This window comes from Carica papaya, chromosome 5 (genome assembly GCF_054855325.1).
Source record: "Carica papaya isolate Zhongbai chromosome 5, ASM5485532v1, whole genome shotgun sequence".
NCBI classification, from domain to species: domain Eukaryota; kingdom Viridiplantae; phylum Streptophyta; class Magnoliopsida; order Brassicales; family Caricaceae; genus Carica; species Carica papaya.
This window is the reverse complement of record NC_142313.1, coordinates 36,080,707-36,369,064: the sequence shown is the minus strand read 5'-3', so window position 1 is coordinate 36,369,064 and position 288,358 is coordinate 36,080,707. Positions and strand designations below refer to the sequence as shown.

Here is a 288,358-nt window from a genome sequence, read left to right as displayed (position 1 = left end):
TCACCAAAATGTCATCTTTTATGGTTAATTTATTTATTTCATAATTGTTGCATAAGTATAATTTATGTGAGTGCTAATTGATCTAAAAGAATATTAATATTTAATATGATTGCGTTCCTATTTTAAGTAATAAATACGTGACAGTTATTCAATATAATATATGAACTTTAAATCGATTCAAAAGAAGATTTATTATTTGATGTGTTTTTACTGTTTGTATTTAATTATTGTTATAAGGTACTACTTACGAGTTAATATTCTGTTCAAAGATAGAGTGTTAATGAAGAAGTCGATATCTTGATATATAATATACCTTTATTTAAAATTCATTATTAAAGTTTATGGTTTAATATTTTTTATGTGAGTATTAATTAATTAATTAATTTTTATATGTTCTCTGTTTAGTTCCTCATATTGCTGGGAGTATTACTAGGAATGTGAATTTCGTCCTAATGCTGAATGACACAAAGTTCAAACAATGGAAGAATAATGTTTGACTTGTACTTGGAGTTATGAATCTGGATTGGACTTTACGGATTAATCAAACCGATCAGATTACTCCTGACAGTATGCCTAAGGAAAAGGAGTTTGAAAGATGAGATCGGTCAAACTGTATGATTATGATAGTTATGAAACATGCCGTTTTAGAGGTTTTTCGGGACACTATGTCTGATGAGATCACGACAGCTAAAGATTTCTTTTATTCTCAAGAACAACGTTTCGCTAGAAGTGATAAGTTTGATGCATGTACACTTATATCAACTCTTGTTTCCATATGGTATAAAGAAAATAAAAACATGAGAGAGCACATAATAGAAATGTCACATATATATACAAAGTTGAAGGCACTTAGAGTGGAATTGTCAAAAGAAGTACTTGTATACTTTATTTTAATTTCTCTTCCACCACAGTTCAATCATTTTAAGGTGACATACAATAGTTAGAATGAATCCTGAAATCTGAATGAACTCATTTTACACTATGTTCAAGAGGAAGAAAGATTTAAGCTTGAGAGGATAAAGAGTATCATTTGGTAGTGATCTCAAAGGATAAAAAGAACAAAAAAAAAGAAAATATGTAAATACCTTATAGTTCCAGTACAACAGAAGAAACAATAAAAGGTTCAGACTGAAAATGTTTTTTTCTTCTTTAAAGCTTCGGGACACCAGAAGAAGCAATGTGCTAACTATCATGCGTGATGTGCAAAGAAAGGTATGGTTCTTAATTTTGTTTATTTTGAGTTAATTTAACTTCTGTGCCTACAAACACCTGGTGAATAGATTCTGGTGTTACAACTCACATCAGTGTGTCTATGCAAGGTTGCCTCCATTACCGCAAGCCAAGTGATGGTACTAGATTTATTTATGTGGGCAATGACAAACCAGTCGAGGTAGAAATAATTAATAAATTTAGATTGTTGTTAAAGACTGGATTTTATTTGGATTTAAAAGAGACTTTTATTATACCGTTATTTAGACGGAATGTAATTTCTGTTTCTATATTGGATAAATTTGATTATTCATGTTAATTTGGAAATGAAAATTTTAGTTTTTATCTTAATTTAAATTTGGTTGGTTCTGGTTCTTTATCAGCACATGATAATCTTTATTTGCTTGATATAATTGCTTCTTATAATGAATCTTTGTATGTTGGTACAATAAATGTAAAGAGGAAATTAACCAAGGAGAATTCTGCTTCATTATAGCACAAGAGATTAGGTCACATCTCCCAAAGGAGAATTAAGAGACTTATGTCAGATTAAATTCTAGATCCCCTTGATTCTACAGATTTTGACAGACGTGTCCATTATATTAAGGAAAAACAAACAAACATTAAGAGATTTGGTACCAACATAACTATAGACATTAGAACTTATTCAAACAGATGTTTATGGACCGTTCCCTACGGCTTCTTGGAATGATCAACAATATTTTATAGTGTTCATAGATGATAATTCAAGATATGTCTACCTATATCTTATTCATGAGAAATCTCAGTCCCTGGATGTGTTCAAGAGTTTTAAAGTAGAATTTGATAATTAACTTAACAAAAGGATTAAGGTTGTTAAATTTGACTATAGTGGTGAATATAATGGTAAATCTAACGGATTAGGTGAACAACGCCTATAGTTGTTTTCTTGATTCCTAGAGGAATACGGTATCGTCCCATATTACACCATGTCAAGTTCTCTTAGCATGGGTGGTATTGTTGAAAGGCAAAACAAAACACTTGAGGATATGGTGAGGAGTATGATTAGTCATTTTATTTTACCTGAATCACTATGGGGAGAAGCATTAAAGACTGCAACATATTTACTCAACAGAGTTCCAAATAAATCAACTACAAAGGCCCCTTATGAGCTTTGGACGGGCAGGAAGCCTAGTTTGAGACATTTGCACATTTGAGGATGTCCAGCTGAGGTCAAACCTTATAGGCCACAAGAAAAGAAACTTGAATCCAGAACTATTAGTTGCTATTTTATTAGTCATTCTGAACGATCCAAGGCTTACAAGTTTTATGATCCAATTGCTAAAATAATTTTTGAGACAGAAAATGTCTAGTTCTTTGAAGATGTTGAGTTTGCGGGAGGAGAAAGAGTTCGAGACCTTGTCTTTAAAGATGAATGAGTCGATATTCCTATTCTCTCAGTTGCTTTTGACAATGATCATGATCAGATTCTTATACTTACCATTATTTAAGAAGTAAATTCAGATCAAGACAATATTATAGTATCTCCCGTTCATATTCATGAAACTATTTCTGAAGCACAAACTTCACACTCTCAAAAACCTATTCTATAAAGAGATCTACTAGATAGATGAGAAGTGCAATTCCAGATGATTATATTGTATTTCTCCAAGAATATAAGTTTCACATTGATACGGTAGAAGATGATTATATCAACTTCCATTAAGGTATGAAAAGTTCTAACTCTCAGAAGTGGATTGATGTCATGAATGAAGAGATAAAGTTCATGAAGGATAATGACGTTTGCGATCTTGTCTCATTGCCTAAGGATGCGAAACCCATTTGTTGTAAATGGATATTTAAAATCAAGAGGGATTTGAAAGGTAATGTGGAGAGGTGTAAAACTCATCTTATTGCTAAGAGCTTTAAAAAAAGAAGACATCGATTATAAAGAAACTTTATCTCTAGTTTCATCGAAAAACATTTTCAGGATTATAATGGCTTTAATGGCACATTTTGATGTTGAGTTACATCAGATGAATATTAAGATAACGTTTCTCAATGGTGATATTGATGAGATAATTTATGTGGTGCAACCAGAAAACTTTGTACCCAGATATGCACAACAAATGGTTTGCAAAATGAAGAAATCCATCTATGGACTTAAGTAAGTTTTTTGTCAATGGTATTACAAATTCTATCAAATCGTCATCTCGTTTGGTTTTAAAATAAATTTAGTAGAAGATTGTGTATACTACAAGTTTAGTGAAAATATATTTTTCTGATTTTATATGTCGATGACATACTGCTTACTAGTAGTGATATTGGCTTATTGCACGAAACTAAGAAATTTTTGACAAATAAATTTGAGATAAAAAATCTTGGGGATGCCTTTTTTGTATTAGGGATTCAGATACAACAGTATCACTCTCAAGGTATTCTAAGATTATGACAAAAGAGTTATATCGAAAAGGTTCTTAAAATGTTTGACATGCATGATTGTAAACCATATGACTCCTTTGTGTCTAAAGGAGACAAGTTTACTCTAAGTCAATACCTCAAGAATGACCTAAAGACTACGAAGATGCAAAAGATTTCATGTACTTCAGCTGTAGGGAGTCTTATGTATTCACATGTTTGTACGCGTCCGTATATTACGTATATTATTGGGATGTTAGGTAGATATTTAAGCAGTTTAAGTATGAATCATTAGAAAGCAACTAAACGTGTCATATGGTATCTATAAAGAACAAAATGTTATATACTCACATACAATAGGTCAGATTAGTTGAAGATCATTGGTTATTCTAATTCTGATTTCTTCGGATGTCAAGAGAACAACAAATCTAAATCAGACTATATCTACACACTTGCTAGGAGAGCTATTTCCTAAAAAAGTGTTAAACAAACACTTGTAGCCTCTTCTACTATAGCAGCAGAGCTCGTAGCTTGTTATGAGGCATCCAATCATGGGATATGATTGCAAAATTTTATCACTAAGCTGTGTAGTGTTGATGACATATAAAAGTTATTAAAATTATTTTATAACAAGAAGTCTGCAGTTATGTATTATAATAACAAAACATATATATATCAAGTTTATCATTGTTAAACAAAGAGTTTAGAGTAAGCAGATATCAATAGAGCACATTAGAACAAACTCCATGATTGCAGATCCACTCGATAAAAGATTTCCACCTAAGGTCTTTCATGAGCACACTACTCATATGGGTGTTGTATCCTTATATGACGTATAAGTTCAGTGGGAGTCTCATACCATAGTTGCATTTATTTTGTAAGATATCTCATAAAATTTGTACTTTGGTTTTGGTTTTCTAGATTACATATTATCTCTGAGTTTTCTTGTAGGTGATCTCACTAAAGTTAAGGCAATATTAGTTGAAAATAGGCATTCTTAGATCACATAACATGTAATTTCCATGCCATACATCCATACTTGATCCATGTTATTTGGTTATACTGATATATATGACCATTGATGGGTTTAGTTATGATAGCTGTAGCAAAGACCGCTTTGATCCTATATCATTATGATTGATGAACGAGATTATTTGATGATGCATTAGGTATTAATAGTGCAGTTTTGAGTACTCTTATGTTTATTTAACACATAGTTAAAGTGTCACATAAAGCCCAAGTGGGAGATTATTGAGTTTTTTCAACAAGTAGGCTTAGTGTTGGCTTTACTATGTGTAACAAGCTATCAATTTATAGACCCGTTTAAAAGTGGTCAAATATAGTTAAATAGAATTGGGTTTTAATGGATCGAGTTTAGGTATGGACTTAATATGTGTAATATTATTTTTATAATTTCTCATTTTATAATGGATAAAATATAAAATGTAAAAGTATGTTGATATAAATAGGCAGTTATGGTCTCTGAATCACACGCGCGCTATTTTATTTTTTTGAAATCTCGTCACCAAAGAAAAATTGCTTTTGAGGCCATGTGTTGATTCATAAGTATTTACCGCAGGACACAACCAAATCTTTTACGATGGATCCAAGTAGGCTTCCGTTTATTCCTTTTCATTGATTTAATATGAGATTACATATTTAGATTTATCAGATCTAGTTTAATTTGAAAAAGTTTTCTAACATAGTATTGAATTACAGTCTGGTTCCCCTGAGAGATTGAAGAAATCTCTCTTTGCAATTGGTATAATAGTGGACCATTGCACTCTCCAAAGCATTCTTCTAGCCCTTGCCATAGTTTTTTGGTTGAACTAGTGTATAAGAAAGCTTCCACAATATCCTTAGCAATGGAGTTGAATATCCAATATTACACCATGCAATCTACCTTACTCCATTTCTCAAAATCCTCTGATCCCTTTTTTGGCATCTCACATTTCCTATCTATAAAACCTAACTTCCCCTTGGCTCCAAGAGCTATCTTTATAGCCCTGCTCCATGCCAAGTAGTTGTTTATGTTTAGCGGTGTTAATATTAAAATCATTCCAGGATAATATGATGATTGTAGTATAAATATATCTTCCTTCTTGGTTGTCCTGACTCCTTGAGTGTTTTCTCCTCGCATGTCTTCAATACCACTAGTTCCTTCTATCTCTATAATCATTGTTGTAACGACTGTGGAAATAAAAATGAAATGTATGTATTAAAAAGTTCTAAGTGCGGAAGCAAAATAAAAATTCTGATTAATATCCATTACACAATAACCGAAACGTATTAAACGTATGAAAGAATAAACCAACTAAAGTAAATACTAGTAATGAATGCTATAATTAGATCTATGAAGTCCTTAGTCATCTATTCGCCGTCTTCATACGGGACGGGCTCGGGAACCAAGTCCTCCACATCTGAAATGGTTAAGTAAGGAATGAGCTACACTAGCTCAGTAAAGACATCACACTATCTCACTGCCACATGAGTAAAGATTGGTAGAAAACAAAAACGACCAATGGAGCATAATTTATAACAAACTCATTTATCAATAATAAAAACATTTACTGTCCACTTACCTCGGTGAGATTCATGAAGATAATTTATGAAACACAATAACATCATAAACATCATAAAATCATGCAGACTCTATAACATAACACATATCATACTCTCGTTTTTCAATTATCAGACAACAATTTTTCTCTTTTATCAGCCTACTAATATCCATGGGGATCCATAGGGGGTCCCTGCTACACGTGAACCATTCATATTGATAACTTGATTCCAGGGCCGTCCCCATACTCCGTTCGGTATGGATGTCAAAAAAACATAAACCTCAATACCCTGTCCGGTATGAGGGTGAAACGAGCCGTCCATATACCTCGTCCGGTATGGGTGCCAAAACACATAAGGTTTACATACTCAGTTCGATATGAGAGACCACATTCCCAGTAAGGTTCCCTATGGACCCGATCTGTCCACCATCTCTCAGGATATCTAATTAGGCTGTCGACATTATCCATTTATCAATTCACATACTTTTTTCTATTTTTCTTGGTCTCAATTATCCAATCAAACATAAACAAGTAAACTAGTAATGAACACCAAACAAGACAACAACGGGTTCACAATAATTCAAAACATAATAAACGAAACCGTGATTCATATATACGAAACCATAGAATAAACACATCAAATACTATATTGCATTTAAAACTGCAAAATAGATCAAACAACAACTGACCGAAAAATAGATCAGATTCGGACTCCATTAGTAACCTTAATTAATTATACACATGTATTAATTCATGAAATGCTATTTTATTATTTATTGAGCTTAAATACCGTGATAGAAAATAGGGTGAGAAATCCTTACTTATTTTGGGGTCTGAAATCGGGTTCTCACTACGCCTATGGGTTGTCCCTAAATTCTCTGAATTTTTTCTGAAAAACTGAAACACACTTCCGGTACCTGCATGTGTCCCAAAAAACTCCAAATCAGACCCAGGGCCCTTTTAAGCCAATATTAGAATTCTAGCACGACGGCTCCGCCGTGCTCCGGCTACGGCATCGCCGTCCGCTGGGCGATTCGCCTCGGGTTGGTCGTTTTCGGCCAAACTTGCATTGGTTTCTGCGATAAAACAACTCTAGGGCTCTCGGTGGGCCAAAAAATCACGAAAAACTGAGACTTACCGGCGGTTGAGCTCTCGGGTGCGGCGGCTTCTTCGGCGTGAGTCGCGATTTAATGTTTTGCTCTTGTCAACCTGTAGAGAAAAGGACGGTGATCACAGTGGTGTAAAAATTGCATCGAACGGAAACCGGGAAGGGCCTCATTGAAGGTAAAAATCGAGGGAAGCCGCGGCGGCACCGCTGGATTTCGGAGGTATTTTTCGGCCGATTGGCCGGTGGTTTGGCTCCGATTTGGGCATAGGCGGAATCAGCATCGAAACATGAGCCAAGGGGAGAAAATTTACCTTGTTTAGCGGTCGAAAAATCCTCCGGTGCGGTGGCGGGTGGCGGCGACCGGCTCCTTCGATGACTGGTTCTTCTTCTCCGGCGAGGGTACAGGCGGCTAGGGTTTGGAGTTGGGTGTGGGTGAGGTTATTTATAACCTTCCCCTTTTAAATCTTTGTCGTCCATCACGATTTAATCTGGGCCGCCTGATCGCGATTAAAATAGGAATAAATCTAGACCGTCCGTGCGTGATTCAATCTGGACCGTCCGCACGAGTGAGATCTGGGCCGTCCGTGCGCGTGAGATATGGGCCGTCCGTATGCGTGAGATCTGGACCGTTCGATCGCGAGCATGCTGATCGCCCACGTGGCTCCGTCCTGCGTGGCCTCCCGCGTTAGCTTCCTTGCCACGCGGCGTGTTTTGGTTGGCCGGGGCTGCTGATTGGGCTGCTAACGTGGCACAACTTTTTTAAATTGCGTTTTGACCTCCGGTTTTCGATTTTCTTTTCAAAAACACCTCCAGAATCTAAATTTTCACCCCTTTTCCCAAAATTAATTTCAATTAAATCCTAAAAATAATTTTACCATATTTTATTATTATTTTTATTTTTATTTTTATTTCTATTAAATTAAATTAAAAATTTATAAATTAAATATTAAAATAGAATAAAATTAAACAAAAATTTTAATAAAAATTAAAATAAATTAAATAATAAAAATACAACTTTTTGGGTATTACAACTCTCCCCTCCTTAAAGAAATTTGGTCCCTCAAATTTGCTTCTTACTCTTGGTCGAACAAATGGGGATACTGGGCTCTAAAATCTGATTCTAGCTCCCAGGTAATCTCCATTGACGAGTGATTCTGCCACACTACCTTTTCAAATGATATTTTCCGATTGTGGAGTATTCTGCTCTTTTGGTCCGTGATACAGACTGGGACTTCCTCATAAGATAAGTCCCCTTGGAGTAGGAACGGTTCATGAGCCAAGACATGAGAAGAGTCCGGGTTGTACTTACGTAGCATGTATACATGGAACACACTGTGGACCTTGGAGAGCTCTGGAGGCAGTGCTAGTCTGTAGGCAGTAGTACCAATCCTGTCTAAGATTTCAAAAAGTCCAATAAATCGGGGATTCAGTTTTTTCCTCCTGCCGAACTTACTAATTCCCTTGAAATGAGTGACCTTAAGGAACACCCGGTCGCCTTTCTAAAATGCTAGATCTCTCCTTCGGGTGTCCGCATAACTCTTCTGCCTGCTTTGAGCCGTCTGAATGTTCTTTCTGATTTTAACTATTTTAGACGTGGTCTCCTCTACTAACTCCGGGCTGAACAATCTTCTATCGTCCACTTCTTCCCAACAAATCGGTGATCTGCATGGGCACCCATATAACGCCTCATATGGAGCCATGCCGATGCTTGTTTGGTAGCTGTTGTTGTAGGCAAACTCTATTAGGGGTAGATGGTCGTCCCAATGGCCCCCGGAGTCAAGGACACATGCTCGAAGCATATCCTCAAATGTACGAATTGTCCTTTCTGATTTTCCATCAGTCTGAGGATGGAAGGCAGTACTGAGAGACATCTTTGTTCCCATGGCTTGTTGAAAGCTACTCTAAAACCGAGAAGTGAACCTGGGGTCCCTGTCGGATACCACTGTCACTGGAACTCCGTGCAATCTGACTATTTCCCGGATATACATTCTTGCCAACTTGTCCAAGGGGTCGGTCATCCTAATGGCCAAGAAGTGAAAAGATTTGGTATACCGGTCAATGATTACCCAGATGGCGTCATGTCCTGAACGTGCCTTGGGTAATCCCGTTACGAAGTCTATGGTGATGTGTTCCCACTTCCACTCCAAAATCGGTAAAGGCTAAAGTAGCCCACCTGGGCACTGATGCTCTGCCTTGACCTGCTGACATACCAAGCATTTGGATACAAAGTCGGCTATGTCTCTCTTCATCCCATTTCACCAAAACTGTGGTCGCATGCTTTGGTACATTTTGGTGCTTCTAGAATGCATGGCAAACTTCGAGCTATGGGACTCTGTCATGATGTTTCTCTTTAACTCACTGTCGTCTGGGACACATACCCTATCTTGGAAACAGAGTAACCCATCGGCAGAGATTCAGAATTCTGAGCTCACTCCCTGTTCTGCATCCTTCTTGCGGGCTACCAGGGCGTGGTCGACTGACTGGGCTTCCCTTATTCTCTGGATTAACTCGGGCTGGACTGTCAGGCGGCCCAAACATGTGACTCTCCTCAGGTCCTGAAGTCGAACCTATTGTGTGACCCCAATTTGCATGCATTCTGAAACCATCAAATGGGCTAAAATACCTGCACTTTTCCTACTGAGAGCGTCTGCTACCACGTTACCCTTACCCGGATGGTATAAGATATCACAATCATAGTCTTTAAGGAGTTCCATCCACCTTCTCTGACGCATGTTGAGATCCTTCTAAGTGAATATGTGTTTCAAACTCTTATGATCGGTATAGATCTGAAAGGTCTCTCTGTATAAGTAGTGGTGCTAGGTTTTCAAGGCGTGTATGATTGCGACAAGCTCCAAGTCATGGGTGGGACAATTTTTCTCATGATTCTTTAACTGTCTGGACCCATATGCTATAACCTTCCCATGCTGCATCAAGACACAACCCAGGCCTAGATAGGAGGCATCACTATAAACTGTATATCCCCCCGATCCACTCGGTAAAGCCAGTACAGATGCAGTAGTCAGCCACTTCTTTAATTCTAAAAAACTTCTGTCGTAGTCCTCATTCCACTCAAACTTGGCATTCTTCTTTGTGAGTCGGTTTAGAGGAGCTGCTAGGCTGGAGAATCCTTCAACGAACCTACAGTAATAACCTGCCATCCCCAGGAAGCTCCGGATTTTCTTTACTAATGTCAACTTTTCCCAGCCAAGTACCGCTTCAACCTTTTCAGGATTCACTGATACTCCTTCATTCGATATGATGTGTCCTAGGAAAGCGGTCTGCTCAAGGCAGAATCCACACTTACTCAACTTTGCATATAACTTCTTTTTTCTGAGGACCTACAAAACTTGGGCAAGATGGTGAGCATGTTCTTCTCTGCTTTTTGAGTAGACTAAGATGTCATCAATGAACACGATAACAAATTGATCCAAAAACTCTCATAAGACCCTGTTCATCAGATCCATAAAAATTGTTGGGGCGTTGGTTAGCCCAAATGGCATGACTAAGAACTCATAGTGTCCGTACCTAGTTCGAAAGGCCGTCTTGGGGATGTCTTCTGTTCTTATCTTCACCTGATGGTAACCTGATCGCAGGTCTATTTTAGAGAAGATCTGTGCACCCTGCAGCTGATCGAAGAGGTCATCAATTCTGGGAAGGGGATATTTGTTCTTAATTGTAACCTTGTTCAATCCTCTGTAATCAATACACAGTCTCAATGTTCCATCTCTCTTCCTGGAAAAAGTGACTCCGGCACCCCAAGGGGATACACTGTGTTTAATAAAACCACTGTCTTGCAATTCAGTGATCTGTTTCTTCAACTCTTCCATCTCAATGCGGCTCATGCGGTAAGGAGCAACCGAAATGGGCTGGGTGTTTGGCTGTAGGTCTATAGTGAACTCAACTTCCCTGTCCACTGGCAGTCTGGGTAGTTCATCCGGAAACACATTTAGAAAGTCTCGAACTACCAGAATCTCTTGGATACAAATTTCCTTCTTGAGATTGCCTAGTTAGAGAAAACAACAAGATTAAGGTACTAGAAAATTAAGGAAACTTGCCATCAAGGAATAAGTACTAAATGATTTTATTAATTTGTAAATGACTCCTCATTGGGAGGATTAAATACAACCTTCTTGTTAAAGCAATCTATGGTGGTGTGATGCGCCGCTAGCCAATCCATTCCTAAGATTACATCAAAATCCCCCGTGTCTAACCCTATCAGGTCTATACTCAGTTTTCTATTTGCTATCTCCACGGCACAAGCCCTTTAGACAACTTTCCCTAATAGTTTTTCACCCCCAGCAGTAGACACAAACAACATTGAATCAAGTTTATCAGGTGATACATTAAGTTTGGATGCAAAAACATGTGAAACAAATGAATGCGATGCACCAGTGTCAAATAAAACATGAGTAATATGGTCACAGATAGTGTACATACCCTGTACCACGTCCGGGTCGGCATCTGCATCCTGCTGGGTGAGGTTGTAAACCCTGCCCTGAAAAGGAGGTCTTCCTTGGTTCTGGTTCCTCAGGCACTCTCTCGCATAGTGTTGGGCACTACATGCGACAGGTGTTGTTGAGGCGATAGCATGGTCGGTCCCTGTGATCCTTGCCACAGTGCTGGCAGATCTTTCCACGTGCTACCCTTGGAGCCTGAGGAGGGGCCTGGATCACTGGTCTGGGCCTCTTATTTGGTTGGACCAGCGCAGTAGGTGTTGGTTTGTGGGGTAAAGCTGAGGATTGGTGACTCCCTGGTGACTAAGGACGGGTGTTGAAACTCCTTTCCACAATATGTGCCTTTGCTAGAACGGCTGAGTATGTCTTAAGCTCCAGTACCAATAAGTGTTGCTTGATCTCTGGGCAGAGGCCCCACTGGAATCTCCTGACCTTCCTGCCCTCATCCATCAATGTCTCCAGGGAGTATCAGCCCAACTCTAGGAATTTACTAGCATATTCCGATACCGTCATGTTTCCCTGGACCAGCTGAACAAACTCCATGTCCTTCAGGTGTCGAATGTTCTCAGGGAGATACTCCGCATAGAAGGCCGCTAAGAACTGCTCCCAAGTGGCTGGTGTAGGCAAGGTGGTCTGCTTGAGCTCCCACCAACGACCTGCTTCCCTTATTAACATGTAGGAAGCAGGGGCAGCTCTCTGCTCGGGAACCACTCCCAAGGTCTTGAAAGCTCTCTCAATCTCCGTCAACAAGTACTGGGCATCTTCGAAAGAGGATCCCCCAGTAAAAGTGGAAGGGTTCAGTCTCATGTACCACTCTATGTAGCTTGGGTCGATCAATGAAGGAGCTGGGTCCCGTGGAAGAGGGACTGGGCCTGGCTGGGGATAGACTAGGGGGCCCTGTGGTGGCACCTGATGATATAGTGGGGGCACCGGATTGTACTGTGGTGGTGTCGGCCAGTACGGTGGTTGGGGCATCGGTTCACACTGCGGTGGTGGTGCCGGATGGTACTGTGGTGGAGCAGGCTCGTGCCAGAATGGCTCGGGATCTACTTGCTGTAACGGTGGCTCAACCTGTGGTAGTGGAAGAGGTTCGGGTAACTCCCTTCTCTCCTTTCGACCTTGCTGGGTGGCCATGATCCTTTCCAGAATCTCAAATATTCTGTCCACATCTTCCCGAAGCGAATCATCCCGGGCTGCTCGGTTTAGTGGGGGTCTTCTTCTCCTCATTTCTCTACACCTGCATTTCACAAGGAAAAGTTGAGTAACGATTTATCGGTGGGTATTTCTCTAAGCATTATTGTGTAAGGGATGAGTTTGAGGAATGCGGCTCTGATACCAACTGTAACGACCCCGAAAATAAAAATGAAATGTATGTATTAAAAAGTTCTAAGTGCGGAAGCGAAATAAAAATTCTGATTAATATTCCCTACACAATAACTGAAACGTATTAAATGTATGAAAGAATAAACCAATTAAAGTAAATACTAGTAATGAATGCTATAAATAAATCTATGAAGTCCTTAGTCATCTACTCACCGTCTTCCTGCGGGACGGGCTCGAGAACCAAGTTCCCCTTATCTGAAATGGTTAAGTAAGGAATGAGGTATACTAGCCCAGTAAAGACATCACACTATCTCACTGCCGCAGGAGTAAAGGTTGGTAAAAAATAAAAATGACCAATGGAGCATAATTTATAACAAACTCATTTATCAATAATAAAAACATTTACTATCCACTTACCTCGGTGAGATTCATGAAGACAATTTATGAAACACAATAACATCATAAACATCATAAAATCATGCAGACTCTATAACATAACACATATCATACTCTCGTTTTTTAATCATCAGACAATAATTTTCCTCTTTTATCAGCCTACTAGTATCCATGGGGATCCATAGGGGGTCTCCGCTACACGTGAACCATTCACATTGATAACTTGATTCTAGGGCCATCCCCATACCTCATTCGGTATGGACGCCAAAAAAACATAAACCTTAATACCCCATCCGTTATGAGGGTGAAACGGGTCGTCCCCATACCCCGTCCGGTATGGGCGCCAAAACATATAAGGTCTTCATACCCCGTCCGATATGAGAGACCACGTTCCCAGTAGGGTTCCCTACGGACCCGGTCCGTTCACCATCTCCCAGGATATCTAGTTGGGCTGTCGACATTATCCATTTATCAATTCATATACCTTTTTCCATTTTTCTTGGTCTCAATTATCTAATCAAACATAAACACGTAAACCAGTAATGAACACTAAACAAGACAACAACGGATTCATAATAATTCAAAGCATAATAAACGAAATCGTGATTCATACATACGAAACCATAGAATAAACACATCAAATACCATACTGCATTTAAAACTACAAAATAGATTAAACAACAACTGACCGAAAAATAGATCAGATTCGGGCTCCATTAGTAACCTTAATTAATTATACACATGCATTAATTCATGAAATGTCATTTTATTATTTATTGAGCTTTAATACCGTGATAGAAAATAGGGTGAGAAATCCTTACTTGTTTCGGGGTCTGAAATTGGGTTCTCACTGCGCCTACAGGCTGTCCCTAAATTCCTTAAATTTTTTTCGGGAAACTGAAACACACTTTCGGTACCTGTACGTGTCCCAAAAGACCCTAAATCAGACCCAGGGCCCTTTTCGGCCAATATCGGAATTCTGGCACAGTGGCTCCGCCATGCTCTGGCGTCAGCGCTGTCGCCCACGGCGGCGATCCACCTCGGGTTGGCCATTTTCGGCCGTTTTTGGCCAAACTTGCATTGGTTCCTGCGATAAAACAACCCTAGGGCCCTCAGTGGGCCAAAAAATCACGAAAAATCGAGACTTACCGATGGTGGAGCTCTCGGGTGCGGCGGCTTCTCCGGCGCGAGTCGCGATTTGATGTTTTGCTCCAGTCAACCTGTAGAGAAAAGGACGGTGATCACAGTGGTGTAAAAATTGCATCGAACGGGAAGCAGGAAGGGCCTCATCGGAGGCACAAACCGAGGGAAGCCGCGACGGCGCCGCTGGACTTCGGTAGTGTTTTCCAGCTAATTGGCCGGTGGTTTGGCTCCGATTTGGCCATAGACAAATTCAGCATCGAAAAATGAGCTAAGGGGAGAAAATTTACCTCGTTTGGCGGTCAGAAAATCCTCCGATGCGGCGGCGGGTGGGGGCGGCCGGCTCCTCCGGTGACTGGTTCTTCTTCTCCAGCGAGGGTACTGGCGGCTAGGGTTTGGGGTTGGATGTGGATGAGGTTATTTATAACCTTCCCCTTTTAATCTCAGCCGTCCATCACAATTTAATCTGGGCCGTCCGATCGCGATTAAAATAGGAATAAATTTGGGCTGTCCATCGCGATGCCATTTGGGCCGTCTGTACGCGTGAGATCTGGACCGTCCGTGCGTGTGAGATCTGGGTCGTCCGTACTCGTGAGATTTGGAACGTTCGATCGCAGGCACGCGGATCGCCCACGTGGGTCTGTCCCGCATGGTCTCCCGCGTCAGCGTCCTTGCCATGCGGCGTGTTCTGGTTGGCCGGGGCTGCTGACTGGGCTGCTGACGTGGCTGCTGACATGGCACAACTTTTTTAAATTGCGTTTTGACCCCTGATTTTTGATTTTCTTTTCAAAAACACCTCCAGAATCTAAATTTTTACCCTTTTTTTTCCAAAATCAATTTCAATTAAATCCCAAAAATAATTTTACTCTATTTTATTATTATTATTATTTTTATTTTTATTAAATTAAATTAAATTAAATTAAAACCTTATAAATTAAATATTAAAATAGAATAAAATTAAACAAAAATTATAATAAAAAAGTAAAATAAATTAAATAATAAAAATACAACTTTTTGGGTGTTACAATTGTATTTTAATTCAAATGAATTTTTATGCTCTGATACAACAAACACAGAGCGCAAAATAACACAATAAATAAGAAAACTTTCAATGATTTTCTATTGCTCTGAATATTTATAGGATTTTACTAATGTATTTATACACAAGCTGGAAGGTTCTAAAAAAGAGAAAAAGGGTACTAAAAGGAAAACAAACGTTTCTCTTAATCTGTTACAATAGAATGAAAAAATTGGGTACAAAATAATACCAGCTGTACTAATTAACTAAGTTACAGTAGAGAATGAGCTAAGAGCAAATGGTTGCATGAGAGAAATTGTAATCTTCTATAGTTATGACCCCCAACTTATATGTAAAGAAGTGTTCTTATTTGTAATCTCATCTTTAAAAAATAAAAATTGAGAGAAAAGTTAGAGAAAAAAATCTTTTCTTTTTCTCAACTTAAAATTTTCTATATATCAAGTTAAAATATTAAAACCGCAAAGCCTATATAATGATAGTCTTTATGAATCTAAATATATTTATACTCTAATATTTCTCTTAAGAATATGGTATAAAATATCTTTTTTTAATAATAATTTTAATTCTTAAAGTTTAATAGTCCAAAAGTATTTCAAAACTAAATACTTTTACTCGTTGTCCTTTTTGGTTGGACTTGTCAAGTCATATAATATTGTCCCTTATTCATATGATATAGGACATGAGGTAGATTCTCATCTTATGCTTTTAACAACTATAGTTAAAGCTACTAAACAATGGTGGTCTTATGATAAAAGATCGTTTGAAGAAAAGCTCCGTTGAAGATTAAAAGAAGATGCTAATGTCATTGATTTCTAGATTGTTAGACCTGTAATTTAAAAAAATTATAAATTCATTTTGATACTATTTTATAACACAATTAGTGAGCACCTATAAAGAATGAATAAATTATGAAAGATATAAGTATATTACTTTGAAAATTCACGATGATAAATCAAAATGTGAATATTTTTTTTTTAAGAATGAAGTTCTGATTTTATTGAATTTTTTTTAAAAAAATATTCTTATATCATGGTATGAATACCTGACTATAATAACTTAAGTAGAATTTTGATTAAAAAATACAATAATTAGAAACATCAATTTTTTAATTATTAATTATCAAACTTAAATTTTATTATTATTAAAATATTATATTTTTACGAGAAAAACTTAAGATGAGAGATACTTAACAGTAAATTTGAAATGTCTTCTAAATATTAATTTCCATTTCTTATGATAACATATTTTAGTGAATTAAAGAATTGGTAAAATTTTAATTTTATTCCTTGAGAGTACCAAGATTTTATTGAAAATGCTCTAATTTGTTCATCATCGTCAAAAAAAAAAAAAAGTATATCATTTAATCAAGCTTAATCCCCATTTAAAAAAAAAAAAATTGCCAACATGACAAGGTAAAAGAGTGAATAAATATAGAAGCTTCTATATTTCCATATATGCCTTCTAACATTTTAACTAATGCTTCAAGCTCAAATGAATTTTTCACATCCCAAACCTAGACTACAAAATGTTGAAAATTGCTGCCTATAATTAATCTCTTTCAGCACCAAAAATAAAATCGACTCTCATCCATTTGATTTATAGTTATTGTTTGGAGAGGATATGATAGAGAACTAATAGAGTGAGTTATAGTAATTCCACAACTATTAAAAAATATGTTAGACATGCTCAATTGGTTAAAAAATTTAAATTAAATCGTACTACTTTTAAATTTAAAGATATTTTTCGTAATAATTTAAGAGGATGGTTTACTTTTGGGCATGTTTTTTTTGCTCTACTCCTCTTCTTCGGAAACATTTTGTATGATATTAGAACTCTGTTCAGATATATTTTTTTTAGTATTGATCCAAGTTTAGATACTTTCGTAAAATTTCATTAGTAGATTATTAAATCTATGATGAAGACAGCTGTATTTTTAAAAAATATTTGGGATTATTTTTTATTATCATCAACGGCATTGTTTATAAATTTTCAAATTATTTAAAGAAATATACATTTAAAATTACTTAAGTTAAATAAATTTTTATTTAAAAGATAAGAAAATATGTTTAGACATAATCATCACACAAAAAATTCATTATATTTTAGAAAATTTAACAAAAATTATATTAATTATAAATATTTTATAATTTATTTAATTATGTGTATTGTTATTTTAAGTTAATTTAATAAAATAACTAAGTAAATGTTTTTAGAGAAAAGAAAATTAGTTATTTATTTTTTACCACCTTAAAATCAATTTTTGGAATCCAATAATCATGTTGTTTTCAAAGTTACTAAATAATTTTTTAAAAAAAAATCTATAAAAATAAATGAAATTCAAACACTCTCAATAATGCATAAGCATCACAAATTGGGGGAAATATTTAGGGTTTATATCGGCTGAGAAACAACTAGAATATGATTCCGAGAGGGGTGCCTCTGTGTAGAAATTATGTTCTGACTTCTAATTGTGTAGAAATTAAAGATTAAAAAATATAAACAAAAAAAAAAAGTCTATATAATGTTAATTATTTAATGTGAAATACCAAAACCAAATGACAATGACTAAATTAAGCTGTCAACTAACACACACACAAAGGAAAATCATCCACAATAGAAGAATTATTACTCACAAATGGTGTTAATAACCCTGAAACAGAAAAGCTCACTCTTAAATTCATCAAACCCTAGACATTACGGTTTTAAGTCTCCTCTTCAGGACACAGAAGTTATATCCCTTCAACTGTTTCTTTACAGAGCCTCAATATCAACACCTTTCAGCTAGAGAAAGGACTCAATTTGACTCAAGCAGCCCTTGGGGCCTTCAAATATACTTGAAAAAAACCCAGTTAAACTGTATTCATGTATGAAAATTGAAAATCATTAAGAAATGTCAACGGGATTGTGGGCCTCAATATCTACATGCTGGATACCAGGAACAAGCTCTTGAATCTCTTTTTCAAGCCGGTCAACTTCACTTCCTAAAGCGGTAACTACTTCCTCGCCTGCATAAGAAACTCAAGTTTTTAACCCCGATCAAGCCATTTAAAAATTAAGCACCCACATATTTAGTCTGATGATAGGTGCATCTCTCAATTTGGCTATAGACATAAGTTCAGTCCCGTTATCCCATATTATTTCCTACCAAGTTCTTTTCATTTTTCAAAAAGAGAAAAGATGTACGAACTCAGCAAGCTACATGTGAACAAGTGCTTAGTCTCACCATAGTTTGACATGATCTTGAGCAATGCAGAATCATCTTCCTCCTTGGCAGCCTCACGAAACTGCATGTCATTAATTTCAGCAGGTTAGGCATGCTTCCTATTACAGAGTATAGATTTGTGTGACAGAAAGTTCTCATTGTTTGATTGATAACGTCACCCCGCACTTGTATATACAAGGATACATTGCAACATATAAGCATATCAGAGGCACCAACAAAATCAACAGAGGATCCTAGATCAATAAATACAATGATTTTTGCCTTCCACTTTGTAAAAAGTAATATAAGACCCTTCATTATCAGCAGTGGAGAAATTTCAGAGTGCACATTCTATAACAGAAAAAGCTAACTAGTAGAACAATAGCACTTACAGGAAGGAAGAAGCTAATGCTTAATATGATTTACCTGTCTAGCCCACTCCTGACGTCCAGTCCTGCTCAGGTAATTTTGCACTACCACAACTCCATTGAAATCTGTTGTACACAACTAATCACCATCAAGAATAGATTTCTAAAATTATGAAAAAAAATACAGAAAATTAGCTTAAGATGCACAGCTTCAAGGATCACACTTCATATTAAAACTGAAAAAGAATTATTAGACTTGTACGGGATTTTCCCCTTTGCTGATGTATAGCTCAACGTGCACCTCAAACAAACACCACTATGTCTTAACCAGTTTGCCACAAGACCTGTCATACTATAGATCAGTAACCAAAGAGGTCTACTAACATTGGAAAAGGAAAGGTTAGACAACCTAGTCGTACAACTAGATATAATCACTGAGATGTTTAGTAACATTAGCCACACACCTGCAACACGAAACCCTTCTTTTTTTTCTTTATTATTACTTTTACACATTATTCTCAATTTTTTTAGTGCACTTCAAAATATTATTTAAAAGAAAAATAGTTTTTTTATTTTCTTCTATACCCTCTATGGTAATTTTACACCCTATAACCAAGAGCATCTGCAAGTTATAACCTCAAAAGAATACCAAGTTTAATTGTAAACATTATAGAACTGCATAATCCAAGGCACTATTGTGGAAGGCAGACAGAGCTTGAATTTTGTGCTTGTGCTCGTGGCCAATGAACTAGAGGATGCTGTTAAGAGGAAGAAGAAACCTGGTGTGTGTAAGTAAGCTGAGCCTACAAAAGGCCTATAATCGTGTTGTTTGAGAGTTGGGACTTCTTGAACTATCTTTCAAAGATGATGGGTCTAGGAGCAAATGGTGCATTTTGTCCACCTCCTTTGTTGTTCTTATCAATGGAAGTCTAACAAGTTCCTTCAAAGCTTCAATAGCCGGAGACAAGGAGACCTATTTCTCCTTTCTTGTTTATCGTTGTGATGGAAGCTTTTAAGAAGACGATCATTCATGCTAGAGAGATAAACCTTTTTCCAGGGTCTCTTGGTGGGAATAGTAATCAAGACAAATCCTATCACATCTCTTAATTGCTCACAACTCTCTTCTTTCCGGCAGATATATTAGATCATCCTTTCTACACATTAGAAGCCCTTTCTTCTGCTTCCAAGATATCTCCAGCCTTCAGATCAACCTTGAAAAATCTACGCTAGTTCTTATTTGCAATGGCATTCAGACATGAGAATTCACCGAAATCCAAGCTTGTCAAGTAGCTTCTTTCCCCATCAATTATTTGGGGATTCCCTTGGGGCCTAGAAGAGAAACGAGAGGATTTGGGACTGCACAATCAGCAGCATGGAAAGATTGACAGGTCTTCAGAGGAGGTACTTGTCGAAGGATTTGAGATTGAACCTGATAAGAAGCATTCATTCTAATATCCGCATCTACTACATGTCTTAATTTCCCATGCACTGCAATGTTGCAAAAAGACACATGCAGATTTTGTCTTGGTTCCTTTGGGGTGCCCCAGGGGAGAAGAAAATTTCCCATTTAGTCAAGTGGGATGCCACTATATATCCATTCTCCGAGGGTGGTTTAGATATATGATTCTTGGTCACATTCAGCAAGGCCTTTCAAGTTAAATGGCTGTGGATGTTCCTTATTAGTAACGGGGCCCTATTGTGAAATACTATCAAGGCCAGATCCAATCTTGTGGAGGGGAGTTAGATGAGAGTAGAGAGATGATTTTGGAGGCTCAAGGATATAGCCTTCAGCAAGGTATCAGAGAATGAGCAAGTATTCCTAATCCTGTTCATCTAAATATCAACACTGCACAGAGGTTAGGGTTTTCGGAAGGGTGTTTTATATGGTGATGCTCCATTGAAAGCTTATTTTTCAAAAATCTTTCATCTGGCTTGGATAAACGAGAAATTGAGAAGGACTATTACATCGACTAAGGGGGACTACGTCATGGCATATTACACTTGGTAGGAAAGTAAATGAATGGGAGATAGATGAACATGTGAATCTTCACGCTTCCCTCGAGAAAAGTCTCTGTAAATCAGAACAATGAGGGATACCCCTCTTTGGAGCCTTTCCAAAAATTGAAAATTTTAAATCAAATAGCTCTTTTTGTTGGTAAACGGCTTTAGAGTGCATCCTTGCTATAGGTAATATAAGGAAAAGCGGATGCATCATCATCAATTATGTTGGATGAGTGTTGTTATGTTAATATACTTGTTTCCTTATTTGTAAAAAAGAGTATATTCCTAGAATATGTGGATTCAATTAGTCTCTTAAATGGGATGTAATTAATTACTAGGGAGTACATTCCTAGAATAGGTGGATCCACTGAGCCTCTTAAATGGTGTTTAATTAAGTACATTCCTAGAATAGGTGGATCCACTGAGCCTCTTAAATGGTGTTTAATTAATTATTAGGGTTTTCTTTTCCGCAATAAGATTTGTATATAAATAGTGACAATCCTTCAATAAAATATATCAGATTCTATTCTCCCACAAAGAATCAGAGTTAGGAAAAATTTTTTGTCCATCTCTCTTCAAACCCTAACCGGCATTCATTGTCAGAACAAGAGAAAAAGCCTAAACTCACAAATCAGCCTTCATAATCAGTCACCTCACCAACCAGCTTTCATAGCCAGCAATCCTCCCAAACCAGTCCTCATCACTGACCCAGCACCCAGCAGCGTCCATCTCTCAATTGTGCCCAGCAACACTAGCTAGCCGCTGTTCATAAGCCCCTGTTGTGCACTGCCTCTGCTGCATGCTACCCAGATGTGCTATGCTGTGCCAGGGTAAATGCCTCCACCCACGAGCACCGGCCTGCACCACCCTACTGTGCACTACCTTCAACCATGCACACCAGTCTGTATCGCTTTAATGCATGCACTACCTCCAACAGTGCACATCGGACTCCATTACTTCCACCCATGCGCACTACTCTTCATTAATACTGTTTTTGCTTTCTAGTCCCCTGCACCTCACTGCACGATGTTTGAGGTAACCTCACAATCCACAGGAGCTATTTCTCAAGGGATGACATCACACCATCCTGCTGGAGAATTACAGCATATTCAGGCAACTTACATCCTGAATTGAAAGAATTATTTTAAATAATTCGAACTAATCTATACGTTCCTAAAGGGAAAGGAAAAATCAGCTACCTTCTAGGAATATGACCGGAACCAGGAGACCTGAGACTTGATGCATGGGATGAGGATTCTATGATCATGGTATGACTTTAGAACTCAATGTTCCTAGAAATCAAGGTCTTTGCATGTTTCTGCTCACAGCCAAATTCATTTGGGCTGTTGTTACACATACTATAAAGTTTGAAATACTGCTCAAATCTATGAACTGAAAGTGAAGACCATTTATACTAAGGAAGTATGTCAATCATAGAGTATGCTAATCTCTTGAAAGGGTTAAACAAAATGAGCTAGATTACTAATGCTGCATAGAGATGAAATGCAGTGAAGATGCAGAAATACTAAAAAACTTTATTGAGAAAGACAAAATTATGATTTTCTAGCAGGTCTAAATGTGGAATTTGACAAAGTTAGGTTTCCAAATTTTGGGAAAAGAGAATTGCTTTCTCTGGATAAGATAGTTTCTATTATTTTAGCAAAGTAGAAAGGGGATAATGTGGGAACCATAGCCAACTAAGGTCTTAGAATGCTGAATAATGAGCCCAAAATCCATCAGCAGGCAAACAAGGAGCACGGAAACACTGAATCAATAAAAATGAGTGAGGACAGCCGAGACAAAGTATGGTGCATTTTTGGTAAGAAACTAAGACATGCCAAAGAAAGGTATTCGATATTGAATGGAAAGCTTTTTACCTCGAGCAAGGGGTAGGGATATAAAAGTGGGCAATGAAAAACTAGGGATAGACCCACTTCACAAGTCAGCGAGAGAAGGATAAGGCTCCTGAATATAGAGGGTTCAACAAAGAGGAGATGAAACGGCTAAGAAATCTCCTCGAAACTCTAGAAAACCCATAAGCCCTGGTTCATTAGCACATTCAGTAAGTTCTCTCCTTCATATGAATTAAATGCCTCAAATAGATTATCTACAAGTTCATGAATTATTGACTCAAGAGTTACAGATTATATGACACATTCCTCACATAAATCTAATACATATATCCCTTGTCCTAGCAATATAAAAATAGCTATTTTCATATGGTTCACTAACCACCATAGCATGGATCAACAATATCAAGATTAATCTCACTTTTATTCTTTAGAACGTATTTCATGTTCAAAAGCTTTCCACTAGTTATGTCGATAAATAAACTCTCTCATGATAGTAAGGTAACATTTTACTTTTTCTACGTTCTATGTTTTTGCAGATATTACCTTTTATTTTTGTTGATCTAAATCATATTTTGCTCAACCTTATTGAAGAATTTTAGAGTAAGAAATAATTTTCTTTTTCTCACGTTTTTATTTATTGATGATCAGACACATTTTATAGGCAAAAAAAGACAAAAACTAACAACCTTCCCTAGTGGAAGGGAAAAAAGCAAAAAATGGCAGTAAATATTTTGTTACATTGCCAGGTTGTCAATGAAGGAAAAAATAAATAGTAAAAAAGAAAACACTGAAAGTAATTCTACACTCCCCCTCAATTTAAGTTACATAAATGTTTAATAAGCCTAAATTGGATATCAATTCGTTGAAGAGTCTTTTGAAAAGTGTTTTTGTTAAAATATCTACAATTTGCTGACTAGTAGGAACGTGGAGTATTGTAATGGTTTGATCTTCAATCTTCTCCCTGATGAAGTGTCTATCTCCACGTGTTTAGTTCGATCATGACGTATATAATTTTTAGTTATGCTGATTGTTGATTGATTGTCGCACCACACTTTCATAGGAGTAGTAACTTTTTTTAACCAAATTCTCTCACATGTTCCATGAGCAAGTGACCGAAATTCAGCTTCTGCACTATTTCGTGACACAACAAATTGTTTCTTATTCTGCCAAGTGACTAAGTTTCCCCAAACGTGAGTACAGTACCTAGATGTAGATCTTCTGTCAGTTATATAACCCGCCCAATCTGCATCTGTGTAGATTTCAATATTTCTGTTCATTGTTTTTTGGAAAAATAGTCCCTTGTCCTGGAGTTTTCTTAAGGTATCTTAAGATCCGATATACTATATTCATATGAACATCAGTAGGTTAGTTCATGAATTGACTTGCAGTACTTACAGCAAAACTGATGTCAGGTCTAGTATGAGCGAGATAGATAAGTTTGTTCACAAGTCTCTGATATCTTTCTTTATCAACTAGCTTGTCATTTTTAAATCCAACTTTTGTAATCGTTTCCATGGGTGTTTCTGCTGGTTTACACTTGAACATCCCTGTTTCTTTCAGCAGGTCAAAAACATATTTCCGTTATGACACAGATATCCCCTTTTTAGAACGAGCAAATTCCATTCCCAGAAAATATCTGAGTGCTCCAAGATCTTTTATCTCAAACTCCGTGACAAGAAAAGTTTTGAGTTTCTAAATTTGCTCTATGTTATCACCTGTTAAAATAATATCATCAACATATACAATTAGGATAACTTTTTTACCAGAAGCACTGTTCTTGACAAACAAAGTATGATCAGACTAGCATTACTCATAGCCCATATGTTTAACTGTTTTGGTAAATTTGTCAAACCAAGCTCTCGAAGATTGTTTTAGACCATAGAGTGCCTTTCTGAGTTTGCATACCTTACGAGTTTCATAAGCGGTCTCAAGGCCTAGAGGAACTTCCATATATATCTCTTCTTCTAAATCTCCATTGAGAAATGCATTCTTTACATCAAGTTAACAGAGAGGCCAATCAAGATTAGAGGCAAGAGAGAGTAATATCCGGATAGTGTTGTGCTTAATCACTGGGGCGAATGTCTCCTGATAGTCTATCCCGTAGGACTGAGTGAAACCTTTAACTACTAGACGAGCTTTATACCGATTCACACTTCCATCAGGATTGTGTTTTACAGTGAATACCCATTTGCACCCAACTTTATGTTTTCCCAGTGGAAGTTCTGTCAGTTCCCAAGTTTTGTTCTTTTCTAGGGCCCTAATCTCTTCTTGAATAGCACCTCTCCACATTGGCAATGCAAAGGCTTCATGAATTGTTTTAGGTTCAATGGGGCTGCCATCAAGTTGACTTACATATGCATGATACTTTGAAGACAAGTTGCTGAATGAAATGTAATCTTGTATAGAGTGTCTAGTACAAGATCGAGTTCCTTTCCGCAAAGCAATAGGTAACTCAGTATCATGATCAGTAATGGTAACAATATCAGAAATTGTGCCTGAAAACTCATTACCTGATGTGTTCTTACTGCTTGGAACTAGAATAGACTCATGGCAATGTGTAGTTGGTTCAGAATCTTTATTAACTGGAGTTTTGTGTCTCCTAATATATACACATAACTTTTTGTTGATAGTAGTAGGTATAGGTTCAGGTTCAAACTCTTTGATACTGGTTTCAGAAAAATTTGATGAGAACTCAGGAATAGTGAGGGGAAGAGAGGTGAGAGGTGGTGTACCTATATCCCATACTTGATATTCTTGATTAGGACTCTCCCCTTGAATATCAGTAGTGGGATAGAATGACTGATTTTCAAAGAAAGTAACATCCATAGTGTTGTAGAAACGACGGGTCTTGAGACAAAAATATTTGTATCCTTTTTTATTTAGTGAATATCCAACAAAAACACATTTAATGGCCTGTGGGTCAAGTTTACCCCTGAAGTGAGTATGAACATGAACATAGGCTGAACAACCAAAAACTTTATAGAGAAGGATATGAAGAATATGAAATTGCAGAAAGGCCCTAAGAAGTATATCATAGGGTGTTCGAAATGAGAGAGTTCGGGAGGGCATGCGGTTTATCAAGTATGCAGCGGTGAGAACAGCCTCTCCCTCAAGAAATTTTGGAATGTGGGTAGTGAACATAATTGATCGGGTTACTTCAAGAACGTGTCTATTTTTTTGTTCAACTATGTCATTTTGTTATGGGGTATTGACACAGGAATTTTGATGGATAATGCCGTGGTCAGAAAAATATTGGCTCAAAATGGTTTCAAAGTATTCACACCCATTGTTTGATCTCACTACTTGAATTTTGGTGCGAAAGTGATTTTGAATCACAATGTAAAATTTTTTAAAAATTTGGCCAATTTCAGATTTGTCTTTCATGAGAAAAATTCAGATAATTCTAATATGATCATCAACAAAAGATATAAACTATTTTGTCCTGATAATATTAATAACCTGATAGGGACCCCATACATCACTACGGATTAATGAAAAAGGTTTTGTGGGTTTGTAAACTGAACTGGGAAATGAGTTTCGAATGTGTTTAGACAGTTGACATACTTCACATTGAAAGGAAGTTGGATTTTTATTTCGAAACAAAGCAGGAAAAAACTTTTTCAAGTACACGAAATTAGGATGTCCTAAACGGTAGTGCCATAACATGATAGGGCATTCCATATTTAAGTTGTTTACAGATTCAAAATTAGTACATTTTGTATGATGAGTTTGTCTATTAAGAGAAGAGTTGTCAGCTTACAGTAGATAAAGATCTGAATTCATACTAGCATTGTCAATTGTCTTCCCTGAGTCCAAGTATTGAAATTCACACAGTTTACAGTTAAATGTAACCACACAATTCAAGTCCTGTAATAGTTTACTTATTGACAGGAGATTGCAATTTAAATTTGGAACATATAGCACAGAGTACAAAATTAACTTGGGTGTCAGTGCATTATTCTTGTTCTTTCGACTTGGGAGATAGAGCCATCAACAATTTTAATTGAGAATTTACTTATGTACTTACTGTATTCCTTGAATAATAAGATATTCCTGGTCATATGATCGGAAGCACTTGAGTCAATAATACATAATCCTCTTTTTGTGGAATAAGTTGAGAAACTAGAAAAATTACTTTTGTGAGCTGTGAAAGTATTACTGAGAACCATATTGGGAGAAAACATTTTTTGGAGGAGGCTGATTTGTTCAGGACTAAATAGGGAGCTTTCAGTAGGAACGGCTGCAACTGATTCCTCCTCTGTTGAGACAAAATTGCCCCGATGAATTTCCTCCGTTTTCTGCTTTGGTGTCTTCTTCTTCTCAGCCGATTCCTTCTCAGCTAGTTTCCCGTGAAGCTTCCCGCATCTTCCACGAACGTGACCCGGCCTTTTACAGTATTTGCACCATGGTCGTCCCTTCCGCTCAGTCACCCGACTTGTGAGGACTGCACCAGTCTCAGGTGAGAGAGATATGCTTTCAGCAAAGTTACGGTTCAGTTGAGAGTCACCCATCATCATTTCCTTCCTGCTTTCTTCGCGTCGCACCTCAGAGAACACCTCTCTGATGTTCGGGAGAGATTTGGTTCCAAGGATGCATCCTCTTACCTCGTCGAAGTATTTATTCAATCCGAAGAGGAATTTGAAGATTCGTTTCTGTTTCACGATGCTTCGGAATCTCCTGGCATCCTCTGGGCAGCTCCAAGCATGTTCCTCAAAAAGGTCAAATTGCTGCCATTTTCGAGTAAGAAAATTGTAATATTGAGTTATTGTTTTTTCTCCTTGCCGCAGGTCGTGAAGATTTGCTTCGATTTCGAAGATAGCGGAAGTGTTATCGCAAGTGGAGTAGAACTCACGAGCTGCGACCCAGATATCGTGCGCAGTCTCATAAAGGAGAAAATTTTCTCCAATCTCGGTGGTCATTGAGTTCACCAACCAAGACATAACAAGATTGTTCTCTACTTTCCATATCCGAGCATTTGGATCATTCGCGGGAGGAGGTGAGAGCTCTCCAATAAGGAATTCATCACAATCTTTCCCTCGGATGAACATTAACACCGAGAACGACCATTGAAAATAGTTACTACCATTTAGTCGATGGCCAGTAACAAAAGAGGGAGCCTGAATAGCAAGAGCATGACTATCAGGCACCGAAAGATGAGAGCCCAGAAGGACTTCGGGCGGAGAAGAGGTCTGCTCATCCATTGCCTATTGAATACAAAAGGGATGCTGAAGGATTTGGATCAGGTATGCTCTGATACCATGAAGAATTTTAGAGTAAGAAATAATTTCCTTTTTCTCACGTTTTTATTCATCGATGATCATACACATTTTATAGGCAAAAGAATGAGAAAATGACAAAAACTAACAACCTTTCCTAGTGGAAGGGAAAAAAGCAGAAAATGGCAGTAAGCATTTTGTTACATTGCCAGGTTGTCAATGAAGGAAAAAATAAATAGTAAAAAAGAAAACATTGAAAGTAATTCTACACTTATTTTCAAAAGAACATTATAATAGAAGATAAGACCAAAGACTCTTTCTTCTTGACCTAACTTTGCGTTCCCCATCACTAGTGAGTATATCTCCCCACTAACCTCAAACTCTAGAAAACCAACCTCACTCACCTCAAAACCCAACGAACAAACTATACATTGACCTGAAACCAGTGACTGGTGGTTATATGACCCAAGGTTCTCTCAAGTGTACTCAAGGAAGAAGAATTTAAGTCCTGAAACCAAAGCAAGTTCAATCAGCAGACTCTAATTCTGGAAATGAGGTAACTTGTGATGACTTTTTGTCTTTTAATATTGACATGTCTATTACAATTCGGAAATGAACAAGAAAATGTACTAAACACCCATTATATTCATTCTCACATTTTGTATCCTTTTAAAAATGTTCATTATCTCATGAGTTTCCTCATGAGTCTAAATACTGTCTCTATTCTTATTACACTATATGATTCATTGCCCTGTAAAAAAATAAAATAAAATAAAATAAAAACTATGAAATGCTCAAATGCAGGGACCGTAAAGGAACAGAACATGGGAGGTGGTAGAGACCTAAAGTAACATTTCTAGCAAAATGTAAATTGAGATTCACTATGAAGTATGAATGGCACTATAGAAAGATATAAAACCAAATCAGTGACCAAGGGATATACGCAAATCTATGCAATAGACTATCAAGAAAACTTTCACTTGTTGCCAAGATGAACACGGTTCGATCACTACTACCTTTAACTGTTACCTATGATTGGTAGTTCCAATAATTTGATATGAAGAACGCCTTCTTATATGGAAACCTCCAGAAGGAAATATAAAAGGAGATTCCACTAGGGTTCGCTAAAAGGACACAAACCAATAAAGTATACAAGCTTAAAAAGGCATTGTATGAACTGAAGTAATCCCTGAAAGCCTGCTTTAGAAGATTTGCAAAAGTAATGATTACCATGAGATATAAACAAAGTCAATGAAACCATACATTATTTATCAAGCACTCAAATTCATGGGGAGTCACAGCTCTACTCATGTATGTTAATAATAATGATTGTGATAGAAAATTATAAGAATGAAAGACTGGCACCAAACAATGTCTAGAACGAATTTGAGATAAAAGGATTAGGAATATTGAAATATTTTTAGGAATTGAGGTGATTCACTGAAAATAAAGAATTTTCATCTCCTAACAAAAATACATTAGTAATCTTTTGAAAGATAAAAGCAAGCTAACATGCAAACCTACAAGCACAATAGTAGATCTCAACCACAAGCTGGGATTAACAAAAGATGTTGCTGTCAATAAGGAGACATACTAGAGATTACTTGGGAGATTTATTTATATGTTAGAAATGAAGCAAATATTGTTATACAATAAGTGTAATAAGTCAATTCATGCATAATCTCAAAAGAATCTACCTACAGGTAACATATATAGTATCATACTATCTTAAAGGAAACCAGGAAAAGGCATTTCGTTCAAGAAAATGCTGGATTGATACTTGAACCTGTACTAATGTTGACTATATTTGGTCAGTAGTAGATAGAAAATCAACCATAGGTTATTGCACTTTTCTTGGAGGAAATCTTATTACATAGAAGTAAGAAACGGAATAAGATAGCCAGATGAAGTGCACAATCAGAATTTCGAGTAAAGGCACAAGGGTTTTGCGGGCTACTAAGGTTAAAAATCATCTTGGAAGACTTGAAGAGTAAGGAGGATAGTCCTACAATACTTTATTGTGACAATAAATCTAAAATCAACATAATCCATAATCCAATCAAGAACATTAAAGTGTCACACACTATCAAAGAGAAATAAGATAGTGGCTTGATCTACACATCCTATATGCTCACCAACTTATAACTTGCCTATGCTTATCAAGGACCTGAGTAATCCAACATTTTACCAAGCTGGAAATAGATAATGTTCATTCACCAGCTTGCAGGACCGCGTTGGAAAGTGTTATTATGTTTAATACACTTGTTTCTTTATTTATAAAAGGCGTAGGGTTTCCTTTTCCGCAATACGGGTCGTCTATAATAGTGAGTATTATTTAATAAAATACATCACATTCTATTCTCCCACAAATCGTTCCCCCTTTTGCATAAGCCACAATGAATCCCAAACCATCTTCTTTGTAGTATACCATTGGAACCAAACTATGGGATTTGGTTTTTGTCTTTTGGGTATCAAGTGGGTGACAAGTGGTTCGATTTAAGCTTCATTTGGGGCAACATTTGAGTTTAGCTTTTATGCTTTGAAAGCACTTTTGTTACCAATTGGATCAAAATGGAAAATGCTTTTGGCGAAAGTTAAAGCTAGAATCTAGTTTTATAAATTTAAATACAAAAAAAAATAATTTACAGTTTTTATAAAATAAATTTGCCTTTTAATAGAAATTTACACTTGAAATCTAATAAGAACACAGTTTTTGCTTTTCAAAATGACAACATTTTTTACAATTATTTATACCAAATAACTTTTAAATAAAAGTAGTTTTGGTGAATAGTTATTTAACAGCACTTTTAAAACTCACAGCACAAGTTACAGCTACCTCAAACATCCAGTTAGAATAAGTTTTTAACATGGCATGATTTGTGCCATCATACAAGCAAGAAAAAACTCATTACCCTCACCCTCCATGCCATCATAAGGAAAGAAGGAATAGGAGAAGCTTTGATGGCATTGTATCTAATTTTACAACTATCAAGGACCAATCACTCTAGGCTAAAAAGTTATTCTATTCTCCATAAAGAAGGAATATGACAACTCATTGATATTTTGGTTGAGCCTCCTCCATAACATTCTGTTCTTCATGTTCTTGTTCATAGGTTACACCTCCTTGGTGCTTATTATTCCTAATTTTCTTTTTCTTTTAAAAAAAAGAAAGAAAGAAAAACGCAAACAACCACTTAAATTCAGCTCCAACAAACAATACCAACACGTTAATATGAATATGAATCCAAGAATCAAGTTGTCCTATCCACAAATGTCAATCTCACAATTAATTTGTGGACTCCAAAAAATGAATTTACTAATTCTTGGTATCTAATAGAAATGTCAAACAAAAATATCAAGACACAATAGTCAAAATGTTAATACTAAAAAAAAAATGATGACTGGAAAGGACAATTATTTGAAAAATCAGAAATGAATAATGTAGGCAAGAGACTCACCTATCTCGGCTTTAAATCTAAAGGATCCGGGTCCAATCACCTCACTTTTGCAATCATATAGAGCATCTACAACCTGGACCACAAATTTCACAAATCTAAAGCTAACCTCTTGAGGCAAGAAAGAAATAAAGCGTCGAAATAGAAAGAGTAGTAAGTTGTACCGGGTCATTCTTTAAAAAATAAAGAACTTTCTGCATATCATGGTCATCCATTGCTCTCCCAATCAAGGCATGTCGATTGCGCTGTATGAGAAAAATAGCCACCTGCAAAAGCAATTTTAGTCCAGTTCAATGACCCTGAAACAATCCTGTGAAGTACGAAACAGTCCAAAAGCTAGTCATCAAGTTCAAATAAAAAAATTTAACATGGCTGTGGGAATGCTTCAATTGTACAAAACTGTTCGGACAGATACAGTGTGTAAACTGTAAAGCACACTGAATAAATTGACAGAAAGATATATTATATACCATTCCAAGTAGGTTTCCAACTATAATTGAACCTATAGGATCATAAATTGCATTCCCCGTGGTATTCACTGCAACCAATGATGCTGCCGCGATAGCAAGACCAGTTACTGCAGCACCATCCTGCACAATACGATTGTTTATTAGCGGATATGGAAAACTATGTTCAGAATTAATTTAATGATCTAATTAGACAACAAAGGCGCAATGGCAGACTAAAAAGTGATACTCTTTTCTTCATCTTTTTCCTAATTAAAACTGATTATAACTTTCATATCCACTCCTACAGCTGATGCTCGTGAGGAAAATGGAGAAAGAATTTTAACAAATCAATGTAGTTATTAATGAAGACATCCAAAATTTAGGCTTCTCAACTCTTGGCCCATGCGGCATGCATTTCAAGCAAATAGATGCTTGCCGGCATTTTGTTAAGTCATATTTCTGATATTGTAGCCGTAATATTTTTTTTATAGAAAAAAGTATCATTAAGATGAATAAAAATGAATTACAATGGAAAAACGATAAGATATCTTCCGGAATATACACCAACAGACGCACAAGTAGGACTATAAAACAAAATAATTACAATGGAACAAACAACCTGATCTCCGAAATCACAATATTATGGCTTCCCAAGTACAGAGATGGAGATATCTGGAAATATTCCATGAGCCCATAGGGAAGCCAAAAATGTCAACTTCTCCCATAGAATTTCAAAAGGGAGGAACTTATCTGCAAAAAAGCTGACAATCCTGCGAGTAGAGCACCTAGCCATAGTGGTTTAGCTTTCTCCGCCACTCCTAACTCATATAACTAGAATTCATAAAGCACTATAGAAGATGTTATCTAGTTAACCCAATTGTGTCAAACAAGCCACTAAGGAGTAGATGATTATTTGTTTCCCAGTCTCTGCAGTAGATTAAAAAAAATATTTGGATAAATGATTATTCATCTTCTTCAGCATAATCCACAAGATAGCCAAGCAGACAAGACATAAGTTTCTTCCTAAACTTATGATTGAATGCCTTCCCATGAATAAACTTCGCCTGTCATTGCCTAATTCAACCCAAGAAACTCCAAAGCACTAGAGCTCAAAGGAGGAAAGAAACCACAGTAGGAGGTCATTTAGGACTTCAGCCATTGTCTTGCACATGTAGCATCTATTGATACGAATCTTCCTCCTTTCCCTAAGGTCATTGCCAGCGAGGATTCTTCTTCTCGCCCCTCCCAAGCAGTAACTAAATAAATAAATAAGAAACTCTAGGGGAAGCTTTGAGTTCCAAATTTGGTTCATAGAATTGATACCAAGGTTAAGAGCAATTCTTGACTACCATATTTTATTATTTAAGTATTTTAGTTTATTATTTGGTATTATATAATTAAAATTTTATGAAAATAATAATTTTATATAATTAGAATTTTAGTAAAATAAAAATTTCACTATCTGTATATTAGAAATTTTATAAATACCCTAAATATAATAACATAAAGGGTGAGAAATAAAATTATTATTTTTTTTCCAAAAATCTACATGATATAAGAGCAAAATGAACTTATTTTGAAGTTCTAATTTCATATTTTTTTTGCAAACCCTAAAATAATAAAAATATGCTAAGTAGGAAGAGAACCAGATCAGACAAAGAGAAGGCAGATCAGAGGAAAAGAGAAAGCAACTGATCTCCTTCTTCCGCCGCATAGGAAGCTTTCCGACCGTGCCGCATCGCACACAGATCTATCCTTAGATCTTCTTCTCCAGTCGTGCACAGAGCCACGCACAGGAAGCTTTCTAACCGCACCTTGTTGCGCGTAGATCTAGACCTCTTCTGCTGTGCCGCGCCACACTTCGTACAAATCTAGTCTGTTTGAGACGAGCCACCGCTGAACCGAGCCACTCTCTGAACCAAGTTCGAGCCATTTTTTGAGGCGAGCCCGAACCGTTTTTGAGTCAACACGAGCCGTTTTGAGCTAAACCGAGCCGTTTTGAGAAAGGTCAAGCTGTTTTGAGCTGAGCCAAGTTGTTTTGAGCCCAGCATAACCATTTTGAGCCGAGCCAAGCCAAGCTACTGCCTGATAGATCTAATTTCAATTTGGCATCCTTTGGCATTGATAAATTGCAGGATGACTATTTAGAATTCAGTCTGCAAGTTGGACATGTGTTATATCTCTGTACCAACTTGAGAAGAAGTGTTGACTATCATATTTTATTATTTACTTATTTTAATTTATTATTTGATATTATATAATTATAATTATATGAGAATAATAATCTCATATAATTAGAACATGTATTAGAATAAGAATTTTACTATCTGTAGGTTAAAAATTTTATAAATATTTTAAGTATAATAATATAAAGAGTGAGAAATAAAAAATTTTTTTTTTCCAAAAATTAACAGCAATATTGTCGAATCCTAAGTAGAATGACTTTACCGAGAAAAAACTGCCAAAACCCAACTTACAAGCCAATTCCCTCATAATGACCACCAAAATGAAGTAAATACTGAAGAATGAAAATTTATTCATCAACTTTCAAAGGTTTCTAACAAAGTCTATAGCCCACACGCCAACATCAGAGGAGGAAAGGAAGATCTTATCCATAGTGGTGTCCTTAAATCTAGCCAATGAGTATGCAACAGGAAGACACCAGTGCAAAGCCTCCTGCTCTTCTATCATCCAGATTTCACCCTACACCTTAAATTGATCCTCATCCTAATGCAAGCATAGAACTCATCCCAACTAAGCTAATACTCTTCCAAAGGCCTAAAAAACAGGGGCCTCTATATTGTCTTGTCCACTCCCTAGCGTCCAGCCCAAACTCAGCCCACCTTTTTGAAGACAGATTAGCTGTGTGCCAACCCACTAAACAAAACCTCATTTGCTACTCTGAATCATGTCACAAAAATTAATTCTGGAGCTTTCCAATTTTCTTGCCGCACCACTAGGGATTGTGAAGAAGGACCAATAATAGATGGACGCATTACACAGAGTGAATTAATCAGAGTTTGCCTACTTTGGAAAAGACCCCCCTTCCACTCTACCAATCTTAATTTTGGACACCACAGGTCCCATATTGTTTTTGTCGTTGGACTTGGTTCAAAATATTGATCATCCCAAACACCTTCTGAGATAAATCTCCAACAGTTAATGCTTCATGACTAAGTGATGAAACATGACTTCATGATGCTTAAGAAATTCTCTTCTTAGCTACTATTCTAGGTCTTAACCTCTAATTCCAAAGCAAAACAAATTACGGTTAAACCATCCCATAGTGAAAGCTCCCCCACTAATAGCTTTCAGTTGAATTATAATTTTATACTAGACAAACACCAATGATTTCCGAAGAGCGCCCAAGCTTCATAAAGCTTAATCAGAATATCTATTTCACATGTTACTAAAATTCAGCATCAAATGGTCACTTATTTCTTCACCTAGATGTAGCTTGAAAGATTTAACTAAGCTTTTTGCTATATAAATAGAAAGTTTGTTTTTCAAATCCTTGATATTTTTGTGCTCACAAATTTGCTTGGGGATGAGAGAAATTGGGACTATAGGCATTATAGAGAGGGCCATTTTTTGCCCCGTCAGATGTTGAAGCTGAATTATAGAATTTTGTTCAAAATCTCAATCACCAAATCTATGGATGAAGGCCCATGGATTTTTCAAGATTTCTTTGTTTATTTTGCAAAGGGGTATTGCTCTCCGTACTGAAGAATCTTGTCTCTTCATATTCTCTTGCTTTTGGAAGGAGACCTTATCCTCCCATTATGTCGAAGCTTTCTCCCTTTCTCTTTTTTAGGAGAACCATTCTCTCTCTTTCTAATAATGTGTTTTTATTAAAAACGAACAATTAAAATTCAAAAAGAGCGTATCCACAAATCTTGTTAAGCTAGGCAAACTTAAATTTCACCAGTTAAATCATCTTTGATATTGTTTACAAGTGACAGACATCATAAAAGTCATCTCAGTTTTTTTTTTTCACTTTACATCCTAGCGTTTTATTCTCCTACTTATTAAATTGGTTTGAACTCATTATAACACTTGACATGAAATTCCAGCAAGAAAAGACAAATGACACAGTAGACACCTCTGTCATGACAGCAACCGAGGTGGGATCATGTCCTCGCCAGACATAGTCTCTCACTTTCATTCCCTCTGCAGCTGCACCTTTTTTGACAGCTTGTATTGCAACTATAAGGGAAGCACCTAACAAGAAGAAAAAACTCAAACCTGAAGATATGCTCATTAAGATCAACTTTCCAAAAATCATACAAAACTGAGTATACCTTCAATTATAAAGGAACCACCTATCACCAGAGCTGCATACTGAATATTTGGCGGAGGCTGAAAAAGACAAACAACCCCAATTGTATGTAACAAACTATGTATATGAAGAAAAATGGGAAACAATGTAAGAAAAAGGCCAAGGGAGAAGAGCAGATTCTGATGTGTTTGTGTTTAAGTGATTAAGTGGGAATTGAAATTCACAAGATCGATTACCTGTGAAGTCCACAAATTCTGCACTCCATGAACAATTGTAGCCCCAGAACCAAGACAAAAGATGCCAACAGCAGATATCAAGGACCACACAAATCTCTCTTTTGAGTACCCATAACTGAGCAAAGTGAAAGATGTGGTTTGAGCACAACCATAAAACAACAGAAACTGAAACTGTCTCCCTCTACCATAAATGCATGCTAGTGAATTAGGAAAAGAACAAGTAACTTGCCACAGTAAATCTTTCTTGAGTACCCATGCAAGTAAAAAACATGAGCCAAGGAGAGTACATGATCAGTAGAGATTGAAGAAATGGGGAAAAAAGTTATTAGATGTCAGCATATATAAAGCACCACACAAAACTTTCTTTTGACAAGTTCTTCCTTGTCACCCATGCATATGAGAGAAAGAAGCCATACTGCCTAGTGGTTGTAGGAATTAAATAAAGTTATAGATGTCAGCAGCTATAAACAACCACAAAGATTTTTTCAGAGTACCCATGCATGCAAATGACTTGTGCAAAGGAAGCCACCCAGTAAGTAGTAATTACAGAAATGAAATAGACATAAAATTTTTATTTTTAAACTCTTCCTAATATGTAAACCAAAACCCAAATCTTTTATAGGTAAATTGGCTACCTCGCACCTCAAGATAGCGGCAAGAGGTTCCAAGTCCATCCCTCAGTAAGTGGAACAGATTCTGAATTGGTCAAGTGGATCCAAAGATCAGAGATAGCTAGAAAGTATAAGAGGATGCATTAAATGTGAGAAAGCACCTCTATTGGGTTTCCAAATGCACCACATCAGGCTTCCATATAGAGAAACAATCCTTGATAATTGTTTGCTCCTTGTATCGTTCATAACCTTCACATTTCAAGATAATTTTCCGTAACATAGCAAATCAATATCTAAAACACTCTTAACATAATTCCCAAAACTAAAAAGATTTCTGAGTTCCTTAGGCATATCCTCTGCCAAATTTTTTCTTTCCTGATATTTTAAGGTTCTAACTCCTCCTTCCTCTTCCCCAGTACCTTCAATAGTTCTAAAGAATTCGATGGCTTGTTCTTCAAAACCATGAAAACTAACTCAACAGCCAGTTGATCTTTGCTATATTTTTCAGAAAAAGCTCAATTTAGTTAGACTCTTGAAAAAAACACTATACCTAACAGCCAAACTTCCTTTCTCTCATCCCACATACCTAGTATACTTGGAACCTTTCCTCATTTATTCCTCTCAGCCAATTTGAGACCATCACTATGCAAAATAGACAATGGAAGAACACTCTTGTCATATAGGTACCCAAAAGCACAAGCGAAAAGGAAGAGGCAAAAGAGATGCTTTAGTAGTTCAAAAGTCGAGGTTGAGTTTTAGCCCGTAGGGACAAAAGATGCAAAATGTAATTGTAGGTTTTCTAAATAAGTTATAATTATTCCTTTTAAATCTAGAGTTTACTGTTGTAGTTGAGAGTATTAATGTTTATTTCGTCTTAAATCCTTCAAAAGTTTCTATTAGTATCTCTCTTTATAGTTAGATTATGATTAAATTGAAGCTTTTTTAATCTCAATCTCGCTTATGAGACAGCCATAAGTCATTTTCAGAAAATTTCCAAGCCAAATTGGTCCTTATGATCATGTGATGCAACCAAACTCTCAAATGCTAATCTCCTTTTCTGAGTCAAACTATAACCCCCTTAGTTCTGATATCTAAGAAATCTTAGTCATGATGTCTATATTTGAACCAATTAGCCAAGGTTGGAAAAGCTATCCTACTTTGTCCTGCATCAATACATGACAATAATTGCCAATAGAGATCATGATTTCTTTAAAAATAAAGCTTATACACACAAAAAGACAGACTTCTAGAATCTAGGAACATTTAGATGCATGATAGTGAATGGCAGAAAACACAGAACGATGACGAGGATATTAAAAGAAATAAGTTTTTACGAAATAACTCACGGATGAAGAGCATCTGGTGCACGCCTTGAGCTACTGAGACCATAAGCAAGAAGTGCCTAGAAGGTTAACATGAATTAGTTTCTCTCCATTCAATAATCAATAAATTCTGTCAAAGTTACAGCAAAAGCAGAATGGATGAGAAAAATAATTTCAATAGCAACTTCAAAAGGCCAAAAAAGACCTGATTAGCGAAATCTGCAACTGAGTGAACAACTTCAGCCAACATAACATGGCTAGAGGTTGATAACCAAACACCAAACTTTAGAGAAAATACAAGAAAGTTGCACCACAATGCAGTAGTGACTGCCCGTTGACTGCAATAGATCATTATTATTAAAATGAGGAACTAAAACGAGATAGAAATATGCTTAGATTGTGAAAAGGGGCGATTGTTTCCAGTACTCTAAGCATCAATAATGTAAAAAGAAGCAAAACCATAAATATTTACAATAAAACACACACATACAAAATTCTCCAAGTAATTATGTAAAAAAACAAAGAAATCAGAGATAGCATTGCCTGTGTTGATCATTGATTTCAATCCTCTTAATTTGTTTAGACCTTGTGAAAAAACCTGCAAAAATTCCACTCTCACCATTAGCCCAATAAGCAAACATCCCAAACAGAGTTGTTTCGATGAAGAAACTTACTGCGATGAAACGAGTACTGATGATTACGGCAGTGATCACTATGCGAAGACACCAATTCCGGGCAACCGCGCGAGACGAAACTCCGAAACTGCAGATAGGAACCTAGCTGAGAGCTAGAAATCTGCTGCGTGAAACTAGGCTCCAAATTGTAGTTATTCTTGCTGGTTAATAGCAGCAATTGAGAGAGATAACTAGTGTCATTGAAGAGAAAGTTGCCAATGACAGGGAAACGAGAGCTGCGACTAAAAGTGGACGAGTGTTTAGCGGGATGGAGAAAGCGAGAGAAAACGCGATATGATGTTTGCATTTAAGCACAGTCACGAATTTTCTTTTCTTTTCATTCCCTTTCTGACAATTCTCAACTCTGAAGAAAAAATGTCTGAAAAACAAGTGCCAAATTTATCGGAAAGAAGACGAATTCTCTGAGGAATGTTTTAAAAATGCTTTCTGCTTTGGTTTACACGATATCTTCAGATATGGTATAATCAGTCACGTAGGGTTTGACATGTATATTGAAAGAGAAAAAAGGAAGACGAAGGAGAATCAGAGCGCAAGAATACCTCTCGCGTCTCCGACACTGTTTGAGTGTCTTGGTAAGACTGGATTAGTAAGAAGCCAGAATAGAATTAATCTGGCTTCTTACTAATCTAAATTCCACTAATCTGGCTTCTTAGTAAGATTTGTAGAGTGGAAGGTGGGTTTCTTTTCCAAAGCAGGCAAACTCTGATTAATTCGTTCTATGTAATGCGTCCATCTACTATTGGTCCTTTCTTCACAATCCCTAGTGGTGCGGCAAGAAAATTGGAAAGCTCCAGAATTAATCTTTGTGACATGCTTCAGAGTAGCAAAGGAGGTTTTGTTTAGTAGGTCGGGACACAGCTAATCTGTCTTCAAGAAGGTGGGCTGAGGTTGGGCTGGACGCTAGGGAGTGGACAAGACAATACAGAGGCCCCTGTTTTTTAGGCCTTTGGAAGAGTATTAGCTTAGTTGGGATGAGTTCTATGCTTGCATTAGTATGAGGATCAATTTAAGGTGTAGGGTGAAGTCTGGATGATAAAGAGAGCAGGCGGCTTTGCACTAGCGTCTTCGTGTTGCATACTCCTTGGCTAGATTTATGCTGTGTTTGGATCGTGAACTATTATATATGGTACGGTAATTCAACGAGTTTTCTTGTTTATATCATTTTTAAATAGATGATATGTTTAATTTGGTAGTATATAATGGTAGATTATTTTTTTATTTTTTTCAAAATTTTCAAACTATTAATAGTAATTTTTAATAGTTAAATATTAACTTTACCGTTTTATCCTCACATTTATTTGTTAATTCTCATTTGGCCCTTAAATCATTTTCTTCTACCCAGAGTATTTTTCTTTCTTCACCGCAGCTCGCTTCTTCTCTTCTCATCTGCTTGTGCTTCTTTCGCTTCCGTATTCTGCTTCTGCTTGTTGGGAGAGTCTCCACGGATGTTAACTTGCTTCACCAAACACAGCATCAATCAAGGTATGTGTTTAATAATGTATGATTGTTGACTTTGCTTTTGTGGTGACTTGGAAAAAAAGAAGATCAATTACAGGCAATATATATGTTTAGTTTACTCATTTAAGTGGAATTCAGAGCTTCATTCCATGACAAACCATCTATGAATCGGATGGTTATACCTCTCTGCTTTCTTTACAAGGGCTAGGGTTCGGGTCACGTGGCTCCAGTTTAGGTTTCTTTGGTAATGTGCCGAGCTGTGTGCTCCTTCTGATGGTGTTGAAGGAAAAAAATCTTTTGTGGGATGACAACTCTTAACTGGAATGTGAATACATACGTCATTACAAATTTTAACCTGTATGGGCACAAGGACAACACATGGGATCTTCACAAATTCTTCATCCGATATTCAAACATTCTCCTACTTTAGGATTTGTATGGAGTTTCCCTTCTTGTTGCTAATGCATTTCTCTGGAGTTCTCCAGATATTTACGATCAATGTCGTTGTGCTCTGCCATATTTCTCTTCAGTTGTCTGTTATTGATGTGAAAATAGCTGTAAGGATGCATATATAGTTTGCAAAAAAGATCCAGATGTTGTCTGATGGATCAATGATGGTTGTTGGGTTTCTTTTGAACTTACTCTGCCCCAAATCTAGTCATTTTCAAGTTTCTGTTCCAGATTATTTTTTTCTTCTTACCAAGTAACTGTCAGTAAATGTTCTTTTATTCCTTCTAAGGTTGCATTTGGTTGCTTTTGGGTTACTTTCCAAAAAGAATTGACTAAGAAATGAATAGGAAATAAACCAAACACAACGTAATATTACTTGGAGAACAACTTTACAAATCTATATATATAGTTGCCTTACATAGTTAGCTACAACAGACATAGAACAGATGGGCCGTCCGTGCGCGTGAATCTGGGCCGTCCATGCGCGCGGGAACGGATCTGGGCCGTCCGATCGCGCGCGCGCGGATCGGCCCCGCGTGTCCGTGCCACCCGGCGCATCCTGGTTGGCCGGAGCTGCTGACTGGGCCGCTGACGTGGCTGCTGAAGTGGTGCTGACGTGTCGCAACTTTTTTAAATTACGTTTTGACCTCCGGTTTCCGATTTTCTTTTCAAAAATATCCCCATAATCCAAATTTTCACCCCTTTTTTCCAAAATCAATTTCAATTAAATCCAAATAATATTTTTACTCAATTTTATCATTATTATTGTTTTTATTTTTATTAAATTAAATTAAATAAATCAATTAAAATTTTAATAATTACAAAATAAACTAAATAAATTAAATTAAAAATTAATAATAATAATAATAATAATAAAATTATTGGGTGTTACATTAACAAATTTGAAAGTTATTTTTAATAAAATTTATCTATTTAGTTTATATAATAAAAATGATAATAATAATTATTATACAATAGATAATTTGTAAGATTTTTTTTAAATTTATAATCATGAATAAAAAATTCTAATTTTAAATGAATTTTTTATATTAAATATAAAAAATTTAAATAATTTTATAAGTTAAATAATTTAATTATAAATTAAATAAATTTTTATTAGATTTTTTATAAGTTAAATGGCTTAAATACAAATTAAATGAGCTTTTGTTAAAAATTAAATTTGTATTTTTTATAGTAAATTTATTTTTTGATATTTTAAAAATTAATTTAAATAAATTTTTGTTAAAATTAAATTTTTATTTTTCATAAATTTATTTTTTAATATTTTAAAAATAAAATTTATCAAAAATCACAATTTAAATAATTTTACAAATTAAATTATTTAATTACAAGTTTAGAGAGTTTTTATTAGATTTTTTATAAGTTAAATAACTTAAATATAAGTTAAATGAGTTTTTTTAAAAATTAAATTTGTATTTTCATAACAAATTTATTTTTTGATATTTTAATAATTAAGTTATATGAGTTTTTGTTAAAAATTAAATTTTTATTTTTCATAATAAATTTATTTTTTAATATTTTTTTAAAAAATAATAAAAAATTATATTTTAAATAATTTTATAAGCTAAATGACTTAATTACAAATTAAACGAGTTAATTGAATGTAAGTAATTATTTTAAAATTAGCAAAACTGAAAACTGTTCTCAATAAAATTTATTTATTTAGTCTATTTATGTTATAAAAATGATAATATTAAATATTAAACAATAGATATTTGTTAATTTTTTTTAATTTATAATTATAAATAAAAAAATTTAAAAAAAATCATTAAAAATTACAATTTACATAATTTTATAAGTTAAATAAGTTTTTTTTATTCATTTTTATTTAATATTACATATAATAATATATGAATAAATTAGTAAATTGATTGAATATACATGTAAAAATCCAAATCCCTATTAGGGATTCCGAGCATATAATTCAGTAATAGTCAAATAAACAATATTGAAATTTATAATTTAGTGGAAACAAATAAAATTTAAGGTTACATTCTTTGCACAGTTTACTTAAAATACTCAATAGGAGTATGATAATGCCCTTGAGACTTAAATGAAAAAAATATAAAAAAAGCAAATATGATTAATCTCTACTCAAAACTGACGAAGTAGAAAAGACAATCTTTTAACAAGTTTCTTATTGTTTAGGATTCAGATTTTGGTCGTCCTGATCTGAAATGGTTAATAATAAAGGGGTGAACTACATAACTCAGTAAAAATATCAACTTCTTACAACTAATTCAAAAAATTAAAGTGTAACACCCACAAATTTTTTGTTTTAATTAAATAATTAATAAATATAATTTGTATTAATTTATTCTATTTTATTTAATTTAGAGGAAAAAAATAAAATAAAATTAATAGAGAATTTAATTGAAAACAATTTTGGAAAAAATTGGTGAAAATTTAAGTTCTTGGGATATTTTTGAAAGAAAAGTCAGAAAATATGGGCCAAAATGCAATTTTAAAAAGTTTCACCACGTTAGACGCCCGGTCAGCAGCCTTGACCAACCAGGACTCGCCAAGTGGCAGAGACACTGATGCGGGAAGCCACGTGGGCGATCCATGCGCCCGCAATCGAATGGCTGAGGTCTGTTCCCGCGCGCACGGATGGCCTAGATGCGCTCCCTCTCAAACGCGATTGAACGGCCAAATTCAAACGCGATCGGATGGCCTAAAGTGAATCGCGATGGATGGCTTAGATTGGTTCGCGATGAACGATCTAGATTCACTCCCTATTTTATCACAATCAGACGGTCCAGATCTAAAGCAGATGGATATCAATAACCCCAATCTGCACCAAACCCTAACCCTAGCTGCCAGAACCCCTTGCTGGAGAAGACGATCCAGTCGCCGGGGAGCCGACCGCCACCACCCGCCGTCGCACAGGAACCCTTTCCGACCGCTAAAAAAGGTAAAAACTTTTTTTTTTCACGAAATCCAATTTTAAGCTCACTTATTGCTAAATCGGAGCAAAAAGAGTGGTCAATTGGCTGGAAAACACCGGCGAAGCCCAGCGCGCCACAGAAAATTTCACAAAATGCCTCCGATGAGGCCCTTCCCGATTCCCGTTTTGCATAATTTTTACACCGTTGTGATCACTGTTTTTTTCATTACAAGTTGACCGAAGTAAAACATTCAACCGCAACGTGAGCCGGAGGAGTCGCCGCACCGAAGAACCCCGCCGCCGGTGAGTTTCGATTTTTCGTATTTTTTCAGCCAATCGAGACCCTTTAACGTATTTTTTCGCAAGGATCGATGTAAAATCGGTCGAGTTCGGCCAAAAACGGCCAATTCGAGGCGGACCACCGCTGCAGGCAGCGGCGTCATCGCCGGAGCGCGAATTTTCAAAATTGGCTGAATGGGCCCTAAGATTGATTTTGGATTTATTTGTAATATTTGTAGGTACTATTAACGCGTTTCAGTTCCCAAAGAAAAATTCAGGGAACTTAGGGACCGTCCGTAGGTGTAATAAACAGTTTAGCTTTTCAGGTGTCTAACTGAGTAAGGATCCTTCACCCTATTCTCTATTATAAAATTGAAATTTAAATAAATAATAATGTGATATTTTGTGCAATTTTAGTAAACATGCATAATTAATTACGGGTTGCTAATGGAGTCGGAACTGAAAATTATCTATTGCTATTGTTGATTGTTTTTACAGTTTACCTATATAATGATATCTTATTTATTTATTTTATGGTTTTGAACGCATATATGGTTTATTTTACGTATTTACTACTGAATCAAAAAAAATAAAGTTTAAACAGTAAAGAAATTGTGTGATTAAATGATTAGATGAAAATGCAATCTTACTGGATATCCTGAGAGATGGTGGACGGACCGGGTACATAGGGAACTCTACCGTGAACGTTGTCTCATGCCGGACGGGGTATGAAGACTTAATAATTTGGCGCTCATACTAAACGAGGTATGAGGACAACCCTCATATCGGATGAGGTATCGAGGTTTGGTAAATTGGCGCTCATGTCAGATGGAGTATGAGGATAACCCATAATTGAGAATGATAAATGAAAAGGTTCACGTGTAGCGGGGACATTCCTATAAACCCCCATGAATATCATCAAGCTGGTGAAAAGAGGAGTAGTTATTGTTTGATTTATTGATAATGGATATGGAGTTATAATATGTACTATGATGGCTGCTTATGCATAAAATATTGGTTTGTATGATATTATTGTTCTTACAGGTTGTTTCCATAAATTTCACTATGGTAAGTGAACGAGAAATGATTTTATGATTGATAAATGAATTTGCTAAATTTAATACTCCATTAGTGGTTTTCGATTTTTTACCAACTTTTACTTCTGTGTAGGTGATACAGTGTGATATCTTTACTGAGCTAGTGTAGCTCATCCTTTATTTAACCAGTTCAGATCAAGAGGACCAGGTTTCAAAGCCCGATCCGCAAGAAGATTGCAAGTAGATGCTAGATATTTTCTATTTTTTTGTTTGTTTCTTTATTTCTTGTGTTTCTTTCAAAGAATGAATTTCGTAATGTTGTTCAGTACTTTTGAGTTATTGTGTAAGTAATGTAAACCTTAACTTTTTATTTCGCTTCTGCACTTAAGTTATTATCTATTCCCTTTTTTATTTTTTGAGTTGTTACAATTGGTATTAGAGCCATGTTCCTCGAACCCATTCCTTACATAATAATCCTTAGGGAACACCAAAACAATGAATTATCACTCAACATTTCCTTATGAAATGCAGGTACAGAGAGATGAGAAGAGGAAGACGCCCACCAAACCGAACAGCCCGGGATGGTTCGCTTAGGGAAGATGTTGACCGGATATTTGAGATACTGGAGAGACTCATTGCTGCCCAGCAGGGCCGATAGGAGAGTAGGGAGCTACCTGACCCTCCCCTACTGCCATAGGTTGAGCCACCCCTGCAGCGAGAAGATCCCAAGCCACCCCGGTACGACCCTGCTCCTCCACAGTACTACCCAGCACCACCACAGTAGGATCCGATGCTCCAGTCATAGTACCACCCGGCACCGTTACAGTAGAATCCGGTGTCATCACCGTATCAGCAAGTACCATTGCAAGGTCCGCTAGTCTATCCTCAGCATAGCCCAGTCCCCCTTCCATGGGACCCAATTCATCCCATGATTGACCCAGGCTACATAGAGAGGTACAAGAGATTAAACTCATCTACTTTTGCAGGGGGATCTTTTTTTGAAGATGGCAAGTACTGGTTAGCAGAGTCAGAGAAGGCCTTCAAGACCCTGGGAGTGACTCCCGAACAAAAAGTCACCTTGGCTACCTACATGCTAATGGGAGAAGCAGACCACTGGTGGGAACTCAAACAGACCACCCTGCCTGTTCCAATTACTTGGGAACAGTTCCTGTCGGCTTTCCGTGCAGAAAACTTTTTAGAGCATCTCCGACATTTGAAGGAGATGGAGTTTGTACAGTTGGTCCAGGGGAACATGACTGTGTCAGAATATGCTCGTAAGTTTCTAGAGTTGGGCCGATATTCCCCTGAGACATTGTTGGATGAAGGCAGAAAGGCTAGAAGGTTCGAGTGGAGTCTCCGCCCAGAGGTCAAACAACATTTGTTTGTGCTAGAGCTTAGAACTTATTCGGCCATTCTAGCCAAGGCACAACTAGTGGAGAGGAGCTTTCGCACCCTTTCTTAGGCAGTAGGGAACCTTAAACCCTCAACTCCACTCCGTAAACCAGCACCTACTGCGTCTGTTCAACAGAACAAAAGGCTCAGAACAGTGATCCAGGCTCCCCCTTACGCTCCAGTGGCAGGACGAGGTAAGATCTGTCAGCATTGTGGTAGGGATCATGGGGACCGACCTTGCTATCGCCTTAACAACACCTATCGCATATGTGGTAGTGCCCAACATTATGCGAGGGAGTGCCCAAGGAATCAGAATCAGGACAGACCTTCTATTCAGGGTAGAGCTTACAATCTCACCCAGCAGGATGTAGAAGCCAACCAGAACGTGGTATAGGGTATATACACTATCTGTAACTATCTTGCTAAGGTTTTGATTGATACTGGTGCATCGCATTCATTTATTTCACCTGTTTTTGCATCAAAATTTAATGCATTACCTGATAAACTTGATTCTATGTTATTTGTGTATACTGCTGGGAGTATGACACTATTGGAAAAAGTTATCTACGGGGCCTGTGTCATAGATATAACAGATAGAAAATTGAGTGTGGACCTAATAGAATTAGATACAGGAGATTTTGATGTAATTCTATAAATGAATTGGTTAGCGGCGTATCACGCCACCGTATATTGTCTTAGCAAGAAGGTTGTATTGAATCCTACTAATGAGGAGCCGTTTACAAATTAATAAAATTGTTTAGCATTTATTCCTTCATGGCAAATTTTCTTATTCGTTGAGTACTTTAATCCTGCTATTTTCTCTAATTAGGCAAACCTAAGAAAGAGATTTGTATTCAAGAGATTCCAGTAGTTCGAGACTTTCCAGATGTGTTTCCGGATGAACTACCCAAACTATCAGTGGACAAGAAAGTTGAATTCACCATATACTTCCAGCTAGGCACCCAACCTACTTCGGTTGCTTCTTACTGCATGAGCTGTGCTGAAATGGAGGAACTGAGAAAACAGATCACTGAATTGCAGAACAGTGGTTTTATCTGACATAGTGTGTCCCCTTGGGGTGCCGGAGTCACCTTTTTTCAGAAAGGGAGATGGGACGTTGAGGTTATATATTAATTACAGAGGGTTGAACACAGTCACAATCAAGAACAAGTATCTCCTCCCCAGGATTGATGACATCTTCAATCAGTTGCAGGTATCCAGATCTTCTCCAAAATAGAACTGCGTTCAGGTGGAAATCAGCATAGAAGACATCCGCAAAACAGCCTTTCGAACTAGGTACGGACACTACGAGTTCCTGATCATGCCATTTGGACTAACAAATGCCCCAGCCATCTTCATGGACTTGATGAACAGGGTCTTCAGACAATTATTGGATCAGTTTGTTATTGTGTTCATCGATGACATCCTGATTTATTCAAAAAATAGAGAGGAACATGCTCACCATCTAGCTCAGGTTTTGCAGATTCTTAGAGAAAAGAAGTTGTATGCAAAGTTGAGTAAGTGTGAATTCTGCCTTGAGCAGACCACCTTCCTGGGACACATCATATGAAGTGATGAAGTATCAGTGAACTCTGAAAAGGTTGAAGTAGTGCTCGGCTGGAAAAAATTGACATCAGTTAAGGAGATCCGTAGCTTTTTAGGGATGGCGGGTTATTACTGCAATTTTGTGGAAGGATTTTCTAGTCTATCTGCTCTCCTGACTCGGTTCACAAAGAAGAATGTCAAGTTTGAGTGGAATGAGAACTATGAAAGAAATTTTTCAGAGCTGGAGAAGCAGCTGACTACTGCATCTGTGTTGGCCTTGGCGAGTGGATCGGGGGGATATACAGTTTACAGTGATGCCTCCTATCTAGGTCTGAGTTTTGCTTTGATGCAGCATGGGAAGATCATAGCTTATTGGTCCAGACAGGTGAAGAATCATGAGAAAAACTATCTCACCTATGACTTAGAGCTTGCCACAATCATACACGCAATAAAGACTTAGCGCCATTATTTGTATGGAGAGGTGTTTTAGATCTATACCGATCACAAGAGTTTGAAACACATATTCACTCAAAAGGATCTCAACATGCGTCAGAGAAGATGGATAGAACTTCTTAAGGACTATGATTGCGAAATTTTGTATCACTCGGGTAAAGGTAACGTAGTAGCCGATGCACTCAGTAGAAAAAGTGCAGGTACATTAACCCATTTGATGGCTTCAGAATGCAGGTAGATTGGGGCCACACGACAGGTACGTGTTCAGGACTTGAGGAGAGTCACATGTTTGGGTCACCTGACCGTTAAGCCTGAGTTAATTCAGAGAATAAGGGAAACTCAATCCGCCAATTCCATCCTAATAGCCCTCAAGAGATATGCAGAACATGAAGTTAGCTCAGAATTTTGAATCTCCGCCGAGGGGTTCCTCAGATTCCAAGACAGGGTGTGTGTTCAAGTGACAGTGAGTTAAAGAGGGACATCATGACAGAAGCTCATAGCTTAAAGTTTGTCATGCATCCCGAAAGTACTAAAATGTACCAAAGTATTCGACTCCAATTTTCATGGAACGAGATGAAAAGATATATAATTGACTTTATTTCTAAGTGTTTGATATGTCAGCAAGTCAAGACAGAGCATCAACGTCCAGGCGAGCTACTTCAGCGATTATCGATCCCGGAATGGAAGTGGGAACATATCACCATGGACTTCGTGACAGGATTACCTAAGGCACGCTCAGGACATGATGTCATCTGGGTAATTGTTGAACGGCTTACCAAGTCTTTCCACTTCTTGGCCATCAGGATGACCGATCCCTTGTACAAGTTAGTAAGAATGTATATCTAGAAAATAGTCAGATTGCATAAAGTGTCAGTGATAGTAGTGTCCGACAGGGACCCCAGATTCACTTCTCGATTTTGGAATAGCTTTCAGCCAACCATGGGAACGAAACTGTCCATTAGTATTGCATTCCACCCTCAAACTGATGAACAGTCAGAAAGGACAATCCGTACACTTAAAGATATACTCCGAGCTTGTGTCCTTGACTCCGGGGGCTATTGGGATGACCATCTACCCCTGATGAAGTTCGCCTATAATAACAGCTACCAAGCGAGTATTGGCATGACCCCATATGAGGCGTTATATGGGCGTCCATGCAGATCATCGATTTGTTGGAAAGAAGTAGACGATAGAAAACTGTTCGGCCCAGATATGGTAGAGGAGACTACATCCAAAATAGTTAAGATCAGGAAGAACATTCAGATAACTCAAAGCAGTAAGAAGAGTTATGCAGACACCCGGGGGAGAGATTTAGAATTTGAGGAAGGCGATCGGGTATTCCTTAAGGTCACTCCTTTCAAGAGAATCAGTAGATTCGGTGAGAGGGAGAAATTGAACTCCCGATTTATTGGACCATTTAAAGTCATAGACAAAATTGGTACCGCCAGCTACAGACTAGCATTGCCTCCAAAACTTTTCAATGTCCGTAATGTGTTTCATGTGTTCATGCTACGCAAGTACAAGTCGGATCCCTCTCATGTATTGACCCACAAGCCTCTTCTACTCAAAGAGGATCTGTCCTATGAGGGAGTACCGATCGGCATTGTAGATCGAAAGAGCATATTACTTCACAACCGAAAAATTCTCTTTGTAAAGGTCATATGGTAGAACCACACACCGAGAGAGGCTACATGGGAGATAGAATCAGACTTTAGAGTCCAATATCCACAGTTGTTCGATTGAGAGTGAGAGACAAATTTGATGAACCAAATTTCTTTTAGGATGGGAGAGTTGTAACACCCACAAATTTTTTGTTTTAATTAAATAATTAATAAATATAATTTTTATTATCTTATTTTATTTTATTGTATTTTGTTTTATTTAATTTAGAGTTAAAAAATAAATAAAATTGATGGAGGATTTAATTAAAAATAATTTTGGAGAAAATGGATGAAAATTTGGGTTCTAGTGGCATTTTTGAAAGAAAAATAAAAAAAAGAGCCAAAACGCAATTTTAGGAAGTTTCGCCACATCAGATGTCCGGTCAGCAGCCCTGACCAAGCAGGACAGGCCAAGTGGCAGAGACGCTGACGCGGGAGGCCACGTGGGCGATCCGCGTGCCCGCGATCGAACGACTGAGGTCCGTTCCCCCGTGCAGGGATCGCCTGGATGCGCTACCTCCTAAACACGATTGAACGGCCAGATTTAAATGCGATCGAATGGTTCAGAGTGAATCGCGATGGATGGTTCAGATTAGATCGCGATGAACGGTCCAGATTTACTCCCTATTTAATCGTGATCGGACGGTCTAGATCAAATATGATAGGCAGCCCAGATCAAAAGTGGATAGATATAAATAAGCCCCATCAGCACCAAACCCTAACCCTAGCCGCCATAACCCCTCGCCGGAGAAGATCACCCAATCGCTGCTACCCGCCGTCGCACCAGAACTCTTTCTGACTGCCAAAAAAGGAAAAAACTTTCTCTTTTACACGAAATCTAATTTTAAGCTCACCCATGGCCAAATTGGAGTAAAAAGACCGCCAATTGGCCAAAAAATACCGGCGAAGCCCGGCAGCACCGTGGCGGAGAATTTCACAAAATGCCTCCGATGAGGCCCTTCCTGATTCCCGTTTTGTGTAATTTTTTCACCGTTGTGATCACTGTTTTCTTCTCTACAGGTTGCCCAAAGCAAAACACCCAACCGCAACATGAGCCGGAGGAGTCGCCGCACCGGAGAGCCCCGCCACCGGTGAGTTTTTATTTTTCGTATTTTTTGGGCCAACCGAGACCCTTTAACGTATTTTTTCGCAGGGATCGATACAAAATTGGCCGACCCGAGACAGACCGCCACCGCCCGCCGTTGCCGGAGTGTGGATTTTTAAAATTGGTCAAGTGGGCTCTGGGACTGATTTTGAATTTATTTAGAATATTTGTAGGTACTATTAGCGCGTTTCAGTTCCTGAAAAAAAATTCAGGGAACTCAGGAACCGCTCGTAGGCGCAGTAAACAGTTTAGCTTTTTGAGTGTTAAATCGAGTAAGGATCCCTTACCTTTTCTCTATCATAAAACTAAAGTTTAAATAAATAATAATGTGATATTTTGTGTGATTTTAGTAAACATGCATAATTAATTACGGGTTGTTAATGGAGCTGGAACCGAAAATTATCTACTGCTGTTGTTGATTATTTTTACAGTTTACCTACATGATGGTATCTTATTTATTTATTTTATAGCTTTGAACGCATGTATGGCTTATTTTACATGTTTACTACTTAATCGGAAAAAATGAAGTTTAAATGGTAAAAAAATTGTGTGATTAAATGATTAGATAAAAATGCAGTCTTACTAGATATACTGGGAGATAGTGGACGGACATGGTACATAGGGAACCCTACCGTTAACGTTGTCTCATACCGGACGAGGTATGAAAACTTGATAATTTGGCGCTCATACTGGACGGGGTATGAGGACGGTTCGCTTCACCCTCATACTGAATAATTGAAAAATGAGATTATTCAGGAATACACATTGAATGCGAAGATTACGCATTGAATTTCTGGTAGTAGATCCATAATAAAAAAAGTGTTTGTGATTGTTCCAGAAGAAATGAAACAAAAGATATGGTAGAGCTAGGACAGTTATTGTGTGAGGTCTACCCAATGCTAAATGCAGAGGCGCATAATAGATCGATATGAACATCATGAGCTGTCCCGCAATAAAACCAGTTGTTGCTGATACCTTCTTCTCGGTTCCTTCTTCTCCTTCTTCCATAACCCGAGCTCGGAGAAGAAAGAGATAAGAGGGCTCTACGGAGAATGTGGTCAGAAATCCATAATAGAGTCCAACCACAATGACCGAATTGATTATCTTCATGCATAAGGATACTAGATTACCTAGTATAAAAGATTTAAAAATCATCACAAACCTCCCTTTTTTCTTTTCTATTTCGAGGTTTGATAAATTGACATTCATACCGGACGGAGTGTGAGGATGGCCTATAATTGAGAATGATAAATGAAAGGATTTACATGTAGCGGGGGCATCCCTATGAACTCCCGTGAATACCAGCAGGCTGGTGAAAAGAGGGGTAGTTATTGTTTGGTTTATTGATAATGGTTATGGATTTATAATATGTACTATGATGGCTGATTATGCATGAAATATTGGTCTATATGATATTATTGTTCTTATAGGTTGTTTTCATAAATTCCAAAATGGTAAGTGAACGAGAAATGATTTTATGATTGATAAATGAATTTACTAAATTTAATGCTCCATTAGTGGTTTTCGATTTTATACCAATCTTTACTTCTGTGTAGATGATATAGTGTGATATCTTTACTGAGCTAGTGTAACTCATCCTTTATTTAACCATTTCAAATAAAGAGGATCAGGTTCTAAAGCCCGATTTACAAGAAAATTGCGAGTAGATGTTAGATATTTTTTATTTTCCATTTGTTTCTTTCAAAGAATGAATTCCGTAATGTCATTCAGTACTTTTGAGTTATTGTCTAAGGAATGTAAATCTTAACCTTTTATTTCGCTTCTGCACTTTAGTTATCATCTATTCCTTTTTGAATCTCTCGGGTCGTTACATAAAGGGTTGTAGAAAATATAAAACAATCAATGGAGCCCATTCTTAATAAACCTTGAATGCTAGTGCATTCGTTATTTGTTTCACTAAAAACGTTAATATTTTCTTAACTCACCTATAAATTTTTAAATGTCATTTATTAAGGTAAGAATCAGAATAGTAATTTACAATACATATACTAAAATATATGAAACAATTAACCCTATGTTATTTCTTAAAATTGGATTTCTTACCATAAACATCTTTATCAAAAAACCTTTCCTACAGATGTTGTTGGGAGTCTATATGGATCCCCACTACACGTAGACACGAACATTTTTTCTAAAATTAAACGGTCGTCCTCATACTCCATCCGGTAATAGGCGCTACAACACACAACCACCTCAATACCACGTCCGATATGAGTGTAATTAAAATAATTTTCAATCTTGTCCGGTATAAGACTTCTTAACTCCGTACGATTGAGAAAACATTCATGGTAGGGTTCATCTTATGCACCAAGTCCGTATACTTTTACCTAAAACACCTGGTAAATCCCTTTCATCCAACACCATTAATTCACGCATATCTTTACTTTTATTTACTATTTAGCCTTAAAAGACACGTATATCTATATTTCAAGCAATACATGAGTACGAAATTCATATTTTAGAGTACGTACGTGAAATAAGCATGCACTATGCTGACAGAAACGTATTATACACAATAAAACGACAGAGCAACATAGGTTAAGAAACTTTATCACGTTAACAATAGATTTAAAACGAACAAATTAAAGTAAGCAAAACAAAATTTTGGAGACTATTTTCACACAACAGATTTCTAGCTCTCAATTAGGTTCTTATTTGCAATTTCGGAGTTTTGTCTCACGCGGTTGTCCAGAACTGGTGTCTTCACATAGTGATCACTATTGTAATCATCAGTACTCGTTTTATCGCAGTACGTTTCTTCATCAAAACAACTCTCTGTTTGGGATGTTTGTTTATTGGACTAATGGTGAGAGTGGAATTTTTGTAAGTTTTTTCACAAGGTCTAAACAAATTAAGAGGATTGAAATCAGTGATCAACACAGACAATGCTATCTCTTATTTCTTTGTTTTTTTTTACATAACTACTTAGAGAATTTTGTATGTGTGTGTTTTATTGTAAATATTTATAGTTTTGCTTCTTTTTACATTATTGATGCTTAGAGTACTGGAAAAAATCGCCCCTTTTCACAATCTAAGCATATTTCTATCTCTTTTTACTTCTTCATTTTAAAAATAATGATATCTTGCAGTCAACAGGCAGTCACTACTGCATTGTGGTACAACTTTCTTGTATTTTCTCTGACGTTTGATGTCTGATTATCAACCTCTAGCCATGTTATGTTGGTTGAAGTTGTTCACTCAGTTGCAGATTTTGCTAATCAAGTCCTTTTTGGCCTTTTGAAGTTGTTATTGAAATTATTCTTCTCATCTATTCTGTTTTTGCTATAACTTTGACTGAATTTATTGATTATTGAACGGAGAGAAACTAATTCATGTTAACCTTGTAGGTGCTTCTTGCTTATGGTCTTAGTAGCTCAAGGTGTGCACCAAATGTTCTTCATGTTTGAGTTATTTCGTAAAAACTTATTTCTTTTAATACACTTGTCAACATTCTGTATTTTATGCCATTTAATATCATGCATTTAAATGTTTCTAAATTCTAGAAGTCTGTCTTTTTGTGTGAATAAGCTTTATTTTTAAAGAAATCATTATCTCTATTGGCAATTGTTGTCATGTATTGATGCAGGACAAACTAGGATAGCTTTTCCAACCTTGAGTAATTGGTTCAAATATAGATATCATGACTAAGATTTCTTAGATATCAGTACTAAAGGAGTTAGAATCTGATTAAAAAAAGAGATTAGCATTTGAGAGTTTGATTGAATCACATAATTAGGATTGCATCACATTATCATAAGGTCAATTTGGCTTAAACATTTTCTAAAAATGACTTATGCTTGTCTCATAAGCAAGATTGAGATTTAAAAAGCTTCAATTTAACCACAATCTAACTATAAAGAGAGATACTATAGAAAATTTTAAAGGATTCAAAACAAATTAAATATTAATACTCTTAACTACAACAATTGTAACGGCCCCGGAATTTTAAAATGCAATATGTGTATTAAAAATGTCAAATTCAGAAGCGTAATAGAAATTTTGATTAACATTCCTTACACTAAAACAAAAAACGTGCTCAAAGTATAAAAGAACAAACTAACTAAAAGAGAAACTCGAAAATAAAAATTATAAATATAACTACGGAGTTTTCAAGCGTCCCCTTCGCCGTCTTCCTGCGGAACGGGCTCGGGAACAATGTCGTCCTGATCTGAAATGATTAAATAAGGAATGAGCTACACCAGCCCAGTAAAGACATCACACTATCTCACCGTCACGGAGGTAAAGGTGGGTAGAAAACACAAAAAGACCAATGGAGCATAATTTACAACAAATTCTTTTATCAATAACAAAATCCTTTACTATCCACTTACCTCGGTGAAATTCATAAAACAACATACGAAAGCAATAACATTATCATCATCATGAAATCATATGAACTGTATAACATAATACTTATCACGCATTTTGCAATTCAATCATTACACAACATATTTTTCCTCAATTACCAGTCTACTAGTATCCATGGGGATCCATAGGGGTCCCGCTACCCGTGAACCCTTAACACTTGTAATCAGATTCCAGGGTCGTCCACATACCTCGTCTGGTATGGGCGCCAAAACTATAAACCTCAATACCCCGTCCGGTATGAGGGTGAAACGGGCCGTTCTCATACTCCGTCCGGTATGGGCGCCAAAACACATAAAGTCTTCATACCCCGTCCGGTATGAGAGATCACAATCCCAGTAGGGTTCCCTACGGACCCGGTCCGTCCACCATCTCCCAGGATATCTAGTCAGGCTGACCACATTATATAATTATCAATTTACATAACCTTTTTCCTCAGTCAGCATCATCAAATCACCCACAAACAAGTAAACCAGTAATTTATGCCAAACAAGACAACATACAACATCGAGTCCTCAGTCATTCAACCCATAATCAATAAAACAGTGATATATGCACACGAAACTATGAAATAAAAACATCAGACCTCATACTGCATTTAAAACTATAAAATAGAACAAACAACAATTGACCGACAAATACACCAGGCTCGGCCACACTTGCATCGGTCCCTGCGATAAAACAACCCTAGGGCCCTCGGGGGACCAAAAAATTACGAAAAACCGAAGCTTACCGGCGGCGGTGCTCTCGGGTGCGGCGGCACTCCCGCGAGGTTCGTGTTTTGGTGATTTGGCTCTGATCAACCTGTAGAGAAAAGAATGTGGATCACGATGATATAAAAATTGTATCAAATGGAGGCTGGGAAGGGCCTCATCGGAGGCAAAAACCGAGGGATGCGGTAGTGCTGCTGGGTTTCGGTCGTATTTTTCGGCCGTTTGGCTTGGATTTTGACTTCGATTTAGCCACAGGGGAACTCAGCATTGAAAAACGAGCTGGGGGTATGAAATTTACCTCGATCGGCGGTCGAAAAACTCTCCAGTGCGGCGACGGGTGGCGGCGGCCGGCTCCTCCGGCGTCTGGTTCGTCTTCTCCGGCGAGGGCAGGCGGCTAGGGTTTTTGTGGTCAGGTGTGGGGGTTTTATTTATACCCTTTTGCCTTTTAATCACAGGCGTCCATCTTGATTAAATCTGGGCCGTTCGTACTTGATTGAATCTGGGCCGTCCGTGCGCGTGCATCTGGGCCGTCCGTGCGCACGCTTGATCTGGGTCGTCCGAGCGCGCAGGAACACGGATTGCCCACGTGGCCCGTTCCCGGGTCGACGTGGTCTTGCCACGCGGCAGGTCCTGGTTGGCCAGGGCTGCTGACTGGACCGCTGACGTGGTTGCTAACGTGGCGCTGACGGGGCACAATGTTTCTAAATTACGTTTTGACCCCCAGTTTCCGATTTTCTTTTCAAAAATACTCCCAGAATCTAAATTTTCACCATTTTTTCCCAAAATCAATTTCAATTAAATCCAAATAATATTTTTACCCAATATTATTATTATTATTATTATTATTTTTATTACATTAAATTAAATAAATCAATTAAAAATTAAAAATAATAATAATAAAAATTATAAAATTAGTGGGTGTTACAATTCCCCCCTTAAAGAAATTTGGTCCCCCAAATTTGCCTCTTACTTTTGGTCGAACAAATGGGGATATTGGGCTCTAAATTCTGATTCCAGTTCCCAAGTAGCCTCCCTGGGCGTGTGGTTCTGCCACACGACCTTTACAAATGATATTTCCCGGATGCGGAGTATTCTGCTCTCTCGGTCCGTGATACCAACCGGTACTTCTTCATAAGACAAGTCCTCTTGGAGTGGAAGCGGTTCATGAGCCAAGACATGAGAAGGGTCCGGGTTGTACTTACATAGCATAGATATGTGGAACACGTTGTGAACTCGGGAGAGCTCGGGAGGCAGTGCTAGTCTGTAGGCAGCGTTACCAATCTTGTCTAAGATTTCAAAGGGTCCAATATATCGGGGGTTTAATTTTTTCCTCCTGCCGAACCTACTAATCCCCTTGAAAGGAGTGACCTTAAGAAACACATGGTCTCCTTCCTCAAACGCTAGGTCTCTCCTCCGGATATCTGCATAACTCTTCTGCCTACTCTGAGCTGTCTGAATGTTCTTCTTGATTTTAACTATCTTGGACGTGGTCTCCTCTACCAACTCCGGGCTGAACAATCTTCTATCGCCCACTTCCTCCCAACAAATCGGTGACCTGCACGGGCGCCCATATAGCGTCTCATATGGAGCCATGCCGATACTTGCTTGGTAGCTGTTGTTGTAGGCAAACTCTATCAGGGGTAAATGGTCGTCCCAATGGCCCCCGGAGTCAAGGACACAAGCTCGGAGCATATCCTCAAGCGTACGAATGGTCCTCTCTGATTGTCCATCAGTCTGGGGGTGGAAGGCAGTACTAAGAGACAGCTTTATTCCCATAGCTTGCTGGAAGCTACTCCAAAACCGATAGGTGAACCTGGGATCCCTGTCGGACACTACTGTTACTGAAACCCCATGCAATTTGATTATCTCCCAGATATACATCCTTGCCAACTTGTCCAATGAATCGGTCATCCTGATGGCTAGGAAGTGGGAAGACTTGGTAAGTCGGTCAACGATTACCCATATGGCATCGTGTCCTGAACGCGCCTTGGGTAGCCCCGATACGAAGTCCATGGTGATATGTTCTCACTTCTATTCTGGGATCGGTAAAAGCTGAAGTAACCTACCTGAGCGCTGATGCTGTGCCTTGACCTGCTGACATACCAAATATTTAGATACAAAGTCGGCTATATCTTTCTTCATCCCATGCCACCAAAACCGGGGTCGCATGCTTTGGTACATTTTGGTACTTCCTGGATGCATGGCAAACTTCGAGCCATGGGACTCTGTCATGATGTCCCTTTTTAACTCACTGTCATCTGGAACACACACCCTGTCTTGGAAATGAAGTAGTCCATCGGCAGATATTCAGAATTCTGAGCTCCCTCCCTGTTCTGCATCCTTCTTGCGGGCTACCAGGGCGGGGTCAACTGTTTGGGCTTCCCTTATCCTCTGAATGAACTTGGGCTGGACTGTCAGACGGCCCAAACATGTGACTCTCTTCAGATCATGAAGTCGAACCTGTTGTGTGGCCCTAATTGGTCTGCATTCTGAAACCATCAAATGGGCTAAGATACCTACATTTTTCCTGCTGAGGGCATCTGCTACCACGTTGCCCTTACCCGGATGGTATAAGATGTCACAATCATAGTCCTTAAGGAGTTCCATCCACCTTCTCTAACGCATGTTGAGATCCTTCTGAGTGAATATGTGTTTCAAACTCTTGTGATCGGTATAGATCTGAAAGGTCTCTCCGTACAAATAATAGCGCCAGGTTTTCAAGGCATGAATGATTGCGACAAGTTCCAAGTCGTGGGTGGGATAGTTCTTCTCATAATTCTTTAACTGTCTAGACCCGTATGCTATAACCTTTCCATGCTGCATCAGGACACAACCCAATCTCAGATAGAAGGCATCACTATAAACTGTATATCCTCCCGATCCAGTCAGCCGCTTCTTTAATTCTGAAAAACTTCTTTCGCAGTCTTCATTCCACTCGAACTTAGCATTCTTCTTTGTGAGTCGGGTTAGAGAAGCTGCTAGACTGGAGAATCCTTTAACGAACCTACGGTAATAACCTACCATTCCCAGGAAGCTACGGATTTCCTTAACTGATGTCAGTTTCTCCCAACCAAGTACCGCTTCAACCTTTTCAGGATTCACTGATACCCCTTCCTTCGATATGATGTGTCCTAGGAAGGCAGTCTGCTCAAGCCAGAATCCACACTAACTCAGCTTCGCATATAGCCTCTTGTTTCTAAGAACCTGCAAAACTTGGGCCAGATGGTGAGCATGCTCTTCTCTGCTTTTTGAATAGACTAAGATATCATCGATGAACACGATGACAAACTGATCCAAGAATTCTCTGAAAACTCTGTTCATCAGATCCATAAAGATTGTCGGGGCATTGGTTAGCCCGAATGGCATGACCAGGAACTCATAGTGTCCGTACCTGGTTCGGAAGGCCGTCTTGGGGATGTCTTCTGTTCTTATCTTTACCTGATAGTAACCTGATCGTAGATCTATTTTAGAAAAGACCTGTGCACCCTGCAACTGATCGAAAAGGTCATCAATCCGGGGAAGAGGATATTTGTTCTTAATTGTTACCTTGTTTATCCATCTGTAATCAATGCACAGTCTCAACGTTCTATCTCCCTTCCTTGCAAAAGTAACTCCGGCACCCCAAGGGGAAACGCTGTGTCTAATGAAACCACTGTCTTGTAACTCAGTGATCTGTTTCCTTAGTTCTTCCATCTCAATGCGGCTCATTCGATAAGGAGCAACCGAGATGGGCTGGGTACCTGGCTGTAAGTCTATGGTGAACTCGACCTCTCTGTCCACTGGTAGACCGGGCAGTTCATCCGGAAATATGTCTGGAAAGTCTCGGACTACTGGAATCTCTTGGATACAAACTTCCTTCTTAGGCTTACCTAGTTAGAGGAAATACAAGATTAAGGCACTGGGAATTAAGAAAACTTGCCATCAGGGAAAATCAGTACTGAATGATTTTAATAACTTGTAAATGGCTCCTCGTTGGGAGGATTAAATACAACCTTTTTGTTAAAGCAGTCTATGGTGGCGTGATACGCCACTATCCAATCCATTCCTAGGATTACATCAAAATTCTTCGTGTCTAACCCTATTAGGTCTACCCTTAGTTTCCTATATGCTATCTCCACGATACATGCCTTGTAGATAACCTCTCCTAGCAATGTCTCTCCCCCAGCGGTAGATACAAACAATAATGAATCAAGTCTATCAGATGATACACAAATTTTGGAAGCACGAACATGTGAAACAAAAGAATGTGATGCACTAGTGTCAAACAAAACATGAGCAATGTGGCCAGATATAGTATACATATAATGTACCACGTCCGGGTCTGCGTCGGCATCCTTCTGGGTAAAGTTGTAAACTCTGCCTTGGATTGGAGGCCTTCTTTGATTCTGGTTCCTCGGGCATTCCCTTGCATAGTGCTGGGCACTGCCGCATATGCGACAGGTGTTGCTGAGGCGGTAGCAGGGTCGGTCCCCGTGATCCCTACCACAGTACTGGCAGATCTTCCCACGTGCTGCCCCCGTAACCTGAGGAGGGGCCTGGATGGCGGGTTTGGGCCTCTTACTGGGTTGGACAGGCGTGGTAGGTGCTGGCCTGCGAAGCGGGGCTGAGGGTCGAGAACTCCCCGCTAGTTGAGGGTGGGTGTCGAAGCTCCTTTCTATGATATGCGCCTTTGCTAGGACTGCTGAATATGTCTCGAGCTCCATTACCAGTAAGTGCTATCTGATCTCCGGGCGGAGACCCCACTGGAATTTCTTGGCCTTTCGGCCCTCATCCATCAATGTCTCCGGGGCATATCGGCCCAGCTCCAGGAACTTACGGGCATACTCCGACACTATCATGTTTCCCTGAACCAATTGAGCAAACTCCATTTTCTTTAGCTGTCGGATGTGTTTAGGGAGATACTCCGCGTGGAAGGCCGCTAAGAACTGCTCCCAAGTAGCTGGTGTAGGTAGAGTGGTCCGCTTGAGCTCCCACCAGCGTACTGCTTCCCCTACTAGCATGTAGGAGGCAATGGTAGCCCTCTGCTCAGGAACTACTCCCAAGGTCTCGAAAGCTCTCTCAATCTCTGTCAGCCAGTATTGGGCCTCTTCAAAAGAGAATCCCCCTGCAAAAGTAGAAGGGTTCAGTCTTCTGTACCTCTCTATGAAGCCGGGGTCGATCAAGAAAGGAGCAGGGTCCCGGGGTAGAGGGACTGGGGCCGGCTGAGGGTGAACTGGGGGGCCCTGTGGTGGCACCTGCTGATGTGGTGGGGGTACTGGAATGTGCTGTGGCGGTGCCTGGTGGTACCATGGTTGTGGTACCGGGTCGTACCGCGGCTGTGGTGCCGGGTGGTATTGTGGAGGAGCAGGCTCCTGTCGGGGTGGCTCGGGATCAACCTGCTGTAGCGGGGGCTCAACCTGCGATAGCAGAGGAGGTCCGAGTAACTCCCTTCTCTCCTCTCGCCTTTGCTGGGCAGCTACGAGAGCTTCCACCATCTCAAATAGTCTGTCTAAATCCTCCCGAAGCGAATTATCTTGGCCCCTCGGTTTAGTGGGGGCCTTCCTCTCCTCATTTTCGTGTACCTGCATTCACAAAGAATGGTTGAGTAACGATCTATCAGTGAGTATTTCTCTAAAGCACTATTGTGTAAGGGATGGGTCCGAGGAAACGCGGCTCTGATACCAACTGTAACGGCCCCGAAATTTTAAAATGCAATATGTGTATTAAAAAGGTCAAATGCGGAAGCGTAATAGAAATTTTGATTAACATCCCTTACACTAAAACCAAAAACGTGCTCAAAGTATAAAAGAACAAACTAACTAAAAGAGAAACTCGAAAATAAAAATTATAAATATAACTACGGAGTTTTCAAGCGTCCCCTTCGCCGTCTTCCTGCGGAACGGGCTCGGGAACAATGTCGTCCTGATCTGAAATGATTAAATAAGGAATGAGCTACACCAGCCCAGTAAAGACATCACACTATCTCACTGTCACGGAGGTAAAGGTGGGTAGAAAACACAAAAAGACCAATGGAGCATAATTTACAACAAATTCTTTTATCAATAATAAAATCCTTCACTATCCACTTACCTCGGTGAAATTCATAAAACAACATACGAAAGCAATAACATTATCATCATCATGAAATCATATGAACTGTATAACATAATACTTATCACGCATTTTGCAATTCAATCATTACACAACATATTTTTCCTCAATTACCAGTCTACTAGTATCCATGGGGATCCATAGGGGTCCCGCTACCCGTGAACCCTTAACACTTGTAATCAGATTCCAGGGTCGTCCCCATACCCCGTCTGGTATGGGCGCCAAAACTATAAACCTCAATACCCCGTCCGGTATGAGGGTGAAACGGGCCGTCCCCATACTCCGTCCGGTATGGGCACCAAAACACATAAGGTCTCCATACCCCGTCCGGTATGAGAGACCACAATCCCGGTAGGGTTTCCTACGGACCCGGTCCGTCCACCATCTCCCAGGATATCTAATCAGGCTGACCACATTATATAATTATCAATTTACATAACTTTTTTCCTCAGTCAGCATCATCAAATCACCCACAAACAAGTAAACCAGTAATTTATGCCAAACAAGACAACATATAACATCGGGTCCTCAGTCATTTAACCCATAATCAATAAAACAGTGATATATGCACACGAAACTATGAAATGAAAACATCAGACCTCATATTGCATTTAAAACTGTAAAATAGAACAAACAACAATTGACCGATAAATACACCAGACTCGGGTTCCATTAGCGACCTTAAACAATTTCACACATCTATTGATTCATAAAATACCGTTTTATCCTTTATTAAACTTTAATACCGTGATAGGAAATAGGCTGAGGGGTCCTTACCTGTTTCGGGGTCTGAATACGGCTCTACAGTGCGCTTACAGGCTGTCCCTAATTTTCCTTGAATTTTTTCCGAGAAACTAAAACGCACTACTGGTACCTGCACATGTCCCAAAAAATCCCAAATTAGACCCAAGGCCCCTTTCGGCCAATATCGCAATTCTGGCACGGCGGCTCTGTCGTGCTCCGGCGACGGCGATTCGCCTCGGGTTGGCCATTTTCGACCGTTTCCGACCGAATTCGGCCACACTTGCATCGGTCTCTGCGATAAAACAACCCTAGGACCCTCGGGGGGCCAAAAAATTACGAAAAATCGAAGCTTACCGGCGGCGGTGCTCTCGGGTGCAGCGGCTCTCCGGCGAGGTTCGTGTTTTAGTGATTTGGCTCCGATCAACCTGTAGAGAAAAGAATGGTGATCACGGTGATATAAAAATTGTATCAAACGGAGGCCGGAAAGGGCCTCATCGGAGGTAAAAATCGAGGGGCGCGGCGGCGCCGCTGGGTTTCGGCCGTGTTTTCCGATCGTTTGGCCAGGATTTTGGCTCCGATTTGGCCACAGGAGAACTCAGCATTGAAAAACGAGCTGGGAGTATGAAATTTACCTCGATCGGCAGTCGAAAAACTCCCCGGTGTGGCGGCGGGTGGCGGCGGCCGGCTCCCCCGGCGTCTGGTTTGTCTTCTCCAGCGAGAGCAGGCGGCTAGAGTTTTTGTGGTCAGGTGTGAGGTTTTATTTATACCCTTTTGCCTTTTAATCACAGCCGTCCATCTTGATTAAATCTGGGCCGTTCGTACTTGATTGAATCTGAACCGTCCGTACGCGTGCATCTGGGCCGTCTGTGCGCGTGCGTCTGGGCTGTCCGTGCGCATGCTTGATCTGGATCGTCCGTGCGCGCGGGGACGCGGATCGCCCACGTGGCCCGTTCCCGGGTCGACGTGGTCTTGCCACGCGACAGGTCCTGGTTGGCCAGGGCTGCTGACTGGGTCGCTGACATGGTTGCTGACGTTGCGCTGACGGGGCACAATTTTTTTAAATTGCGTTTTGGCCTCAGGTTTTCGATTTTCTTTTCAAAAATACCCTCAGAATCCAAATTTTCACCCATTTTCTCAAAATCAATTTCAATTAAATCCAAATAATATTTTTACCCAATTTCATCATTATTTTTATTTTTATTTTTATTAAATTAAATTAAATAAATTAATTAAAAACTAAAAATAATAATAATAAAAATTATAAAATTAGTGGGTGTTACAAAACTCTAGATTTAGAAGGAATAATTATAATTTATTTAGAAAACCTACAATTACATTTTACATCTCGTGTCCCTACTGGCTAAAACTCAACCTCCACTTTTGAACTGCTAAAACATCCCTTTTGCCTCTTCCTTTTAGCTTGCTCTTTTTGATAATTATCTATTTTGCATCTTGATCGGTATCAAATTGGCTGAGAGGAATAAATGAGGGGAGGGTCTAAGTATACTAGGTATGTGGGATGAGAAAAAGGAAGTTTGGGTGTCAGGAATAGTGTTTTTTTAAAGAGTCTAACTAAATTGAGCTTTTCTCGAAAAATATAGCAAAGATCAACTGGCCGTTGAATTAGTTTTCATGTTTTTAAAGAACAAGCTATCAAATTCTTTAGAACTATTAAGGGTACTGGGGAATATGAGGGAGGAGTTAGAACCTTAAAATATTAGGAAAGAAAAAAATTGGCAGATGATATAATACTTGATCTTGGAATTTGACCCATCATTAATTTTAACATTTAAAAAAATGTATAAAATTCTATTTTTGAAATTAATAAATTTTAATTTAATGTAAAATTATGGAAAAAGATAGGTTGATGATGAAATTAAAAATAATTTTGAAAAAAATGAGTGAAAATTTGGGTTCGAATGGTATTTTTAAAAGAAAAATCGAAAATTGAGGATTAGAACAGAATTAAGGAAAATTTTGTCACGTAGGACCGCCCAGTCAGCAGCCTCGACAAATCAGAGCACGCCGCGTGGCAAGTAACGCTGACTCGGTGCCACGCGGGAGCCACACTGACGATCCGTGTGTCCCGCGATCGGACGACCCAGAAGCATTCCCGCTCGCATGGATGGTCTGGATCTGTTCCCTCCTCAAAAGCAATCGGACGATCACGATTTAACGCGGTGAACTGTTCAGATTCATTCATTCTTTAAACGCGATCGGACGGTCGAGATCAAATCACATGAACAGTCCAGATTCATTTGCTCTTTAAACGCGATCGAACGGTCGAAATCAAACGCGATGAACAGTTCAGATTAACGCGAGACGGGTATAAATATTTCACATCACACCAAACCCAAACTCTAACTGCCAGCCTCTCGCCGAAGAAGAAGAATCAGTCGCCAAAGAAGGGAGCTGACCGCCGCTCCCCGCCGCGTCGGAGCCACCTCCGATTGCCAAAAAAGGTAAAAATTCTCATATCCACTCGGAATTTGATTTCGAGGACCCCCATGATCAAATCAGAGAAAAAGAAAAGCGGATGAGCTAGAAACTGCGGACAAAATTCGACGGCGCTACCACGGTTAAAACTTCTAACCTCCTCCGATGAGTCCCTTCCCGTTTTTCGTTTAGTGGGATTTTTCTACCATTATGTTCACCATTCTGTTTTCTATATGTTAACCAAAGAAAAATGCTCAACCGTGAAGGTGAGCTGACAGAGCCACCATATCGGAAAATTTCACCACCAGTAGGTTTCTGTTTTTTAAATTTTTTGGGCCAACTAAAGCCTTCTAACGTAATTTCTCGCAGGGGTTGGGTATAAAACTGGTCAAAACCAGCCAAAATTGGCTGAAAACGACGAGGTCGAGGCAAACTACCGCCGTGAGCAGCAGTGCCACCGCCGAAGCACGGCAGAATTCTGAAATTAGCCAAAAAAGATTTTTAACACTAATTTTAAATTTTTAAGGTATTTTTAGGTACATAAAGCGTGTTTTAATCTCTACAAGAAAATTCAGAAACCCGGAGACCGCCAGTAGGCGCAGTAGAAAATTCGGTATTTTGGGCACCTATTTGAGTAAGAATATCTCACTTTATTCTCTGTTATAAAATTGAGGTTTAATAATCGATAATATGATATTTTGTATAATTTAAAAAACTTTGAGAATAATTACAGGTTATTAATGGAGTCAAAACCGGTTAGTTATTTATTTGTCTTATTTAACTGATTATTGAATTTACAGCTTTAAATACATGATAATATACTGGAATAGTTGAATGATTCAGTTGTGCTTCCTTAATATATATATATTGCTTGTTTTGCATGATTTACAGTTGATTTGTGAAATTGAAAATTAATATGTAAACGAAAAATTGATTGGTCATGTGAATTAATGAATGATAACCTTACTAGATATCCTAGAATATTATAAACGGACCAGATACATAAAGAACCCTACCGTGAACGTTGCCTCATACCGGATGGGATATCGAATAATGATATTTTTGGCGTTCATACCGGATAGAGTATGAAGATAGCCGGTTAGTTGACAATGTTGGATATTGATTCACGCGTAATGGGACATCCCTATGGGCTCTCAGGAATACCAGTAGATAAATAAAAATGGAAAGTTATTGTTTTTCCTCACTTGAATATGATATTAGAATGTTATTTGAGTTATTATCTCTATAATTCGATTTTGGAAATCTCGCAGCGGTGAATATATGCAATAAATAGTTTTTCTTATGATAAATTAATTTAGTTAAATCAAGAGTTTTATTAGTTATTTTTATCATTTTTACCAACCTTCAGTTTCTATATCGGTGAATAGTATGATATTCTTATAGGGTTAGTGTACCTCACTCTTTCATTAACTATTTCAAATCAAGAGAACTAAGACCCGGATCCCGATCAACAAGAGGATTGTGAATAGTTCACTACCTAAAATTCCTTCAAATGCTAGTGAAGGTCGTTCTACAATACTCAGTATATTATCTATTGTTTATATTTTTTATTTTCGTTTGTTCTTTTGTAATGGACATTCTCGTATTTCTATCGAGCATTCTAAATTATTGTGTAACGAATGTAAACCCTAAACTTTATTATTTTGCTTTCGCATTTAATTTATAATTTTATTTCTTTTTAAATTCCGGGTCTCTACAGAGGATATGCCTAAGGAACTTAGATATCTTTTTAGGTTTAGAAATTATGTTAAGAGTGTTTCAGATATTGATTTACTATGTTACAGAAAATTGTCTTGAAATGTGAAGGTTATGAATGATACAAGGAGCAAAAAATTATCAAGGATTGTTTGTCCTCATAGAAGCCTAATGTGGTGCATTTGCAAACCCAATAGAGGTGTTTTCTCACATTTAATGCATCCTCTTATACTTTCTAGCTATCTTTGATCTTTGGATCCACTTGACCAATTCAGAATCAGTTCCACTTGCTGAAGGATGGAGTTAGAACCTCTTGCTGCTATTTTGAAGTGCGAGGTGGCCAATTTACCTATGAAAGATTCGGATTTTGGTTTACATATCAGGAAGAGTATAAAAATAAAAATTTTATGTCTATTTCATTTCTGTAATTACTACTTACTGGGTGGCTTCCTTTGCACAAGTCATTTGCATGCATGGGTACTCTGAAAAAGATCTCTGTGGTTGTTTTAGCTGCTGACATCTATAACTTTATTTAATTCCCACAATCACTAGGCATTATGGCTTCTTTCCCTCATAAGCATGGGTGACAAGGAAGAACTTGTCAAAAGAAAGGTTTCTGTGGTCCTTTATATATGCTGACGTCTAATAACTTTTTTTCCAATTTCTTCAACCCCTACTAATCACATAGCCTCCTTGGCTCATGTCTTTTACTTGCATGGATACTCTAAGAAAGATTTACTGTGGTAAGATACTTGTTCTTTTCCTAATTCACTAGCATGCATTTATGGTAGAGGGAGACAGTTTCAGTTTCTGTTGGTTTATGGTTGTGTTCAAACTACATCTTTCACTTTTCTCAGTTATGATTACTCAAAAGAGAGAGTTGTGTGGTTCTTGATATCTGCTGTTGGCATCTTTTGTCTTGGTTCTGGGGCTACAATTGTTCATGGAGTGGAGAATTTGTGGACTTCACAGATAATTCATCTTGTGAATTTTAATTCCCACTTAATCACTAAAATACAAACATCTCAGAATCTTCTCTTCCCCCTTGGCCTTTTTCTTACCTTATTCCCCCTTTTTCTTCATATACATAGTTTGTTACGTACAATGGGGGTTTTTTGTCTTTTTCAGACTCCACCAAATATTCAGCATGCAGCTCTGGTGACAGGTGGTTCCTTTATAATTGAAGGTTACTTTGTTTTGTATGATTTTTGGAAAGTTGATCTTAATGAGCATATCTTCAGGTTTGAGTTTTTTATTCTTTTTAGGTGCTTCCCTTATAGTTGCAATAAAAGCTGTCAAAAACGGTGCAGCTGCAGAGGGAATGAAAGTGAGAGACTATGTCTGGCGAGGACACGAGTCAAGGAGACTACGTGATCAGTAGGGATTGGAGAAAATGGAAAAAAAAGTTATTAGATGTCAGCATATATAAAGGACCACATAAACCTTTCTTTTGACAAGTTGTTTTTTGTCACCCATGCTTATGAGAGAAAGAAGCCATACTGCCTAGTGGTTGTAGGAATTAAATAAAGTTATAGATGTCAGTAGTTATAAACAACCACAGAGATCTTTTTCAGAGTACCCATGCATGCAAATGACTTGTGCAAAGGAAGCCACCCAGTAAGTAGCAATTACAGAAATGAAATATACATAAAAATTTTTATTTTTATACTCTTCCTAATATGTAAAACAAAACCCAAATCTTTCATAGGTAAATTGGCCACCTCGCACCTCAAGATAGCAGTAAGAGGTTCCAAGTCCATCCCTCAGCAAGTGGAACCGATTCTGAATTGGTCAAGTGGATCCAAAGATCAGAGATAGCTTGAAAGTATAAGAGGATGCATTAAATGTGAGAAAGCACCTCTATTGGGTTTCCAAATGCACCGCATCAGGCTTCCATATGGACAAACAATCCTTGATAATTGTATGCTCCTTGTATCATTTATAACCTTCACATTTCAAGACAATTTTTTATAACATAGCAAATCAATATCTGAAACACTCTTAACATAATTCCCAAACCTAAAGAGATTTCTGAGTTCTTTAGGCATATTCTCTGCCAATTTGTTTCTTTCCTGATATTTTAAGGTTTTAACTCCTGCCTCCTTTTCCCTAGTACCTTTAATAGTTCTAAAAAATTCAATAACCTGTTCTTCAAAACCATGAAAACTAACTAAACGGCCAGTTGATCTTTGTTATATTTTTCGGAAAAAGCTCAATTTAGTTAAGACTCTTGAAAAAAACACTATATACCTAACACCCAAACTTCCTTTCTCTCATCCCATATACCTAGTATACTTGGACCCTTCGCTCATTTATTCCTCTCAGCCAATTGGAGACCAGCCACTATGCAAAGTAGACAATGGAAGAACGCTCTTTTCAGAATGGTACCCAAAAGCACAAGCTAAAAGGAAGAGGCAAAAGAGATGCTTTAGCAGTTCAAAACTCGAGGTTGAGTTTTAGCCTGCAGGGACAAAAGATGCAAAATGTAATTGTAGGTTTTGCTAAATAAGTTATAATTATTCCTTTTAAATCTCGAGTTTATTGTTGTCGTTAAGAGTATTAATGTTTATTTCGTCTTAAATCCTTCAAAAGTTTCTATTAGTATCTCTCTTTATAGTTAGATTATGATTAAATTGAAGCTTTTTTAATCTCAATCTCACTTATGAGACAGCCATAAGTCATTTTCAGAAAATTTCCAAGCCAAATTGGTCCTTATGATCATGTGATGCAACCAAACTCTCAAATGCTAATCTCCTTTTCTGAGTCAAACTATAACCCCCTTAGTTCTGATATCTAAGAAATCTTAGTCATGATGTCTATATTGAACCAATTAGCCAATGTTGGAAAAGCTATCCTACTTTGTCCTGCATCAATACATGACAATAATTGCCAATAGAGATCATGATCTTTTTAAAAATAAAGCTTATACACACAAAAAGACAGACTTCTAGAATCTAGGAACATTTAGATGCATGATATTGAATGGTAGAAAACACAGAACGTTGATGAGAAAATTAAAAGAAATAAGTTTTTACGAAATAACTCACGGATGAAGAGCATCTAGTGCACGCCTTGAGCTACTGAGACCATAAGCAAGAAGTGCCTACAAGGTTAACATGAATTAGTTTCTCTCCATTCAATAATCAATAAATTCAGTCAGAGTTACAGCAAAAGCAAAATGGATGAGAAGAATAATTTCAATAGCAACTTCAAAAGGCCAAAAAGGACTTGATTAGCGAAATCTGCAACTGAGTGAACAACTTCAGCCAATATAACGTGGCTAGAGGTTGATACCCAGACACCAAACTTCAGAGAAAATACAAGAAAGTTGCACCACAATGCAGTAGTGACTGCCCGTTGACTGCAAGAGATTATTATTTTTAAAATGAGGAAGTAAAACGAGATAGAAATATGCTTAGATTGTGAAAATGGGCGATTTTTCCAGTACTCTAAGCATCAATAATGAAAAAAGAAGCAAAACCATAATATTTTCAATAAAACACACACATACAAAATTCTCCAAGTAATTATGTAAAAAAAGAAAGAAATCAGAGATAACATTGCCTGTGTTGATCATTGATTTCAATCCTCTTAATTTGTTTAGACCTTGTGAAAAAACATGCAAAAATTCCACTCTCACCATTAGTCCAATAAGCAAACATCCCAAACAGAGTTGTTTCGATGAAGAAACGTACTGCGATGAAACGAGTACTGATGATTACGGTAGTGATCACTATGCGAAGACACCAATTCCGGGCAACCGCGCGAGACGAAACTCCGATACTGCAGATAGGAACCTAGCTGAGAGCTAGAAATCTGCTGCGTGAAACTAGGCTCCAAATTGTAGTTTTTCTTGCTGGTTAATAGCAGCAATTGAGAGAGATAACTAGTGTCATTGAAGAGAAAGTTGCCAATGACAGGGAAACGAGAGCTGCGACTAAAAGTGGACAAGTGTTTAGGGGAATGGAGAAGGCGAGAGACAACGCGAAATGATGTTTGCATTTAAGCACAGTCACGAATTTTCTTTTCTTTTCATTCCCTTTCTGACAATTCTCAACTCTGAAGAAAAAATGTCTGAAAAACAAGTGCCAAATTTATCGGAAAGAAGAAGAATTCTCTGAGAAATGTTTTGAAAATGCTTTCTGCTTTGGTTTACACCTGGTTAGATGCACTTATTAGTTGGCTGAGAGGAATATATATATATATATATATATGTTTTTATGGCAGAACTTGCATAAATTGGTATATTAAAGTAAACCAATGCATAATATAAATATTACCATTTTCTTCTCTTTCAAAACTAACTATATTTCCTGTTCTCTAAAATAAGATAAAATTGCGAACAGAAAATATAACTCAACCAAAAAATCTTCTGCGTATCCTCTTTAATAAATAGAGGTAAATATTGGTATGCAATGTCATAAACATATTTTACTAGTAGCTTTATATACAAATGTATATATATATATATATCATTTATAATATAGAAATTAAACATTATTCCGACCCTTGTCACATGGATATAAAATGAGATAGTTGTAAGGGCTTTTAGATTTTTATTTAAATTATGTCGAGAGTTAATCCATTTACAGTAAATATGAATTGAAGATGTCGTTAAAATATTTTATTATTTACTTTCATTTACTTTATACTAAATTTTTTTTTTCTATAAATATGCAATATTGTAATGTACACAGTTAGGTTTGAAGTATTATAATTTAGTGATATCAAAGGTTAAGTTTTTATACCTTATAACTTCTACTTTTAATTAAAATCACTTATATTTATTAATATTTAATAATTCTTCTACTTTTTGATATTAGAAATAGAAAGCACAAGTTTAACCAAACAAGCACTTATTAATCATGTTTTGCATTATATTAATATATTTTCATTACCATATAAAACAAAAAAAAAAGGTTAAGATCATAAATATATAATACATTCTAAAATAAAAAAAAATATATATATATATAATACATATATGTTTTTTTTATTTTAGAATGTGTTTTGTGTGAAGAAAGTTGACAAATATATATAGAGACGCGGTTAGCGTATCGAAACAAACAAATAATCACAAACTCTCTACGAAAATATTATGTTATATATGTTAAATGTCCTCGACCAAATTTCAACAATTTTCTATTTTGCTTATCAATTAAATTAATTAGCAATACTTTTGAAATTATCTATAACCAAAATTTAAAAGTAACAATCGGCTTAAAAAATAAAAAAATATTTGATATTGTCAAATAATTAGTCTCAGTCTCAATAGACTAAAATACAAAATTATTTTAATGTTATTAAACTCTATTCAAACTTATTTTTGTATCTTTATATTTAAATCGATTTTGTAATTTTAGAAACTATTCAAATAAAATTTCTATCATCAATTTTTTAAAGTACTATTTATAAGAAGAAGTTTATTTAATAAATTTAAGGCCACTTAGAACAAAATATAAATTAGTTAAAGAATTCACTCTCAATCATAAATTTAATATGTGGCATATTTCAATAATTGGAATTAATGTACATATATTCTTTATATCACAATCTCAATAATAATAGTAACTGTGAATGATACTATATTTCAAGCAAAATTATAAGTATTATTCACTTTCTTTATTTAACAGATGCTCTATCTTTTTACTCTTCTATATTTATATAAAATATGTACAAGTAAGTAGTATAAGAAATAAAATTAAAATAAAAAAAGTATCTATAAATTATGAATAGATATAAGGACATTAATATACCATAAACAATATATATGCAGACAGATTTAAGAATGCATATAATATAAGTAAGAATAAAAATGCATACAACAAATATTGGAATAAAAAAAAAAAAAAAGAGGAAAGAAAATTTATATACTCACCATTACTTGAGAGTAATGACGAATGCATTTTTAACGTGAGTTATATCAAAAAGATCATAAGATCTGTTTTTTTAATTTTTCATCGAATGCTACTTCAAATTTGATAAATTTCGCTTTCATGTCTTTACGACGATCAAACATTGATGGCAACAAGTACGTTGATGGAACAAGTGCTCATAATAATGAAGATTGAATAAGTAGAACGAATCTCCATCTCAATTGCCATCCAAGAGAGATGGCATAATCACACACAAAGAGCACACGTTGCCTAGAGATAAATAGTGTAAAGACTTTCTCTCTCTCTTGCTCTTGTCTTTAAATTGAGGGAGCTCACTCCAATAAAGGAAACAAAAATTTTTACACCAAAAAAAGTAAAGATGCTCACAAACAACAAAATGAATGTTTTGAAATATGTGGATTATTAGTTGGTCAATTTGAAAACTGCATAAACACTCCCATTTGTTGACCCCAATAAAATGATGAAAAATTTAACCAAAAATCGAAAAATTTAAAAAAAAACAAAAAAAAAAAACAGACAATCTCCATACATGGAGGTTGAATTATTTTCTTTTCGTTAGAAAAAAGAATTTAATATTACTTAGAAACAGAAAAAATATATTTGAAATAAATATTAAATTTTAAATCTAAAAACATACATGTCTTGGCTTAAAAAAACAATTAAGACATTTTGGAAAAATAAAAAAATTAAAAAAAAAAACAGTTATTTCTCAATCTCCGCGTATGGAGTGTGAATGGACACGTTTTTTTTTTTTTCAAAAAAAATTTGGTTGAATTTCAGTACCCATTTTTTCGCGGGAGCAAACGGCGAGGAAGCCTTCCACATTTCCCGCATTCGCCAACCAATAATCCACAGATTCGACAACATTCTGTTTTTTGTTTGTGTACGTCTCTACGTTTATTATAGTTTTCTCTGCAATTCCTGTAGAAACTGCTGCTTCCTTTTATTGAGGTAGCCTTCTTCAGTTTAAAGGATAGAGAGAGAGAGAGAGAGAGAGTGCCATTGTGAGATTTGGCTACAGGCATTGTGTGATTTGTGGAGGGATCCGCCATCTCTCTTGCAGGAGCGATTGAGGTGGAAAGTCGTTCTAATCGTTCTGAATTATTATGAGCACTTCCTCCTCCAACGGACTGTTGTTGCCATCAATGTCCGGTCGTCACGAAGACATGGAGGCGGGTTCTGCCAAGCCTGAAGAAGAATTCAATGAAGAACTCGAAAACGATCCGGACGATCCTTTCGATATCGCTCAAACCAAAAATGCTCCCGTTGAGACTCTCAGGCGATGGAGGGTAATCAATTTTCTTTGTCCTTCTCTTTTTCTTTGTTGTGCGCTTAAACATTCTTCCTTTTCCTGGCCCCCAGTTTGGATTTATTACTTTATGTGTCTTGTTTATGTTGAATGGTCATTGCAATTGAATGAGATTGGTTGTTTGCATTTTCATTTTTCATCTCTCATCTTTTCTCCATGAGATGCTTTTGATTCATGAGACAAACATGAAAATGTTGCCAACTGCATGATTTATATTCTGGCTAATCATAAAAAAATGATGATTGTTTCTTCTCCAAAAAAGAAAGAATATTCTGGCTGGTGAAATTGTTTAATTTGTAATGGAAATATATTCTCAAAAAAAAAAAAGAAAGTAATGAGCAGTTGGTTATCCACTGAGTCAGATATTTCATCAATCTGATCTGCAGTTTAGTTGTGTTCAAACATGTTATTCAACTCTGAATAATCAAAATAATGATAATTACCTTGCCAATTAGTGGCACTATATTCTATTTGTCAAATTGTTAAGTAAAATTAGATTATCGGTTGAAAATTGGTGAGATAAAAAAAAAAAGACAATTCATTTTTCTTTACGTTAAAAATTTCTGGAAAATAGTTTTTAAATTAAATTGGATATAAAGGTGCCAAGAACTCAATACAAATATATCAGTATTGTTCAATTAGAAAAAAATTAGATAAAAAGTAGAGCTTCATTGAGTTTGAGCTTGAATAAACTCGACATAATCGAGCTCGTCAAGAGCTTGTTTATGACATACATTTTTATTAATAAATTAATAAAACAAATTACTATTCAATATTATAAATATGTAATTACATAATATAATTAGTGTACTATAATAAAGATATTTATAAAAATATTCTTTATTATAAACATAGAATTATATAATATAATTAGTATAAAATTTAAAAAATATATGATATATTTAACAAATAAATAATATAACTAATTTCATAATTGATCAATATAAGCTTTGGATCTGAATAGTTTTTGGCTCGAATTTAGTTAGTTAAACGAGCCCATTCTCTTAGTCTTAAGTTTGGCTCTAGTTCAATTTTGACCAAGCTCGAGACTAAATTGAGCTTAACTGATCATAGTGTTTTATTTCCTTGATCCAAAGTTAACTGATACTTGTTTTGCATGTTACTTGTGGTCAAACTGGTATTTATCATTAAAATGAGAAAGCTTACTCCGAATATTATATGTTTGTTATGCAAACAGGAGTGTTTTAAGTTTGGAATAAAGTTCTTATTTATTTACCTTTTTTCCCTGCAGCAAGCAGCATTTGTATTGAATGCCTCTCGACGATTTCGGTATACTTTGGACTTAAAGAAGGAAGAAGAAAATGATCACAGGAGAAGGATGATTAGAGCTCATGCTCAAGTCATAAGAGTAATGTTTGTTGTTAATCGATATTTTCACATGTATATTTGCCATTCTTTTGTACTTGTTTCGTTTCTGATCATTCGGCACTCTTCCATCAGGCAGCATTGCTTTTCAAATTGGCAGGGGAACGACAACTTGGTATGTCACCATATGAGCATTTGTCATCAAACCTATCTTTTATGCATTTTCTGTCCAAGAATTGAGCCAATATTGGCTTTAAATATACTAAATTTGATTTCCATCGTAAATTGTGAGAAGAAAATTATAAATGTTAGGTAATAGAGTTGAGCCAATTTTTTAAGAGCTTTAGACTAATTGAAAATGACTCAATTTATTGTTTATAACTAATACACTCTTTCATACACATGCTCACCATGTTGAAAGTGTGGATCATGCACAACTACCATTACCTTGTGCGAAATTAACTTTTCAATAATAATAAAATAGGATAATTATGCATTCAAAAACCATCTTGTTCTGCTGCCATGTTAAATAATAGAACGGAATTGATTTTCCCAAAAATTAAGTTAATTGGCAATGAACAAATCTACTTTTTTTTAAAAAAAAATAACAACAAAGACTAGGGATTAATAAATTCTGGGGCAATCTAACGTTCATTTATTACCAATGCTCTTGAAAGGATGGTACTAGATGGGAGATTGTTGACAAACATTCCCTTTTAGTATGCCAAGTAAAATTCCCATTTGAAAAATTTTGCTGGTTGGACTACATTTTCTACATTCTCTTTCGCTTTTGTATAGAGATGAGCTGGCTATTTTTCTAATGTCTAGCTAGTCTTTCTCTTTTTACTTTTCTTGCATTCTTTGTTTTGCTAGAGGATACCTAGCCTTTTTGTCTTGTATTTTCTCCCTTCTCAATAATATTTCTTTATTATCTATATAAACGTAAAAAAATTTCTCCATCCATAAGGTCCCCTATGAATTTAGTCTACTACAGAATTTGATAGTACCAAAATTAATAGTCTGTTTATTGTAAGTAACCAAGTTTCATAATCAAGGTATCTTTAGGAGGAAAAAGTAGTATTATAGAGAAAGGCAGCAAGCCATTCATGTAGAACAGAATGAGTAATTACAAGAAGGATCAGCCAAACTATCTAAAAGGTAACCAAGCTCTTCTCTGTTGAGAAGAGACTGGCCTCCGAACATAATACAGAAGGTCTGGTAACCAGCAATTTTTTATCCTAGAATAGATAAGAACCTCCAAGTGGTTCGAAAAAAATATTGGGAGAATGGGGAATTCACTTCTTGTTTTTATCATCTTGAATGCCATGCTGAGCTAGTTATTCAGAGGGAATATTGCCATTCACCATCCACTAGACCCAAGTTTATTAGCACTGTCTTTACTATTACAAGATAGTGTTTAAACATTTCTGATCTTCGCAGCATAATATCCCAATGATGGTTCATCATGATGATAACAAAAAACTATATTTTTTTAGCTATTTTAATTTGTGGTTCCTGTTTTGGTATTTCAGTCTTATGATCGGGTTTAACGTCAGTCTAAAAGCTATATTTGATTCGTGACAACTGGCATATGAAGCCATCTTGTTTGGAATTTTTAGTTGTTGCAATTAAGGGATTAGGATAGCTATATGAAAGTCATTATCTACGAGTACCATTCTGGCATTGTAGCTTGAGCTCGGCATGCTAAATATAAAGAAAACTAGTTTTGCTTAGACAGAAAGGTGATAAAAAATGTTAACTCTTCATGGATAGAATGTGAGTAGTAGGATGATATTCATTCTTGAGCTAAACAAGTACTTATCATGCCATTGAAGTTTTTTATTTACTTGTTAATTTGTTTCAACTTATACAGTGCTGGGCACAACAGTTACATCTCCAACTTCTGCTGGTGATTTCACAATTGAACTAGAACAACTTGCTGCAATGACCAGGGATCATAATTTTTCTGCTTTGCAACAATATGGTGGTGTAAGTCAACTGTTATCATATTATCCGATCTATGCCAAGTTGCTGTTTCGTTAGGTTCCCTGATGTATTCTTACTATTGCATCAGGTTAAAGGATTGGCAAGTAAGTTAAAATCAAATCTTGAGAAGGGAATTAATGGGGATGAAATGGAAATCATAAACCGGAGGAATGCATTTGGATCAAATACTTATCCACAGAAGAAAGGAAGAAATTTCTTGGTATATAACTTGCGCCCTATGTTTGTCATCCTTTTTGCTAGTCAACTTGCTCACTTCTTTTCTCTTTTTACTTGGCTACAGAGGTTCCTCTGGGAAGCTTGGCAGGATTTAACTCTTATTATCTTGATTATAGCTGCTATAGCTTCACTTATATTGGGAATAAAGACAGAGGTTAGTTTCTGGTTCATTTCATTGCTTGTTTAGATTAAACTAGAAATTCTTTGGAGGACACCCAACTCAAGGTGCAAGTTTGGTCTTATTCATGTGTAAAACATGCTTTTTGATATGACTGAGCATTGATAATACCTTGTGACACCTGGACTTTCTTTTATCATGATGAAAATAACTAGCTAGCCACAAATAAACGATAATTCTCTTTGATGTGCTAATGAACTCCATTAAAATCCAAAATGTGCTAGAGATGGAAATGCATATTTATCATGTTAACACAGATTGTTAATACTTTTTTTATTATCACATGGATGTTTGTAAATTTTCCAACAAAATTTTGGAGCCATCAGAAAAAGTTGTACCATGAATGGAATATGCTGTTTTACGAGCTACCATATAAATTCTATGATAGATTTATTTCCTTGGGCCCTTTCTCCTTTCACCTTTCCTTTGCTATTTTACGTTTGTGCATGGTTTCATTTTTATTTTTATTTTACTTCTAGTTTCTATTATTCTTGAGAGGGGAGGTTCACTTTTCTCTCATTATTGACATTTTCTCCCTGCCCGTTTTGGATATTTTTCTCAGGGTTTGAAAGAAGGATGGCATGATGGGGGAAGCATTGCCTTTGCTGTTCTTCTTGTTATTGTCGTGACTGGTATGAATTCAAAGTGGTTACGTACTCCTTGTTTTAGCATCATATGAGTGCTTTGCAGATGATAAGAGAATTTGGGTAGTTCGTACGAATTGCAATAGTTTCCTCAAAGATCTTTTCTCTGATTCCCCTTCTTGAGAGTGGAATTGGGATAAATTTTGTTGTGGTTTTCTTCTGGCTCCTTCATATAACGTGTTTACGTATTTAGCCTTAAGATTAAAATTTCTTAGAGCATTAGCATCTGATTTTTTTTTCTTGTATTTTGTCTGGCTCCTTGATAGAAGAAACATGTCTGTGGTAAATTATAGGTTAGCAAGTAGGCCTTACTTTATCCTACTATGATCTCCAATTAAAATTAAATCAGTGTCCAGCATTAGCATCTGAATGTGACTTGGTGCAGCATTTTTTGCCTGCTTATTATTTAACTACTTAGAAATGCGATATATGTTTCCTGTTTTTCCTTTCTTAACCTTATCCTTTCATACTCTTTTATCAGCCACTAGTGATTATCGTCAATCTCTTCAGTTTCAAAATCTCAATGAAGAAAAGCGAAATATACAACTAGAGGTATGTATTTTTTGCAGCATGTGAAAGGTCATACTTGTTACATCCTTCAAATTGGAATTAATCTGTTAATCCTTAGTTGAAAATCTTCACAGGTCATGAGAGGTGGTAGAACAGTGAAAATTTCGATTTTTGATATTGTTGTTGGAGATGTTGTACCACTTAGAATAGGTGACCAGGTGCGCATACTTTTTGGAGGTTTCTATTTTGTTTTCAGTGGTACTTAACTTTTTTTATTTTAGCTTAATTTACTCTTTGCACGTTATGCTTAGGTCCCAGCTGATGGAATCTTAATTATGGGTCATTCTCTTGCCATTGATGAGTCTAGCATGACTGGAGAAAGCAAGATTGTAAGTTTGTTTTTCTGTCTATTGAGGTAACTCTATCATATAATCCAACTTCTTTTTGTTTCTAAGCATGGTTTGGCTTGTAGGTACATAAAGATCAGAAGGCACCCTTCCTAATGTCTGGTTGCAAGGTAGCTGATGGTGTTGGTACTATGCTGGTGAGTTACAAAATGTTTTTATACATAAACATATGTGAAGTTTGTAAAGGAAGACATAAACATGTTTTCTTCTTTTAACAAATAGAACCTTGCACTTTCTCTGGTTTTGGGAAGAGAACAGTTGAGCAAATGAATCTACTTTAAATAATTATTTTTAGGTAACTGGTGTTGGAATCAATACAGAATGGGGATTATTGATGGCAAGTATCTCTGAAGATACTGGCGAAGAGACTCCCTTGCAGGTTTTGTCTTTACCAGTGCTGCTTATACACTAGTTACTTACAATAATGTGATAAAGACCTTTATGATTATTTTTTGACAAACTTGTGATAGGTACGCTTAAATGGAGTTGCAACTTTTATTGGCATAGTTGGGCTTACTGTTGCTCTTTCTGTGCTTATTGTCCTTTTGGTCAGGTGAAATTAGAAATTAACAATAATCTTGAAATGTATAATTTTAATATTTCTTTAGATAATTTCACATCTCTTACTGTTTGTATAATTTTATTCGGGCTTTCCAGATACTTTACTGGCAATACAACATTCCCAGATGGAAGGATCCAGTTTGTTCGAGGCCAGACTAGCCTCGGAGATGCAGTTGATGAAGTTATCAAAATTATTACCATCGCAGTACGTCGATATTTAATAAATCTATATATTTAGATTGTTATTAATTAATATTTTCACTAATTCTGGTCTGGTGCCATTCAGGTTACCATCGTGGTTGTAGCAGTACCTGAAGGGCTTCCTCTGGCAGTTACTTTGACGTAAGTTTACGTTCATGATTTTGATGAATGATATCATTTGTGTATATATCTATAAAACAATTATTTTTTCTTATTCGTTGGTTTTACTTACCTTTGAACATGATTAATAACAGTCTGGCATACTCAATGAGAAAGATGATGGCAGATAAAGCTTTGGCAAGTATCAACACCATCACTTCTTTTTAGAAACTATTTATTGATTCTGTCCAGAAATTTTGTTTATACTCAAAGCTTCTACACTTACAGGTTCGGCGACTTTCAGCATGTGAAACTATGGGTTCTGCTACAACCATTTGCAGTGATAAAACTGGGACATTGACGTTGAATCAGGTACATGATACCCAGGAGATTTGATGGAAAAAAATATTTGAGACTTGTCTCACATTTATATCAGCACCATGCATTCATTACATTCTCATAATTGTTAATTAAAACAATATTAAAGTTGTTACTTATATATCATTCCAATTTGTTTGAAATTGTTCAATACTTTGAATCTTGTTGTACAGATGACAGTTGTAGAGGCATATGCTGGGAAAAAGAAAATGAACCCACCAGAGGACTCCTCTCAGCTTCACCCAGCTCTGGCCTCTCTTCTATATCAGGGTGTGGCACAGAACACTACAGGCAATGTTTTTGTGCCTAAGGTAGTTATTTACTTATCTTAATACTGCTTTTTGCAATAAAATGAGCATTTTAATAAAGATAGGAAGCTGCTAAAAGCAAGTATTTATATATTTAGAATCGTTTTGGGCTATTTCCGTTCTACATTACTTGCTTTCCTTCCTGTGAGAATTACAGTCCAGCTCCTGTGCAAAATATAATTTGATTTACATATTATGGCAGGATGGTGGACCTGTGGAAATTTCCGGATCTCCTACAGAAAAGGCTATTCTTTTATGGGCAGTCAAGGTACCTCTTTAGTTTACTTTTTCATTATATATGATTCTTTTCTTCTCTAAAGTTGCTTAAAGCTCTGACATCCTCGTTACAGTTGGGAATGGAATTTGATGTTGTCAGATCAGAATCCTCAATTATCCACGTTTTCCCTTTCAACTCAGAGAAAAAGCGAGGGGGTGTTGCAGTAAAAGGGGTAATGCCTTCATCCTATCTCTGAATTTCTAAGACAATTTTCAAAAAAGGTTATATCAGTATTACTACTGTATGCATTGATGTTTGCAATGATATCAGATGTATTGTTTTCATGATGCTGCAGCTCTTGAATATTTTGTATACTTTAGCGCAACGAAAGTATCAAAAGGGACTGCTATTTGTCTCATCTCCAAACTTTTGATTTGGAATCTGCTAGAAATAATATTATTGTTTTTCTAATAATCCCAGATGCATGTAAACATAGTTATCCTTTCTCTTAAAAGTTCATATGTCATGATCGTATTTCCAGTCAAAATATATTTTCCTCTTCCAGAAAAAAGGAAAGAGGTGCATAGTCTCTTTTATTTATCCCTTCATTTGGTTTATGCCAATGCTGAAAACAAGCTCTACTTTGTCGTATGCTAAGGAGAACAAGTGGTTGATTAATGGCAGGCTAAGTCTGAAGTTCATATACATTGGAAGGGAGCAGCTGAGATAGTTCTAGCCTCATGCACGCATTATCTTGACTCAAATGGTCACCAGCAACCTATTGAGGAAGAGAAGGTTAGGGACAATTCTCTTACGCTGAAATAATAATAAGAAAGGAAATATAACATGCATTTTTTGAGATATGACTATAAATGAAAGGTTAAAGTTGAGCAATGCATCAGTGTGCTCTTCTTGAATTACTATTTGTCAATGACATTCTCAGATATTATTTAAGTAATTGAACAGTGGCATTTCTGCGTAAGTACTGGTAGGCATGAACGTAAAGCAAAAGCAATTTCTATTAGTTGATATACAAAATCATGAAATTACAAAACCCATAGTTTGCTCTTATTTTTAGTGCTAATGTTACAAGTATATACTGCATATGTATATATTTATATACGTAGATGTGTTTGTTTATGTGTAATATGAGTAATTGCTTTTACTTATGCATCTTTCAGCACTGGGATGAACTAAATAATTCTGATATTAGTTTGATGCCTGAGAGGACTGAAAATCAGAAGATATAATATAATATTATTCACTTCAATTTGAATATCCTTACAATGAATTTAGATATTTTTAAAACCCTTAGATAAGCTTTTGAATGAGTTTTTCTTTCTTGAGATCTTTATGTAGGAATTTTTCAAGGCTGCTATTGATAGCATGGCTGCTAGTAGCTTGCGTTGCGTTGCAATTGCTTACAGATCGTTTGAGATGGAGAGAGTTCCTAAAGATGAAGAGAGCTTAGATAAATGGGTTTTACCTGAAGAGGAGCTGGTTCTGCTTGCTATTGTTGGCATAAAGGTACACATCCTCAAATTATTCTACTACTACAGTATGAATTCCTAGTCTGTCATTAATTTTTGTGAAAATATTGGCCTTTTTCTGTTTGATTTGAGTATTTCTAACCATGTATAGAAAATATTTTTTGGAATTATTAGTAGGTTATTACCTAATTGCATTATCATTTATCAGAAAAATATTTCTTTGGCTGAACATGTAGTAATATCATGTTAGTCAGGCCAGCTCTTTTCCATGGATTACTTACTGGTGACCATAAGCCCTGTAGAAGTTGCCCCTTCTCATGGAGTAATGATGTCTTTTTTTTTGCTCATATTTTCATGTGTAGGATCCTTGTCGCCCTGGTGTCAAGGATGCAGTCAGAGTCTGCACAGCGGCTGGTGTAAAGGTAGTCTGCCACATATTTGTTAATTGTCTTTACAGAAATGTTCTTCTTAATATGTTCTTTTGAAGTGTCCAACAATGATGCTTTTGGAGACAAGTTTCTTCTTTGAATTTTTTGCTTATCCTTTTCAACCTCTTTCTTGAGGTCCTTGATATCGATTTCCTTTAACAATGCAAGTTTATAGATTCAATAAATAATTAAATCATGGAGAAATGGCTATTGAGAACAAAGTCTTCGTGATTTGTAGGTACGCATGGTTACTGGAGACAATATTCAAACAGCAAAGGCAATAGCCTTGGAGTGTGGCATACTTGGTTCAGATGCTGAGGCTACAGAACCAAATATCATCGAAGGAAGGGTATTCCGTGCACTATCTGAAAGAGAGAGAGAACAAATTGCAAAAAGAATAACGGTATGATCACAATTTTTTTCTTTGGAAGGGATAGACGTGACATACAAACTAATTCTAAGTGATTAATAGGTGATGGGGAGATCTTCACCTAATGATAAGCTTTTGCTTGTGCAAGCACTACGCAAGGGAGGCGATGTTGTTGCTGTGACTGGAGATGGAACTAATGATGCTCCTGCACTTCATGAGGTTTGTTGTCTTTATTTTCATTCAGTTCATGATATCAGCATTATTATAGCTTTGTTCATAGTTTTGAATGTTGTCGTTAAGTCATCATCTAAAGTACTTTTAGCCTTCCTTATCCTCTTAAAAAGAACTTTATTTTTCTTCTCTATCTTTCAAGATGTATAGTATTTACTTTTTGAAGTGTATTTCACTTTTACCTTTTTATATTTTAGGCAGATATAGGTCTCTCAATGGGCATTCAAGGGACAGAAGTTGCAAAAGAAAGTTCAGATATTATTATTTTGGATGATAACTTTGCATCAGTTGTAAAGGTGGGTGAAAATGTTAGAATTTTTTCTTGCAGATATTATTATATTGGCGTTCTCTATGCCTTCTGCCTGAATTGTATACTGGAGTTTCAATTCCACATGTTCACAGTTGTTTTTTTCAAATTGCCTAATATAATATGGCAGGGTTTCTGCTTTACTTGCTAACAAAGTTACAACAGATGTTCTGGAATGTATTTTTATGTTGTTAGTTCTCAGGACACCATAATAACAATTTTTACCAATCATGTTTACATTCCTTTGATTTTTCTTTTGCTTAGTCAGGTTCTTCTTCACTGCTGTCCTTGAACTTCATGAATAGATATAGACAGTTAAACTCTCTCTAACTTGTTGTGGACAATAGCCAATGCAAACTCTCTCTCTAACTTGTTGCGGACAATAGCCAATGCCTTCTTGTTTTGGAAACAGTGATGGCAGAGAGAAAAAATATAGCCACTTCAGTGAGATTTTTAGAATCTCCAGCTCTATTTGACCTATAAAATGAACAGTACTTATTGACAAGATCATTTATTTACTAACTAGGACCTACAAGAAGTTGTTTGCGAAGTTATTTTTTGTGAGTGATTGATTTTTCTATACTGTATCCTTCTTGTTTGCTTGTCTTCCCCTATTTTTCTCACTGAAATTCGGAAAGATTTGTAGTTTCTTACAAAGATTATTTTTACAATTTCTTTGAAGGTTGTCCGCTGGGGACGTTCTGTATATGCCAATATCCAGAAATTTATACAATTCCAGCTTACTGTCAATGTTGCAGCTCTTGTAATTAATGTTGTGGCAGCAGTGTCCTCTGGTGATGTTCCTTTAAAAGCAGTACAGGTTGCTTCTCTCTCTCTCATATATTTAAATTTTCTGAGATGATTATGGTTAAAAATAAACTTGATACTGCATACTGCAGACATTTTCATCCTTGGAATGGGGGGAGAAGCAGAATGGTTAATTCAGTGGGAATAACTGTTTGCTTGCCAAAGATCAATAGCATGTTTGCATGGGGAATTTTCTAGGTTTATTCTATATTGACCCTAGTATGGTTTATTTATTTGTTTATTTATCTGTGTTACAGCTACTCTGGGTTAACCTTATCATGGACACCCTTGGGGCACTTGCACTGGCTACTGAACCACCAACAGACCACCTTATGCACAGATCACCTGTGGGCCGAAGGTCTGAATTTATGAGCTTGTTAAAAATATGCTGTATAACTTGAAATATACTCTATATATGTATTTGATTGTCCTTATTGTTGATGGAGCACTCTGATTCTATAGGCTTCTGCTTTTAATGGATAGACTAGTCATAAACTGACTTTTCTTTTTTTATTCCTCCATATTTGACTAGGAGAAAGACTCTGAAAGAATACTTGTCTTTTTTATTTCAAATGTCTGAACAGGATGGTATTTGATTGTTTGGGATGACATACTATTGTTTTTCTCAGGGAACCGCTTATAACAAACATCATGTGGAGGAACATACTTGTACAGGTATATATTATTGTCCTCTTCAGGAGGTTGAGTTATTATTGGTGTGTACATGCCACCTAATTAATGAAATCTATGAATTTCCAGTTAAGTGACTATTATCTATCTTTTTACTTTGGAATTATAGGCTATGTATCAAGTTGCGGTCCTCCTTGTGTTCAATTTTGCGGGACTGACTGTTCTTCAATTGAATCATGACAACAGAGAACATGCTGTTGAAGTGAAAAACACTATGATTTTCAATGCTTTTGTCATGTGTCAAGTAAGTAGGATTTTTTGTACAAACTATTTCAGTAGAGATAAATACCAAAACTTGGGAACGAATGTTTTCTAAATCATTTTTCATTAAATTCTTAATTAAAGAGTAATTTATATTCTTCATACCCTAGAGTTGTATTAATTTCATCTGAGTTTTTTTCTTTTCTGGGATCATTCTAATGCTCAGAGCATGTATCTACTGCCTGTTTAAATTACAGATATTCAATGAGTTCAATGCTCGAAAACCGGATGAAATGAATGTCTTTAAGGGAGTGACTAAAAACTACCTCTTCATTGGAATTATTGCAGTCACATTTATCCTCCAGGTGAGCAAAAACTTTATTAGTTTTTGGGTGTTCGTGATTTTGCATATTACTTGGTCTTGACAGAGCTGATCCTACTTTGATCTGCAGATTATCATTGTTACATTCCTTGGAAACTTTGCATCAACAGTCAGGATCAGCTGGAAACTATGGCTTGCTTCAATTGGAATTGGTCTCCTCAGGTTGCTTCAAATTTGATATGCATCTTTTCAATTTCCATTTTTATTATTTTAAAGATGGTTTTTGTTATCTTGTAATTAAAAAATAAGTGAGAATTGCAAATAAATTTGACAAAATTAAGTTAGGCAGTCATATAAGTTATGCTGACAGTCCTTCCTTATCGTCTCACAGCTGGCCGCTCGCTGCAGCTGGAAAACTGATTCCAGTTCCCAAGACTCCAGTTAGTGTGTACGTGAAGAAGAAATTCCGGCGAAACAGAGCTGCGCGGAATGCCTAACTCTGGTGCGTTTTTGGTAAACAAATTTTTTATTGAGGCTGCAATATGAATGGGGCTCAAAGCTGCTGGGGATGCTTAAAGAATTTCTCTGGTAGATTGAAATAATATAAGCTGCTTTGAAGATTTGCCACACAGCTACCAGACCTAAATACATACATACATACGGCTATAGATTTTACAGCTAACGAACTTTGAAAAAGAATCAATTTATCAAAACAGTTATATTGTTTGTAAACTTTATTGTATATTCTGTTATTAGTTGATGCAATTGTAAAATTTAATTGCTTAAATGAAACTGTTTAGGAGTAGAGTGATTATAATTAGGTGTTGGCTTTAAGAGGACTTAGCATAAAATTTTGAAACCACTTATCACATGAATAAGCTGAAATCAAACATCATATAGTGTATAATATTTGACTATTCTTGGTCACCCTTAAAAACTTTTAATATTATGAATTTTCAGATATGATAACTTATGAATGTAATATATCTTTTTCCTTTCATAATTTATTGATTTGTAATTTATCGTTATACGTCAAATATTTTAAATTTTCGAACTTCATAATTAGTTTTATAATTATTTTTTATTGTTAAATAAATTATGTCTTTTTTAAATGAAATGAACATAATTTTGAGGAAAAAAGATTAGAAAGCATAATTTATCCTTTTATAAAAAAATTTCTCAAATTTTCTTCTTACGGTTTACTTAGGCCTTCAAAAGAAAATTCTTTGTTCATTTTTCTTTTTAATCCTTCTAACTTTTTGAATGTGAAGTTGCAAATCGAGCCTGCAACATGAGTAACAGTAAAATCATATCCTGAATTAACTTAGTAAAACAACACATTATGCATGAGTAGAAAAAATGAAACTGTGTACAACAATGCTAGAGTGTGATTGTGCAAACATGTTATCAACCTTAATTAAAATATGATAATAATATGATAACGAAACAGAAAATAAATAAGAGGAAAACATAAGAATTTCTCTTCTAATTCACCAACCCCTCTCCACTCGCCATGTAATATTCCATTTTTTTAAGGCTAATTAATTTATTAAAATTAAAGGAATAAATTAGAAATTAGAAGATAAATTAAAAAAATGAAAAAATATTAAAATACGTACAAATAAAAATAAATTCAATAAAAATATAAAAATAAATTTTAAGTTTTTAAAAATATAAATAAACCTTTAAGGACGAAAACTGGCAAAATCAAAATGTTTAAGGGCCTTTTGGACATAAAAATAGGGTCCAGAGATCTGAATGAAAGAATTTTCAAGAGACTGGATCCTTCTGTAATTTTTAAAAAACAGAATACGTCAGAATGTAACGTGTCTACATGCGTAACAGACTTTGGCTGCGTGGTTGCCACGTGTAGGGGATCGCCTATATGGCGATCTGCGTGAGGGATCTCTATCATGGTAATCTGTGTGCGAGGGACGATCAGACTGTCCTAATCTTCTCACGCGTGCCTGATCACATGGTAGGAATGGTTTCCAGCCTATATCAATTGGATGGCTCAAATTGAGTCTTAAATGGACGGCCAAGATTTCACTGTTTGGAGCTGATCCAATGGCTCCCGATTCAGGGAAGCTGTTTGCGGCAGCAACTGCAAATTAAAGGGAAAAAAAGAAGAAAAGAAGAAAAAGAAAGGAGGAAAAAAAAGGAGTGAGAAGGTAGAAAGGGACCGTATGTGGTGGTTACCACAAGTAGGAGAGAAGAAGGAGATCGCGGAGCCGCGATCTCCACTGGGAAAGAAGAAAGAAGGGAGGGAGAGTCGAGGGAAGGGAGGAAGAAAGGAAAAGCAGACGTGTGCAAGCGGCCATGGCTACAAGTGCGGAGACGTGTGGAGGTGCACATGAGTGAGAGAGGTCATGAGCGGCTTGGACTGCAAGCGGGGGAGAAGAGGGCGCTGTATGCGGCCCTGCTCGTTGTGCGAAGGCCTGTGCAGCTGTGTATGCACTGTGCTTCGTACACCAAGTAGAATTAATTGTTTGTTTTTTCTGGTATCAATTTTGTTATCATTTTTCTGTTATAACCAACTACATTTAAATTTTCTAGTTTAGCCCTTTACTTTGTATATAAATAGCATACATTCGAATATCAATATACATAAATCAAGAGAATTTTTCTTCTCTAAATTCATTGTTTATTTCCTTTTCTAATACGGTATTAGAACTATAAGTTCCTACCATTTTCGCTGCACCTCATTAAGCTACTATGGCCAGAGGTGGTGGTGGCTCCTCATCACAAAATCAATTTCAGCCGTTGATGGCATTTTCAACCCAAAATTCACAGACCACCCAAACCTCACAAAACACCCATTCAGATGAAACCCATAACCCATTTTTTCTTCATAGCTCAGATCATCCTGGGCTTACGTTGGTCTTTTACACACTGGATAGGAATAATTACAACACTTGGTTGCACGCGATGTGCGTCGCTTTGAACACCAAAAATAAATTTAACTTCGTGGATAGATCTATTGCTCAACCGGCTGAGATAGATCCTATGGCAGGGGCGTGGTTCCGCTGCAACAACATGGTTCTCTCCTGGTTTCTCAATGCCGTGGCAAAAGATATAGCAGACATTCTCCTCTACCTTGATAGTGCGCAGGCAATGTGGGTCGACCTCCATTACTGGTTCCAACAAAGCAATGCCCCTGGCATTTTTCAGCTAAAACAAATGATGAATAGCTCAGTTGTAACAACCCCGGAAAATATAAAAAAAAAAATGAGTATTTAAATATATCGAATGCGGAAGCGAGATCAAAATTTCAGTTAACATCCCTTACACGAAAAACAAAAAAAAACGTACTTAAAATATAAAAGGTTAAACTAACTAAGAAAGAAAACTCGAAAATAAACTATGCGTATGACTACAGAGTCTCTAGGCATCCCCTTCGTCGTCCTCCTGCGGAACGGGCTCGGGAACCATGTCTTCCTGATCTGAAATGGTTAATTAAGGAGTGAGCTACACTAGCCCAGTAAGAACATCACGATATCTCACCGTCACGGAGATAAAGGTGGGTAGAAAACCACAAAAAGACCAATGGAGCATAATTTACAACAAACTCGTTTATTAACATGAAAACCTTTACCATCTACTTACCTTGGTGGAATTTATGAAAACAATATGAGAAAAACAATAACATCATCATAATCATTGAATAATCTAAGCTGTAAAACATAACACTTATCACGCCTCTTGTAATTCAATCATTGTACAACATATCTCTTTTCTCATTTACCAGCCTACTAGTATCCGTGGGGGTCCATAGGGGTTCCGCTACCCGTTAATCTTTAACATTCATAATCAGTTTCCAGGGCCGTCCCCATACCCCGTCCGGTATGGGCGCCAAAACCATGAACCTCAATACCCCGTCCGGTATGAGGGTGAAACGGGCCGTCCCCATACCCCGTCCGGTATGGGCGCCAAAACCATAAGATCTCCATACCCCGTCCGGCATGTGAGACCACAATCCCGGTAGGATTCCCTACGGACCCGGTCCGTCCACCATCTCCCAGGATATCTAGTCAGGCTAACCCCATCATACAATTATCAGTCTACACAATCTTTCATTTTCCTTTTCCTCAATAAGCATCATCAATTCACATACAAACAAGCAAACAGTAGTTCATGCCAAACAGACAACATACAGTATCGGTTTTTCAGTCATTCAACCCATGATTAATAAAAACGTAGTAAATGCACACAAATCTGTAAAATAAACACATCAAACCTCATTTTGCATTTAAAGCTGTAAACAGGCCAAATAACAGTAAACCACCAATCACACTAGACTCGGGCTCCATTAGCTACCTTAAGCAATTTCACACATGCGTTAATTCAAGAAATACCGTTTTATCATTTTGAACTTTAATACCGTGATAGGAAATAGGGTGAGGGGTCCTTACTTGTTTTCGGGATCCGAATACGATTCACAGTGCGCCTGCAGGCCGTCCCTAATTTTCCCTGAATTTTTCCCGGGGAACTGAAACACACTAACAGTACCTGCACGTGTTCCAAAAAAAATCCAAATTAGGCCCAGGGCCCCTTTCGGACCAAATCGCAACTCCGGCACGGCGGCTCCGCCGTGCTCCGGCGACGGCGCCGCCGCTGGCGGCGGCGAGTCGCCTCGGGTTGACTATTTTCGGCCGTTTTCGGCCGAATTCGGCCACACTCGCATTGGTCCTTGTCAGAAAACAACCCTAGGGCCCTCGGGGGGCCAAAAATCACGGAAAAGCGGAGCTTACCGGCGGCGGCGCTCTCGGGTACGGCGACTCTCCGGCGAGGTTCGTGTTTTGGTGATTTGGCTTCGGTCAACCTGTAGAGAAAAGAATGGTGATCACGGTGATATAAAAATTGCATCGAACGGAGGCCGGGAAGGGCCTCGTCGGAGGCAAAAACCGAGAGGGGGCGCGGCGGCGCCGCTGGGCTTCGACCGCGTATTCCGGCCGTTTGGCCAGGATTTCGGCTTCGATTTGGCCATAGGAGGAATCAGTGGGGAAAAACAAGTCGGGGGTATGAAATTTACCTCGATCGGCGGATGGAAATTTCCCCGGTGCGGCGGCGAGTGGCGGCGGGTGGCGGCGGTCGGCCTCTGGTTCGTCTTCTCCGGCGAGCGGCTGGCGGCTAGGGTTTGTGGTCTGGTGTGGGGGTTCTATTTATAACCCCTTGCCTTTTGATCACAGCCGTTCATTTCGTTTTAATCTGGGCCGTTCGTTTTTGATTGAATCTGGGCCGTCCGTGCGTTTGAATCTGGGCCGTCCGATCGCGCGATTGATCTGGGCCGTCGGATCGCACCCACGCGGATCGCCAACGTGGCTCCTTTCGGAGTGACGCGATCTTGCCACGTGGCAGGCCCTGGTTGGCCGGGTGCTGACCGGGCCTGCTGACGTGGCTGCTGACGTGGCCCTCCCCTTTTTTTTTTTTTTTTTTTTTCCTCCTCCTTTCCGGGTGCTACATCAGTGCAAGGGACCCTCAATGTTAATAGCTACCATACGAGAATGAAAATGTTGTGGGACGAACTTAAAACTTACTAGCCCTTTTTGGTATGCTGTTGTGGAGGAATGAAAGCCTGGAATGATTATATGGAGTAGGAATTCGTCATGCTCTTCTTAATGGGACTCGACGATTCTTACATGTCCATACAAAGCCAAATCCTCATAATGGAAACACCTCCTTCCATCTTGAAAGTCTTTAATCTCGTGATTCAGGAGGAGAGACATTGGGTTGTTAAAAATGCCGTTGGAACAGAGGCATTTAGCGACACGATGGAATTTGCCAATGTTGCCTTAGCATAGGGGGGAAGAAGAAGGCCCACATGTACCCATTGTGGGCTTCTGGGCCATGTAGTGGACCGATATTATAAACTATATGGGTACCTGCCTGGCTATTGGTCCAAATCCAAAGGCACATCCGGCCCATCTGCTACCACTAAAGCCCAACAGCGTGGATCTTCACAAATTGGGTCTTCACTAAAGTCCGTTGGGTTACAATCTTCTTATTCCCCGCGTCTCTTCCACTGTTACTCCCACTGATTTCATCGGCGTGCCGTTTGCCACCTCCAGCTCCGCCACCTCTGTTATGGCTCTCACCACAGATCAAATCCAGGACATTATTGCCCATTTAAGCACACGTCTCCATGCTACGCCTTCTCCTTCCATGCCTCAGGATTTTGCCTCCGGCTTTGACTCGGCTGCACCGTCTATTTCCACCATCTCAGGTATACTTACCTCTTCCTTCTGTTTATCTCTATTTACACACTTACCCAACACCCACATATGAATTCTTGACACTGAAGCCACCCACCACACTTGCTGCCACCACTATTTATTCACAAAACTTAAGCATGTTGATCATTTCCCTGTTAATTTGCCTAACGATAGCTTAGTGATAGTCAATCAAGTAGGAAATATTATTTCGATAGCTTCTCTTACATTTGTTGATGTGCTATTTATTCCCACATTTACTTTTAATCTCATAAGCGTTAGCATGCTCACTTCCACTCACAATTGTATAGTTAATTTCTCACTTGATTTGTGTGTCATTCAGGACCTTACTCAGGGCTTGTTGATTGGGAGGGGTAAACGAGTTGGGAATCTTTATCATTTCTTTACAAATAAATTTGTTTGTAATTCCATTGTTTCCGAGTCTGTTGATTCTAAATATAGCCTATGACACTTTTGATTGGATCATCCGTCTTTTGTAAAGCTTCAATATTTAAATAAAGATTTACATATTCTGGTTGTTTAGATGAATGCTCCTTTTCATTGCCCTATTTGTCCTCTTACTAAATAAAGAAAATTTATCTTTCATATCACATAATAATTTGTTTCTGAACCCATTTGATTTAATTCACATTGACATATGGGGTCCTTTTGCTGTCAACACTATTGAGGGATACAAATATTTCTTCGCTATTGTTGATGATTGCACTAGAGCCACCTGTGTGTACCTCATTCGCCAAAAATATTATGTTACTACTATTTTTCTTGATTTTTATACCTTTATCTTAACTCAATACAAAAACCCTATAAAGTTAGTGAAGTCCGACAATGCGCACGAGTTAAGTTTGTACTCCTTTTTTAAGTCTAAATGCATTCTTCCTTATCATTCTTGTGTTGAAACTCTACAAGAAAATTCCATTGTGGAACGTAAACATTAACACATTTTGAATGTTTCACGTGCTCTTCTTTTTCAATCTAATATTCCACTTGTTTATTGGGGTGATTGTATCATAACTGCTGTTTATATCATTAATCGCCTCCCTTCTTCTTTACTTTCTAATAAAACTCCTTTCAAGCTTTTAAACAAGCAAAAGCCCTCTTATAATTATTTGCGCTCTTTTGGATGTTTATGTTATAGTTCCATACTTGCACACCAGCGATATAAATTTTCACCTCGAGCACGTGTTTGTGTCTTCCTTGGATACCCATTTGGATATAAAGGCTATAAACTTCTTGATCTCGAAAATAATCAGATCCACATTTGCCGTAATGTAGTTTTCCATGAGACCATTTTTCCTTTTTCCCATCATCGGCCAGATAATATTTCATTTGATTTTTTTTTATGATCGTGTCATACCTCTTCCACAAGATACTGATCACTCTCCTTATATTTCTTCTCCAGCCACCTCATCACATTCCTCCACCACTTCTCGTCCTCAGCATCAGAGTAAACCTCCTTCCCACTTGTCTAACTATCACTGCTACCACACCTCTTGCACACACCATCCTTTTTCCACTTTTCTTACATATGACAAGCTTACACTATAATATCACTCCTATATATGCTCCATTTCTTCACATACTGAACCCCTGAGTTTTTTTGAGGCAATCCGGATGCCAATTTGGCAAGATACCATGCACACAGAGTTGCGTGCTTTGGACAATAATCATACCTGGACAGTTGTATCTTTACCACCAGGAAAGAAACCTGTTGATTGTAAGTGAGTTTATAAAATCAAGTATCAAGCTGATGGACAGATTGAAAGACATAAGGCACGACTAGTCGCAAAAGGGTATACTCAACTGTTCGAAATTGATTTCCTTGACACTTTCTCACCGGTTGCAAAATTGGTCACTGTCAGGACCTTATTATCTCTGGCTGCTATCTTCCACTAAAGTCTCACACAATTAGCTGTTACTAATGCTTTCCTTTATGGGGATGTGTAGGAAGAAGTATACATGACTCTTCCTCCAGGATATTCTCCTTGAGAGAGGGAGACGTTTCCACTGAATGCTGTCTGTCAACTACACTAGTCTATTTATGGATTGAAGCAAGTTTCGCGACAATAGTTTTATAAATTTTCCACAACCCTGACTTAAGAAGGTTTTTCTCAGTCACAATGTGACTACCCACTGTTTGTAAAAAATTATGAAGATATTTTCATTGCCCTCTTGGTTTATGTCGATGATATAGTAATTACAAGTAATAATGATCATGCTGTCAAAGATCTTACATACAGCTTGAATCAGAAATTCAAAATGAAAGAGTTGGGACCACTCAGATGTTTCATTGGGTTTGCAGTTGCCAGAAACAATGATGGAATAACTCTATGTTAAAGAAAATATGCTCTTGATATGCTCTCTGAGGTTGGGTACTTAGATTGCAAGTCGTCCTCTATTCCTATGGAACCTAATCTCAAGATTTCCAAGGAAGATGGAGAACTACTTGGTGATGTCACCAGTTATAGACGGTTAATTGGGAAACTATTATATTTAACTATCACTCGGCTGAACATTTGTTACTCTGTTAATCATCTAAGTTAGTTCTTAGCTGCTCCTCGGACAAGTCACCTGCAAGCTGCTCTAAGGATTCTACAGTATATTAAAGGAACACCAGGACAAGGGATTTACTTCCCTGCAAATTCTCATATTCAAGTAAAAGTCTTCTCTGATACCGACTGGGGCACTTGTCTTGACACCCGGAGATCTCTGATAGGATATTGTATTTTTGTCGGATCATCACTCATATCATGGAAATCCAAGAAGCAACAAACTGTGTCTCGATCTTCTGCAGAAGCTGAATATTGTTCTATGTCAAATACAACATGTGAAATAGTATGGATCTTGAATTTAATAAAATATTTGAATGTCAAACATATAGGGCCAACATTATTATATTTTGACAATGAGACTACTCCTCGTATAGTTGCAAATCCGGTTTATCATGAAAGAAGAAAACACATCGAGTTTGATTGTCATTTTGTTTGAGAAAAGATCCAAGCTGGAACACTCAAAACCATGCATGTCTCTTGCAACAACCAACTCGCGGATTTGATAACTAAAGCTCTTCCTTCTATACAGTTCCATACACTTTTAAGCAAGATGGGTACAATCAATATATACTTTCCATCTTGAGGGGGAGTATTAGAATTAATTATTTATTTTTTCTGTTATAACCAACTACATGTAAATTTTCTAGTTTAGCCTTTTACTTTATATATAAATAACATACATTCAAATATCAATATACATAAATCAAGAGAATTTTTCTTCTCTAAATTCATTGTTTATTTCCTTTTCTAATATGCTGTGCCGTGCACATGTTGCATGTGCGGCTCTGTTCGTAGTGCGAAGAGCACGAAAAAGGGGATGGTGTGCGATGTAGTGTGCGTGTGTGAGGTAGGTGCTGTGCAGGTGGTACCGCGGGCACTAAGAGCCCGATTCGCAAGATCCGTGGGAATTTAGGCATGAGGGGAGAAAAGGGAGTGAGGTTGAAGGCTTCTATGCGCAACAGACGCGGGTGAAACTGCAGAGGTGAGCGAAGGTAGGTTGAGTGGCCCGTGTTGGTGTTGCGGGCACCAAGGGTGCCGGATCTGTGCAATCCGCAGGTTTCTGACGCATGTGGTTTCAAAGCCGCTGGGTGAGGGCATTTGTGTGGGTCTTTGGAGGCAGTTGGTCGTGTTGGGATACGTGATTTGGTCGCTGGTTGGTGTGTGTGTGTGACAGTGGAGGAAACTTGGAGGTTGCAACCTGCGTCTCCTTCTGCTACCACAAAAGATATGAATATTAGCTCCACTTCCATATGGCGAGCCAAGAGGGTTTCTTCAGAAGACCCGAATGTCCATTAATTGGTAAGTATTAGTTTCTTAGATTTGATTTTTGATCATAGGATGTTAGTAAAAATTAATTGTAAATTTGTTTAGGTAGCACTAAACAGGAAATGTGATTGGGGCTAAATTCTTGAATTTAGTATGATACAGCCGCACGTACTCTACTGATTACTTTGAATGAGTTTTCTATCCGTACAAGGTGTAATTTGAATGAAAATAGAAAATAATGTGATTTTGAATGAAACGTAGGTGTGTGAGTATTCATGAGATTTTAAATAAAATAAATTAATATTTTCTTGTGTGTTTTCAATTATTAGATGTCCATTACTATGTGTAGGTATTGAGAATAGGCTGGATCACTATAAAAAAGAAGTTAGAAAATAGATAGGCAATAATATGAGGGGATTTGGGAATAAAATGACGAAAATTATTTATAGTAATAAATTATAAATAATTAATTAAGTAAACAATTTGATAAATAATTTTAAAAATAAGAGGTAAATAAAAACTAATAAAATTAAGGAAATAAATAAGAAGAGAAAACAAGAATAAAATTAGGTAGATAGACATATAAAATTAGGAAATCAAAATAGAAAATTAGAATAGAAAATAAATAAGTTAAAAATATAAGAATGTAAAAATAAAATAAATATATTACGGTCACGTATAAGAATTTAATCTTAATTGAAAAAGTATGTTTGTCATTTCTATTTATTTTATGTATGCTATATTTATCTGATTTATTTATTGATTGATTGAATTGGAAATGTTATTATTATTAAGGGAATTAAAATGGATTGTATTGGAATGAATGAATTGTAAAAAGAAAAAATGGTAAAAGGATTAGGCTGTGATCCGAGGAAAGACCAGTAAGGATGGAAAGAACAAGAGAAGAGTCTAATAAAACTTAAATCCACCAAATAATATGATAAAATCCGATTGGCCTAATTTTCTTAGAGGGTCTAATTATATTGTATTAATTATTTTAAGACTCAATCAAAGTGCAGGTGCTGGTAATTGAGTTCTAAATTGGAATCGGTGTTTAGTGTTTTCGAGATGGAGCACTGAACCATTAGATTCATATATGGCGATCGGAGAGATTGAGTGATTGTATTCGTTATTATTTGATTGACATCCTTACTCATGACTTTGATTAATGTCTGAATTGCTTCCTTAGAAATAGGTGTGAATGGTCATGTGCATAGGTTTGAGAATGTGAACTTAATTAAAGATATAAATGAATGTAAAATACTTAATAAAGAAAAAGAGTTAGAGTCAGTCCAAAGTCAGAGTCATTTTATCAGAATCAGTTCAGGTGCATGTGTAGAGCTTGCATGTGTTTGATTATGAGTATAATTGCATGAGGTTTTCGAGATTGGAAGACAGGAACACGTGTGGTATTGGAGATTGCATGTTATTGATTGTAGAGTAGGGCATTGTAAAGTAGGAATTGATGGATGGATCAATCGATTGATGGATTGATTGTTATTGCTTTTAATGATAAAATGATTTTTATAAAATGATACATATTTTGTAGAAGAGTTTTAACTGAAATGCATTTAAAATATTTTAAAGCATAATATGCGGCCTGCTAGTACTACATTTCTTACTGAGTTGCCTGTAACTTACTTCAATCTAAATTGCTTTTCAGGTTGGGAAACTCTGATAGGGTCAGCAGCTAGTAATGTGCGAGAAAAATTTTCTACTTTTAAGTTAAATTATTCGGTAGAAACTATTATAAATTTATATATTTAAATTTGTGTGACTCAACTGTTTCATGTAAAAGAATTTTATGTTTAAAATTTTAATTCAAGAGATTTATTTTTATGAAATTAATTGCATATGAATAAAATTTTCTAACTACATGTTTTGGATCGATTGCGATTGATTGGCGACTGTTCTCAAGGAGTTGGGAATAAGAGGTCACACGCCACATGCCACCCATCACCCCCTTATGACCCAAAATCCTTTTAGATTCTTTATTATAGACTCATACAAGAGTACAAATTATACATGAAAATAAATTGCAAATCAAGAGGTCAAGAAAAGAGAATATGCATCAACATTCATAAGTAATGAATTTCAAAGTTCATAATATTAAAATTCATATTTCAATGGTGACAAGAAGTAATTAAAGGTAAAGTAGAAGCTCTTCATGCAAGGAATGGATCAAGGTATATTAGGAAAGATAGTATCAGCCTATTAATGTGGCATGTGGTTTCACAAATTTTACGCAAAATCTAATTAAAGCCTACTACTATTATAATCATTCTACTCCTAACATTTTGTCCAAGCCATTCAGTTCAACACTTGCAGAACTAATAGAATATGCAATAAAATTTACAAACGATAGAATTTTTGGATCTCTTTCAATGTTATTAGCTATAATCCCTAGCCTTATGTCTGTTAGCTGTATTGCAAATCTTCAAAGCAGTTGGAGTATTTCATTCTACCAAAGAAATTCTTTATGCATCCCAGCAGCTTTGGAACTAATCAAATTGCAACCTCAATGAAAATCGTCTATCAAACACAAACCAAAAACACAGCAGAGTTAGGCATTCTGGGCAGCTCTGCTTCGCCAGAAAGTCTTCCTCAAGTACACACTAACTGGAGTCCTGGGAACTGGAATCAGTTTTCCAGCTGCGGCAAGTGGCCAGCTGTCAGATGATATAGAAGGACTATCAGTGTAACTTATATGACCACCTCATTTAATTTTTTAGAACTAATTTGCAAATTCTCACTTAATTTTTCAATTAAAAGATAAGAAAATCCTCTTCGAAATAATAAAAACAGGAATTGAGAAGTTGCATATCAAATTTGAAGCAACCTGAGGAGACCAATTCCAATTGAAGCAAGCCACAGTTGCCAGCTGATGCTGACTGTTGATGCAAACTTTCCAAGGAATGTAACAATGATTATCTGCAGAGAAAAGTAGGATCAGCTCTGTCAGGAGAAAGTTATATGCTACACGTAAGATGTATGGTGTGGTTTACCTGGAGCATAAATGTAATGATAATAATTCCCATAAAGAGGTAGTTCTTAGTCATGCCTCTGAAGACATTCATTTCATCGGGTTTTCGAGCATTGAACTCGTTGAATATCTGTAATTTAAACATCAACCAGATATATGCTATGAACATTAAAATGATCTTAAAAAAAACAGAATACAATCTAAAGTAGGAAAACTCTAAATCTCTTTAATTAATGAAAAGAATCTAACCAAAAAAAAAAAACATTCGTTCCAGAGTTTTGGTATTTATCTCTCCTGAAATGGTTGGTACCAAAAATCTTACTTACTTGACACATGACAAACGCATTGAAGATCATAGTGTTGTTCACTTCAACAGCATGTTCTCTGCTGTCATGAGTCAACCTAAGAACAGTTGGCCCTGCAAAGTTGAGCACAAGGAGGACTGCAACTTGATACATAGCCTATACCAAAGAAAAAAGATAAACAGCAATAAATCAGAAAGCTGTTTATTAAACTTATCCTAACGAAAGACCTTATAAAGAAAATGTACCTGTACAAGTATATTCCTCCACATGATGTTTGTTATAAGCGGTTCCCTGAGAAAAACAATAATGCCATCCCAAACAATCAAATACTAACGATTGAGACAGTTCAAGTAAAAAGACAAGACAAGCATGTTTTCAGAGCCTTTCTCATGATCAAATATGGAGGAACAAAGAAAATGCAAAGTCAATTTCCAACAAATTTATCTGAAAGCTGAACAATCAATGATCCATTAGAAGCAGAAGCCTACAACTTCGGCATGATCCACCAACAATCAGAACAATCAAATTAGTGTAAGCCATTATTTATTTATTCATATTAAAATAGAGAATACATCAAGTTATACATCATATTTTCAACAAGCTCACAACTACAAACCTTCGGCCAACAGGCGATCTGTGCATAAGGTGGTCTGTTGGTGGTTCAGTAGCCAGTGCAAGTGCCCCAAGGGTGTCCATGATAAGGTTAACCCAGAGTAGCTGTAAAACATATAAACAACTAAAGAAAATAAGAAAATCATGGATCAGCGCAGAAGCACATTTTGCTGCAGTATTTCTTGAGTTGCTCAGCAAATTCCATCTTTCATATTTGAAATCAAACACAGAATATGCAACTTCCTTTACAAAACAGTTTCTTTCCCAGTCAACAAAAGAAACTTAAAAATATAATTATGCACAAGTACGAAAATTTATATTGTCATTCTTATGGAGTTACAGAAACACCAGAAGCGAAAATATATTATCAATCAAGTATAAGCCTAGGAAATTCCACATGTAAACATCCTGTTGATTTTTGGCAAGCAACAGTTTTTCTCACTGAATTTACCCTCCTGCTTCTCTCCCCAATCCAAGTATGAATAGTTATGTAGCATATGCTATGTCAAGGTTATTTTAACCATGATCATCTCAGAACATATAATATATGAGAGAGAGAAAGAAGCAACCTGCACTGCTTTTAAAGGAACATCACCAGAGGACACCGCTGCGACAACATTAATTACAAGAGCTGCAACATTGACAGTAAGCTGGAATTGTATAAATTTCTGGATATTAGCATACACAGAACGTCCCCAGCGGACAACCTGCAAAAGATGATAAAAATAATCCTTGTAAGGTAATATAAATCTTTCAGAAATTCAGTGAGAAAAATTAGAGAAGAGAAGCAAACAAAAAAGATAAACTGTAGAACAATCAAAAAATCATAAAAATAACTTTGAGAACAAAATTTCCATAGATCCTAATTAGTAAATATATGATCTTACAGTAAGCACTTTTCGTTTTATAGGTCAAAATAGATGTAGAGATTCTACAAATGGTACAAGATAGTAAAAAGAAATGGTGTCAACTGTTGAAGGGTTGACAGTTTGCTGTTAATCCTCAAACAATGTTTTTCCATGATTTTTCTTATTTTTTGGTTTAAGCTGTGTCAAAAACCTCTACTAGTGAACAAGTTCTTCCTGGAATGTTTAAGGTTATAAGGAATCTTTTTTGTTTTTGCTATTTTTGGAATATCTTTAGCTGTCTTGGAAAGCAAGTTGTACTAGGATTATTTCAGGATCTAATGAAGTAGAAGAATCAGTTTTTTAGCCTCACATTTTGTCTTCTTTTATACTCTTCTCTGCTTTGCGTTTCTCTGTTTTCCCTAGCTTCTCTCTTTCCTTCTGTTTTCACCAGTTTCTGTCTTTGCAAACGCACAGGCAGCCAACACCTGATAACATGCAGAAAGCCAACAATTGGTTTCAGAGTTTATATGCTCTTTGAGGGACCAAACAACAAATCCTTTTCTGCTGCAAAACCAGTAAAACCAATCCATCGAACACCATAACTTTCTAAATATGACCTGAGATCATTCAGGGAGTGTTTCTCCACCGGTTTTTACTGGAGAAATTATCAGCTTCGGGCTGTGAGAATGAAGGTTCTTCTGAAGGAGATGGGCCTGTGGGAAGAAGCCGTAGAAGGTGGTGAGTATCCTCCTCACTTAAGAGTAAACCCAACCAATAATAAAAATGAAGCATCAAGGGTGAGATGCAAAAAAATAAAAAGCTATATCTGAAGTAATATTTGGGCAGAATCAAGAAAGAGTCCTAAGGATGTGAGAAAACAAAAAAAAATGCGACTGCTAAACCTACAGAAAAGAGTTTGAAGTCCTTAGAATGAGTGATCCAGAATCTGTAAATTAGTTTAGAAATTGGGTGATGGTCGTAAACCAAATGAGGATGCTCAGAGAAGAACGAACAGATAAAAAGGTACATGAAAGGGTGCTTGTAAGTATTATGGAGAGGTTTGAAGCAAAAATCTCTTCTCTTGAAGACTCAAAGAACATCCGAAAATCACTTTGACAGAATTAGTGTGTCTGGCAAGCAACTGAGCCAAGGAGATCCTTGAGAATGACTGACGCTATGGAAGGAGCTTTTGCGGTAAAAAACAAAGACAAGAGTCAAGAAAATATGGCAGGAGGCAGGACTGAAGAAAGAAGGAGAAGCAAAAAGGAAACAAGGAAAGGAAGAAGAAAAGAAAAGTTCCCACCTTGTTCAAATTGCCAAAAAGCCAATCACTTAGAGAAGTATTGCTCATTTAGAAGTGGAGTCCAGTGCATGTATTATAAGGCTTTTGAACATATGGAAAATATATGCAAAGGCAAGAAAATGCAACATGGACAGAAGGCTAAAGTTTTAGAAGACAAAGAACAGCAGGATGCGAAGGTTGCTACTAAACTAGCACCAACATTGGTTCTTGGCTAATTGACATTGGATGTACCAATCACATGACTCATGACCGAAGTCTGTTTGATAAACTGGATAGATCCTCTGTTTTGAAGGTCAGAATTGGCAGTGAAGGGTGCTTGGAAGTTGAAGGCAAGGCAGACATTTCAATAATGACAACAACATATATTAAGTGATTTCTAATGTTCTTTTAGTACCTAACTAGATCAAAAAAATTTGAATGTTTGATAAAGTGTAGAATTATCTATGCTTTAATTTGTTATCTTTTATTTCCTATTTTATTGTGTATTACTTACGAGATTTGATTCTTGCTTTTATTGGAGGTTTAATTAGCTAATTTTAGGCATTGATGTTATTTCCTTATGTCTAGATATTTATCAACTCTCCCTTTCTTATTGAAGATTCTTTTCTGTATATAAACTGGTTAAAACCAGTCTAAAAGTCAGAAAATATAATTCTATTTGATCAATCTGGGAAGAGACACGATCAGTTAAAACTTCTAATCAGTTGACATTTCAACATCTTGATTTACCAAATGGTCAAAGGAAAGGAGTGAGGTCATGTATTAATTATCCTATTCACAACTTCATGTCATATAAGAAATTTTCATGTAAATATCATGCTTTTGCCGCTAAACTTACGAAATTTCAGATTCCTTATAGAATTCAAGAAGCCATGCAAGATCATGAGTGGAAGCAAGCTGATATTGAAGAGCTCAGAGCACTTGCGAAAAGTGGTACATGGAACTTGTTGATTAAGATCTAAGAAAAAAACCTGTAGGATGCAAGTGGATCTTCATTGTTAAACACAAGTAGATGGTACCATAGACAGATTCAAGGGTTGTTTGGTTGCTAAAGGCTTTATTCAAGTCTATGGTATTGACTATTAGGAGATTTTAGCACCAATTATAAAACTTAATACCATTCGAGTTCTCTTGTCATTGGTAGCGAATTTTGATTGGAAGCTTCATCAGTTAGACATCAGGAATGTCTTTCTCAATGGGAACCTAAAAGAAGAAATGCATGGAGATCCCTAAAGACCTCAAAGGTCAGATTAACTCAAACCAGGTTTGTAAGATCGAAAAATCTCTCTATGGTCTCATGCAATCACCTAGAGCCTGGTTTGAGAGATTCTCTAAGGCTGTAAAGAAACTTGAATATGTTCATTGTCATTCAAATCATATCCTATTTGTTAAACATTTTCCTAGTGGAAGGATATCTATCATAATTGTCTATGTAAATGATATTATCTTATAGGAAATCATGAAGAGGAAATTATATAAATTAAGAAAGTTCTACCTCATGAATTCAAAGTCAAAGACCTAGAGAACCTAAAATACTTCTTCAGAATGGAAATTATAAGGTCTCAATCAATCAATAGGCCTTTTTACTGGCATCCATAGGTGCCAGTAAAAAGGCCGCGTCATTCTATTTTTCTGCACACGTTCAAAAATTTGTCTAGAGAAGACGAGCCTGAGCTGGGCTGTTACCTGAGCCGAGTTCAAGCCGTTTCGAGTTGAGTCGAACTGTTTTGAGCCTAACCGCTGCATTGTTAGACAGATCTGCTTCCTCCGCGCGTGAACTGTTCCGACCAACATTTTCTAGTCCTTTTTCTGACTCCTCTGCGTGCGCCACCTCTAATTTTGCGACTAGGCTTTCTTCACACACAAGCTCTTTTGATCAGCCTTTTCTATCCTTTGTTTGGCTCTTTTGCGCGCGTCTGCCTCTAGTTTCGCAATCCGATGCAGATCCACTTCTTTTGCAAGCGAGCCTTTCCGACCAGTCTTTTTTGGTCCTTTTTCAGCTCTTCAGCGCGCATATACCTCGGATTTGCAATTCAATTTGCAAGTTGAGCATGTGTAATATCTCTACACCAACTTGAGAACAGTGTTAAATATGATATTTTATTATTTAATTAGTTTATTATTTAATTATTTTAGTTTATTATTTAACTAGTTAGTATTATATAATTAGAATTCTATTAAAATAGTGATCTCATATAATTAGTATTTTTGTAAAATAGTTATTTCCTAATTAGTAGGTTAAGAATTTTAGAAATACACCAAGTGTAATAACCTAAAAGGTAAAAAATAAAATTATTTTTTTTTTCCAAAAATTAACAGTTACTTATGTTGAGAAGAATGAAGAGGTTGTGTCAAACCATTGTAGATCAGAGAAGTAACTAAACGATATCCTGACCAAGTCACTGCTTAAGCCAGGATTTTAGGATCTAAGAAGAATGCTTGGTACTGTAAGTAGAAGTACCAGTAAGGAGTGTTGAAGGATAGACATTTTGTTGTCCATCATTAAACAAATGTTTTAGTCATGCCTTACTTCTTTATCTTTTGTTTTAAGCTACGTGAAAAACTTGTATTAGTGAAAAAGTTTTCTTGGAATAGTTTAAGGTTATAAACAATCTATTTTTTTTCCATTTTTGGAAGATCACTAGCTGCCTTGGACTGCAACTTGTATTTCGATTATTTAAGAATCTAATGAACCAGAAGAATCAGTATTTAAGCCTCAAATTTAATCTTCTTCTCTCACTCTCTTCTCTGCTCTGCATTTCTCTGTTTTTATAGCTTTTCTGTTTTCACCAGCTTCTGTCCTTCCAAACCCATAGAGCCAACACCCAGCAACACACACAAAGCCAATATGAACCACTCTAGGAGCTTGTAACTTGCTCATCATTGGTCATCCCAAGTAACGTGGCCTTATTTTTCCGTCTTCCATCATAGTCTCCAAAGAAAAAAGAAAATAGCATCTTAGGGAGATAGTTGAACTGTCTATATTTGTTCATAAATTCAATTCAACATAGCAGCAAAATATCCCCGAGTAAGCAAAAGAAAAATCAGAGGGTAAGTATGCTAAAATTGTTTTTATGGTAACCTAAAACTTAGCAACATAAATATATTTAGTAACTTTCTTAGCAAGTAAAGCAGAAACCTTTGCTGCATTTTGTGATGCTATTTTAAAATACAACTGTGAACACATGGAAGTGAAACTCCAGTAGACAAATCAGGCAGAAGGCAGAAAGAATATGGATGTAATAATATAAGCATTTAAACAATTGTAATATTTCTACACACCTTTACAACAGATGCAAAGTTATCATCCAAAATAATAATATCTGAACTTTCTTTTGCAACTTCTGTCCCTTGAATGCCCATGGAGAGACCTATATCTGCCTAAAATAAAGAAAGGTAAAAGCAAAATCCACTTGGAAAATACATATAATGGGAAGATAGAGATGAGAATAAAGTTCTTTCATTAGAGGATAATGGAGGCTAAAGTACTTTAGATGATGACTTAATTACAGCTCAGGGAGCATATAAGTGAGAGTAATGACACAACATTGAAAACTATGAAAAAAGCTATAATAATGCTGATATCATGAACTAAATGAAAGTAAAGACAACAAACCTCATGAAGTGCAGGAGCATCATTAGTGCCATCTCCAGTCACAGCAACAACATCGCCTCCCTTCCGTAGTGCTTGTACAAGCAAAAGCTTATCATTAGGTGAAGATCTCCCCATAACCTATTAATAGTTCTAATTAGCTTTTACATCATGTTTTAGCCCAACCAGAGAAAACATGCAACCACATGTTACGAATGCAATCACTAAAATCTGTAAACTTCTTGAGAATATATAGCTAGTGCATGTATGTTTTGAACACTGACATTCGTGATCATACCGTTATTTTCTTTGCAATTTGTTCTCTCTCTCTTTCAGATAGTGCACGGAATATCCTTCCTTCGATGATAGTTGGTTCTGTAGCATCAGCATCTGAACCAAGTATGCCACACTCCAAGGCTATTGCCTTCGCTGTTTGAAGATTGTCTCCAGTAACCATGCGTACCTACAGATCCCGAAGATTATATCCTCAATAGCCATTTCTCAATAGTTTAATTATTTATAAAAACTATACATAAAGTTCACATAGGAACTAAAGAAAGAGATAGAAAAGGACAAGCAAAAAATTCAAAGAAGAAACTCTCTAATAGCAGCATTGTTGAACAGTTCGAGGAAAAAAAAGGCATTTAGAAAATATCTTTTCCAAAGACAATTAACAACTATGTGGCAGATTACCTTAACACCAGCTTCCCTGCAGACTCTGACTGCATCGTTGACACCAGGACGACAAGGATCCTACAAATGAAACCATGAGCAAAAAGAAGCATTGATTATTTCACGATAAGAGGCAAGTCGTACATGACAGAGCTCATGTTAACAGTAAATAATCAGTAGAGAAACACTGGCACAACTAACATGATGTTACTACATGTTCAGCCAAAGAAATATTTTGATCATATTATAATGCAGTTTGTTAACAACCTTCCAATAATCCACATACAATTTTTCTATACATGGTCAGGAATACCAAAATCCAACAGGAAAAGTTCACTCATTTTCACAAAATTAAAGACAGATCTGGAATTCATACTGCAGTAGTAGAATAAGTTCAGGATGTATACCTTTATACCAACAATAGCAAGCAGAACCAGCTCCTCTTCAGGTAAAACCCATTTATCTAAACTCTCTTCATCTTTAGGAACTTTGTCCAACTCAAACGATCTGTAAGCAATGGCAACACAACGCAAGCTACTAGCAGCCATGCTATCAATAGCAGCCTTGAAAAAATCCTACATAAAGATCTCAAGAAGAAAGAAAAACTCATCCAAAAGCTTATCTAAGAGCTTTAGAAATATCTAAATTTATTATATATGGATACTCAAATTGAAAGAGAATAATGATATATCATATCTTCTGATGTTCAGTGCTCTCAAGCATCAAACTAATATCAGAATTGTTTAGCTCATCCCAATGCAGAATTAAAGCAGTTACTCAAATTAGACACAAATACATATACGTATATATATATATATATATGCAGATATATATTCATAAATAAGCACTAAAAATAACAAAACTCGAACTATGTGGTTTCTATAATTTCATGGTTTTCCCATATCAATAAATAGCAATTGCTTTTGCATTACATTCATGCCTACCGATACTGATCCAGAAATGCCAGCATCCAATTGGTTAAAAAATAGCAGACAATGTCATTGACAAATAGTAATATGATAGCACACTGATGCACTGCTCAAGAGTAACCTTTAATTTAAAGTTATTGTCTCAAACACGAATTTTAGATTTCCTTCTTATCACTTCAGTATAAGAGAATTTTCACTAACCTTCTCTTCATCAATAGGTTGCCGGTGACCATTTGAGTCAAGATAATGCGTGCACAAGGCTAGAACTATCTCAGCTGCTCCCTTCCAATGTATATGAACTTCAGAGTCAGCCTGCCATTTATCAAGCAGGGATGCTCATTAGCATAAGACAAAAGAGAGCTTATTATCAGCATTGGCATTAGCTAAGTGAAGTGATGACTAAGAGAGACTATGCACCTCTTTCCTTCTTTGGGAAGAGAAAAATATGTTTTGAGTAGAAAGATGATCATGACATATGACCTTTAAAAGAAACATGGAGGATGTTTATGTGCATTTTGGATTTATTGGAAAAGCAAAATTAACTGCAAAGGATTCCAAACCAAAAGCATAGAGATGAGAAACAATAAAGGTCCATTTGATACTTCTTTTTTGCTAAACATAAGGGAAAAACAACAAACTCATTGTCCTACAACAATAACAGGAAGTACCACAACTGTTTAGATATGAGTGGAGTTCCAAACTCTCGGGTGGTTGATCAAGTTAGGTGGTAGCAACTCGGTATTGCTAGGCTAATGTGGTGAGGAAGTTCACATATTGTTGCCTTCTCTATAATTATAGGAACACTGGACATCCACTCACGATGTATTAACTCCTGAACCTATGCCTCCATGGGTGCGGTGGGGCCACATTGTTAGCCAATTGATAAAAGAGATGCTTTGCATTCAGAGACTCTAGAGCCATGGTGAAAACAATACATCCGATGTCATTGCAAACATCACAAGGCAGGGAATCTAGAGGCCTTTTGCAATGCATACAGCAATAATTCTTATATAAGCTCTTAAAATATTTGGCTGGAGAAATTCTGAGATAGGATGAAGGCATTACCCCTTTTACTGCCACACCTCCTCGCTTTTTGTCTGAGTTGAAAGGGAAAACATGGATAACTAGGGATTCTGATCTGACAACATCAAATTTCATCCCCAACTGCAACAAGGATTTCAGAACTATGAGCAAGTTTAGAGAAGAAAAGAATCATATGCAACCGGATAAATAAATTAAAGAGCTACCTTGATCGCCCATGAAAGAATAGCCTTTTCTGTAGGAGATCCAGAAATTTCCGCAGCTCCACCATCCTGGCAATGTGCAAAAACTAGTTTTATGTGCATGGAGTTGGGTTGTAATTCCCATAACAAGGAAAATAAGTAATGTAGAACGGAAATAGCCCCAAATTATTCAAGAAGTGCTTTATTGCAAAACACAGTAATTAAGATAAATAAATATCCACCTTAGGAACAAAAACATTGCCTGTGGTGTTCTGTGCCACACCCTGGTGCAGAAGAGAAGCCAGAGCTGGGTGAAGCTGAGAGGAGTCCTCTGGTGGGTTCATCTTCTTTTTCCCAGCATATGCCTCTACAACTGTCATCTGTAAATAAGATTCACCACGACATTGATTAATTTCAAACAAATATTGAAGTATATAAGTAACAACTTCCATCCTGCTTTAAATTAACCTGTTGGAAAGGCCATTCAAAAAGTTCAAAATCAACAATCATAAGAATGTAATGAATGCAAAGTGCAGATATTAGTGTGAGACAAGTCTCAAATGCATGATATCTCCTGGTTATCATGTACCTGATTCAACGTCAATGTTCCAGTTTTATCACTGCAAATGGTTGTTGCAGAACCCATAGTTTCACATGCTGAAAGTCGCCGAACCTGCAAGTGTAGAGGCTTTCAGAGAATGTGCTATTAGTAGTTTGAAAGAAGTGATGATGATGATACTTGCCAAAGCTTTATCTGCCATCATCTTTCTCATTGAGTATGCCAAACTGTCATAAATTATGTTTAAAGGTAACTAAGATCAATTAGAATAAGAAAAAATGATCGTTGCATATATACATATATGTATATGATTCATCAAGACCAACGATGTAAACTTACGTTAAAGTAACAGCCAGAGGCAGCCCTTCAGGTACAGCAACAACTACAATAGTAACCTGAATGGATCCAGACAAGAATTAATACAAAACCAAATATTAGTAATCAAAATATACAAATATATCAAAATATACAAATATATCAAATATCCACGTACTGCAATGGTAACAATTTTGACAACTTCATCTACTGCATCTCCAATGCTAGTCTGTCCTTGGACAAACTGCACCCTTCCATCTGGAGATGTTGTATGGCCAGTAAAGTATCTAGACAGCCCAAGTAAGATTATATAGAGTAGGACATGTGAAATTATAGAAAGAAGATCAAAATTATACATTTCAAAATGATTGCTAATTTCTAATTTCACCTGGCTAAAAGAATGATAAGCACAGAAAGGGCAACAGCAAGCCCAACTACGCCAATAAAAGTCGCAACTCCATTTAAGCGTACCTATCACAAGGTTGTCAAAAAATAATCATAAAGGTGTATCACATTATTGTAACTAACTAGTGTATAAGCAGCATTAATTAACGCAAACCTGCAAAGGAGTCTCTTCGCCAGTATCCTCAGAGATACTTGCCATCAATAATCCCCATTCTGTATTGATTCCAACACCTGTTACCTAAAAATAATTATTTAAAGTAGATTCATTCACTCAACTGTTCTCTTCCCAAATCAGAGAAAGTGCAAGGCTCTATTTGGTAAAGAAAACATATTTTAGTTCATTTCTAAACTTCATATATGTTTGGACATTGAAAGACAGGAAAAAGAAATATTTGCAACTTACCAGCATAGTACCGAGACCATCAGCTACCTTGCAACCAGACATTAAAAAGGGTGCCTTCTGATCTTTGTGTACCTACAAGCCAAAGCATGCTTAGGAACAAAAAGAAGTTAGATTATATGATAGTTGCCTCAATAGACAGAAACAAACATACAGTCTTGCTTTCTCCAGTCATGCTAGACTCATCAATGGCAAGAGAATGACCCGTAATTAAGATTCCATCAGCTGGAACCTAAGGATAACATCCAAAAAGTAAATTAAAATTATGTAAATAAAGTTTAAGTACAACTAAAAACGAACTCTTCGACAAAGTATACTCACCTGGTCACCTATTCTAAGTGGTACAACATCTCCAACAACAACATCAAAAATTGAAATTTTCAATGTTCTACCAGCTCTCATAACCTGTGAAGATTTTCAACTAAGGATTAACAGGTCAATCTGAATTTGAAAGGACTAACAAATATTACAGTTCAGGTGCTGTAAAAATTACACACCTCTAGTTGTATGTTTCGCTTTTCTTCATTGAGATTTTGAAACTGAAGAGATTGTCGATAATCACTAGTGGCTGGTAAAAGAATATACAAGAATAAGGTTAATAAGGGATAAACAGGAAATGTATATTGCATTCCCAAGTAGCTAATAATAAACAAGCAGAAATGCCACACCAAGTCATAATTAGATGGTAATGCTGGAAGCCAATTAAATGCAATTAGAGATCATATTAGGATAAAGAAAGTCCCACTTGATAACTTATAACATATTGTTGGTAGAGATAAGTTTGAAAAGTTAGGATTTGTTCATAAAATATGAAAGTTTGAAATAAATTTCAGATTCTATGGAATTTGAATAAATTTCAAATTTCATGGGATTTATTGTTACTTGATTTTATATTTTTTTCTCTCTATATATATGTAATCTGTCATAACCAAAAAATAAGAGAAACAGTTTTTTCCTACTTTCTTTCTCTATCAATTTTTTTTTCATGGTATCAGAGTTCTAGGGTTCGATCATGAATTACAAAACAGTCATGGTTGGCTCCGGAAAACCACCTCTAGAAAAGACAAGTGGTACTATTTCGACAGGGACTGATTCTCAGTCATCGTCAGTTATCTCCTCTACACCTTCAACTGTCTCCCTCACTGAAAATTTATTTCAAATTACCATTCACAAATTGATTGGAAAGAACCACCTTGAGTGGTCTCATTTGGTGCAGCTTGCAATTAACGAAAAGAAAAATTAGATTATTTGAATGGTGAGATCATCAAACCTGATTCAAGTGATCCCAAATACTGATAATGGCGCTCCGAAAATTCAATGGTGACCATACGGTTAATCAATTCCATGGAACCAGGGATAGGAAGGGCTTTCATGTTTTTGTCAATAGCGAAAGAGTTGTGGGATGCAGTTCGCGAGACTTATTTGGATCAAGATCGGAAAGTCTTTCATGTTTTTGTCAACAGCGAAAGAGGTGTGGGATGCAGTTCGCGACACTTATTTGGATCAAGATAATCATTCCCAACTTTATAAGTTGAATACTCGAATGTGAAAAATGCGGCAAGGTGATCATAAGGTGACAACCTATTATAATGATATGATGATAATATGCAAGAATTAGATGTGTTTGAAGATGAATATTGGAAAAGTGCTAGTGATGGTGCTCGATATAGGAAGAATATTAAAAGAAGTCGTGTGTTTGTTTTTCTGACTGGCTTAAATAAGAATTAGATGAGGTTGGAGATCACATACTTAGAAGAAAACCCTTACCAACAATAAGGGAAGTATTTGCAGAGGTACACCGGGAGGAAGCTCGACGAAAAATGATGCTGAAAAGTAGTGATGAGTCTAGAAAAATTGGTGACAAATCAACACTTGTGACTCGTGGTACAGATTCAGATGTTGAAAGGCGTGGGGGAAAACAACAGCCATAGTGTGATCATTGCAATAGACCTTGGCATACTTGAGAAACTTGTTAGAAATTGCATGAAAAATCAACAAATTTAAAAAAGAAACCAAACAACAACACCAAGTTATGAGAAGACAATCGTGCTCTCCAAGCTGGTAGCTCTTATTTAGAATAAGAGTCTTCTCCAAAATCGTTACCTTTCACAAATGAATAGATAGAACATTTTTACAAAATGTTCCAATCTCATTCTAGTCTTTCTTGTTCTATACTTCAGTTAGGTAATCTTTTTTTCTGCAACAGTTATTTGTTCAAACTCTAACAACTCTTGGACATTAGATTTGGGAGCCACCGACCATAAGATAGGTTCTTCGTATTTTTTCTCTTCATGCTCACCATGTGCAGGAAAACTAAAGGTAAAAATTGCAGATGGTTCATTTGCCTCGGTTGCTAGAAAATGGACAGTATCTATCTCTTCGTCAATTTTAAAAAATATTTTCATATTCCAAAATTGTCATATAACTTGTTGTCCATCAGTAAATTAAGCGTTTATCATAATTATCAAATTAGTTTTCGGTTCTCTCATTATGAATTTCAGAATTTAACATCGAGGAGGATGATTGGGGGTTTTAGATAGGATGATGGTTTCTATGTTCTCAACAACAAATCCTTTTTTGAAAAACAAGACAAGGAGACATGTTTCAATTCTATCTTTATGTCTAGTGACAGTAAGATTATGTTATGACATTATAAATTAGGACACCTAAATTTTCAATATTTAAAATATTTATTACCAAAATTGTTCATGAATAAAAATATTTTTGATTTTCAATGTGAATCGTGTGAATTAACAAAGCATCATCGTACTGCTTTTCAGGCACAACCATATAAAAAGTCTGCACCTCTCCCAATGATTCATAATGATATTTGGGGTCCTTCTAAAATAGTAACTCTTCTTGGACAGCATTGATTTATCACATTCATTGATGATCAGACTAGGGTTACTTGTATTTTTGTTAAAAGAAAAATTTGATGTTAAAAAAGTGTTCAAAAGATTTTATAATATGGTTAAACACAATTTCAAACTCAGACTAAGATTTTCATAAGCGATAATGGAAAAGAATTTTTTAACACTATGTTCGAAAAAATTTTTGTTGAAAAAGGAGTAATACATCAAAGTTCCTGTAGAAAAATACCCCAACAAAATAGGTTGGCTGAACAGAAAAATAGGACCCTACTTGATTTAGCAAGAGCTATAAGTTTTCAAATTAAGGTACAAAACTTTTTATGGGGTGATGTTGTTTTAACAACCACATATTTAAGCAATAAGATACCTACAAAAACCTTAAATTTTCAAACTCCACTTCAAGTTTTCTCAAAATATTTCTCTACCATTCGGTTGCAATGAGATGTCCCCCTAAAAATCTTTATAAATGTTGTTTTTGTTTGTAATCATGATCCAAAACTGTCCAAACTAGATCTAAAGGCACGTAAATGTATTTTTATAGGCTATTCTATAAATAAAAAATGATACAAATATTTTGATCCTATTTCGAAAAAGTTTTTTGCGTCAATGGATGTTAATGTCTTTTAGGGACAATCTTATTATAACAGTTCTCATATTTAGGGAAAAAACTTTAGTGAACATGATATTTTTAGAAATGAGGATTTTTTTCTAAAGGATTCAATTTTTGATTTTGTATGAAACTGAACTATATGAACAAGATTCTAATGTGCATAAACACAACTCTGATAGAAATAGTAAACAACAAAATTTTAAAAGAAATGATATGAAGGTAAATGAGTTAAGTAATAAAATTGTGGAGTCCAATAATAACCAAGAGACACTGCCATCTCAAAATCAGAATTCTGAAATAGTATAGATAGATGGGAAAACGATGCACCAATATTTATTCACATTCAACCTTCTAATCTGGGGTCAAATCATGAAATTCATGATAACTCAGCTGTCTCTCATAACAATTATTTAGGTAATTTATAGTCCTATTCTCCTAATCAACTTGATCTCCCTACTGCTCTTAGGAAAGGTAATAAGACTAGAACAAGTACCTTTATTAAACTTTGTATCCTGTAAAAATGTTTCTCCTTTCTATTTTGGTTTTTTCGCACAAATGTCCAATATAGTAATTCCCAACAGTGTTCAGGATACTCTAGATGTTCCTGAATGGAAGGCAGCAATACTTGAGAAGAATGCTACTTTGAACAAGGTAGATCTCCTGAAGGGGAAGAAAATTGTTGGCTATAAGTGGGTATTCACAGTTAAGGACAACTCGGATGAATCTTTGGAGTAGACAACTCGTGGCAAAAAGTTTTACCCAAACATTTGGAGTAGATTACTCAGAGATTCTCTCTAGTGACAAAACTGAACACGGTAAGAGTATTTTTATCTATGATTGCAAATCTTGACTAGTCTCTAAATCAATTTTATATAAAAAATGCATTCATAAATGGAGACTTGGAGGAAGAAGTTTACATGGCACCTCCACCTGGGTTCACAGAGAGCCTTCGAACCAAGGTATGCAAACTCAAGAAGACTCTTTATGGTCTCAAACAATCACCTAGAGCTTAGTTTGAGAGATTCATAAAGTTTGTTAAAGGTCAATGTTACACACAAGAACAATCAGATCACACCCTCTTCACACGAAAATCTATATAAGGCAAAGTTGCTATCTTAATAATCTCTATGAATGACATAATTTTAACTGGGAATGACTTGGACGAGATTATGAGACTTAAGATGAATCTAGCCAAAGAATTTGAAATTAAAGATTTGGGCCACCTTAGATATTTTCTTGGAATGGAGGGTAGCTCGATTGAATAGAGAAATAACGACGTCACAATAAAAATATATTCTGGACTTTCTAAAGGAGACTGGAATGAGTGGGTGCAAACCAGCACAAACACCACTAGAAGCAAGTAACAAGTTCGGGGATATTGAAGAAGGTGTTCCTGTGGATAAAGGGAGGTACCGAAAGTTGGTTGGGAAATTAATTTACTTATCTTATACTCACCCAAATATTGTTTTTTGTTGTGAGCGTGGTGACTCAGTTTATGCATTCTCCTTGTGAAGAAGATCTAGAAGCAATGTATCGTATTTTGAGGTATTTGAAAGGTACACCTAGAAAGGGACATTTCTTCAAGGAAAATGAAAAAAAAGATATTGAAGTATATACAGATACTGATTGGGTTAGCTCGGTTATTGATAGAAAGTCAACATCAGGATATTGTAGTTTTGTGTGGGGTAATTTGATTATTTGGATGAGTAAAAAACAAAGTGTTGTAGCAAGGAGTAGTGCTGACGTAGAGTTCAAATCAATGGCTCAAGATATATGTGAAGTCTTGCGATTGAAATGGGTTCTCAAAGAAACTGAAAAACCTGCAAGTCTGTCTATGAAGTTGTACTATGACAACAATTAATATTGCACATAATCTAGTCCTACATGATCGAACTAAACATATCGAAGTTGATAGATACTTTATAAAGGAAAAACTTGAAGAAGGATAATATATACTCTTTTTGTGCTTACTACACAATAGATTGCAGACATATTAACCAAGTAACTTTTGAGTCAATCATTTGAAGATCAAGTGAGCAAGTTGGCCATGATAGACATTTTTGTACCAACTTGAGGGGGAGTGTCAGTAGACATAAGCTTGGAAAGGTAGAATTTGTTTCTAAAATATGAAAGTTTGAAATAAATTCTAGATTCTATGGGATTTAAATAAATTCTAGATTTCATTGAATTTATTGTTAACCTGATTTTATGTTTCTCTCTCTCTATATATATATATATGTAATCTGTCATAACCAGAAAATAAGAGAAATAGTTTTCTCCCACTTTTCTTTCTCTGTCAATTTTTTTTTCTACATATCATAGAAATGTAAGCAAGAAGCTTGAAGAAAACTACAACAAAAATCATATGCTAATGCTCTAAGAAACGCTAATCTCAAGGCCAGATCCGTAACATGTTACATAAAGGACCCATAAGAAAACCACAACAAAGATAACATCTTTGCTTCCTTCTCAAGAAGGCTAAGGAGAGAAAAGTTCTTTGATAAAAATATCGCAATCAAACGAATCATGGGTACCAAACTATCCAAATTCTCTTATTATTTGCAAGGCATTCATATGGATGCTAAAACGACAAGACAATGACCACTTTAAACTCATACCAGTAACAACTATAACAAGAAGGACGGCGAAGGCAATGCTTCCCCCATCATACCATCCTTCTTCCAGACCCTGAGAAAAAATATCCAAAAAGCAGAGTTAGAAATGTCAATATTGAGAGAAAAGTGAACCTCCCCTCTCAAGAGCTACAGAAATTAGAAATAAACTAAAAGCAAAAATAAATCATGCTCAAAAGTAAAAAAGTAAAGGAAAGGTTAACTGGAGAAAGGGCCCAAAATAAATAAATCTATCAGAAAACTAGACCTGAAATATACCCTCAGTCCACTACCAACCATTCCCCCGAGCCAAAAGAAGAGAGATAACATATGAAACAAATAGTGGTAAAGAATGATAAGCATACACCGAAAGCTCTTGAACAGGAAAATAAAATATGCAGTATGGTAGCTTGTGAAAGAGCATATTCCATTCATGGTACAACTTTTTCTGATGGCTCCACAATTTCATTGGGTACTTTATGAATATCCATGTGATGATCAAATAACATTAACAATCTATTTTTCACATGATAAATTTGCATTTTCTACCTCTAGCACATTTTGGATTTAACAGAGTTCATTAGCACATTAAAGAGCATTATTACTTATCAAAGGCTAGCTAGTAGCTTATAGTCAGGAAAAAAGAAAGTGTAATAGTCACAAGGTATCGCCAATGCCAAGTCATATCAAAGCACATATTTCACAGGCAAATAAGACCTTACCTGCATATTAAAGACAGGTGTCCTCCAAAGAATTTCTTCTTAGTCTAAAAAAGAATTCAAATGAACAAAAAACTAACCTCTGTCTTTATTCCCAAAACAAGTGAAGCTACAGCAGCAATAATCAAGATAATAAGAGTTAAATCTTGCCAAGCTTCCCAGAGGAACCTCTGTAGCCAAAGTACAAAACCAAACAGAAGTGAGCAATGTATTAGCGAGAAATATGTTGACTAGCAAAAAGAATGAGAAAATCGAGGGTAGTTACATACGAAAAAACTTCTTCCTTTCTTATGTGGATAAGTATTTGATCCAAATGCATTCCTCCGCTTTAAGATGTCCATTTCATCCCCATTAATTCCCTTCTCTAGATTTGACTTTAACTTACTTGCCAACCCTTTAACCTGATGGAAATTGTGATATTAAATTAGGGAACCTAACAACATAGAGCAACATGGCATATAGCGGTCAAATATGAAATTGACTTACCCCACCATATTGTTGCAGAGCAGAAAAATTATGATCCCTGGTAACTGCAGCAAGTTGTTCTAGTTCAATTGTGAAATCACCACCAGAAGTTGGAGACGTAACTGTTGTGCCGAGCACTATATAGGTTGAAACAAATTAACAAACAAATAAGAAACCTCAATGGCCTAAATAATACTTGCTGTAGTTCAAGAATAAATATCAATCCTACCATTCGCATGCTCTCGAAACATAGTTAACATTTTTTATCTCCTTTTTTCTCTCAAAAAAGAACAAGTTAATTTTTTTGTTATACATGCTGGAAAGTAACCAAAGTAAATTCTTATTTTCACATTTTGCACACTGAGCTCAGCTACAGTGACAGCGTGATGCTTGTAAATAACGACTTGATAACAATAGGATGACGTCCATACAACCATCTTATTGACTGAATTGCAACAAGAAAAAGGCAAGAAGAAATTGCTGTCCATGTAAATGGCCAGTAAACAAAAAAAGTTTTAGACTGACATCAAAGCCAATGATAAAATTTAAGATACCAGAAGAGGCACCACAAAATTAGGATAGAGAAGACAGGTAGCTAATAAACAACAATTTTTTGTCACGAAGCTGATGAACCATCGTTGGGATATTTTGCTGTGGAGATCTAGAAAATGGTTAAAAACCATCTCATAGTAGTGAAAAGAGGGCAAATAAACTATCATTGGTCTAGTGGTTGGTGAATGGCCCTATTCCTCTGAATTACTAGCTTGGACAGTATCCTAGATTTCAAAAACAAAAAGAAGCTGATTGCGCTTCTCTTAATATATTTTTCGAACCACTTGGTCTTCAAGGTTTTGTATCTGTTCTAGGATAAGAAATTGCTGGTCCCAGATATTCTGTATTTTGTTCAGAGGCCATCCTCTTCACAGTGCAGAGGATCTTGATACCTTTTAGATAATTTTGGCTAATCCTTTTTTGTAATTTTTGTTGCTTGTGTACATAGGCGGCAACCCGTTGCTGCCTTTTGTCTATAATACTTATTTTCTGGCTAGAAGTACCTTGGTTATGAAACTTGGTTCTTTACAATCAATAGAGAATACAATTATTTTTGCTAGTATCAAGTTCTGTGTTAGACAAAATTTATAGGAACTTTGAGGATAGAAAAACTAGATTTTTTTATAGATAAGAAAGAATATTATTGAGAAGGGAGAAAATACAAGACAAAAGGACTAGGTATCCTCTAGCCAAACAAAGAGACTAGCTAGACATTAGAAGGCATAGCCAGAGACTCTCTCTGTAAAACTGAAAGAGGAAATAGAAAATGTAGCCCAACCAGCAAAATTCTTAAAAATGGAACTGGACTTTGCAGACCAAAAGGCAACTTTTGTCAACAATCACATATACAGCCCCATCCTTTCCCGAGCATTAGTAATAAATGAGCTTTAGATTGCCTTAAAAAATGAGCTTTAGATCATCAAATTTACTGAAGATGCACATTTGAGGCCCATGCTTGGTCTTTGGTAGTTTGGGGGACCACGATAGAACTTTTCCTACGAGGGAATTCACATAGGAAGAAATTTATAAGGGCCTCATCATTTGCAAAGGGGATAAAGCTCTAGGTTTTCCACTATGAGATTCTTTTAACATAACTGGAGGATTGTCAAAGATGTCCGCTTGCTCTATATTTAAGGAATTCAACAGTATGAGTTCATTTTATGTAAAGTTTGAATTCTATATTCATGGTGTTTGTTTCTAATATAGGAGGAGCTTCAAACATTAAAAACTTAAAACCTATTAGCTTGTCGGGAATATTCGATCATTGCAGAAATCTTGGTGAGGAGGACAATGGAAGTGGTGGGATAGGTGTAGGTGAGTGTTAGCATGTTTTTGTTGAGGGAAAGCAAATTGTGGATATTGCTTTAATTTCCAGTGAGGTGTTTGATAACCTCTTAAGAGGTATGGAAACAAAATTTTGTGTAAATTAGACATGCGAAAAGCTTATGATCATGTGGTATGGAATTTTCTCTTTTTCCATGTTGGATAGATTGGGATTTGGAGGAAGATATAGTGGGTGGATAAAGGCTTGTATTACTTTTGTGTCCTTTACACCATAGTTAATGGAGGCCCATCATCTTTCTTTAAAGCCTCTAGGAGCTTGAGACATAGGATCCTTTATCACCTTTGTTCTTATATGGTGACAGAGGCTCTCAACAAACTTATCTCAAAAGCTAGGGTGGGTCTGTTCAGGGGTTTGATGGTAGGGGAGTGCAAAGGGAAGTTTAAGTCACTCATTTACTTTTCACAGACAACACTCTTCTTTTCTATGAGCTGGAGCACAGGGTCTTATGGATTATGAGGTGTGTATTGCTTTGGTTTTAGGCAGTTTCTGGCCTCAGGATTAATCTAACAAAATCTAAGTTTGTGATGACCAGAGATAATAGAGAGGCTTGTCGAAAATCAGAAAACTTGGGGTGCAAGAATGCTAATTTTCCCATAAATATTTGGGGATACCTTTGAGAGCAAACCTTAAGGAGGTAGCAGCTTGGGATCCTATGGTAAACCGATTTGAATCGAGATTAGTTGGTCTACTGTCCACAGGTGGGAGGTTGACCCTTATAAAAAAGTATTATGGTCAGCATTGCGATCTATTTGATATCCTTAAATACAATTTCTCCTAATGTGGCAAATAGATTGGAGAGGATCCAGTGTAATTTCATACGGGTGACAACACGGAGAAGAGAAGATACCATCTAGAACCTTGGGACAAGGTAATATAGCTACCCAGAGAGAAGGTTTGGGTTTGAGTTCTTTGGTGGGATTCAATAGAAAACTTTAAAAAAACGTGGCGTCACAAGTTCATGGGGGAGAAAAGGAGTCTCTGGAGGAGAAAAATAATATCATGTGATTAGAATTTTATTAAAATAAAGATAATTCTCTATATATATATCCTAAGTGTAATAACAAAAGTAATAGAAAATAAAAGAAGTACATTTTCTCTAAAAATTATTATGATATCAAAATCAACGTAAGACTATTTTAAAGTTTTATTTTTAAAACTTTTTTTCAAACTCTAAAATAACAAAATAGGCTAAATTGGTACTCAATTACCAAAAAACAAAACTTATCATCACACCAGACAAAGTCGCCACTCACAGCGGGTCAGCACACCACCCAATTTTCATGCACATGAATCACACGTGCTGCCGGCAGCAGAAGCGCGTGAGCCACACACGTCGTCGACTTCATCTCATTAGGCTCGAAAAACCTTGAAACACCGCCATAAACGCGCATTCCGCACGAAATCTGTTTTTAAACGAGAAATCCAGCTTGATCGCACATCTCCTACCATTTTTTCACGCGGCTGTGCACATTCGGAAGATTTGCCATTCCGCACCCTCCGCCACTCTATTTCAGCCACTCCACATCTGCAGACGGCTCGACTACTCCTCCCACATGCATACTGCTCCAGTCACGCATTGAGTCGCACTGCATTGACCGGATAGATCTCCTCCGCTGCATCATTCTGTTTTTCCACGCATGGGGACATTCATTTCGCCACTCCGCGCACCGAACCACTCAGACCTGTTTTGTCTGCACCTGAGCCGAACTGTTTGCGTCCGAGCTATCTGATTTCGAATTTTTTTATCTTTTTTTGGCTCTTTGGTGCAGATTAGGAGGTTTATTTTTTATTACCAGATATTTTTCTTCTTGTTTTTAGTATTCTAAAATGATATAAATAAAAAATGTGAGTGTTACTAGTTTCGATAACCCTTTTTTATAAATCAGTCCTGTAAAACTTGATAGAACTAATTATCTTATTTGATCGAAATCTTATTTATTGTTCATTAAATTAAGAAAATTGTAAGGTTACATTACTGGTGAGGTGAAAAAGTCAGATGTTGGTAGTTTAGGATATAATAAATGGGACTCTGAGAGCGCCTTGATATTGTCATGACTCATCAATTCCATGTAACCCCATATTGTCAGAATATATTTGTTGCTTAATACTATCGAAAAAATATGGAATGTAGCATCTCTTACATACTCACAAGTGGATAATGATAGCTAAATTTATGAACTCCAAAATAAAGTTCATGACACAAAGTAAGGAGAAATGACTATTTCTCAATATTTTTATGAACTGAGTAGATTATAATAGGAGTTAGATTACTATTAAGACTTCCAAACAGATTGTCCTACAAATGCAGTCAAATTTTAGAAATTAAAAGAAAAAGAACAGACTTATAATTTCTTAACTAGTTTGAACATCAAATATGATTATATACGAGTTTAGATGCTTGGTAAGAATCCTCTTTCCTCATTAGAACAAACTTATGCTCATGTCTAGTAAAAAGAAAGCAGAAGAAATATCATATTTAACGTTGTACTGATTGAGAAGGTTGGATTAGTTACTCAGTCTGACCAATGTAGGTATATACGAAAGTGTGACTATTGTGGCAAAGCAAAACACACTAGAAAAACTTGTTGTAAGTTGCATGGAAGACCAGTTAGAGGCCGTGGGGAAAGAAGAGGTGGAACCACGAGAATTCAAGTAAATTTTGTTGAAGGCAGGGAAACACCTTACTCACCATCTGTTGGAGCTTTTTCAACAGAAAAGGTTCAAAACCTGAAGCGTTATTTTAATCAACTTAACTCTTCATCAACTATTAGCACATCAAATATATTAAAATCAGGTATTATTCATTTTCATATTACTTTTACTCCTAATACTTAAATTATAGATTTTGAAGCTAAAGACATGACAGACTCTTATAAAGAATTCCTAACCTATTTTACTTGTATTGAAGGAGAAAATACCCGTATAGCAAATGGGTCATACACCCCCATGTCTGGAACAGGTTCTATTAATTGTACCCCTACTATTATACTGTCTTCAATTTTACATGTGTCTACTTTTTCTAACAATTTTTTATCTATTAATGTCATTATTAGAGATCTCAACTGTAAAATTGAATTTTTCATAATTATTGTATATTTCAATATTTTCAAACTGGGAAGAGAATTTGCACTGATAGAGTGTAAGATACCTTATATGTTTTGGATAGAAACCAGAACTTAATCGAAAATCAAGCCACCATTGGGAATAAGAAAATCAATCTATAAATATTACAATAGCACCTACTATTGGGACATCTTTCATTTTTTATTTTAAAAAAAATTATATTCTAATTTATTTGTTAGAACCTCTATAAATTCTTTATTTTGTGATGCATGCAGACTTACTAAACATAAGAGAAGCTCCTATTAAGTAATAATAGAAATACTGATTCTTTTATGAATGTTCACTCTGATGTGAAGGGGGGGGAGAGGAGGGGACCTACTCAGAATAACTCTCTATCAGGTCCTATATGATTTGTTACTTTTATTAACTGTTGTATTAGATTAACATAAATTTATCTATTAAAAGCAAAGAGTGATGTATTTTTATGCTTTCAATCATTACATAAAATGATATGTACACAGTTTAGTATTAAAGTTAAGATTCTGAGAACTGATAATGATATAAATGTATGAATAGTGAGTTTCGTGCCTACTTAGAGTCAAATGGAATTATTCATCAGACAATTTGTGTCTATATCAACGAACAAAATGGGATTGCTTAAAGGAAAAACAGACAGATATTGGAGGTAACTCGGTCACTAATATTCACCATGAATCTAGCAAAAGTTACTGGAGAGATATACTTCTCTCAGCTGCTTATCTTATCAACAGAATATCTTTGCGAGTTCTAAATTTTAAAAGTCTTATGAAGGTTTTGTAAGGAAAAAATTGCTACTTTGTTCCTCCCCAAAAGTATTTGGATGTGTGTACTTTGTTCATAATAGAAATATGAATAAATTAGAACCTAAAACTCTCAAATTTGTATTTGTTGGATATTCTCCTATCCAAAAAGATTACAAGTGTTATCATCAATTATTTAGAAAATATTTTGTAACTATAGATATTACTTTTAGGGAAACCGAGCCTTACTTCAACTCAACCCCAAGACATCTTCAGGAGTAGAGTGAGAGGGAAGATATGATACCCAATTGGGTAACACATGACAGTCCTATACCCAATTGGGTATCATATTATAAGTACTTAACTGATATGAGTGCTGGAAACAGAAGAATCTTTCCGGCTAAGCTGATTTGGACAACAAAAATTCCTCCTTGCATTGCTTTTTTCGCTTGGGAGGCATGTTCGGAAAAAGTTCTCACCTTGGATAGGTTGAAAAATAAAGGCAGGATTATTGTAAATGGTTGTTACTGCTGTCTTAAGGCAGAGGAAACTTGCAATCATTTACTTTTATGGTGCTCTATTGTGTATAACCTATGATGTAGAATTTATGGTTTGTTAGGTATTGATTGGGTAATCTCGAGTTCAGTTGGGGGGGAGATTTGGGCTTGGGATAGTTTATATATAAAAAGAAACATTGCCAATATTATCCCGTTGATTGTTTCTTGGGTCATTTGGAAAGAGCGGAATAGAATGACTTTTGATAGCATAAAAAGTAGTTCTAATAGATTAATTAATAGGTGGATATACTTGTTTGGGACAATTGTGTTAGGTCATGAAATCATTAATAATGAAAATTTTGGGGATGTCATTGATACATTAACTTCATTGTAGATGTTTTTGCACATTGGTGATACCCTTTTTTTGGTACCTTGTGAATAATTTTTTACACTTTTTATTTCAAAAAAAAAATATTTAGAGGGCGAGTCATATTTAAGAAAAGAGTTCTATTACACAAAGTCTTATTCAAGAAGAAAATGTTGGACGACTAGATAAATCAAATTTGAAAAGGTATTTAAAGAGAGATAAGTCAGACAAAACCATCATGCAGTCTGTCCCAGGTCAAGAATCTACTCTAATTCCAAAAGATACTCATGAGTTATCTTTCCCTTATGCTTTATCAGATAAATTTATTACTTTTAGAAAGGGAACGAGAACTTACACTAACTATTCTATATCTAACTTTATTTCTTATAATTCTCTCTCTCCCTCCTATAGAGTTTGTCTTATATGTTTTCTCTGTATCTATTCCATACGATTGGAGAGTAACTTTAAGAGATCCCAAATGGAAGGAACTTATAATTGAAAAAATGAAAACATTGACAAAAAATGAAACATAACTTATTTTACCCCCACAAGAAAAGAAAATGGTTGGTTGTAAATGGGTATTCACTGTAAACACAAAATAAAGAGATCAATTGAAAGGTACAAAACTAGATTGATGGTTAAAAAGTTTACTCAAATCTATGGAATTGACTATAAAGAGATCTTTGCACATGTTGCAAAGATGAACACAATTAAAATACTTCTATCTTGCGCAACTAACATTGATTGGGGTTTACAACAATTTGATGTAAAAAGTACATTCCTTCATGGAGACTTAGAAGAAGAGATATACATAAAAATTCCACCTAAATTTGAAAATGAAAGGATGCAAGGAAAGTTTTATAAATTAAAAAATGTTTTATACGGATTGAAGCAGTCTCCTGAATCATGGTTTGAAAGGTTTAGAAAAGTTATGATCTCTTTTGCATATCAACATAGCAATGTTGATCATAACCTACTTATTAAGCATCATGAAGGTAACGTCATTCTTCTCATTATTTATGTAGAACTTCTTATTCAAAAGTTTGAAACAAAAGATTTAGAAAAATTGCAATACTTATTAGGAATTGAAGTTGTCAAATTTAATAAAGAAATCTTTATTTCTCAAAAAAACTATATCCTACAGTTATTATAAGAGACTGGTAGGATGGGTTGCAAACCAGCAGAATCACTCATTGAAAACAATCACATGCATGACCCTCGTGAGATTATTTGGACAACTCATTATCTCTCGCATACCAGACCTGATATAACACATGCAATTAGTCTAGTGAATCAGTACATGCATGACCCTCGTGAGATTCATTTACATGTTATCTTCCACTACAAGCAGATAGTGGTAAATCAGTTGACTTGCGAAGATATAAAGATTATTTGGACAACTCATTATCTCTCGCATACCAGACCTGATATAACACATGCAATTAGTCTAGTGAATTAGTACATGCATGACCCTCGTGAGATTCATTTACATGTTATCTTCCGCATATTAAAATACCTAAAATCTGCATTGGGAAAAAGTTTACTCTTTTTAAAACATGGCCACCTTAAAATAGAAATATTTACAGATACTAATTAAGCTGGGTATCTGAATGTAGAAGATCAATTATATGTTACTGCACACTTCTAAAAAGCAACTTAGTTACATGGAAAAGCAAGAAGTAAAGTGGAGTTGTCCGCTCCAGTGTTCAAGAAGAATATAGAGTAATGACTCAAGGAATATGTGAATTAATTTGGTTACAAAAACTAATGAGAGAATTAAAATTACTTAAAGATAAGAAACTACCTCTATTTTGTGACAATAAAGCAGTCATTAATATTACTCAAATCTATTTCAACATGACAAGACAAAATACATTGAGATTGATCAACATTTTATAAAAAAGAAAGTGGTTGATGGCTCTCTATACTTACATCATGTATCTTCTAATGATCAGGTGGCAGATATCTTCACTAAATGACTATGCACTAAATCTCTTCAAAATCTGTCTTGCAAGTTGAGTATGTATAATATCTTTAAACCAATTTCAGGAGGAGTATTGATAAGGATAATTATTATTAAATAGAATCCTATGCAAAATAGGATATTTTTATTATTTAGAGTTCTATTAATAAAATAATATCATGTAATTAGAGTACTATTAGAATAATAATAATTTCCTATATAGATATTGTAAGTGTAACAACAAAAGTAATAAGAAATAAACGTAGCATATTTTTCTTCAAAAATCTTCAGTTAGCTTGTCCTTGACGTATTCAAAGGTTGAGATTTGGTGTCTAGAGTTGATTGGGAATTTGAAAGATTGAGATATCGCAGAATATATAAAGTTCAGAGAATCAATCTCGAAGGTTAAAGTGAATTGTTCGATAGTAGAGATAGTTTCCATATGAAACTAAGCTCTTCGAATGTTTTATTGATGAAATCATACTATGGACATTTATACAACAGAGTGATGGAGATGGATGATTTTCCTACTAATGCAGATTTAGAAGGTTAAGGTAACTCCTAGTATAGGTTTTTCCCTTAGGAGGTAGCTTCAAAGAGTCTTCTGACATTGGATAAGATGAATAGAAGAGGAAAAATCTTAGCGAATGGATGCTTCTTGTGCATGAACAATCCAGAATCTTGAAATCATATCCTCTTGTGGTGTCCATTTGCATATTGTCTTTGGAGTTTGGCATGTGGATTGTTGGGTTGAATTGACTTACGACAAGTTCAGTTAAGAATGAGGTTGATGTGAGCATGGATCATCTTGGGCCACATGGAAGAGACATCATCATGCCAAGTGGAGCCATAACAAGGAGTCATACTCAAGGATTACAACAAACTTTCCAACTCTTCATCCAAACTTGGATTATTGAGGAAAATGGGTTTAGACCCACTAAAGAAGCCCAAGAAAATAAGTTACCTAACCAATTAATCCAATGGTATAATAGTCTTATCAACTTTCTTCAAACACATGATGGAAATGGATAAGAAAATGAAACAATAGGCCAAGAAAAAGGGGAAAACCATATCTATCATAATTAGGAATTCCTTATGTAATTCCACCTATTTAAGAATTTAAATTTTATTTTTAATTAATTTTATATGTAATTACAATTTTAATTAGAAAATTTTTATTATCTTTTTATTCACATGACTTACCCTATAAATAGGCCATCAATTTTTTATTGTAAGTATTTAAGATTAAAATCAATAATATTGTACGTCTTATTCAAGAGATGTGTCTTCATTCTTGTTATTGACTAAATAGTGGATCTACTTATTAAAATAATTCTTTATAGTGTTGTTCCATTCTTCTTTTAATTTTCTATTTTCTAATTATCTTAATTCCTATCATTCCTGATAGATGGTTAACTAAGGAGGGTTTTCATCGGATCAAATTCATTTAGTGCCTTGAATGAAATTGTGAGAGTTCCTAATCACATTGGTTGATATTGAGTTCTGCATCATTTAGTATTAGAGTTTTGACTCCTTCTAAATCTATTATCTTTTACCTTTTTACTTTTAGATTCTTGCACCATTTATCTTTTTTTTTTTTGTTCATCTACTCAAAAAAAAAAAAGATTAACTCATTCATCAATCCAAGCAAGACATAACATCAATTGACGTTTTCTTAACCTGATAACATCATTGTTGAGTATCATTTTTTTTAATCTATTTTTCTTACAAGTTTGTTTCCTGTGCAAAAAAAATAGAGAGAAAAGAAAAGAAACAAAGAAAAGAAATCCCATCAGAAAAGTACTTACTTTTTTTGTACTCAACCATCCTTCTTTGCAAAGGTGCAAGAACCACCTCTACATAAGGCAAAAGCCCCTTCTATTCTATAATTTTTTCTTACAACTGCGTGCATCCACACTTACACAGTTCATTAAAGGTGATTTTTTTTTTATCGAATATAACGTACATCAGGAATAGATTGGTAGGAATATCTTTTGGATTTCCCCTTGAGCCAATACCGAATCCCTACATCTTCTATAAACTGCCAAATTTTTTTCTACTCTCAGTTTCTTTTATTGTTCTAAGGTTTAGTTCTCTGATATATCTAAGCATCTAAATTGCATATTAGAGCTTAGCGTAATTAATAACACACTATTTCTTCCTCTGCGTGTTACACTTTTACTTCTAGTATTAGTGCAATATTTATTCTACAGGACTCCTTACGGTATCTTAAACAATACTTGAGAATACTTTGATTCAAGATGATCTATCCGACACTCAATTTGAGGGTGGGAGATAAAAAGGTAAAAAGCAAGAATATGTGAGAATATCAGAGGGTAACAACTGAGTGAGTAAAACACGAGAGAACCAGTGAGAAATCTTTACTTTTGATTACTAACCACTTCTGCAGGGAATTCTTTTCTAAAGATGTCAAGCGAACACTAGAGTCTTGCCGACATAAAACTCTTTTTAGAGGTTATGCAAGCAGAATTGACATGACTCAGTAAAAAAGTAGATAATCTAAGTGGTGGCTGAAATGAGGCAGGGCACGGGACTCCAAACACTAGACAACCTAGGACTCAATACCATGACGATGAGTTCGGGTCCTGTAATGATGAGGAGGAAGATGTGGTGGAGAGGAGAGAAAAAATGAGAGATAAAAATATTACCTCCATCAAGATCAGAATACCACCTTCCAAGGGTAGGAATGATGTTGAAGCATACTTAGAGTGGGAGAAGAAGGTAGAACTAGTCTTTGATTGCCATAATTACCACGAAAAAAAAAAGATCAAACTACCAGCAGTAGAGTTCACTGATTACGCCTTAGTATGATGGAATCAACTACTACTCATTAGACGGCGTAATGGAGAATAACCAATTTCCTCCTGAAGAGATATGAAAACAATCATGCGAAAAAGGTTTGTACCCTCTTACTATTATAGAGAAATGCATTAAAAGTTACAGCGTTTAATACAGAGGTCTATATCCATTGAGAACTACCACAAAGAAATGGAGATGGCTATGATTAGAGCCAATATAGAAGAAGATCCCGAAACAACCATGGCGACATTTGTCAGAGGTCTCAACAGAGACATCGCCAACATGGTGGAATTACAACACTATGTGGAGGTTGAGGACATTGTCTACATGGCCATAAAGATTGAGAGACAACTAAAGAGTACAGGTAAGAGAACATTCCATACCACTCCTACCTTTAACTCCATATGGCCATAGAAAGAGGAAAGGAAGGGAGTTGAGGCAAAGAAGGAGAAAACAGCCATACCCGACTATAAAGGTAAAACAGCTATATCATCTCAGAAACATACCACTATCAAATATTTCAGGTGTTTAGGATCTAGGCACATTGTTTCCCAATGTCCGAATTACAGGGTGATGCTGTTAAAAGACAATGACAAAATCGATAGTGACTCTAAAAGCAATACCATGTCATCACTAGAGGATGAGGATAAGGAGAATGAGTATATGACTCAAAGGGAGTCTCTGATTATAAGGAGAGCCCTCAACATCCAAATAAAGGATGAGGATTATCATAGAGAGAACATATTCCATACACAATGTCTTGTGGGTGAAAAAGTATGCAACATGATCATCGATGGAGGTAGTTGCATCAACGTAGCCAGCAAACACTTGTTGAGAAGGTAGAATTAGCTTATGCCAAGCACCCCAATCCATACCGGTTACAGTGGCTAAATGAATGTAGAGACATCCGAGTAAACAAGCAGGTAATGATAACTTTCACCACAGGAAGGTATCATGATCAAATTCTTTGTGATACGTACCTATGCATGCTAGTCACATCTTATTAGGGGGACCATGGCAATATGACCAGCGAGTTACTCATGACGGTTTTAAGGACCGCTACATCTTTAGTTTCAACGGGCAAAATCACACTCTCATCCCGTTGACACCTAAGGAGATATGTGAAGATCAGTTTAAAACCAAAAAGTCAATGAAAAGAATAACACAAAAAGAAAAAGAAACAAAAGAGTCCCGAAAAAAAAAAAAGAGAAGACCCAATAAGTGAACAAAAAGAGGCCCAAAAGAAAATAGAAGGCCTACTAAGTGATAAAGAGGTCAGAAAAAAAAGCCCACTGAGAGAGTAAAAGGCACAAAAGAAAAGAGAAGGCCTAGTGACAGAAGAGCAATAAGAGAAAAAAGTGTGTCTACTTGTAAGGGAGAGAGAGTCGATGAGAGTGTATTGTGAGAAACAAAGTCTAGTTGTACTTCGGTATAAGGAGGCTTATTTGAGCTTAACTGACCTTAACTTCTTTTTGCCTAGTGTTCTATTGTCTGTTTTGCAGGAATTTGAGGACGTATTTCCAGATGAGGTACCAGATGGATTACCACCGATACGAGGGATCGAGCAATGGATCGACTTCTCCCCCGGATCATCGATTCCCAACCACCCCGCCTACCGAAGCAATCCCGAGGAGACAAAAGAGCTTCAGAAATAGGTAGAGGAGTTGTTGGAGAAGAGATATATTCATGAAAGTTTAACTCCTTGTGCAGTGTCAGTTCTGTTGGTACCGAAGAAGGATGAGTATTGGAGGATGTGTGTGGATTGTCGGGACGTGAATAAAATCATGGTTAAGCATAGACATCCCATTCCCTGACTCGATGATATGCTCGACGAGTTAAGCGGCATAAGTGTCTTCACCAAGATCGACTTGAAGAGTGGCTACCATCAGATCCGTATGAATCCCGGACATGAGTGGAAGACTGCCTTCCGAATTAAATATGATTTATATGAGTGGTTGGTTATATCTTTTGAGTTGACTAACGCTCCTAACATCTTCATGCGTTTAATGAATTATATTTTACGGTCATATCTTGGTAAGTTTGTAATTGTTTATTTTGATGCATTTTAATATATAGCAAATTATTAGAAGATCATGTTGAGCATATTAAAAATGTCCTAGAAACACTGCAGAAAGAATAGGTATATGCTAACTTCAAAAAGTGTACCTTTTGTAGTAAAAATTAATCTTTTTGGGCTTCATTGTTAGCACATAGCATATTGAAGTAGATTACGAGAAAGTTTCCATTAAAGATTGGCCTACGCCTAAGACTGCAAGCGAGGTGAGGAGTTTCCATAGGCTAACCAGTTTTTACCGATGGTTTGTAAGGGATTTTAGTTCCATAACTGCACCTTTAAATGAATTTGTTAAGAACACGAAATTTGTATGGACTGACAAATAGAAAAATGTTTTTATTTACTTAAAGAAAAATTGTATACTGTGCCTACTCTAACATTACCAAATTTTGATAAAACATTTGAGCTTGAATATTATGCTTCAGGTATCGGTGTAGGAGTAGTACTACTACAGGAAGGATGCTCCATTGCTTATTTTAGTGAAAAGCTCAACGGCACACCTCTTAATTACTCCACCTACAACAAAAAACTGTATGCACTAGAGAGAGCACTGGAGGTATGGCAACATTATCTTCTACCCAAAGAATTCGTGATCTACACAAATCATGAATCATTAAAACATCTAAAGGGATAGGATAAGCTCAATCACCAACATGGTAAGTGGATAGAATTCATTGAAACATTTCCTTATGTCATCAGGTACAAGAAAGATAAGACAGCATTGTAGCGGATGCATTGTCACATAGGTATGTATTACTTACAAATCTTAGTTCTAAATTGTTCGGCTTCGAGTATATTAAAAAATTATATCCCAATTATAGTGACTTTGCTAATGTTTATGCAGTATGTGAAAAATGTGTCTTCCAGAAGTTCTATAGGCATGATGAATTTCTATTTAAAGATGAAAAATTGTGCGTACTTGTATGCTCCCAGCGGAAACTGTTAGTACGTGAGTCACACAGTAGGGGACTCATGGGACATTTTAGGATAGCTAAGACTCTAAGTATCCTACACCAACACTTCTACTGGCCCAACATGCGAAGGGATGTAAAGCGAGTGTGTGAGAAGTGTATTGCATGTAGGCAAGCCAAGTCTAGGTCTTTCCTGCACGGACTATACACTCCGTTACCCATTCCGTCAGCACCATGAACTAATGTGTCTATGAATTTTGTGTTAAAGTTACTAAGAATTAAGCGAGGAATTGATAGTATATTCGTTGTAGTGGATAGGTTCAATAAAATAGCACACTTTATAGCGTGTCATAGAACAGATGATGCAACGAATATAGCCAATATATTTTTCAGTGATGTCGTGCGGCTACATGGTGTCTCCAGGACCATAGTTAGTGGTAGGAACGTCAAGTTCCTAAGTCACTTTTGAAGAGTCTTAGGGCACAAATTGGGGAGTAAATTGTTATTTTCCACTGTCTGTCATCCCTAGATAGATGGACAGACAGAAGTCGTTAATAGGACTTTAAAAACCTTAATAAGGGCGATAGTTGGAAAAAAATCTAAAACATGGGAAGAGTGTTTACCTTTAGTAGAGTTTGCTTATAACAGGATTAAGGATTATTCACTCTTCCACCAACTTATCTCCTTTTGAAATTGCATATGGGTTTAACTCACTAACCCACTTGATTTAATTCCTTTACCTTTGCAAAAACTTGTTAATCTGGATGGACAACAAAGAGTAAAGTTAGTCAAAACTATACACAAAAGGCATGGGAACACTTGGAGAAAAAGAACGAATCATATACTCGCAAAGCCAATGAAGGGAGAAAACAAGTCAAATTTCAACCTGCAAATTGGTTATGAGTCCATATGAGGAAGGAAAGATTTCCTAAACAAAGGAAGTCAAAATTGGACCCGAGGAGCTAGCCCATTCCAAATCTTGAAGTGCATCAACGACAACGCCTATAAGATAGACCTCCCAGGTACGTATGGTGTTTCTACCAGCTTTAAGGTTGCTGATCTTTCCTTTTTTGATGCAAATCCGGATTCGAGGACAAACCATCTTGAAGAGGAGGGAGATTATGTGAGCATGGTTCATCTTGGGCCACATGGAAGAAACATCATCATGCCAAATTGACCCATAACAAGGAGCCGTATCCAAGGATTACAACAAACTTTCTAACTCTTCATCCAAACTTGGATTAATGAGGAAGATGGGTTTGAACCGACGAAAGTTTGTTGTAATCCTTGGACTCTTCATCCAAACTTGGATTAATGAGGAAGATGGGTTTGAACCGACTAAAGAAGCCCAAGGGAATAAGTTACTCAACCAATTAATCCAAGAACATAATGGTCTCATCAACTTTCTTCAAGCACATAATAGAAATGAGTAAGAAAAAGAAGCAATCGGCCAAGAAAAGAGAGAAGACCATATCTATCATAATTAGGAATTTAGATTTTAATTTTAATTAATTCCCTATATAATTGTACCTAATTAAGAATTTAAACATTATTTTTAATTAATTTTCTATGTAATTATAATTTTAATTATGAGATTTTTATTACCTTTTTATTTACATGGCTTACCCTATAAATAAGTCATCAAATTTTCATTGTAAGCATTCCAGATTAAAATCAATAATATTGTGAGTTTTATTCAAAAAATGTATCTTCATCCTTCTTGTTGAGTAAAGAGTGGATTTACTTATCAAGGTAATTACTTGTGACGTTGTTCTATTCTTCTTTTAATTCTCCATTTTTTAGTGATCTTAGTTCTTATCATTCTTGATAGAAGATTAAGTAGGAAGAGTTTTCATATGATCAAATTCCTTTGGAGCTTTGAATGACATTATGTGAGTTTCTGATTACGTTGGTTGATCTTGAGTTCCGCATCAGAGCTCCATGCTTGGAGGAGCAATCATGGGGATAAGAGATGAAGACTTATCTTTATAGGTACTCGGATCATATAGAAAGAAATGAATAGAAAGGTTTTTGAGGGCACTAATTCTAATTTTGATAGATTAAAAAGGATTTTTGTCTCTAGACTCTAAACTTTTTCATTACGGGTCATCCAATTTTCTAACAAGAGTTAGGTGAACAAAAAGACATTTTGTTCGATTTGTGAATCTCTTGTATATGATTGCATTCCCTTGGTGCAAGTGAACATAATTCATATCATATTTTTCAAAAAATATTCACCAATCTCTAGTCCTTATTGCTAGTTTATGAATAATAGATTAGATCCTTGCCTTAACTTAACTTTTGAGAAAATAAGCTTAATTCCATTGTTTAACATGGTACCAAAGATAGAGATTTAGTATTTAAATCTAGTTATCCTATTTCTACTAAAAATTTAATTTTCCACAAGGTCACGGTGATACATGCATGATTCACCCTTTCAACATAGTGAGTATGTGTGTAAAAGGTGTGTTAGCCTATAAAAAAATAAATTGGGTCATTAGCAATTAGTTTAAGATCTTGAAAAATCGATTCAATTTTATTATTTAACATTTATATTTTTTTCTTCTCATAGTTTGTGAAGAAATCAAATATGCTATATTTAAATACTTTATTCTTTCAATCAATATTCCTTCTACATTAATTCCTTGATAGAAAATGCATAGAAGATAGGTTTTAAGACAAATGTTCATATGATGACATACCAAGTTGTTCTTCCCCTGCCAATTTGAAGAGCAGTGCCGCCTGATGCAAGAGTGTTGACTAATCAGGAACACAATAAAAAATAAATAAAAAAAAAAGAAACGGGCAAACATGCATTCGAGAATAGTGTTAACAAGAAACATTACTCTAATGACTTGTGCATGAGCTCTAATCATTCTTCTCCTCTGATCATTTTCTTCTTCCTTTTTTAAGTCCAAAGTATACCGAAATCGCCGGGAGGCATTCAATACAAGTGCTGCTTGCTGCAGGAGAGAAACATATAAATAAAAATAAATAAAAGCTTTAGCTCAAACTTAAGACGCTATTGTTTGTGTAACAAACATGTAATATTCAAAGTAACATTTCTCACTTTCATGATAAATACCACTTTACGACAAGTAAACACCCAACAGCATGCAAAACAATGATGATTAACTTGGAACAAGAAAAACACTATTAATTGTGTAACAAAAATGTAATATTAAGTCTACACTAGAAACCATATAGTTCTTTTCCCATCCCAGGAATACAAGATGGCCAAATGATAAGAGGTACACTATGGAGAAACAACATTTTGATAGAAGGTGGAAATTTATATTAGGGATGATAACTTGCATTACTTATATTTAGACCACATGTCGACGTAAAGTAATTTTTCAGAAAAAAAAAACAAAAGAAAAACTCTAAAGCATTGCAAAGGCACTAATGGTTGCCACAATTTATAAGAAAAATGAGAATTTGTAAGAGAACCAAAATGTCAACAAGGAGCTTGCGGGATTGGCCCTTTATATTGTTAGGCAAAGGACTTCAAAGCTAGGTTTAGAGAAAAAAGAAAACAAAGTCCAAGATATTTGGATGCACCCTAAAATGACTCAAAAACAAAAACTGTATAAACTAGCAATCTATCAGGGCTTTAAGTGAAAAGTGAAATGCTCCTTCTGACCAAGATTTTGGAAAAAAAAAATACTCCTGATTAGGTAGCAAATAATTTGAGCGTACTTGATCAAAGCTTGACTTGATCTTGGTCAAAATCGAGCTAGAATCAACTCAAGAGTAAACAAGGGCTCATTTTACTAAAGCAGTTCAAAACGAGCCTACAACTATTTAGATCAAAGCTCATAAAGCCAATAGTTGTGTGGAAGTCCCATATGTTAAGGGATTATAATTGACATTTAATGACAGAAGATCATTATGAGGATTCCGGATGCTATGAGATTGTGATTGACATTTAATAACAGAAAAACAGTAATTGATTTTACTAATCAATTAGGTGTATATTTTATAATTAATTAGGTGCAATCAATTACTTGATTTGTTTCTTCTTTTTTCGGTAGAATCTAGTACTATAAAATGGGGGAGTGTTGTACAATTCTAGAATAACAAAAAAATTACAGATATTAATTCTGTTTTCATAGTATTAGGGCTGCGATTCATCAAACACAACTTTTAATGTCAAATACCATCAACAGAGGATCGGTTACCTCTAAAGAAGAAAAAGTATATCCTATCATGACTTCTAACAGGTCAGAAGGCTTCTCATTCCAACTCACATTAGAGAAGTTGAACAGTAAGAACTTTCGAGAATGGGCACAATCAATTAAATTATTTTCTAGTTTTCAAACATCGGGTCACTCTTCCTCTACATATATTTCCTTGAGATCATTAGCTCATAGAGGTAATTTTTTAAAGGCATTGAGCATAATATCTAGATCAAAAAATTATTGGATAATTGATTATAGTGCCTCGGACCATATGGTTGATTCTTATCATCTGTTACCACTTATTCACCTTGTCCTGGAAATTTGAGAGTTAAAGTTCCAGATGGTTCATTTTCTTCGGTCGCTTGAAAGGAGTACTCGAATATCAGGCTCTTAACTTCAGAATTTGTCCTTCATATTCCAAAATTTTCATGCAATTAATTATCTGTCAATCAGTTGACAAAAGGCTCTAATTGCTCTATTATATTTCTTCCATCTATTGTATTTTTCAAGACTTATCATCAGAGAAGACGATTGATAATGCTAAGGAATATGAAGGACTCTACAATTTTGAAGAAGCCAAAGTGCATAACCTAAATCAAAAGTACATTTGTTAATCTCCCCATTTACTATCTTTCTACCCTCTCAGTTCCAGTGAAGGTTGCTAAATATTTACAAGCAATCCAATAACCTTTTTTATGGGGTGATGAGGAGGGGAAAAGAAGATATCATTTGGTTAATTGGGGTGAAGTCAAAAAACCATTCAATCAAGGTGGATTGGGCATTAGATCCCTTGTCGAGATGAATGTGGCCCTACAAGGAAAGTGGTTGTGGAGATACTTAAATGAGGAAGATAGGATACAGAGGAGGATCATTGAAGTGAGGTGGGGTGATTTGGTGAGGAGAGAGACGGTAGGAAGAATTAGAAGACAACATCGCTTAGGGCTGTGAAGGAAAATTCTGATGGAATGGCCTCGTTTTGAGGAGCGCATTCGGTGGAAAATTGTGAGAGGGGACAGAATCAGATTCTAGTTGGACGGTTGGGCCGATGAGGGGTGTCTAATGAGCCGCTTCCCAAGTATTTTTGCAATCACACAATCAATAAATATGGTTGTAAATGAGGCTTACAGGGAAAGCAATGGCAGTAGGGTTTAGGAGGTGAACGTTTCCAGAAATTTGAATGATTGGAAGATTCAGGATTATGAAGCTCTTCTGCATCTTCTGGATTCCCAACAGCTTAATAATGACCCAGACCAGGTGCTATGGAAGTTGAATCATAATGGAAAATTTTCTGTCAAGTCTTACTACAACCATATTAGAAGGGAAGGGGTCTGAAAGGAGCCACAAATACCTAGTTCAACAGATCTAGAAATCAAAAGCACCCCATAGAACTGCTTTTCTCGCTTAGGAGGTTAGCAGGGAATGCATACTGAACATTGACAAGCTGATGTCCAGAGGCCATATTTTAGTCAACAGATGCTACCTATGAATGTGGGAGTCATGTAACCATCTTCTTTTGTGGTGTACTATGACTTATGATCTGTGGTGCATGATTTATGGAGTTTTAGGGATTAATTGGATGATGGCAGGTACCGTAGGGAGGAAATTTGTTCTTGTGGTGGATTATGTAAGAAAAAAAATGTATCAAATTGATTTTATTAACTATTTTTTGGGTCATATGGAAAGAGAGAAATTATAGAGCTTTTGAGGGTACAGAAACTTTGACTTATAGGTTGAAAGATAGATGATTTTATTATTTTGGTTCTATTTTATTAGCGCATGACATCATTAGAGATGAGAATTTTGGGAATGTCATTGATATTTTAACACGATTGTAAATTTTTTACATATGGGTGGTACCCATTTGGTGCCCTATTAATATATACACTTTTTATTTCAAAAAAAAAAACCAAAATCAAATTTCAACTTGTAGTTTTGCTTCTACTTCTAGGAAAAATGAAATTTTATTACGGCATTAATGGATGGGTCATTCGAATTTCCAATATCATAAACGTGTTTTTCCATCTTTTTTTTTTTTCAAATAAAAAGAATTTTGAATTCCAATATAAAGTGTCCTAACTTGCAAAATACCATCGAGCACCATGTCCAAAATTTGAATACAAACCCTCTGAATCCTTTCCATTATTCATAGTGATATATGTAGGACCCTTCTCGTACTCCTAATCGAACACATGCAAAATGGTTTATTACGTTCATAGATGATCACACTCGAGTATATTGGGTATATTTGCTAAAAAAAGGACAGATGTTCATTCAATATTCATCAATATTCATTTGATGATTGACACATAGTCCCAAACACAGATACAAATCCGACACACTGATAAAGACAGAATATTTTAACTCAACTTTGGGTGATTATCTTTAAAAAAAATAAAATTATTCATCAATGTTCATTTGTTAATACCCCAAAACAAAATGGAGTTTCCGAACAAAAAAAATCGATATCTACTAGAGGTTGCTCGTGCCAAATGATCACTATGAATATGCTAAAAATATTTTGAGGAGATGTCATTGTCTTGGCGCAGGTCTTCCTCTCAAAGTGTTTGGTTGTACAGTATTTGTTCATGATCATTTTCCCAATCACGACAAGTTGGATCGAGAAGTCCATAAATGTGTCTTCATTAGATACTCGCCTACAACAAAAAGCTACAAACACTATGGTTCATCTACACGTCGAGTATTTGTCAGCCTTAATGATCGTTCTGAAAACACTCCTTACTTTGAAAACAAATCTTCAAGGGGAAATTTTTCTTTTTTAAAAATAATCTTCCGGGGGGGTATTTAAACTCAAGGGGATATTTAGAACAAAAGAGGAGAAAAGAAAAATTGGTTTACTTATGGAGACTAAAGACAAAGTATAATGAGGATTTCATACCTGAAACACTAAGAACCAAAACCAGTGATAGCTCTAACCAATTATAAGTAGTCTGATCTAGAACAAGCAGTAAGTAATCCTTTATCACATTATGAGTCTGCTAGTTTAAGTAATCCTTTATTACCTAATGGGTCTGCTGGTTTGAATAATTTTTTCTCACGTAATGTGTTCGTCAATTTGAGTCTCCTTATTGCTCTTAGAAACTCAAAATGCATGTCTTATGATGCTTTATCTACAAGATACAATACTTTTATCTTTAATCTTGACAAGACAATGGTTCTAAAAGATATACAGGAAGTACTGTAGATTCCTTAGTGAAGAAAGGCAGTTATGGAAGAGATGAAAGCCCTGAAACAAATGTAACCTAGGAAGTAACAACATTGTCTAAAGGTAAAAAGAATATTGGCTGCAAATGGGTGTTTGCACTGAAATACAAAGTTCAATTGAATGATATAAAGTTCAACCGGATTCTCTCAAACTCAGTTTTAGTTTTTATTTCATTGACAATCACTCTAGATTAGCCACTTCGGCAGTTGGGCGTTAAGAATGCATTTCTTAATACCAACTCAGAAAAAGAGGTATATAAAACAATGCCACCTGGGTTCGATATGGGAAAAGATCAGGTCAGTAAATTAAAGAAATCTCTGTATGAGCTTAGACAATAACCAACAGCATGGTTTGATAGGTTTGCTAAAGTGATAAAAAGGATACCAACAAGGCACTCTGATCACATTATTTTATTTCGATAATCTAAAAGTGGAAGGAAAACAATCCTGACCATTTAAGTAGAAGACATAATTCTGACATATGATAACATTAAAAAAAATGGAGAGATTGAAGAAAACTGTGGCCACTGATATTGAAATCAAGGACCCAGGACTAATGGGATATTTCTTAGGGGTAGAAGTTGCCAGATCAAAGAGAGAGAAACTAATAAAGTTTTCCTACCTTTTGCATTGACCATTACAAAAGAAATGCACTTGCATGCAGCAGATACAGAAGCACTGCGTGAAAATGATACGCCTCTCCCATGTATTGCCAAAGCAAGTAGAAGATTTAATGACAACAAATTCTTGTTCAACAAAAACAAGACAATCCAAATACAATGTATACCCATAAAAAGAAAGAAGGGCAATAAGCACAACAAACAATGAAGAAGAGAATGAGAAAAAAATTATTTACCCTCCATCGCCTGAGACTCTCGACGGGCGCATTCTTGGTGTGAGCAATATCGAAGGGATTGTCAGGATCATTTTCGAGTCCTTCCCTGAATTCTTCTTCAGGTTGAAGGGAACCCGCCTCTATGTCTTTGTGAAGACCAGACATTGATGGCACCAAGAGTCCGCTATAGTAACAAAGATCATGAAATGAATCTCCAACTCAATCCCTCTCCAGTAAAAGAGAGAGAGCTGAATACTCTCACAAACCACACAATGCTTAGAGCAGCAGTTTCTTCAGTAATCACAATGCAAACTAAACTCAGAGACGAACACAAATATTGTCAATTCCGTGGATTATTGGTTGGCCAGTGCGGGAATTGCGGAGCTTTTCCCTGCTGTTTGTTCGCGCGAAAAAAACAATGCTGAAGTTCAATCAAATAATTAAAAAACACGTAAACGCGTATCCTGTCACACTCCATAAGCACAGATTGAAAATAGCTGGGTCTTTTTCCCCAAAATAAAATTAGCCATGAATACTTTACCGGAGAATGAAGACGCGATTATCAGAGGTCGCTCCGTTAAAGCAACAATGGACCGATGACGAGACAGACTCATCTGAGTTACCATCCGAACGCCACGAGAGGAACTGACAAAAAGAAATTTAAACAAAAGCTTTTTTCAGAAAGACAGATAATAAACATAGTAAGTAGTTAAAAAGAAAAAGACAGAGGAAGTTTCTTCGAAACTTCCCGCGCGCACATATTGACAAACAAAAAATGGGTAATTTCCATCATGTCCCTATAAGTTTTCATAAATACAATCTATCCCAAATATTTTTTTCTGAAATGACAATAAGCCGCCATAGCCGGCTATCATTTGCAGCGGTTCAAGCCCGAAGTAAGCACCTGCCTCTTGCAGTAAGAATGGAGGAGAAGGTAGAGAGAGAGAGAGAGGAGCAAGAATCAGCAGTAACTTGGAGAATCCATGGCCACTAGATGCATAATTTTATCCAAATTGAAGAGTAGAAAAACAATCTTATTTGGAAAATAAGAGGATATTGCTGAGAGATTGAGCGAGGAGAGAGAGAAGAGCCATTGCTTTTTCCGCCGTGGTAACAAGTTATAGCCACTTATAAGAAGTTTCTTCGAATCTTCATTCCCTACATGGATCGTGCAGTCACGTGTATATTATATATATATTTAGAAATATGCCGTCTCAGATTTCAGATACCAAATCCACTAACAGGTGCAGGGCCCTAACATTTGTGAAAACGCACAATTGAAATCCAGTAATTTTCTTTCTTCAATAAGTAATTGACGATGGATTCAAATTTATCACGCAGCTGAGATGGCAACATTTCTAAATATATATATATATAATATACATAAAATATACCGGCCGTTAACTCAACGATACGTGGCATTCGTATTGTTGAGTGACCTGGAAGAAAATGAGTCGTTGTCTTCAGGTAGCGGCGGGGGGAAGAAGGTGAGAGGGAGGTTCTGGTGTTAAACTTTTGAGGATTTTGCAGGTATTGCAGATTCCGAGTACAATGGATAGTGGGTTTCCATGGCCGCCAACACTTCGGGGATGGTGGTTGTCGGACAGGAAGTGTTGATGGTGAAACATATGGAAAGAGTCAAGCAAAGGATTAAAACGCAGAAAAGAGAGAGTGGATTTGGAGAGATCATGGCTTCTTTGTACATCCAAATAAGAATAAGATAGAGCGAGAGAGTCTGTGGAGGTGACTGTAGAGAGACGAATGGAGAAAGAGCTGCAGAGAAGAGAGTTTTGGAGCCCAAATGAGGAAGAAAGGAAGCATTTGAAAGCAAGAAGAAAGAAAGGAAAAAAAAAAAAAAAATTAGAGGGGTTATTTGAAAACATTTTTAAAAATAAAAGAATTTATTCAAACAATAAAATCCTACAAGGATTTAAATATAAAAGTGGTATCTATATGGTATGAATTGACTTGGTCTCTAGTAGACAAAACTTGTGATAAGGGTTTAGTGCTGAATTGACTTGGCTGAAATAGTTTAGGTACAAGACACTGGATATTCGGCTAAACAATAATCTTGTTTGTCTCAGTATTCCTATTTTCTATCTTTATTGCAATAATGTCTCAAATCTTACGAATTTACTTAATAAAATCATATATCAAATAATTTTTTATGATATTTAAAGTTACAACAATCATCTAATGATATGGGTCACCAAATTTTTATAATATGCATCCTTAGAAATATTGGTAACAAATTTTCTCACATCAATAATTAATACATGTCCATGTTATTAGGTCTTGCAAAACTCATGTTCCTTTTTTCCTCCTTTATCTTTTGAGTCTAATAGGGTGGTGCTTAATGAGATAGAAGAAACTTTACTTTTAATTAGAGAAAATTAGAGTACTAATTTGTATGAAAATAGATTATGAATATTTTTAAATTTTGATCATTGAGTTTTAATTTAAAAAGTATGTCATATAACATATTAATGACAAGTTATTACCTACATAATGATAACAAACATTTAAAACATAATTGAATTCTCTAATACAAATACTTTTATTCTAATTGTTTATCTTATTAAGTTAAGATTAACACAATTTGAGATTTACTTACTCATAAAATTTTATATTATTTTTAAATTAAAAAGAAAATGTCAAAATTTCATTCAAAAGAAAAAGAGCTCTTTTAAAAAATATTTAAAGACTATATAAGTTTCAAAAACCTTTTGAACTATTTAGCAGAATTACTTATTTTAATTGACAAGATCTGGATTAACTTCTTTTTAGGTATTTTCAGCTTATCAATTTTTCATTAGTCTCAATGCAAATTATGAAAATATGATGATAGAAGATGACGTGTATTAAGAGCTTATGATAATGCCTCTTGTCTTCTTGTCTGTCTTGTTTTTTCTTGTCAACTCATGTTTCTTTTTTTTTTTTTTTACCTTTTAAAATTTTTTTAAAAATAAATAATGACCCTAATATATAAAAAAATTTTTGCATACAATTGCATATCCATTGATGAGTTTCATCTCTGTCAATGGTAAATTTTTAACAGAAAAATATTATTCGAAATTCATTATATATACTGGGTTATTACAGGTAATGACAATACAATTTTAGTTTATCATTGAAGTCAACTTAGAGAATGAAGGAGTTAATCTATGCATTCTGAGTTTCGTAATTATCCAGTTCTTATAATTAACTTTAAACAAGGAGCATTGAGATGATTTTATTAAATTTAAATGTAATAGTTCTTCCAAATTTAGAAATTTTTTTACATCTATATAATTTTGACACATAAAATAATATATTTGTGAGCTTAAACTCTATATGTGCATATTACAGGTACAAATCTATATATTTCCATCCTTGACAGCAAATTCCACAATCATACAGCTAAAATCTTGGAACTATCATCTTGTGCCTTTCATTTCCAGATCTTATATTATATCATACCTGGAGAAATGAAGAGCATAAAGAAAAGAAAAATGTAAAAGACCGTAAATATATAAATGTAAGCTTAAACTTGCGTGATCAAACATTTTAAAAATTTTAATCTCCTTCTTACTCTTAAATAATTTTCACTGCTCAAAGAAAAAATTTCATATCTTAGTTGCCATATGTTTCAAAAGACAATTTGTATGTGTATATATTCATATATCTTTGTGGGTGTCTAATTTCAATCATTCTCATCTCTCATCTTCTAGTTCTATTCTCTTCTTTAATCTCTCAATTTCTCTGTAAAATTTCCAGGAGATACAAGTTTACTTGAATCAAAATTCCCAAATGAATCTAGGAGTAAACAATAATCGTTCTCATCTGGATCAGTTGATTGATAATATCTAAAACTTTCAATTCAAATTCGCTTGTCCATCATGTCCAGATAAGAGAATCTTACAGCATATTACACCTCCAACTCTATACATTCAAACAGCCTTACCAAACGAATAGAATTCAATTAGCTGTGAAGTTACCAATACTCAAAATGAGAAGGAGAACATGAAAAGAGTGAGTTAAAATCTGGTATACCTGAACCAAGAAAGGAGAAACATTCTTTCATAAAACAATAAATGGGATATAAACTAACAGGGTGAAACCCTTTTCCCTTTAGATAACAGTTGCTGTAGGCGATATTTCCTATGTTACATATAATATTGGATTTGATAAAATACCAGTTTTCTGTCAAACGATACAACAATTCCTAGCAGCCCCAAATGAAGAAATTCACGAACTCTGGATGCTGCTGAGACTCCACACCATCAATCTAATTCTCATTACTGTGACATGTAACTCCCTGGCTATTCACTACAGCGTTAAAAAAAATTTTGGACAACCAAAAAATAGGATGCCTAATGATTCTTCGATCGACCTTCTTTCCTGGCGCGTAACCTAATCATTGGTTTATGGGTACTATCTAAGTTTTCAATATTTTCTCCATCATGACGGGTTACAATTCTTAGAGGGTGAGCCTCTGTATTAAAAACCCATTCATCAAGTGGAATCACTGTAGGAGGTGAGAAAAGAAGATACAGGTACTTCAGTGTCTCTGCTAGAAAGAAGCTTTGCATCATGTTATCTTTGACTCCGGTATTGACCTGGAAAATCAACAAATAGCAGTGAAAAGTTCCATGTTAGGAAAAGGTAAAAGAGCACCCTCCCAATGCAGGAGTGAATTTTTCCATCATAAGCACAGGTTGCACATATGGAAAATATCAAGAGGGATGATTGATACGAAAAAGAAATAGAACATATCCTCAAACATATTGAGGTTCAAGAAAAAGCCCATACTGGAGGTCATAAAGACTGCTACATGACCATATAACTCCAAATATCTTTCCCTTTTTTACATTTTCAAAATGACAGCTTGGAAAATATAAAAATAACCTCAAGCAAGGATATGAGAGAAGTTGAATTATTATCAAATGTGGAAACTATGACTAACTTCCTAATATCAATCACTAAGATATAGAATTGAATAAATCTGAATCAATCGCAGTGTAGAAATCTTTGGGCTCTGTTCTTGAAAAGGTATCACCCTCAAGGAAAAAATAGGCAAGGTTGAAGTAGATAAAACTGCTTAACAATATCTAGCACGTTTTAACAAAGTAGCTATAATACCCCTTCAATATGGTCAACCTAGTGGCCATAAGACGAATTGAAAAATAAGAATCTTCATAAACCTAATAATTTTATGGCCCAGTCCATTGGAAGTTAAAGAACAAAGAAACATTTGCTTCAGATGAACTATTAAAAACATGTTTTTATGTGATTAGTAAAATATGTTAGAATATGTATATCTGTTGCCGTTTATTTTATGTAACTATTTGACAGGAATAAGCTGACATTAATATTTTTATTTTTGCATTGATTTCATGTTCTTTAAACCTGGAAAACCTAATAAGAAGAAAGAATCAAATCAAAATAATTTAGGTTTATCCTGCTTCATGCTTTGGGGCTCTTAAACACTGATGATAAAGATAACACTTATGACAATGATAGTTATATCTTGTTGGTTCAGCTCGAATCCGTCAAACACAGACCCCTCACCAAGAGATGATGTTTTGGTTCAGGTCAACAACCTACCAAACATACACCCTCATCTCTATCCACGGCATCTGCTACCATTAACTGCAATACAACCCAGCATGTTTGTTCCAAGCCTAATATACAGTACTTCGACAAGAAAACTACTTACAGAACAATAGAAACAGTTAGCACAAGAAGGTTTCAACAGAGAGCAGAACATTGCAAAATTTTCAGGACTCCAGGAGCACCATTCCCCTTTTGACATACAAGTGGCATACATAAAAGGCCCTCACAGCTATGCAATGGAGCACCCAGCTCCAAGAGCATTGAATAATTTCCCTAGAGTCCAGATTTATTTAAAGATTTGGTTAAAGCTACATGGCTGAAGATTCCTAAAGAACATCAATATATTGACAGGTACTTCTGAGTTCACTATGGCCCTCGTCAAGTGGAAGTACAATAAACATAAACAAAAAGAAAAAACTGAACAAAAGGTGGCTTTTTAGGTTTTGGGAGCACTTACATCCTTCAGTCCAACATATCCAGATTCTATTCGGGAATTCTTTTCAAAAGCTTGAAATATATTCCAACCCCATTCTTGATACGTTTTGTTGCCAGTTAAACGCCATAGGTAAAACAATGATTCAACTGTCTCTGGTCTCAAGATGTTCCATGATGTACCCACAGATAAGTCCTGAAGATAAATATAATAAAAACGATAAATAAAAACAAAAAAAAAGAAGCAAAATAGTATATGTTGTAAGATTTGTTTTGTGGAAAAAAGCAGAATAGTTAACCTGCCCAGAAGGAAAGAAGTAATTTTCCCCAGCCAATTTTGTTGGAGTAGACTGGTAAAAGTTATAACAAGTCCAAGCAAGCTGGAGAAAATGACAAAAATTATCCGGTCAATAGCCCCAAAGAAACAGCTATCAACAGCATAAAATAATAAATAGCAAATGAAGTCACTAACTTAAGGCATTCATAAAGAAATTCATTTTTCAGATTTGTTGCCACAATTAAAGCATGTGAATCAGCAAGAATTTAGTGAATTTTCGTTGACAAAATTAATGTAGACCATAAAAACCTCAGATGTAAAATGCCAAAAATCTCATTCACCAAAAATTTAAGTTGCATTTGGTAAAAAGAATATTTTAGAAAGGAACAGAAAAATAGAATCTAATTCTATTTTTTTGTAAAAAAATGTGAGAACTTAAAATAAAAAAACTAAGTAATAAATAAAACCTTGAACAAAATAACAACAAAATGGTTCTGACAAACTAAACAATGGGTTCCTAAAAACATCCTCCCCTTCTACTCATTCTTCTCTACACTCTTCTTGCGTGGCATCAAATTATTATGTTTCTTAATTTTGACGTTAATTTTACAACAGTTAGAGATAAGCTTTTCAAATTGAAAAACACAGTCTTGTCAAAACACACAAAACTATTGCATTAAAGTAGAGGTCCAAAAATATTAATTTAATTTGCTAAATTTTTAGGATTTTGATTTGATTATAGTAATTTATATTTTATTAAAAATTATTAGATAATAACAATTAAGTAATTAGTTAATAATAAATTAGTTACATGAGATGCATTAAGATATACTAAAATATAACATGGAAGTTAAATAGCACAAAGGTATTTAAGTAATTAAAAAGTTTAAACGTCCATCTAATGTAAAGGAATAAATTGATAGAACAAACAAACTTGGCACATAAACTCAATAGCAGAGCTACGGCATAGAAATTTTTTTCTCCATAGCTTTCCATACATTTTGCATATGAGCAGACACATGAAGATCTAGTTCATTGGTTAGCCAAATGGATTGAGTTTTTCTGATTATACAACGACACCTTAGGAATTATATTGTTAGGTTACTTCCTGTATTTTCCGTGACATGGAACAAGAAGCTAAAGAGCACAAGTGCATTCAAATGCACACTTGCACACAGGCAAGGACACACTTGTAGTGAACATTCTTTATCCACAAAAACACAAACAGGATATCAAGAGAGAGAGAAGAAAAAAGTATCCTTTGCTTTGCTACCATCATGAGATTAATGCCAGGTACAATCACGAACTAGTTAGAGTCCAACAAAGTTCAGAAATGTTAAAATGACTTTGATCGCATTTTTTCAAGCATTTAATCACCTATAACAACAGATAAAAATTGAGGATTTTTTCTGAGCCATTGAAGTACCTCTTCTGCAAGTAAAAGAAATTTCTGAGATTCATCAGACCCGTAACCAGATGCTCCTAAAGCCAGCATTCCAGGAACAAAGCATGCTAATTCATCCATCTGCATAGAAGTATCGGAAATTAAACAAGTGCTTGAACCATCAGTCAGTTAATTATTAGAGAAACATTGCTACTATAGTAACCAAATATTTTATAATTACTTTATCTGTCAAAGAACCGCCATTCCTCTCACAAATGTATGTGAAAGATGATGGTGTTGTTCTCCTAACCAAGCTTAACAGACCTTTCATTGACGTCTCCCACATTTGCCTGACATGGAAATGAATAGAAAAAAATTAGCAACTGCAAGACCATAGTTATCTGGATTGCTTAACCCCCTTGTGATCTAGACATACTGAATTTCTTTTACCAGTTTGTGCTGCACACTCACTTTGGTTATTTTTGGTTCTCCACCTGGATATCGTATATCAGGGAACCAGAGATTGGGAGTAATATAAGAAATTGGGTACAGTAGCATTCCAAAGATTGTGAGAGAAAAGAAGGTAGGAAAGCGCTAGGAAAGAGCAACTCGTGTCCTAACTTTATCTTGAAATTGAGACTAGTTAACTTTGCCAACAAAAAAAAAAGAAGAGATCAATTAAGGATGTACACGTCAAACTGAGGTGCCAAAGTCCAGTAATCAATGTTTTCTTTCTTGGCACTTAAATTATATTGATTATCTTTCTTTTGTAGTATATTAACTCAACAAGAGTATTGATATTCTTATTCTAACTATGAAAAGGATTTGAATTCTATACCTTCCATGTACAAAAGGACTAGGAACCGGAAAAGCAAGAATTCATTGAAAAAGTATTACTTACAACCCAAGTAATGAACCTAAAAAAGTATACCATAAAAGCACTTAAGAAAGCCTTTCTTGTAGATGCTTTTCTTAGACGTTTCTTATTCTACGATAAATTTTCCCCATCTACTCATCCTTCACGCTTGAGGATAAGCACACCTTCAGGAGCAAGAGTAAGGTTATGGGCTAAAATATGAAAGTAAAACAAGTAGATCAATTTAAAACGAATGTTTATTTTATGTTCAATGTGCCTGTTATTCTATTTGCAACTATGCTGGTCTAGTTGGCAACAATTATATGGTGTTACAATACCCAAAAAAAAGCACGGGGTGGGGACCCCTGGAAGCAGCAAAGGGAAGGAGCTTGAGTCTATCGTTGGCTAGAAAATTGGTTTCAGAACTAATAAGAATTAGAATTACTTAAGGATTTTCATTGATTTAGATTTAGATTAGGAAAATGGAATAAAATTAGAACTATAATTAGATTTAGGTTAGAAGTTAGAATAACACTAGAACAATAATTCCAAAAATTCTGATAGGAATCTAGGTCAATAAGTTTTCCTATAAATACACCTATTAGCTTCACATAAATCATCAAGTCATTAAATCCAAAGAGCTTCTCTCTGAAAGATCAAAGGTTCTCTTAGACAGACCTTACCATGGGCCGACAAGGACGAAAAACTGGGAACCAAGTAGTCTCCTTGCTTCAGGAATCCAGAGCTCGCAAACCTTCACAAATTGGTGTCAGAGCCGGTAGTCATGAAGGACTTCAAAAGTTTTCAACAACAATTTGAGATGTTTATGAAGCAATACCAAGAGGATCATGTCCATTCAGAAGAGAGGGAGCGTGGACTCGTTGCACAAGTTGAAAGCTTATCCTGGGAATTTTCGGCTACAAGGAGGGAGACTACTGACACCAACTCAACACAAAGAAATGACAAGAAACTAACTGATTCCAACAACAATAGATAAGGGCAAATATAGTGTCGCAGTTCACAAGGTTAGACTTTTCTAGTTATGATGGCTCAGCTGATTTACTGAAGTGAATTAACATGTGCGAGCACTTCTTCAGACACTAAAGGACGATACCCAACTATGGTTCTTAAAGTTGGAGCGAGAAAGATCAAGGTTCTCTTTAGAAGAATTAAAATCCTATGACAACCTTAGATTTGACTCGCTGCTGTGCAGAAACAAATTGGGAGAACTGATTAAATTGAAGCAAGAGGGGTGGGTCACCAAGTACCAGTGGCGTTTCGAGCAGCATCCTGCACATGCATCAACTCTCACCCCTAAGTAAGAAGTTGTGGTCTTCATCAATAGCATCCAAGAATATATTGCTTTTGAAGTCAACCTATAGCAACAACCTGACGTCACTACTGCTATGAGTTTGGCAAGACTCTATGAGAGGAGGGGCAACCAAAGAAAATCATAGGACGACAACAACTGATGAGCTTGCCAAGGCTCTATGAGCTGAACAATTTATATTTGTTATTTAAAAAAAAAAAAAAGACAACTGACGAGCGTCCAAACTGCTGCAAGAAGGCGCTCTATTTCAACTGTGGCAAACTATTTGTCCCAGGAGATGTGTATAAAAAGTTATTTCAGCTGGAATTTGAGAACAATGAGGAAAGAGATGAAAACGAAGCAAGGGATGAGAAAATATTCTACTTTGGCACATGCAAACAAGTTTCAACTGGAGGAGGGAAGGAATATTACAATATAGAAAAAAAAAAGAAAAAAAAAAGCAGGATGTTGAACTCATGGAAACAGCAAAAGGAAGGAGTTTGAGTCTATAGTTCTTTAAGGAACTAATAGGAGTTGGAATTATTTAAGGATTCTTAATGAGTATTTAGATTTAGATTTAAGTAAGGAAATTGGATAAAACTAAGAGTATCCTAAAATTATAATTAGATTTAGATTAAATTTGGAATGAAACTAGGATTATGATTCCTACAATTGTAAGAAGGATCTAATTCAATTAGTTTTGCTATAATCATGTATAAAATAAACAAGCTATTACTTGAAAGAGTTTCTCTTCCAAAGATTACAGGTTTTCTTAGACGAGCCTTACCATAGGCAAGCAAGACCAGAACACTGGGAAGCAAACAGCTTGCTTGCCTCAAGATCTCACACTAGCAAGTCCTGTGGCTAAATCAAGAGATTGGGATCCTGACAGTAGGTCAGTGAAGTGCTTGGATTTTTCATGTTTAAAGACTGCTATCATCTGGGAAGCACTTATATACAATAAAAAATTAGTTCCCTTGTTGTAAGGCCTTAAAAAGGTTGTTCTATCAAGGAATAAAATAAGCAGAAAAATAATTTCACAAAAATTTCTTGAATCTTTTAAACTCTTGGAGATTCTTTGGCTTTTTCCTTCATCAGTCCATACTAATCCATTCAATAACAAGATCCTAAAGTATGGACCATAACAGTGTCGTTACTTTCTTTTAAGTACATCAATAAGCAAAGATAGAACTGCTGCAATATTGAGAGAAGATGATTCTTCTTTACTAATCCATACTAATCCATTCAATAACCAGATCCTAAAGTATGGACCATAACAGTGCCGTTACTTTCTTTTAAGTACATCAATAAGCGAAGATAGAACTGCTGTAATATTGACAGAAGATGATTCTTCTTTACACTTGACTTGATACATGACAGAAAAAGACATATATGTATATGAATACAGAATATAAGTCAGTAGAGGTGGATTTGGTGCATGCATTTACACACAGATTTCTGCACAATATCCTTATACATACACTTAGAGAAGAGCACGGCAATTAAAACTCTCACCTGTAAAGTTTTACAGCTGAAGTCTTGTTCCCTTGTACCCAAACTTTCAGCAAATATTCATAAAAGCTGTAATTAAATTTCAAGAGTCATAACACAACCACAACCAAACTTATGAAATTGAAGTGCAGTTTGACCTTTTCAGCCATTATCTAGCTTAACTACATGGCCATTGATAAAAGGACCACCAACAATAACAACAATATTAAATAGTGATTCTTAAAGAACATATACCTATCTCCCATGGCACCAAAGGTTATCGTAGAGTGTGATCCGCCTACTCTTTCAGGATTGATATAGATGGGAAGCAAACCATCCGAAGGAAAAGTTTTGTTGAGTCCCAGTATAACCTTCTCTGCCTAAAAATTGAATCCAACAAGCGAATTAATTAGTTTGAGCAAAACAACCTCCCATAGTAAAATCAAGCCACCCATCTCTGCCAATAATTCACATGCCTTAAGAAAAATATGACCTAACAAATGTTGACAAGAGGTGAATATATGAATCACGACTTAAGACTTCAAGGGGATTGAGGTTTAGAGTCATCAAGAGGATGGAGGTTTAGAGTCATCAAGATGAAGTTAGGTCTGTAGTAACTGTTGCGGATCATTGCCATAGAGGTTACCCTTTTGTTGGTAGATGTTTAGTTGATAGATTAAGTGAGGCTACAAACCATCTTTCTATTGATAAGATTGGGTTATTGGTATTGGAAATTACCAGATTCGAAGGTGACATGTACCTTAGATCCTTTTTACCTACCTCTGCTTGAGAACAAGAAGCAAGAACAGTAATATAAGAAAGATGTATTAACAAATACTCTCTTACTGACAAGATTGTGTTTTGGGTTCCCACAGGCAGCAGTATTGACAAATACTCTCTTACTGACAAGATGGTGTCTTGGGTTCACTTGGTTAGATTACCAGATTAAGTAATAATCTCTTTTCTTCTATCTCAGGCAATTGAGGGAAGCTTTTGGATACTGATGATAATATCAAGGAGCACAAAGAAAAAACAAATAAAATACATCATGAAAAAGAAGCACTTAATCCAAATGCCAAGAAGATAGAGGTATCCCCCGAAAGAAGCCATGTGCATTAAACAAAGGCGAGCAAAGAAAAACAGTCTATTCCCAAACAAATAGAGCTGATTGAAAGTAGAGCTTAAAGATCCTATTACTGTGTTCCAACCAAATGTTCCATTAACTGAAAAAGGCCATTTTCACAAAACATTGTGCTCCTTAGTCCCCTGTACACCAAAAATGAGAAGGGAAAACCCAGCCATCACCAAACAAAGAAAACGACCTAGACTGTGGCTTTCACACCATAAGGCAATCAAGAAGCAGATGGCTATTAGTCTCAAACTGTGGAAATACATCAAATAAATGTTGAGAGAAGGAGATTTATGAGGCCCTCACACCATCGAAGGAACTTTTACTTTCCAAAGGTGTCAGAGAGAACACTAACAAGGAACAAGAGAACTTGCAGGTGTAATCACCAGAGAGAACTATGCTCCAAATTCAACAATCAGGTTAGGGGTGAAGCCAAAACCATCAATTAAATAAATTAAAGTGGTCAGTTTGTTCAATTCTCTGTCGTTCAGGTTCCCAGACACTTGGCCATGAAGACAATAAGATAAGTAAGAAATAGGAGAAAAATGAGTTGAAAAAAGTCAATAAAGCCAAGGAAAGCTGATGTTGTCTTACTGATAAAAGAAGAAATTTTATTAGACGGGAGGGGAAAAAATGCAAGCTAAAGGAGGATAAGCAATCCCCCAAACAAAAATAGGAATAATTTAACAAGACAAACAACCTAAATGCATTAATGGTATATGATCGCCACATAATCCCTTTGCAAATTACAAGCAGAATATCAATGGAATTTTTTAAATGGCGATGCCAAGGATGATGATATATTGCAAAATGAAATAGAGATTATAGCTGTCTATCATTTAAGTAAAGATGTGAGGATTGATTTTTTGTTTCTATGTATGATGTGGAAAAAGAAAAGCTCAAAAAAGAACTTCAAGATTAGCAATGGTGAACAGTGGCGGATTCAAAGGAAAGAGAGAGAAAAAATGGTTATTTGTTCTCATGGAAGATCTTACTTGGTTTTATTTAGGAGCTTATGGATTGGTATACTAATTTTTTTTGCAGAAAACATTTCTGAGTTTGTTTTGACTTCTGATTGATATGGAGGTAGGAGGGGAAGTGCTACTTGTTGAAGTGGTAGATGCTTGTTATGCATATTTACTTTCCTCTAGAGCTTGGAAACTTCCTTTCTTCTGCTTTCTTTTTTAGTTTCCTTCTGCTTTTCTTTTTAACATTTTTTTCTAAAAGAAGAAATATCTGTGATAATCCATGTAGTACCTATCAGAAAAATGGTGAAGTAATTACAGATAATATATATATATATATATAAATCTTCATTTATTGTTCGAAAGAGTTGAGTTTCTTGACAATTAATACAGTATAACTCGTATTAATTATTTTAAAATAATACCTAATTATGAACTTAGACAGTAATAAATGTCATTTCTTAACTGGTTACATTTTAAATATTTATGAAATTACTTATATTAATTATGTGTCATTTTGATTTCTCAATTCCTAAATAAAGAAAAAGAATGTTTATAAACAAATTATTACATTTGGATACTATGATAATTACAATATATATTACTTTCTTATATATTGTTTCTATGTAAAAGTTTTGTATTTTTCCAATTAATTTAATGTAGAATATTAAATTATTTAAAAAGAATAATTAACTTAAAGTTTACATAGTGACAAATCACATTATTTAATTGGTTGAACTTTAAAAATTTATCTAATTATTTATATCAATTATTTGTCTTCTTAATCTCTCAAAAATGTTTCATCTATTTATTTATGATATAAATCTTACTAAAGTTATATAAACAATGTCACACCCATTAATTTTATAATTTTTATTATTATTATTTTGATTTTTTAATTTATTTTATTTAGTTTATTTTATAATTTTTGAATTTTAATTGATTTATTTAATTTAATTTAATTTAATAAAAATAAAATAATAATAATGATAAAATTAGGTAAAAATATTATTTGGATTTAATTGAAATTGATTTTGGAAAAAAGGGGTGAAAAATTGGATTCTGGGGGTATTTTTGAAAAGAAAATCGAAAACCGGGGGTCAAAATGCAATTTAGAAAAATTGTGCCCCGTCAGCAGCCACGTCAGCGGCCCAATCAACAGCCCTGGCCAACCAGGACCTGCCGCGTGGCAAGACCACGTCGACCCGGGAACGGGCCACGTGGGCGATCCGCGTGCGCGCGATCGAACGGCCCAGATGCGTCCCCGCGCGCACGGACGGCCCAGATCAAGCGTGCGCACGGACGGCCCAGATGCACGCACACGGACCCAGATGCATGCGCACGGATGGCCCAGATTCAATCAAGTACGAACGGCCCAGATTTAATCAAGATGGACAGCTGTGATTAAAAGGCAAAAGGGTATAAATAAAACCCCCACACCTTACCACAAAAACCCTAGCCGCCTGCCCTCGCCGTAGAATACAAACCAGACGCCGGAGGAGCCGGCCGCCGCCACCTGCCGCCGCATCGAGGAGTTTTCCGACTGCCGATCGAGGTAAATTTCATACCTCCGACTCGTTTTTCAATGCTGAGTTCCCTTGTGGCCAAATCGGAGCCAAAATCCCGGCCAAACAGCCGGAAAACACGGCCGAAACCCAGCGGCGCCGTTGCGCCCCTCCTCGGTTTTTGCCTCCGATGAGGCCTTTCCCGGTCTCCGTTTGATACAATTTTTATATCACCGTGATCACCATTCTTTTCTCTACAGGTTGATCGGAGCCAAATCACCAAAACACGAACCTCACCGGAGAGCCGCCGCACCCGAGAGCACCGCCGCCGGTAAGCTTCGGTTTTTCGTAATTTTTTGGCCCCCCGAGGGCTCTAGGGTTATTTCATCGCAGGGACCGATGCAAGTGTGGCCAAATTCGGCCGGAAACGGCCGAAAACGGCCAACTCGAGGCGAATCGCCGCCGCTTGCCGGAGCACGGCGGAGCCGCCGTGCCGGAATTGCGATATTGGCCGAAAGGGGCCCTGGGTCTAATTTGGGATTTTTGGGACACATGCAGGTACCAGTAGTGCGTTTCAGTTCCCCGAAAAAAGTTCAGGGAAAATTAGGGACAGACTGTTGGCACACTGTAGAGCCGTATTCAGACCCCAAAACAAGTAAGGATTCATCACCCTATTTTCTATCACGGTATTAAAGTGCAATAAATGATAAAATGGTATTTCATGAATCAATAACTGTGTGAAATTGTTTAAGGTTGCTGATGGAGCCCGAGTCTAGTGTATTTGTCGGTCAGTTGTTGTTTGTTCTATTTTACAGTTTTAAATGCAGTATGATGTCTGATGTTTTCATTTCATAGTTTCGTGTGCATGTATCACTGTTTCATTGATTATGGACTGAATGACTGAGAAACCGATGTTGTGTGTTGTCTTGTTGGCGTGAACTACTGGTTTGCATGTTTGTGTGTGACTTGATGATGCTGACTGAGGAAAAGGGGAATGAAAGGTTATGTAAATTGATAATTGTATAATGTGGTCAGCCTGACTAGATATCCTGGGAAATAGTGGACGGACCGGGTCCGTAGGGAACCCTACCGGGATTGTGGTCTCTCATACCGGACGGGGTATGGAGACCTTATGTGTTTTGGCGCCCATACCGGACAGGGTATGGGGATGGCCCGTTTCACCCTCATACCGGACGGGGTATTGAGGTTTATAATTTTGGCGCCCATACCGGACGGGGTATGGGGACGGCCCTGAAATCTGATTACAAGTTTTAAGGGTTCACGGGTAGCGGGACCCCTATGGATCCCCATGGATACTAGTAGGCTGGTAAAGGAGGAAAAATATGTTGTGTAATGATTGAATTGCAAAAGGCGTGATAAGTATTATGTTATACAGTTCATATGATTTCATGATGATGATGTTATTGCTTTCGTATGTTGTTTTATAAATTTCACCGAGGTAAGTGGATAGTAAAGGATTTTATTATTGATAAAAGAATTTGTTGTAAATTATGCTTCATTGGTCTTTTTGTGTTTTCTACCCACCTTTACCTCCGTGACGGTGAGATAGTGTGATGTCTTTACTAGGCTGGTGTAGCTCATTCCTTATTTAATCATTACAGATTAGGAAAACATTGTTCCCGAGCCCGTTCCGCAGGAAGACGGCGAAGGGGACGCCTGAACACTCCGTAGTTATATTTATAACTTTTATTTTCGAGTAATTCTCTTTTAGTTAGTTTGTTCTTTTATACTTTGAGTACGTTTTTTGTTTTAGTGTAAGGGATGTCAATCAAAATTTTTATTACGCTTCCGCATTTGACCTTTTTAATACACATATTTCATTTTTAAATTTCGGGGCCGTTACAAACAAAATATTGTTAAAATAGAAAATGACCAGTAATATTTTAAATAGTATATAAGTGAACCTTCAAATTAGTAGCTCAAATACCACTTAAACTATAGTTATTTATTTTTATATTTATAATTTTGCATTAACAATATTAGAGTCGTTGTTAGCAGCAATATCCTTCACTAAATAAATGAACTTTTCTATACCCAAGCATATATTTATTGTCTTCATGCCAGAACTCTTACCCACGATTCCGACTTCATGAGGTAAATATTTTCCGGTTTCTGAGCGAGAGAGAGAGTATAGACACAAAGGGAGAATAGAGAAGCAGAGATCGAGAGAGACAGAGAGAGATCAACCGAGGTGTTTTTTTGGTTAAAATTCTTCAATGCCTTCCATTCACAAAATTCATGTCTATTTATAGGCTACAAATGGCAAGGAAAATAAGAGGGAAATGAAAGCGGTAACCTCCAGAAGTGCCTAGAGATTGCAATGGCCGAATGGCCAGCAGTTAAGGGTCCTTTTCGAACAGTCTCTGTTTCACCGTTCCAAACTTTAACCCCAATCGGTACACTAGAAAAAGTCCCTTCTGCCCCTGTGAATACATTTTCATTTTTACCCCTTCTCTTATAGTACAAACTACCAGTGACTTCCTGGCACTTCATGGATGTCTTATGAGCGTTGTGGCCTTGATTACCATATGACACGATCAAAACAGTCTCTTTCCTTTTAAAAATACAACAGAGACACCATGCACCATGTGCATTTTTTTTTAAATAAAGACGTGTATATATGAATTAATCTTAATACCAAGGAGGTGCTTGCCCATTCACAAAAAATTTACAAAACAACCAGAATATCAAGAAGGTTCCCTAACTCCTCTAAAGAATGAAGAGAATGATCCAACAACAAAAAACCAAGGGTCTGAAACTATTTATCCTTAACCATTTATTCTTAAATAAGTCAAAATCCATCAACATCATTAACTCTATCAAATTTCTTTTTTGTTCCTCTCCTTACACACATCCCAGAAGACAGTGAGTGGAATTATTTCTGCTTGTTTCCTCCTACCAGCCAAACCCTTCCACGCCCAAATTTCATCTCTCACTGAACCTGATACCACCCAACTGATTCCTAAAAGGCTATAGACCATAGTCCATAGTTTGTAGACCACTGAACACCAGAACAGACCATAATTACAAGTCTCCTCCATCTTGCAGAAATAACAGGCATTCACCATGATCTTACCCCTTCTTCTAAGCTTATCAATACACTCCCTACTAACATTTCATGTACCATGTGCATTTATCAAGTGTTAGTTATGCATATTCACTAAATGATGCCTATTATCCTAACCAGCACTTCCATTGCATAGCCATAGCTTAGGTACTAGGAGGGTGATACAAGTTATACATGCATAACTCACTTCGTTGTTGTCTTACTACCACTGACAATTGGCTCCCTTGTCCTGTATAATATTTCCTTTTCCAAAAAAAAAGGTATCATTGACATCTGTTGTATATGCTGTATAAGTTGATCTCCCGTAACAAAACTTTTTGTGCCAAAAGAATTTAAAACAGAATTTTTGTAAAAAATAAAGATATAAGAACAAATAAAATAATATTTAAATAAAAACCTAATAGAATGCACATATAATATGTATAATTGAAAAAGTGGTGAAACGATCAATGAAATAAACAACATGAAAAGTTAAAGAACACAAGAAAAACTCACACAATAACAATTAATAAAATCTAGCAATGTGTCTTCTTGTTCTATATATTATATCTAAATAAGTTTTTAAGTTATTACATCTACAATTATTTTTTTTATCATTCACTTCTGTCTTATATAATAAATATATATCTTCATAGATAGCAAATATGTATAGTAATTTCTTTTTTCCAGAAAATAAATCTCCTTCAATGATCAGTATTAGTAATTAATTTTTTCTTTTATCTTTTTAAATAAATTATTACATAAATAATCTGTTGCACCATTGGAATAAAAAACTATTTTGTTAAATAAATGTGATGTGCATTATATAATTTTTATATAACAAATAATTGAAATATTTTCATTTAACAACTAAAATGAAAAGATATTTATCACCTACAAGCTATCATGCATGATAAAATTGTAACTACAATCATGTTACAATAAAATCTCATTACCCATCCAAAACTACATAAAAAGGTGGAGATGAAGATTCTCAACTAGGGAGGACACACCCAAGAAACACGAAAGAAGAAACCATCTCACAATGAAGAAACAAATAACTTATTTTTGAGATAAAAAGAAAGAAACAAATAGCTCATATTCTCAATTCTGCAAAAGCACATCAAACAAACAAGAGAAAGTGCTTTTTAATGCCTATGGATCTAAAGCAAGTTACTGATGTTGATCTTTTTTTTTCCCACACGAAGATTCTTATCTTAGAAGGAACTCCCACTATCCAAAAAGAGGAAGAAGAATCTAAATCATATCTAGTAGGATGTAAGGAAATTAAAAAATCAAGCATAAGCCTCCAAAGAGTGAATTGAACATAATTTCTAGGCAAGCATAGAAGTTGGAAGAAAAAAGCAAAGTAATTGAAAAATAAATTCTAACAACTCACAATAATTCCAGTTCCTAAAAAGGAAAAAGTTACAAGAAATGTACTGCTATGGCGGTTCATGAAGGAAATGATTGAGATATTATGTCTTGTGTCTTCTAGAAAGTCAGTAAGTTGGCAAAATCTTCAGCCAGGGGTTCTTGCCTTCTGTTTTAAAATTTATCTTTTCCTTTTTGCTAGTGTTCCTTTTCTTTAGGGAATCTCTTGCACTTTTTTTTTCTTCCTCGTCAATTTTAAGAAGATGATAAACCAGGAAAAGAAAAAAGACATTTTTTTTGTGTATCACCGATTTATTGAAAATATAACATGAGATTGATAACTTGCATTCCATGAGACCCAAAAAAACGAAAATGAAACAAATATACCTTCTGCTGATACTTCGGGTCCCCTGTCCTTTGAGAAAGAGCAATAAATTCCAGCTGCTCAGTACCAGAATCTGCCAGAATACTATCACCCTAGCGCAAGAACACAAGAAAAGTAATTAGATTGACATCACCTTAAGACAATGAGAACAACTGACTAAGTAGCGACAGCTAATTGATACTTGCTACACCATTCAATAGAACCCTCAAGTTGGACAAGTTAACATTTTCTGATGCCCAGTATTCTCTACGAGTATATAACATTGAAAGAAATAAAAAGAATAATCTAGTCAATACGAGCTAAGAGTAACCTCCCAAGCAATGAAGACAAAAGGAAGCAGAGTGTTTAGACTAGTTCAATTATGAGGGGAATTTCTGATTTTCTTTACGAGCTAAGTCCTTTAGGATTGCTCTTGGTCCCTTCAGATTATGTTTTTCAGAATTTCCAAGCCAGAAGGTGAGTCAAATATCTTTTAAGGACAGAGTGATATGGTTAAGGGGTGTCTTTGCATGTCTTCTGATGCAAGATGGAGGTATTATGCGTCTGACGCACAGAGAGCATAAAAGGTTCTTCCCGGCAGAAAACCAGAATTTGCATGAAAGATTCTAGACTATTTCAAATTTGTTTGACAGAAGAAAAATTTGCTCATAGCACCATCAAACAAGGCAGGAGAACTATGGAAAATTTTTGATAGTGTTGATTTTTGAAGAAAAAAAATATAAATTTTATTTTTCACTTTTTATATTGTTACACCTGTAATATTTATAAAATTCTTAATCTACTGATAAGGAAACTCTTATTCTATTAGAATTTTAATTATATGAAATTATTATTATAGTAAAATTTTAATTAAATCATCTCAACTAATTAAATAATAAAATATTCTACTCAATAACCCCTCTCAAATTGATGTAAAGATATCACGCATGCCCAAGAGTACTGCCAAGCGGATTCTTCAAAGAAGACTAGTCAAAGAATTATTTACAATTCTGGAGGTTCAGCGGATAACAAAGATAACCAGAATAGAACTGGAGGATAACATAGAAAACTTTAAGGTCAGCCTGGGGAGGCTAATGGAAGTATCAGCGCTGATGTTCTTAATCCAAGAGGCAAGCGATTGAAAGACGGTAGAGGTTAGTAGCACAGGAAAGGGAAACGAGATATAAAACAGAGAAAGGGTAGAATCTCCTATAGACACAGGAAAGGATATTGATTCTGAGTTTGAGGAAAGTGAGTCTACGGTCCTTCCTTCTATCATGAAGATGATTTTAAAGATGAATAAATTTTATGTGAATTTATTCTGAATGATTTCTCGCAAATTGGTAGGTGAAGGACACCGAGATTCCAGTTTAAAAGAACAAAGAAGAATTAAGTCGTGAAACAGAGGAAGAATTAGATGGAGTCAGGTATGTTTTTGAACTACAATCTCCTGCTAGCAAGGATGCTAATGGAACTGCAATTGCTGAGCAGGTTGAAGATGGCCTTGTTTTAGACAATGCAGATAATAGCGAAACTAAGTCCTTATATTAGTTGTTTTTTGTTCTCCCTCAAAGCACTCAGCTCAGTTGCCTTTTTTCCGTCCTGAATATACCGAGCATGATTCTTTTTTTCATCTGATACCAACAATACTTCATATAGCTAAATAGTAGTTGTCTTGGGAAGTGTATTTGTATGAAAAGTAGGCAAAGGGTATATTGCTAATATACCCTTGTAATCTTTGTAATTAAAGGGATTTCCTTATATAATTTTTGGAGACTTTTGTATACATACGTCCCTTATCCTCGATAAAATATACAATAGTTCATTCTTTCACATGATGTTAGAGCATGTAGAAAATGCTGTAATAAATTAGGTATTTCTTATTCTCCATTCTGTTACACAAACTGAAATATTCCCAGTAGGTGAGGTGGCATGGTAACAACAAAAATCTGTTATCCCTGTTTCTCACATTCCGGAAAAGATGCCAATTTTCCTCTATAAAAAGCACCCTTTGGTACCTGAAAGAAATAAGAGAAAAAAAATGAGAATTTTTTCACAAAACTCTCCATTCACAAAACTCTTCATGGTATCAGAGCGTCATTTCTGATCCGAGAGCTTCTTTCAGCTGAGCCAGAATTCAAATGGTCACAGACGAGCTCAATTCCTCTCCTCTCGAAGTCTCTTCGGATTCCTACCTCCCCGCGACTCCAAACCACAACCTAGTTAAGCAGGCATCATCTTTCATCACGGGGCACAAACTGAACAGACAAAATTACCTTCAATGGTCAACCTCTGTCTTACTGTTTATTCGCCGCAAGGGCCACGACGATTACCTCATAGGTGAAACTGTTCCTCCCACAACCAACGACCCAAGTTTTCACGTTTGGAAAATAGAGAATAGCATGACAATGTCGTGGCTTATTAACTCAATGGTTTCCGACATTGGTGAGAACTTCATGCTGTATGAAATAGCGAAGGAAATCTGGGAAGCGGCTCGCGAATCGTACTCCAGCAAAGATAACGTCTCTGCCATCTTCGAGGTGGAGTCGACTCTCCATGAGCTATGACAAGGTGAGCTTTCTATTACTCAGTACTTTAGTTAATTAACCCGAAGCTAGCAGCAACTGGATACCTTCGAGGAGCATCAATGAACTTGTCAAAATGATGCTCGGATGTTCAAACTCTTTGTAGAGCAGAAAAAAAAATCTTCAAATTCTTGATGGGGTTCAACAAAAGTCTGGATGAGGTTTGTGGACGGGTGCTAGGAATGAAACCACTACCTAGCATCTGAGAAGTGTCTGCAGAAATCCGGAGAGAAAAGAGCAGGAGGCGGGTGATAATGGGAGAAGCTCAACCTATCTACTTTGTCGAAAGTGCCTCAGCACTCATCACGCGGTCTGATTCCCGTGGAAAGAAGGGAAGGTCGTACTGTGATCACTGCAGGAAACTCGGCCATGTCCGCAAGAAATGCTGTTAGTTGCACGGGAAACCCAACGAGAATAAGGCCGAAAGAACAGAGAGCAATAGAGACCATCAAGAAATATTGTTGCTTCCACTATTGAAGAAAATGTTGTAGAAAGCAGTCCGTCCAATGCTGCACAAATGAAGGTCCTTCAACAATTATTCAAGCATAATTGTTTCCATACACAGCCCGTGTGTGCTTCGGTGGCATAAAAAGGTAAAGCAACAATTGGCTTGACAGCATGTTTATCAAACCAGGACACATGGGTGGTTGATTTTGAAGTATCAGCCTATATGACGGGCAATGTATTCCTATTTCAGAATTACAAAACATCATATGAGGATTTCACAATTAAAATTGCATACGGGTCAATCTCCAGAGTGGCTGGAACTGGTTTCATTGTTTTAACACCACAGTTGACCCTTCATTCAATGCTTTATGTACCAAAATTGGAATGCAATTTATTATCGATTAGCAAACTTTCTGGTAATCTAAACTGTGTTGCTAAATTTAGTTCAAAAATGTGTGAATTTCAGGACTTGGAATCGGGGAGGACGATTGGCAATGCTAGAATGTGCTCAGGCATGTATCTCCTTCAAATAGACTATTCTGTAAGACAAGCTAAAACGGCAGTATGTACAAACTCTGTTTCTGTTAGTCAATCAAATAATGATAATGATATCATATTATGGCATTATCATTTAAGTCATCCAAATTTTTATATCTACAAAAGATGTTTCCCTTGTTGTTCAAGAATAAAAATCTACTTTTGTTTCAATATGAAGTATGTCAAATCTTTAAACATAGTCGAAACTCTTTTGCAAGTTTGCCATATAAGTCTTCCAAACCGTTTGCATTAATTCACAATGATGTTTGGGAATCTTTCAAGGTCACCAACATATTCGAAAATAAGTGATTTGTATCATTTATTAATGATCACACTAGAATTACTCGAGTCTTTCTAATGAAAGAAAAATCCGAAATATGAGTCATTTTCAAAAGATTCAACACTACAATCCAAACCCAGTTTCATACCACTATAAAGGTACTCAAAACCGATAATGTCTATGAATATTTTGAAACAACTCTTGGGAAATACTTTGAGAAACATGCCATTATTCAACAAAGTTCTTGTGTATATACCCCTCAGCAAAATGGTATAACCGAACGAAAAAACAGACATATTCTTGAAGTTACTAGATCTATTATGTTCACTACCCATGTTCCTAAGTTTCTTTGGGGAGAGGCAATACTCATTGTGACTTATCTTATAAACCGAATATCTTCCCGTATTTTACATTTTCAAACACCCTATGATCTTCTCTCTCATAACTTTCCTGATTCACATATCTTACACTCATTGCCACTTAAAGTTTTCAGATGTTCTGCCCTCGTTCATATCCACCCACATTTTCAAAGGAAACTTGACCCAAGAGCCCTTAAGTATAGTTTTGTTGGATACTCGTCGAATAAAAAATGATACAAATACTTTTTTCCGAATATACGACAATTTTATAATACAATAGATGTCACTTTTTTTGAGAACCAGCTTTTTATCCCACTATTGATATTCAAGGAGAACATTCTACTCAGGAATATCAAGTGTGGGATGTCAGCATCCCTTCCATCTGCCTACAAAATTCACCTCCTCTAGAGTCTGATCCTGAACCAGAACCTATAGCAAAAACTAAGTGTACACTACCTGTAGTAAATGAGCTACGTATCTATATTAGAAGGAACAAAGTTCGTAGTGAACAAGTACTGAAACCAACCAGAATTTGCCATGAATCCGTACTCACTCTAATGGTTCAGGAATCAACAGGTAATGAGGTACTTGTTATTGACTCTGCTACTGATATTGACTTACCTATTGCTATGAAAAAAGGTACTAGATTATGCACAAAATATCCCATACAAGATTAAGTATCACTAGGCAATCTATCTCTGAAACATCATGCATTTGTGAGCAAATCAGACAACAGTTATCCAAACCCAAACACAGTCCATGAAGCTCTTCAAATACCAGAGTGGAGAACAGCTATTCAAGAAGAGATTAGTGCTCTTGAGAAAAATGGGACATGGGAATTGTCTGAGCTACCTCCAGAGAAACGACCAATTGGTTGTAAATGGATATTCACGACCAAGTACAACCCAGATGGGAGCGTAAATCGATTCAAAGTACGTCTTGTGGCCAAGGGTTTTACTCAGTCCAATGGTATAGACTAACAGGAGACCTTTACTCCAGTCGCCAAACATAACACAATACGGGTATTACTCTCTCTTGCATTAAATCTTGATTGGCCCCTTTGTCAATTGGATTAAAAAATGCATTTCTGAATGGTGATCTAAAAGAAGAAGTGTATATGTATATCCCACCAGATTTGGAAGTAGAAGATCAGTCTCACAAGGTTTACAGACTCAACAAATCGCTATATGGACTCAAATAATTCCCAAGAGCTTGATTTGACAAATTCACAAGGCCTATAAAACATATTGGGTATGAGCAATGTCAATCATATCACACTTTATTTGTCAAATATTGTATCTCAAGAAAAAATCGATTCTGATTGTGTATGTAGATGATATTATCCTTACAGGAGATTATATTGAGAAAATTCGAAAGTTTAAAAAGTTTCTAGCCAAGGAATTCGAAATTAAAGATCTTGAAAAAACTCAAGTACTTCTTAGGTATGGAAATTGCCTGGTCTAAGAAAAGAATTTCTATATCACAACGGAAATATCTCCTGTATCTTCTGAAGTAAACAGGTATGCTTGGTTGTAAACCTGTAAATACGCTTATGGATCCAACAATGAAACTGAGATCTACAGAATGTGAGAAAACTGTTGACAAAGAGAGATATCAAAAACTGGTCGAAAAACTAATATACTTGGCACACACAAGACCAGACATCAGCTTTGCAGTCAGTACAGTAAATCAATTCTTAAATCAACCGTCAGAAATACATATGAAGGCCATGTACAGAATTTTGAAATACCTAAAAAGGATACCGGGTCAAGGGCTATTTTTCCAAAATAAAATAAACAGGGATATTGAAGTATTTACTGATGCTGATTGGGAAGGGTCAATAACCGACAGGAGATCCACTTCTGGCTACTGTACCTTTGTGTGGGAAACTCTAGTCACATGGCGCAGCAAGAAGCAGTCTGTAGTATCCCGTAGTAACGCAGAATCTGAATTCCGAGCATTTGCACATGGAATTTGTGAAGGGATATGGTTGAGAAAAATACAACTAAAATTAAAGGCATCTATTGATACTTCTATGAAAGTGTAGTGTGACAATCAATCAACAATCAGCATAGCCAAAAACTCAGTACACCATGATAGGACCAAACATGTAGAGATAGATTGACATTTCATCAAAGAAAAGATTGAAGATGGAACCATAGCTCTTATGCACATCCCGACCAATTAACAAATTGCTGACATCCTAACAAAGGCACTATCAAAACAGATATTTGATAATATTGTATCCAATATAAGTTTACTCAATATATATATGTAAACTAGATTGAGGAATGTAGAAAATGCTATAATAAATTAGGTACTTCTTATTCTCCATTATGTTACACAAAGTAGAATATTCCCAATAGGTGAGGTGGCATGGTAACAACAGAAATCTGTTATCCCTCTTCCTCACATTCCGAAAAAGATGTCAATTTTCCTCTATAAAAAGCACTCTTTGGTGCCTGAAAGAAATAGGAGAAAAAAAAAGATAATTTCTTCACAAAACTCTCCATTCACAAAATTCTTCAGAGCATATGTTAAAAAACTTTAAATTCTTTTATAAACCTTATTCAACTTTCATTGTCAAAAAGAGACAAAAAGAAAAAAACCTAAAGAATTGAGGTCAGCCTTCCTAGCTGGCCACCCTAGACTAGCTGCCAGCAATAGCTGCCATTGACTAGCAGCAGCCAAACCGGCCTTCATCACTGGCGCCAAAATCTTCCAACCGTACCTCCAACTTTGTGCATTGTTCACCTGCGCATTCATCATCTGGTTGCGCTGTCCAGCCCTCTATGCCACTTCTCCTAGCCGTTGCACCACATGTTGAATGTCTGCCTTCTGCCCGACCAACCTCTGCCCGACCAGCCTCTGCCCTTCCAGCAGCGCCTACAACTCTACACATAGCCACCAGCCACGCGGCATTCTCTCCAATCACAACCGTGCTTGAATCTCCCTAGCCAACTACCACTAGTGCGGTAAGCCTTAAAATGTTTTGAAAAATGTCGGAGGTTACGTCTCAATCTACCGGCACCAACTTCCTAATGGAAAACTCAGCACAAAACAACGGCAAATTTCAGACTGTTTATTGCTTCAATAGCAAGGATTATCTAAATTGATCACAATTAATTCAAACAACTCTCAAGGGTCGAGGAGAGCAAAGTCATCACCTGGACACTGGACCAAAGTCAAGGGATTTCATGTTTGATGCTTCGGATGAGGAAGATTATATGATTATGCCTTAGTTCTAGAACTCTTTGGCACCAAAAATCCATAATCTAGTCATGTGCCTACCCATAGCAAAGGATATTTAGTATTCAATTCGAGATCTATACCAAGGGGAAAGATGCAGCGCAAATGTATGATTTGAACATCAAAGTCTAGACAACTAAACAAGGTAACAAGACAATCACTAAGTATTTAAACTTTTTGAAAGACATATGGCAAGTCTCGACCAGCACCATAATGTCATTATGGAAAACAACAAAAATGTAGCTGCTTTGAAAAAATTTGTGGAAAAGTATAGAGCTTACCAATTTATGGCAGTACTCGGTAAGGAATACAATTAACTAAGAGTCCAGATTCTGGGGAAAGAAGAGATGTCACCTCTCAATAAACTAATATCCTTAATCATTGCAGAAAAAAGTAGAAGCACAGTTGTCCTTGAATCCCGCACAACCGAAGGCTCTACCATGACAAATAAATGTTCCATACCTAGAATTAGGAAATGAACCAAATCACAGTGAGACCTCTGTTATTGGTGAGGAGGACAAGGAAAACCTTTGGTGTACCATCTGCAAGAAACCAAGACACACTAAGGAAAAGTATTGCAAACACCATGGAAAATCGATCACCTCAAGTAAGGACTGGGGATACAAAAAAACCAGGGACATGAACATGTAGCTTAGGAGGAAAATAACACAGAGACTTGTATTTCAAGGCAGAAATTGAGCAACTGCAAACCCTACTTGAGCAACTTGAAAAACCTAAATCGATAAGTTTCATAACACACTCCGGTATGTTTCCTATTTCCTATGGTTAAAATATCTCAGATACATTATCATGGATGGTGAACTCGGGAGCTACTAACCATATGATAAACTACCCTAAATTGTTTGATACTTATTTTTTATGTCCCAAGAATAGGAAGATTGTCATTGCTAATGGTTCACTAACCATAGTAGTAGGAATTTGACACCATAAAACTTAATCTCCACCTCATTCTTCTTGATGTTCTTTATGTACTCAAATTATGTACAAATCTTATATCAATAACCATATTATCTCATGACCTTAATCGAAAAGTAAAATTTTCTCATTCCCTTTGTGAATTTTTAGGATCAGAGTTCGAATAGGATGATTGGACGTGCTAAGTCTCAGAATAGATTATACTTCCTAAATACACCTAACATATCCAATATCGTTGTCTCTACCACCACATTAGATAAGCTATGATTGTACCACAAAAGATTAGAACATCCTTCTTTCTTCACCCTTAAGGTCATGTTTCACTTTTTATTTTCTAATTGCAACAATGGAAATTTACATTGTAATGTGTATGAACTATCAAAACACCGGTGAGTAATTTTACTCCTAATAAAATAAGTTATGTTTCTTTCAATTAATTTATAGTGATGTTTGAGATCCCTTTAATATTTTTAACATATTTGGGACACGATGGTTTGTTCCCTTTATTAAAGACTATACACAGGTTACTAGGCTTTTTCTATTGAAATCTAAAACTAAACTCAGTCGCACTATTCCCCAGTTTCATCTCATGATTAAGGCCCAATTTGAGGTCACAATTAAATATTTTAAAATTGATAAAGCTCGAGAATACTTTAATTAGACTTTAACCGCCTTCTTTCAAAAAGAATAAAGTGTTCATGACTCTTTCTGTGTATATATTCCACAACAAAATGGAGTGGCAAAAGGAAAAAACAATCATTTGCTTACTACCACAAGTATATTCTTATTCCAAAACAATGTAGCTAAAACTACTGGAGGGGAAGGAGGGTATCGATTGGTTACCATCTAGAGGACAAGAGTTCACAAGTTAATGGAAGTTTTAACAACTTTTTTTCCAAAGGTACGCATCACCAGTAATATTATATCTCATGTCTTTGAGTATATTACTTATGTTTCACATACATCAGTCTCAAAGAAGGAAACTCGAGTCTAGGACAATCAGGTATGTTTTTATGAGATATTTCTCCACTCAAAAAGGAAAACATTCACTTTCCATCCATAGAGAAATTGTATGTGTCCATGATGTGACATTTAACGAGACCAACTCATTTTTTACCAATCTTATCATTAGGGGAAGAGTATACGAGAAGATAGGGGAGACTCATTTTTTGACATTCCTCTCTTGCACTCAAACACGTTGCTTTCATTATCTAAATCTATCACCTCACCAGAAGATCAAAATCCATAAAATAAACCCAAAACCTCACAAGAGAAGTGTAGCCCGCAACCTATACAGAACCCACGTTTTGTCTAAGTATATTCAAGAAGGAAAAACTCCGATTTTGTTCCAAAATAGGTTCAAGAATCCAAGTCGGATGCTAAAAGTGGGTAAACTATAAGAATCATTGTCTTTTTAATAGTAATTTACCTAATGTATTGAGAAAAAGAACAAGAGAATACACCGCATCAACTCTATTCAATTTTCAATTTTGTATAAGAATTTTCATATTATTAGGTTAGAAATTTTATAAATACTTTAACTATAACAACCTAAAAAAAAAAGAGAAATAAAATTATTATTTTTTTCTTAAAAAAAAAAATCAACATGGTATTAAAGCCAAATTAAACTATTTTAGAGTTTTAATTTCAAAGAATTCTTTCAAATACTAAAATAGCACAATAAGCTAGCTTAGTACCAATTTATCCAAATTTACCCTTACCACAACCCTAAACAACGTCGGAGCCTCATCACAGAGCAGATCAGAGAGAGAGGAAACAGAGGCGGCAGCAGCAGCGGGTGGCGGATCAAACTAGATCCGCGCGTAAGTGGCAACCAGCCAGCAAGGCAGAACGCACGAACAGCTTATCTGGGCAGATCTGGATCGGTGAACGGCCCGTGTGTGTCAATTGGCAGCCAGCTCTTCTTGATCTGTGCGAAGGAAAGCAGATCGCGACAAGAGAAGAAAATCCAATCAGCACAACTAGATCAGAGGCTGCGGAACTGTTTTTCGGCAAGGTCTATGTAAGTTGAAGGCCAGAAAACTGAAGAAAGAACGCACGAACAGCCGAAGAAGATGAACCAGTGCAACGGCAGCCGGTTTGCACGAGGCCAAATTTCCAGCATTTTTCGGTGTGTTTTCACCAAATCCGTGCTGGATCTGAGCGTGCGGCAGTGCATGGTGGTCGGCAGCAGCGTGACAGCTTTGGCAGCGACGCATGTGGCCATCTGAGACTCCGGTTGTCCTCCGATGGAGTCCGAACCGTTTTAGAGCCAATCTCGAACCATTTTAGAGCCAAGCCCGAGCTACTTTGAGTCGAACTGAGCCGTTTTGAACCGGGACGAGCCGTTTTGAGCCGAGTCGAACCATTTTGAATCGAGTTGAGCCAACCTGCTGCCTGACAGATCTGATTCTAATTTGCAATGCTTTTTTGGCATCATTTGGCACTGGTAAATTGTATGATGACTTTTCAGAACTTAATCTATAAGTTAGACATTGTGATGTCCCTACACTAACTTGAGAAGGATGTTGGGTACAATATTTTATTATTTAATTATTTTAATTTATTATTTAATTATTTGATATTATGTAATTAGCATTTTATGAGAATAATAATCTAATATAATTAGAAGTTTAGTAGAATAAAACTTTCTTTATCAGTAAGTTATGAATTCTATAAATATTTTAAGTGTAACAATCTAAAGGGGAAGAAATAAAATTATTATTTTTTCTCTAAAAAAAAATCAACAATATCATTTAAAAATTATTCCATAGCTCGCAAAAAATGCTTTTTTGGCATCATTTAGCACTGGTAAATTGTATGATGACTTTTCAAAACTTAATCTGTAAGTTAGGCATGTGTGATGTCCCTACACTAACTTGAGAAGGATGTTGGGTACAATATTTTATTATTTAATTATTTTAATTTATTATTTAATTATTTGATATTATGTAATTAGCATTTTATGAAAATAATAATCTAATATAATTAGAAGTTTAGTAGAATAAAACTTTCTTTATCAGTAAGTTATGAATTCTATAAATATTTTAAGTGTAACAACCTAAAGGGGAAGAAATAAAATTATTATTTTTTCTCTAAAAAAAAATCAACAATATCATTTAAAAATTATTCCATAGCTCGCAAAAAATTTCTTATGAGTCTAAATCCAGTATCCATTCCAAAAATTTATCAAGGACTTTAACTAGTGAGGAACAAGAAAATGCTATGAATGTTGAAATGCAAGCACTTAAAAAAAACCAGACTTGGGAGGTAGTGGATCTACTTAAGGGAAAAAAAAACCTGTAAGATACAAATAAGTATTCACTATCAAATATAAGTTCGATACACCTATTAAAAGATACAAAACGAGATTAGTGGTTAAAGAATATAACCAAATATATGGAATTGACTATCAAGAGATATTTGTATCTGTTACAAAGATGAATACATTATGTATCCTACTATCTTTAGTTGCTAAATTTAATTGACAGTTACAGTAGTTCAATGTGAATAATGTCTTTTTAAAAAAATAAATAAAAGTAATGATATATGTTAAGTAAATGACACCAAGGGTGCCCTCCATGTACAAAAGAAATTACATGTCAATAAGCATATCAATAATCGCTCCAAAGTCTTCCAAAACATGTAAGTTATGACCCAAAACGATGGATAATAAAACCACTTATCCTTAATATTTACAAAAGTTTCTTCTCTCCCTTCAAAAACCTTATTGTTTCTTTCCTTCCAAATAACCCAAAAGATGTACAAAGGTATGAGGTGGGCAACTTTATTGTTGAAAGCAGGCTCTCCCAAGCCAAAAGTTCATTGCTCACCGAACCCGCCATTACCCAATTCATACCCATTAGGCTATAAAAAAGTAACCAAAGATTGTATGAATAGGGCCTATATATTGGCAGTACAAGGTGAAGTTTTCCATTCTCAATTTGTTAGCAATACAATTCTATGCCTATTTTATGATCTAGAGAAATTTAGAAATGTCATTACCATCCTAGGAGTTTTCAAGAGTATTTTTATTGTGAATGTTAATCTCAATAATAGCACTTTGGCAAAGGTTAATGCACTGGAGGATGGTTGATTCAGTTGGTTGCATTGGTTTGACTTGGCCTTTCATTTATTTGTAATTTCTCTAGTGATGCAGTCTCCAGGATGTTCTTTCTGGGATTCAATGGTTCGTGGAACTTCTAAATGTCTTGAGACTTAGAGAGGAACTCTTTTTTCCTTCAGGGATAGAGTTACTCTTATACAAGTCCGCCTTTCTAGTATTCACTTTTATTATCTTTGCAAATGACACGTTAGTTTTCTGTGAATCGAACAAGAATGTATTACTTAATCTAAGATTTCTTTTATTGTGTTTTCAAACAGGTTCAAACTTTGAAATTAATCTTGTCAAATCAAATAATAAAGGTGATGAGAAACTGCAAATTGGATTGAAGTTATTGTCTCAACATAATGAAATTGCAATTTTTCAATGCAAAATTGGAAGAGAAAGTATTTGGTGAGGGTGATGAAAATTTCTTTGGTCAGGTTCGATTCTAAATGCTAAAGATAATTTATTCAGTTGGGAGGTATGTTCTTTGCCGAAACTAGAAGAGATTCTGGGTATTGTAGGTCTTTATTATAAGAACTTGTCTTTATTAGTTAAATGGTTATTGCAATTTTCTTCAGGGTCTAACTTTTTGTGGGATAGGGTAATAAAAAAAATAAGTTCCATCTGTGAAGGAATCATTTGAATGCTAGAGTTAGTGTCTTGACTTTTTGCCAGAGATCCTGAAAAGCCACGTCTAATCTTTATGATATGTTTCTTCCACTGCTCAATTTGAGGGTGTGAGATGGCTTTTGTTTTCTCTTCTAGGAGGATTCTGAGATTGTTGGCATTCCATTAGTTGTCCAATTCCCTTGTTTATATTATTTTTCTCAAAATCATTTTGCTGCCATTTCTTTGTTTGTGGATACTTTGGATGGTTTTCATTATATGGACATACATTTTCAATCAAGCCTTAATTATTGCGATAATATGGCTTTTTTGACAATTTTGAGCATTTTCATTTTTTCTATGAGCCCAAATCAAAGAGTTCAGTTTTTAGATTCCTTGGGCAATTTTAGCTGCAAGTCCTTTGCTTTTTAACAATAATCCTTCCATTCACAATCTTGAGTTCAAAAAGAGTTTTTGGAAGGTTTCAGCTCCCTCTAAGGTCAAAGTGTTTGTTTGTACTGCTATCTTAAGTGAGTTGAATACAAATGACCTGCTCCAAACGAATGTACAACACATCGTCCTGTCTCCAAGGATATACATTATGCGCTATGAGCTGCAGAGAATCATATGCATCCATTTTTTTATTGCAAATTGGAGCTTTTTACATTTTCAGAACGGCTTGGGCTATTCCTGATAGTCTTGTGGGGTTTGTTGTATTTCTCCTTAATTGTTTTTGAAGGAAAGGGAGCTTGATGTTACGGATGGGGGCAATTTTGGCTGATATTTGGGTAGTTTAGAAAGAAGAATGCAAGGATCTTAAGGGGGGAAAAAAACTTATCCGCTTTCAGTTGTTTGGGATAAATTATCTTTTTCAGCTTCCCTTTGTGCCAAGGCACATGACTTGTTAAATCACTTTTGTCTTTGTTGCATATAGATCAGACAGCATGCCTTGATTAAGGGGGCTAGATTTTCTCCTTTCTTTTTTCTATTTTTTTCTAGCAGGATAGCTAAACCTCCACTATTTTGTTTATACGCTTATATTTCTTGATAATACTTCTTTTTCTTTAAAAAAAAAGAATCAACTCTAAAGCATGTAACATCATTATTGGATAAGCAAATGCCAGTAGTCAAGAAAACTAAAATTAACTTGGCTCCTATGTCCAAATGCCCAAGATATTAGCTACATGACCTTTCTATGTACAAGTGCTTTCCACTCTAATCCAAGGAACATTTTCCATTAAAACAATTCACTGAAACCAGAGAAGGGCAAGAACTGGTTTACCTAGATATCTATGTTCATAGTTTATAGCTGTTAAGAAGACCAGCTTAACTTCCTCAACCTGGCCAATAACCATAAAGTAGCAAGAACACATTCAAGCTATGTTTCACATAGCCACAAACCATGCCACACCCAGTTATTGACAAACAAGTAAAATAAAAGAACAAAAGAAAAAAGTTGGACTACTTACCCCAGTCCATCCAGGGTTATGAGGATTTCCATGTGCCAAGTTGATAATATTATAGGGGATCCCACTAGAAGTATCCCAAGCAGGTAATAATCTATCAGCAATATCTCTTGCCTTTTCAAGGAAAACTCTGTCCCCTGAAAGATCATATGCACTGAGAAGCCCACCAACAACTCTGCAATGAAATAAAAAAAGGGAGGAGATATCAGCCATGAGAAAAACATAGCCATCTCTCACCCAAAGTTAATTTATGCCACCAAAGAAAAAGACGCCATAGCTTGAAACAAGTTTTGACAAAATGAAACAACTATATAGTAAACCTGTTAAAAACGCAACCTTATGGTTGTCTCAAAAACACTGGCGTCATAATCTTTGTTAGGATCAAATGTGTTCGCAACCCACCTGCAAAGAATGATAGAAGAAAGTTGAAGTGGGATTATAAAAAAATATAAAAAATAAAAAATAAAAAGGTACTACATGGAAAAGTATAAAGTCAACAGTAAATAGGATAGATTGCATGCAAATACAGGGAGAATATAAGAAGTGCAGAGGAAACAAGAAAGAAAGGCGTGAAATAAACATAGAAAACAGTATATTGGGGGTGATATGAATGAAAATGGAGGTATCATTTGGTGGCCTAGAGCGAGCTCCAGAAACCATTACGCCTTGGTGGATTGGACTGTGATCTTTGTCTGAGATGAATGAGGCTCTGCAAGGAAAATAGTAATGGAGATTCATAATAAAGGAAGATGCACTCTGGAGAAAAAAATTTGCAGCAAAATACGGAGTGGATAATAAAGGATGGCTTATCAGAGAGAATTCAAGACCACATGGGAAAAGCCTGTAGAAAAAGATCAGTCAAGGGAAGGATAGACTCCAAGAGTATATCAGGTGAAAGTTTGGTAGGGAGGATAGAGTGAGTTTATTGGAGGATCAGTGGGTGGAAACGGGCACCTTGAGAGAATGTGTCCCTCATATTTACGTAATAGCCCAGCTGAAGGACATCAAGATTTATGATTCTCTAGTGGAGAACAATAAAATCTATCATCCATTGGTTCCAATGGCCAGTCAAATATGTTGGACCATAAATAACATGCTTTTCTAAGTTTCTGACACGGATTTCGAAAAATACTTGCAAGAAAAATCAAAAGAAAATCCCATCCTTTTAAGCCAAAACTTGAAACACCTAAACCTATGCTCATACTTGTATAATCCATTCTTTGAAAGATTTATTCTTATATTCTCGCCTGTGAAAATCTGTGGGATTTGTAAAAGATATGGAGGAAACCTCTTAGGTGAATTTTTGAGTGACAAAAACTTTCTAATTGGTGAACTAGGTATGAAGATCAACTAGCTTGTGTAAGAATTTTTTATTGAGCAAACTCTTTGATTGGTGAGCTAAGCACTAAGATCAACTAGCTTGAATAAGAGCTTTTAAAGATAGACGAAATGCTCAAGCAGAGAGCTTGACAAAAAGATGCAGGCACATGCTGGTGGTCATACCTCTATAAGATAGCATTTGCAGTCTCTTTCCCTTATTTACTTTTATTCATATATTGTTGTTAATTTATTTTGAAGTTTAATATATTTGATTGGCAATTAATTTATCTTTGAACTTACAAAATAATTTTAAGCAAATAAAAATTTAAAACCCAATTCATCCCACCCTCTTGCGTTGCTATAGACCTTTTGGGCTAACAGAATCTAAAAAGTTGGCCCAATGATCATTTTGTAGTCATAAGTAAAATTTAAACTGTTGCTTGCAGGTTGGCCTTACATAAGGAAGCTCACATGCTAATGGATATCATTAAGGGAATTGCTTATTCCAATTGATTAAAACAACTTAACTTTGTCAGTTAGTAAAGAACCATAATTGTGAACCATTCACATTGAACTAACTCTGAATTTTGGACTAGCTCCAATACATAGTAGCTCTTGATTCCTAAAGATGGTCATAAGATAGAAGAAAGATCTGGTATAAATCCAAATGCAATAGAGCTCATGAATTGAAGGAACATTGATAAAATGAAATTTGAACTTACTCTCTAGCTCTTTGGAATTGTTCATCTAGACCCATTATATATAATGTATCAAGAGAGTCTATAAGAGTTGCTCCAAGCCCACCAAAGCTATTGACACCAGTCTTTGTTTGTGGCTAACAACCAATAACACAAACCAACACGAAAAAGTTACCCCTCAGTTACAAAAGATCATAAACAAAATAAATAAGACCACTTTCTAAAAATAAGCCACAATACCACCAATCCAAATTCACAAAGAAAAGATACATACATCTATATACATATAGATTATGTGTGTGTTTTTGCGTAGATCACATGCATCTAGCTCAGGAATTAATATTAAATTTAAACCAGACTTAATGCCTAATTCAGTTATTGGACAAGTATATAACAAATGCAAAACTGCAAAGTTGAGGCCTTACATGAATAATCTAAACAATCACAAAAATATAATGAACTACAGGCAATAAGGACCATCATTTAAAGTTCTAAGGATTGTTGCCCAATTTATTGCTACACATCTACCAGATAATACAAAAAGAGTAAAGCTAAACATTAGTAATACGGACATTATATACACAAAGAAGGATTTGACAAACCTGAAGTTCATCTTGGCCCCAAGCATACTTCTCATATGAACTCCATGCATGAAGCATTGCTTCTCTCACTTTCTCCCTTCGTTGCCTATCAATGGGATCATCCGAGACGTTTTCATGCTTGCTAGATTTTCCACCAATGTCAATCTTCCCAACTATATCCCCATGAATGCTCTTTAATTCTTCCAGCTGAAAGGACCAAAAGCATTTAAATGCAAATATACTAACCCTTGCATACAATGTTTGAAAAGGTCAACTCTTATTTCAAAGAATATACTGTAGATAGTAACCCATATGCTTTATAGAAAAATATATCTTTATACACATATACACACACTGTCTTCTGCTAATAATTTCATAAGCGAATTAACAATATTGAAACCAAAGAACATATTCAAGCCTAAAATGATGTTCCAGAAAATTAAATTGGCTTCAATGCTAAAGATATGTTTGGAAAATAAAATATTTTTGTGGAATGCATTTGAAATCATTACTTAATGCTAGTAGGAGAATCCTATTTAACGATAATGAAAGTTGACATGATAAAAAAATCAAGTGGAGTTTATGAGACCTTATCAGTTAGTTCAAGTTAGGAAAACGGTGATATTAACCAGGTGTATTCATAGAGGAAGAAGAAAACATAAAGAAGGAACTAAGTAGTTTGTTAAACTGTTTTATGCAACCATTTTCCATATTAGCCTTGCTCTGTTTCAATTTTCTGTGTTGCCAAGGAAAAAGTTAGTATTTTTTGTTGTTTTTCTACCATTGGTTAAGTTGGCAGTAAATATGAATTTGGATGTCTATAACTGCTACGATCTAGGATAAGGCAGTTAATAAATCTTGAGTTTGTAATAAGAATTGTTTTGCATAAATGAAATCAATCACCGGATAATTTAGAGAATAACAATTCTCTAGTACCCTCTTACTCTTAGAGATCGATAGTTTCTTTCTTAACAAACTCATACTATTAATCAAAATCCCATAACAAGATCCTTAGCAGGGACTATTTTTGGTACAAACACGTGCTATTATGGATGATCTACAATCTCTCCAGCAAGTAATGAATCATCTTGAGTGAGAGCATGACATCACTGTTCTCAATTCAATCAACAGCATATGAGCCTTTCCTCAAATTGTATTAAGTAAAACAAGCTGAAGAGGGGATAGAGCATGACCATGACAGGACAGAAATGGCACATGACTGAGCTGCTATGGAGTCTCAGCTCCAAGAACTAACCAACCAAGTATATGCAGTTAAACATGTTTTCTCTGGATCTGAAGTGAGAAACATGATCAAGGTGATGCAATGTAAGTTGAGAATATTGAGAGCACCTTTACGATGCTGCTGACAGAGGTCTGTTTGTTCTTAGTGTCTCACCAGTACCATGTCTCTCTATGAGCGAATGGGAGATTGAGGCCAGCAAGAGTCTTACGATTTGCGTCAACTGGTGAGTCGCAATTCAATAACCAATCTTAACCACTTCTTGATGAGAAATGGTGAATAACAAGCTGGAAAAAGGGAAACATATTAAAAGATCAATTACAACCAATCTGGTTGTAATTGATTGGTTATTGAATTACAACCAGATGTGGTTACTCCTAGTATTTGATACAACCAATCTTCCAGAACAATGTAACTGGAGGGACCAATTGCCAATAGTATCTTCTTGTTTGAATCAAGCCCGCTTTGGGTTTTACAGTGGCACATAATTTATTTGGTCAATGCCTAACTGCCTTGACATGCAAGTCACTGATGGGGTGAGGATACATGGCCAGGGGATATATGCTACCTGATGTCAATGTTAATGGCTCTAGGTGTCTCTATTCAATGGGCTTTAATACAAAAAGCAAGCAGCAAGTGGCATTATATGGAATAAGAGGAACTAAATGGGGTTGACTAAGAGACTTTCTACCAAAGCACAAATGGTGGGAAAGAAAAGAAGAATTGCAGCTGTCTTGTCAACCATTTTACCCCAGCATTTGGCTCCTAGACATTCATGCGATCATCAGATTTTGCACTTACCTTACCTTTGCTAAATCAAGGAATTCATTACTACAAAACAAGCTTAAATGGATTCACACATCAGAAGACAAGTTGCATTAGGACAAACATCCATTGGAGGAAGAGAGTGATATTACGAGCACCAATCAGTCAGGTCAAGATATGAAAATAGTGCTTTTAACTAGGTGTATCAGCAAAGGAAGAAGAACTGAGTAGTTCTTCATCTGTTTTATGCATATGTATTCCATGTTATCACTGGCTCTGCTTTTACACTCTCTGCTCTTAAAAAAAAAGAAAAGAAAAGAAAAGTAATGCATTGATTTTTTCTTGCCACTTGTTGACAGTTTATAGGATTAAGTCTATAACTGTTGTTGTCTAGGATAAGGTAATTACACAACCAATATGGTCAGCTTATAGTAAAAACAAATGTTATTTTGCAGAAATGAAAGGAACTGGAGAAGAATTTAGAAAAGAAAAAGTAGTTGCATACTTTCTTAGTTTTGGAAGTTGATGGTTCTCTCTTAAAGAATCCACTCCGTAAATCAAAATCCCATAACAAGCTACTAGTAGGGGGCAGAATATGAAATGTTCTAAGATGTTAACTTTTATCATTTTAAATGAAATTTTCACCAAGTCCTAATTAAATTAATTGTGGATTTCCAAATGAATGGCACGACTAAAATCCATATGTACAACCACCTCCTAGAAAAGGATAACCAAAAAACTTTGTGCATAAGAAAGTTCAAGCTTTAAAGAAACCAGGGATCTCTTACCACATGTTGCAGTCTGATCACTTCTTCATTTAACTTTGAAACTTCCACCTGCAAGTTAGTAAAGTTAGTAATGAACCAACATATAAAGAAAATAAGCTCTTGTTTAGAAAATTTTAAAAAAAAATCATTTATTGTTTTAGAAACATGATAAAAACAATATCGTTTTCCCGTTAAACTAGCAAATGTCTGTACCATTAAATTTAGCTGCTAAACTTAATAATAACAAAAAAAAAAATTATTCAATCATAAAATGATAATACATTTTAAAGAAAAAGAAGTATTAGAAAGGTAGGGAAAGAGATTAGATCAATGAAGTATCTTCTTCTGCTGTATAGCATATAATGCTCTTTCCAACTCTTCTAAGCAAGTTATCAGGGATAATCTTTCTCATTATTTTCCTCAAGTTCACCGATTTCGGCAAAGAACACTTGGAGCAAGTAGGGACAACAATGATTTAAGGACCTATTAAAACTAAAATAAAAAATTGGTAATTAGACAAATTGACAACTTGGTACAAGGTTTGCTTATTCTTTTTATCCTTTTCGTAGTCAAATTTTTATAGGCATCTCAATTGAAGGAATTCTCTTCGAAGGTCTATTCAATTAGCTATCTTTTTCAAGATCTCAGCATCAGCCTATCTAAACACTATGGAATATGAGATTGGCAGTGGGGGAAAAAACAAGATAGTCCTTTGAAGGGTTGAAAAACCAATTAATGGTCCCCACTCCATTCTCTAAAAAAATAAATAAATAAAATAAAAACTTCAACAGGAAAATACCAAATATCGAACAAACAAAGGATCAAGTGGGTGTCACTCTTGTACAAAAAGAGAAAATCACAATTCAATCAAAATATCTATGAGGCACTCCAGATTCATTCAAAATCTTTAATATTGTGCAAAACTTTGACAAGCGACAAATAATTCCCCACAAGCTTGTAGGTGAATCAATCAGGACTTGTTATTTGCCCAATTAGTACTCAGACCTCCCAAATAGTTTTTCAGGGGTGCCATATCCAATATAGCTTGGATCTTCTGAGGGTTTCTATACGACCTTAGCCCACATCTTTCCCAATGAACCACCCCCCAACAAAACCAAAGAAAGTATCTAAGGCTTATGGGAAAATAAAAACAAGCAAAGATTTCTATTAAATTTTTAGAAGGTCAAAGATATGGAAAGCTTCCAACATAACTAGGGACATTAAGGTGCCCCAAAAAATTCGCGTCCCAAAGAGAACTAATGGTTCTTCGCCTGATTTTGTAAGACATATTTGCTTCAACATGGGCAAGATGCAAGATGCCAACTGCTAGGAGCATCGGTGGCATGGTGATTCCTCTTCAAAAACATTGTTTCTAGACTCTTTAGGATTTCTAGCTTTATTGAAGCTGCTATCAGGCGTTGCTTTTGAAGGCACCAAGGGAGATTCTATGGGATGTCTAGCAGATTCACAACCTATAACCAGGAGCTTAACAGCTTGACTAACCTCCCCATATGCTTCGGGAGAAGTCAAGTCCAACCCAATGTAGTAGTTTAGCCATTGGAGTGTTTCAGTAGGAATTGTGAGGAAAAAAGGTAAGTGATAAAATAATAATCCAAGAACCTAATTCATGAAAGTAAAGAGAGAAATTCCCTACTTGAATTCTATTAAGTGAATGAAAACTAGAAATACAATGAGAAACCCTTCAACTTATATAGTAAAGAATCATAAATAATAAATAGTATTAGTGCTTGAAAAGAAAACCTAACCCTTAAAAAATAAAAAAATAGAATCGTAGAAACTAAAAACCTAACCCTTTAAAAATAAAAAATAGAATCCTAAAAACTAACACACTTAGATATGTTTTTCAGAGAAAAAAAAACTTAAATATATTAGTTATTTAATCAATAATAATTTCCAATCACAATAGAGGTATAAAATAAGACAACCAATTTAAATAGGAAAAGCAAAACAGAACAAACTAAAATCACAAGAAAACTTTTTAAAAAGAATTATATCCTACTTTATCTTGCAACAGTTCTCCCAGGATTGAGAAATTAGCGCTGAGCTATGGCTCATATTCAGATAGTAGTCTTCAGAAAGAGGGCCCAAGTATCTTCGAGCAATGGGTGCGTTATTTTTTGATAGAAAAGGAGACAGTTTGGAAGAGAAAAGGAGATACGACGAAGGAAATATGTTGAAAGAGAAACAACGATACAGATAAGGAGATATGTTGTAGATTGTGTGAAGGGAAAGGAATACAAGACCAGTAGAGGGTGACTGTTCTTATCTTTCTACAATTGAAGACCTTCGTTTTACAGACTCCTCGATCTATTTTTTGGTTCCAAGGTCATTCTCTTAGTCTTCTAACATGTTATTATAGACACATTCGTAGGGAGTAAATATGGAAAGTGCGGCAAGAGACAAGACAATGGCTAAATAGGATGCTGAAATTCAATTAAACATGAAATCTTAATTAATTTTGAATTCCTATATAATAGGATACTGAAGTTCAATTAAACATAAAATAATAGTTAGTATTGGATTCCTAAATAGTAGATGATTTTTCATTAGTATTGGATTTCTAAATAGAATAGAATTTCTAATATTTTAATTGAATATTCCTAATTAGTAGAAATATTCTACTAAAATATTTAAAATCATATACTATTTAGAAATCCAATACTAACGGAAAACCATATACTATTTAAGAATTTAATATTAATTAGGATTCAATATTTAATTAAATTTCAACCTCCTATTATTCAGAAATTCAATACTAATTAGGATTCCATGTTTAATTGAACTTTAACCTCCTATTTAGTCGTTGTCTTGCCTCTTGCCACTCTTTCCATATTTACGCCCTACAAATGTGTCCATAACATGACTCTCCCCTTATCTTCAAGTTTGTTCTCAAACTTGAAATGTGAATGTAGTTGACTCGCCGGTCTTTTCTTGTTGCTCAGGACCAGTGTTGCATTCAATCTCAAGATAGAACAAACACTTACATTGATGAGTCACAACAAACAGCTCATTGCAATTATAACACAATCCCTTCAGTCTCCTTTCTGTCATCTTTGCCCTTATTAGCTTCTTTATAAATGAAGAGAAAGAGTTACCAAATTGTGTCGTAACATTACTGGTTTGTGGAGACGATGTTTTCTGAACTAAATTGTTAAGTTTGGTCATGAATCGAAACGGTTCACTATAACTGTGTACCCTCATAACTCACAACTACCTTTTCCTTTCAAAAACTTTGTCCATGCTCATTGTGTGCACAAAAGTGGTACGTGATTGTATCTCGACCTTTAATTGGAAAGAATTGATCAGTCCTACTATGAACAAATCGACTTGCTGATCACGAATTATCATAGAGGTCTCGGGCTAGCAGTCTTTGAAACTGACACTGATACTCATCAACCGAACATGTTTGTTTAAGGTTGACTAATTCGCCCAATGGGTAGCTTTGTAGGAGGGGTTCAAACTGTATAGTGTAATACTCCACAAACATTTTCCATGTCACTTCTACCTCTTCCTGCTATATCTTATAGTATCAAAGTTAGGTTTCTTCTAATATGTGAAAAGTTGTTAGACTAATCTTGTTAGAGGCAGCAATCCACTGATTAGCAACAAATTGCTCGCATTGATGGAGTCATATCAAAGTACCTTCTATCCCATCATAGGTGCGAAAGTCCAGCTTGGTGTAGCGTGAGATAATTCCTCTGTTTCTCAGTTCTATGGTTGTAGTGTGCAATTTTAGCCAATTGGATGGTGTGACTGTTATCGAATTTTGTTATGCCCTCTAAATCCTTGTCGCACGACTGGATGGCTATCTGAAGAAGAGTCTCTATTTGCTGAGACAGTTGCCGCAATTTAACATTCATTCAGGCCTTTGATTCAGCTACCAGATTTTTCAATTCCTCACACAATCCTTACTCGTCCATGTTGTATGGTTCTGATACCAAATTGTTACGTTCCCTAATTAAAAATTGAATCACCAGACGATTAACAACAAAGTCATCTTTCAACAAGGGGTTATTGTCCTTATTCTTATTACGTGGGTGACCTATTTTTGTAGTAAAAGATTACAGCTCATTAAAGGGAGTTGCTAGCTTGAACCTCGTTTGAGAGAGCTCTAATATTGTAATTTGAGATAAATTTTGACTTCAACCTCTTATTCTGCCGTTGTCTTACCTCTTGCCGCGCTTCCATCTTTACACCCTACAAAAGTGTTCATATTCCTAAGACTTGTAACCTCCTACTTAGTTCTCTCAAACGAGATTCAAGGTAACAGCTCTCTTTGATAAATTGTAATTGTTTATCACAAAAATAGATTGATCACGTAGTAAGAATAAGAGAGAAATGTTGAGAAAACATTTGTAGAGCGTAAGTAAGGAAGGGGCAGCAAGAGGCAAGACAGGGGCTAAATAAGAGATTAAAGTTCAACTAGATAAGGAATACTAATTATTAATGGATTATGAAATAATAAGATATTGAAGTTTAATTAATTATACAATTCTAATTAGTATTAGATTTCTAAATAGTATATGATTTCCCATTAGTATCGAATTTATAAATCGTATAAAATTTCTAATATTTTAGTAGAATATTCCTAATTAAACTCATATTAGTATACTTAATTAGACTCAAATTAATATTCTTAATTAGATTCAAATTCCTTAAATTTGTAATCTCTACTTAAAGAGGTGTTCTTGCTAATAACAAAACAAGTCAGAATTTACCTCAAACTATGAGATTAGAACTATCTCAAACGAGATCCATGGTAGCAGCTCATTTTGATGAGTAATAATCTATTACCACAAAAAATAGGCCATTCACATAATAAGAATAAACGCATTAACCTCTTGCTTGAAGATGATTTTGCTGTTAGTCTGTTGACTCGATCCTTAACCAAGGAATGTAACAATTTGATATTGGAGCCAGACACTATGGGTGAGCAAGGATTGCGCGAGGAACTGAAAAATCGGATAGCTTAATCAGATGTCTGGATGGATGTTAAGCTACAACAATTGCCCCAACATATTGAGACTTTTCTTTAGATAATCACTCAATCGCATGGCAGGAATTTAGAGGGCGAAACAGAAGCCAACAACAATCATATAATTTAATCCAGTCACACTGACAACCCACCAGAATCGCGCACTACAAGCACAAAGTTGGAAAACAAAGGAATTATCTCACGCTATATGAAACTAGACTTCCAACTATGACGGGACAAAAGATCCTTTGATGTGTCTCCATCGATGCAAGTAATTCTTTACTAATCAGCGGACCATCACCTCCAACAAGGTTAGTATCGCTGCTTTTACATGTTAAGAGAAGCCCAACTTTGGTACTGTAAGTTACAGCAAGAAGAGTCGGACATGGAATGGAAAACATTCATGGAATGTTGCACTCTACGGTTTGGACCGCCCCTACAAAGCAACTCATTGGGCAAATTGGTCAATATTAAGCAAACGGCCTCGATTGAGGAGTATCAACGACAATTTCAGAGACTACTGGCCCGAGCCTCTACAATACGTCATGATCAGCAAATCAAATTGTTCACAGCAAGACTAATCGAATCTCTCGTTTAGAAGTCGAGATGCAATCATCCACCACTCTTGCGCATACAATGAGAATGATCAGATCTTGTGAAAAGAAATAACAGTTGTGGATTATTACCAAACGTAATTATAGTGATTCCTCTCATTCTATGACCAAATCTAACAATTTAACTCAGAAAACACTGACTCCACAGGGCAGTAACGTTACGACACAATCTGATAACACTTCATCTCCATCTATAAAAAAACTAATAATGGTAGAGATAGCATAAATAAGGTTGAAGAGGCTGTGTTATAACTGCGATAAACTGTTTGTTTTAGGTCACCAATGTAAACGGCTGTTCTGCTTTGAAATTGAATGCGAATTTGGTCCTGAGCAACAAGCAAAGACCGACGAATCAACTAAATTAACATTTCAAACTTGAGCACAAGATTAAAGACCAAGGGGGAAGTAATATTATGGACACATTTGTAGTTCGTAAATATGGAATGCGCGACAAGAGGCAAGATAGCGGCTAACTAGAAGGTTGAAATTCAATTAAACATGAAATCTTAATTAGTATTAGATTTTTAAATAATAAGAGGTTGAAGTTCAATTAAATATGAAATTCTAATTAGTATTGTATTTCTAAATACTATATGATTTTTCAATAGTATTAAATTACTAAATAGTATAAAAAATTTTAGTATTTTAATAAAGTATTCCTAATTAAACGAATATTAGTATTCTTAATTAGATTCAGATTTTTAAGACTTGTAATCTCTATTTAAAGAGATATTTTTACTACTAATAAAACAAGTCAGAATTTATCTCAAATTACGAAATTTGAGCTTTTTCAAATAAACTCCAAGGCAACAGCTTCCTTTGATGAATTATAATCTCTTAATATAAAAATAGGCCGCTCATATAGTAAGAACAAGGGCATTAACTCCTTATTGGAAGACAACTTTATTTTTAATCGCTCAATGACTATCCTTAACCAGGGAACATAACACATTCACTAAGATATTTCATAATATTAGGAATATAACTAAGGCTCTATGGTGTCTTATAAGCAAAGTTTTAATATTCATTTACCACGATGTTGCAATGCTGAGAATATAATGTTCATTATCAAGTTACACTTCTTGCTTTCTGCATGGACCTTTTAAATAACTTCACAGTTGCGTAAATCTAAAAAGAGTAAAACTGCACACGAACATCAGCAGTTCTCACTCGACCTACTGGACTATATCCTCCAAATTCAGAAGAATTTTAGTATGATTCCATAGCAGATCACGCTACCAATCATAAAATCTCCAATAATCCAAAAAATTAACTTCCGACTTCACCTATAATCATATTCTGTAAAAATGAAAATCAAGAATTTCTTTCACACCATCAACCATTTGAAAATCCAACTCCAAATCCATTCAAAAGAAAAAAGGAAAATAAAAGAGAGAGAGAGAGAGAGAGAGAGAGAGTATGTGTGTGTGTGTGTGTGTGTGTGCGTCTGTGTGTGTGTGAGAGAGTGAAGAACAAACAGAGAGACAGTCGAAGAGAGAATCTTCCTTCAAATTCATGAATTTATCTGTGATGAGAAAAACAAAACACTCCTAATTCAACCAAAAACAAATATACAAGTCTCTCCAAAACCATTCAAACAAAACATGAAAAATTAAAGAATCATATGCCTGATGATATCTCGTCAACCAATAAAGCACTTCTCAATATTCAGGATTAAACCAAAAAAATTTGTTGTCTAGAAAATTGAACAAAAAATAGAAAACAATAAGAGAGAAACCGAAGTACCTCATGTTCTCTAACGAGCGTTTGGCGATCCCAAACGATCAAAGTGCCAAAAACAAATACAATAAGCAACAAAGCCAAACGCTTGGGTCTCTTGAGGTAGTACGCCGGATTACAATACCTCCATTTGCTTGAACCTGAAGATGATCTGGTCCTTCCCATTTAATAGAACAAGCAGAAGATTTTAGATCTAATGAACAGAACAAACACAGCTGGTTGCTTTAAGCAGAAGAAAAAAAAAATTTAGAACATAAACATATAAAGTGGTTGTAAGATTTGGGAACTACGAAGAAAAAAGCTTCTCTGTCTGCGACTTCCCTTCCCTTGATCGCGCGGAGGAGCTAGAGTTAAGCACGTGCAGGAACGACGTCGTTTGACCCGAAATAAAATAAAACTAAACAAAATAAAAAATCTTAGTAGACTGGGCATGGTTGACCCAATAAAACATTGTACGGTCGGCGAGTTTAGCAAATTTGGGAAGGGCTTTATGTAATTCCGTTTAATTACTCTCTTTAGCCTATTTTTTCTATATACTTACTTTGGTTTTATTTGTAAATACATATTATTGTTTATTATCCATCTATTTCTATCTATTTACCGTTAAAATAATGGATATATTTATATCTAAAAAATTAAATAAAATTTTTAATGTAATTTAAGTTAAATATAAATTTTGAAGATAGCAAATTAGATTAAAAAAATTATTTTAACTAATAAAACAAATTAAGTTTTATTTTCACTCAATTTTTTGTTTCAAGACCCAATAATTTATAATAAAAAAAAGTTCTACACGGTCTTTCTTATGCATTAGAACTATATTGATTAAATATTAAAATAGTTAACCAAATTATAATAACTATTTGTAGCAAGTTAGTCCATTATGATTTTAACCTTATTAGTTTATACTCAACTATTTTTATGTGTAGATATATTTGGATCATATATTTAGTAACATTTTTGCTATTATAAAGCATGTCTTCATAAGTTAATTTCTATGCGATCTCATATTTATTAAAGATGTTTTCAAAAATTTTCTCTTTATAGGTAATTTATGTAACACTCAAAATTCTTCTTTTATTTTATTTTTATTTTATTAGAATTATGTCTAATTTTATTTTATTTTAAAAATTAATTTATAAGATTTTAATTTAATTTAATAGAAATAAAAATAATAATAATAATAATAAAATGAGGTAAAATTATTTTTAGGATTTAATTGAAATTAATTTTGAGAAAAATCGATGAAAATTTGGATTCTGGGAGTGTTTTTGAAAAGAAAATCGAAAATCGGAGGTCAAAACGCAATTTAAAAAATAGCGCCACGTCAGCAGCCCCGGCCAACCAGGACACGCCGCGCGGCAAGGACACTAACGCGGGAAGCCACGTGGGACGGGGACGCGTGAGCGATTCGCGTGCGCGTGATCGGACGGCCCAGATCCATTCCCGCGCGCACAAACGGCCCAGATCAAAAGCGCACATGGACGGCCCAGATCTCACGCGTGCGGACGGTCCAGATTAAATCATGATGAACGACCAGGAAATATCATTTATAAAGGTAGTGTGGCAGAACCACTCGCCAAAGGAGGCTACCTAGAGCTAGAATCAGACTTTAGAACCCAGTATCTCCATTTGTTCAACCAAGAATAAGAGGCAAATTTGAGGGACCAAATTTCTTTAAAGGATGAGAGTTGTAACACCCAAAATTCTTCTTTTATTTTATTTTAATTTTATTAAAATTTTATCTAATTTTGTTTTATTTTAAAAATTAATTTATAAGGTTTTAATTTAATTTAATAGAAATAAAAATAATAATAATAATAAAATGGGGTAAAATTATTTTCGTGATTTAATTGAAATTGATTTTGGAAAAAAGGGGTGAAAATTTAGATTCTGGGGTGTTTTTGAAAAGAAAATTGAAAACTAGAGGTCAAAATATAATTTAAAAAAATAGTGTCACGTCAGCAGCCGCGTCAGCAGCCCCGGCCAACTAGGACAGGTCGTGTGGCAGGAATGCTGACACGGGAAACCACGCGGGATGGGGACACGTGGGTGATCCGCTTGCGCGCGATCAGACGGCCCAGATCCGTTCCTACGCGCACGGAAGACACAGATCAAAAGCGCGCATGGATGGCTCAGATCTCACGCATGCGGACTGTCTAGATTTGATCACACACGGATGGCCCAGATCGCATCGCGATGGACGGTCCATATTTATTTCTAATTTAATCGCGATCGGACTACCCAGATTAAATCATAATGGACGACTCAGATTAAAAGGGGGAAGGTTATAAATAATCGCATCCACACCCAATCCCAAACCCTAGCCGCCAGAGTCTTCGCCGGAGAAGACAACCCAGCCACCGGAGGAACCGGCCGCCGCCACCCGCCGCCGCATTGGAGGATTGTTTGGCCGTCAAACAAGGTAAAATTTCTCCCCTTGGCTCTTTTTTGATGCTGAACCTCCCTGTGGCCAAATCGGAGCCAAACCACCGGCTGATTGGTCGAAAAATATCGCCGAAGTCCAACGGTGCTGCTGCAGGTTTTCTATATTTTTACCTACGATGAGGCCCTTCCCGGTTGCCGTTCAATGTAATTTTTATACCACTGTGACCACCGTCTTTTTCTCTACAGATTGACTGGAGCAAAACACCAAATCGCAACTCGCGCCGGAGGAGCCGCTGTACCCGAGAGCTTTACCGCCGGTAAGTCTCGATTTTCTAGAATTTTTTAGCCCACCGAGGGCCCTAGGGGTGTTTTATCACATGAACCAATGCAAGTTTGGCCGAATTCAGTCGAAAACGACCAACCCGAAGCGAATTGCCACTGCAAGCGGCTGCGCCGTCACCGGAGCACGGCGGAGCTGCCGTGCCGGAATTCTGAAATTGGTCGAAAAGGCTCTGGGTTTGATTTGAAGTTTTTTGGGGACATGTACAGGTACCGGAAGTGTGTTTTATTTTTTAAAGAAAAATTCAGGGAATCTAGGGACTGCCCGTAGGCGCAATGAGAACCCAATTTCAGACTCCGAAACAAGTAAGGATCCTTCACTCTATTTCATATCACGGTATTAAAGCTTAATAAATGATAAAGCGGTATTTTATGAATTAATAGATATGTATAATTAATTAAGATTGCTAATGGAGTCCGAATCTGATGTATTTTTCGGTCAGGTATTGTTTGATTTATTTTACAGTTTTGAATGCAGTATGGTGCTTGATGTGTTTATTCTATGGTTTCGTATGCATGAATCACGTTTCATTTATTATGGTTTAAATTATTGTGAATCCGATGTTGTGTTGCTTTATTTAGTGTCTATTACTAGTTTACTTGTTTATGTTTGATTGGATAATTGAGATTAAGAAAAATAGAAAATATATGTGAATTGATAAATTGATAATGTCGACAGCCTAACTAGATATTCTGGGAGATGATAGACAGACCGGTTCCATAGGGAACCCTACTGGGAATGTGGTCTCTCATATCGGACGGGGTATGGAGACCTTATGTGTTTTGGCGCCCATACTAGACGAGGTATGGGGACGACCCGTTTCACCCTCATACCGGACGGGATATTGAGGTTTATGATTTTGGCGCCCATACCAAACGGGGTATGGGGACGACTCTGAAATTAAGTTATTAATGTGAATGGTTCACGTGTAGCGGGGACCCCCTATGGATCCCCATGGATACTAATAGGCTGATAAAAGAGAAAATTTGTTGTCTAATGATTGAAATACAAAAGTATGATATGTGTTATGTTACAGAGTGTGCATGATCTTATGATGTTTATGATGTTATGGTTTCTCAAAAGTTTTTTTCATGAATCTCACCGAGATAAGTGGATAGTAAATGTTTTTATTATTGATAAATGAGTTTGTTATAAATTATGCTCCATTGGTCGTTTTGTTTTCTACCAACCTTTACATCTGTGATAGTGAGATAATATAATATTTTTACTAGGCTAGTGTAGTTCACTCCTTACTTAACCATTTCAAATAAGGAGGACTTGGTTTCCGAGCCCGTTCTGCAGGAAGACGGCGAGTAGAAGCCTAATAATTTATTAGTTTTCCTTATAGTATTCATTCATATTATTTCTTTTAGTTAGTTTATTTTTTCATACGTTTAATTCATTCTGGTTATTGTGTAAGAGATGTTAATCATAATCTATTTTATTTCACTTCCGCACTTAGAATTAATTTATACATTTCCTTTTAATTTCCGGAGTCGTTACAATTTATGCCTATCCTTTTATAATTTTCTCTTTTTCATTTAAATTAAATAATTCGTTTGTTAATAAAAGTATTTAACTTAGTCGCCATATTAATATCATTTAAAGATGACAGTTCGATTTGGAGTTACATTCCTCATTAATCTTAAAATGAAAAAAATAATAATAATTTCATTTGTTTATGTTCAGTAAAAAAAATATCAAGTAAAATAATCAATACTGTTAACAGTTTTAATCTAAAAAAATAAAAATAATAAATAAAATAGATCTTATATATTAAAATAAGTTAAACAATGTACATAAATTTTCGAAACAATAAATATTAAAGATTAGTAGTGACATGGCTTTAATGGTCAGTTAGAGGGCTTCGAATCAATAACATTTTTTCCTATCAAATAAGTATTGGTTTTTATTCTTTAATGGTAGTACTTTTCTGTATCGTGACTTACCACATGATAAAAGGAACAATAAAACATTGTGATCAAAATCCTTTAATAAGTGATTTGATAATTGATATGGGAGTGGCATGGCTATTTAAGTATTTTTACAATGAGCTTAGTAAAAGGCCTTATACAAGGGTTATTCAACTTTTGAGTACTTTTTGTAGGCTTTTATTACATGCATGTTAGGATTATTGGAAATATCAATACAATGAAGGGCTTTTTAGAATTTTTGAGTATATCACCTTATTTTTTAAAATTATACACAATTATTTCATAAAATTAGTTGTTTATTGTTTAATATTAAAAAAAGAACTTTTGTTAGTCGTCATTGTACATATTTTGTCTCTTGAAAATTTGTATTTAGTAAAAATTATGTACAATTCCTTAATGGGTAATGAATAGGAATTCAAAAAAAGTTTCTTCAATATATAATGAATATTTAAGCAATTGATTATAGCAAACTATTTCTCATAGATAAAATTTGTACTTTTTTTTGGAATATTATATGATTTAGATAGTGATCAAACTATGATAAGAAAATGCTCATATATTTGATTGTTGTAGCACAATCTCAATATAATACATTTTATTTTTATCAACACTTTTTTCTACGTTAAAGTTTTATAATTCACACTCATTATCCCTACAAAAATCATTTTAAAGCAGAAAATATAAATAAATTTACATTCAACTTGCATGATAATAGTACTATGAGAGAAAGAAATATATATGATGTGCCATGTGTTGTATATGTAACAATCACGTGGACATAAATTTACAAAAAAAATTGCATAGTCACGTCATTAACTATGTGTATATATTTTTACGAATTTTTTTTAATCATTATGTTAAAAATAAATTTAAAAATTTAAAAATATATGACTAAAATAAATAAAAAAAGTAATGTAAGAGTTTGAATAGAAAAAATGTGAATCGTACATAAGCCATTAAGATATTTTGACTAATAATCATATAGTTAAAGTTTTTAAGTATACAAATAGATTTTATTTTTAATTATAAATTATTAATGAATAATTTAAAATTTTAAAATAAGAATAATGTAATAATTTGCATAATACTTATCTATTTAACATGATAATATATATAATAATTTTTTATATAACTTTATTTACTATAAAAATAATTTTTAATTTTTAATTAATTACAAAATAAACATTAAATATTTTTAAAATATATAAAAATAAAACTAATAATAATAACATAGACAACAATTATCTATATAATGTGATAACATTACTACATGGTTAATTTATAGTTCACTTCAAATTCCTTAAATAATGTGCTTTATAAAATTTTTTTACTCTAGTTTATTTTTCTTTCAATATCTTATATATTTCATAGATCTTATACTTAAATTAAATTTATAATAATTCTTTATATTTTTATCTCATTTTTTAAAATTCTAAAATATTATTTTTTATAATTATAATATTTTTTTACATAATTTAATTCGAATAAAAATATTTGTTGACGGGTATATTAATAAACAATTACATAATTTTCTCTTCGAGGCGCGAATTTGGCCGAACTTGATTGGGTCCTTCTGGAGAGTAAAGGTGGATCCATCACGTGACGAGTACGCATCTTCCATGTCAGAGCCTAACTTAACACAAAAACCGTACTGAATAGCCTATAACTGAATTTCCTACATTACCCCTAACAAATCGGTTAATTATCATTGACGCCCCGAACCCCATTGGCTGGCGGCTTAACTCGTAAAAGTGGTCTCTCTTCCCTGTCGAGTATAAAGGGCAAACAATGTCTGCCTTCATGTTTTTATTTTTTTCTTAATCCACAGACCCCCAAATTCACAAAAAAAAAGATCTCTTTCTAGAAATCTAGGGTTTCCTGAAAACCGCTACCCGTAGATCCTATCATTTTAAACCCTAATTTTCCTCCAATTCAGGTAATTAAGGATTCTGTTTTCGAGGATTGGCGTTTTGTCGGCAAGGAAGTTTCGGGGTTTTAAGGCTTTTCCTTGAATTTATATGTGTCTGACAAGTTTTTGCCTATTTTGTTTGATTGAGTGAAGTTTTGGAAAATTTGCATTTGATGTATGAGGAAATAAGGAGTTTTGAGGTTTCGATTTGGCTAAGACTCTCGCAGGTTTCCCGTTTCGTTTCGGCCAAGTTTTCTGGCGCTCCGGCATTTTTCTGGTTAAATTGACTGGAATTTTCTCTGGCTGCTGTTTGGTTTACGGTTTGAGGAAAAAGTTTGTGCTATAAGAGTTTCTGTATTTTTCTTTGGGAAGAAATTGCTTGGGCGCTCTTTGGGAGGAGAATTATGGCTGCAGTTGGTGAAGAAGAGGTAGAGTACGAGAGTGATCCCGAGGAGGCTAAGCGCTCGCTCGCAATGAGAAGGCGAGAAGCAAGCGATGACGAGGAAGGTAATGGTGATGGGGAAGATGATAAACCGAGGATGGATCGTAGGGCTACGATCCATTCAGATGAATCGGACGGACAGGGTGCTGCGGCAGATTATGACGATGAAGAACTAGATATGGAAGATGAAGATTATGAGGAGATTTATGATGAAGAAGAAGAAGAAGAGGAGGAAGATGAGAATGATGAAGAGGAAGTTGACGAAGGTAAGGAAGGCATGGAAAGGAATGACGAGAGGGCTAGCGCTGGAGGGGCAGAGGCTACCATGGTTGCAGCAACGAGAGAACCCGAGGGTGATGGTATAAGAAGTCTGAAAGAGTCTGTGGACGGTCGAGTGGGAAATAATGTGGCAGAAGAGTCGGAGAAGAAGGAGAATGAACCGTTTGCTGTGCCGACTGCTGGAGCTTTTTACATGCATGATGACCGATTTAGGGACAATGCTGGTGGTCGACATAGGTAAGGCATTTATGCTTTTCATTCCGCAAGCGATATTACAAAAGTGATTGGGCGTATAACTATAGTAGTGGAATCTGCAATGTTTCTTATGTTGGTTGCATACTTCATTAAATTTGGTAAGAAATTTGGAAACCGGGATTATTAAAATTTTTGCTGTTGGGTAATATGAAAATAGGGTGCAATGCTAATTTCTAAGTCTGTTGCACCAATTGTTTACAGCATGTTTTGTGAACATATTGTTAAAGAATTCTTTGTCAAACATTAGCTGATGTAGTGTTGATGATGGGTGGATCTTTTAATTGAAGAATTAGTTAACTTAATGCAAGGAAGTAAGCTTCACTGGAAGGTTTAACAAATTAGACAGGTAAATGCATGTGTGTTTGCGTATGCATAAGAAATGGATAATATCTGGTTTTGAAGTCTTTAGATTATCATTTCATCCTCCTGACTACTTTCTCCCTTCTTTTTAAGTCAGTAATGCAACCTTGTGCACAAGACATGGGAAGAAAGTGGAAGATGGGAAAACCTTAAGAACAGATTAGTCTAGGAAGTCATGATTAAGTCCACAAAGAATGTAAAAAAAATCATTAAAGTGAAATATGACAAAAATTCTTGATGATCTCCCCAACTTTATTTGACTATCAAATATGAAAGGAAAACATGGCACTCATTCTTGTCAGGCTCACTGGCATGAGTTTCTTCTTTAATTCTGGTAGTCGCTTCAGTTATCCCCCTTAGAAAGGAAAAATGAAAAAGATGCTTGTATGCTTGCTGGCCAAATTCCTTCCTTGATGAATCTTCTTCTCCCCACCCACCACACACAAACCAGCCGCTCTACGACTAAAAAGAAGAGAAAACGAGTGGAAAAAATAAGTTTTGGAAGAAAGCTATACTAGAAAACTTGAGGCTTACACAAATTGACAGCTTAAACTGTTACATTTTAGTTTGAACAAGTTAGACTTTTAGGTTTACAAATTAAAATAAATAAAATCTTAAAAAAATTTCAACCCATTTCAGCCACCTCTACCACCTGTTCTGCTGGTGGGCACCATCATTGAAATTGTTTCCTGATTCACGTTTTCTAAGCAACTTTCCCCTAATAATCCATCAAAGAGAGAGATTAGAGCAGAGAGAAACCACCGCTTTTTACTATGACCTGGAGGTTTTTGATGTTTCTTCTCGATTTGTCTGTCTTTCTGCAGAATTTTGGCAACTGATAGCCAGTTAACAAACCAAAGGTTTAATTCTTTTCAATTTGTAAATCATAAATTAATTTATATTGGACTTAAAAACAAAAAAGTTAGTGTTATTATTTTGTGTGAACCTCAGTATTTTAGTGTAATCTTTTGTGCTTTTGTGTTTTAATTTTACTATATTTAGTTGATTATTATGCACTCTTAGATTTTATTTTATAAAGGAGGAAATATTATTAAGTTAGAGAACACAGTTACAAACTAAGGGAAGATAAGCTATTTCCCATAAGAATAAAAGAGTAAAAAAAGAAGAAAAGTAGCAGGAATGAAGTAGATTTCTCAACAGAAAATAGCATTCCAATCCATTTGTACTGTCCCTATAAATTATTGGCATTAGCCCGAAGAGAACCAAAAGTATACCACCTTATCTGAAACACCTTTAATCAATTGAAACCGTTGTTTAAATTTTGAGGAAGATCCCTTGATCTGGAGAACATGCCAAGAAGCACAAGAGGAACAAATAAATTTTTTCCAGATGCTTTTGAACCATCCATCAGTGGAGAAACAACTGGCTATTGTATTTGGAGCTCAAAAAGCACATCAAACACACATATGGGAAGGAGCTTTTGGGTTCTACAAGCTTGAAGTAGACAATTAATTTTAATTTGAATTAGACCAGCAGTTAAATGATTAACTTTTATTTTAGATGTGGAGTTTTCGCTTTCAGAAAAGCGGGAGAAGCAGCACATCTGAGCTGGTAGGTACAAGTAAAATCAGAAAGTATTTGCAAGTGTAAAATCCTAAAGAATATTGGCTCCTACCTTTTTTTTGGGTAAAAATCAGTAGAGGAGTTGGAGGGAAGGAAAAGAAAATTTGGATTACTAAATTTAAGGAAGAACATGAAATTATTGTTGTTGTATTCGTTTGATTTATGCACGTGAACGAAAAGGAGAGAGTAAATGATAAAAATATCATCATGTTATCTTTTAGTTAAAAAATAATAAGATTGACGGTTAAAGAAAGAAAAGAAAAGGAAATTGTTATTAAAATATTTTAGCTCTTTCTTTTTCTATCATTTTTCTTCCAAACAAAGGAAAATGAGTGTTTAAAGGAAATTGATGGATACTTTTTTCTTTTGACACAGAAAATGGAGAGATGCTTACCATTTCAATTTTAACTTGTTTATTTTTTATGCAAACAAGTAAAAGAATGGTATTATGTTATGTTTCTTTTCCTTGTCTCATCCTCAATCCTAATATAGTGTTAGCTCTAAATTGCAAAGCGAAAGTGTGTACTACCACCTAAGGACTTGCCCCCTGGTACTTTTTATTTGCTTTTTAAATTTCAAGGTTCTGATATTTGAGATCTGCATAATGTGTGGCCTGTATGCATCTTAATGTATTTGTCTGCTTGTTGAAATGTTTCTTGTTAGTTCGAGTCAATAGTTGGGGTTCTAATAGAAGGATGGTTGGTTTTAGTTTAGACACTTCCAAAAAAAGGATGGTCTGAACTATTTGCACAGCATTTTTTGTTTCCTGGATGATATTGCATAATTCGAGTGAATTTGGACCTAGTAAATATGCTTGCATCCTCAAGAATCTCTATTGTTTCCTAAGCCGGTGCTTGCTACAACATGTCTATGACTGTTGATTAAAGTTCAAATTGAGATTTCTCCAGTAAGTTGTATGTTCTGGTGGCTGTTTGATTTTTAAGTTTCTATGCTTATGTCGCTGTTCATTTTTATATATTTTCATTCTCAATATCTCTTTATTTTAGGTATAAACTGTTAATCTTATTACTCTTTCCTTTCATATAGCTTATATCATGTAGTATTCTGTGAACCTGATTTCCTTTTTGGTTAGGCGAACTCATGGTGGGCGAAAGTTGTGGGAGTCCAAAGATGATAGAAAATGGGGGCATGACAAGTTTGAGGAAATGAGTTTGCAGGAAAGACAATATGAAGAGGTGAAATATTTGCATATGTGCTGTTTGCATGACAAATGTGTTTGATCATCTTCATTTCTCTCTATTACTTGGTTGGCTGATCGACATTTTGCATATGTAAATTCAGGGAAGGAGGAGCTCTAGAGGTCGCTATCGAGCTCGTGGTAAAAATCGGGGTCCAGATCATGGTTACCCTAGAGGAAACAGGTCTAAGGCATTCAATGGCAATAATAATCACAACCAGCCTCCGAAGGGTAGTGTGAGAGGGAGAGGACCTAGGAGGTACGAGCATGCTACAAAGAACAGCGGTCAATCATTGCCTACACATAACAAACAGTGAGTACAAGTTTGACATTGCATGTTTTTTTGTAGTAGCCTTTAAATAATGAAAAGCTGGATTTATCCAGATAATATCCTTTGTACTGAAAATTGTCAGATTTGGAAAGGCACTTGAGAAGATTTCACAGACTAGTTCAGCCAGAGCTTTCACGCCCACAACAAATGCGGAATCTGTCCCAATTCCTCCTACAAAACAAGTTTTTGCTTCAAATTTGAGTTCTGCATCTCCTCCTTTCTATCCTTCAGGCTCTTCAAATAAAGATGTCACTTTGACACAAAAAAGGGATATGCAGGCTGGAAGTATACCCAGGAGCCTTCGCACTTCTGCTATTGATGAGAATCTTTCTGCGCCACAAACCAATGCTTTAGTGAGAGGGAAAAATATAGTTGATTCTGTCAGCATGGACAAGTTGTATATAGATGATTTCAGCACCTCAGCTGCTGGGAAGACTTTGACCAATCTGCAAATGTCAACTTCTGGATCTTCAATGACAAACACAACTCAGTTTTCCCAGTCCAGGAGCCAGGGAAGAGGTGCAACTATTGCAGGACAAATGAGTTATCAGCCTGCTGCACCTCCTAATCAAGTCAATAGAGTTACCGCGTCAGCACAACTAAATACAGTTCAGCGTGGTCCTGTTCAGAACAGGATCCAACAATCTTCACAATCTAGTGGTCAGCAGACAGGCCATCGTCCTGTTAGTGGATCTCAGAGTTCTTCTCCACCCAAGACAGCTTTGTCAGTAAATTCTTACGAAGCTGGAGAAGTGGAATCTTCTTCTGAAACAGGTAAATCAAAGGGTGCATTGGTGGGAAAAGGAAAAGGCAGCATTCAAGGAAGTGGAAGAGGCTCTTTTCTCTATAGTGGCGCTCAGGTTATTGGGGCAACTGGGAATGTAGCTGTTGGTCATAGCGATCAGAATTTCCCTGGTACTCCAGCGTTTTTACCAGGTAAGATTTTCGGGGTACGTTTTAATTTTAGAAGTAAAATTAGGAAATAAAATTATCTGGAATAGCATGAAAGAAAACGGGGTTAGACTTCTAATTCCAATTTCTGCAATGCTTCACTTTTTTTTTTAATTCTTTTTTAATTGGAGTTGAATTTGTCTCTTGCCTACACTTAATGATTTGATGAATATGTTATTACTTTTTTGTTCTCTGTTACTTCAGATATTAACAAATGTATTGTCTGACTGGTAGATATATTTCTTTTTAGTTTCTCTTCCACGTATCTGAGACACTGGGGTCTAGTAAAGAACTTCTGTTGAACTCTAAATTAGTCCCGCAAATCAGTGGCAGAACCAGGATTTTTTTGTTGGGAGCAATACTATGTCAATATAGTAGTTTATTATGGAGAGTTGGGGATGCAGGGCAGAGCCCCAATTTAAATTATAAATACATATTTTATTTAATTATTATATAAGTATTATTTTATTTTTATTTATGAGGAAAAAGAATTTTGAGTGTCTGTAGAATATTTAGATTGAGTATATGTACTAAAACTTCTATATTTTTAAGTGTGTTTTTGCAATGAATTTAATTCTATTTCTACCGCAAACATCTTATTCAATTTATGTTCTATTTTATCTTGCACATGTATAAATATATATATATAAGCAAACATGTAAAAATGTAATTTGTATTTATATTCAAATATTTTATTATTAAATAAAAAATTAAAAATGTAATACTTACTAAACTTCAACATATATTTCGTAACATATATCATATATAGTATCCTTTATACATGCATGTATATTAAATATGTCTGTATGCAAGTATCATGTAGGGAGTGCTATATCTGTATATATTTGGTTACAAAAAGTCATATATACATAATATATACATTATATTTGGTATAGAAGACATGTACATAAAATAGTATATGCATATATTTTGGAGCCAAGGGTGAAAGGGGATCATTCCCTTCTCCACTTCCACCTTCCCTTCTCTGGTTTCTCCAAATGATAGTCTTTATGCATGTACGAACATTTCTTATATATGTAAGACTACTATGTAAGACAAGGGCCATATGTATACACATGTTCTTTGGTTAGAGGAAAGTCATGTAACTATAATAGTTTATTCATATATATTGGAGCCAAGAGTTTGGAGGGGAGATCATTGCCCCTACTTGCCCTGTCTTGGTTCTGCCAATGCTCTGAATTGTTACAGCTTACATATTATATATGTTGATTTGCTTATCTATAGTTATGCAATTCGGAGGTCAGCATCCAGGTGGTCTTGGGGTTCCTGCTGTTGGCATGGCATTTCCTGGATATGTTGCACAGCCACATGGTTTGGGAAATTCTGAAATGACATGGTATGCAACTTCTTTGTAAAAGGATATTTTTCTTTGGCTCCACTAAATGTATTTTTTCTTAATTTGTTTTCCTTTTCTTTTTTCCACTGATTTTCTTTTTGTATTTGTTCAATTGGGGCCATAATATATATGTTCTTGATACTTAGGCTACCAGTTTTGGCGGGTGCTGCTGGAGCTTTGGGGGCTACATATTGTTCACCTTACATTGCTGTTGATGGTTCTTATAATGCTCGCCCATCTGGACAGACTTCTTCAGTGGGATCCTCGAGGTTTGTAGCATATTTGTCCTAATTAGCATTGAGAATTGTAGATTTGGATGTTGGATTTGAATAACTAATGGGACTTTTGTAGTTTTAACTCTGGATAGACCAAGGTTGCACAAGATATATGTTGGTTTGCAGTAAGTCATAGTCTAACGATCCACTCATAAAAGAGGTTTCTGTAGAATAGGACATAGTAACTTAAATATTTGGTTTTTTCTTCATGATGTATAATCAGCTTTATTGTGCCACACTTGCATGCTAGCATGCTTGATGGTGACACATATCTATTACATGTGCCACGTAAATATTACAGTATGTTACCATTTAGCTATTGCCTTTTTTACATTTAGCTGCATTATTGCTTGCTTGGATACTTTTATTAAAACGCCGCTCTGTTATGTGGATCATTATTATCAGTAGCTCCTCTAGTCATTACATTTCGAAAAGTCATAAGAATTTTTGGTAAAAGCAATAATTTTTTAAATGAGTCATTTTCTTTTGGTAAAATTCAATACATGAATGAAAGAAGCAATATTTTATTAAACACTTCGCAACAAAATATTTTCTTTGTGTGGTGGTAAAAAAAAACATCCATTGTCTAGTACCATGACCAAAATGAACTCCTGCTTCCATCGTCTCTTCCAAATTGATGTTCCAATATCTTTTTGCCATTTCTCCTCACACTTCCTTTGAAATACAAAGTTCATGGTGCAGAACTCGTTTAGTTCATCCTATTGGCTTGACTTATACGAAATAAGTATCTTTCCAATTTGAGAATCTCGTAGCCTTAGCCTGTAGTTTAACTTGTTACTGGCTGCTGAAATGATTTTTCAGCACTTAATAATTATTCCTGATATGATTGTAACTATTCTTTTGCAGCAAAGAGAATAATACAAATAAATCAAATAATGAATGGAAGCCTTCCCAGAGACCTGGTAACAGTCATGTGGCTTTTGTTTGTTCCCTATAGTCTTCAAAATGCCATTAGAAACATCTTTTCTATGTGATAATTTGATCAACTCCTCATTCTGCAGAGCTTGTGAGTGATGAATTTGGGCAGCGACAAAACAACCCAAATAAGCAGCCTCGCAGGTAAGTTAGAATATTTTAATCTGTTATAGGGATTCTTTATCTCTGCTGGGGCAGATACCTTATTTCTCTCTCTCTTAGTGTATGTATTTTCTGAATCTTGAATTGCCTCTTATGTATGCATGCAGATACTCGGAGATGAGCTTTAGCAAGTGATATACTTAGTTAACATCAATCTTGTTTGAATAAGCTGATGAAGGTAAATATTCTCTTTGTAACATCCCTTCATATTCTTTCTTTTTTACTGGCCCAATAGCTGCTCTAAATTCATTAACTTGCTATTATTTGGTGATGCAGGCCTTGTTCCAGGCCCTTTGTGATCTCCAGCTTTTGTCCTGGAGCACACTCTGGGCCGCAATTTGTTCCAGGATATCTTAGGTTGTCATTCCTGTTCTTGAATCAAGTTTGACTTTTTTTCTCAATTCGTTTGAGGTGTGTGCTGAAGTATTTTGTACTTATTTGCTTCTTACTCATCTCTCTTGCTCTCTCATTCTTGCAGTTATATATGACAAACACCTGATCATGCTGCAGTCAATTTGAGAACATGTTGTGGCTTGACGGGTGGGAGTCCCATGTCTAAATCTGCGGTATGAATATGCATTGATGAATACAGTAGTTTCAATTTTTTCAATAATTCAGGTTTGACACAACCTAGAGAAACATTGTAAAATGTGCTTTTATTTTTGTTGTTTGCAGGTTTATCTTGTGGCTTTGGTTTTATTAGTGAAGCTTGTTACAAATTATTGCAGGCTTCTCCATGGGAAAAGAACAAGAAGTATTGTGCGCAAGCTATTTGATTTGGTGAAGTTGAATATTTCTATAGAGATGTATTTCTTTTTCTTAAAGACTCTTCATGAGAACCTTATCTTTCTGATTGAGTAGTTTAACCTGGCATCTAAGATACTTTAAACTCCTTTTCAGGAGACTCAGCTGTCATTATTTGTTTTATGGACACCTATAGCCTTTCATGGAGTGTATGTAATTGAGTGGGTTGTTGACAGTAAGTGACGGATTGCATTGGGTATATAGTAACACATATATAAGTATATACGTAATATACAAAGATTTATGTGTCCCCTAGGCTGCTAATGATATAAGAAACTTGATCAGAGGATTGCTGATATATATCTATTCTTGGAAGCTTGCGATTTGGAATTTCCCTTGGCAAAAAGCTAAAAAGAGATTCTTTTAACTATTGAACTTATGGATCTGCCGGTAATAATAAAAGATACTGCGTATGCATATTCTGAAATCCGAATTGTTCTTGTTATAACATTTTCATGGTATAATAATATTTTAATATCTTGCATATTATGAAAGGAGGGCAGGTCTGATATTGGATAAGGATCTTAAAGATGACGAAAAAGAAGTTTTAGTTATTTAGGATTACAAATGGGAGAAAAATGGTATGTTGATGATATTATTTTGCTAAGACGTGTATAAATTTTTAATCAAAAGACAAATGAGTTGGCCTTTTCTTTTCCCTTTGTTACTTTTTAGATTTGTGTACTAATTTTGATGACATTACTTTGGTAAATGTCAAAATTAAGACTTCCATAAACTTTTTAATCAAAAGAAAAGTTGCCCTTTACGTGACGATGAAGATTAGAAAACTTTTGGATTAACGATGGAATCTATATATGTTCGGGTCACTCCCGTCTAATTAGAATTGAGTTGAAACCAATTTTTTTTAACGTCTTAAATAAAAAAAGTATTATATATGTTTATATATATCCTGCAAATCAATTCCAACTAGTGTATTTTCTAGAATATAAGATATATAAAATATATATACAGTGTATCTTAGAACTAGGGGTCATAGAGAACGGTGGAGGCAGAAAGTAATGCCCAACAGGGTGAGGAGGAAGTGGCCAGAGAGTAGGGACTGGAAGAGGGGTTTTAAAAGGTTTAGATGGTTTTAAATTTTTTATATTAATTTAATTATTCGGGTTTAGGTCAGGGTCGGACTAGACCATAACTAATCTGGTTTGGATTGAGCAACCAGTTATAGTTTGATTTTTCAGTCCCTAACTGTGAGCACTACAACTAAAGATTTTATGCTTGTATAATAAATTGGATTGTACAATATCCTAAAATATTAGTAATATAAAAAATTATTAATAGTTTTGAATAGAAAAATAACTTTTGTACTATTTTTGTTGTTATATATATATATATATATATATATATATATATATATATATATATTTTTAAGTTAGACACTAGGAGCAACTAATTTGTTGTTAAGAATGTGAAGAAAATAGTAGAATATAAATAGTTGATTTATAAAGAGGATGTAGACACAAGTTGTAAATAGAATCCCCATAAATTGTGTCTGTAATATCTCTTCTTCTCTTTTGAAACTTATCTTTAATATATATTCCTCAATAATACATGATTTCTCATTTTACCCCATATTTTTTGTACATATTTTCAGATTTTTATCTAAAGCTAAATATTTTTTTTTTATTGTCAATAGATATTATCATTATTATCATTGAAAACTTGAACAGAAACTAAGATTTTCACTTTTATTCATACATTTTACACATATTATTAATGAAAATACTTATATGAAGAAATTTTTTTACCTTATAGCATACATTATATACAAATATGATTGGGTAATTACTTGAAAGCTAGAAACTTTGAAAAGCTTAATTCACCCCTCTCTTGGGTTGTCTTAGAATTTGGACCAACGAGCACTGACTCTCACTTAGTAGTCGCAAATCTTGCACGAACAACTCTCTCACTTCAATGCTAGTTTGCATCCTCTATAATCTTCATCCTATGTGCTTATATATGGTGCTTTGATCTCCATCATTCCCATGACATAGCTAAACTAAAAGCATGAAAAATGAAAATGCACAATAATTTAATTGCAAATCTCAAACCCTAATATCTAACCAAAATTGTGTCGTCTTGGTTAAAACATAAACTAAGTTAAAGAAGGATGGGTTAATTCATGCAAAAGGGAGGTTGAGTTTTTAAACAAAAAAAGAAGAGAGGTTGAGTTTTAACATTTGGGTTTTAGGTTGAGTTTTGAAAGATTTTATGGAATAATTCTCTCTGCTTCCATTATGTATCAATTAGAATGTATTTATACAACAAGTGTTCTATATGTAATAATCATAAATAACTATAAGATAAATACAATATTATCATGAATGATAATTATCAATATAAGATAAATATAATATTATCATGAAAAATAACTATCAATAACTGTATCTATCAATATCCCCCCTCAATCGAAGTGTGGTAGAACACTAAGATTGGCACAAAATTGACGGAATCTACTATTTGGCAATCATTTGGTGAAGATGTCCACAATTTGTTCTTTACTGGAGACATGACACACAAGAAGTTGTCGAGCTAGCACCCGTTCACGCATAAAATAGACATATAGCTGTACATGTTTGGTGCGTGCATGCTGTATGGGATTGGTGGACATGTATGTTGCACTTATGTTATCATAAAAGGCCTCCAGCGAATGTTGAATTTGAATATCCAATTCATGTATTAATTGTTCAATCCACATCAAATCTGCCACGACACTTGCAACAGCCCGATACTCCACTTCAGCACTGGAACGTGAGACGGTGGGTTGCTTCTTAGCTGACCAAGATGAAATATTGTTGCCCAAGAAAATTGCAAAGCTAGTGGTCGATCGTCTCATGTCTTGGAAAATTGCCCAATCAGCGTCTAAATATACAACTAAGGAGTTGTTGTGTCCTTCGTATATTTGAAGGCCATAGTTAACTATCCCTTTGAGATAACGAAGGATGCATTTAACTGCTTGTAGATAAACTTTTCTTGGTGCTTGCATATGTTGGTACACTTGATTAACGACATAAGATACGTCAAGCTGTGTAAAAGTTAAGCATTGTAATGCCCCTATAATACTTCTATAGTGTCATGGATCATCCAATAATAGGCTGTCCAATGATGAGCTTAATGAATGTTTGAATGTTGTTGGAGTTTCAATTGGTTTCGAATACTGCAATCCAGATTTCTCCAACAAGTTCTCGACATATTTAGATTGATCCAGAAACATCCCATTCAAATTGTATGTGACTTGTATGCCGTGGAAATAATTGAGCTTTCCTAAGTCAGACATAGCAAATTCAGTTTTAAGAACCAATAATATGTTGCAACAAAGAAGAAGAAGATGATGTTAACATGATATTATTCACATATAGTAAAATGATGACTATGTCGGCCCCATGTTTGAATATAAACATCAAACTATCAGCTCAGCTACAAATAAATCCATACAATTTTAAAAAACTTATGAACGCTCAAACCAAGCCCGTAGAGCTTGCTTGAGCCCATAAATAGCTTTTTCCAATTTGCAAGCATAGTCTGGATAATCTGGATGAATAAATCCCTTGGATTATTTCATAAAAACATCTTTATGTAAATGTCCATGCAAGAAAGTATTTTTAACATCAAGTTGATGCACATGCCAACCATGTGAAATAACAATGAAAGTAACGTCCTTATCATTGTGGGTTTTGCAGTCGGGCTATAGGTTTCATTATAGTCAATGCCCTGTTGTTAAGCAAAACCTTGGGCCACCAACCGGCCTTTATATATTTCTAAGTGCCCATCAGCTTTTACTTTTATTTTGAAGACCTATTTTGACCCAATAATATTGACATCCTAAGGGGACAAGACTAAATTCCACAGCTGTTGTTGCATTAAAGTATTATATTCTTTAGACATTGCTTTCCTCCAATTTGGATCTTTATTTGCCTCTGTAAACACATTGGTTCCTTTGGGATAAGGTTGGTATTTGGGTGAGAGTGGGTTTGGTGAACAATTAGAGATTTAAGCATTTTAGGTTTGCTGTTACCAGTTTCGGAATGTGTTAACATGGGATGTTTTTGGTTGGGTTATTTCGGCTTGGTAGGATTTGTTCGTAGTTTGGCTGGTGTAGATAAAGATGGGGGCGATAGTGGCGGATGCAAACATCTTGTTGCGTTATGTCAGGTTGTAATGGCGAGGTGGTTGAGTCATAGGCAGAAGCTGATTTTGGATGAGGATGGGTTGAAGTGGCATGGGGCTAGTCGACAGTGGCATAAGGCAGGCCACTTGTGGCAGGTGGCTGGGCATTTGTGATGGATAACTCAGGAAGAGTAGGAGAAGGAGGTAGTGTTTGGATAAAATTAGGAACACCAACAGACTTATCAGTTTTGATAGATAAAGAATTGAAAGGAAATCAAAATTCATCAAAAGTAACATGGCTAGAGAGATGTACCACCTTTCTCTTTGGATCAAAACATATGTATCCCATGTAATTATCTGAATATCCGATAAAGAAGCATGGAACTGATCTTGCTTTTAATTTTCTTGCTACTTTGGCCGTTAATTGGATAACAGAGACTGCCAAATATCTGTAGATGACTGTAGTCAGGATTCTTGCCCATCAATTTTTCTATTGGAGAAAAATATTTCAGTGATTGCCGTGGAGTTAAATTATGAACATGCACTGCCATTTTTATTGCTTCTACCTAAAACTCAGGTGGCATAGAAGCTTCTAGGAATATAGTTCGAATAGTCCTAATCAAAGTCTTATGCACCCTTTCAGCAGTGCCATTTTGTTGGGGCATGTAGGGACATAAAAATTGCATATGAAGCCCCAGTTGACCTGCAAAAGTCTTAAAATTATTAGTAATAAATTCTCCACCACTATCACATTGCAAAATTTTGATATAACAACCAAATTGGGTGACAATAAAGCGATGAAAATTCTAAAATTTCTCAAAGACCTGGCTTTTACTTTTAATAGAAAATAAACGTATAAATCTAGAGAAGTCATCCATAAACACCACATAGTATTTAAAGCCACTAAAAGATTTTATTGGTGATGTCCACACATCAGAATAAATAAGATGAAAAGGAAATAATCTACAAACATGAAAAGAATTAAAAGATAGACGATGATGCTTTCCTAATTGACAAGCATTACACAATTTATTTAAAGAACTAAATTTACGAAAACTAGAAACTAATGAAAAAACAAACGAATTTGGAGCTTGAAGATGACAAAACCTACGATGACATAGGATAGAAGAAGAACTGACAACATGAAAACTAGTATGGTGCAACGAATTCAAAATAGAATCAGAAGGAAACACATAGCTATCTTTAGGAATACTGCAACTGAGAAGTGGTATCCACATATGAAGATCCTTAACACAAAAGCTAAAATGGTCAAATTATATTGACCAAGAATTATCTTTAGTGAATTTCTTAACGAAAATCAAATTACTAGTTAAACTAGGAACCACAAAAATATTGTTTAACTTGAACATTGAATTTGATAAAAGTAATTGGGTATGGCCAACATAAGTGATACCATGTTTTTCACCATCTCCAAAAATTACTTTATCAAATCCATTGTAAGCCGAAAGCATGGATAGATTACCTGGCATGTTGGTCATGTGTGATGTAGCACTTATGTCGAGTATCCATGCTAAGGGAGATGGGCCTTGAAGTTGGGTGACAACAAAAGATTTTATAAAATGGTCTTATGGCATAAGTGAATTTTTGAAAAACTGTTGCATCGCACAATAAATTAAAGGGCAAGCGCTCGTCACATATGAAAATCATTGAATAGTTAACACTGAACACTGGTGAAATGTTGCTGAAACCACATGAGAGGCCGAGAACCAAGGACACCAGGTGAATTGAATTGTGGGTGAGATGAATTTCAATAACTTCGTCCTCGATCACGGCCTTTTCCTCCATGATTCCATGAAAATTTTTGGAAGTGAGATGTATTGTTGTTATAAGCATGGTAAGGCCTGGGAGAGGAATTAAATTGGTTGCTAAAACATTCACGCCCTCGATTGGGTTGAAAATCTAAACGTCCGGAGGCAACCAAGGTTGTTTGGGTGGTAAGTGAGAAATTGATGTTTGAAGTGTTTCGTTTGGATATATTTTGGAGGTGAAGTTTTTGTAAATAGAGTGCAGCTCTGGTTTCAATGAAGGAGGGTAAGGGAGTTTGGTTACTAAGGTTGATAACAACATTTTCATATTCAATGGGCAAGCCTTCTAAAATCTGCACTCAGATTCAGTAATGGTGTGGCCTATGGAATTTAGAGAATCATAGATATCTTTTAGCTTTTGTAAGTAATTGTCAATAGAGAGGCTCTCCTTTGTGGTGTTGTAAGATTTAACCCTCAACTATAATAAGCGAGCATACGCTTGATCTTTGAACAATGATTCTATATTTGTCCATGCTTCTCGTGCTGTCAAAGAGATATTCGATTTGATCAAATTGTAAAGAATTTTTGTACTGACTATGGCTTGAATCCAAAAAAGTACTAGAGAATCAACTTGCTTCCATAAATGGTAATCAAGATTGAGAGTAATAGAGCCATCGATTTGAGTCACAGTTTTGGGTGGTTTAATAGAGGTGCCATCTGCATGACCATACACGTCGTAACCTTAAAGAACTGGAGTAATAAGAGAATGCCAGAGAAGAATATTAATGAAGGTCAGTGTTTCATTCACATAATGTCGTATATTTGATACACTAAAGAATGGATGAGAAGGATACTGTAAAGGTTGAGAAGAGGAAGGATGAGTGACTGTTGTTGGTGTGGTTTGAGAAGGAGATTCAAAATTTTGAGACATGATGAAGACAAAAAAAAAATATAGGAGCTCTTATACCATGAAAAAGTTTATGGAATAATTCTCTCTACTTCCTTTACGTATCAATTAGAATGTATTAATACAACAAGTGTTCTATATGTGATAATTACAAACAACTATAAGATAAATACAATATTATCATTAAGATAAATACAATATTATCATGAATGATAACTATCAATATAAGATAAATACAATATTATCATAAAAGATAACTATCAATAACTGTATCTATCAATAAGTTTTTGGTTTTGTTTGAAACATAAATGGGTCAAGCTAAATGGGATAAATGAAAAAGAGGCTAGGCATTAAATATGAGTTAAATAAATTAAAAAGGAGAATCATATCTTTATTGGGTTGAATTATTTTTCATCTCTCTCTTCTTTTCTTTTTCTATTTCTCATCTTTTTCTCTCTCTCTCTCATTTTTACCTCACTTTTCTTTGATTTGTTTTTTTTCTCTCTCTCTTTTTCTCCAACAACGACAATGATAATAATGTTTATTTTTCTAAACATTTAAAGAATAAACTATGGGATAAAATTAAAAAAGCTCCTATGTGATCAATTTAGTCATATTTTTAGTAATTGTGCATACTTGGTGCAATTAGATGAGATTGATATGTCATATTTTTAGTATAAAATAGACTATTAAATTTAACTAAAACCAATTTAACAACAATTTGTAACTCAAAAATATGAAAAATTTAAAAAAGAAACCCAATTCATTTAATAGTATAACAAAAGTACACGTCTAAATGATGAATGTACTTATTTTATATATATTAAGTAACTTTCTTGCATGTCTCACAGGAAGATGCCGAACATCATTTGGCTTTAAGATCTATAACATTTATCAGGTATTATTAACACAACCATTAGTAAAAGAAAAATGATGTGAGAAGGAATAAAAAAATACATACAAAAAAAGATCTATTAGGTTATATATTAGTTAGTAAACTATCTACACATGAGTAATAAACTTTAAATTAGGCTTATATAATTTATTAAAATTTTTTAAAAATAAACTGATGATATTTAAACGATCTATCAACTAATTTATATTATTGAAGCAATATTTGATAAGAACATATTACTAGATGACGAAAATGTTGTGGGTTGATCATGACCATCTATCGTACATTGGTTTAAACATGCAGATAAACAAGCCCCTCGGAATCTACCCAAGCATTTGCTCGAATACCTTCGATAGTAATCTTCGTCAACTTTAGCTTCCATAGCCATGAAAAGAAGAAGCAACAGGATGCTGATAATCACACCTCTACTCATTTTATCACAGACCACATCCTATCTTATAGGGTAATGAATGAAGCATACTTACTTAAATAAGATACACTCGAATTAAGTAAAATAACTTAACTTTATTAATAATAAAAGGGTCGCAGAAGCGTTACATCTCTTAAATGTAAACATAAAGATATGGACGAGACTCTAAATTTCTTTACTTACATTACTAAGCAAAAGTACGAAACAATAACTTTAATATCAGAGTCTAACTTCAGAAATTTCTTCCGTGTCACCGCTCACTCTGTAGCGGTACCTTCAGTATTTGGAAGGTGATAGGGGTGAGATAAAATATTCTCGTAAGTGATATTATGAAATCACAATATAATACATGTAATATATTGTTTCTTTACACACAACAAAATATATATCATATAGTCTTTATAAAACATACACGAATCAAAAAACGAAAACACAAATAAGAAAATAGATACATGTTGTATACTTCATCATTATCATAGATGATCAATCAGTTACCATAAATTATGCGTAGGTACAAATACTTATCACTAGTTTTTCATGTACCCGAATACAGAACTACATACATGAGTACCTTGAAACACTGCTATACCCCGAATACGGAATGGTTAGGGCACGCAGATCAGACTATTTCCTTATACACCCAAATATAGAACGGTTATGTATAGGTACACACTTATCACTTTGCCAATACACCTGAATATGGAACGGTTATGTACAACCAGATTGAAACCTAACATAATGCATGTGCTTTCAGAATAACTTATTTCCATAATGAGTGATGCACATATATCAAAATCACGTTTCAAAAACACAAAGCGAAATAACAGTTATATCGAAGTAAAATTTTAACAAATACTTACTTAGCAAATACATAAGATAAATTAAACATGTGCACATTTTTATACTAAAAATATGTAAAGTACTTCAAAACTACATAGGTTATGAATCCATAATATCCACTTATCTTAGGTCCTTAGCAGTCGTTGTTTTAATTCCGACAGAGTTATGACTTTATTTATGATTTTTTTCTCTAAAAAATTTGGTAGAATTTCAGGATTATTTTTGGTCACTTTCTTGACTAAAAAATATCCAACACAATATTCAAACTAATCATAAAATTCAAAGAGAAACCGAAATTCAAAACTTAAGAAAAAACTTATTTTTCTAACCGTTCATAACTTCTTTTTTATCGTGAGCCTTATTCCTCTTCTCTTCCTCTTTCTCCGCTCTCCCAAATTTAGCAGAGTTTTTTCAAGATTTTTATTTAAAACTTCAAAGTACTCTAAAAAATCACACATTTCGTACTCCATCTTTTTCCTTCATCTCTACATTTCTCACTATTTTTCTCTCATTCAGAATGTCTCTTTCTCCCTTCTCCTATCCCCTATTTATAGGAGTGGGGAGTTACGAGAGAAAGGTTGCCACCATTCTATTATACCATTTCATCTATAAGTTATTACCTTTCATCATGTCACTTCACCTAAAAGGTTATCACTCTTCACATGCCATTTTATCTAAATGGTCTTTTCACATGTCCCTTCATTTAAAAGGTTACCACTTTTTACACGTTACTTCATCTAAAAGTTATAACTTTCTGTGATGTCACTTTATCTAAAAGTTACCACATTTCACATATTATTTCATCTAAAAGTTGTCATTTTCTGTTATGTCATTTTATCTAATAGTTACCACTTTTTATTTTACCACTTCATTTAAAAGGTTCCTACCTTTTTCCATGCCTCTTTATGGTTATTCTAGCTCCTTCATCCTTATCTGTCATTTTTTTGTTTGACTCTAAACTATGTGTTTAACTTTATTATATATTTTCAAACATATATAAAGATTAAATTAAATATAATAAATTAACTCGGAGGTATTTTTAAGCTATCACATCCTCCCCCTTAAAAAAAGAAATTTGGTCCTGTAAATTGGACTTACCAGTAATCATAAACAGATGTGGGTATTTGGCCTTCATTTTCTCTTCTAGCTCCCATATGGCTTTTTCAGTCGAATGATGCTTCCATAATACCTTTACTACGGAGATTACCTTAGACCGTAATATCCTTTTTTATGATCCACTATCTGCACAGGAAGCTCAATGTAGGATAAGTTTTCTTGAAGTGCAAGGAGTTCATATCAGAGTGCATGCGATGGATCTGTGTGATATTTTTTATCAACATCGATATATGAAAGACATTGTGTATGTTGGCTAACTTAAGTGATAATGCTAAGCGGTAGACGAAAACTCCCACTCTATCCAATATCTCAAATGGTCTGATAAATCGAGGATTGAGTTTTCTTTTCTTCTTAAATCTCATAATACCTTTAATTGGTGAGATTTTAAAAAATACTTGGTTGCCTACTTCGAATTTTAAATCTCTTCTTCAATTGTTGACATAACTTTTCTGCTTATTTTGAGCTATCATAAGATGTTTCTTGATCAATTTCACATTTGTTATAGTTTCTTCCACTAATTTAGGTCCAACTAGTTTTTGTTCTATAACTTCTTCCCAACAAATAGGTGATCTATAGGGTCTTCTATACAAAGCTTCATAAGGTGCCATTTGAATGTTGGATTGATAGTTATTGTTATATGCAAACTCAATAAGAGGTAAATGATCGTTCCAATTACCTTACAACTCAATGACACATGCTCGTAGCATATCTTTTAGAGTTTGGATTGTCCATTTTGATTGACAATCCGTCTGAGGAAGGAAAGTAGTACTAAAGGATAGTTTGGTCCCCATAGCATTCTGTAGATTGGTCCAAAATCTTGAAGTAAAGCAGGGATCTGGATCAAAGACGATTGTGATTGGTATTCCATGCAATCTCATAATCTCTCTGATATAGAGTAGGCTAATTTGTCCAGTGGGTCATCTACTCTGATAGCTAAAAAATGAGCAGAATTAGTTAATCTATCAACAATAACGCAAATAACATCATGCTGGGATCTTGTTTTAGGTGGACCCACTACGAAATCTATGGTAATATGTTCTCATTTCCATTTTGCTACCGGAAAGGGCTGAAGTACTCCTGCTGGTCTCTGACATTTAACCTTCACTTGTTGGCATATCAGGCATTTAGAAATGAACTCTGCTATATCTTTCTTCATCCCACTCCATCGGTATCCAGTTATCAAGTTTTGATACATCTTAGTGTCGGTAGGGTGTATAACACATCTAGAGCAATGCACTTCTTCTAATATCTCATTTTTCAGATTATTATTATTCGGCACATATGCTCTATTTCTAAACCTCAATACACCATCTTTCGATAGTTTGAATTCTGGCCTAAGTGTTTTACTAACATCTTCCATAATTGACTTCCATGTAAGATCAGACTGCTGAGCTTCTCTAATTTTTAATATCAAAATGGGTTGTCCTTTTATATTGGCTATGTATCCTCTTGATCTCTTATGTCATGCATTCATATTCAATTTCTAAAACTCCTCTACGAGTCTTTACTCTGAGGCTATTATATAGGCAAAAGTGCAAGTACTCTTTATACTAAGTGCATCTGTAACCATATCATCTTTTCCTGGATGGTATAGGCTCTTACAATCATAATCCTTTAAAAAATCCATCCATCTTCGTTGATGCATATTAAGTTCTTTCTATGTGAACAAATACTTCAAACTCTTATGGTCTGTGTGAATCTCAAAACTTTCACCATATACATAATGGCGCCAGATGTTTAAGGTAAAAACTATAGTAGTTGGTTCTAAGCCATAGATAGGCTAGTTCTACACATGATTCTTTAATTGTCTAGATCCATAAGCTATCACTTTTCTGTACTGTATTAGCACACATTCCAATCTTTGCTTTGAAGCATCACTGTAGATAGAGAATCTACTAATACCGTTAGGAATAGTCAATATTAGGGCTGTTGTCAACTGCTTCTTTAGTTCTTGAAAACTTTGTTCACACTTATCATTCCACTCAAACTTTGTCATTTTTAGTGAGTTGAATTAGTGGAATAGCAATCTTTTAAAAATTTTCAATAAACTTCCTGTAGTATCCAGCTAGACCAATGAAACTTCAAACTTCAGTTACCGTTATAGACCTTTTTTAGTTTACTACTGCTTTTACTTTAACTGGATCTACTAATATTCCGTCATTTGAAACTATATATCTGAGGAAGGTAACCTCCTTCAACCAAAACTCACACCTCTTAAACTTGACATACAATTTCTCTTTCCTAAGTATCCCAAAGGACTATTGCCAAATGCTCTGCATGTTCAGTTTTGCTCTGTGGATAAATTAATATATCATCAATGAGGACGATGAAAAATTTATCCAAAAATGGCAGGAAGATTCTGTTCATCAAATCCATATATGCTGCAGGAGCATTTGTTAGACCAAAAGAAATAAATAAGAATTCGTAATGGCCATACCTGGTTCTGAAGGCAGTCTTGGGAACATTCTCTTTCTTAATTTTTAGTTGATGGTATTCAGAATGTAGATCAATCTTTAAAAATACTTGGGCTCCTTGAAGTTGGTCCAATAGATCATCGATATGAGACAACGAATACTATTCTTTATGGTAACTTGGTTTAGTTGCTTATAGTCGATATAGAGTCGCATGATACCATACTTCTTCTTCACAAATAGTATTGGAGCTCCCCATGGTGATACATATGGTATAATAAAACCCATATCCAATAATTCCTACAATTGTTTCTTGAGTACCTCTAATTTAGCTTTCATCATTCGATACAGAGCCTTAAAAATAGGGCTTGTACCAGGAATTAAGTAAATGAAGAACTCGATCTCCCAGTCTGTAGGTAGATGTGGAAGATCTTCTAAAAAAATATAAAAAAATTCCTTCACTAATGGTATCTATTGTAGATTGACTGATTTACTTTTATTCTCCACTACGAAGCTAAATACCCTGTACATCCCTTTTCAAGTAATCGTTGAGCTTTAATACAAGATATGAGACATGGATGTTGGGGGATCCCTTATCCCTTTGAATTTGAAGGCCTTGTCATTGGGAATATTAAAAGTCACCATCTTTCCATGACAATCTATATTGGCATGGTATGCAACCAACTAGTCCATTCCTAATATAACGTTAAAATCATGCATATCTAAGAGTCTGAGATCTACTGGTAACTCTTTATTGGCAATCTCCACAATACATAGTCGACATATTGTACTAGTAGTCATGTCCTTATTGGCTAGGGTAGAGACTACTAATACATAATCTAACAGTGATTGTTCAATGTTTAGATGTTGAGCAAACTCAAGTGATGCAAAAAAGTGTGTAGATCCTGGGTCTATTAAGACCTTAGCCAAGGTGCTAGAGATAGTGAGCAGACATTGGATTATATCCTGGGAGACTTCAACATCTCTCTCTGTAAGGGCATGTACTCTTTCTTAAGTTCTTGGCCTGGTCTACTCTTTTTTGATAAGATACTATTTGATCCGATGTTGAGTACTACTACATCTAAAACATTTATTTATTAGCTTGTAGTAGGGTTTGCTACCATGGTTCTTTCTATAATAGGGGCATATCTGCACTAGCCCTTGTGCTAGGCCTATGAGATCTATATTATACCTTTTATCAGGTTGTTGTGACTCATAGACCTTTCTCTTATTGTTTGGTATGAATGGTCGAACCTGTTGGATCTGTTGTGGGATTGGGCTTGTAGTATCTTTTTCAATTTGTGCCCGTTCCAATGCTTCTTAGTAGTCATTAATCTTTAAAACTAAGATTTTATCCCAGATATCCTTACGCAGGCCTCTCTGAAACTTTATGGCTCTCAGGCTTCCATCTACTCCTATGTTAGGCACGAACCAAGCCAGCTCTATCAACTTTTCTACATTTTTTGCCACCCTCATATTCCCTTGCTTTAATTCCAGGAACTCCATTTTCTTCTGTTCTCGAAAAAAGTCAGAGAAATACTTCTTGTATAATGCTGCTCCAGATGCTTCCCAAAGGATCAAAGTCTTCAGAGATCCCTTCTTTAGGCGCCACCAGTGTTTTGCAGCTCCTTTGAACATGAATTGGCTAAGTGTATCTTTTGTTCTGAAGTGGGGCTGAGAATATCGAATATCTTCTCCAACTCTATGATCTACTATTTGGCTAATATTGGGTTGGTTGGTCTAGCAAATGATGGTGGGTTCATCCTCTTAAATCTTTCAATGAGTTTTTCATTATTTTCCTCCATTGGCTGTGTGTTACTGGTACTAGCATTATTACTGTTAGTAGTACTTTGGCTATGGACTACGTGTTGACTTACCACCATAGCCAACCCTTCGATTATACGCATGAGTCTATCTAAACTCTGTTTGATCCGATCTTTTAGAACCCGATGTGCTTGCTCTCTCGGTATCCTTGCCATTTTTTATATTCATAAAATTCAAATTTAGAGGCATTTTCCTATGTTTCACAACTCTATTTAAGTCTTATGAAATCCTAAGCCTCATATTCAAGGGATGTCCTCGAATCATGTTCTGATACCACTTGTCATGGATCACACCCCGTCTTATAGAGTGATGATCCTATAGAAGCCCTCTCTACTTAACATGCTATCAAGAATGATAAAAACTAAGGTCACTGGAAATTAAAAAAAATAGAATAGAAAAATGCCAAAAAATCAAAACTTGATAAGCAGAACCACTTCTTACTCAACAAGATTGTAAAAAAATATCTCTTGAAAAGAAACGTTTTTAATATTATTGAGGTAATTTCTGAATGCTTACAATGAAACTTTATGACCCATTTATAGGGTAGACCATGTGAATAAAAAAGGTAATAAAAATATTCTAATTTAAAATTATAATTAGATAGAAAATTAATTAAAATGAAAGTCTAAATCCCTAACTAGATGCAATTACATAGGAAATTAATTAAAATTAAAGTTTAGATAGACTTCAACTCACCTAATGTCACACAGTCTTTAACTGATTTGCATAATACTTAAAATCATTTAATGCTACAAAGCATGAAGGCGTTGATTTTGTCTTTGACAATCGAGTAACTTCTAAAGTAATATTATATGGTTATTTTTATTAATACATAATATGCAATTAATTATTTCATAATTTTTCATGTTTGTTTTATGATTTGAAATTTGTAACATATGAAAATCTTAGATATGTTGGAGGGAAAGACGTGTTTGATTGTTAAGATGAAGATTACTTAGGTTTATTTACATTTAGAGATATGTTTAATATCTTGGTGATTATAAAAGACAGTAGAATTTTTTATTTCATCAAATCTATTTTATTTTTTGAATTAGGATAAACTGAAATAGGTTCAAATAGTGATGTTTGATTTATGAAAGAGTTTGTTATAGCGAATATTGTTGGATCATTGGAGTTATCGTATTATTAGTCTTGGGTTTATTTTTTTAACCATAGGAATTCTTTCAGGAGCAGTAGGGGCTAATGAGGCATGGGGATCGTATTGGAATTGGGACCCAAAGGAAACTTGGGCCTTTATTACTTAGACCATATTCGCGATTTATTTACATATTCGAACAAATATCAATTTGGGAGGTATAATTGGTGAAATTGGTAGACACGCTGCTCTTAGGAAGCAGTGCTAGAGCATCTCGGTTCGAGTCCGAGTAGCGGCATAGCATCTTCTAAAAGAGATAGAATAAGTTCTATAATGAATTCAATTCCCGATTTCCATTCCGGATAATCGGAGGGCCTTCACTTTTTTAAGAACTTTTATGATTTTTTCAACATTAGAGCATATATTAATTCATATATCTTTTTCGGTCGTTTCAATTGTAATTGAGCTAAATTTATCAATAGATTTTACACTTTTAATGATAACGTATGATGATGATGATAGAAGGATAATATACACTGATGTATTGTATTTTTATAATATTTTAATATCATTTTTACTTAAATTTGAAATAATTTTGAGTTAAAAATAGATTAATTAGTAAAATTTTGATACTTGTGATATTGTTGAAGAAAAGAGGAAAAAGAAGTTGAAAAGAGAAGAAGAGAAGAAAAAAAGAAGGCGGCAAAAGTCCAAGCCCAAATATTCAACAACCCATCCCAGCAGCCACATCAAACAAAAAAGGAAAAAGAAAAAGGAAAAAATTTTGTAGAAAGTAGAAGGACGAAAATTAAGAAGCGGCTGAAGAGGAAAAAAGAAAAAGAAGGAAGAATCAGCTAAGAAAAAAAAAGAAAGAAAAAACCGCATCTCGTCTCTTGCAGCCGCCTATTAAAAAGGGGAGGCAGCAAAAGGGTGAAGCAGAAAAGGAGAGAGAGTCGGGAGCTAGAAGAGAAAGCAGCGACCAAATTTGCATACGCAGCAAGTGCAAGTAGAGGTGAAAGGAAGCAAACGCGGTGGAAATAGAGAGAAGCTGAGAAAAATTTTCTAGTAATTTATTTATTTTATTTTCAGTTAACTTATTTTCGGGTAAATATTTTTAGGATATTCTGATGAAATTTGAATGTTAGCATTTGAGATTTTTCAAATATATATTTTTAATTAATTACTTGAGTTATGTTTTTCTCAAATATACTTTGTGTTGCTCAAACCAACATCTCCATCTAAATTTCTTTCGCCAGAGTAACCGACGTGGCCTGAATCAAAGGTAAATTAGTGATTTAATTTTTAGATTTCTTGTGATTACGATTTAGTGGTATTTAACTTAATTAAATTGTGAGAATTGACCGGCTCGTAACTTTATTTGTGATTGATAGTTTTAGAGTAGTAGAATTACTCTTAAACATTAATAGAGACTTGAACATGACTAATATAATCGAATTAAAATAAATTAATTGAACTATTATATATTTAATTAAATCAAATTAATAATTGTTATAAAAAATTAGTAGTTATTAATTAATAGACCTAGTAAATATTGAAAGAAAATTAAAAGTACATTAGAATAGTTCAACCACTGTAAAGTAGATTAAATCGATTGCAAAATCAAAACACAAATATACTTAAGATTAAGGTTAAATTAATTACTCTAATACGTTTTTATTGATAATTTTTCTTAGTTTAATTATTCTGCTCTAATTAAATTATTTTTAAAAAAATTTCTGTATAAATTTAATTTCAATTTATAGATAATAATATAATTTCTATAATTTTAATACTTAGTACACAATTCTTGTGAGACAATCACTTTATTAATTGAACGATTTCGTGCACTTGCGAATTCATCTATCATACACCCGCTCGAATGTAGACATGCATGAGTGTGAGAATTTGGGTGATGTAAATATTCACAGGGGTGAGAATTTGGAGACTGCAAAAATGAATGAGGATGATAATTTTTTTTTTTTTTTAATTTTAAGGTTTAGATAGTTTTTAATTTTTTTTTATATAAATTTAATTATTCAGATTCAGATCAAGATTAGATTAGATTAGATCATAACTAGTTTAATTTTATCCAGTTTGGACTGAGGAACTAGGTATAATTCATCTTTTTAGTCCGTAGTGAACTATGCATAGCCTAATAACTAAAAATTGTATACATTTAAAATAAATTTAATCGTAGTATCTCTTAAAATACAAGTAATATCAAGATTAGATTAGATCATAATTAGTTTAATTTTATCCGGTTTGGACTGAGCAACTAGGTATAATTCATCAGAAATCATAGGATTCATGGGGGTCCAGTGCAATATCAGTCTTCTGCATATGCTAATATAAAATTAACTATTGTTTCATATTATATTTTATTTTGCTTAATATTTAAGTTTTTAATTATTTAATTGAATATTTTATAAATTTTTAGGATTAAAAGCAAGTAAATGGACCGGATTTTCAAGTGGAAACATGCAATTGAAGAAATGAATTTACATGAGAAATTATGTTGTTATTTTAACTATAAAATTGGAAGCTAAATGAAAGGGTGATTTCTTAATTTTAAGGACAAAAAGGTCAAGGACGAAAATAGAAAGAAAAATTAGGAACCAGATTTACAATTTAACCCGATTTATAACAATTATAATTGTAGAGAAAAATTTGACTCATTTAATATTATTTTAAGTAAAAATCTAAACTTTTTTAATTTGTAATATGAGAATATAATTCATATACTGATTGAAGTTATTTTATTTTATATGAAATCAATTAAAAATATCTCAAATATAAAATGAAGATTTCTGAAATATTCTTCTCCTAAATTATTATTTAGTACTTTATTGGACATATTATACCATTATTATTACTAAAAAATGCTTAAATTGTTCATTTTTATAATTAATTTCAAAATTATTTAGTTGGTTATTAAATGAATTCAATCTGTTTCTAGACATCACTTAATGAATTTTATTTTTAATTATAAATAAATCCAATGCATTTATAGCAAAGATTTGAAATCTAATTTGTCCTTTTCTTAGTGGATACTTTCTTACATAATTTGTTTAATTATGAAAGCGTTACATATAATTTATTATCATAAAATTATAATATTAAATTTACGGTCGGTTACAAAATTATTTTGCGTATTGTGAAGGAAAAAGTGAAGGGAATTCTCGTTTTATATGGAAGAAACAGGAACACATTAAATATATTTTGTTCGTAAAGTAATAGAAAAAGCTCTATAAATAATAAACAGACTGAAATAAAAATATCAAATAGAAAAAAATGGGTAGAGGTGTGATTATCAGCATCCTGTTGCTTCTCCTTATCGTGGCTATGGAAGCCAAAGTTGACGAAGACTGCTATCGAAGATGTTCGAGTAAATGCTTGGGTAGATTCCGAGGGGCTTGTTTATCTGCATGTTTAAACCAATGTACGATAGATGCTCATGATCAACCCACAGCATTTTCGTCATTCGGTAATATGTTTTTATCAAAATTTGCATCAAAAATATAAATAAGTTGATAAATTGTCTAGGTATTATCAGTTTATTTTAGTAAATTATATAAGTTTAATTTAAAGTTTATTACTCATATTTAGATAGTTTACTAACTAATATGTAACCCAATGCCTCTTTTTTTGTATATATTTTTTTATTCCTTCTCACATCATTTTTCTTTTACTAATGGTTGTGGCAATAATACCTGATAAATGTTACAGATCTCAAGGCCAATTGATGTTCGGCATCTTCATGTGAGACATGCAAGAAAGTTATTTAATATATATGTAATAAGTACATTCATCGTTTAAACGTGTATTTTTGTTATACTAATAAATGAATTGGGTTTCTTTTTAAAATTTTTCATATTTTTGAGTTACAAATTATTATTAAATTGATTTTAGTTAAATTTAATAGTTTATTTTGTACTAAAAATATAACATATCAGTCTCATCTAATTGGACGAAGTATGCACAATTACTAAAAAATGACTAAATTGAGATCACATAGAAGCTTTTTTAATTTTATCTTGTATAGTTCATTCTTTAAATTTATAGAAAAATAAACATTATTATTATTGTTGTTGTAGTAAAGAGTGGAAAAAAAAGAGAGAAAAAAAAAATCAAAGAAAAGTGAGGTAAAACTGAGAGAAAAAGAAAAAAAGAAGAGATGAAAAATAATTCATCCCAATAAAGATATTATTCTCCTTTTTAATTTGCTTGACTCATATTTAATGCCTAGCCTCTTTTACATTTATTCCATTTGGCGTGACCCATTTATGTTTCAAGCAAAACCAAAAACTCAACCCAAAACCCAAATGTTAAAACACAACCTCTCTTTTTTTTTTTTTTAAAAAAAAAAACTCAACCTCCCTTTTATATGAATGTTACCCATCCTTCTTCAACTTAACTTAGTTTATGTTTTAACCAAGACGATATAATTTTGGTAAGATACTAGGGTTTGAGATCTGCAATCAAATTAGTTTGCATTTTCATGTTCCGTGCTTTTAGTTTGGCAATGTCATGGGAATGATGGAAATCGAAGCACCACATAGAAGCACAGAGGGAGAAAATTTTAGAGGATGGAAACTAGCATTGAAGTAAGAGAGTTGTTCATGCAAGATTTGCAACTATTAAGGGAGAGTTGGTGCTCGTTGGCCCAAATTCTAAAACAACCCAAGAGAAGGGTGAATTGAGCTTTTTAAAGTTTCAAGCTTTCAAGTAATTGCCCAATAATATTTGTATATAATATATGCTCTAAGGTAAAGAGATTTCTTCATATGAATTTTTCATTAATAATATGTGTAAAATGTATGAATGAAAGTGAAAATCTTACTTTCTGTTCAAGTTCTCAAAGATAATAATGATAATATTTATTGACAATAAAAAAATTATTTTGCTTTATATAAAAATTTGAAAATGTGTATGAAGAATATGAGCTAGAATGAGAAATCATGTATTATTGAGGAATATATATCAAAGATAAGTTTCAAAAGAGAAGAAGAGATATTGCAAACACAATTTATAGGGAGTTTGACTTACAACTTGTGTCTACATCCTCTTTATAAACCAACTACTTACATTCTACTATTTTCTTCAAACTCTTAACAATAAATTAGTTGCTCCTAGTGTTTAACTCGTTGAATACTTGTGTATTCTTGTAACGGCTCTGGAAATTTAAATGAAATGTATGTATTAAAAATCTCAAATGCGGAAGCGTAATAAAAATTTGATTAACATCCCTTACACAATAACCAAAACGTACTCAAAATATGAAAGAACAAACTAACTAAAAGAGATACTCGAAATAAGAACTATAAATATAACTATGAAGTCTTTAGGCGTCCCCTTCGCCGTTTTCTTGCGGAACGGGCTCGAGAACAATGTCTTCCTGATCTGAAATGGTTAAATAAAGAATGAGCTACACCAGCCCAATAAAGACATCACACTATCTTACCACCACGGAAGTAAAGGTGGGTAGAAAACAAAAATGACCAATGGAGCATAATTTATAACGAACTCGTTTATTAACATAAAAACTTTTACTGTCCACTTACCTCGGTGAGATCCATGAAAACAACATATGAAAGCAATAACATTATCATCATCATGAACTATCACACCCAAGTCATGGGTGTGATAGTTCTTCTCATGATTCTTTAACTGTCTGGACCCATATGGTATAATATTTCCATGCTGCGTTAGGACACAACCCAGGCCCAGATAGGAGGCATCACTATAAACTATATATCCTCCCAATCCACTCGGTAAAGCCAGCACGGGTGCAGTGGTCAGCCGCTTCTTTAATTCTGAAAAATTTCTTTCGCAGTCCTCATTCCACTCAAACTTGGCATTCTTCTTTGTGAGTCGGGTTAGAGGAGCTGCTAGACTGGAGAATCCTTCAACGAACCTGCGGTAATAACCTGCCATTCCCAGGAAGCTACGGATTTCCTTAACTGATGTCAGTTTCTCCCAGCCAAGTACCGCTTCAACCTTTTCGGGATTCACTGATACCCCTTCCTTCGATATGATGTGTCCTAGGAAGGCGGTCTGTTCAAGCCAGAATCCACACTTACTCAACTTCGCATATAACCTCTTGTTTCTAAGGACCTGCAAAACTTGGGCAAGATGGTGAGTATGTTCTTCTCTGCTTTTTGAGTAGACTAAGATATCATCGATGAACACGATGAAAAATTGATCCAAGAACTCTCTGAAGATCCTGTTCATCATATCCATAAAGATTTTCGGGGCATTGGTTAGCCCAAATGACATCACCAGGAACTCATAGTGTCCGTACCTGGTTCAGAAGGCCGTCTTGGGGATGTCTTCTGTTATTATCTTCACCTGATGGTAACCTGATCGTAGGTCTATTTTAGAGAAGACCTGTGCACCCTGCAGCTGATCAAAGAGGTCATCAATCTGGGGAAGGGGATATTTGTTTTTGATCGTAACCTTGTTCAACCCTCTGTAATCAATGCACAGTCTCAACGTTCCATCTCTCTTCCTTGTAAAAGTGACTCCGACACCCCAAGGGGACATACTGTGTCTAATAAAACCACTGTCTTGCAATTCAATGATCTGTTTCCTCAGCTCTTCCATCTCAATGCGGCTCATGCAATCAAGAGCAACCGAAATGGGCTGGGTACCTGGCTGTAAGTCTATAGTGAACTCGACTTCTCTATCCACTAGCAGACCAGGCAGTTCGTCCGGAAACACATCCGGAAAGTCTCGGACTACCGAAATCTCTTGAATACAAATTTCCTTCTTGGGCTTGCCTAATCAGAGAAAACAACAAGATTAAGGCACTAGAAGTTAAGAAAACTTGTCATCAAGGAATAAGTACTGAAAAATTTTATTAATTTATAAATGGCTCCTCGTTAGGAGGATTAAATACAACCTTCTTGTTAAAGCAATCTATGGTGGCGTGATATGCCGCTAGCCAATCCATTCCTAAGATTACATCAAAATCTCCCTTGTCTAACCCTATCAGGTCTACACTCAGTTTCCTATTTTCTATTTCTATGGCACAAGCCCTATAGATAACTTCCCCTAGTAGTATTTCACCCCTGACAGTAGACACAAACAACAATGAATCAAGTTTATCAGGTGATACATTAATTTTGGAAGCACAAGCATGTGAAACAAAAGAGTACGATGCACCAGTGTCAAATAAAACATGAGCAATATGGTCACAGATAGTATACATACCCTGTACTACATCTGAGTCGGCGTCGATATCCTGCTAGGTAAGGTTGTAAGCTCTGCCCTGGATAGGAGGCCTTCCTTGATTCTGGTTCCTCGGGCATTCTCTTACGTAATGCTGGGCACTGCCATAAATGCGACAAATGTTGTTGAGGCGGTAGTAGGGTCGGTCTCCGTGATCTCTGCCGCAGTGCTGACAGATCTTCCCACGTGCTGCCCCTAGAGCCTGAGGAGGGGCTTGGATGGCTGGTCTGGACCTCTTATTTGGTTGGGCAGGCGCAGTAGGTGCTGGCCTGCAGAACGGAGCTGAGGGTCGGGAACTCCTTCCTGGCTGAGGACGGGTGCTGAAGCTTCTTTCCACGATCTATGCCTTTGCTAGGACTGCTGAATATGTCTTGAGCTCCAATACTAACAAGTGTTGCCTGATCTCCGGGCAGAGACCCCATTGGAATCTCCTGGCCTTTCGACCCTCATCCATCAATGTCTCTGAGGAGTATCGGCCCAGCTCTAGGAACTTACGAGCATATTTTGATACTGTCATGTTTCCCTGAACCAGTTGAACAAACTCCGTTTCCTTTAGGTGTCGGATGTGCTCAGGGAGATACTCCGCATGGAAGGCCGCTAAAAACTGCTCCCAAGTGACTGGTGTAGGCATGGTGGTCTACTTGAGCTCCCACCAATGTCCTGCTTCCCCTATCAGCATGTAGGAAGCAAGGGCAGCTCTCTGCTCAGGAACTACTTCCAAGGTCCTAAAAGCTCTCTCAGTCTCCGCCAGCCAGTACTGGGCCTCTTCAAAAGAGGATCCCCCTGCAAAGGTGGAGGGGTTCAGTCTCTTGTACCTCTCTATATAGCCCGGGTCGATCAAGGAAGGAGCAGGGTCCCGTGGAGGAGGGACTGGACCTGGCTGGGGATAGACTGGGGGGTCCTGTGGTGGCACCTGCTGATATGATGGGGGCACTGGGTTGTGCTGTGGTTGTGCCGGGTAGTACCGTGGCTGGGGCACCGGGTTGTACTGCGGCAGTGGTGCTGGGTGGTACTGTGGAGGAGCAGGCTCGTGCCGGGGTGGCTCGGGATCAGCCTACTGTAGCGGAGGCTCAACCTGCGGTAGTGGAGGAGGGTTGGGTAACTCCCTTCTCTCTTCTCGCCCTTGCTGGGTAGCTATGAATCCTTCCATCATCTCAAATAACATGTCTACATACTCCCGAAGAGAATTATCCCGGACTGCTCGGTTTAGTGGGGGTTTTCCTCTCCTAATCTCTCTGCACCTGCATTTCATAAGGAATGGATGAGTAACGATTTATCGGTGAGTATTTCTCTAAGCATTATTGTATAAGGGATGGGTCCGAGGAACGCGGATCTGATACCAACTGTAACGGCCCCGAAAATTTAAATGAAATGTATGTATTAAAAATCTCAAATGCGGAAGCGTAATAAAAATTTGATTAACATCCCTTACACAATAACCAAAACGTACTCAAAACATGAAAGAACAAACTAACTAAAAGAGATACTCGAAATAAGAACTATAAATATAACTATGAAGTCTTTAGGCGTCCCTTTCGCCGTCTTCCTGCGGAACGGGCTCGGGAACGTCTTCCTGATCTGAAATGGTTAAATAAAGAATGAGCTACACCAGCCCAGTAAAGACATCACACTATCTCACCGCCACGGAAGTAAAGGTGGGTAGAAAACAAAAATGACCAATGGAGCATAATTTATAACGAACTCGTTTATTAACATAAAAACCTTTACTGTCCACTTACCTCGGTGAGATCCATGAAAACAACATATGAAAGCAATAACATTATCATCATCATGAAATCATATAGACTTTATAACATAACACTTACCACGCCTTTGCATTTCAATCATTAAACAACATATTTTCCTTTTTTACCAGCCTACTAGCATCCATGGGGATCCATAGGGGGTCCCCACTACCCGTGAACCATTAACATTACAACCTGATTCCAGGGCCGTCCCCATACCCCGTCCGGTATGGGCGCCAAAACCATGAATCTCAATACCCCGTCCGGTATGAGGGCGAAACGAGCCGTCCCCATACCCCGTCCGGTATGGGCGCAAAAACACATAAGGTCTCCATACCCTGTCCGGTATGAGAGACCACGTTCCCGGTAGAGTTCCCTACGGACCCAGTCCGTCCACCATCTCCCAGGATATCTAGTCAGGCTGTCCACATTATCCACTCATCAATTCACATAACCTTTTTACCTTTTTCCTTGATCTCAATCATCCAATCATACACAACATGTAAACCAGTAATTGACACCAAACAAGACAACACAGTATCGGGTTCACCATAATACAAACCATAATAAAAGAAACCATGATTCATGCATACGATACCATAACATAATTATATCAAATATCATACTGCATTTAATACTGAAAATTAGATCAAACAATAATAGACCAACACTGTATCAGACTCGGGCTCCATTGGCAACCTAATCAATTATACATCTATAAAGTCACAAAGTACAGTTTAATTATTTATTTAGCTTTAATACCGTGATAGTAAATAGGGTGAGGGGTCCTTACTTGTTTCGGAGTCTGAATTCGACTCTACAGTGCGCCTACAGGCTGTCCCTAATTTTCTTAAATTTTTCCTGAAAAAACTGAAACGCACTATCGGTACCTGCACGTGTCCCAAAAAAATCCCAAATCAGACATAGGCCCCCTTTCGGCCAATATCGGAATTCCGGCACGGCGGCTCCGCTGCCTGCAGCAGTGATCCGCCTCAGGTTGGCCGTTTTCGGTCGAATTCGACCAAACTTGCATCGGTCCCTGCGATAAAACAACCCTAAGACCCTCGGTGGGCCAAAAAATCACGAAAAACTGAAACTTACCGGCGGTGGTGCTCGTGGGTGCGGCGGCTCCTTTGGCGTGAGTCGCGTTTTGATGTTTGGCTCCGATCAACCTGTAGAGAAAAGAACGGTGATCATGGGGGTTTAAAATTTGCATCGAAAGGAGGCCGGGAAGGGCTTCATCGGAGGCAAAAATAGAGGGGGGTCGCGGTGGCGGCGCCGGACTTCGGCTGGATTTTCAGGCCGTTTGGCCGGTAGTTTGGCTCCGGTTTGACCATAGGCGGACTCAGCATCGAAAAACGAGCCAGGGAGAGGAAATCTACCTCGATTGGCGGTCGAAAACCTCTCCGGTGCTGTGGCGGGTGGCGACGGCCGGCTCCTCCTGCATCTGGTCTTCTTCTCCGGCGAGGCACTGGCGGCTAGGGTTTTGTGGTCAGGTGTGGGTGGGGTTATTTATACCCTTTGCCTTTTAATCTCAACCGTCTATCAAGATTAAATCTGGACCGTCCGATCGCGATTTAATTGGGATTAAATCTGGACTGTCCGATCGCGATTTAATTGGGATTAAATCTGGGCCGTCCATCGCGATGCAATCTGGTCCGTCCGTACGCGTGAATTTGGGCCATCCGTATGCGTGAATCTGGGCCATTTGTGCGCGTGAATCTGGGCCATCCGTGCGCGTGAATCTGGGCCGTCCATGTGCATGTTTGATCTGGGCCGTTCGTGCGCGCGGGAACGGATCTGGGCCGTCCGATCGCGCGCACGCGGATCGCCTTTATGGCCTGTCCCATGTCAGCGTTTCCTTGCCACGCGGCGTGTCCTGGTTGGCCGGGGCTACTGACCGGGCCGCTGACGTGGCTGTTGACATGGCACAACTTTTTTAAATTGTGTTTTGACCCCCGGTTTCTGATTTTCTTTTCAAAAACATCCCCAGAATCCAAATTTTCACCCATTTTTTTCAAAATCAATTTCAATTAAATTCAAATAATATTTTTACCTAATTTCATCATTATTATTATTTTTATTTTCATTAAAATAAATTAAATTACATAAAAATCTAAAAAATTCAAATACAAAAAATAAAAAATAAAAATAAAAATAATAAGAAAAGAAATTAAAATACTTAGGTGTTACAATTCTCAACATAAGAACCTCCAAAAAGTTTTCTCAAACATTTTTTATAACAATAGTGAAAGTAGAGGAAAATATTCAGGTTTATTATCTCAAAAAGTTGATTTACAGATGAAAACATACTTAAGACTCATAAGAGTATGAAGAGAATAGAAAAAAGATTTTTCCTTAATCTTATGAAATTTATTTTACAAAGTTATATAAAAGATGTGGGAAGGAGGTACTTATATAGGTGAGAGTAAAAAAGAGTCGTTAGATACGTTTTGAAAATTAAATATAACTTAAAAAAAGTATTGTCATGTAATTTAAAGAAGTGTAGGATTTTTATGTGATGTAATCTTGCATATTACCATCTTTACTTTATTGTCTTCTAATTTTTAATTAGAAGTAGGTCTCTCATGTGTGCTTCAACAGTGTAGAAGAAAAATATTAATTTTTAATTTGAGGGGTTTAAGTTTGTGTGAGCAGAAAATTACGTCAATTGCCAGATGGTATGAGGTTGTTGACTAGGAAACATAGAAAAAAATCTCAACTTCATTGGTTTGGTGTAGTGTTGACCAGTTAATAAGTGTTGCTGACATAAAACACGACATATAAAAAATCTTCATTTCATCATTTTAGTAGTGAGGAAGTCAACCTTTTATGACATGCACATGTGACATTGATTTTATAGTTACATAAACTCTTTGAAAGAAAATTTTTTTATTGAAAAAAAATTTAAAATATAAGAGTTAATAAAAAAGAAAAGAACAAAATATAAGGGTTTAAACATAACAATAAAAATAGGACAAAAGCTATTTTCCTATTTAAAACTATTAATATTCTTTCATATTACTTGTATTTTAAGAGATAGTACGATTAAATTTATTTTAAATGTATACAATCTTTAGTTATTAGGCTATGCATAGTCCACTACTGTAGCACCTGGGAAATTGAAGAAGGAAAAAAAAAAAAGAGGCCACGTCAGCAGCCACGTCAGCAGACCCAGTCAGCAGTCCCGGCCAACCGGGACATGCCACGTGGCAAGACCATGTCGATCCGGGACGGGCCACGTTGGCGATCCGCGTATGCGCGATCGGACGGCCCAGATCAAGCGTGCGATCGGACAGCCCAGATGCAATCGCACGGACGGCCCAGATTCAATCAAAAACGGACGGCCCATATTAAATCAAAATGGACGGCTGAGATCAAAAGGCAAAAGGGTATAAATAGAACCCCCACACCAGACCACAAAACCCTAGCCGCCTGCCCTCGCCGGAGAAGACGAACCAGAAGCCGGCCGCCGCCACCCGCCGCCGCACCGGGGAGATTTCCGTCCGCCGATCGAGGTAAATTTCATACCCCCGACTCGTTTTTCAACGCTGATTTCCCCTGTGGACAAATCAGAGCCAAAATCCCGGCCAAACGGCTGGAAAATACGGTTGAAACCCAGCGGCGCCGCCGCGCCCCTCCTCGATTTTTGCCTCCGATGAGGCCCTTCCCGGCCTCCGTTTAATGCAATTTTTATATCACCGTGATCACCATTCTTTTCTCTACAGGTTGATCGGAGCCGAATCACCAAAACACGAATTTCACCGGAGAGCCGCCGCACCCGAGAGCACTGCCGCCGGTAAGCTTCGGTTTTTCGTAATTTTTTGGCCCCCTGAGGGCCCTAGGGTTGTTTAATCGTAAGGATTGATGCAAGTGTGGCCGAATTCGGACGAAAACGGCCAAAAACGGCCGAAAACAGCCAAACCGAGGCGAATCGCCGCTGTAAGCGGCGGCGCCGTCGCCGGAGCACGGCGGAGCCGCCGTGCCGGAATTGCGATATTGGCCGAAAAGGGGCCCTGGGCCTAATTTGGGATTTTTTGGAACACGTGCAGGTACCAGTAGTGCATTTTAGTTCCCCGGGAAAAATTCAGGAAAAATTAGGGACAGCCTGTAGGGCGTATTGTGAAGCCGTGTCCGGACCCCGAAACGAGTAAGGACCCCTCACCCTATTTCCTATCACGGTATTAAAGTTCAATAAATGATAAAACGGTATTTCATGAATCAACGAATGTGTGAAATTGCTTAAGGTCGCTAATAGAGCCCGAGTCTAGTGTGGTTGTCGGTTAATTGTTATTTGTCATGTTTTACAGTTTTAAAAGCAGTATGAGGTTTGATGTTTTCATTTTATAGTTTCGTGTGCATATTTTACTGTTTTACCGATTATGGATTGAATGACTGGGATATTGATGCTGTATGTTGTCTGTTTGGCATAAATTACTGTTTTGCTTGTTTGTATGTGGATTGATGATGCTGACTGAGGGAAAAGAGAATGATAGATTATGTAAATGGGTAATTGTATAATGTTGTCAGCCTGACTAGATATCCTGGGAGATGGTGGACGGACCGGGTCCGTAGGGAACCCTACCGAGATTGTGGTCTCCCATACCGGACGGGGTATAGAGATCTTATGTGTTTTGGCGCCCATACCGGACGGGGTATGGGGACGGCCCTGGAATATGATTTCAAGTGTTAAGGGTTAACGGGTAGCGGGACCCCTATGGATCCCCATGGATACTAGTGGGCTGGTAAAAGAGGAAAAACATGTTGTGTAACGATTGAATTACAAAAGGCTTGATAAGTATTATGTTATACAGTTCATATATGATTTCATGATGATGATAATGTTATTGCTTTCGTATACTGTTTTATGGATTCCATCGAGGTAAGTGGATGGTGAAGAATTTATTATTGAAAAAAGAATTTGTTGTAAATTATGCTCCATTGGTCTTTTTGTGTTTTCTACCCACCTTTACCTCCGTGACGGTGAGATATCGTGATGTCTTTACTGGGCTAGTGTAGCTCATTCCTTATTTAATCATTTCAGATCAGGAAGACATCGTTCCCGAGCCGGTTCTGCAGGAGGACGACGAAGGGGATGCCTAAAGACTCCATAGTCATATTCGTAGCTTTTACTTTCAAGTTTCTCCTTTAGGTAGTTTGATCTTTTATATTTTGTGAGCACGTTTTTGGTTTTAGTGTAAGGGATGTTAATCGAATTTTGACTTCGCTTCCGCATTTGATATTTTTAATATACATTCCATTTTAAATTTTCGGGGCCGTTACAGTTGGTATCAGAGCCGCATTTCCTCGGACCCATCCCTTACACAATAGTGCCTTAGAGAAATACTCACCGATATATCGTTACTCAATCATTCCTTGAATGCAGGTACACGAGAATGAGGAGAGGAAGGCCCCCACTAAACCGAGCGGCCCCAGATAATTCGCTTCAGGAGGATTTGGATAGACTATTCGAGATGGTGGAGGCTCTCGTAGCTGCCCAGCGAAGGCAAGAGGAGAGAAGGGAGTTACCGGGACCTCCTCCGCTAGCGCAGGTTGGGCCCCCGCTACAGCAGGCTGATCCCGAGCCACCCCGGCAGGTGCCTGTTCCTCCACAGTACCAACCGGCACCACAGCCGCAGTATGACCCGGTACCACAGCCACGGTACCAACAGGTGCTGCCACAGCACATTGCAGTACCCCCACCACATCAGCAGGCGCCACCACAGGGTCCCCCAGTTCACCCTCAGCCGGCCCCAGTCCCTCCACCTCGGGACCCTGCTCATTCCTTGATCGACCCCGGCTTTATAGAGAGGTACAGAAGACTGAACCCTTCTAATTTTTCAGGGAGATCCTCTTTCGAAGAGGCCCAATACTGGCTGGCAGAGACTGAGAGAGCTTTCGATACCTTGGGAGTAGTTCCTGAGCAGAGGGCTGCCATTGCCTCCTACATGCTGGTAGGGGAAGCAGTACGCTGGTGGGAGCTCAAGCGGGCCACCTTGCCTGCACCAGTTACTTGGGAGCAGTTCCTAGCGGCCTTCCATGCGGAGTATCTCCCTAAACACATCCAACATCTAAAGAAAATGGAATTTGCTCAATTGGTCCAGGGAAATATGACAGTGTCGGAGTATGCCCGTAAGTTCCTGGAGCTGGGTCGACATGCCCCGGAGACATTGTTGGATGAGGGCCGAAAGGCCAGGAAATTCCAGTGGGGTCTCCGCCCGGAGATCAGACAGCACTTACTGGTGATGGAGCTTGAGACATATTCGGCAGTCCTGGCAAAGGCGCAGATCATAGAAAGGAGCTTCGACACCCGCCCTCAGCTAGCGGGAAGTTCCCGACCCTCAGCCCCGCTCCGCAGGCCAGCACCTACCATGCCTGTCCAACCCAGTAAGAGGCCCAGACCCGCCGTCCAGGCCCCTCCTCAGGCTACGGGGGCAGCACGTGGGAAGATCTGCCAGTACTGCGGCAGGGATCATGGGCACCGACCCTGCTACCGCCTCAACAACACTTGTCGCATATGCGGCAGTGCCCAGCACTATGCAAGGGAGTGCCCTAGGAACCAGAATCAAGGGAGGCCTCCAATCTAGGGCAGAGTTTACAACCTTACCCAGAAGGATGCCGACGCAGACCCGGACGTGGTACATGGTATGTATACTATCTCTGGCCACATTGCTCATGTTTTGTTTGATACTGGTGCATCACATTCTTTTATTTCACATGTTCTTGCTTCCAAAATTTGTGTATCACCTGATAGACTTGATTCATTACTGCTTGTATCTACCGCTGGGGGGGAGACATTGCTAGGAGAGGTTGTCTACAGGGCATGTGCCGTGGAGATAGCAGATAGGAAATTGAGGGTAGACCTGATAGGGTTAGACACAGGGGATTTTGATGTAATCCTAGGAATGGATTGGCTAGCGGCGTATCACGCCACCATAGACTGCTTTAACAAAAAGATTGTATTTAATCTTCCCAACGAGGAGCCATTTACAAGTTAATAAAATTATTCGGTACTGATTTCCCCTAATGGCAATTTCTTTTTTTCTTAATTCCTAGTGCCTTAATCTTGTATTTTCTCTAACTAGGTAAACCCAAGAAAGAAGTTTGTATCCAAGAGATTCCAGTAGTCCGAGACTTTCCAGACGTATTTCCGGATGAACTGCCCGGTCTACCAGCGGACAGAGAGGTCGAGTTCACCATAGACTTACAGCCAGGAATCCAGCCCATCTCGGTAGCTCCTTACCGAATGAGCCGCATCGAGATGGAAGAACTAAGGAAACAAATCACTGAGCTACAAAACAGTGGTTTCATTAGACACAGCGTTTCCCCATGGGGTGCCGGAGTTACTTTTGCAAAGAAGGGAGATGGAACGTTGAGACTGTGCATTGATTACAGAAGGATAAACAAGGTAACAATTAAGAACAAGTACCCTCTTCCCCGGATTGATGACCTTTTCGATCAGTTGCAGGGTGCACAGGTCTTTTCTAAAATAGATCTACGATCAGGTTACCATCCGGTAAAAGTGAGAGCAGAAGACATCCCCAAGACGGCATTCCGAACCAGGTACGGACACTATGAGTTCCTGGTTATGCCGTTTGGGCTAACCAACGCCCCGACCATCTTTATGGATCTAATGAACAGGATCTTCAGAGAATTCTTGGATCAATTTGTCATCGTGTTCATCGATGATATCTTAGTCTACTCAAAAAGTAGGGAAGAACATGCTCATCATCTTGCCCAAGTCCTACAGGTACTCAGGGAAAAGAAGTTGTATGCAAAGTTGAGCAAGTGTGGATTTTAGCTCGAGCAAACCGCCTTCCTAGGACATGTTATATCGAATGAAGGGGTGTCGGTGAACCCCGAAAAGGTTGAAGCGGTACTTGGTTGGGAAAGGCTGACAACAGTTAAGGAAATTCGCAGTTTCCTAGGGATGGCAGGTTATTACCGCCGGTTTGTCGAAGGGTTCTCTAGACTAGCAGCTCCTCTAACCCGACTCACAAAGAAGAATGCAAGATTTGAATGGAATGAGAACTGCGAAAGGAGTATTTCAGAGTTGAAGAAGCGACTGACTACTGCACCAGTGCTGGCTCTACCGAGTAGATCAGGAGGGTACACAGTTTATAGTGATGCCTCCTATCTGGGCCTGGGTTGTGTCCTGATGCAGCATGGAAAGGTTATAGCATATGGGTCTAGACAGCTAAAGAATCATGAGAAGAACTATCCTACCCATGACTTGGAGCTTGCCGCAATCATACACGCCTTGAAAACCTGGCGCCATTATTTGTATGGAGAGACCTTTCAGATCTACACCGATCATAAGAGTTTGAAGCACATCTTCACTCAGAAGGATCTCAACATGCGTCAGAGAAGGTGGATGGAACTCCTCAAGGACTATGATTGTGACATCCTATACCATCCAGGTAAGGGCAACGTGGTGGCCGATGCCCTCAGCAGGAAAAGTGCAGGCACCCTAGCCCATCTGATGGTTTCAGAATGCAGGTCCATTGGGGCTACGCAGCAAGTTCGCCTGCGAGATCTGAAGAGAGTCACATGTTTGGGCCACCTAGCAGTCCAACCCGAGTTAATCCAAAGAATAAAGGAAGCCCAGTCAGTTGACCCCGCCCTAGTAACCCGCAAGAAGGATACAGAACAGGGAGTGAGCTCAGAATTTCAGATCTCTGCCGACAGATTGATTCGTTTCAAGGACAGAGTGTGTGTCCCAGACGACAGTGAGTTAAAAAGAGACATCATGACAGAGTCCCATAGTTCAAGGTTCGCCATGCATCCAGGAAGTACAAAAATGTACCAAACTATGCGACCTCGGTTCTGGTGGAATGGGATGAAGAGAGATATAGCCGACTTTGTATCTAAGTGCTTGGTATGTCAGTAGGTCAAAGCAGAACATCAACGCCCGGGTGGGTTACTTCAGCCTTTACCGATTCCAGAGTGGAAGTGGGAACACATCACCATGGACTTCGTATCGGGACTACCCAAGGCACGATCGGGACATGATGCTATATGGGTAATTGTTGACCGACTCACTAAGTTTTCCCACTTCCTGGCCATCAGAATGATTGATCCTTTGGACAAGTTGGCAAGAATGTATATCCGGGAGATAGTCAGACTGCATGGAGTTCCAGTGACAGTGGTATCCGACAGGGATCCCAGATTCACTTCTCGGTTTTGGAATAGTTTCCAGCAAGCTATGGGAACAAAGCTGTCTCTTAGTACTGCCTTCCACCCCCAAACCGATGGACAATCAGAGAGGACAATTCGTACGCTGGAGGATATGCTCTGAGCTTGTGTCCTTGACTCCGGGGGCCATTGGGACGACCATCTACCCCTGATAGAGTTTGCTTACAACAACAGTTACCAAGCAAGCATCGGCATGGCCCCATACGAGGCGCTATACGGGCGTCCGTGCAGGTCACCGATTTGTTGGGAGGAAGTGGGCGATAGAAGATTGTTTGGCCCGAATTTGGTAGAAGAAACCACGTCCAAGATAGTTAAGATCAAGAAGAACATCCAGACAGCTCAGAGTAGGCAGAAGAGTTATGCTGATACCCGGAGGAGAGACCTGGCCTTTGAGAAAGGCGACCGGGTGTTTCTTAAAGTCACCCCCTTCAAGGGAATTAGTAGGTTCGGCAGGAGGGGAAAATTAAACCCCAGATATATTGGACCCTTTAAAATCTTATATAAGATTGGTACCACTGCCTACAGACTTGCACTGCCTCCTGAGCTCTCCCGGGTTCATAATGTGTTTCACGTATCTATGCTACGTAAGTACAACCCGGACCCTTCTTATGTCTTGGCTCATGAACCGCTCCCACTCCAAAAAGATTTGTCTTATGAAGAAGTACCGGTCGGTATCACAGACCGAGAGAGCAGAATACTCCGCAACCGGGAAATATCATTTGTAAAAGTCGTGTGGCAGAACCACACGCCCAGGGAGGCTACTTGGGAACTGGAATCAGAATTTAGGGCCCAATATCCCCATCTGTTCGATCAAGAGTAACGAGGCAAATTTGGGGACCAAATTTCTTTAAGGGGGGGAGAGTTGTAGCGCCCGGGAAATTAAAGAAGGAAAAAAAAAAAAAAAAGAGGCCACGTTAGCAGACCCAGTCAGCAGTCCTGGCCAACCGGGACCTGCCACGTGGCAAGACCACGTCGATCCGGGACGGACCACGTTGGCGATCCGCATATGCACGATCGGACGACCCAGATCAAGCGTGCGATCGGACGACCCAGATGCAATCGCACGGACGGCCCAGATTCAATAAAAAACGGACTGCCCAGATTAAATCAAAATGGACGGCTGAGATCTAAAGGCAAAAGGGTATAAATAGAACCCCCACACCAGACCACAAAACCCTAGCCGCCTGCCCTCGCCGGAGAAGACGAACCAGAAGCCGGCCGCCGCCACCCGCCGCCACCCGCCGCCGCACCGGGGAGATTTTCGACCGCCGATCGAGGTAAATTTCATTACCCCGACTCGTTTTTCCACGCTGATTTTCCCTGTGGCCAAATCGGAGCCAAAATCCCGGCCAAATAGCCGGAAAACACGACCGAAACCCAGCGGCGCCGTCGCTCCCCTCCTCGATTTTTACCTCCGATGAGGCCCTTCCCGGCCTCCGTTTAATGCAATTTTTATATCACCGTGATCACCATTCTTTTCTCAACAGGTTGATCGGAGCCGAATCACCAAAATACGAACTTCACCGGAGAGCCGTCGCACTCGAGAGCACCGCCGCCGGTAAGCTTCGATTTTCTGTAATTTTTTGGCCCCCCGAGGGCCCTAGGGTTGTTTAATCACAAGGATCAATGCAAGTGTGGCCGAATTCGGCTGAAAACGGCTAAAAACGGCCAAACCGAGGCGAATCGCCGACGCAAGCGGCGGCGCCGTCGCCGGAGCACGGCGGAGTCGCCGTGCCGGAATTGCGATATTGGCCAAAAAGGGGCCCTGGGCCTAATTTGGGATTTTTTGGAACACGTGCAGGTACCAGTAGTGCGTTTCAGTTCCCCGGAAAAAATTCAGGGAAAATTAGGGACAGCTTGTAGGCGCACTGTGAAGCCGTGTCCGGACCCCGAAACGAGTAAGGACCCCTCACCCTATTTCCTATCACGGTATTAAAGTTCAATAAATGATAAAACGGTATTTCATGAATCAACGAATGTGTGAAATTGCTTAAGGTCGCTAATGGAGCCCGAGTCTAGTGTGGTTGTTGGTTAATTGTTATTTGCCATGTTTTACAGTTTTAAAAGCAGTATGAGGTTTGATGTTTTCATTTTATAGTTTCGTGTGCATATTTTACTGTTTTACCGATTATGGATTGAATGACTGGGATATTGATGCTGTATGTTGTCTGTTTGGCATAAATTTCTATTTTGCTTGTTTGTATGTGGATTGATGATGCTGACTGAGGGAAAAGAGAATGATAGATTATGTAAATAGGTAATTGTATAATGTGGTCAGCCTGACTAGATATCCTGGGAGATGGTGGACGGACCGGGTCCGTAGGGAACCCTACCCGGATTGTGGTCTCCCATACCGGACGGGGTATGGAGATCTTATGTGTTTTGGCGCCCATACCGGACGGGGTATGGGGATGGCCCGTTTCACCCTCATACCGGACGGGGTAATGAGGTTTATAGTTTTGGCGCCCATACCGGACGGGGTATGGGGACGGCCCTGGAATATGATTTCAAGTGTTAAGGGTTAACGGGTAGCGGGACCCCTATGGATCCCCATGGATACTAGTGGGCTTGTAAAAGAAGAAAAACATGTTGTGTAACGATTGAATTACAAAAGGCTTGATAAGTATTATGTTATACAGTTCATATATGATTTCATGATGATGATAATGTTATTGCTTTCGTATACTGTTTTATGGATTCCATCGAGGTAAGTGGATGGTGAAGAATTTATTATTGAAAAAAGAATTTGTTGTAAATTATGCTCCATTGGTCTTTTTGTGTTTTCTACCCACCTTTACCTCCGTGACGGTGAGATATCGTGATGTCTTTACTGGGCTAGTGTAGCTCATTCCTTATTTAATCATTTCAGATCAGGAAGACATCGTTCCCGAGCCGGTTCTGCAGGAGGACGACGAAGGGGATGCCTAAAGACTCCATAGTCATATTCGTAGCTTTTACTTTCAAGTTTCTCCTTTAGGTAGTTTGATCTTTTATATTTTGTGAGCACGTTTTTGGTTTTAGTGTAAGGGAAGTTAATCGAATTTTGACTTCGCTTCCGCATTTGATATTTTTAATATACATTCCATTTTAAATTTCCGGGACCGTTACAACTACGGACTAAAAAGATGAATTATACCTAGTTGCTCAGTCCAAACTGGATAAAATTAAAACTAGTTATGATCTAATCTAATCTTGATCTGAATCTGAATAATTAAATTTATATAAAAAAAATTAAAAATCATCTAAACCTTAAAATTAAAAAAAAAAAAATTATCATCCTCATTCATTTTTGCAGTCTCCAAATTCTCACCCCTGTGAATATTTACATCACCCAAATTCTCACACTCATGCATGTCTACATTCGAGCGGGTGTATGATAGATGAATTCGCAAGTGCACGAAATCGTTCAATTAATAAAGTGATTGTCTCACAAGAATTGTGTACTAAGTATTAAAATTATAGAAATTATATTATTATCTATAAATTGAAATTAAATTTATACAGAAATTTTTTTAAAAATAATTTAATTAGAGCAGAATAATTAAACTAAGAAAAATTATCAATAAAAACGTATTAGAGTAATTAATTTAACCTTAATCTTAAGTATATTTGTGTTTTGATTTTGCAATCGATTTAATCTACTTTACAGTGGTTGAACTATTCTAATGTACTTTTAATTTTCTTTCAATATTTACTAGGTCTATTAATTAATAACTACTAATTTTTTATAACAATTATTAATTTGATTTAATTAAATATATAATAGTTCAATTAATTTATTTTAATTCGATTATATTAGTCATGTTCAAGTCTCTATTAATGTTTAAGAGTAATTCTACTACTCTAAAACTATCAATCACAAATAAAGTTACGAGCCGGTCAATTCTCACAATTTAATTAAGTTAAATACCACTAAATCATAATCAGAAGAAAGCTAAAAATTTAATCGCTAATTTACCTTTGATTCAGGCCACGTCGGTTACTCTAGCGAAAGAAATTTAGATGGAGATGTTGGTTTGAGCAACACAAAGTATATTTGAGAAAAACATAACTCAAGTAATTAATTAAAAATATATATTTGAAAAATCTCAAATGCTAACATTCAAATTTCATCAGAATATGCTAAAAATATTTACCCGAAAATAAGTTAACTGAAAATAAAATAAATAAATTATTAGAAAATTTTTCTCAGCTTCTCTCTATTTCCACCGCGTTTGCTTCCTTTCACCTCTACTTGCACTTGCTGCGTATGCAAATTTGGTCGCTGCTTTCTCTTCTAGCTCCCGACTCTCTCTCCTTTTCTGCTTCACCCTTTTGCTGCCTCCCCTTTTTAATAGGCGGCTGCAAGAGACGAGATGCGGTTTTTTCTTTCTTTTTTTTTCTTAGCTGATTCTTCCTTCTTTTTCTTTTTTCCTCTTCAGCCGCTTCTTAATTTTCGTCCTTCTACTTTCTACAAATTTTTTTCCTTTTTCTTTTTCTTTTTTTGTTTGATGTGGCTGCTGGGATGGGTTGTTGAATATTTGGGCTTGGACTTTTGCCGCCTTCTTTTTTTCTTCTCTCATTCTCTTTTCAACTTCTTTTTCCTCTTTTCTTCAACAATATCACGAGTATCAAAATTTTACTAATTAATTTATTTTTAACTCAAAATTATTTCAAATTTAAGTAAAAATGATATTAAAATATTATAGAAATACAATACATCAGTGTATATTATCCTTCTATCATCATCATCATACGTTATCATTAAAAGTGTAAAATCTATTGATAAATGTAGATCAACAATATTCGCTATAACAAACTCTTTCATAAATCAAACATCACTATTTGAATCTATTTCAGTTTATCCTAATTCAAAAAATAAAATAGATTTGATGAAATAAAAAACTCTACTGTCTTTTATAATCACCAAGATATTAAACATATCTCTAAATGTAAATAAACCTAAGTAATCTTCATCTTAACAATCAAACACGTCTTTCCCTCCAACATATCTAAGATTTTGCGTTAATATAAATAGTTAACTATGATGCAGATGAATAACATATAAATTTTTTCATATGTTACAAATTTCAAATCATAAAACAAACACGAAAAATTATGAAATAATTAATCGCATATTATGTATTAATAAAAATAACCATATAATATTACTTTAGAAGTTACTCGATTGTCAAAGACAAAATTAACGCCTTCATGCTTTGTAGCATTAAATGATTTTAAGTATTATGCAAATCAGTTAAAGATTGTGTGACATTATGTGAGTTGAAGTCTATCTAAACTTTAATTTTAATTAATTTCCTATGTAATTGCACCTAGTTAGGTATTTAGACTTTCATTTTAATTAATTTTCTATCTACTTATAATTTTAAATTAGAATATTTTTATTACCTTTTTTATTTACATGGTCTACCCTATAAATGGGTCATAAAGTTTCATTGTAAGCATTCAAAAATTACCTCAATAATATTAAAAATGTTTCTTTTCAAGAGATATTTTTCTACAATCTTGTTGAGTAAGAAGTGGTTCTGCTTATCAAATTTTGATTTTTTGGCATTTTTCCATTCTATTTTTTTTAATTTTCAATGACCTTAGTTTCTATTATTCTTGATAGCATGTTAGGTAGAGAGGGCTTCTATAGGATCATCACTTTATAAGACGGGGTGTGATCCATGACAGGTGGTATCAGAACATGATTCGAGGACATCCCTTGAATATGAGGCTTAGGATTTCATAAGACTTAAATAGAGTTGTGAAACATAGGAAAATGCCTCTAAATTTGAATTTTATGAATATAAAAAATGGCAAGGATACCGAGAGAGCAAGCACATCGGGTTCTAAAAGATCGGATCAAACAGAGTTTAGATAGACTCATGCGTATAATCGAAGGGTTGGCTATGGTGGTAAGTCAACACGTAGTCCATAGCCAAAGTACTACTAACAGTAATAATGCTAGTACCAGTAACACACAGCCAATGGAGGAAAATAATGAAAAACTCATTGAAAGATTTAAGAGGATGAACCCACCATCATTTGCTAGACCAACCAACCCAATATTAGCCAAATAGTAGATCATAAAGTTGGAGAAGATATTCGATATTCTCAGCCCCACTTCAGAACAAAAGATACACTTAGCCAATTCATGTTCAAAGGAGCTGCAAAACACTGGTGGCGCCTAAAGAAGGGATCTCTGAAGACACTAATCCTTTGGGAAGCATCTAGAGCAGCATTATACAAGAAGTATTTCTCTGACTTTTTTCGAGAACAGAAGAAAATGGAGTTCCTGGAATTAAAGCAAGGGAATATGAGGGTGGCAAAAAATGTAGAAAAGTTGATAGAGCTGGTTTGGTTCGTGCCTAACATAGGAGTAGATGAAAGCCTGAGAGCCAGAAAGTTTTAGAGAGGCCTGCGTAAGGAGATCAGAGATAAAATCTCAATTTTAAAGATTAATGACTACCAAGAAGCATTGGAACGGGCACAAATTGGAAAAGATACTACAAGCCCAATCCCACAACAGATCCAACAGGTTCGACCATTCATACCAAACAATAAGAGAAAGGTCTATGAGTCACAACAACCTGATAAAAGGTAGAATATAGATCTCATAGGCCTAGCACAAGGGCTAGTGCAGATATGCCCCTATTATAGAAAGAACCATGGTAGCAGACCCTACTACAAGCTAATAAATAAATGTTTTAGATGTAGTAGTACTCAACATCGGATCAAATAGTATCTTATCAAAAAAGAGTAGACCAGGCCAAGAACTTAAGAAAGAGTACATGCTCTTACAGAGAGAGATGCTGAAGTCTCCCAGGATATAATCTAATGTCTGCTCACTATCTCTAGCACCTTGGCTAAGGTCTTAATAGACCAGGATCTACACACTTTTTTGCATCACTTGAGTTTTCTCAACATCTAAACATTGAACAATCACTGTTAGATTATGTATTAGTAGTCTCTACCTTAGCCAATAAGGACATGATTACTAGTACAATATGTCGACTATGTATTGTGGAGATTGCCAATAAAGAGTTACTAGTAGATCTCAGACTCTTAGATATGCATGATTTTAACGTTATATTAGGAATGGACTAGTTGGTTGCATACCATGCCAATATAGATTGTCATGGAAAGATGGTGACTTTTAATATTCCCAATGACAAGGCCTTCAAATTCAAAGGGATAAGGGATCCCCCAACATCCATGTCTCATATCTTGTATTAAAGCTCAACGATTACTTAAAAAGGGATGTACAGGGTATTTAGCTTCGTAGTGGAGAACAAAAGTAAATCAGTCAATCTACAACAGATACCATTAGTGAAGGAATTTTTTTATATTTTTTCAGAAGATCTTCCACATCTACCTACAAACTGGGAGATCGAGTTCTTCATTTACTTAATTCCTGGTACAAGCCCTATTTTTAAGGCTCTGTATCGAATGACGAAAGCTAAATTAGAGGTACTCAAGAAACAATTGTAGGAATTATTGGATATGGGTTTTATTATACCATAGGTATCACCATGGGGAGCTCCAATACTATTTGTGAAGAAGAAGTATGGTATCATGCGACTCTATATCGACTATATGCAACTAAACCAAGTTACCATAAAGAATAGTATTCGTTGTCTCATATCGATGATCTATTGGACCAACTTCAAAGAGCCCAAGTATTTTTAAAGATTGATCTACATTCTGAATACCATCAACTAAAAATTAAGAAAGAGAATGTTCCCAAGACTACCTTCAGAACCAGGTATGGCCATTACAAATTCTTATTTATTTCTTTTGGTCTAACAAATGCTCCTGCAGCATATATGGATTTGATGAACAGAATCTTCCTGCTATTTTTGGATAAATTTTTCATCGTCCTCATTGATGATATATTGATTTATCCACAGAGCAAGACTGAACATGCAGAGCATTTGGCAATAGTCCTTTGGGATACTTAGGAAAGAGAAGTTGTATGTCAAGTTTAAGAGGTGTGAGTTTTGGTTGAAGGAGGTTACCTTCCTCAGATATATAGTTTCAAAGGACGGAATATTAGTAGATCTAGTTAAAGTAAAAGCAGTAGTAAACTAGAAAAGGTCTATAACGGTAACTGAAGTCTGAAGTTTCATTAGTCTAGCTGGATACTACAGGAAGTTTATTGAAAATTTTTAAAAGATTGCTATTCCACTAATTCAACTCACTAAAAATGACAAAGTTTCAGTGGAATGATAAGTGTGAACAAAGTTTTCAAGAACTAAAGAAGCAGTTGACAACAACCCTAATATTGACTATTCCTAACGGTATTAGTGGATTCTCTATCTACAGTGATGCTTCAAAGCAAGATTGGAATGTGTGCTAATACATTACAGAAAAGTGATAGCTTATGGATCTAGACAATTAAAGAATCATGTGTAGAACTAGCCTATCTATGGCTTAGAACCAACCACTATAGTTTTTACCTTAAACATCTGGTGCCATTATGTATATGGTGAAAGTTTCGAGATTCACACAGACCATAAGAGTTTGAAGTATTTGTTCACATAGAAAGAACTTAATATGCATCAACGGAGATGGATGGATTTTTTAAAGGATTATGATTGTAAGAGCCTATACCATCCAGGAAAAGATGATATGGTTACAGATGCACTTAGTAGAAAGAGTACTTGCACTCTTGCCTATATAATAGCCTCAGAGTAAAGACTCGTAGAGGAGTTTTAGAAATTGAATATGAATGCATGACATATGGAGCAGCATTATGCAAATCAGTTAAAGATTGTGTGATATTAGGTGAGTTGAAGTACGAGCTTTGGCGGTATTTTTCGGCCAATTGGCCAGTTCTTTTACTCCGATTTAGCTATGGGTGGGTTTAAAATTGAATTTCGTGCAAGAGGAGAAATGTTTACTTTGTTTGGCGATTGGAAATTGCTCCGGTGCGGTGGCAGGTGGCAGCGGTTGGCTCCCCGATGGCTGGGTTGTCTTTTCCGACGAGGGGCTCTGGCGGCTAGGGTTAGTGTTTGGGTGCGGATGATGTTATTTATACCCACCCGCTTTTGATCTGAGCTGTCCATCGCTTTTAATCTGGACCGTCCGATCGCGATTAAATAGTAAGTGGATCTGGACCGTTCATCGCAATTCAATCTAGGCCATCCGTGCGCGATTCAATCTGTGCCGTCCGTGCGCGATTCAATCTGTGCCGTCCGTGCGCGATTCAATCTATGCTGTCCGTGCACGTTTTCAATCTGGACCCTTTTTACACGTTTTCAATCTGGGCCATCCGTGCGCGCGAGAACAGATCTCAGCTTTTTGATCGCGTGCACGCGAATCGCCCACGTGGCTCCCCCCGCGTGGCCTCCCGCGTTAACGCATCTGCCACCTAGTGCGTCCTGGTTGATTGGGGCTGTTGACTGGCATATGACGTGGTGTAACTTTTCTAAATTGCGTTTTGACCTCCGATTTCTGATTTTTCTTTAAAAAATACTCATAGAACCCAAATTTTTACCTATTTTTTCTAAAATTATTTTCAATTAAATCATTGACTAATTTTTCACCCTTTTTATTATTATTATTATTAAATCAAAATAAAATAAAATAAAATAAAATAAATTCAATTAATAAAATAATTATATTTATAAAAAAATAAAATTAAAAAAAAATAAATAAATGTTGGGTGTTACAACTCTCCCCCCTTTAAAAGAAATTTGGTCCCTCAAATTTGTCTCCTACTCTCGATCGAATAACTGGAGATATTGGGTTCTAAAGTCTGATTCTAGCTCCCATGTAGCCTCCCTTGGTGTGTGGTTCTGCCATATGACATTTACAAAGGGTATTTTCTGGTTACGGAGTAACTTGCTCTTTCGATCCGCAATGCCAACTGGTACTTCTTCGTAAGATAAATCCTCCTGGAGTAGAAGAGGTTCGTGGGCCAAGACATGATAGGGGTCTGGGTTGTACTTGCGTAGCATGGACACATGAAACATATTGTGGACCTTAGAAAGTTCCAGAGGCAGTGCTAATTCGTAGACAGCGGTACCAATTCTGTCTAAGACTTCAAATGGTCCAATAAATCGGGGGTTTAGTTTCTCCCTCCTGCCGAACCTACTGATTCCCTTGAAGGGAGTGATCTTGAGGAACACCTGGTCGCCTTTTTCAAATTCTAAATCTCTCCTCCGGGTGCTCGCATAACTCTTCTGCCTGTTCTGAGCTGTCTGAATGTTCTTCTTGATCTTAACTATTTTGGATGTAGTCTCCTCTACCAGCTCTGGGCTGAACAGTTTTTTATCACCCACTTCTTCCCAACAAATCGGTGATTTGTATGGCCACCCATATAACGCCTCATACAGAGCCATGCTAATACTCGTTTGGTAGCTGTTGTTGTAGGCGAACTCTATCAGGGGTAGATGGTCGTCCCAATGGCCTATGGAGTTAAAGACACAAGCTCGGAGCATGTCCTCAAGTGTATGGATTGTCCTTTCTGACTGTCCATCAGTCTGAGGGTGGAAGGCAGTATTGAGGGACAACTTCCTTCCCATGGCTTGCTGAAAACTACTCCAAAACCGAGAAGTGAACCTGGGGTCCCTGTCGGACACCATTGTCACTGGGACTCCATGCAATCTGACTATTTTTCGGATATACATTCTTGCTAACTTGTCCAAGGGATCGGTCATCCTGATGGTCAAGAAGTGGGAAGACTTGGTAAGTCGGTCAACAATTACCCAGATGACATCATGTCCTGAGCGTGCCTTAGGTAACCCTGTCACGACGTCCATGGTGATATGTTCCTATTTCTATTATGGGATCAATAATGGCTGAAGTAACCTGCCTGAGCGCTGATGCTCTTCCTTGACCTGCTGACATACTAAACATTTAGACACAAAGTCAGTTATGTCTATTTTCATCCCGTTCTACCAAAACCGGGGTCGCATACTTTGGTACATTTTAGTACTTCCGGGATGCATAGCAAACTTTGAGCTATGCGCTTCTGTCATGATGTCTCTCTTTAACTCACTGTCACCTGGAACACACACCCTGTCCTAGAATCGGAGTAACCCATCGGCGGAGACTCGAAATTCTGGGCTAACTCCCTGTTCTGCATCATTCTTGAGGGCTACTAGGGCGGGATCAGCTGACTGAGTTTCCCTTATTCTCTGGATTAACTCAGGCTGAACTGTCAGATGACTCAAACATATGACTCTCATCAAGTCTTGAAGTCGAACCTGTTGTGTGGCCCCAATTTGCCTGCATTTTGAAACCATCAAATGGGCTAATATACCTGAACTTTTTCTATTGAGTGCATCAGCTATCACGTTGCCCTTACCCAGATGGTACAAGATGTCACAATCATAGTCCTTAAGAAATTCTATCTACCTTCTCTGACGCATGTTGAGATCCTTTTGAGTGAATATGTGTTTCAAACTTTTGTGATCGGTATAGATCTGAAAGGTCTCTTTATATAAATAATGGCGCCAAGTCTTCAAGGTGTGTATGATTGCAGCAAGCTCTAAGTCACGGGTGAGATAACTTTTCTCATGATTCTTTAACTGTCTGGACCCATAAACTATGACCTTTCCATGTTGCATTAGAACACAACCTAGACCTAGATAGGAGGCATCACTGTAAACTGTATATCCTCCCGATCCACTTGGTAAGGCCAGCACAGGTACAGTAGTCACCTGTTTCTTTAGTTCTGAAAAACTTCTTTCACAGTCCTCATTTCACTCAAACTTGGTATTCTTCTTTGTGAGTCGGGTTAGGGGAGTAGCTAGGCTAGAAAATCCTTCAACAAACCTGCGGTAATAACCCACCATTCCTAGAAAGCTATGGATTTCTTTAACTGATGTCAATTTCTCTCAGCTGAGCTTCAACCTTTTCAGGGTTCACTGATACTCTATCCTTTGATATGATGTGTCCCAAGAAGGTGGTTTGCTCTAGCCAAAATCCATACTTACTTAACTTTGCATACAGCTTCTTTCCTCTAAGAACCTGCAAAACTTGAGCTAGATGGTGAGCATGTTCTTCTCTGCTTTTTGAATAAAACAGGATGTCATCGATGAATACGATGACAAATTGATCTAAGAATTGTCTAAAGACCCTGTTCATCAGATCCATGAAGATGTCTTTGGCGTTGGTTAGCCCAAATGACATGACCAGGAACTCATAGTGTCCGTACTTGGTTCGAAAAGCTGTTTTAGGGATGTCTTCTGTCCTTATTTTCACCTGATGGTAACCTAATCGCATGGCTATTTTGGAGAAGACATGCGCACCTTGCAACTGATCGAAGAGGTCATCAATCCTGGGAAGGGGATATTTGTTCTTGATTACGACCTTGTTCAATCCTCTGTAATCAATACATAGTCTCAACGTTCCATCTACCTTTCTAGAAAAAATAACTCCGGCACCCCAAGGGGACACATTGTATTTGATAAAACTACTATCCTGTAATTCAGCGATCTGTTTCCTCAGCTCCTCCATCTCAACGCGACTCATGCGGTAAGGAGCAACCAAAATAGGTTGGGTGCCTGACTGTAGATCTATGGTGAACTCGACTTTCCTATCCACTGGCAGTCCGGGTAGTTCATCTGAAAATACATATGAAAAGTCTCATACTACCGGAATCTCTTGAATATAATTCTCTTTCTTGGGTTTTCCTAGTTAGAGAAAACAATAAGGTTAAGGTATTCGACGAATGAGAAAACTTGCCATAAAGGAATACGTACTAAATGAGTTTATTAATTTGTGAATGGCTCCTCATTAGGAGGATTGAATACAACCTTCTTGCTAAAATAATTTACGGTGGTGTGATATGTCGCTAGCCAATTCATCCCTAAAATTACATCAAAATCTCCCGTGTCTAATTCTATTAGGTCTATGCTCAGTTTCTTATCTGCTATCTCTATGACACAAGCCCTGTAGACAACTTCTCCCAATAGTGTTATACTCCCAGCAGTAGATACAAATAACATAGAATCAAGTTTATAAGGTAATACATTAAATTTTGATGCAAAAACAGGTGAAATAAATGAATGCGATGCTCCAGTGTCAATCAAAACATGAGTAAGATGGTTACAGATAGTGTACATACTCTGTACCACGTCCGGGTTGGCTTCGGCATCCTGCTGGGTGAGGTTGTAAGCTCTACCCTGGATAGGAGGTTTGCCCTGATTCTAGTTCCTTGGGCACTCTTTCGTATAATGTTGGACACTACCATATATGCGACAGGTGTTGTTGAGGCGGTAGCAGAGTCGGTCCTCGTGATCCCTGCCGTAATGCTGACAGATCCTACCACGTCCTACCACTGGAGCCTGAGGGGAAGCCTGGATCACCGGCCTGGGCCTTTTGTTCTGTTAGACAGACATAATAGGTGCGGGTATACGGGGTGGAGCTGAGGGTCTGAGGTTCCCTGCTGCCTGAGGGAGGGTGTGGAAGCTCCTCTCCACCAGCTGTGCCTTGGCCAGAACAGCAGAATAGGTCTTGCGCTCCAGCACGAACAAATGCTGCCTGATCTCTGGACAGAGGCCCCACTGGAACCTCCTAGCCTTCCTGCCCTCATCCAACAGCGTCTCAGGGGAGTATCGGCCCAACTCCAAGAACTTACTAGCATATTCTGACACAGTCTTGTTCCATTGGTCCAAGTGGACGAACTCCATCTCCTTCAGATGTCAGAGATGCTCTGGGAGGTACTTTGCATGAAAGGCTGCTAGGAACTGTTTCCAAGTAACTGGAATAGGCAGGGTGGTCTGTTTAAGTTCCCACTAGCGGTCTACTTCTCCCACTAGCATGTAGGTAGCAAGGGTGACCTTCTACTCAAAAGTCACCCCTGAGGTCTTAAAGGCCTTCTCTGTCTCTGCCAACAAGTACTCAGCATCTTCAAAAGAGGATCCCCCTGCAAAAGTGGATGAGTTTAGTTTCTTGTACCTCCCTATGTAGCACAGGTCAATCGTGGGAGGAACTGAGTCCCGTGGAAAAGGGACTGGGCCAGGTTGAGGGTAGATTGGGGGGCCTTGTGGTGGTACTTACTGATATGGTGGGGGCACCAGATTGTACTATGGTGGTGTCGGGCGATACTGTGGCTAGGGCACTAGATCATACTGCGGTGGTGCTGAGTGGTACTATGGAGGAGCAGGGTCGTACCGGGGTGGTTTGGGATCCTCTCGCTGCAGTGGTGGCTCAACCTGTGGCAGCGGGGGCTCAACCTGTGGTAGCGGGGGAAGGTCAGGTAGCTCCCTCCTCTCCTCTCGGCCCTGCTGGACCGCAATGAGTCTCTCTACTATCTCAAATATCATGTCCACGTTTTCCCTGAACGAACCATCCCGGGCTGCTCGATTTAGTGGAGGTCTTCCTCTTCTCATCTCTCTGTACCTGCATTTCACAAGGAAGGGTTGAGTGATAATTCATTGTTTAGTGTTTCTCTAGGTATTATTGTGTAAAGGACAGATACGAGGAATGCGGCTCTAATACCAACTGGAACGGCCCCGGAAATTTAAAAGGAAATGCATATAATAATTTAAGTGCGGAAGTGAAATAAAGGTTAAGGTTAACATCTTTTACACGATAACTTAAAAGTACTAAATAAACATTACGGGATAAATTCTCTGAAAGAAATACGAGAAATAGAAAAAATAAAGGAAACTATAAAGTATCTAGCTTCTACTCGCAGCCTTCTTGCGAATCGGGCTCGGGAACCAGGTCATCCTGATATGAAATGGTTAAATAAGGGGTGAGCTATACTAGCCCAGTAATGACATCACATTATATCACCAGCACAGAAGCAAATGTTGGTAGAAAACCAAAAACAACCAATGGAGCACTAAATTTAAACCAATACATCCATTAAAAGTAAAATCATTTACCTTTTTACTTACCATTGGGGAATCTGTGAAAACAACTTATAAAGAAAATAACATCATATAGATCATAACTTCATGCACAATTAGTAACATAGAACATATCATAAATTCATATTCATTGACAATAACTAATCATCACCGTTTCTCGTTTCACAAGTCTACTAGTATCCATGGGGATCCATAGGGGTGTCCCCACTACACGTGAACCTTTTCCCTTAACAATCTTAATTCTAGAGCCGTCCCCATACTCCATCCGGTATGAGCACCAAGACATTAAACCTCAATACCTCGTCCGGTATGAAGGTGAAGCGAGCCGTCCCCATACACCGTCTAGTATGAGTGCCAAATGATCAAGTCTCCATACCCCGTCTGGTATGAGACAACGTTCACCGTAGGGTTCCCTATGAACCTAGTCCATCCACTATCTCCCAGAATATCTAGTGTGGCTGTCATCTTATCTGTTTATTAGATCACATCCCTTTCCTGTTTATCCTTAATCTCCATTACCAAATTAAACACAATCACATAAACAATGAACATGCACTTGGTAATACAATCATATCTTAAATCCCAAAATCATATAGTGGTCAAGTAATACAGTAATACATGCATTTAAAACTCTAAAACCAGGTATTATTATGCCTTTAAACTGTAAAATAAATCAACAGGAATCAACAGAGAACAATGTCTGATTTCGGGCTCCATTAGAATTCCGTAATTAATTATGCATATTTATCTAACTTGTGCAAAAGACCATATTATTATTTATTCAAACTTCACATCTATGATAGCAAATATAGTGATGGATCCTTACCTGATTTGACACCGAAAACTAAATGGTTACTGCGTCTACGGGCAGGCCCTAGATTCCCTGAATTTTCCTTCGGGAACTGGAACGCATTTACAGTACCTATAAATATCCCAAATAAGCCCAGAAATCAGTCCTATGGCCTAATCGGCCAATTTCAAAAATCTGGCACAGCGGCTCCGCTGTGCTCCGACGACGGCGCCACCACACGTGGCGATGACTCGCTGTTTTCGGCTGAATACAGCCAAACTTGCATCGGTTCCTGTGAGAAACACACTTAGGGCCCTTGGTTGGCCGAAAAAACGTAGAAAACTGAAACTCACTAGCAGTGGGACTCTCTAGTGTGACGGCTCCTCCAGCTCACGTTGCGGTTGAGTGTTTTGCTTCGGTCAACCTGTAGAGAAGAAAATGGTGATCACAACGGTAAAAAAATCACATCAAACGGGAATCGGGAAGGGCCCCATCGGAGGCATTTTTCGAAACACCCCGCGGCGGGGCCGCTGAGCTTCGGCGGCAGCCAATTGGCCGGTTCTTTCACTTCGATTTGGCCATGAGTAAGTTTAAAATTAAATTTCGTGCAAGAGGAGAAATTTTTACCTTATTTGGCGGTCAAAAATTGCTCTGGTACGGCGGCGGGTAGCGGCGGTTGGCTCCCCGGTGGCTGGATTGTCTTTTCCGACAAGGGGCTCTGGCAGCTATGGTTAGGGTTTGGGTGCAGACAGAGTTATTTATACCCATACGTTTTTTATTTGGGCCGTCCATCGCTTTTAATCTAGACCGTCCGATCGCGATTAAATAGGGAGTGAATCTGTACCGTTCATCGCGATTCAATATGGGCCGTCTGTGTGCAATTCAATCTGGGCTATCTGTGCGCGATGCAATCTGGGCAATCCGTACGCGCGGGAACGAATTTCAACCGTTCGATCGCGCGCACGCGGATCGCCCACTTGGCCTCCTGCATCAGCACCTCTGTCACCTAGCGCGTCCTGATTGGTTGGGGCTGCTGACCGGGCATCTGACATGACGTAACTTTTTTAAATTATGTTTTGACTCCCGGTTTCTGATTTTTCTTTTAAAAATACCCTAAGGACCCATATTTTCACATCTTTTTCGCAAAATTATTTTCAATTAAATCCTTAACTAATTTTTCACCATTATTATTATTATTATTATTTTTTTATTAAATCAAATTAAAATAAATTAAATTAAATTAAATTTAATTAATAAATAGTTATATTTATAAAAAAAAATAAAAAAATAAAAAATAATGCTGGGTGTTACACCCATGGCCAAATCAAAGCAAATAGACTGGCAACTGAGCCGAAAATCGCGGGAAAAATTAAAAACTGCCTCTGATGAGCCCCTTCTTGATTTTCATTTTATGTGATTTTTCTATCATTGTAATCACCATTATGTTTTCTACAGATTGACCAAAGAAAAAAGCCTAACAGCGAATGTAACACCCCAACCCTTTTCTTTTTATTATTATTATTATTTTATTTTAATTTTTGTAATTATTATATGGATATAATGATTTATTATGTAATAATATATGGTTTTAATTTAATCTAATATATTTAAATAGAAATAATAATAATAATAATAATAATAATAATAATAATAAAAAGGGGTAAAAATTATTTAGGAATTTAATTGAAAATAATTTTGAAAAAAAGGGTGAAAATTTAGGCTTTGGAAGTATTTTTGAAAAGAAAATTGAAAATCAGGAGTCAAAACGCAATTTAGAAAAAATGCACCACGTCACCAGCCCGGTCAGCAGCCCCGGCCAACCAGGACACGCCGCGTGGCAGAGAGGCTGACGCGGGAGGCCACGTGGGCGATCCGCGTTCGCGTGATTGAACGGCTGAGATCCGTTTCCGTGCGCATGGATTACCCAGATTGAATCACGCACGGACTACCCAGATTGCATCACGATGAACGGTTCAGATTCATTTTCTATTTAATCGTGATCGGACGGTCCAGATTGAATCGCGATGGACGGCTCATATTAAAAGCGGATAGTTATAAATAATCTTATCCGCACCCAAACCCTAACCCTAGCCGCTAGAGTTCATCGCTGGAGAAGACAGCCCAGCCGCCGGGGAGTTGACCGCCGCCACCTGCCGCCACACCGGAGAATTTTCAGTGGCCAAACAAAGTAAAAAATCTCCTCTTGGCTCGAAATTGGATGTTGATCCTATCTATGGCCAAATCAGAGCAAAAACACCGACCAATTGGCTGAAAAACGCTGCTGAAGCCCAGCGGCGCCGCCGCAGGTTTTCTCGATTTTTGCCTCCGATGAGACCCTTCTCGATTCCTGTTCGATGTAATTTTTTCACCATTGTGACCACCGTTCCCTCCTCAACAGGTTGACCTGAGCAAAACACCAAATCGCGACTTGAGCTGGAGGAGCAGTCGTACCGGAGAGTCTCGCCGTCGGTAAGCTTCGATTTTTTGTATTTTTTCGGCCCACCGAGGGCCCTAGGGGTGTTTTCTCACAGGAATCAATGCAAGTTTGGCTGAATTCGGTCAAAAACGACTGGAAACAGCCAACTCGAGCGGATCGCCGCCAGAGCACGGCAGAGCCGCCGTGCCGGAATTCCAAAATTGGTCGAGTAGGTCTTGGGTCTGATTTTTGAGTTGTTTGGGACATGTGTAGGACCGTAAGCGTGTTTTAGTTCCCGAAGAAAAATTCAGAGAATCCAAGGACTGCCCATAGGCGCAGTAAAAATCTAATTTTTGACATCGAATCAAGTAAGGACCTCTCACCCTATTTTCTATCATGGGATTAAAGTCTAATAAATGATAAAACTATACTTGTATAAATTAAATAGATATTGATAATTCATTACGGTTGCTAATGGAGTCCGAACTGGACATATTTCTCTGTCAGTTCCTGTTTGATTTATTTTACAGTTTAAATGCATTATGATATCTGATTTATTTATTCTATAGTTTTGAATGCATGAACCACTGTTTATTTCACTACTGCTTGATTTTGTGAATCTAAGATATGCTTGTCTTGTTGGATGCACGTTACTTGTTTAAGTATTCATGTTTGAATGGGTAACGGAGACTAAGGAAAAAAAAATAGGAAAGGGGTGTAAATTGATAATTAGATAAGATGACAGCCTCACTAGACATCCTGGGAGATGATGGACGGACCGGGTCTATAGAAAATCCTACTGAAAACGTTGTCTCGTATCGAACGGGGTATGGAGACTTTAAATGTTTTGGCACTCATACCGGACGGGGTATGGGGACGACCTGCTTCACCCTCATATCGGACGGGCTATTGAGGTTTATTGTTCGACACTCATACCAGATGGGGTATGGGGACGGCCCTGAAAATTAAGTTTGTTAAGGGAAGGGTTCACGTGTAGCAGGGACCCCTATGGATCCCCATGGATACTAGAGGCTAATGAAAAGGGAGCAACTGTTGTTTGATAATTGAAATATAAAAGTATGACATGTACTATGTTACAGATTATGTATGAATTCATGATATCTATGATGTTGTTGTTTCTATGAGTTGTTTTTATAAATCCCACTGAGGTAATTGGACGGTAAATAGTTTGATTATTGATAAATGAATCTATTCAAAATTTGTGCTCCATTGGTTGTTTTTAGTTTTCTATCAACCTTTACTTCTGTGACGGTAATATAGTGTGATGTCTTTACTGGGCTAGTGTAGCTCATTCCTTACTTAACCATTTCAGATCAGGGGGACTTGGTTCCCAAGCCCGATCCACAAGAAGACGGCAAGTAGATGCCTAGATGTTTATTAATTTCCTTATGGTCTTTCATTTCTATTATTTCATTTAGAGGACTTATTTTTTGATATTGTCAATACATTTAAGTTATTGTGTAAAGGATATTAATCAGAACCTTTTATTTCGCTTCCGCACTCATATTCTTTATATACATTTCCTTTTAAATTTCCGGGGTCGTTACAGCAAAGGTGAGCTGGCGGAGCCGCCGCACCGAAAAATCCCACCACCGGTGATTTTTTATTTTCTGACTTTTTTAGGCCAACTGAGGTCCTTCAACATATTTTTTTTACAGGGATGAGGGTAAAATTGGCCAAAAATGGTCAATCAGAGGCAAATCGCTGCCGTGAGTGGCGATGCCGTCGCCGGGGCACGGCGGTGCCGCTGTGTCGAAATTTCAAAATTACCTAGAAAATATTTTTAAGACTGATTTTAGATTTTTTAGGATATTTCTAGGTAGTTGAAGCGTGTTTTAATCTCCAAAGAAAAATTTAGGGAACTCGGGGACCGCTAGTAGGCGCAGCTGAAAGTTTTATATTTCGGACACCGATTTGGGTGAGAATCCCTCACCTTATTCTCTGTTATGGAATTGAAGTTTAATTATAAATAATATGGTACTTTGCATAATTTAGAAAACTTCGATAATTAATTACAGATTACTAATGGAGCTGGAACCAGTTATTTATTACTATTTGTCCTGTTTTAACTTATTGATTGATTTTACAATTTTAAATGCATAATAATACACTGGAGTTGGTAAGATGATTCAGTTGTGTTTTCTTGATGCATATATTGCTTGTTTTGCATGATTTATAGTTAAATTGTGAAACTGAAAATTAAATGTAAATGAAAAATTGCTTGATTAAGTGAATGAATGATTGGTAGCCTTACTGGATATCCTGAGAGATGGTGGACGGATCGGGTACATAGAGAACCCTACCGTGAACGTTGCCTCATACTGGACGGGGCATCGAGGATTGGTATTTTGGCGCTCATACCAGACGGGGTATGGGGACGGCCCATTTGACACTCATACCAGACAGGGTATGGGGACGACTCGTTTTATTCTCATACCGGACGAGATATTGAGGGATGATATTTTTGGCACTCATACCGGACGAGGTATGGAGACGACCGGTTAGTTGACAATGTTGAATAAGGGTTCACGCGTATTGGGGACATCCCTGCAGATCCCCATTGATACTAGTAGGCAGATAAAAAGGCAAAGTTGTTTTTCTGCCTAATTGAAAATGAGATTATGATATTTATTATGTTATTGTTTCTATATGTCAGTTTTAGAAATCTCACTACGGTAAGTATGTAATAGATGATTTTATTTATGATAAATGAATTTACTTAAATTAATAGCTCCATTAGTTATTTTTATGATTTTTACCAGCCTTTATTTTTGTATCGTTGAGTAGTGTGACATTCTTACTGAGATAATGTACCTCACTCTTTCATTAACCATTTCAGATTAAGAGGACCAAGATCCATATGCAGATCCCGATCTACAAGAGGGTTGCGAATAGGATGCCCAGTTGTTTGCTTTCCATTTATTTCTTTAATTTTTCGTTTATTTTTTTAGAATGGTCATTCCCTTAACCCTATTGGATATTCTGAATTATTGTGTAAGGAATGTAAACCTTAACCTTATTATTTCGCTTCCACATTCAATTTATAATTTATTTCCTTTTAAGTTATAGGCCGTTAAAGATAAACTTGGATCAAATCTTGGCAAATAATTGTTTGCATGACACCTAAAGAAACTAAATTATGCTACTTTACAATAAAAATGTATGAAAGTTTATCTCAGAACATGCGTCATAATTTCTCTATATAGGTTTCCAAATAGTCTCCACCTAACATCATGAGTTCTATAATTTTTCATACCAATAAACATGTACATACAATTGATTATTTGGAAGTGTTGTTCTTTTTCCTACCTTCATCATAATTTATCATGAGTAAATCCATCTAGAAAAGAGATCAAGTTTTTATAACTTGTTTAAAAAAAATTATTTTTTGTATATCTTAGGATGATTCCTTATATATATTTTTAATCATTATTTTTTTAAAATAATAATATAAAATCTTCTCAAGCTCGTAGTACTATACATAGTGGCATTTAATCATTTGAAACTAGATTGGATCGGACTAAAATTAAAAATAGAGGATCGTCTAGGTAAAAAACTAAACTGTTTTCTTTTCAGTTCAGTCAATTCTCTATTTTTTTTTTAAATATTTCTATTTTAAAAATTAATAAATAATAAATAAGATATATATATTTGTATATAATATACATATATATTAAATTGGAGTTTTTATATTTTTCAGTTTTTTCTGATTTTTATACATATATGTTAAATTAATTTAATTGTTAACTCGATTGGGTTGGATTAGAATGGATTAGACTCTTTTGTCCCAAATTTCATGGATGAAGGACATACCATATTTGGACTAGTCCATATATTCCAATATAGCATAGATCTTCATAACTAATTAAGTGTAAGATAGGATTCCCAATATGTATAATTACATCTTACATGATATCTTTTCATTTTTTTAACAATAACATTCAAGTGAAAAATATTATTTATATATTGAACTTTAAATTATTATTTAAAAAACCTCAGTTATAATTATTAAATAAACATTAATAACTAAAATTTTAACATGTTAAAATTATCGTGCATGGCAACTTTTTTTTTTTCTTATCTATTATTGCAAAATATCGTTTTGGGTCTCCTATAGTCATTATATCATCAATTCATATATTTGCCATCGATCTGAGTAGGTAAATGATCTCTACTATTTTTGGATCTTTTTGAAGAAGAGACCTTTCAAGTTTGAGCCGAGAATTGGTCATCATCATTAGGAAGAAAAAACCTCTAAAATCACAACCCACCAGGCTGCAGTGATGTCAAACGAGCTCTGCATCAAAGAAGACGAAGGCAAAACATCACAGAGCTACTGTGAAATATGCATGGAGGGAAATGAATATGATGAGATGTTAACCGGTGATAGTTGAATTCATTCTTTTTGCCACGACTGTATAAGCAGACACGTTACAGCGAAGTTGAAGCAATGAATAACGACGATCACCTGTCCGGCAGTGGACTACAAGTGAGTGCTTGAGCTGGACATGTGTAGGGCTCGGATTTTGAAAGTTGTGATTGATTTGTGGGGAGATATTTTGTTCGAGGAAATGATAAAAATGTCTGAAAGATTTTATTGTCCATACAAGAATTACTTGGTGAAGGACTTGGTTGATGAGAATCCATGGGAGATTATCAGAGAATTGGAGTGTTGGTTCTGCCATAGACTATTTTGTGCTGTTTGTTCTGTTCCATGGCATTCGGGAATTGAGTGCGAGCAATTTCAGAGGCTGAATGATGAGGAAAGAGCAGGTGAAGATCCGCTGAGAGAGTTGGCCAAAGAGAGAAAATGGACACGGTGTCCTAACTACAATCTCTATGTAGAAAAAATCGGGGGCTGCCCACATATCACATGCAGGTCTCTTTTTTACTCCCTTACACCTTTACTATTTACACTGTAAGTTCTAAACTAAACTTTATACTCAATTAGATTTAGGATTTTAATACTAATAGAATATAAATTTAGAAAAAAAAATTATATTTATATAGAAAATAATATAAGTACTATTTTATCTAAACAAAAATTTTATAAGAATAATAAGATTTGGACTTATAAAATTGATGAGTTAATTTAATTGTGTTACAGGTGTAATGCTCAATTTTGTTATTTATGTGGAGCAAAATGGCTCACCGATTTTATTGTGTAAAAGATTGACAAAAAAGTGTACTATTACGATTATTAAGATACCTATCATCTATTACTAGAAATGCATCCAAGTATTGTCTTTAGGATTTATAATTGTTTCTATCAATAATGAATGAAATAAATATCTTAAGATCGTTGCACATAATATGAATATATTTAATTAGGATTTAAATCATATGTTCATCTACTAAGTTGTCTCCCATATGAATTAGTTGTATCATCGAAAGATAAAATTGAATGTTACAAAATATTCATTTTATATTTAGCAGTGATTTAAGTTCATCTCATCATGTGTTAAATACTACTTATTAGTCATTTTTTTAAAAAAAATTTAGACATATCTTAACTTACAAAAAGTTAAGAATTTACATTAGTATGTATTAAGTATGTTACAATAAAAATCAATTTATATATTCTAATAATTTATTTCATCAATTAATATGAGTTTTTCGTAAGTTATGTTGTAGTCATAGAAATATGAGCTTAAAAAAAATGTACTTTAGATAGACTCTATAACTATTAATTAGTAGTAATGATAGATACTTGTATTAGTTGATATTATAATGAATTCTGAATTTATTAATTGTAACTATATTAGTATATTTATTATAATTTTAATCAATTGTCTAATAATATTTTAATCTAAATTATTGTATATAAAATTAAATTATAATTTAGTGTCTTTCAATATATATATTATATGTTTATCAAAAAATTTATTCATTTCAAACATAATGTACGGAATTATAATATACACTATGTTTTCGGTAAAAATAGTTTTTCCACCTTGCAGTTATATATAATTTATGTGGGAAAAAACTTCAAACTAATTACATAAATTAAGGATTCAGAAAATTATTGAATATTATATTGCTTAAGGCACAAGCACAAGCACTAAATAGGAAGAAAACCCATATGCTTACTGCCGCCTATACTGACATCCAAAAGTATCTATTGAGAGAAACAAACTGGGCTCCAAGAATCAAGAAACAGAGGAAGACAGACGAGAAAGCAAAGAAGAGGAAGAATCAAGAGGAGAAACAGAGGAAGAGAATGACAGAGGTTTTGCTGCAGATGGCGGAGGAGAATTTGCTGGAGGGAGATATACGGGAGGCGTTAAAGATATGTGGGACATATGTGTCGAAATTGTTACCTACTCAAAATAATATGTACATGCATATACAAAAATGTAGTCAATTAGATTGAAATATTTCTATAGATTCTCATATACATCCATATACATCGATCTTAAAAAATTATTATAATTATAAAATTGAATAATAAGTTTTTTAAAAAATAGAACACATGAAAGAAGCAAAGAGAGTGATGCGGTAGTGTGAAGTTTGGAGGTGTCAAGTCTAACACACAGAGGAAGAAGCTAGATTTGGAGATATGGGGCTTGGAGTAGTTTGAGTCTGGCACATAGAAAAAGCTGGGAGAACTGCAGTATGTTGGCTGAAAATAAAGCATAAGACTATTAAGAGTGTAAATTAAGATGAGAGAAGAGTCTGATCGTCATTCACAATTGGAGTAAAACAAAGAAGCCTTTATATAGCCTGTACAAGTAACTAACAAATAAAAAAAAAAATATGAAGTAAAAACTGCAGATATCTTATTATAAACTAACAGCAAATTTATAGGAACAAATATTAAAGAAAAACTACTACAACTATATATAGCAGATTTGTAGGAATTGACTTTGACTCATTCAATTTTGGTGACTGATTTTTAATCATTTTCAACACAGTGCAATTGAGCCTAGAGGTATGTGTTTGGAAGCAGCATCAATTCCTTAGTTCGGGTGGTGGTTTCCTTTTGCCTCCTGAATGACAAATGACAACATTTCCAATTACCTCATGCACACATAACATGATAATTATAATAGTCTGTTCAAAACTAAAAATATTAATTTCAGTCTTTTGTATTAATTTATTTACTTCATCGATGATCTAAGACCTCTCTCTTACCACCTCTTTCAGCTTTTCCTTTTTGATTGGCATCTGCAAATTAACAGGAAATCAAAGCATATTTTAGTAACATTCTATATATCCATGAACTATTCTTACTCATAACTTGAATATTTTCAAGATATTTATATACACATACACCCACTCAAAACTAACATACAGAAGAAGAAGTCTTTTGTTCTCCATCCACCACCTTCCTTGGCCTGCTAACCTTCCTCTTCAATGGGTTACATCCTTGTTCCCCATCATCTTTATTCTTCTTTGGCCTTCTGACCTTCTTCCTTTCTCCCAGTAGTACTATAAAACTACTCTCTTCTTCCGTATTCTTCTTTTTTGGCTTCGGAGTGGGTTTATTTGAATAGATTTCATTGAGTATAAAATCAATCACCTCGATGACTGATCGAAACGATCCCTGAGATTCCCTATGAATATAGTACTGCATTCCCACATGAATATAAATATTATCAAGCTCCAAAAAACTAATTTGTTCAGCTGAAAAAATTAAAAAAGACTTACTATATCATATCTTTTAGTATCACACTGTTATTTCTCAACCGTCCAGCCTTCAGTTCTTTGCTGGATCATATAGCCGCGATTAGTATTGTGTTGAATGAAATGCTCCGGAGTGTACTGTCAGTAAGAAAACTAACTATTAACAAAACTCATTTGACCTAAAAGACAATTAAAGAGAATCTAATGATAAAAATTTTACTGGCAAAATCAATGGTATCGGCCATAGTTAGGAGATTTGATGGAAGACTAGAGGAAACTGTAGTTGTTCCAGTTACATGACATTTACTTTGTCTTCTGCGTTTATGTTAATTTCCCTACAAATTAATTAACACTAATAATTCTATGATCTAAAAAATCCAGTATGTAAATTGTTTTATATATATATATACACACACATATATGTAGATATATATAAAGATATATATATAAATAAAGAGAAAGAGAGAGATCGATCATGGAAGTACCATTTGAGTTGATTCAAAAGAGTGGACATCTCTATCTGGTCTCCTGAAAGAAATTGGAATTGCTAGCTCAACCTCCGCTGCAATATTAATCCCTTATGCAGCTAATTGTTTTGTCTCTGTGGCTTGACGGGCTTCCTTCTCTTTCTCTTCTTCTTTCACCTTCTCTCTAAACTCCTTGATTATTTTCTGTTTTAAGATTAAGGATTTTGATAAAATTCAACAAAAAAAAAAATAAATCATCGAAACCTTTACATATAAACTACCATCGCACTTATCCTACACATCCTAAAACTACCTTCACACCTATCCCAATAACTATTTATATAATTAAATAAAAATTATTTTGTCTTAGTAGCAATGTGTCATCCACTCTAACAGCCATGTGTCAATCATTCCGGTAGCCATGTGGCTCATAACAGACATCCTTCCTGGAAGGGTGTTTGCCCTTGACCACCCAAAGTAGATGTGAAGCCAAAAAGTGGCAAGAGGGAACTACGGAATCCAGTAAAGAGGTAAGCAGGAACAGACAGTAATGAGACAACCACACATGTGGCTGTGATTAGAGAGTGAAGTGAAATGTAGCTGATTTAATATCTTTTGAGAAAAGCTGCCAATTTTTTATGGGAGTAAGAATTTTGTGAGGAATTAATAATGATGATTACAGATTGCAGCTCAGAGTAGAAGGAATCATAGCAGGCATCTTTAATGGAAAAGTAAATATGAGAAACAATGAAGAGAAATTTGAGGTTTCACAAGGGAATTGGAAAATTCATTGAATAACCAAATCACTTAATTGACTAATTAAACACTATACGTAGCAGTAGCTACTATAAATTGAGATTAGAAACAAGGATCCTTTATGGTTGCTTTGAATCATTGGGTTTAGACATTACTTCGGTGATTTTTAATCGTTTTAAAAATGGCAGCAACAAGCCCTTTTTTTTGTTTGTGATTTCTTTCTTTCAAAAAATTGTACGAACGCTTAATTCACATATGATACACCTTAAATCGAAAGAGTTTTCGCAATTTCAACAAATTTTTCTTATGGATTTGAAAATTGCTTGAAACCGATTCTTTCGATTTATATATTGAAAATATACTTACAAAGTTTTTCCAACTTATTGAAAATGACAAGTTTGTGAGCGGAGATAGAAATTATGCAATGGATTTGCAAGGATAGATAAGACTGTGCTTGTGGAGGAGAAAGATTTGTACTTGAAACCTTACAAGGAGAAAAAGATGGAAGATCTAAGAAATATGGAAAGAAAAAAATGACCTTTTTGTACGCAGGAGGTCGAAAATTTGATCATTTGACTTTCGAGATCAGTTTTACCAGCTGTACAGTTTCTAACTAGAAATCATGCTAAAAAGTGAAGATTAATGACTCTGAAAATACAAGGTCCAAACGGAGATACACTGAAAAATTCAAGGTTGAAATAAGTAGAACAAGTTTTCAGGACTTGCCGGAGAGAACCCTCCGATCTCTACAATTAGGTGCTCTACAAACTTTGGTATAAGTTCTTTGCTGATCATTTTGTTAATGAAATAGCTTATTTCACAGAGAAAAAAATCTACTGGTTTTCCGATATTCCAATATCAGACCAGATTGCAGATCAGTCTTCTTTCACAGCCAGTTTTTCTAGTTTATTTTGTTCCTAAATAACTCAAACTTCCCATTCAAGCTTATTCGTAAATAACCGATCCCCATGACAGCTATAACTGAACTTTTCAATCTTGCTTTCTTCCTAAAGAATTCTCAAATAGAAACATAAGCCAAAACCACAAGGAGTTTAATGCCACCATGGTTTTTTGCTTCTGGTCCATGGGTCCTTCTCTTGTGCTTTTCACATTATTGACCATAACATGTACTCTGGCTTGAAAATGAGCAAAAAACTTATTTAGGTTGTTAATGTCTAATAGTAAGAGAAGCATTCCTAAAAATCTTTTCAAACATACCAGAAGGTTGCTAGTGGAAATTACGTATCTACTTGATTACTACACTTAATCTTTATATTAACATTAAAGAAAAGAAAAAAATTATTTTAATCTTCATACATAGAATTAAAGCATGATTTGCATATTAAATTTCATTCCACCAGGACCTTAAAACTTTTAGGCTGGGAATCCAAATCCTATGAATTGAAGTGGAAATTGAATTCTTGCCCATAAGGAATTCAAGGAGGAGATGGAAGGTGAGAGATCAGATAATATTTTATAATTCTATATATTAAGAGTAAACTGAAAATAAAGAATGAGAATATTAAAGAGAAAATTAAATTTCTACCCCATAGGATTTCAATGTAGAGATGGAGGATGAGGTATCAAATAAATAACATATTTTTCTTCTATATATTAGGTTATGTTTGGTTCCAACTTTAATTTTATGGAGTATATATGAGAAGATAATACAAAGGGAATAAATATGTGAACAGAAATAGCATACTACTTCCAAAACCAATTTCATATCCAATTTAAGTTCAAGTATTTCTGTGATTTATTACGAATGGAGTTACAAATTTACCATTATAGACATTTTTGAGACGGGATGGGAGATGAGGCTTAAATTCAAGTCGCCATCATCCAACCTAGATGCACTGGGCATCATCATAGAATTGAAATATAATAAGTGTATTTAGACCAAACTCTACCTACTAAACATACTATCCGGAGTAAAACTAGAATAGGTTTGAACTATAGGCAAATTAAGGCCAATACGAAAATCAAGAATGGGAATCAAGTAAGAATAGAATGAGAATTGAATCAAATGCAAAGTTATCAGCAAGTAAAACGATATCAGAAATTGTAGAATGTACATTCCGTGTATTTTTAGACAACTTGACCCAAAGAACAAAGAGTACCAAACCAGTCAATGACCTATTAGTTGCATATGAAAACATAAAGTATATGGCACGATAAACGATCCCCAATCCAAATGCAAATTAACCATCTTAAGACCAATTTGATCGTGCTATATAGAACACGCTATATTCATGCTTTTCCGCTTATTCACATTGATCATGATGAAGCGAGGATGCTTAAAACTTAAAAACATATTCTCAAAATTAAAAGGACAAAATAGAGTGAGACTGACTGATTACCATGAATAGCGGCGCGATGTAATAATCACCTTGGAGATATTCAAATGACCTCGTCACTTTCTGACGATAATCAAACACGATATCAGCTGCAAGAACAAGAACAAAATGCTTCAATTTATGGAGCAGGCCTGAAGCAATCAAACAAAGAAATCAGAGGAAAGGAAACGGAAAATCACAGTCTCTGCCGAGAAAGTTGCCAGCGAAGAGGTCATCAATGACACCGGAACGAGCTCCAACAGCAATATTCATGTTGTCAGCCTCGGGTCCGAGCCTATAGAGATAATCCCTTCCCTGAGAGTCCTTAGCTTCCCAAGAGGACTGCTGTGAAATTCTCTTCGCCCTGCTCTTATCTTCATTACTGTTAGCATCATTACTATCGTCTATCCTGTTTGAAGGAAGTTTCGAGCAACAGAGAATACGAGATGGAGAGGAAGAGATTCTTCTGTTGCCGATCAGAGAAGACGATGAGATAAAAGGAGAAAGAATGGTGATCCTGAAGAGAGCCATTGCCATTTTGGTTTTCGTTTCGATTTTCGGAATGAGGTTTTTGGCGGGGCCTTTGGGCTTGTCTGGTAATGTCACATTGCTGCTCAGTGATGAAGTTGATCAGTCTGGGTGTGTGGTTTTAATTGAATGGCTGCCTATCACTCTCCCAAATATTTTTGTGGCATTTAAAATAAATAAATAAAGAGTGCTTCTAATTTTGTTTTTTAAAAATTAATATTTTAGTAATTATTTTTAGTTAGATAAAAATACATATTTTAAAAAATATTTTTTTAATATTTTCCTTCTAAAACTATCATTAATTAAATTATATTATTTTACTATCTACAATTATTTTAATCAAATACCCTTTAACATAGAGTAAGCAACTTATTGATTGATCAAGATGTAAATATAATCATATTAATACTAATGTATTAGATCCGATCAGAATTTTATAATTAAACATAGTTAAATAAAAAATAATAATAAAACGGAGTTGGTAGCTTTTTAAAAAATTCTCATGTTCCATCCATTTTTTTATTTAAAAAAAAAAATTGATTGATCAAGATGTATAATAGTTTTTGCTTTTTTAATACAAAATTATACAGCTACAAAAACCATATGCTCTCACAACAAAATTCTTTGGTAATGTCCTCAAAAGCCTATCCTTTCTACTTGTCTTCTCTCCAATAAATTTATGTACTATATTTGACCTGAGTACTTCTGAAATTCAAAATTGTTCCATCCATCTATTATGAATGCTTGCAGCTTCAGGAATTTATAGCATCACAACACATTTGTATCTGGCTCAATTGTTGACCGCAATCCCCCGCGTATCATCATTTGAGAATAAAATTCGGCGTGCTCCTGTCAACAAAAATTCAAAACTTCAACATTAGAGCTAGAAATAGAACAAACATCAAATTCATTTCCAAATCTACACTTTTACGTTTAAGATTAGAATTTCGGTTTGCACATTAATTCCCCATTTTTTTCTCCTTGTTCTTTTCACCCAAAATTCTTTCATTTAAGATGTAGCCCAAGGTTTAGTTCATAATCTCCAAACATCAACCTTTTATGAAGCATAAACATTTAAGTAGTTAGCCAGGAACAATTTTCACATTTACATGAAGGTACAGATGAAATTTATATACCTTAACCGTCACGATAACAACTGCCACACCATTTTCCCGTGATTCATTAAATAATCTTCTTGCATCATTGGGTGTTACAGACGGAATAACTTGGGGTAAGATCTTTGCAACTACAAGAGAACAAACAGAGATCAAACACTCACACACTTCCATTTTCAATACTCTGAAATTAAGACGTTCACATTTTTTTTACTTGATTCGTTTCTCCCTTCACCTAGTGACTGTAACATTTTTGGTTCATTTGGTAGAATAACATAAAGTAGCTCATCTATAATATAAAGATTTAAAGTTCACAATGGCGTTCTTTCTTCACCATTCTATTTTGCTCAATACATTAAAGAAAACGCACCAAACGCAGGATATATAATACTAAGGCACAGTAAGCTGAGGCACCACAATCACATCCTGAAATTTTTTTGCCTTCGTCTAATAGCGAATAAATGGTTTAACACTATATTTTGGGCATGAGGACAACAAGACAATACCTGCCCGGCAGCTAAAGAGCAAAAAACAGTGTAATCAGCCAGGAGACAATTTATCTAACCAGGCCACGAGTTTTCAAACTAGAATATGTTTTGGGCAGCTCATATGATCAATGTATTAGAGTTTGAAATTACCCAAGTTCTCAGTATGACGAATATCATCCATCAGCAGAACTCTATAACTATCTCCACTCCCAACCCCTTTCTTATTCTTCAATCTCCCAACATCACCTCCTGTAATTGCAAGAGCTTTATTGTTAAGCCAGAAGAAACTAAATATTGATTCATTTCAAGCATAACGAATTTGAACTAAAACCACAGATCATATTCAATAATTAATATCTGTTAGAAGAAACCCCCATTTTGGATTCACAGGGCTGAACTTACAGCTTGCAGTTTTCTAAGTGAAAGTTGCAATTCATCTTAAAGAAACTAAAAATACAATCCACAACTCCGGCGAAATTAAGCTGGGAGTGAAAATGGTTTAAACATGAAAATGACAATGTAATTTTATAATATATCAAGAATATCCTAATAATTAAATAATTGAATGTAGTAAAAGTTGAATGAGAAACAAATCAAACATGACCTGTGTTTGGGGGGGGGGAAATCAAACTACTTTCGTGGAATTTATGAATAAACTTGAGACAGAATAAAATTCACTCTAAAAGAATAAAATTCAACTCCAAGTAGATTTAAGAATTTACACTGAGAACCACTAAATTTTTAATTTTAATTAACTATGGAAGCTACTTTCCATACACCTAAAGGACAAAATTCACCACTAGGGTTTTAGCAGCCATAAAAAAGTCTCACCATGTAATGTGTTCTAAATCTTCTTTCAAACAAATTAAATTCATCCATTTCAGTGTTAAAAACAAACACCCAAGAATTAAAAACTGATAGAACTCTGGAAAAAAGTTATGTACGTGTAGCAAATACCTTCAAGAACTTGAGTAGAAGGGTCAAACTGGGATTGATCAAAAGTGGGGCGCTCTAAAATCCCAGCTCCACCCTTGGAAGGAACAAAGTTTGCGTTGACTCTAGCAAACTTGGACGTACCCGATCGGCCTCTGACAGAAACAACACTCGCCGGCCTAGGGATAGGAGAGAATAACAAATGTGGAAGATGGGTAAGGGAAACCGACGTCGTGGGTTTGCCTGTGACCTCCATACCCACCTGCTTCCCTGTAAGTTTTTTGTGGATGTTAGTCAATTATGCAGGGTTTTCATGGCTCAACTTTCCAGGAACCAATGGTTTTTGTAGGAGAGCAAACTGTGGAGGGTGGAGTGAACTGAGCCACGCTTTCTTTTTTCCTTTTTAAAAAAAAAAGAAAAAGAAAAAGGATTACTAGTGAGTGACTTATTTATTTATTTATTGAAATAATTTATGTTGCATATTTAATTGAAAACAAAATTAAGACTTACCCAATAATTTATGTTGCATATTTTTCTTCTTGTTTTTGTTTTTATTTTATATTTTATTCTGGCCCAATAATAAAAAACTTTGAATATAAAAATATTCAATTTATATAATTATATATACACATTATAACATTAATATTATAACCAACCCGGAAATTTAAAATAAAATGTATATTAAAAATATCAAATGCGGAAGTGAAGTCAAAAATTCGATTAACATCTTTTACACTAAAATAAAAAACGTGCTCACAAAATATAAAAGATCAAACTAACTAAAGGAGAAACTCGAAAGTAAAAGCTACGAATGTGACTATGGAGTCTTTAGGCGTCCCCTTCGTCGTCCTCCTATAGAACAGGTTCGGGAACAATATCTTCCTGATCTGAAATGATTAAATAAGGAATGAGCTACACTAACCCAGTAAAGACATCACGATATCTCACCGTCACGGAGGTAAAAGTGGGTAGAAAACACAAAAAGACCAATGGAGCATAATTTACAACAAATTCTTTTATCAATAATAAATCCTTCACCATTCACTTACCTCGGTGAAATTCATAAAACAGTATACGAAAGCAATAACATTATCATCATCATGAAATCATATATAAACTGTATAACATAATACTTATCGAGCCTTTTGTAATTCAATCGTTACACAACATATTTTCCTCATTTACCAGCCCACTAGTATCCATGGGGATCCATAGGGGTCCCGCTACCCGTTAACCTTTTACACTTGAAATCAGATTCCAGGGCCGTCCCCATACCCCGTCCGGTATGGGTGCCAAAACTATAAACCTCATTACCCCGTCCGGTATGATGGTGAAACGGGCCGTCCCCATACCCTGTTCGGTATGGGCGCCAAAACACATAAGATCTTCATACCCCGTCCGGTATGGGAGACCACAATCCCGGTAGGGTTCCCTACGGACCCAGTCCGTCCACCATCTCCCACGATATCTAGTCAGCCTGACCACATTATACAATTACCCATTTTCATAATCTTTCATTCCTTTTTTCCTCAGTCAGCATCATTAATCCACATACAAACAAGCAAAACAGTAATTTATGCCAAACAGACAACATACAGCATCAATATCCCAGTCATTCAATCCATAATCAATAAAACAGTAAAATATGCACACGAAACTATAAAATGAAAACATCAAACCTCATACTGCATTTAAAACTGTAAAATATGCCAAATAACAGTTAACCGACAAACACACTAGACTCGGGCTCCATTAGCGACCTTAAACAATTTCACACATCTATTGATTCATGAAATACCGTTTTTATCATTTATTTAACTTTAATACCGTGATAAGAAATAGGTTGAGGGGTCCTTACTCGTTTCGGAGTCCGAACACGACTTCACAGTGGCCTACAGGTTGTCCCTAATTTTCTCTGAATTTTTTTCGAAAAACTGAAACGCACTACTGGTACCTGCACGTGTTTCAAAAAATCGCAAATTAGGCCCAGGGCCCCTTTTTGGCCAATATCGCAATTAATATTGTATATATGTTGTACACATAATTAATGTGAAAATTTGAAAGTAAATGATATTTATGCAAACAGTGATTCATATTAAGATTAAAACAAGTTATTCACCTAGAAGGATTTGTTCAGTTAAACAACGTAAAGCCATGAAGATACTTGATTCAATAAAGTTCAATTTTGTCTAATTCAAATTTGATTTTTTACTAATTTTTTTTCAAGCTCAAATTCAAATATTCTTTTATTGAATACTATTAAATAAAAAAGAGGAGAAAAAGAGGAAATTAGTACATTATGCCTTCATTAGAAATTGCTAATAGATTGATAGAATTAAAAATATAAGCTACAATTTGATATAAATACAAAAGTGTGTATTTATTTTTTGTATTGTTTATTTTATTTATTAATTGATAGATGAATATATTTATAAGCTTTTAAACTAAATGCTTCCGTCCTCGAATTCGATTGATTGAATCCATTGATTGAATCTAATGAATCTCTTTTCATATTGTTATTTAAGGATAACTACATATTCTTTCTAACATTCTTTTTTTTTTCCAATGCTGGACAAAATTTGTCTTTTTTTTTTGTCAAACCGAATGTATTTCAATTGTTATTCAAACGTATATGCAAAAATTTATTATATTTGAAATTTGAAACTTAACATCTTCATCATATGTCGGTGAGAATGCGATTATAATTTTTTGGTTTTCCATAACATTCATCTCCTCATCGTTTTTTTTTTTTAAATTTTTTTAGATATGTCTTAACTTACAAGAGTTTAAGAATTATATTAATATGAATTAAATATTACTATCATAAAAATTAATTTATGTATTTCAATAATTTATGTTCTCAATTAATATGATTTTTTCATAACTCATAAATAAATGAGTTTAAAATAATCTAAATTGTATAACTATTAATTAATACTAATGATAGATAGTTAATATTAGTTGATATTATAATGAATTATTAAATTGTTAATCTGTAACTATATTAGTATATTTATTATAATTTTAATAAATTATTTACTAATATTTTAATCTACTGTCTTTCAATATATTTATACATGTATATGTATATATTATATCTTTATCAAAACATTTATTCATTTCAAGCGAAATGTAAGGAATTACAATATACATTATGTTTTTCGTAAAAATAGTTTTTCCACCTTGCAGTTACATATAATTTTTGTGGGAAAAAACTTCAAACTAAATACATAAATTAAGGATTCAGAAAATTAAGGCACAAGCACAAGCACTAAATAGGAATACCCCCAAGCACTAAATAGGAATACCCCCAAGCACTAAATAGGAATATCCATAAGCTTGCTACCGCCTACACTCACATTCAAAAATTTCCATTGAGAGAAACAAAGTGAGCTCCAAGAATCAAGAAACAGAGGAAGACAGACGAGAAAGCGAAGAAGAGGAAGAATCAAGAGGAGAAACAGAGGAAGAGAATGACAGAGGTTCTGCTGCAGATGGCGGAGGAGAAGTTTCTGGAGGGAGATACGCGGGAGGCGTTAGAGACGGCCACTCTCGCCAAGACGCTCGACCCATTCTTCTGGAACGTCGATAAATACGTCGCCTCCTATGGAATCCACTTTCGAGCTTCTGAGAGGTTAAGCAATGGCGAGCAGAATCACTACGCGGTGCTGGGTTTCACTAATCGCCACAATGTCCCTGACGGAGACTGCATCGATAACTTCTTCTGCAAACTGGTGAAGAAAGTTCATCCCGATGTCCACCGCTCGGCTGCAGCACTGGGAGCCTTGAAGGCCATAACAGAGGCATGGCAGGTGCTGTCTGATCCCTCCGCACGCCGAGATTACGATCTCCGCTGCAGCTTTCCGTCGCCACCGCTTGTGGACACGTCGCGAGCGATCAAACCTCGGTGCTGCAAGGATTCATCCGTTCAGACTTCTACGACCGCATTCTCTGTGTCTTGAGTTTCGTTCTTCTTCAATTTTCTGATGGTGTAAATGGCAGAAAGAAGGAGGGTTTCTTGAATTTTTTTTTCTACTGGAATACTGAATGTAGATATGTTGTAAATGGCAGAAAAAAGTGCAGATGAAGATAGAATTTTTGAGAGAGAGAGTCGACAGGGTGGTTGGATGTATGTATCACGGTCAATTTTCTGTAAGGAATTTGGTATTGAAGGAATAAAATAAATGAATATTTCAGTGGGTTTTGATTGGAGAAGGATGAAAAACAAGAAAGAATGAGATTTGCATGGTGAGCGAAACATTCCTGCTGTTGTTGCTTCTTTGCAGCCTTTTGCTTCGGCTGGGCTGCCCAGAAATGGAAGCATTTAGCTTTTGGGTACTTCATAATTAACATTTAAGAATGTGAAGTAGGGGAAAGAATGAGATTTCATTTGTTGAATGCTCAGTTCATTTTGTTTGTCTCTAAAAGTCTTTTTACATTAATTGTTTCTGGATGAGTAAAATGTGGCAATAAAATTTTTTGAGATTGACTCTAAGGTTGCCTTACCCAGTATTAAATAAATAATTCATGATCTTTATTGAGTTTACATGTTTGTGACGAGACTTAACTCCCTTTTAATTATGACAATGTGATAGATTGGTAGTAAGAATTTTTGTTACAAAGGTTGGGAAGGATTTAAGTTCATGAGATTGAGTCATTTAGAGTATTGAGTAAACTAAAATCAAGAAACAAGGGTATACACTTATTGGCGTAAAAGGAAGGTGAACGTTTGGAGGAAGAGCACTATGATCAAGAAACGAGATCATTTGCACAGATTGTGAGTCTAAGGTCAATCCTATAGAGGATCAAGTGGAGAGATTGAATATTGTGCCTAATGAGTTTGAGGAAATCTTTTGATAATGAAAAATAACTTAAGATATTAATGTCAATATGTTCCATAAGTATGTAAGAGATTTGTTAAAGAAATAGAACTTCAAAATTATATATTAGAGATTATTTAATGAATTTATTGCGTTTAATAAAAAATTGTATGATAAGTATTTTAAATTTTGGATTATTTTTGAACTAAATGACTAAAAAAATCATTTTTGAAGAATAATAAATTAAAAGACTAACTTGTTACTTGAAGATTTAATTAAGTATTAAATTCTTACTTTAAAAAAAAAAAAAAAAAATGCTAAACCCCTTATAGTTATTATATTGCACTCCTCCCAAAATTGTTGGTTTCTTAAGCATTATCTAAAAATTATAATGACTCCTTATTTAAGTAACTTTCTTCTTATCCTGAATCGTATTAACTAAATTCGGATCTTAAACTTTTTACATGTTTAAACCGGTAAATAAAGTTGACAATGAGTTAATCAGCACTAAATATTTAAATAAATAAATATTTTAATTTATTATTTATTTTTTTTTCAAACAGTCATATTTAAGTTCTGAATTAGAAATTAATTTATATTTTTTACTTGAATTAGGCAGACTTATGTAGGCCCACGTTGGGGCAGTTTTTAACTTTACTGTTACATTTAATAAATATTTTTACTAACAAATGGATAAAATAAAAATTTATTTTTGTTAAAGATAAAACTCATATCTATTTTTTTATATATTTAAACATATAAACCATAATTTATAAATTTTAGAAAATGATTTTAACTTTAATAAAAATTTATATTTAAAATTTTAAATGTTATTTTCACTAAACACATTTTTTTAAGTGATAATTTTTAATAAAAAATTATTTTACTGATAGTTATTTTTCAGCATTTTTATTATAATATAAGTTATAACAACTGAAAATATTTTTTAAATAAATATAAAGTCCAAGCTCACTTAAAAAAAAAATAAATAAGAAGAATAACCAAATTTGATAAAAAATCAAGCTTGAACAAACTTGAAACACAAGATCAACTAAGTTCAACATGTACAAAATTGAGCTCGGTAAGTTTGATAAAGAATCTATTTTAACTCCTTGTTCATTTGATTGTGCTTAAATTTTTATAAATAAATTTTTTATTTTATAGATTAATGAATAAATTTAAATAAACAAATTTTCAATTTATATAATGATATATACACATTACAATATTAATATTATAAACATAATTTGTGTGAATATTTGAAAATAAATGACATTAATGCATGGGGTGGCAACAACCAAACATGTTTGTTGCTATTTTATGCGTGTGCATATGACAACCAATCATGGCTGTAGGGGAAGAAGACTCACAATGGAAACCAAGCCAACAAGTCTTTGTTCAGTAGATCTCCAGCGGCAAGCAGTGGCTCACAGAGACTTGGCTAATGAAGAGAAATTTTATAATAGATTAGTTGTATCAGTTGATTCAATAGCATAAGAAGAAAATAAAATACTTGAATAATTTTAATTATCAATTTAGTTTGTTTCTCATTTTTTAAATTGTTATTCTATTTCAATAAATATATATTAATTGAATTACTTATTTCTAGTTCTAAACAAAATTGAACAATTACTGTTTTAATTAAGAAAAGAAGAAATAATTTTAATTTCAATAAAGGAATGTAAATTTGATTTTTCAATTCTAATAACATTTGAATAATTAATAATAAATATAAAATAGTCTATCAATGTTTTCCAAGTGTGTTCATGTTGAGAAAGAAAGATCCACAAAGTTCAGGGACATGGATATATTTTCATACAAGATCATATGTCAAAATTGTTGTACACACATAAAACAGCAGTAAATTAGATTAAAATATTTTTATAGAATAAAGAATATTCATTCATATCTATCCATACTTTAAAAATATATATATATATATATATTTAGACACAATAATCTGTATTTAAATTTTTTTGATAAATTAAAAAAAAAAAAACAATAAAACTCTACACTATTGGGCCAGATAAATAAATTTTGTACATAAACTCTATTAGTTAACTATATAACTATATGAATAGAAATAAAAAAAAAAAAATGGAAATACTTACTTATTTATAAATCATTCGACACAGAGTTAAAAGAGTTTTAAGAATTCAATAGCATCTTGCAGTTTCTTTCAGGTATGCTTTTCATCTTCGTTGCAAACTGAATGGGAATCTATCTTACCTGATGTTTAGTCTTGTCCTTTTGTTGTTTGTCTGAAAGATATATTATCCCTTCACCGTCACTCGTAGTAACTCTTTCTCCATCTTTAATAATATTCCTTCCCTCACAGAACAAGATCTATAAATTTACTGTAAACAAAAAGTCTATTAGAATAAAATTTAATACAAATAACAAATGAGTTTCTATATAAATTTATAGCCACAAAAGCAAATTTTTCATGGAAAAGAATCCAAAATTCTCAATCGTTCTTCTACAACAGTCATCATACTATCAAAACTGTACGTCATTGGCCCAAATAAATTAATTTTGTGCATAAACCCTATCGGTCAACTACACAGCTACTTGAATAGAAACAAAGAAGTACAAAGATCAGAAGAAATTGAATAAGGATTATTAGCTGCAGCAATGATGCATTTAGGAGCCTAACTAAGCAATTACAAGCACGTACAACGGAACACAACGGACTCTATACTTAACTTCGCAGTGTGCGCTAGTCTTTAGCATATCAAAAGAATCTTAGTCAAGCAACGGCGACATATTCTCTCTGAGACTGCTCTTCTTTTTTTTGCAACGGAACAATTTCTTCCCCAACATCATCTTGTCTTGATTTCCTAAATTGAAACTCTTTCTCCTTATCATTTTTAATAAATTCAGTCCTCTTCTCCTGCACAGGTTTCTTTAGTAAGGGACCTAGAAACAGATCCAACATGTCTTGGGTAGGATCCCCCTTTCCACTAGCAGCCGCAACCTTTTGTTCACTGGTTAAACTCAAAGCAGAATCAAAAGTTCTTTCACGAACAGATGAACCTAAAGCAAGGGTATTATAATCTCCCAATTGATTTCCTGGAGCCGTAGATTCCCTGATCAATTCGGATTCTTTGCTTGATAATCTCTGTATTCCCATATTGTTATAACCTCTAACATACTGCAAATAAATAAAACAACCTGAGATGCATAATGCAAGGGTACTTGATTACTAATTTAGATTACAAGATTGACACTCAGGGTCTCTCTGGTACAATGAAAATGTTCTCTAAATGGAAGTAGACAGTTCTAATTTAGTGTTTTTTTTTTTTTTAAAAAAAAAGAAAAATCAAATATGCAACTTTTACATAATCTCATCAATAAACATATACGAACCAACATATATGAATTTAGAACATATGTATGTTTACACTCATCACTGTAAAAGAAACAGAAGTATAACTAGATTGGGGCAAAAACATATACATTTTCTTTTGAGGACGGAAATTCTACCTCTTCAGCAATTGCGATCAGATCTTCCACAGTCAGATCCCAAGCGTCATCAAGAGAAGATAGAATTTTCGATTCATTACCACTTGCACAACCTTCGATCCTTTTGCCACCTGAAGCATCATACTTAGGTTTTACTTGATTCCATTTTCTTTTTCTCTCCTCCGATTCACATTTTGAGAAAACCAGAGATTTCTTATCTTTCGGCTGAGCCTTTGATTTTACTATCTTCACTTCTCTCACATGGTTTCACTGGTTCATCCTCAGAAGAAATGCCCAACATCCACAACAGTAGGCGCCACTGACTTCCATCATTAGAATCAATCCCAACCATTTGCTTTCTTATTCCTCCAGAAAATTAGATTCGTATTACCAACCATCAACACAACTTGAAATCAAATAAGAAAATTAAAGCGGTTGCCATAATTCTCTTTGAATTTCGATTTGGATGGCAAGGTACGAATTTCTTGTTCTTCCTCATTTGTAAGGTTAGGGTTCTCAATTACCAAGCAGACAAAAAGAAAATTCGGAACAAATTCGGTATAATACCTAGCTTTTCTGGCGATTTACTAATCAGGATGTTTTGATCCCGCTGACGAGCTTTTAGTCGGGCGATTCGCGTCGAGTGGCAAATGAAGTTGCCGTTGCACAAGACTTGTTTATGAAATTAATTTTTGTACATCTTAGGATTATTTCTTATATGTATTTTTTAATTATTATTGTCTTAAAATAATAATTTTAGATTTTCACAAGCTCATTATATCATATGTAGGGACTGAAGATAAAAGAATTATCTTTTCAGTTTATTTCAAAATATTTTTATTCTAAAAATTAATAAATAACCAAAAAAGAGAGATATGTAGGTGTATAATATAGATATATATATATATATACATATTGAGTTTTTATATTTTTTAATTTTCTTTTCTGGTTTATTATGTATACATATATTAAATTTCCTGGATTCATATACTACAATGGGAACTAGATAATAAACACCCCCTAATTGCATTAATTATTTTCTTGCTAAGTGTTGAACAAAAATATTTATAAGTATACTTTATATAGAATCATATTTATATTCTAGTTAAATGTTTGTATATGTTTTTTTTATTATTAAAAGGTATTTTAGCAGAGATATTAATAAGTAATTAAATGTAAGATATAATTCAATACATATGTAAATATATTAAGATGTCAAGTAAAAAATATCTATAAGAAAATTTTAAAAATATTTATAAATAAAAAAGTGTTTGTTAAATTTTTATATGTTAAATCTCAAATTATTATTTAAAAAACCTCAGTTATAATTTATTATTAAAGAAACATTAATAACTAAAATTATCGTGCATGACTACTTTCTTTTTTCTTTTTCTAGTGTATTATTGCAAACACCGTTTTGGGACTCCTGCATTTATTACATCATCAATTTATGTATTTGCCCTCGATTTGAATAACATAAATGATCTCCACTATTTGTTTGATTTTTCAAAGAAGAGACCTTTCAAGTTTGAGACGAGAATCACTCATCGACTCCTCTAAAATCACGACCCATCAGGCTGCACTGATGTTAAACATCAAAGAAGACGAAGGCAAAACATCACAAAGTTTCTGCAAAATATGCGTGGAGAGAAAGGAATATAATGAGATGTTCACTGGCGAAAGTTGAACCATTTTTTTTGACGAGAATGCATGAACAAACACATGATGGCAAAGGTAGAGCAACGGATACCAACAATAACGTGCCCAACTGTGAATTGCAAGTCAATGCTTGAGCTTGACACGTGTAGGGCTTTGATTTCGAAAGTTGTGAGTGATCTGTGGGAAGATATTCTGTGCGAGGAGCTGATAAAAGTATCAGAAAGATTTTATTGCCCATATAAGAACTGCTCAAGATGGTTTCTGAAGGACGTGGTTGATGAGAAACCAGAGAAGGTTATTAGAGAATCAGATTGTCTGTTCTGCCACAAACTATTTTTTGCTGCTTGTTATGTTCCATGGCATTTGGGAATTGAGTGGGAAGAGTTTCAGAGGATGAATGACAATGAAAGAGCAAATGAAGCTCTTATGCTGAGAAAGCTTACCAAAGAGAGAAATGGAGAAGGTGTCCTAATTGCAATTTCTATCTAGAAAGAAATGAGGACAACCCACATGTCGCATGCAGATATGTTTTTTTACTCACTTACTATTTTACTACAAATAGAACATAATTTTAGAAAAAAATCTCTACAGATATATAAAAATTTTACATTAACAAAATTTTTATAAGAATGAAAGGATTTCATATCAAAATTAATAAAAAATAATTTTCATACTTTTCTTAGTGAAAGATTTGCCTAATAAAAATTGGACATTTAAAACAAAAACAAAAAAGCAGTGACCAAATTACAATAAAAATGTATTAAAAATCATATTACAATAAATTCTAAATATCAGAGATTAAACTAGTAATTTATCATAAAGAATATTACTTCTTAAAGCCACATTATTAATGCTTCTTTTGTGAGGGATTTATATCATATTGTATTTCTTCATTTGTATGTGTATTTTATGTTTTGATACCTTAAATCACCTAGTTAAATGAACATTAGAAGTAGCTGGTGTAATAAAAACTCATTATTTGTTTATATTTTCTTAAGATGAATTAATGAACATGAAAATTTATATAGAGTAACAAGGTTTGAACTTGCAAAGTTCATTAGTTAAGTTTATTGTATTACAGGTGTAACGCCAAATTTTGTTATGAATGTAGAGCAAAATGGACGAAAAGTCACAGTGGTTGTGCAGCAGACTGAGGAAAAAAAAAACAACTTGCTCTTATGATTATTAACATGCCTATCATCTAGCACTAGAAATGCATCCAAGTAATCATGTTGCGTTACATCTTTTAAATTATCTCTAACGTTTATAATTATCTTTATCAACAATGAATGAAATAAACATCTTAAATTTTTCATACATATTATCAAATATTTTAAAGTTCATGTTATCATGTGTTAAATGCTACTTATGAGTCATTGTAACACCCAAATAAAAATAAAAATTTTATTTTATTTATTTTTATTTTATTTATTTATTTGATTTTTTATTTAATTTAATGAAAATAAAAATTATAATAATGATAAAATTAGGTAAAAATATTATTTAGATTTAATTGAAATTGATTTTGGGAAAAAGGGGTAAAAATTTGGATTATGGGGGTGTTTTTGAAAAGAAAATCGGAAACCGGGGGTCAAAACGTAATTTAAAAAAAATTGTGCCATGTCAGCACCCACGTCAGCAGCCCCAACCAACCAGGTCCCGCCGCGTGGCAAGGCAACGCTGACCAGGGAACGGGCCACGTGGGCGATCCGCGTGCGTGCGATCGGACGGCCCAGATCCGTTTCCGCGCGCACGGACGGCCTAGATCAGACGTACGCACGGACGACCTAGATTCACGCGCACGGACGGCCCAGATTCAATCAGGCACGGACGGCCCAGATTACATCGCGATAGACGGTCCAGATTTAATCCCAATTAAATCGCGATCGAACGGTCCAGATTAAATCTTGATTGACGGTTGAGATTAAAAGGCAAAAGGTATAAATAACCCCACCCACACCTGATCACAAAAACCCTAGCCGCCAGTGCCTCACCGGAGAAGAAGAACCAGACGCCGGAGGAGCCGGCCGCTGCCACCAGCCGCTGCACCGGGGAAGTTTCCGATCGCCGGTCGAGGTAAATTTTCTCCCCCTTGCTTGTTTTTCGATGCTGAGTCCGCCTATGGCCAAACCGAAGCCAAACCACCGGCCAAACGGCCGGAAAACCTAGCCGAAGCCCAGCGGCGCCGCTGCGCCCCTCCTCGATTTTTACCTCCGATGAGGCCCTTCCCGGCCTCCGTTCGATGTAATTTTTATACCACTGTGATCACCGTTCTTTTCTCTATAGGTTGATCGAAGCCAAACATCAAAAGGCAACTCACGCCGGAGGAGTCGCCGCACCCGAGAGCACCGCCGCCGGTAAGTTTCGATTTTTCGTAATTTTTTGGCCCACCGAGGGCACTAGGGTTGTTTTATCACAGGAACCGATGCAAGTGTGGCTGAATTCGATCGAAAACGGCCAACCCGAGGCGAATCGCCGCCGCTTGCGGCGGCGCCGTCGCCGGAGCACGGCGGAGCCGCCGTACCAGAATTGCAATATTGGCCGAAAGGGGCCCTAGGTCTAATTTGGGATTTTTTGGGACACGTGCAGGTACCGGTAGTGCGTTTCAGTTTCTCGGAAAAAATTCAGAGAAATTAGGGATAGCCTGTAGGCGCACTGTAGAGTCGAATTCAGACCCTGAAACAGGTAAGGACCTCTCACCCTGTTTCCTATCACGGTATTAAAGCTAAATAAATAATTAAATGGTACTTTGTGACTTTATAGATGTATAATTGATTAAGGTTGCCAATGGAGCCCGAGTCTGATACAGTATTGGTCTGTTATTGTTTGATCTAATTTCCAGTATTAAATGCAGCATGATGTTTGATGTAATTATGTTATGGTCTCGTATGCATGAACTATGATTTTTTTTATTATGGTTTGTATTATGGTGAACCCAGTACTGTATTATCTTATTTGGTGTCAATTATTGGTTTACATGTTTTGTATGATTGGATGATTAAGATTAAGAAAAAAGGCAAAAAGGTTATGTGAATTGATAAGTGGATAATGTGGACAGCCTGACTAGATATCATGGGAGATGGTGGACGGACCGGGTCCGTAGGGAACCCTACCGGGAACGTGGTCTCTCATACCGGACGGGGTATGGAGACCTCATGTGTTTTGGCGCCCATACTGGACGGGGTATGGGGACGGCCCTGGAATCAGGTTGTAAATGTTAATGGTTCATGTGTAGAGGGGACCCCCTATGGATCCCCAGGGATACTAGTAGGCTGGTAAAAGAGGAAATCTGTTTCCTGATGATTGAAATGTAAATGTATGATATATGTTATGTTATAAAGTGTGTGTGATTTCATGATATTATAAGGTTATTATTTTCATATGTTGTTTTCATGGATCTCGCCGAGGTAAGTGGACACTAAAAGATTTTATTACTGATAAATGAATTTGTTATAAATAATGCTCCATTGGTCATTTTTGTTTTCTACCCACCTTTACTTCCGTGGCGGTGAGATAGTGTGATGTCTTTACTGGGCTGGTGTAGCTCATTCCTTATTTAACCATTTTAGATCAGGAAGACGGCGAAGGGGATGCCTAAAGACTTTATATTTATATTTATAGTTTTTATTTCGAGTATCTCTCTTAGTTAGTTTGTAATTTTATATTTTGAGTACGTTTTGGGTATTGTGTAAGGGATGTTAATCAAAATTTTTATTACGCTTCCGCATTTGATATTTTTAATACATATATTTTATTTAAATTTCAGGGGCCGTTACAGTTGGTATCAGAGCCGCGTTCATCGGACCCATCCCTTACACAATAATGCTTAGAGAAATACTCACCGATAAACTGTTACTCAACCATTCTTTATGAAATGCAGGTGCAGAGAGATGAGGAGAGGAAGACCCCCACTAAACCGAGCAGCCCGGGATGATTCGCTTCGGGAAGATGTGGATAGAATATTTGAGATGCTGGAAAGGCTCATGGCCGCCCAGCAAGGTCAAGAGGAGAGAAGGGAGTTACCCGAACCTCCCCCACTACCGCGGGTTGAGCCACCGCTACAGTAAGCGGATCCCGAGCCACCCCGGCACGAGCCTGCTCCACCACAGTACCACCCGACACCACTACCGCAGTATGAACCAGTGCCCCAGCCACCGTATTGCCCGGTACTGCCACAGTACAATCCGGTGCCCCCACCATTTCAGCAGGTGCCACCACAGGGCCCCCCAGTCTATCCCCAGCCGGGTCCAGCCCCTCCTCCACGGGACCCTGCTCTTTCCTTGATCGACCCAGGCTACATAGAGAGGTATAGGAGACTGAACCCTTCCACCTTTGTAGGGAGATCCTCTTTTAAAGAGGCCCAGTACTGGCTGGCGGAGACTGAGAGAGCTTTCAGGATCTTGGGAGTAGTTCCTGAGCAGAGAGCTGCCCTTGCTTCTTTCATGCTGGTAGGGGAAGCAGGACGTTGGTGGGAGCTCAAGCAGACCACCCTACCTACACCAGTCACTTGGGAGCAGTTCCTAGGGGCCTTCCATGCGGAGTATCTCCCTGAGCACATCCGACACCTAAAGGAAACGGAGTTTGTTCAACTGGTTTAGAGAAACATGACAGTATTAGAGTATGCTCGTAAGTTCCTAGAGCTGGGCCGATACTCCCTGGAGACATTGATGGATGAGGGCTGAAAGGCTAGGAGATTCCAGTCGGGTCTCCGCCCAGAGATCAGGCAACACCTGGTAGTACTGGAGCTCAAGACATATTCAGCAGTCCTAGCAAAGGCACAGATCGTAGAAAGAAGCTTCATCACCCGTCCTCAGCCACGAGGGAGTTCACGACCCTCAGCTCCGTTCTGCAGGCCAGCACCTATTGCGCCTGCCCAACTAAATAAGAGGCCCAGACCAGCCATCCAGGCCCCTCCTCAGGCTCCAGGGGCAGCACGTGGGAAAATCTGTCAACACTGCGGCAGAGATCACAGGGACCGACCCTGCTACCGCCTCAACAACACTTGTCGCATTTGTGGCAGTGCCCAGCATTATGCCAGAGAATGCCCGAGGAACCAAAATCAAGGGAGGCCTCCTATCCAGGGTAGAGCTTACAACCTTACCCAGCAGGATGCCGACACCGATCCGGATGTGGTACAGGGTATGTATACTATCTGTGACCATATTGCTCATGTTTTATTTGACCCTGGTGCATCGCACTCTTTTGTTTCACATGCTTTTACTTCCAAAATTAATGTATCACATGATAAACTTGAATCATTGTTGTTTGTGTTTACTGCCGGGGGGTGAAACACTACTAGGGGAAGCTATTTATAGGGCTTGTGTCGTGGAGATAGCAAATATAAAACTGAGGGTAGACCTGATAGGGTTAGACACGGGGGATTTTGATGTAATCTTAGGAATGGATTGACTAGCGGCGCATCACGCCACCATAGATTGCTTTAACAAGAAAGTTGTATTTAATCCTCCTAACAAGGAGCCATTTACAAATTAATAAAAGTATTCAGTACGTATTCATTGATGACAAGTTTTCTTAACTTCTAGTACCTTAATCTTGTTGTTTTCTCTGACTAGGCAAGTCCAAGAAAGAAATTTGTGTTCAAGAGATTCCGGTAGTCCAAGACTTCCCAGATGTGTTTTCGGACAAACTGCCCGGTCTGCCAATGGACAGAGAAGTCGAGTTCACTATAGACCTACAGCTAGGTACCCAGCCCATTTCGGTTGCTCCTTACCGTATGAGCCGCATTGAGATGGAAGAGCTGAGGAAATAGATCACTGAATTGCAAGACAGTGGTTTTATTAGACACAGTGTGTCCCCTTGGGGTATTGGAGTCACTTTTGCAAGGAAGGGAGATAGAACGTTGAGACTGTGCATTGATTACAGAGGATTGAACAAGGTCACGATAAAAAATAAGTATCCCCTTCCCCGGATTGATGACCTCTTTGATCAACTGCAGGGTGCACAAGTCTTCTCTAAAATAGATCTACGATCATATTACCATCATGTGAAGATAAGAACAGAAGACATCCCTAAGACGACCTTCCGAACCAGGTACGGACACTATGAGTTCCTGGTCATGCCTTTCGGGCTAACCAATGCCCCGGCAATCTTTATGGATCTGATGAACAGGGTCTTCAGAGAGTTCTTGGATCAATTTGTCATCGTGTTCATCGATGATATCTTAGTCTACTCAAAAAGCAGAGAAGAACATGCTCACCATCTGGCCCAAGTTTTGCAGGTCCTAAGAAACAAGAGGTTATATGCGAAGTTGAGTAAATGTGGATTCTGGCTTGAGTAGACCGCCTTCCTAGGACACATCATATCGAAGGAAGGGGTATCAGTGAATCTTGAAAAGGTTGAAGCGGTATTTGGTTGGGAGAAGCTGACATCAGTTAAGGAAATCCGTAGCTTCCTGGGAATGGCAGGTTATTACCGCAGGTTCGTTGAAGGATTCTCCAGTCTAGCAGCTGCTCTAACCCGACTCACAAAGAAGAATGCCAAGTTTGAGTGGAATGAAGATTGCGAAAGAAGTTTTTTAGAATTAAAGAAGCGGCTGACTACTGCACCCGTGCTGGCTTTACCGAGTGGATCGGGAGGATATACAATTTATAGTGATGCCTCCTATCTGGGCCTGGGTTGTGTCCTGATGCAGCATGGAAGGGTTATAGCATATGGATCTAGACAGTTAAATAATCATGAGAAGAACTATCCCACCCACGACTTAGAGCTTGCCGCAATCATTCATGCCTTGAAAACCTGGTGCCGTTATTTGTATGGAGAGACCTTCCAGATCTATACCGATCACAAGAGTTTGAAACACATATTCACTCAGAAGGATCTCAACATGCGTCAGAGAAGGTGGATGGAAATCCTTAAGGACTATGATTGTGACATCTTATACCATCCGGGTAAGGGCAACGTGGTAGCAGATGCCCTCAGCAGGAAAAGTGCAGGTATCTTAGCCCATTTTATGGTTTCAGAATGCAGACCAATTGGGGCCACACAACAGGTTCGACTTCATGATCTAAAGAGAGTCACATGTTTGGGCCGCCTGACAGTCCAACCCGAGTTAATTCAGAGAATAAGGGAAGCCCAGACAGTTGACCCCGCTCTAGTAGCCCGCAAGAAGGATGCAGAACAGGGAGGGAGCTTAGAATTCTGAATCTCTGCAGATGGATTACTTCGTTTCGAAGACAGGGTGTGTGTCCCAGATGACTGTGAGTTAAAAAGGGACATCATGATGGAGTCCCATAGCTCGAAGTTTGCCATGCATCCAGGAAGTACCAAAATGTACCAAAGCATGCGACCCCGGTTTTGGTGGCATGGGATGAAGAGAGACATAGCCGACTTTGTATCTAAATGCTTGGTATGTCAGTAGGTCAAGGCAGAGCATCAGCGCCCAGGTGGGTTACTTCAGCCTTTACCGATCCCGGAATGGAAGTGGGAACATATCACCATGGACTTCGTATCGGGGCTACCCAAGGCACGTTCAGGACATGATGCCATATGGGTAATCGTTGACCGACTTACCAAGTCTTCTCACTTCCTAGCCATCAGGATGACCGATTCATTGGACAAGTGGCAAGGATGTATATCCGGGAGATAGTCAGATTGCATGGGGTTCCAGTGACAGTAGTATTTGACAGGGATCCTAGGTTCACTTCTCAATTTTAGAGTAGCTTCCAGCAAGCTATAGGAACAAAGCTGTCTCTTAGTACTGCCTTCCATCCCCAGACTGATGGACAATTCGTACGCTTGAGGATATGCTCCGAGCTTGTGTCCTTGACTCCGGGGGCCATTGGGATGACCATCTACCCCTGATAGAGTTTGCCTACAACAACAGCTACCAAGCAAGCATCGGCATGGCTCCATATGAGGCGTTATATGGGCGCCCGTGCAGATCACCGATTTGTTGGGAGGAAGTGGGCGATAGAAGATTGTTCAGCCCGGAGTTGGTAGAGGAAACCACGTCCAAGATAGTTAAAATCAAGAAGAACATTCAGACAGCTCAGAGTAGGCAGAAGAGTTATACAGATACCCAGAGGAGAGACCTAGCGTTTGAGAAAGGCGACCGGGTGTTTCTTAAGGTCACTCCTTTCAAGGGAATTAGTAGGTTTGGTAGGAGGAAAAAATTAAACCTCCGATATATTGGACACTTTGAAATCTTAGACAGGATTGGTACTGCTGCCTACAGACTAGCACTGCCTCCAGAGCTCTCCAGAGTCCACAACGTGTTCCACGTATCTATGCTACGTAAGTACAACCCGGATCCTTCTCATGTCTTGGCTCATGAACCGTTTCCACTCCAAGAGGACTTGTCTTATGAAAAAGTACCAGTCGGTATCACGGACCGAAAGAGCAGAATACTCCGCAACCGGAAAATATCATTTATAAAGGTCGTGTGGCAGAACCACACGCCCAAGGAGGCTACTTGGGAGCTAGAATCAGAATTTAGAGCCTAGTATCCCCATTTGTTCGACCAAGAGTAAGAGGCAAATTTGGGGGACCAAATTTCTTTAAGGGGGGGAGAGTTGTAACACCCAAATAAAAATAAAAATAATGATAAAATTTGGTAAAAATATTATTTGGATTTAATTAAAATTGATTTTGAGAAAAAGGGGTGAAAATTTGGATTCTGGGGGTGTTTTTGAAAAGAAAATCAGAAATCGGGGGTCAAAACGCAATTTAGAAAAATTGTGCCACGTCAGCAGCCTCGGCCAACCAGGTCCCGCCACGTGGCAAGGCAACGCTGACCAAGGAACGGGCCACGTGGGCGATCTGCGTGCGCGCGATCGGACGGCCCAGATCCGTTCCCGCGCGCACGGACGGCCCAAATCAGACGTACACATGGACGGCCCAGATTCACGCGCACGGACGACCCAGATTCAATCAGGCACGGACGGCCCAGATTGCATCGCGATGGATGGCTCAGATTTAATTCCAATTAAATCGCGATCGAACGGTCCAGATTTAATCTTGATGGACGGTTGAGATTAAAAGGCAAAAGGTATAAATAACCCCACCCACACCTGACCACAAAAACCTTAGCCGCCAGTGCCTCGTCGGAGAAGAAGAACCAGACGCCGGAGGAGCCGGCCGCCGCCACCCGCCGCCGCACCGAGGAAGTT

The 288,358-nt window shown here is 36.2% G+C and overlaps 10 protein-coding genes and 2 long non-coding RNA genes across 29 annotated transcripts; 6 read left to right on the top strand and 6 right to left on the bottom strand.

The window, feature by feature from the left end:
- Positions 1–18,231: 18,231 nt before the first annotated feature.
- Positions 18,232–40,086, bottom strand: LOC110813199 (Cation efflux family protein). Its single transcript, XM_088220580.1, has 13 exons — positions 39,294–40,086; positions 39,163–39,217; positions 38,825–38,957; positions 38,644–38,699; positions 36,687–36,801; positions 36,473–36,530; positions 36,274–36,392; positions 32,193–32,312; positions 31,887–31,988; positions 31,726–31,798; positions 19,256–19,323; positions 18,851–18,911; positions 18,232–18,632 (listed from the first exon to the last, which is right to left on the bottom strand). Exons 1-13 carry the CDS (start codon positions 39,598–39,600, stop codon positions 18,511–18,513), a joined length of 1,389 nt encoding a protein of 462 aa, XP_088076706.1. The 5' UTR covers positions 39,601–40,086; the 3' UTR covers positions 18,232–18,510.
- Positions 40,087–40,332: 246 nt separating this feature from the next.
- On the top strand, positions 40,333–41,413 carry LOC148265820 (uncharacterized). 2 transcript variants are annotated; one of them, XR_015819382.1, is made up of 3 exons: positions 40,333–40,440; positions 40,681–40,796; positions 40,975–41,413. It is a non-coding gene; the product is annotated as an uncharacterized LOC148265820 (long non-coding RNA). The 2 variants fall into 2 exon arrangements; XR_015819381.1 differs by lacking the exon at positions 40,333–40,440 and having other exon boundaries at positions 40,568–40,796.
- A 32,962-nt stretch (positions 41,414–74,375) lies between these two features.
- Positions 74,376–87,611, top strand: ACA9 (autoinhibited Ca(2+)-ATPase 9). Its single transcript, XM_022040235.2, has 33 exons — positions 74,376–74,873; positions 76,146–76,262; positions 76,355–76,394; positions 78,093–78,208; positions 78,294–78,425; positions 78,507–78,596; positions 79,183–79,252; positions 79,746–79,816; positions 79,909–79,992; positions 80,086–80,163; positions 80,247–80,318; positions 80,477–80,560; positions 80,652–80,734; positions 80,839–80,947; positions 81,029–81,084; positions 81,198–81,240; positions 81,331–81,414; positions 81,594–81,731; positions 81,931–81,996; positions 82,079–82,177; positions 82,630–82,740; positions 83,305–83,472; positions 83,798–83,857; positions 84,102–84,266; positions 84,336–84,452; positions 84,662–84,760; positions 85,454–85,591; positions 85,836–85,936; positions 86,208–86,253; positions 86,378–86,512; positions 86,727–86,834; positions 86,922–87,013; positions 87,183–87,611. The coding sequence occupies exons 1-33, from the start codon at positions 74,691–74,693 to the stop codon at positions 87,286–87,288; spliced, it is 3,261 nt and encodes a 1,086-aa protein (XP_021895927.1). The 5' UTR covers positions 74,376–74,690; the 3' UTR covers positions 87,289–87,611.
- A 4,648-nt stretch (positions 87,612–92,259) lies between these two features.
- LOC148265819 (uncharacterized) lies at positions 92,260–98,680 on the top strand. 2 transcript variants are annotated; one of them, XR_015819380.1, is made up of 3 exons: positions 92,260–93,014; positions 93,344–96,869; positions 98,500–98,680. It is a non-coding gene; the product is annotated as an uncharacterized LOC148265819 (long non-coding RNA). The 2 variants fall into 2 exon arrangements; XR_015819379.1 differs by having other exon boundaries at positions 92,260–96,869.
- A 324-nt stretch (positions 98,681–99,004) lies between these two features.
- On the bottom strand, positions 99,005–142,688 carry LOC110813186 (calcium-transporting ATPase 9, plasma membrane-type-like). Of its 9 annotated transcripts, none has more exons than XM_088220572.1 (35): positions 142,262–142,688; positions 141,409–141,512; positions 140,889–141,288; positions 135,476–135,592; positions 135,332–135,371; positions 118,280–118,395; positions 118,063–118,194; positions 117,874–117,963; positions 117,081–117,150; positions 111,480–111,550; positions 111,304–111,387; positions 111,137–111,214; positions 110,986–111,057; positions 110,737–110,820; positions 110,566–110,648; positions 110,356–110,464; positions 110,202–110,257; positions 110,047–110,089; positions 109,893–109,976; positions 109,546–109,683; positions 109,328–109,393; positions 109,146–109,244; positions 108,282–108,392; positions 107,559–107,726; positions 107,173–107,232; positions 106,778–106,942; positions 106,504–106,620; positions 106,170–106,268; positions 101,306–101,443; positions 100,741–100,841; positions 100,370–100,415; positions 100,146–100,280; positions 99,842–99,949; positions 99,676–99,767; positions 99,005–99,505 (listed from the first exon to the last, which is right to left on the bottom strand). In XM_088220572.1, exons 3-35 carry the CDS (start codon positions 141,030–141,032, stop codon positions 99,400–99,402), a joined length of 3,222 nt encoding a protein of 1,073 aa, XP_088076698.1. In that variant the 5' UTR covers positions 141,033–141,288; positions 141,409–141,512; positions 142,262–142,688; the 3' UTR covers positions 99,005–99,399. The 9 variants fall into 9 exon arrangements, 8 of the variants coding, with proteins under 8 accessions (XP_088076698.1, XP_088076701.1, XP_088076697.1 ...); XM_088220575.1 differs by having other exon boundaries at positions 140,889–141,261; XM_088220571.1 differs by lacking the exon at positions 142,262–142,688 and adding an exon at positions 141,772–142,233.
- Positions 142,689–144,896: 2,208 nt separating this feature from the next.
- Positions 144,897–188,242, bottom strand: LOC110811995 (mannosyl-oligosaccharide 1,2-alpha-mannosidase MNS1-like). Its single transcript, XM_088220569.1, has 14 exons — positions 187,916–188,242; positions 180,581–180,628; positions 177,809–177,994; positions 177,231–177,343; positions 175,525–175,590; positions 175,192–175,363; positions 160,639–160,728; positions 152,467–152,591; positions 152,236–152,301; positions 148,797–148,905; positions 148,598–148,696; positions 147,194–147,274; positions 146,920–147,090; positions 144,897–145,465 (listed from the first exon to the last, which is right to left on the bottom strand). Exons 1-14 carry the CDS (start codon positions 188,072–188,074, stop codon positions 145,220–145,222), a joined length of 1,731 nt encoding a protein of 576 aa, XP_088076695.1. The 5' UTR covers positions 188,075–188,242; the 3' UTR covers positions 144,897–145,219.
- A 6,114-nt stretch (positions 188,243–194,356) lies between these two features.
- LOC110813216 (CASC3/Barentsz eIF4AIII binding protein) lies at positions 194,357–203,593 on the top strand. Its single transcript, XM_088220534.1, has 12 exons — positions 194,357–195,438; positions 198,494–198,596; positions 198,703–198,911; positions 199,012–199,865; positions 201,126–201,237; positions 201,384–201,506; positions 202,380–202,435; positions 202,535–202,592; positions 202,718–202,788; positions 202,887–202,967; positions 203,089–203,176; positions 203,286–203,593. The coding sequence occupies exons 1-9, from the start codon at positions 194,885–194,887 to the stop codon at positions 202,743–202,745; spliced, it is 2,097 nt and encodes a 698-aa protein (XP_088076660.1). The 5' UTR covers positions 194,357–194,884; the 3' UTR covers positions 202,746–202,788; positions 202,887–202,967; positions 203,089–203,176; positions 203,286–203,593.
- Positions 203,594–259,545: 55,952 nt separating this feature from the next.
- LOC148265818 (uncharacterized) lies at positions 259,546–260,205 on the top strand. Its single transcript, XM_088220540.1, has 2 exons — positions 259,546–259,955; positions 260,145–260,205. Exons 1-2 carry the CDS (start codon positions 259,546–259,548, stop codon positions 260,203–260,205), a joined length of 471 nt encoding a protein of 156 aa, XP_088076666.1.
- A 1,232-nt stretch (positions 260,206–261,437) lies between these two features.
- On the bottom strand, positions 261,438–267,172 carry LOC110814918 (uncharacterized). 8 transcript variants are annotated; one of them, XR_015819360.1, is made up of 7 exons: positions 266,423–267,077; positions 266,247–266,332; positions 263,149–263,334; positions 262,688–262,801; positions 262,311–262,607; positions 262,142–262,204; positions 261,695–262,026 (listed from the first exon to the last, which is right to left on the bottom strand). XR_015819360.1 is itself a non-coding variant. In XM_088220474.1 (4 exons), exons 1-3 carry the CDS (start codon positions 266,757–266,759, stop codon positions 262,154–262,156), a joined length of 474 nt encoding a protein of 157 aa, XP_088076600.1. In that variant the 5' UTR covers positions 266,760–267,172; the 3' UTR covers positions 261,695–262,026; positions 262,142–262,153. The 8 variants fall into 8 exon arrangements, 3 of the variants coding, with proteins under 3 accessions (XP_088076598.1, XP_088076600.1, XP_088076599.1); XR_015819361.1 differs by having other exon boundaries at positions 262,172–262,204; XR_015819358.1 differs by having other exon boundaries at positions 262,332–262,607.
- Positions 267,173–267,300: 128 nt separating this feature from the next.
- LOC110814943 (ATP-dependent Clp protease adapter protein CLPS2, chloroplastic-like) lies at positions 267,301–269,667 on the bottom strand. The gene is made up of 4 exons (XM_022042541.2): positions 269,311–269,667; positions 268,504–268,602; positions 267,887–267,996; positions 267,301–267,599 (listed from the first exon to the last, which is right to left on the bottom strand). The coding sequence occupies exons 1-4, from the start codon at positions 269,540–269,542 to the stop codon at positions 267,519–267,521; spliced, it is 522 nt and encodes a 173-aa protein (XP_021898233.2). The 5' UTR covers positions 269,543–269,667; the 3' UTR covers positions 267,301–267,518.
- Positions 269,668–275,289: 5,622 nt separating this feature from the next.
- Positions 275,290–277,836, bottom strand: LOC110814927 (uncharacterized). The gene is made up of 3 exons (XM_088220470.1): positions 277,566–277,836; positions 276,336–277,260; positions 275,290–275,547 (listed from the first exon to the last, which is right to left on the bottom strand). The coding sequence occupies exon 2, from the start codon at positions 277,237–277,239 to the stop codon at positions 276,856–276,858; it is 384 nt and encodes a 127-aa protein (XP_088076596.1). The 5' UTR covers positions 277,240–277,260; positions 277,566–277,836; the 3' UTR covers positions 275,290–275,547; positions 276,336–276,855.
- A 1,460-nt stretch (positions 277,837–279,296) lies between these two features.
- LOC110814934 (E3 ubiquitin-protein ligase RSL1-like) lies at positions 279,297–279,719 on the top strand. The gene has a single exon (XM_022042530.1). It carries the CDS (start codon positions 279,297–279,299, stop codon positions 279,717–279,719), a length of 423 nt encoding a protein of 140 aa, XP_021898222.1.
- Positions 279,720–288,358: the final 8,639 nt, after the last annotated feature.

What these genes read in the sequence shown, in the direction of transcription:
- LOC110813199 (XM_088220580.1), bottom strand. Translation starts at nt 39,600, where the DNA reads ATGCAAACATCATATCGCGTTTTCTCTCGCTTTCTCCATCCCGCTAAA. An exon ending in TTGGAAACCTACTTGGAATG is followed by an intron (nt 31,989 to 32,192) that starts GTATATAATATA and finishes TTGCTTTTGCAG; the next exon opens with GTGGCTATTTTTCTCATACA. An exon ending in CAAGATCATGTCAAACTATG is followed by an intron (nt 18,633 to 18,850) that starts GTGAGACTAAGC and finishes TTTCTTATGCAG; the next exon opens with GCGAGGAAGTAGTTACCGCT.
- ACA9 (XM_022040235.2), top strand. Translation starts at nt 74,691, where the DNA reads ATGAGCACTTCCTCCTCCAACGGACTGTTGTTGCCATCAATGTCCGGT. An exon ending in ATGGTGTTGGTACTATGCTG is followed by an intron (nt 80,319 to 80,476) that starts GTGAGTTACAAA and finishes AATTATTTTTAG; the next exon opens with GTAACTGGTGTTGGAATCAA. An exon ending in ATGCTTTTGTCATGTGTCAA is followed by an intron (nt 86,513 to 86,726) that starts GTAAGTAGGATT and finishes TTTAAATTACAG; the next exon opens with ATATTCAATGAGTTCAATGC.
- LOC110813186 (XM_088220572.1), bottom strand. Translation starts at nt 141,032, where the DNA reads ATGTCTGGTCTTCACAAAGACATAGAGGCGGGTTCCCTTCAACCTGAA. An exon ending in ATGGTCTCGGTACTATGCTG is followed by an intron (nt 110,821 to 110,985) that starts GTAAGTTGCAAA and finishes AATTATTTTTAG; the next exon opens with GTAACAGGTGTTGGAATCAA. An exon ending in TCATTACATTTATGCTCCAG is followed by an intron (nt 99,768 to 99,841) that starts GTAAACCACACC and finishes TTTTCTCTGCAG; the next exon opens with ATAATCATTGTTACATTCCT.
- LOC110811995 (XM_088220569.1), bottom strand. Translation starts at nt 188,074, where the DNA reads ATGGGAAGGACCAGATCATCTTCAGGTTCAAGCAAATGGAGGTATTGT. An exon ending in CAATTCCAAAGAGCTAGAGA is followed by an intron (nt 175,591 to 177,230) that starts GTAAGTTCAAAT and finishes CATTCTTTGCAG; the next exon opens with GTGGGTTGCGAACACATTTG. An exon ending in ACTTCTTTCCTTCTGGGCAG is followed by an intron (nt 147,091 to 147,193) that starts GTTAACTATTCT and finishes ATTTATCTTCAG; the next exon opens with GACTTATCTGTGGGTACATC.
- LOC110813216 (XM_088220534.1), top strand. Translation starts at nt 194,885, where the DNA reads ATGGCTGCAGTTGGTGAAGAAGAGGTAGAGTACGAGAGTGATCCCGAG. An exon ending in TTGCCTACACATAACAAACA is followed by an intron (nt 198,912 to 199,011) that starts GTGAGTACAAGT and finishes GAAAATTGTCAG; the next exon opens with ATTTGGAAAGGCACTTGAGA. An exon ending in TCTTCAGTGGGATCCTCGAG is followed by an intron (nt 201,507 to 202,379) that starts GTTTGTAGCATA and finishes ATTCTTTTGCAG; the next exon opens with CAAAGAGAATAATACAAATA.
- LOC148265818 (XM_088220540.1), top strand. Translation starts at nt 259,546, where the DNA reads ATGTGTAGGGCTCGGATTTTGAAAGTTGTGATTGATTTGTGGGGAGAT. An exon ending in ACACCTTTACTATTTACACT is followed by an intron (nt 259,956 to 260,144) that starts GTAAGTTCTAAA and finishes ATTGTGTTACAG; the next exon opens with GTGTAATGCTCAATTTTGTT.
- LOC110814918 (XM_088220472.1), bottom strand. Translation starts at nt 266,759, where the DNA reads ATGGCAATGGCTCTCTTCAGGATCACCATTCTTTCTCCTTTTATCTCA. An exon ending in CAACTTTCTCGGCAGAGACT is followed by an intron (nt 266,333 to 266,422) that starts GTGATTTTCCGT and finishes TTGTTCTTGCAG; the next exon opens with CTGATATCGTGTTTGATTAT. An exon ending in ACATCGCGCCGCTATTCATG is followed by an intron (nt 261,660 to 266,246) that starts GTAATCAGTCAG and finishes CTTTATTTTCAG; the next exon opens with CCAACATACTGCAGTTCTCC.
- LOC110814943 (XM_022042541.2), bottom strand. Translation starts at nt 269,542, where the DNA reads ATGGAGGTCACAGGCAAACCCACGACGTCGGTTTCCCTTACCCATCTT. An exon ending in TCGTCATACTGAGAACTTGG is followed by an intron (nt 267,997 to 268,503) that starts GTAATTTCAAAC and finishes GTTCTCTTGTAG; the next exon opens with TTGCAAAGATCTTACCCCAA. An exon ending in TTGTTATCGTGACGGTTAAG is followed by an intron (nt 267,600 to 267,886) that starts GTATATAAATTT and finishes TTTTGTTGACAG; the next exon opens with GAGCACGCCGAATTTTATTC.
- LOC110814927 (XM_088220470.1), bottom strand. Translation starts at nt 277,239, where the DNA reads ATGGGAATACAGAGATTATCAAGCAAAGAATCCGAATTGATCAGGGAA.
- LOC110814934 (XM_022042530.1), top strand. Translation starts at nt 279,297, where the DNA reads ATGGCAAAGGTAGAGCAACGGATACCAACAATAACGTGCCCAACTGTG.